General features: G+C 50.8%; 6 protein-coding genes across 11 annotated transcripts in view; 3 read left to right on the top strand and 3 right to left on the bottom strand.

Moving 5' to 3' along the window:
• The window catches only part of TP53BP2 (tumor protein p53 binding protein 2), a 55,193-nt gene extending 52,633 nt beyond the window's left edge, over positions 1-2,560 (bottom strand). For both annotated transcript variants that reach the window (XM_075339072.1, XM_075339071.1), the window contains exon 1: positions 2,442-2,560. The gene's annotated coding sequence lies outside the window, so the exon portion shown is untranslated. The remainder of the gene's footprint in view (positions 1-2,441) is intronic.
• A 20,590-nt stretch (positions 2,561-23,150) lies between these two features.
• On the top strand, positions 23,151-38,371 carry FBXO28 (F-box protein 28). The gene is made up of 5 exons (XM_075339073.1): positions 23,151-23,368; positions 31,438-31,547; positions 33,160-33,298; positions 34,786-34,981; positions 36,061-38,371. Exons 1-5 carry the CDS (start codon positions 23,195-23,197, stop codon positions 36,450-36,452), a joined length of 1,011 nt encoding a protein of 336 aa, XP_075195188.1. The 5' UTR covers positions 23,151-23,194; the 3' UTR covers positions 36,453-38,371.
• A 22,012-nt stretch (positions 38,372-60,383) lies between these two features.
• DEGS1 (delta 4-desaturase, sphingolipid 1) lies at positions 60,384-72,155 on the top strand. Its single transcript, XM_075339074.1, has 3 exons — positions 60,384-60,581; positions 65,531-66,273; positions 69,262-72,155. Exons 1-3 carry the CDS (start codon positions 60,500-60,502, stop codon positions 69,406-69,408), a joined length of 972 nt encoding a protein of 323 aa, XP_075195189.1. The 5' UTR covers positions 60,384-60,499; the 3' UTR covers positions 69,409-72,155.
• Positions 72,156-98,088: 25,933 nt separating this feature from the next.
• NVL (nuclear VCP like) lies at positions 98,089-165,631 on the bottom strand. Of its 5 annotated transcripts, none has more exons than XM_075339078.1 (23): positions 165,331-165,631; positions 162,941-163,014; positions 160,938-160,990; positions 152,403-152,490; positions 151,451-151,508; positions 150,704-150,982; positions 150,344-150,473; positions 143,792-143,859; positions 140,541-140,675; positions 134,078-134,179; positions 133,822-133,939; positions 133,511-133,655; positions 131,170-131,401; positions 127,641-127,859; positions 127,455-127,559; positions 126,670-126,732; positions 125,101-125,220; positions 121,990-122,089; positions 109,653-109,759; positions 100,440-100,516; positions 99,705-99,793; positions 99,141-99,211; positions 98,089-98,395 (listed from the first exon to the last, which is right to left on the bottom strand). In XM_075339078.1, the coding sequence occupies exons 1-23, from the start codon at positions 165,391-165,393 to the stop codon at positions 98,342-98,344; spliced, it is 2,550 nt and encodes an 849-aa protein (XP_075195193.1). In that variant the 5' UTR covers positions 165,394-165,631; the 3' UTR covers positions 98,089-98,341. The 5 variants fall into 5 exon arrangements, with proteins under 5 accessions (XP_075195193.1, XP_075195191.1, XP_075195192.1 ...); XM_075339076.1 differs by having other exon boundaries at positions 143,792-143,862; positions 165,331-165,630; XM_075339077.1 differs by having other exon boundaries at positions 99,141-99,208; positions 143,792-143,862; positions 165,331-165,628.
• A 3,423-nt stretch (positions 165,632-169,054) lies between these two features.
• On the top strand, positions 169,055-208,002 carry CNIH4 (cornichon family member 4). Its single transcript, XM_075337963.1, has 5 exons — positions 169,055-169,181; positions 172,565-172,633; positions 174,651-174,763; positions 174,873-175,013; positions 207,165-208,002. Exons 1-5 carry the CDS (start codon positions 169,113-169,115, stop codon positions 207,190-207,192), a joined length of 420 nt encoding a protein of 139 aa, XP_075194078.1. The 5' UTR covers positions 169,055-169,112; the 3' UTR covers positions 207,193-208,002.
• Positions 208,003-221,887: 13,885 nt separating this feature from the next.
• The window catches only part of WDR26 (WD repeat domain 26), an 87,977-nt gene continuing 55,754 nt past the window's right edge, over positions 221,888-254,110 (bottom strand). The window contains 3 exon segments of the mRNA XM_075339081.1: positions 221,888-223,432; positions 225,841-226,026; positions 226,309-226,438. Coding sequence (XP_075195196.1) covers positions 223,407-223,432; positions 225,841-226,026; positions 226,309-226,438 — 342 coding nt within the window. The 3' untranslated portion in view covers positions 221,888-223,406.

Below are 254,110 nucleotides of genomic sequence, written 5' to 3' on the forward strand. Positions count from 1 at the left end.
CCCTCTCCTCACCAACCTGCTCTCTCCGTCCCCCCCTCTCCTCACCAACCTGCTCTCTCCGTCCCCCCCTCTCCTCACCAACCTGCTCTCTCCGTCCCCCCCTCTCCTCACCAACCTGCTCTCTCCGTCCCCCCCCTCTCCTCACCAACCTGCTCTCTCCGTCCCCCCCTCTCCTCACCAACCTGCTCTCTCCGTCCCCCCCTCTCCTCACCAACCTGCTCTCTCCGTCCCCCCCTCTCCTCACCAACCTGCTCTCTCCGTCCCCCCCTCTCCTCACCAACCTGCTCTCTCCGTCCCCCCCCTCTCCTCACCAACCTGCTCTCTCCGTCCCCCCCCCTCTCCTCACCAACCTGCTCTCTCCGTCCCCCCCCTCTCCTCACCAACCTGCTCTCTCCGTCCCCCCCTCTCCTCACCAACCTGCTCTCTCCGTCCCCCCCTCTCCTCACCAACCTGCTCTCTCTGCCCCCCCTCTCCTCACCAACCTGCTCTCTCTGTCCCCCCCCTCTCCTCACCAACCTGCTCTCTCTGCCCCCCCTCTCCTCACCAACCTGCTCTCTCTGTCCCCCCCTCTCCTCACCAACCTGCTCTCTCTGTCCCCCCCTCTCCTCACTAACCTGCTCTCTCTGTCCCCCCCTCTCCTCACTAACCTGCTCTCTGTCCCCCCCTCTCCTCACTAACCTGCTCTCTGTCCCCCCCTCTCCTCACTAACCTGCTCTCTCTGTCCCCCCCCTCCTCACTAACCTGCTCTCTCTGTCCCCCCCCCTCCTCACTAACCTGCTCTCTCTGTCCCCCCCCTCTCCTCACTAACCTGCTCTCTGCCCCCCCCTCTCCTCACTAACCTGCTCTCTGCCCCCCCTCTCCTCACTAACCTGCTCTCTGCCCCCCCTCTCCTCACTAACCTGCTCTCTGCCCCCCTCTCCTCACTAACCTGCTCTCTGCCCCCCCTCTCCTCACTAACCTGCTCACTCTGCCCCCCTCTCCTCACTAACCTGCTCTCTGCCCCCCTCTCCTCACTAACCTGCTCTCTGCCCCCCCTCTCCTCACTAACCTGCTCTCTGCCCCCCCTCTCCTCACTAACCTGCTCTCTCTGCCCCCCCTCTCCTCACTAACCTGCTCTCTCTGCCCCCCCCCTCCTCACTAACCTGCTCTCTCTGCCCCCCCCTCTCCTCACTAACCTGCTCTCTCTGCCCCCCCCCTCTCCTCACTAACCTGCTCTCTCTGCCCCCCCCTCCTCACTAACCTGCTCTCTGTCCCCCCCCCTCTCCTCACTAACCTGCTCTCTGCCCCCCCCCCTCTCCTCACTAACCTGCTCTCTGTCCCCCCCCCTCTCCTCACTAACCTGCTCTCTGTCCCCCCCCCCTCTCCTCACTAACCTGCTCTCTCTGCCCCCCCCTCTCCTCACTAACCTGCTCTCTCTGCCCCCCCCCTCTCCTCACTAACCTGCTCTCTCTGCCCCCCCTCTCCTCACTAACCTGCTCTCTCTGCCCCCCCCCTCTCCTCACTAACCTGCTCTCTCTGCCCCCCCCCTCCTCTCCTCACTAACCTGCTCTCTCTGCCCCCCCCTCTCCTCACTAACCTGCTCTCTCTGCCCCCCCTCTCCTCACTAACCTGCTCTCTCTGCCCCCCCCTCTCCTCACTAACCTGCTCTCTCTGTCCCCCCCCTCTCCTCACTAACCTGCTCTCTCTGTCCCCCCCTCTCCTCACTAACCTGCTCTCTGCCCCCCCCCCTCTCCTCACTAACCTGCTCTCTGTCCCCCCCCCTCTCCTCACTAACCTGCTCTCTGTCCCCCCCCCCCTCTCCTCACTAACCTGCTCTCTCTGCCCCCCCCCTCTCCTCACTAACCTGCTCTCTCTGCCCCCCCTCTCCTCACTAACCTGCTCTCTCTGCCCCCCCCCTCTCCTCACTAACCTGCTCTCTCTGCCCCCCCCTCTCCTCACTAACCTGCTCTCTCTGCCCCCCCCCTCTCCTCACTAACCTGCTCTCTCTGCCCCCCCTCTCCTCACTAACCTGCTCTCTCTGCCCCCCCTCTCCTCACTAACCTGCTCTCTCTGCCCCCCCCTCTCCTCACTAACCTGCTCTCTCTGTCCCCCCCCTCTCCTCACTAACCTGCTCTCTCTGTCCCCCCCTCTCCTCACTAACCTGCTCTCTCTGTCCCCCCCTCTCCTCACTAACCTGCTCTCGTCCCTGCTCAGTTCTCATACACAATAGCAGTTTGCTACACTGTATCAGTGAGGAGGAGGAATGGCTGCACTGGACACAATTGTAGCAAAGCCGCAGCTGTGTGTGGGATAACTGTCTGAATTTGCTTCTAGTCACTGACAGGAAGCAGAGGAGGAATGGTGAAGTTTACACATAGAGCAGCCCCTCCCCCACTCCTCCCAGCCCCCACATACCCGCAGCACAGGACACCTGCCCCCCTCACACATGGCGCCCCGGACCCACCTGTGGCGGCCGCCGGTGTCTCCTCCGCTCTCGCCCCCGGGATCCCCCAGCTTTGTCCTGCGGAGGAAGGAGACGTCTGTCCGCTGCGTGAGAGGCCGACACTGCGCCGCCCGACCCCGTGACGCACGGCCACGCCCACCGCATGACGTCCATGCATAGTTACCTTCCGTCACGTGATTATCCTCTCTTCTCGCTGATATCGGCGACATGCGGCGACACAGACGTCGGTCCCGGCGGTCGGAGGACGCGCGCACTATCGCAGCTCTGGCCACTTTTGCGGTACTTTGTGAAAAAGTTAAAATGGCCGCCGCCCCCCTTGCAGGACGACAAACATGTGTTGTCATGGTGACGGAGCGGCGCGTCTCCTCGGCTGAGGGCGCCCTCTAGTGTTCAGCGGCGCACCCAGCAGCGGCGCCCATCCCCCACACTCAGGACCGCTGCTGCCTGTCAGTGACTGGTGACGCCACACACAAGCGAGTCTGAGCAACGTGCACGGCCGACACTGAGCTCCAGCCTAATGGCCAAAATGTCCAGGAACAAGGGCAGAAATCCCGAAGAGCTGGAGAATCTCCGAAACCCCGGAGAAGCCTTGTGGAAAGTGTCCAGGATGTGGCGTCAGCCCGGACCCCAAAATACAACCCACCCCCTCATATAAAACATTGCCTGACCAGGGGCAGCGCTGCATGACACGGTGCGCCCGTTAGCTGCTCCCTGGTGGTCGGCGTCACCCCTGCTATCTTCTCCCTGGTGGTCGGCGTCACCCCTGTTATCCTCTCCCTGGTGGTCGGCGTCACCACTGGTAGCTTCTCCCTGGTGGTCGGCGTCACCCCTGGTATCTTCTCCCTGGTGGTCGGCGTCACCCCTGGTATCTTCTCCCTGGTGGTCGGCGTCACCCCTGGTATCTTCTCCCTGGTGGTCGGCGTCACCACTGGTATCTTCTCCCTGGTGGTCGGCGTCACCACTGGTATCTTCTCCCTGGTGGTCGGCGTCACCACTGGTATCTTCTCCCTGGTGGTCGGCGTCACCACTGGTATCTTCTCCCTGGTGGTCGGCGTCACCACTGGTATCTTCTCCCTGGTGGTCGGCGTCACCTGGTATCTTCTCCCTGGTGGTCGGCGTCACCCCTGGTATCTTCTCCCTGGTGGTCGGCGTCACCCCTGGTATCTTCTCCCTGGTGGTCGGCGTCACCCCTGGTAGCTCTGCTCCTTGGTGGTCGGTGTCACCACTGGTAGCTGCTCCCTGGTGGTCGGTGTTACACCCGGTATCTTCTTCCCGGTGGTTGGCTGTACGCTCGGTATCTTCTCCCTGGTTGTCAGTGATCAGTGGTACTCCCGATATCTGCTTCCCCGGTGGTCTGCTGAACTTCTGGTATTGGCTCCCCGTTGGTCGGCGGTACTCCTAGTAGCTGCTGCTCCCGAGTAGTCGGCGGTATTCCTGGTAGCTGCTCCCCAGTTGTTGGCGGTACGCCAGGTGTTTGCTCACAGGTAGTCAGTGATCAGTAGTACAATCAGTGTCTGCTCCCTTGCTGGTCAGCATCACCCCTGGTATCTGCTTCCCAGTGGTCGATGGTACTCCCAGTGGCTGCTTCCCGGTAGACGGCAGTACTCCCGGTATCTGCTTCCCGGTGGTTGTTGGTACTCCCGGTATCTGCTTCCCGGTGGTTGTTGGTACTCCCGATATCTGCTTCCCGGTGGTTGTTGGTACTACCGGTATGTGCTCCCAAGTGGTTGGTGGTGCTCCCGGTATCTGCTTCCCGGTGGTTGTTGGTACTCCCGGTATCTGCTTACCGGTGGTTGTTAGTAGTCCCGGTATTTGCTTCCCGGTGGTTGGCGGTACTCCCGGTATCTGCTTCCCGGTGGTTGGCGGTGCACCCGGTATCTGCTTCCCGGTGGTTGGCGGTGCACCCGGTATCTGCTTTCCGGTGGTTGGCGGTACTCCCGGTATCTGCTTCCCGGTGGTTGGCGGTACTCCCGGTGTCTGCTTCCTGGTGGTTGGCGGTACTCCCGGTGTCTGCTTCTCGGTGGTTGTTGGTACTCCCGGTATCTGCTTCCCGGTGGTTGGCGGTACTCCCGGTATCTGCTTCTCGGTGGTCGGTGGTACTCCCGGTGTCTTCTCCCCGGTGGTCGGTGGTACTCCTGGTGTCTTCTCCCCGGTGGTCGGTGGTACTCCTGGTGTCTTCTCCCCGGTGGTCGGTGGTACTCCTGGTGTCTTCTCCCCGGTGGTCGGTGGTACTCCTGGTGTCTTCTCCCCGGTGGTCGGTGGTACTCCCGGTGTCTTCTCCCCGGTGGTCGGTGGTACTCCTGGTGTCTTCTCCCCGGTGGTCGGTGGTACTCCTGGTGTCTTCTCCCCGGTGGTCGGTGGTACTCCCGGTGTCTTCTCCCCGGTGGTCGGTGGTACTCCCGGTGTCTTCTCCCCGGTGGTCGGTGGTACTCCCGGTGTCTTCTCCCCGATGGTCGGTGGTACTCCTGGTGTCTTCTCCCCGGTGGTCGGTGGTACTCCCGGTATCTGCTTCTCGGTGGTTGGTGGTACTCCCGGTGTCTTCTCCCCAGTGGTCCGTTGTACTCCCGGTGTCTGCTCATTGTTACAGTTGACTGTTTGTAGGATTTGGGCTCTGGTGACCGCCCGTTTGCCCCTGCAGACCCCGGCGGTGGATACTAATATTTCTAGCAGTGATACTTACATCGCAGCTTGTGTTTGTGTCTGGTTTCTTGTTACATTATTGCAGTGAGGCTGACAGGACGCAGGAACCTTCTCCGCTCCTCTCTCCTCAGACGGATCATTTCCCTGTTCCTTGAGGTGAGAACCGAATATCCAGAAGTATCAGTCACCACTGAGGAGTGTGGACGAGGCCCCCGGCCGTTCTCCAGGCCTTGGACTACTCTCCTCCTCTGTAACCAGTGACCTCCGGAATGCAGAGATTATTTTATCCATGTATGTAACCATTTTTTTTTTTTTTTTTTTTACATGGATATTTTTTTTTAACTCCCCAAAACATTTTTCTTTATAGTGTGTGATGCAAAAAGGCTACACACCCCTATAAAAATATCAAGAAGAATCATTTCAGAACTTTTTTTCCACCTTTAGGCCGAAAACACACTTCCGTTAAAACCACGTCCGTGTAAAACGGGCCGTTTTTCGGGTCCGTTTTCCGTTTTTTAGATCCGTTTTTATGGTATGTGTGGCCAGCGTGTGTATCCCGTATGCTAACCGTATGTGTGTGTGGAATGTCCGTGTGCGCGTGAGTGAAATAACTGACGTGTGTGTGTTGTCCATGTGGAATGTCCGTGTGTGTGTGTTGTACAATGTCGTTGATACATGTCGGCTGACAGCATACAGAGTTGCGCGATGAGAATGAACTCGGGTGAACTTCACCTGACTTCATTGTCATGCCGCGGCTCTGTCTGTGTGCCGCGTACTGATTAGCGGTCACCCGTGGAGGACTCACCGGTGACCGCTAATCCCCTGAGTGACTGAATTAAGCAGCCCTCTGTCATACTTACCGTTCCCCGATCTCCGGCGCGGCGCTGCACGGCTGTTCTCTAAACTCCGGCGGCTTTTCCTCTTTTGAAAAAGCCGGCCGCTCATTAATCAATCTCGTATTCCCTGCTTTCCCCGCCCACAGGCGCCTGTGATTGGTTGCAGTCAGACACGCCCCCCTCGCTGAGTGACAGCTGTGTCACTGCACCCAATCACAATAGCCGGTGGGCGTGTCTATACTGTGCAGTAAAATAAATAAATAATTAAAAAAAAAACAGCGTACGGTCCCCCCCCCTATTTTAATACCAGACAGATAAAGCCATACGGCTGCAGGCTGGTATTCTCAGGATGGGGAGCCCCACGTTATGGGGAGCCCCCCAGCCTAACAATATCAGCCAGCAGCCGCCCAGAATTGTCACATACATTATATGCGACAGTTCTGGGACTGTACCCGGCTCTTCCCGATTTGCCCTGGTGCATTAGCAATCGGGGTAATAAGGAGTTAATGGCAGCCCATAGCTGCCACTAAATCCTAGATTAATCATGTCAGGCGTCTCCCCGAGAAACCTTCCATGATTAATCTGTAAGTTACAGTTAAAAAACAGACACAACTGAAAAATCCTTTATTAGAAATAAAAAACACTAACAAATTCCCTCATTACCAATTTATTAACCCCAACAAAGCCCTCCATGTCCAGCGTAATCCACGGACCTCCAGCGTCGCTTCCAGGTCTGCTATATGGAGGTGACAGGAGCAGCAGAAGACACCGCCGCTCCTGTCAGCTCCACGCAGCAAATGAGGTGAGTAGCGCGATCAGCTGCTGTCAGTCACGTAACTCACGCGGGTAACCTCACTAACAGCTCAGCCAGCTAATCGCGCTACTCACCTCATTTGTTGCGTGGAGCTGACAGGAGCGGCGGTGTCTTCTGCTGCTCCTGTCACTCAGCGTGGTGGGCGTGTGTGACTGCAACCAATCACAGGCGCCTGTGGGCAGGGAAAGCAGGGAATACGAGATTGATTAATGAGCGGCCGGCTTTTTCAAAATAGTAAAAGCCGCCGGAGTTTAGAGAACAGCCGTGCAGCGCCGCGCCGGAGATCGGGGAACGGTAAGTATGAGAGAGGGGGGGAACTGACCGACAGACAGCGAGAGGGACAGATAAGACAGAGAGACTGACCGACCGACGGACTGAGGGAGAGAACGAAACAGAAAAAGAAAAAAGACCGACATCACATGAAAAAAGCACAAAACGTACAGGGAGCAAACAGAGATGCGTCCGTGTCACTCGGACGTGCGCACAGACCCATTGACTTTCATTGGGTCCGTGCTGCGTGTTGCGTGCTGAAAACGGACATGCTTCTGTGCAAAATGGAGACACAAACGTAGCACGCACACGGACACACGGACCTTAATGAAAAACGCACATGTGTCCTCAAACATTAAATAACATTGGTGCACGTTTGGCCGTGTCTCCGGTATATACGGAAACGGACCAAACGCGCACCTGTTTCACGGATGTGTGTTTCAGACCTTAAATGTCGCCCATAATCTGTAGAAATCCACTGAGAAACAACAAGAGTAAAATAATGCTGTTGCATAAGTGTTAGCGCCCTTTTATAACTACCGTAGGAATGTGGTTGTCTCCAGAATCAGCCGATCACTTTTACCCCCATGTTACATAGTAGTCAGCACACGGCCGTCGTCATTTACAGGGATTCTGATTCAGTTTTAGGAGGACCTTACAGCAGAAGACTTGGTCCATAAACAGCTGACAACACTGCAAGGGGATCTGATTGTGGAAAGTTATCAGTCAGGGGAAGGGACAAAAACATTTCCATGGCATTAGATCTACCATGGGACATAGTCACATAGTCACCAAGAAGGGGCTTAAATTTGGCACAACAGTGACATTACCCAGCACTGGACATCCCTCAAAAATTGATGAAAAAGACCAGAAGTAAATTGGTCTGAGAGGCCGACAGCAACATTAAAGGAGCTGCAGGAATTTGTGGCCAGTACTCGCTGTGTACTGCAAGTGACAACAATCTCCCATAGTCGTCTTCATATATGCAACCTAGAGTGGCAAGATGGAAGACTTTCTTACAAAGAAAAACACCCAGGCCCGGCTATATTTTGCCCAAATTCACATCAGGTTGAAAATCGTCTTATGTCTGAGACCATGGTGGAACTTTCTGCTAGAATTGCAATAGATATGTTTTGCACATCACTTTAAGAACACCATCCCCACAGTGACGCATGGTGGAGGCCTCTTTATGCTTTAGAGCTGTTTTTTGGCAGTTGGAACTGATGCTTTAGGGAATTATCAGTTCCAACTATCACTCAATTTTTGGAACCAAACCTCCCGACCTCTACTAAATGCTGAAGATGATGAGGAGTATCACCTTTCAGCACAACGACCCTAAGTGACCTCCAAATCGGCGAAAGAGGAAGACGAACGTTATGGAACAGCCCAGGCCGGAATCCAAGTGCCAATCTGTGGTGACCTGAGGAGGGCGCTGTACACAGCGGGTGCCCCTGCAATCTGACAAGTGGGGAGTTGCTTCAGGGAAGAGGGGGCAAAGATCGCTAATTCTAGATGGGCCTTTTGATAGACTCCGACCTATAAAGACTGACTACTGTCAGAAATTCACAGGGGACTTCAACAAAGTATTAGTATTTGGGTGTGAGGACTTATGCAAACACATTGATTTAGTTCTTTTTCCACCCAAAAATATTTCTTTGTTTCTCGATAGATTATGGGCAATATCGCAGGTGAAAAAATGGAAAAAAAAACCTACACTGATTCTTCTAAGAGGGGTGTGAAGACTTTTTTTTTTTTTTTTAATCCATGGACTGTAATACAGCATGATACATCTCCGGACATAGGAGGCATTCTTGCCATCTGACAGAGGGGGCCACAAGCCTTTTTTGTGGCCAATCCCACCCCCCATTCACAGCCGTTCTCTCCCCCCTCTGCACCTGAATATCGGTTTCCATCACCCCAAGCCCACCCTTCAGCAACAAAAAGGGAGTACGGGTCCCTCGTTCTCAGCAGGGAATTAAGCTATAATGTATATTACGTTCTTTTGATAATATGCAAATTCCCGTCCTCCTCCTCCTCACCCCCTTACCAAAAAATAACGGACCAAACGCAACACATTTACATTATGATCAAGCAGCAGGACGTTGCCATGAAAAGCTGGCGGTGACTGACAGCAGAGCGCCCACTGCAACGGCCAGGAGCTGAGCCGGCTCCAATCCCGGCTGGTTAACCCCTCACATGCTGCAGCTAGTAGTGACCTTGGCATCTAAGCAGTTTGAAAGAGGAAACCTCCGGTCAGCCATTGAATATCCCTAACACGCAGTGGGGGCTGGACTCTGCCTTCTCCTCCCCTGCCAGTGTATACAGGCATAACAGCGATGCCCCCATCAATCAGCACAAGGTAAAATTGCTTTTGGCGCACATACCAGCATAAAATGTCTAGGAAGCGTTCCGATTCTCTTACTTTGTAATTTTCCATCGAGAGGGTGGTTCCACTTTATTAATATTCTATCAGCATTGCAGGTGCTGGAACTTTCTTCAGTTACTAGCATACATCGCTCCGTCTATAACAGCAGTTCCTCTTGATCAGCATTCTTCCAGCACTGTTGGCGCTGGGACTTTTGTTTCCTCACTTGCCTTTTGCTCTATAACTAACCATCAAAACAGCAGTTCTGATGGATCAGAATTCTGCCAGAATTGTAGGTGCTGGGATTGGTGATCCCTCATTTCCCACCTACATTGTTCTTTCCTCTATTGCTTACCATCAAAACAGCAGCTACTCTTGATCGGCATTCTTCCAGCACTGTAGGCACTTAAGGGGGCTTTACACGCAACGATATTGCTAGCGAGCGTACCCGCCCTTGTCGGTTGTGCGTCACGGGGAAATCGCTGCCCATGGCGCACATTATCGTTAGTCCCTGTCACACGGACTTACCTGCCTAGCGACGTCACTGTGACCGGCAAACCGCCTCCTTTCTAAGGGGGAGGTTAGTGCGGCGTCACTAAGCGGCTGCCCAATAGAAGCGGAGGGGCGGAGATGAGCGGGACGAACATCCCGCCCACCTCCTTCCTTCCTCATTGCGGGCGGCCGCAGGTACGATGTTGTTCCATATTCAAAAAAAAAATCAAATCAAATCTTTATTTTTATATAGCGCTGACATATTCCGCAGCGCGTTACATACATCAGGAACACTGTCCCCATTGGGGCTCACAGTCTAAAGTCCCTAACTGTATGTCTTTGGAGTGTGGGAGGAAACCGGAGACCCCGGGGGAAACCCACACAGACGTGGGGAGAACATACAAACTCCTTGCAGATGTTGTCCTTGGTGGGATTTGAACCCAGGACCCCAGCGCTGCAAGACTGCAGTGCTAACCACTGAGCCACCACAAGACTGCAGTGCTAACCACTGAGCCACCACAAGACTGCAGTGCTAACCACTGAGCCACCACAAGACTGCAGTGCTAACCACTGAGCCACCACAAGACTGCAGTGCTAACCACTGAGCCACCGTGCCGCTCCTTCCTGTGGTGTCAAACATAGCAATGTGTGCTGCCTCGGGAACAGCGAACAATTTACGTCCTGCAACAGCAACGATAATTGGGATTAGACCGACGCGTCAACAATCAAGGATTAGGTGAGTAATTTTGATCGTTAACGGTCGTTCCTGCGTTTCACACGCAATGACATCGCTAACAAGGCCGGATGTGCGTCACGAATTCCGTGACCCCCAACGACATCTCGTTAGCGATGTCGCTGCGTGTAAAGCCCCCTTTAGACTTTAGTTTCCTCAATAATAATAATAATAATAGTATTTATTCATTTATATAGCGCCATTAATTCCGCAGCGCTTTACATACATCAGGAACACTGTCCCCATTGGGGCTCACAATCTAAATTCCCTATCAGTAGGTCTTTGGAGTGTGGGAGGAAACCGGAGACCATGGAGGAAACCCACGCAGACACGGGGAGAACATACAAACTCCTTGCAGATGGTGTCCTTGGTGGGATTTGAACCAGGACCCCAACGCTGCAAGACTGCAGTGCTAACCACTGAGCCACCATAAGACTGCAGTGCTAACCACTGAGCCACCGTGCTGCCCTCACTTCCCATCATGCATTGCTTTTATTCTATAACTTACCATCAAAATGGCACTTCCTCTTGATCAGCCTTCTGCCGGAACTGCAGGTACTAGGATTAGCGTTCCCTCACTTCCCAGCATACCTTGCTTTTTTTCCTCTATAACTTACAATCAAAAACACTGTTGTAATGGATCAGCATTTTTCCAGCACTGTTTGTGTTGGGACTTGAGTTCTTTCAATTCCCAGGATACATTGCTGTTCCCTCTATAACTGACCATCAAGACAACAGTTCCTCTTTATCAGCATTCTTCCAGCACTGTAAGTGCTGGGACTTTCTTCTCTACTCTTTCCTCTATCACTTACCATCGTATTTCTTCTTGATGAGCATTTTTAAAAATCTGTAGGTGCTGGACCTTAAATCTACGTGCAAATCTAAAAATAAGGAGCGTTAATAGTGTAATACCAGATGGATAAGTACGGTATATAGGAATATACACTCACCGAATTTAGTTGTGAAAGTTCCAACCACTAGTGCGCATGAGATACTGGCGTCTGCTACAGCCCCACGTGAATGAACATTCAGAATGGAGTAGAGAAGGGGTTAACGCCGCACATCAGCCAAATGAAGATGTAGAGATGTTGATGGTAATAAACTATCTTTTTATTCCATAGGGCTACGCGTTTCGAGGTGAAAACCTCTTCCTCAGGACCAGTACATCAACAGAAACATGTACTGGTCCTGAGGAAGAGGTTTTCACCTCGAAACGCGTAGACCTATGGAATAAAAAGATAGTTTATTATCATCAACATCTCTACATCTTCATTTGGCTGATGCGCGGCGTTAACCCCTTCTCTACTCCATTTTGAAGGAACTTAAATCTACTCACTTTCCAGCATACATTGGTCTTTATGCTATAACTGACCATCAAAAGGGCAACTTCTCTTGATCAGCATTCTGCCAGCACTATAGGGGCTGGAGCTTTCTTTTCATTCACTCCCCAGCATAATTTGCTCTTTCCATGGCTTATGTATCTGATAATGTAACTATTTTATGTCTTAATAAGTATTTACCTTTAATCTTTTCATTTAAAGTTTGGGATCTGTACAAACACACAAAAAAAATGACTGTAGCAGCACAAACATGTTATGGGAACGTCCCCTGAAGATAGTGGGGAAACCTAAGCTTCACTTTAGAGAGTCATAGCCATCCCCTGACAGCGTGATGAGCCGTCCAGGACGGGATCAGCCTCAAGGGGAAATGTGCAAAGGAACATCGGATACTCCGCGCCTGTACACGAAGGACAAATGGGGGGGGCATTACCGATATGAAAAATCTGCGCGCTGCCCCTCCTGGAATGATCCCTCCAGGCTAGAGGATGACTCTAGGATCAGTCAGTGAGCGCACCGGAGAAACCTGATCCTTATAATCATGCAGTCATTTATACATCAATATCTGCGAAACTAAAATGACACCTGAAAACAATTTACAACCTGTTCCACCACTTAAAGGAGGTTTCCAGCGAAAAGTTTCATGAAACTTAGTAATAAAGTTCTTCAGCTGCGAAGGTCGGTCCTGACAAGTCCTCTAGATTTTTGTATCTGACATAAAACGACTTTCCCAATGTCGGCACAGGACCATAGCCGTGCGAAGGGGGCTGACCACTCATTTCAGGTGCAAAGCCAGCCCCCTGCTCTGTTCACCCGCCGTAACAGAGACTATAGAAATGAGCACTCGGGCCCTATCCTATATCGACTCAGGGAAAGCTGCTCTGTGTCATTCAAAACCACAAGACGAGCTGCGGGCACCTAAGAATGGAGCGTGTCCCAGAAGTATAGTAGTAGGTGGCATAAGTTACAAATTTTGCTTGTTTTATTTTAGTTAGAAGAGAATGTTTACCAATACAATTTTGTGTACCTGTAACCACCACTAGAGGGAGTGCGCTGTAACTGAAGCCACCACTAGAGGGAGCACGCTGTAACTAGCCACCACTAGAGGGAGCTCACTGTAGCTGTAGCCACCACTAGAGGGAGCGCGCTGTAACTGTAGCCACCACTAGAGGGAGCGCGCTGTAACTGTAGTGACCACTAGAGGGAGCTCACCACTAGAGGGAGCGCGCTGTAACTGTAACCACCACTAGAGGGAGCGCGCTGTAACTGAAGCCACCACTAGAGGGAGCACGCTGTAACTAGCCACCACTAGAGGGAGCTCACTGTAGCTGTAGCCACCACTAGAGGGAGCGCGCTGTAACTGTAGCCACCACTAGAGGGAGCGCGCTGTAACTGTAGTGACCACTAGAGGGAGCTCACCACTAGAGGGAGCGCGCTGTAACTGTAACCACCACTAGAGGGAGCGCGCTGTAACTGAAGCCACCACTAGAGGGAGCGCGCTGTAACTGAAGCCACCACTAGAGGGAGCGCGCTGTAACTGAAGCCACCACTAGAGGAAGCGCGCTGTAACTGTAGCCACCACTAGTGGGAGCGCGCTGTAGCCACCACTAGAGGGAGCGCGCTGTAGCCACCACTAGAGGGAGCGCGCTGTAACTGAAGCCACCACTAGAGGGAGCGCGCTGTAACTGTAGCCACTACTAGAGGGAGCGCGCTGTAGCCTGTAGCCACCACTAGAGGGAGCGCGCTGTAACTGTAGCCTTCCACTAGAGGGAGCGTGCTGTAACTGTAGCCACCACTAGAGGGCGCGTGCTGTAACTGTAGCCACCACTAGAGGGAGCGTGCTGTAACTGTAGCCACCACTAGAGGGAGCACGCTGTAGCCACCACTAGAGGGAGCGCGCTGTAGCCACCACTAGAGGGAGCGCGCTGTAACTGTAGCCACCACTAGAGGGCGCGTGCTGTAACTGTAGCCACCACTAGAAGGAGCGTGCTGTAACTGTAGGCACCACTAGAGGGAGCGCGCTGTAACTGTAGCCACCACTAGAGGGCGCGTGCTGTAACTGTAGCCACCACTAGAAGGAGCGTGCTGTAACTGTAGGCACCACTAGAGGGCGCGTGCTGTAACTGTAGCCACCACTAGAAGGAGCGTGCTGTAACTGTAGCCACCACTAGAGGGAGCGTGCTGTAACTGTAGGCACCACTAGAGGGAGCGCGCTGTAACTGTAGCCACCACTAGAGGGAGCTCTCTGTAGCTGTAGCCACCACTAGAGGGAGCGCGCTGTAACTGTAACCACCACTAGAGGGAGCGCGCTGTAACTGTAACCACCACTAGAGGGAGCGCACTGTAACTGTAACCACCACTAGAGGGAGCGCGCTGTAGCTGTAGCCACCACTAGAGGGAGCGCGCTGTACCTGAAGCCACCACTAGAGGGAGCGCGCTGTACCTGAAGCCACAACTAGAGGGAGCATGCTGTAACTGAAGCCACCACTAGGGGGAGCACGCTGTAACTGTAGCCATCACTAGAGGGAGAGCGCTATAACTGAAGCCACCACTAGAGGGAGCACACTGTAACTGAACCCACCACTAGAGGGAGCGCGCTGTAACTGAAGCCACCACTAGAGGGAGCGCGCTGTAACTGAAGCCACCACTAGAGGGAGCGCGCTGTAGCCACCACTAGAGGGAGCGCGCTGTAGCCACCACTAGAGGGAGCGCGCTGTAACTGAAGCCACCACTAGAGGGAGCGCGCTGTAACTGAAGCCACCACTAGAGGGAGCGCGCTGTAGCCACCACTAGAGGGAGCGCGCTGTAGCCACCACTAGAGGGAGCGCGTTGTAACTGAAGCCACCACTAGAGGGAGCGCGCTGTAACTGTAGCCACCACTAGAGGGAGCGCGCTGTAACTGTAGCCTTCCACTAGAGGGAGCGTGCTGTAACTGTAGCCACCACTAGAGGGCGCGTGCTGTAACTGTAGCCACCACTAGAGGGAGCGTGCTGTAACTGTAGCCACCACTAGAGGGAGCGCGCTGTAGCCACCACTAGAGGGAGCGCGCTGTAGCCACCACTAGAGGGAGCGCGCTGTAACTGTAGCCACCACTAGAGGGCGCGTGCTGTAACTGTAGCCACCACTAGAAGGAGCGCGCTGTAACTGTAGCAAACCACTAGAGGGAGCGTGCTGTAACTGTAGGCACCACTAGAGGGAGCTCTCTGTAGCTGTAGCCACCACTAGAGGGAGCGCGCTGTAGCCACCACTAGAGGGAGCGCGCTGTAACTGTAGCCACCACTAGAGGGAGCTCTCTGTAGCTGTAGCCACCACTAGAGGGAGCGCGCTGTAACTGTAACCACCACTAGAGGGAGCGCGCTGTAACTGTAACCACCACTAGAGGGAGCGCGCTGTAGCTGTAGCCACCACTAGAGGGAGCGCGCTGTACCTGAAGCCACCACTAGAGGGAGCGCGCTGTACCTGAAGCCACCACTAGAGGGAGCGTGGTGTAACTGAAGCCACAACTAGAGGGAGCATGCTGTAACTGAAGCCACCACTAGGGGGAGCACGCTGTAACTGTAGCCATGACTAGAGGGAGAGCGCTATAACTGAAGCCATCACTAGAGGGAGAGCGCTATAACTGAAGCCACCACTAGAGGGAGCACACTGTAACTGAACCCACCACTAGAGGGAGCGCGCTGTAACTGAAGCCACCACTAGAGGGAGCGCGCTGTAACTGAAGCCACCACTAGAGGGAGCGCGCTGTAACTGAAGCCACCACTAGAGGGAGCGCGCTGTAACTGAAGCCACCACTAGAGGGAGCGCGCTGTAACTGAAGCCACCACTAGAGGGAGCGCGCTGTAACTGAAGCCACCACTAAAGGGAGCGCGCTGTAACTGTAGCCTTCCACTAGAGGGAGCGCGCTGTAGCCACCACTAGAGGGAGCGCGCTGTAACTGTAGCCTTCCACTAGAGGGAGCACACTGTAACTGTAGCCACCACTAGAGGGAGCACACTGTAACTGTAGCCACCACTAGAGGGAGCTTGCTGTAGCTGTAGCCACCACTAGAGGGAGCTCACTGCAGACTGTTATTAGCAAGGTCAATAAGTAACCAGCTTTTAAAGGGGTTGTCTGCCTTTTCAAGACTTTTTTTTTCTTAAATGCATGTATTTAGAGTTAAAAAGTAACATTTCATTAACAATTTTGCACGGTTTGGCTTTTACAGGCTTTTTACTTCCTGTCACATTCACCTTTTGATATAGTTTGTTTTCATAATTCAGCTAGAGGCGCTTAGAAAAGACCTGAAAGGGTTACAAACTCTCTAGTAATTCCAAAAACGCAACCAGAAGAATGACGTGGTTATCGCTGCGCTGCTGTGGAACGATGAAATAGCCAATACACTGGTTGTAGATGGAAGGTGGTTTAGTTTGATGCTTCCTGAAAGATTCTCAGTTAACTCATTTTGCAGCCAGGAATAAACAGTGCAACACAGAGGCTATAGGAGGCAACGTTTTCAATTAAAACCAATTGCAAAAAAAATATTTTTAGCTGCAAATACATGCATTAATGTAATATAAATATTTTTAAATTGCAACAATTATTTTTGGGGTTTTTTTTACAAAGTCTTTTTTACAAAGTCAAACCTTATTATTTTTTCATGAGGTTTTTTTTTTGTACAGGACCAGTTGTGGTTTGGAAAGACACCAATTGAAATGTTGCAATTGCCAGTGTTTTTTGGCTTTTGTATAGAACATGTTGGTTGTAAATATGATTCTCCAGATATAGTCAGCACTTTAGCGGTACCGAACTCTCATAGGTGTGTGTATATATGTGTATGTATGTATATATATATATATATATATATATATATATATATATATATATATATATATATATGTGTGTGTGTATATATATATATTAGATGAAACCCTTAGTTTCCCTCCGCTCTCTATAAAGACACTTCTGCAGGTTTTTCCTCTGCTCTCTATACAGACACATCTGCAGGTTTTTCCCTCTGCTCTCTATACAGACACATCTACAGGTTTTTCCCTCTGCTCTCTATAAACACACTTCTGCAGGTTTTTCCTCTGCTCTCTATACAGACACATCTACAGGTTTTTCTCTGCTCTCTATAAACACACTTCTGCAGGTTTTTCCTCCGCTCTCTATACAGACACATCTACAGGTTTTTTTCTGCTCTCTATAAACACACTTCTGCAGGTTTTTCCTCCGCTCTCTAAACAGACACATCTACAGGTTTTTCCCTCCGCTCGCTATACAGACACATCTGCAGGTTTTTCCCTCCGCTCGCTATACAGACACATCTGCATGTTTTCCCTCCACACTCTATACAGACACATCTGCAGGTTTTTCCCTCCACTCTCAATACAGATACATCTGCAGGTTTTTCCCTCCACTCTCTATACAGATACATCTGCAGGTTTTTCCCTCCGCTCTCTATAGACACATCTGCAGGTTTTTCCCTCCGCTCTCTATACAGACACATCTGCAGGTTTTTCCCTCCACTCTCTATACAGATACTTCTGCAGGTTTTTCTCAATATCTGACATGAAATCAGAATAAACCTTTCCCGTTTTAGATCAATTAGAAACCAAAATTATTTCTATTTGCCAAATGCCAGAATAATGAGAGACAGAGAATGTTTTCAGGCATTTTTCTTCCTTTCTGCACAGTGACGTTCTCTCCAGGTCATTAGTATTTGGTGGCATTGCCCTTACACTGTGTGACTTGGGTGAAACGTTTTGGATCTTTCCACAGCTTCTCACAATAGTTGGTGGAATTTTGTCCTATTCCTCCTGACAGATCTGGTGTAACTGAACCATGTTTGGAGGTCGCCGCTCACATCGGCCTTTTCAGCTTTGTCCATAATCTTTCAATAGGATTGAGATCAGGGCTTTGTGATGGCCACTCCAAAACACTGACTTTGTTATCCTTAAGCCACTTTGTAACCAGTTTGGCAGTAGCTTCGGGTGATTGTCCATGTGGAAGACCCATTTCCGCCCAAGCTTTACGTTCCTGGCTGATGTCTTGAGATGTTCTTCAGTATTGCCATGTACAGTAATCTTCTTTCCTCATGATGCCATCTATTTTATGAAGTGCATCAGTCCCTCTTGCAGCAAAACATCCCCACGACATGATGCTGCCGCCGTGTTTCACAGTTGGGATGGTGTTCTTAGGCTTCAAAGCTTCTCCCGTTTTCCTCCAAACGTAAGGATGCTCATTATGGCCAAACAGTTCAATTTTAGTTTTGTCAGACCACAGGACATGTCTCCACATATTAAGGTCTTGGTTCCTGTGTGCATTTGCAAACATTAATCTGCCTTTTTACGTTTCTTTTGGAGTAATGGCTTCCTCCTGGTAGAGCGGCCTTTCAGCACATATTGATACAGTACTTGTTTCACTGTGGATAATGACACAATCTTACCAGCTTCCGCCAGCATCTTCATAAGGTCTTTGGCTTTTGTTCTTGGGTTGATCTGCACATGTCTGACCAAAGCACATTCATCTCTGGTACACAGAACCCGTCTCCTTCCTGAGCGGTATGATGGCTGGACATTCCCATCTTGTTTGTACTTGTGTATAATTGTTTGTACAGATGAATTAGGCTCCTTCAGGTATCTGGAAATTGTACCCAGGGATGAACCAGACTTGTGCAGGTCCACAATTCTCTTCCTGAGATCTTGGCTCATTTCTTTTGACTTTCCCATGATTCTACACAAAGAAGCCGTGTCAGAGATTGACAGGAGCATTTAAGTAGCCAAAGCGCAGAGAACGGAGTTGGCTCTGATCTCTGCTGTTAAGGGCAAGTCACGAAAAAAGCAAACATTATCTTCTTTGAGAACAAAGGAACCAACGTGACCTTTTCCTTGTCAGAACCCCCCACGACCATGGGTATAACTACAATAGGTCCAAGAGTTGTAATCACACTCAGGACCCAAAGCCTGGGGGGCCCCAAAAAGTCCTCTTGCCCTACAAGTATAGACCAATACTATTAAAGATTTGCAAAAATTGGGGCCCTGTTGAAGCTTTAGCATTGGAGTCCATGAGCTTCACATTACACCGCTGCCCCCAGTGTCGGCCGCCGAGGCTCCTATGTAGGTGGCCGATGTTGAGGAGCCTGTCTGGGATTCTCCCTCCTGTCTGCACAGCTCGCTGGTGTCTGCCAACATGAATCACCCGACGAGGAATGTGCACTGAGAAATATCTGATTCTTGTTTATGTGGCATTTTATATTTAGCTCAGATTTGCATATACGTCTCCCCCTATTTATAGAACATTACTGGGGTGTTACGGCCGGAGGGGGGGGATCCTCTTAATCAGCTTTGTGTTTGACATCAGAAATGTGTCTGCAGACAGCTATGGAATGTCAGACGCCCAACAAGAGAATTCTCAGCGACGGGAGTTGCCTGATCATGTCTTCCAGAAAATATCTGTGTAGGGGGTACATCTGTGGTCTGTAAGTATAGGGCCTGGTCTGGAGTCTGTATATAGGGGGCCTGGTCTGGGGTCTGTATATAGGGGGCCTGGTCTGGGGTCTGTATATAGGGGGCCTGGTCTGGGGTCTGTATATAGGGGGCCTGGTCTGGGGTCTGTATGTAGGGGGCTGGATCTAAGGTCTGTATGTAGGGGACATGGTCTGGGGTCTGTATATAGGGGGCCTGGTCTAGGGTCTGTATGCAGGGGGCTGGATCTAAGGTCTGTATGTAGGGGACATGGTCTGGGGTCTGTATATAGCAGGACTGGTCTGCGATTTATATGTAGGAGGCCAGATCTAATGTCTGTATGTAGGGGACATGGCCTGGGATCTGTATGAAGGAGGCTACATCTGAGGTCTGTATGTAGGTGGCCTGGTCTGGGGTCTTTAAAATATGGGGTCTGTATGTAGGGGGCAATGTCTGTATGTAGGAAGCCTGTCTGGAGTCTTGATATGTGGGGCCTGAATGTAGGGCGCAGGGTCTGTATGTATGGGTTGGGTCTCTATGTAGGGGGCTAGGTCTAAAGGTTGTATATAGGGTCTGGGGTCTGCATGCAGGGGACTGAGTCTGTATACAGGGGGCCTGGTGTCTGGTCTTTATGTATGGAGCCTGTTGTAGGGGCAAGGTCTGTATGTAGGGGGTCATGTCTGGGGTCTGAATGTAGGGGGCCGGATCTAAGGTCTGTATGTAGGGGGCAGAGTCTGGGGTCTGTATGTAGGGGGCAGAGTCTGGAGTCTGTATGTAGGGGGCAGAGTCTGGAGTCTGTATGTAGGGGGCAGGGTCTGGGGCCTGTATGTAGGGTGCAGGGTCTGCATGTATGGGTTAGGTCTCTATGTACGGGGCTAGGTCTAAAGTTTGTATATAGGGTCTATATGCAGGGGTCTGGGTCTGGTGTGGGGTTTTCATGTATGGAGCCTGTTGTAGGGGACAGGGTCTGTATGTAGGGGGTCATGTCTGGGGTCTGTATGTAGGGGTAGGGTCTGTATATAGGGGGCAGGGTCTGGGGCCTGTGTGTAGGGGGCAGGGTCTGAGGCCTGTGTGTAGGGGGTCGTGCCTGGATTTAGTGGACTGGATCTGGGGTCCATATTATATAAGGGTCTGGTCTGAGGTCTTTAGTTAAGGGGTCTGGTGTCTTTAGTTATTTTGCAGTCTGGTCTCAGTTTTGTTTTCATTTGGGGGGGTCTGATCTGGGGTCTATAGTTAGGGAGTTGGGGGGGTCTATTCATTTTGAAGATTTGTATTAATTTAGGGTTCCAGTCTATATATTTATTTGGGGAGGGGGCTCTGGTATACAGTCTGTAATTCTTTAGGGATCTGTACTTATTTAGGGGGGTCTGGTCTGGTGCTTGTATTTATTTAGTGGTCTTTTTCAGATTTAGTCTGGGGTCTGTATATATATCTATGGGTCTAATTTGGGGTCTACTCTCTATTTATTGGGGGGTCTGTATATAGTTTGGACTGGGGTTTTAACCCAAAATTCCAGGTGAGAAAATAAGAACTTATTAAACTTGCACAAATTCAGACGCTCCCTAAAAACACATCTTGTCCCCTCTTCAGCCATAGATTCCTGCAATGACCTTTGGTCACATGATGTGCTGTCATAAAGGTCCTGGAGCAGATCTCATCATATATAAGCCCTGGGGGTCCTGTGAAATCTCCCGGTTTGCTCTCCCACCCCCCTCGTGCCAGTCCTGCACACCAGCCTGTCTTCTGCTCAGTTCTTTTACACTCCTGTAATTTGGTCCTTTGGTCACATGACTGTGAATTCATAAAAGGTCCTTAAACAATTTGAAACTCAGAATACAACTGTTGGGGTCCCTAAGAGAGTGGGGGGGGGGGGGGGCCTGATAAATTGCAAACCGACACCCCCTAACGCCTGCCCTGACTGTGACTAGGGCTTATTTAGGGCTTACATGACCCTCGCGTCCAATCAGCACCGTCGTCTGTCTCCCCGGCCTTGGACAGACGAGTTACCCAACAGGAGGTGACGCAGCAGCTGCCCCCACTTCTTGTTGATTGCTCTTGTGTCCAAAGGGGAAGGACCGAAGCAGGCGCTGATTGGATGCGGGGCCGGCGTGTCGTCACATCCCACTATGAGCACCGACACCGCTACCAGGGATCCCAGTAGCGGAACTGCAGTAACTTTATGGGACAAATACTTCAGATTCTGGAACAAATTCAAGGGTGCCAAGACTTTCAGTCATGACTGTAACTAGGAATCTGGTCTGGGGCCAGTAGATATTTGCAGTCTAGATATTTTTTTGGGTTTTTTTGGGGGGGGGTCTATAGTTATTTTGGGGATCTGAAGTTATTTGGAGGGGGTCTGTCATTATTTGCGGGGTCTGGTCTGGGTCTATTGTTTAGTGGGTCTGTGGTTACCTCGGGGGTCTGTACTTATTTGGGGGTTTGGTCTGGGGTCTCAAATTATTTGGGTGGGTCTGAATTTTTTTGTGGGGTCTGTAGGTATTTTGGGGGTCTGTAGTTATTTGGGGTCTGTAGTTATTTTGGGGGTCTAGTCATTTGGGGGTCTGTAGTTATTTGGGTGGGTCTGTAGTTATTTGTGGGGTCTGATTTGAGTCTGTAGTTATTTTGGGGGTCTGTAGTCATTTGAGGGGTTTGGTCTGGGGTCTGTAGGGTTTTGGAGGGGTTCTGTAGTTATTTGGGGGCCCTGGTCTGGGGTCTGTATTTTTGTGGGGGGGTCTGTAGTTATTTGGGGGATGTCTAGTTATTTGGGAGTGTCTGTAGTTATTTAGGGGGTCTGTAGTTCTTTGGGGGGTCTGATTTGGGGTCAGTAGTCATTTGGGGGGCCTGGTCTGTAGTTATTTAGTGGGGGGGGTCTGTAGTTAATTGGGTGGGTCTGTAGTTATTTAGGGGGTCTAGTTTGGGGGTCTGTAGTTCTTTGGCGGGGAGGGGGTGTCTGGTTTAGGGACTTTAGCTATTTGGGGGGGTCTGATTTGGGGTCAGTAGTCATTTCGGGGGCCTGGTCTGTGGTTATTTAGTGGGGGGGGTCTGTAGTTAATTGGGTGGGTCTGTAGTTATTTAGGGGGTCTAGTTTGGGGGTCTGTAGTTCTTTGGCGGGGAGCGGGGATCTGGTTTAGGGACTTTAGCTATTTGGGGGGGGTCTGATTTGGGGTCAGTAGTCATTTCGGGGGCCTGGTCTGTAGTTATTTAGTGGGGGGGGGGGTCTGTAGTTATTTAGGGGGTCTAGTTTGGGGGTCTGTAGTTCTTTGGCAGGGAGGAGGTGTCTGGTTTTGGGACTTTAGCTATTTAGGGGGGAGTCTGATTTGGGGTCAGTAGTCATTTCGGGGGCCTGGTCTGTAGTTAATTGGGTGGGTCTGTAGTTATTTAGGGGGTCTAGTTTGGGGGTCTGTAGTTCTTTGGCGGGGGAGGGGGGTCTGGTTTAGGGACTTTAGCTATTTAGGGGGGGAGTCTGGTGTGGGGTCTGTAGTTATTGGGGGAGGGTCTTTTTTGGGGTCTGGATTACTTGATGCACCCCGGGCCTGAATTGCCCTAGGTACAGCTTTTCCCTAGACATTCGGATTCCATTTGTCCGGCAGCCTCTGATGCTCCGGAGCGGTGGATTGTGGGTATAATACAGGGCTATGTACAGAGCGCACACCGTCCGCCGGTTCCCGCATTCACCGTCCGCCGGTTCCCGCATTCACCGTCCGCCGGTTCCCGCATTCACCGTCCGCCGGTACCCACACACACCGGGCCGCACGGAGGCCCCGCCCACACGCCGGAAGTGACGTCATATCAGGACGTAACCGCTCCAGGAGGAAGAGAAAGATGTCGGCGGCCGAGGAGGAGCGGAGCAGCGAGGGCGGCCCGGGGGGCTCCTCTCCCGCCTCCTCGCCCGGTCACCAGCTCCCCCAGGGGAACTCTCTGCTCGGGCTGCCCATCGTCGCCATCGAGAACATCCTGAACTTCCTGACGTACGACGAGATCAGCCAGCTGCGCCTGGTGAGGAGGGGGCCCGGGCACAGCTGCTGCAGAACCTCCTGGGTCTCCCCCTGAGGGGCGGGCTGGCGTCAGCTGCAGGCTTCTCCGTTGCTTTGTGTCCTCCTCTGCTTGCTGTCAGTGACTTGTGCCTTTAGTGATATACACGTCTCTTCACTGACAGTAAGCAGAGGTCTGGGCAGCAAAAGGTATGCCAATGACCCCCATTTTCCTGCCCCTGGCTGTGTGTAGTGGGGGCTGCGGCCGCTGAGGGTCGGTGTCCGGGGGTCGCGGTTACAGCTGGAGAATTTCTCACAGAAAATCGGATCCGTATTTCAGGGGCCCAACTGGCCAAGGACAGTGCGTGCAGGATCTCTGCTAGAGGGATAGGAAGGGGGCAAAAACCACTAACCCCTCCGCTGCCTGTGGTGGGGGTCGGGGGTCCGCCATAGCAGCGCCTTTCTATACAGTCCTAACTTACAGACCCCCATAATGTACACACCGCCATATACATCACAGGTGGACAAGGGTCAGTCGATGTGCAGGGGGACCCCCGACAATGTCAGGGGACCGAAAGTAAGAGGATGGGGGGCTCTGTGGGGTGGAGGAGAGAATCTATGGGGGGGATGGAGGAGAGGGCCTGTAGGCGGGTGGGAGATGGATGAGATGTCTATAGGGAGGAGGGGGACACTGGAGAGGGCCTGTAGGCGGGAGGGGGACACAGGAGAGGGTCTGTCGGGTGGATGTGGGCAGAGAAGGTGGTCTGTGGGACCGATGAGAACCTGCAACGAGGAGGGGGTTCGTGGACTGATGAGAACCTGCAACGAGGAGGGGGTCAGTGGGACTGATGAGGGCCTGCAACGAGGAGGGGGTCAGTGGGACTGATGAGGGCCTGCAACGAGGAGGGGGTCAGTGGGACTGATGAGGGCCTGCAACGAGGAGGGGGTCAGTGGGACTGATGAGGGCCTGCAACGAGGAGGGGGTCAGTGGGACTGATGAGGGCCTGCAACGAGGAGGGGGTCAGTGGGACTGATGAGGGCCTGCAACGAGGAGGGGGTCAGTGGGACTGATGAGGGCCTGCAACGAGGAGGGGTCAGTGGGACTGATGAGGGCCTGCAACGAGGAGGGGGTCAGTGGGACTGATGAGGGCCTGCAACGAGGAGGGGGTCAGTGGGACTGATGAGGGCCTGCAACGAGGAGGGGGTCAGTGGGACTGATGAGGGCCTGCAACGAGGAGGGGGTCAGTGGGACTGATGAGGGCCTGCAACGAGGAGGGGGTCAGTGGGACTGATGAGGGCCTGCAACGAGGAGGGGGTCAGTGGGACTGATGAGGGCCTGCAACGAGGAGGGGGTCAGTGGGACTGATGAGGGCCTGCAACGAGGAGGGGGTCAGTGGGACTGATGAGGGCCTGCAACGAGGAGGGGGTCAGTGGGACTGATGAGGGCCTGCAACGAGGAGGGGGTCAGTGGGACTGATGAGGGCCTGCAACGAGGAGGGGGTCAGTGGGACTGATGAGGCCTGCAACGAGGAGGGGGTCAGTGGGACTGATGAGGGCCTGCAACGAGGAGGGGGTCAGTGGGACTGATGAGGGCCTGCAACGAGGAGGGGGTCAGTGGGACTGATGAGGGCCTGCAACGAGGAGGGGGTCAGTGGGACTGATGAGGGCCTGCAACGAGGAGGGGGTCAGTGGGACTGATGAGGGCCTGCAACGAGGAGGGGGTCAGTGGGACTGATGAGGGCCTGCAACGAGGAGGGGGTCAGTGGGACTGATGAGGGCCTGCAACGAGGAGGGGGTCAGTGGGACTGATGAGGGCCTGCAACGAGGAGGGGGTCAGTGGGACTGATGAGGGCCTGCAACGAGGAGGGGGTCAGTGGGACTGATGAGGGCCTGCAACGAGGAGGGGGTCAGTGGGACTGATGAGGGCCTGCAACGAGGAGGGGGTCAGTGGGACTGATGAGGGCCTGCAACGAGGAGGGGGTCAGTGGGACTGATGAGGGCCTGCAACGAGGAGGGGGTCAGTGGGACTGATGAGGGCCTGCAACGAGGAGGGGGTCAGTGGGACTGATGAGGGCCTGCAACGAGGAGGGGGTCAGTGGGACTGATGAGGGCCTGCAACGAGGAGGGGGTCAGTGGGACTGATGAGGGCCTGCAACGAGGAGGGGGTCAGTGGGACTGATGAGGGCCTGCAACGAGGAGGGGGTCAGTGGGACTGATGAGGGCCTGCAACGAGGAGGGGGTCAGTGGGACTGATGAGGGCCTGCAACGAGGAGGGGGTCAGTGGGACTGATGAGGGCCTGCAACGAGGAGGGGGTCAGTGGGACTGATGAGGGCCTGCAACGAGGAGGGGGTCAGTGGGACTGATGAGGGCCTGCAACGAGGAGGGGGTCAGTGGGACTGATGAGGGCCTGCAACGAGGAGGGGGTCAGTGGGACTGATGAGGGGAGGAGGGGGGTCAGTGGGACTGATGAGGGGAGGAGGGGGGTCAGTGGGACTGATGAGGGGAGATGGAGGGGGGGGGGGGGGGGGGGGGGGGGGGGGGGGGGGGGGGGGGGGGGGGGGGGGGGGGGGGCCTGCAAAGAGGTGGGGTCCATAGGGAGGGATAAGGGGGACAGATGGGTACCTGCAGGGAGTGGGGGGGGGGTGTCTGAGGAGGGGGATGGAGGCGGGGGTCTGCAGGACGGATGGGTACCTGCAGGGAGTAGTGGGACTGAGGAGGGGTTTGTGGGATGGATGGGGGGCCTTCAGGGAGGAGGGGTCTATAGGGATGAGGGGGACGGAAGAGGTGACCTGTAGGGAGGAAGTGGCCTGTAGGGCTGATGGGGGGGGGCTCTGAGGAGGGGATGAAGGCGGGGGTCTGCAGGACGGATGGTGGCCTGCAGGGAGGAGTGGGACTGAAAGGGACTGTAGGATGGATGGGGGGCTTGCAGGGAGGAGGGGGTCTGCGGGATGGATGGAGGGCTTGCGGGGAGGAGGGGGTCTGCGGGATGGATGGGGGGCTTGCGGGGAGGAGGGGGTCTGCGGGATGGATGGGGGGCTTGCGGGGAGGAGGGGGTCTGCGGGATGGATGGGGGGCTTGCGGGGAGGAGGGGGTCTGCGGGATGGATGGGGGGCTTGCGGGGAGGAGGGGTCTGCGGGATGGATGGGGGCTTGCGGGGAGGAGGGGGTCTGCGGGATGGATGGGGGGCTTGCGGGGAGGAGGAGGTCTGCGGATGGATGGGGGGCTTGCGGGGAGGAGGAGGTCTGCGGGATGGATGGGGGCTTGCGGGGAGGAGGAGGTCTGCGGGATGGATGGGGGGCTTGCGGGGAGGAGGGGGTCTGTGGGATGGATGGGGGGCTTGCGGGGAGGAGGGGGGCTTGCGGGGAGGAGGGGGTCTGCGGGATGGATGGGGGGCTTGCGGGAGGAGGGGGGCTTGCGGGAGGAGGGGGTCTGCGGGATGGATGGGGGGCTTGCGGGGAGGAGGGGTCTGCGGGATGGATGGAGGGCTTGCGGGGAGGAGGGGGTCTGCGGGATGGATGGCGGGCTTGCGGGGAGGAGGGGGTCTGCGGGATGGATGGGGGGCTTGCGGGGAGGAGGGGGTCTGCGGGATGGATGGGGGCTTGCGGGGAGGAGGGGGTCTGCGGGATGGATGGGGGGCTTGCGGGGAGGAGGAGGTCTGCGGGATGGATGGGGGGCTTGCGGGGAGGAGGAGGTCTGCGGGATGGATGGGGGGCTTGCGGGGAGGAGGGGGTCTGCGGGATGGATGGGGGGCTTGCGGGGAGGAGGGGGTCTGCGGGATGGATGGGGGGCTTGCGGGGAGGAGGGGGTCTGCGGGATGGATGGGGGGCTTGCGGGGAGGAGGGGGTCTGCGGGATGGATGGGGGGCTTGCGGGGAGGAGGGGGTCTGCGGGATGGATGGGGGCTTGCGGGGAGGAGGGGGTCTGCGGGATGGATGGGGGGCTTGCGGGGAGGAGGGGGTCTGCGGGATGGATGGGGGGCTTGCGGGGAGGAGGGGGGCTTGCGGGGAGGAGGGGGTCTGCGGGATGGATGGGGGGCTTGCGGGGAGGAGGGGGTCTGCGGGATGGATGGGGGGCTTGCGGGGAGGAGGGGGTCTGCGGGATGGATGGGGGGCTTGCGGGGAGGAGGGGGTCTGCGGGATGGATGGGGGGCTTGCGGGGAGGAGGGGGTCTGCGGGATGGATGGGGGGCTTGCGGGGAGGAGGGGGTCTGCGGGATGGATGGGGGGGCTTGCGGGGAGGAGGGGGTCTGCGGGATGGATGGGGGGCCTGCGGGATGGATGGGGGGCCTGCGGGATGGATGGGGGCCTGCGGGATGGATGGGGGGCCTGCGGGATGGATGGGGGGCCTGCGGGATGGATGGGGGGCCTGCGGGATGGATGGGGGGCCTGCGGGATGGATGGGGGGCCTGCGGGATGGATGGGGGCCCTGCGGGATGGATGTGGGGCCTGCGGGATGGATGTGGGGCCTGCGGGATGGAGGAGGGGGCCTGCGGGATGGAGGAGGGGGCCTGCGGGATGGATGTGGGGCCTGCGGGATGGAGGAGGGGGCCTGCGGGATGGAGGAGGGGGCCTGCGGGATGGATGTGGGGCCTGCGGGATGGATGTGGGGCCTGCGGGATGGATGCGGGGAGGAGGGGGGCATCTAGGAAGGAGGCGGACAGAGAAGGTGGCCTGTAGGGCTGATGGGGGGGGGGTCTGTAGTACGGATGAGGGCCTGCAGGGAGGATGGGGGCGGAGGAGAGGGTCTGTAGGATGGATGGGGGTCTGCAGGGAGGAGTGGGTCTATAGGGAGGAGGGGAACGGATGAAGTATCCTGTAGGATAGACGGATGAGGGAGGGGACAGCCTGCAGGGAGGAGGGGACAGAACAGGGGATGTCAGGTGGCTGCGGGTCTGTAGGCTGGAGGACAGTATAGAGCTGAGGGGGATGTCAGGTGGCTGCGGGTCTGTAGGCTGGAGGACAGTATAGAGCTGAGGGGGATGTCAGGTGGATGCTGGATGGAGGAAGAGATGAGGCTTGAGGGTCTGTAGGGAGGAGGGGGTGGAGATGGGGATCTGTAGGGTAGAGGGGATATGTCCGGGAGGGGTGGTGGTTTGTTCTTGAAGTGGTCTGTAGGGTGGATGGGGATCCAGGAGGGCTTGTGTAGGCTGGATGGGGTTTGTAGGGGGGAGGAGGACAGAGGGGGTCTGGCAGGAGTCCTCAAATAGAGCTGAGGAGATCGGTATCAGCCAAAAGATCTGTCGACCATCAACTAATATTTGAAGAAAACAAAATCCGGCACACACTACTGCAGAACTGTCATATAGATAGAGGCAGGCAATATGTCACAAACATCATGTACAGCAGGATACATTACTCTATCTGCATCCCATAGAGAAGGCAGCGAGGCAGTGCTCTCTGTATGTACGTTCTGTAGAGGAGATGACTGGAAGGAAGTACTGTGTATCTGCATCCCGCAGAGAGTAGGGGGCAGTACTCTGTATCTTCATCCTGTAGAGGAGAGGCGGCACTATCTGTACCTGGATCCTGTAGAGGAGGAGGAGGCAGCACTATCTGTACCTGGATCCCGTAGAGGAGGAGGCAGCACTATCTGTACCTAGATCCCGTAGAGGAGGAGGAGGAGGCAGCACTATCTGTACCTAGATCCCGTAGAGGAGGAGGAGGAGGTGGTAGCACTATCTGTACCTAGATCCCGTAGAGGAGGAGGAGGAGGAGGCAGCACTATCTGTACCTAGATCCTGTAGAGGCGGAGGCAGCACTATCTGTACCTAGATCCTGTAGAGGAGGAGGAGGCAGCACTATCTGTACCTAGATCCTGTAGAGGAGGAGGCGGCAGCACTATCTGTACCTAGATCCTGTAGAGGAGGAGGCGGCAGCACTATCTGTACCTAGATCCCGTAGAGGAGGAGGCAGCACTATCTGTACCTAGATCCCGTGGAGGAGGAGGCAGCACTATCTGTACCTAGAGCCCGTAGAGGAGGCAGTACTATCTGTACCTAGATCCTGTAGAGGAGGAGGAGGAGGCAGCACTATCTGTACCTAGATCCCGTAGAGGAGGAGGCAGTACTATCTGTACCTAGATCCCGTAGAGGAGGCAGCACTATCTGTACCTAGATTCCGTAGAGGAGGAGGCAGTACTATCTGTACCTAGATCCCGTAGAGGAGGCAGCACTATCTGTACCTAGATTCCGTAGAGGAGGAGGAGGAGGAGGCGGCAGCAGCACTATCTGTACCTAGAGCCCGTAGAGGAGGCAGCACTATCTGTACCTAGTGCCGCCTCCTCTACGGGAGCTAGGTACAGATAGTGCCGCCTCCTCTACGGGAGCTAGGTACAGATAGTGCCGCCTCCTCTACGGGAGCTAGGTACAGATAGTGCCGCCTCCTCTACGGGAGCTAGGTACAGATAGTGCCGCCTCCTCTACGGGAGCTAGGTACAGATAGTGCCGCCTCCTCTACGGGAGCTAGGTACAGATAGTGCCGCCTCCTCTACGGGAGCTAGGTACAGATAGTGCCGCCTCCTCTACGGGAGCTAGGTACAGATAGTGCCGCCTCCTCTACGGGAGCTAGGTACAGATAGTGCCGCCTCCTCTACGGGAGCTAGGTACAGATAGTGCCGCCTCCTCTACGGGAGCTAGGTACAGATAGTGCCGCCTCCTCTACGGGAGCTAGGTACAGATAGTGCCGCCTCCTCTACGGGAGCTAGGTACAGATAGTGCCGCCTCCTCTACGGGAGCTAGGTACAGATAGTGCCGCCTCCTCTACGGGAGCTAGGTACAGATAGTGCCGCCTCCTCTACGGGAGCTAGGTACAGATAGTGCCGCCTCCTCTACGGGAGCTAGGTACAGATAGTGCCGCCTCCTCTACGGGAGCTAGGTACAGATAGTGCCGCCTCCTCTACGGGAGCTAGGTACAGATAGTGCCGCCTCCTCTACGGGAGCTAGGTACAGATAGTGCCGCCTCCTCTACGGGAGCTAGGTACAGATAGTGCCGCCTCCTCTACGGGAGCTAGGTACAGATAGTGCCGCCTCCTCTACGGGAGCTAGGTACAGATAGTGCCGCCTCCTCTACGGGAGCTAGGTACAGATAGTGCCGCCTCCTCTACTGGAGCTAGGTACAGATAGTGCCGCCTCCTCTACGGGAGCTAGGTACAGATAGTGCCGCCTCCTCTACGGGAGCTAGGTACAGATAGTGCCGCCTCCTCTACGGGAGCTAGGTACAGATAGTGCCGCCTCCTCTACGGGATCTATCTGTACCTAGATCTCGTAGAGGAGGTGGCACTTCTCTCCATAGACTGTGTGCTCTTCCTGTGCTCCTGTCATGCTGTTTGTATTCAGCCTCATGTATGATTGTGGCCCTGGTGGTCCTCGGATGTAATGTTTGGGGTGGGGGCTTAGTCGCTGGCTCACCGGTCAGGCCTGTGAGAGGCGGCAGTAGTGCGCTCGTTGTGTGCACGGTTTCTTGTTGCTTCTCATCTTGCTTGGCAGTGCTCAGCATGTTCCGTGTAACCTGAGTGTGGTCGGGTGACGGTGACCTGCTGCCGCCTTCATCTTTCCAATCTCTGTGGTATTGAGGTCACGTGACCGTATATCGGGGCCGCGGATCGTTACACCGGCCGTTCTGGGAACGTCCATAACCTGCGGCTCGCTTTCAGATTGTGCTTCAAGAAAACCTTCGACTTGTCAGAAGTTTTGATCATTGGCAGTTGAGTGAATAGACCTGCTTTGGTCCGGTCCTCGGTGCGGTCCTCGGTCCGGTCTTCGCTCTTCTTGCTCCTGTCTAATTATTGGGGTTTTGGATGATGAGACCTTCACTGATCCCCTTTAAGGAGGGGCTGAATTTCTCAGCGGAGCGCTGCTCTTGTATGAAAATGCCAGACTCTATAGCAAGTCCCCAGTGTCGGAGGAGAGCGGCGCTCGCTGAACACTTCTGCTCCCCCTTCTTCTTTTTTTTTTTTTTTTTTTTTATTTTATTTTTTTTATGTGGCTGTGAAAGATGTTGGCACCCGGCCCCCAATAACTTCTTATGTCACTAAAAATGACTTTTGAAAGAGCAGTTGTATTTTGTCATGTACATCTCGCTCGTGTCTTCTATTGCAGGTGTGTAAACGGATGGATCTGGAGTGTCAGCGGCTCCTGAACCAGGGCTTCCTGCGCGTGGAGCGATATCACAGCTTGTGTCAGAAGCAGGTCAAGGCACAACTGCCAAGGTACCCGCTCCTCACAAGAGCGCTGCCCCAGGGAGATTTCCATTCTTCTCGGTGCCAAGATCAGGAACATTCCTTATATGTGCACGTACAAGTCATCTACTCCAGAAATGCAAATATGGAATTGTGAAGGCAAAGAATGTGCAGATATACATCAGTGTGCTTTACTATTCTGCTGCAATATACAATTGATCCTGAGTTATCTCCTGTATTATACTCCAGAGCTGTACTCACTATTCTGCTGGTGCAGTCACTATGTACATACATTACATTACTGATCCTGAGTTGTATTATACTCCATAGCTGCACTCACTATTCTGCTGGTGCAGTCACTGTGTACATACATTACTGATCCTGAATTACATCCTGTATTATACTCCAGAGCTGCACTCACTATTTTGCTGGTGCAGTAACTGTGTACATAGATTACATTACTGATCCTGAGTTGCCTCCTGTCTTATACTCCAGAGCTGCACTCGCTATTCTGCTGGTGCAGTCACTATGTACATACATTACAGATCCTGAGTTATATCCTGTATTATACTCCAGAGCTGCACTCACTATTCTGCTGGTGTAGTCTACTGTACATGCATTACATTACTGATCCTGAGTTATATCCTGTCTTATACTCCAGAGCTGCACTCACTATTCTGCTGGTGCAGTCACTGTACATAGATTACATTACTGATCCTGAGTTATATCCTGTATTATACTCCAGAGCTGCACTCACTATTCTGCTGGTGCAGTCACTATGTACATACATTACTGATCCTGAGTTACAGCCTGTATTATACTCCAGAGCTGCACTCACTATTCTGCTGGTGCAGTCACTGTGTACATATATTACATTACTGATCCTGTACTGATCCTGAGTTACCTCCTGTATTATACCCCAGAGCTGCACTCACTATTCTGCTGGTGCAGTCACTGTGTACATACATTACATTACTGATCCTGAGTTACCTCCTGTATTATGCCCCAGAGCTGCACTCACTATTCTGCTGGTACAGTCACTGTGTACATACATTACATTACTGATCCTGAGTTACCTCCTGTATTATACTCCAGAGCTGCACTCGCTATTCTGCTGGTGCAGTCACTGTACATACATTACTGATCCTGAGTTACCTCCTGTATTATACTCCAGAGCTGCACTCACTCTTCTGCTGGTGCAGTCACTGTACATACATTACTCATCCTGAGTTACCTCCTGTATTATACTCCAGAGCTGCACTCACTCTTCTGCTGGTGCAGTCACTGTACATACATTACTGATCCTGAGTTACCTCCTGTATTATACTCCAGAGCTGCACTCGCTATTCTGCTGGTGCAGTCACTGTACATACATTACTGATCCTGAGTTACCTCCTGTATTATACTCCAGAGCTGCACTCACTCTTCTGCTGGTGCAGTCACTGTACATACATTACTGATCCTGAGTTACCTCCTGTATTATACTCCAGAGCTGCACTCGCTATTCTGCTGGTGCAGTCACTGTACATACATTCTATTCTACATACTGTGCGTTCTGTTGGTAACTTGTGAGCTGTGTCGGAGCACAGGGTAAAGGATGTGATTTGTGACCCCCCCCCCCCCCCACTCTTCTTTCCCTCAGGCGGGAATCGGAGAGGAGGAATCACTCGCTGGCGCGTCACGCTGACATCCTGGCGGCGGTGGAGACCCGGCTGTCACTACTGAACATGACGTTCATGAAATACGTGGACTCTAATCTGTGTTGTTTCATCCCAGGCAAGGTGAGACTCACACGTGGACATCACAGGGGCTGTGGCCGCAATCGCTGTAGGTTACAAAGTGCAGCTTGTTTTCCTCCAGCTTCCAATAGTCCAGAAATCCTACTAATCCGGCATCTGACTATAAAAAGGTCTGGGGTCAGAATAGGCCAACCAGAGCAAAGTGAGGAGCGAGTGCAGCCGCTGTCTGCATCCTGCGCTCAGGGATTCTCTGCGCAGGGCGGCTGCACATCATGTCCGGCACACACAACCCAAAAATGTAACCAGGATTGTGGATCCAGTATTCTTCTGTGAAAATATGGCCTTTTTAGCAGAATATACAGAGTAAAAAGGGCTCATTGACTCTACTTCTGTGCACCTTTAGGCTGCGGGGTTGGGTATATGGCACAAATCTCCAAACAAATATGCAGAAAACAGCCGCCACTGCCAAGAATCGGCCTCTCCTGCACTTCTCCCCAGAGCCACTAGGTGGCAGTGTCCGCTTGTTATATTAGTGACCATTATGGAAGATGAGCGATTCTGCCACAAGTTACTTTAGAAGGTTTGTGAAGGTTTGTGCTCCTCCGCAGTGATCCCTTCATAGGGGCACGGCCTGGGGGATATGATCTAGTCATATTCCAGTCTGCACACAGCCATTGAGCATTTCTCATCTGCGCTTACAGTCACAAGGGCTGTAAAATTGGAGACTGTAGCTGGTGTAGACCGGCAATGAGCACATCCACACATAGGGCTCAGTTGATGTGAATTGATCTGCACCACCCCCGGTCCAATGGTTGGATGGGAGTCGCTTCATCCGCTGCAAACCTGACTGCTCGTGACTAGTGTTGAGCAGACCTGGACCAGCAAAATCCGGATCCGCGCGGTTTGAGCGGCAGATCCGAGTGCGACCCGGACGCGGGATTCGAGGTGCACGATCCGGATTCGTTTTTTGTTTTTTTCCTCTTTTGTGCTCTCTTTTGCGTGCTTTCGCTTTCTCTTTCGCGCTCTCTCTCCATTGACATGTATGGGGCCGGATTCCGGATCAGATCCAGATTTCTTTGTCAACCCGCCGCTGATCCGCCGGACCCGGATTATTGGCAGTCCGCTCAACTCTACTCGTGACCTCATGCAACAGGGCTGCCATTAGGAATTTCAGGGCCCCTGACTGGTGTAATCATGGGGCCCTCTTGAGACTCCACCCCAGCTCCGCCTCCATCCCTGGTTTGTAAGCCAATAAGTGAAGCTCGAAGGGGCCCCCTTTCTGTTGGGGCCCTGGACTAAAGTCCTGTTTGTCCCCCCCCGGTGGCCCTGCATGCAATGACGATATGCCAAAAGAACAGTGGATGCCATCAGGTAGGAGGCGATTCTCGTGGCTCCCGTCCAGCAGCCGCAGATTACCGTCGTATTCCAGGGACCAGGCCTTGTGAATGGATGTGCACCAGTTGTTCTGCTGAGCGGTCTCTATATGGGCCCGGTGTATAGTCACTGATCCGCTTCTCTCCTGTACGCAGGTAATTGATGAAATCTACAATGTGCTACGATACGTTAACTCTACAAGATCCCCTCAGCGAGCTCACGAGGTCCTACAAGAATTACGGGACATCTCCTCTATGGCAATGGAATATTTTGATGAAAAGATTGTTCCGATCCTTAAGAAGAAGTTACCCGGCTCTGAAGTCTCGGGGCGTCTCATGGGCTCTCCTCCAGGTGCGGTGAATTTTGTTGTAAATGTCTATACTTTAACTCCTTTTTAACCCCTTAACGACCCATGATGTACTGTGTACGTCATGTATCGTGAGGTTAATCCCCGCCTCCTGCCGCGGGCAGGCGGCGGTGATCCGCGCACATATCACCTGTTTTCAACAGCTGATGTGTGCCTGCTAGTCGCGGGTGGAATCTCTTCCACCCGCGACCATTAACCCCTTACATCTCGCTGCCAAAATCTGGCGGAGAGATGTATATGCGCGCCGCCATGACAGTGACTTACCCCACCCCCATCGGAAGTCACGTGACATGATCACGTGACTTTTGATGGTAGCACAGGATCATGTGTTGACGCCTGTAGCTAACATGAGTCACTTCCCCTCAATGCTGGAATACAGCCGGCATTGAAAGTAAAGCATCAAATCTGCAGTTCTCAGATCTGTAGCTGTGATCTGCAGATAGGGCAGAGCGATCGGATTACTGATCGCTATAGCCCCCTAGGGGGACTAGTAGAATAAAAAAAAAAAAAAAAAAAAAAAGTTTAAAAAAAAAATAAAAACCTAAAAGTTCAAATCACCCCCCTTTCACCCCATTGAAAATTAAAGGGTTAAAAAAATAAAAAATACATATTTGGTGTCGCCGCGTTCAGAAATGCCCGATCTACAACTCGTCCCGCAAAAAACAAGCCCTCATGGCAAGATTGACAGAAAAATAAAAAAAGTTACGGCTCTCGGAAGAAAGAGAGGAGGAAAAAAAGCAAAACGGAAAAACACAAAATGCCCGGGGGCTGAAGGGGTTAATGGTAAACCCTTTGGTCGTATCTGGTCCATTGCGAACCTTTCTGCAGTGCATTGCGGTTATATTGCTGTGATGCACTGTTGGAAAATCCCCAAATTTAAAGGGACAGATTCCTTGGGATGAAGCAGTCGTTGGGTGGGTTCCTCCTCTAACCCTTTAAGAGCAACCCTAAGATTGTAATAACTGGGGTGTGGACAGATTTATTTAGTCTTAATAGGTTATATTGTAGCTTTCCGCTTGCCTCGATGGCCTTTGTCATGTGTAATAATGAATTATCTCCGCAGTTCCAGGTCCTTCCACCACCTTAAGTACAATGCAGCTGTTCTCCAAGCAAAACCCTTCAAGACAGGAGGTGACAAAACTGGTACAGCAAGTGAAAGCCAACGGAGCCGGCCTGACCGTCCTGAGGCGGGAGCTGTCCGAGGTCCGCACCAAGGTACAGGAGCAGCAGAAACAGCTTCAAGACCAGGACCAGAAACTTCTAGAACAAACCCAAATCATTGGCGAGCAGAACGTGCGCCTCGCCGAGCTAGAGCACAAACTGCGGGATGTGATGGAAAGCGCGGTAGGACCCTCCGGAGCTGGTCCTAGTGATGACTCCCCCCAGAAACGGAAAAAAGTAGTGGGGGACGTGGACAGTCCTAGGAAATCAAAGCGTCTCCGAACCCGGAAGTAACAGTTTGAAACAAAAAAGTAAAAAAAACAAACATTTTAGCTAGCGGCATGGTTATTGGACTGGTTACTGGTGGGCAACCGGGGCGCAACTGGACCGCAGCTTTATAGGGTCCACTCCACCCTTCAATGCAGATCAATGCCACCACCAGATGACGAGCACCTTGCAGGTTATTCCTTAGCTCCAGACGTTCTTAGGTTTTTCTTGTTTTTTTCTGTTTTTATTATTTTGCAGCCACTAGGACGTAGGTTACAGTGGAAACGTTACTGCTGTTGATGGATCCACATGAAGCTTTTATCACAGCACAAGTCACTACATTAGATCCTGGCAGAGTGGACGCTCTTATTGAGAAACCTATTTATTTAATGAACCGGGGTCCTTTCTGCGGCACTATGATTCTGTCCACACATCTGTAATGGTCTGCAAAAAGAGAAAAAAATAACACAACTTTGCTAATATGAATTGCCGTTTTGTACATACACGGTTCTACATTCTACTTCCATTTTGAAGTTGTAGTCTGTTACCGTGGAGATGCACGGTTCTACATTCTATCCCTTCCTTTTTGAAGTTGTAGTCTGTTACCGTGGAGACACATGGTTCTACATTCTACTTCCTTTTTGAAGTTGTAGTCTGTTACCGTGGAGATGCACGGTTCTACATTCTATCCCTTCCTTTTTGAAGTTGTAGTCTGTTACCGTGGAGACACATGGTTCTAAATTCTACTTCCTTTTTGAAGTTGTAGTCTGTTACCGTGGAGACACATGGTTCTACATTCTACTTCCTTTTTGAAGTTGTAGTCTGTTACCATGGAGACACATGGTTCTACATTCTACTTCCTTTTTGAAGTTGTAGTCTGTTACCATGGAGACACATGGTTCTACATTCTACTTGCTTTTTGAAGTTGTAGTCTGTTACCGTGGAGATGCATGGTTCTACATTCTATCCCTTCCTTTTTGAAGTTGTAGTCTGTTACCGTGGAGACACACGGTTCAAGATTCTATCTTCTTCCTTTTTAAAGTTTGTGGAGCATTATTTTTTTTTTTTTTTCTTTTGCAGATATTCTTGTACTCTACACTCCAGCTGCTGCTGAACTACAACTCCCAACATGCTCTCGATCGAGGGTCGTAGTGTTGCAGCAGCTGAAGTGCGAAGGTTGGTGATCCCTGCTATATTATTGGGGGGTCCGGAAGTGCTATCCCCGCTGACTTCTAGAAAAAGCCATGCCCCTTCTGCTCTAGATGGGGGCTTCCATTGAAAGCTATAGGACTGCCCCCTTTTTTTTTTTTTTCTTTTTTTTTTCTTGTGATGAGGGTGTCAGTGTCAGACCCCAACCCCCTCACCCTCCCCCACATTAAAATTGCATTTGGTGCCTACACCTAGACCATGCAGCCTTTCTGTTCCCTGAACCAGAGGTGACGCAGTACGTACCCTGGCGGTTCAGCTGGCAGAATTGTGTAATTTCTAGACTACCCATTTTAAGACACGACACCCATGACTATGAACTAGCTCCAGTGCGGAGCTCGCTGACTGCTGAAGTGAGAGCAGATCACTAATGAGCCAACATTAATTTTAGGATTCTCCTCCATACCTAGCACCTTACCCCCACCCCCGTCCCCATAAGTGTTATTTATGTTCCGTTGGTTTTAGGTAACCGAACTCCTCAGTGCCTATTTTCCTGTAAACAGACGCGTAACATCCAGACGTCGGACTGTCTTGAGAAGAAAACGGCAGATTGGTAATTGTGACACTGTCCCTTTAATTTGAGTTCAGTGCTGGATACTGGTTTATGATTCACTAATGTCCTGAAAAGAAGAAAAAAAAACAAATATCCAGTCTTTGTAAAACATCACTTAGACTTGAATTGTGTATACACCGTATATATATATCCGTATAAATATATATTATACCTTTTTTCCTTGTGACTTACATTCTTATTTATTCACAAATGGGGGTGTACACACTTATGGGCATCAAAACATTTGCAGCCACTTGTTGCAGTCGTGCATCCGAAAATAAGTCAACATTATTTCCAAAAGTTGTTTCAAGGATCTCCATCTCCTACCGTTTTGTGTTCGCAGCTCCCATGCAGACCGATGTGTTCCCAAACATGGTGTAGAGTCCGCTCCTGAGGCTGTGTGTTACTCCCATAATATCCTATAGGCAGCAGGTTTGGAGATGCATAGGAGCTGTATACAAAAAACGGTGGGGAGGTTTTTCTTTAAGGCCACAGGCCAGGTCGCTTCGGGTTTTACTTGATGCACCCGGAGAAATAATGGGGCAGGGGGAGGCTTATGGGGCAATTTTTGGTAAACCACTTCTTTTTGGGGAGGACAATTGCACCCAGGTTATTCATGAACTGCTACTATAGAATAGGTGATAACTTGCTACAGGGGGGGGGGGGGGGAGGGGAGGGGAGGGGCGAAGATGGATGGGACCCCCACCAAGCAGGGGCTCTGAAATTACTCATTGGAAACACGTGATGAGCATGCATGTATTCCACCGCTCCATTCTTGGGCAGCCCTATTGAGGGTGAGTGGTGCACATGCGTGGTCATCACTCGATTCAGATTCCAGTGGGGGTCCCCGGTCTGACCGCCACTGATCCGCTAGCTATATTTTGCATAGGTGATATGTTGGGAATAAGCCTTTAGGATGCCCAAGCAAATAAGTCACCTGAATTTTGCCCCTTTTTTCATGGGTCCTTCTATCTCATGTATGTGGTTGGGGGTATTGGAGGGGGTCTCCTGACTTTTCCGAGAGTTGAGGAATAAGGATTCAGGGTTTCTGCACCCCATCCTTGTTGTTCTTTGTAGATATAAGCAGCTGCCAAAGGTGAGTAAAGGTGGAATAACCACTGTCCCCATTCCCCTAGGAAGCAACTGGTTTTCCAGGATAACCTTGTATGCGGCTTGGTTCATACATCCTTCGCAAAGTTTAATCTGCCCAATTCCAGCCTTGATGAAGCATCACCAGATCATCACCGATCCTCCACCAAATTTCACAGTGGGTGCAAGACACTGTGGCTTGTACGCCTCTCCAGGTCTCCATCTAACCATTAGACCAGGTGTTGGGCAAAGCTGAAAATTACTCATCAGAGAAGATTACCTTACTCCAGTCCAAATGGGCAGATTAAACTTTGCGAAGGGCGTATGAATCAAGCTGCATACAAGGTTATCCTGGAAAACCAGTTGCTTCCTTCTGCTCAGGCAATGTTCCCCAACTCTGAGGACTGTTTTTTCCAGCAGGACAATACGCCATGCTACACAGCTAGGTCAATCAATGTGTGGATGAAGGACCACCACATCAAAACCCTGTCATGGCCAGCCCAATCCCCAGACCTGAACCCCGTTGAAAACCTCTGGAATGTAATCAAGAGGAATTTTGATAGTCACAAGCCATCAAACAAAAACCTGCTTACATTTTTGCGCCAGGAGTGGCATAAGGTCACCCAAAAGCAGTATGAAGACTGGAGGAAAGCAGCCAAGACGCAGGAAAGCCGGGATTAATAATCATGGTCATTCCACAAAATATTGATTTCTGAATCTTCCTGAGATAAAACATTAGTAGTTGTTTCGAAATGACCATGAACTTGTTTTCTTTGCATTATTTGAGGTCTGAAAGCAATACATTGTTCTATTATTTTCACCATTTCTCAATTTCAGAAAAAAAAATTTTTTGCTTGGAAATTCAGAGACGTCCTCAGTAGATTATAGAATAAAAAACAATTCCCATTTCACTCAAAAATATAAAGGGAAAAATCAGAAACTGGAAATGTGGAAGTGGTTTCTTAATTGTTGCCAGCGATGGATGTATCTACGTTGACACGAGGAGCTGCTGATAAGTCTTTGATCTTTTTTTTGTTTCTGTGGTAACGAATGTTACATCACATGAAAGCTTTATGTGTCTAATATACACTATAGTTCAAAAGTTTGGGGTCACTTAGATATTTCCTTATTTTTTTTTTTTTTTTTTTTTTTTTTATAAAGAAAAGCACTTTTTTTTTTTTTTTTTCAAAGAAGCTAACATATTAATCAAATCCCCTCTATACATTGTTAATGTGGTGAATGTCTTTTCTAGCTGCAAATGTCCGGTTTTTTAGGGGTGGTTCACCCATATTTTTTATTGTCTAGATCGATATTATATTGAGAAACAATGTTTCTCTCAAATACCTTTGTGTTGTCAATAGTGCCTGTGAGAGGCGCTATTGCAGACCGCTGCTCCCCGTCCAGTGACGTACCCGTCCAATGCTGCCTCGTCACATCCGTGCAGCCGGCTACAGTCTTCCAGACTCTGAGCTGTGAGCGGTATTTAACTGCTGTCACAGCCCATTTGCTCCCCCCTCCTCCTCCCTCCTAGCACAGCACGGCGCGTCTCCTGCACCCCCCTCCCTCCTCGCAGAACGCTGCAAGCAAGAGACGTGCTGTGAGGGAGGAAGAGCAGGGAGCAGATGGGCTCAGAATGTAGCCGGCTGCACGGATGTGACGAGGCAGCATTGGATGGGTACGTCACTGGACGGGGAGCAGCGGTCTGCAATAGCGCCTCTCACAGGCACTATTGACAACACAAGGTATTTGAGAGAAACATTGTTTCTCAATATAATATCGATCTAGACAATAAAAAATATGGGTGAACCACCCCTTTAATGCAATATCTACATAGGTGTATAGAGGTCCATTTCCAACAACCACCACTCCAGTGTTCTAATGGTACATTGTATTTGCTAACTGTGTTAAAAGGCTAATGGATGTTTAAAAATCCTTTGAAAACTCTTGTGCAAGTTTGTTAGCACAGTTGAAAACAGTTTTGCTGATTAGAGAAGTTATAAAACTGACCTTCCTTTGAGCTAGTTGAGAATCTGGAGCATTACATTTGTTGGTTCCATTAAACTCTCAAAATGGGCAGAAAAAGAGAACTTTTATGTGAAACTCGACCGTCTATTCTTGTTCTTAGAAATGAAGGATATTCCATGCGAGAAATTGCCAAGAAACTAAAGATTTCCTACAACGGTGTGTACTACTCCCTTTAGAGGAGAGCACAAACAGGCTCTAACCAGAGTAGAAAGAAGTGGAGGCCGCGCTGCACAACTGAGCAACAAGACAAGGACATTACAGTCTCTAGTGTGAGAAATCCACGCCTCACAGGTCCTCAACTGGCAGCTCCATTACATAGTACCCGCAAAACGCCAGTGTCACCGTCTACAGTGAAGAGGCGACTCCGGGATGCCGGCCTTCAAGGCAGAGTGGCAAAGAAAAAGCCATATCTGAGACTGGCTAATAAAAGGAAAAGATTAATATGGGCAAAAGAACACAGACATTAGACAGAGGAAGATTGGAAAAAAGTGTTATGGACAGACGAATCTGTGTTTGGATCACACAGAAGAACATTTGTGAGACGCAGAACTACTGAGAAGATGCTGGAAGACTGCCTGATGCCATCTGTCAAGCATGGTGGAGGTAATGTAATGGTCTAGGGTTGCTTTGGTGTTGGTAAAGTGGGAGATTTATACAAGGTAAATGGGATTTTGAATAAGGAAGGCTATCACTCCATTTTGCAGCACCATGCCATCCCCTGTGGATAGCGCTTGATTGGAGCCAATTTCATCCTGCAACAGGACAATGACCCAAAGCACACCTCCAAATTATGCATGAACTATTTAGGGAAGAAGCCGGCAGCTGGTATTATCTGTAATGGAGGGGCCCAGTCACCAGATCTCAACCCTATAGAGCTGTTGTGGGAGCAGCTTGACCGTATGGTGCCAAAAAGTGCCCATCAAGCCAATACAACTTGTGGAGGGGGGAAGCATGGGGCGAAATATCTCCAGATTACCTCCGCAAATTAACACCTAGAATGCCAAAGGTCTGCAAAGCTGGAATTGCTGCAATGAAGCATTCTGTGCCGAAAGCAAAGTGTGAAGAGAAAATTATTTCACGTCAAAATCATTATTTCTAACCTCGTCACTGTCTGGACGATATTCTCTATTCATTATGCAACTCATGTGATAAATAAAAGGATGCTTCATGGAAAAGGCTAAATTGTCTAGGGGACCCCACACATTTAAACATTTGAACTGTAGTGTGTGTGTGTGTGTCTGCTAGAGGAATTCTCACCGTTGCATGTACAATCACGACATTTTGCACAGGCACCCCATTTGACTCAGGGAGGGTCATAAACTATGTTTTGAGAGGAAATTTTAACCCCGCTCTTTAGTTATTTGCGAAAAAAAACTGCCTCCATTAAAGTCAATGGAGCTGGGACCCACAATGCAGCCAGAACGTCAGAAGAATGTTGGTGTGTCACAATGCTGCTAGGGAAAGAGATGGACAAAGAGATAGAGACAAGACAGAGACAGGGTAAGAGTTGGACACAAAGAGACAGACAGGGAAAGAGACAGACAGAGACATGTAACAGACAGGGAAAGAGACAGCGAGACAAAGGGCTGCTTCTCACTTGCGAGTTTCTCGCAGTAGAGCAATGCGAGAAAATCTCGCATTGGAATCGGACACATGTTAGTGAATGATTCAGCTCTCATCTGCGATTTTTTTTTTTTTTTCTCAGTCCAAATCGGACTGAGAAAAAAATCGCAGCATGATGCTTTTTTGCGAGTTTCTACTGCAAGTTTCTCCAATGCAAGTCTATGGGAGCGTGTAAAAAATCGGATGTCACGGGACGGCACTCACACCATCCCAGTGACATGCGATTTTCTAAATACATTTCTCGCAGGTTTCCTAAAACACTGGAAACGAGCGATGTCTCCCAATGTCTGTCAATCACTATTCTCTCTCTGTCGGTCCGTCACTATCTCTGTCCCTCTCTCACAGTCTGTCGGTCATTTTCCCCTCCTCTCTCATACTCACCGTTCCCCGATCCGCGGCGCTGCACGGCGTTCTCACTGCTGCCGCGGCTTTTACTATTTTGAAAAAGCCGGCCGCTCATTAAACAATCTCGTATTCCCTGCTTTCCCCGCCCACAGGCGCCTATGATTGGTTGCAGTGAGACACGCCCCCACGCTGAGTGACAGGTGTCTCACTGCACCCAATCACAGCAGCCGGTGGGCGTGTCTATACTGTGCAGTGAAATAAATAATTTAAAAAAATGGCGTGTGGTCCCCCCCAATTTTAATACCAGCCAGATAAAGCCATACGGCTGAAGGCTGGTATTCTCAGGATGGGGAGCTCCACGTTATGGGGAGCCCCCCAGCCTAACAATATCAGCCAGCAGCCGCCCAGAATTGCCGCATACATTATATGCGACAGTTCTGGGACTGTACCCGGCTCTTCCGGATTTGCCCTGGTGCGTTGGCAAATCGGGGTAATAAGGAGTTAATGGCAGCCCATAGCTGCCAATAAGTCCTAGATAAACGCTGAATTTCAGGAAAGCAAAGTTTGATCAACTTAGAGAAGACCTTCGCCAAATTGATTGGGACAATGTCCTCAAAAATGGGAGCACAGAAAATAAGTGGGAAATTTTTAAATCGGTATTAAACACCCACTGCGAGCGAGCCATACCATACGGAAATAAAAGGGCTAGGAACAGGAGGAAACCAATGTGGCTAAATAAGGATGTAAAAGGGGCAATGAATAATAAGAAAAAGGCATTTAAAAAGCTAAAACAAGAAGGCAGCGAGGAAGCATTAAAAATATATAGAGAAAAAAATAAAATGTGTAAAAAACAAATATATTTAGCAAAAGTAGAAACTGAGAGACTCATTGCTAAGGAAAGCAAAACAAATCCCAAACTATTCTTTAATTATATAAACAGAAAAAAGATTAAAATTGATAGTGTTGGCCCTTTAAAGAATAATGAGGGTAAAATCATAGAAAGCGATGTGGGAAAAGCAAATGTTTTAAATACTTTTTTCTCAACTGTGTTCACACAGGAAAAGCATATGCCAGGGGAAATGCAGAGTGATCATGTAGATGCCCCATTAAGTATGACCTGCCTAACCCAGGAAGAAGTGCAGAACCGACTTAGTAACATTAAAATTGACAAATCACCAGGCCCTGATGGCATTCACCCTCGGGTATTAAGGGAGTTAAGTAATGTGATAGACAGGCCTCTATTCCTTTTATTTAAAGACTCTATAGAAACTGGGTCTGTTCCACTGGATTGGCGGCTAGCAAATGTGGTACCAATATTCAAAAAAGGGTGCAAAAGGGAACCTGGAAACTATAGGCCGGTAAGCTTAACATCTGTTGTGGGTAAAATGTTTGAAGGGTTTTTAAGGGATACTATTATGGAATGTCTCAATGTTAATAACTGTTTAACTCCATATCAACATGGATTTATGAAGGATCGCTCCTGTCAAACTAACCTGATCAGCTTCTATGAGGATGTAAGCTCTCACATGGACCGAGGAGAATCATTGGATGTCATTTATCTCGACTTCGGTAAAGCATTTGACACTGTCCCACATAAAAGACTGCTAAGTAAAATGAGAAAGCTTGGGCTCGGGGAAAATGTGTGTAGATGGGTAGGTAGCTGGCTTAGTGGTAGAAAACAAAGAGTGGTTATTAATGGTGCATACTCAGATTGGGCCAGGGTTACTAGTGGGGTGCCACAGGGGTCTGTATTGGGGCCCCTACTATTTAATATATTTATTAATGATCTGGTGGATGGTTTACAGAGTAAAATATCAGTATTTGCAGATGATACAAAACTATGTAAGGTAGTTAACACAAAGGAGGACAGTTTGCAACTACAGATGGACTTGAGTAAATTGGAGAATTGGGCTGAAAAATGGCAAATGAGGTTTAACACAGATAAGTGTAAGGTTATGCACATTGGAAGGAGAAACAGATGCTACGATTACTTACTAAATGGGAAACTGCTGGGGAAATCAGACATGGAAAAAGACTTAGGCATCTTAGTGAATAAGAATCTAAATTGGAGTGCCCAGTGTCAGGCAGCAGCCACCAAAGCAAATAGGGTGATGGGATGCATTAGAAGAGGTCTGGGGGCACGAGATGAAAACATCATTCTCCCTCTGTACAAATCACTAGTCAGACCACACTTGGAGTATTGTGTGCAATTTTGGGCGCCGGTGCTGAAGAAAGACATTACTGAACTTGAAAGGGTTCAGAGGCGGGCTACTAAAATAATAAATGGAATGGGTGCATTACAATACACGGAAAGGTTATCAAAATTAGGTCTATTTACTCTAGAAAAGAGAAGACTTAGGGGAGACCTAATGAATATGTACAAATATATCAGAGGGCCATATAGAGATCTCTCCCATGATCTGTTTGTACCAAGGACTATGACAAGAACAAGGGGGCATTCTTTTCGATTGGAGGAAAGAAAATTCCTACATCAGCATAGAAGAGGGTTCTTCACGGTAAGAGCAGTGAGGCTCTGGAACTCTCTTCCTGAGGAAGTGGTGATGGCCAACTCACTGAATGAATTTAAGAGAGGAATGGATGCATTTCTTGTTAGCAAAAGTATAGAAGGTTATAAATAGCATAATCTTACAGGTAGATAGAAGAGCGACCAAGATTATTAGAGGAATGGGTGGGCTGCAATACCAAGACAGGTTATTAAACTTGGGGTTAGTTAGTTAGGAAAAACAAAGGCTTAGGGGGATCTAATCACAATGTATAAATATAAGAGGCGACAGTACAGAGACCTTTCCAAAGATCTCTTTACACCTAGGCCTGCGACTGGAACACGGGGGCATCCGCTACGTCTTGAGGAAAGAATGTTTTATCATAATCACAGATGAGGATTCTTTACTGTACGAGCAGTGAGACTATGGAGCTCTCTGCCGTATGATGTTGTATTGAGGGATTCACAAGTAAAATTTAAGCAGAGCCTGATCGCATTAATTGAAAAATATAATATTACCAGTTATGTATATTGGATTTTATGACAGGGTGTTGATCCAGGGAACTAGTCTGATTGCCGGATGTGGAGTCAGGAAGGAATTTTTTTCCCCATTTGAGCTTATTTGACACATTGGGGTTTTTTTGCCTTCCTCTGGATCAACATGTTAGGCTACGGGTTGAACTAGATGGACTTAGAGTCTCCCTTCAACCTTAAAAACTATGAAACTATGAAACATGTCAGGCGTCTCCCCGAGATACCTTCCATGATTAATCTGTAAGTTACAGTAAATAAACACACACACACATGAAAAAATCCTTTATTAGAAATAAAAAACACAAACAAATTCCCTCATTACAAATTTAATAAGCCCCAAAAAGCCCTCCATATCCGGCGTACTCCACGGACCTCCAGCGTCGCATCCAGCATGAAGGTGACAGGAGCTGCAGAAGACACCGCCGCTCCGGTCACCTCCACACAGCAACTGAGGTGAGTAGCGCGATCAGCTGAGCTGTCACTGAGGTTAATCGCGGCCACCGCTGGATCCAGTGAGAGCGGGTAACCTCAGTGACAGCTCAGCCGATCGCGCTACTCACCTCAGTTGCTGCTTGGAGGTGACCGGAGCGGCGGTGTCTTCTGCAGCTCCTGTCCCCTTCATGCTGGAAGCGACGCTGGAGGTCCGTGGATTACGCCGGACAAGGAGGGCTTTTTGGGGCTTATTAAATTGGTAATGAGGGAATTTGTTTGTGTTTTTTATTTCTAATAAAGGATTTTTTCATGTGTGTGTGTTTATTTACTGTAACTTACAGATTAATCATGGAGGGTGTCTCATAGACGCCTGACATGATTAATCTAGGATTTAGTGGCAGCTATGGGCTGCCATTAACTCCTTATTACCCCGATTTGCCAACGCACCAGGGCAAATCGGGAAGAGCCGGGTACAGCCCCAGAACTGTCACATCTAATGTATGCGGCAATTCTGGGCGGCTGCTGGCTGATATTGTTAGGCTGGGGGGCTCCCCATAACGTGGAGCTCCCCATCCTGAGAATACCAGCCTTCAGCCGTATGGCTTTATCTGGCTGGTATTAAAATTGGGGGGGACCGCACGCCATTTTTTTTAATTATTTATTTCACTGCACAGTATAGACACGCCCACCGGCTGCTGTGATTGGGTGCAGTGAGACACCTGTCACTCAGCGTGGGGGCGTGTCTCACTGCAACCAATCATAAACTGAAAAATAAGGAGCGCTGATAGTGTAATACCAACAGATCGGTGAGGTAGATCAGGAAAAATACACTCACCTGAAAAGGTTGTGATAGTCACAACCACTGATAAAGCATAGGATGATGGCGTCTGCTGCAGCCCCACGTGGATGTGCATACAAATCAGAGTGAAGAGGGGGTTAATGCCGCGCATCAGCCAAAATGAAGATGTAGCACGTTGATGTTATAAACGTATTCTTTTATTCCATCGGTACGCGTTTCGAGGATATACCTCTTCTTCAGGACCAGTGCATCAACATAGTCAATGTCTATGTTGATGCACTGGTCCTGAAGAAGAGGTATATCCTCGAAACGCGTACCGATGGAATAAAAGAATACGTTTATAACATCAACGTGCTACATCTTCATTTTGGCTGATGCGCGGCATTAACCCCCTCTTCACTCTGATTTGTATGCAACCAATCATAGGCGCCTGGGAAAGCAGGGAATACGAGATTGTTTAATGAGCGGCCGGCTTTTTCAAAATAGTAAAAGCCGCCGGAGCAGTGTGAACGCTGTGCAGCGCAGCGCCGGGGATCGGTGAGTATGAGAGAGGGCAGCTAACTTCAGTCACTCGGGGGATTAGTGGTCACCGGTGAGCCCTTCACTGGTGACCGCTAATCAGGACGCGGCACAGACAGAGCCGCAGCATGACAATGAAGTCAGGTTAAGTTCACCCGAGTTCATTCTGATCGTGCGGCTCTGTCTGTGTTTGCTGTCATCTGCCATTCAGCTCTGCTGTCAGCGGCCATGTAGCAGCGCTGAATGGCAGATGACATAGTAAAAAATACGCATTACACACGCATTACACGCGCTAGTAAAATCATTAATTTATTCAGAAAAAGCATCGCACTTGCGTTGCACTCGCACCTAACGTGAACTAAAATCAGCCGAGTTTTTTTCAGCCCAGTCGGACCGATTTTACTCGCATAATGTGTTTCCAGCCTAAGGGTGGAAACACATCTATGCGAGTAAAATCGGTCCGACTGGGCTGAAAAAAACTCGGCTGATTTTAGTTCACGTTAGGTGCGAGTGCAACGCAAGTGCGATGCTATTTCTGAGATTTTACTAGCGTGTGTAATGCGTGTGTAATGCGTGTGTAATGCGTGTGTAATGCGTGTGTAATGCGTATTTTTTACTATGTCATCTGCCATTCAGCGCTGCTACATGGCCGCTGACAGCAGACACAGACAGCCATGTAGCAGCGGTGAATGGCAGATGACAGCAGACACAGACAGAGCCGCACTGTCAGAATGAACTCAGGTGAACTTCACCCGACTTCATTGTCATGCTGCGGCTCTGTCTGTGTCGCGCCCTGATTAGCGGTCACCTGTGAAGACTCACCGGTGACCGCTAATCTCCTGAGTAACTGAAGTTAGCAGCCCTCTCTCATACTCACCAATCCCCGATCCCCGGCGCTGCACGGCATTCTCACTGCTCCGGCGGCTTTTACTGTTTTGAAAAAGCCGGCCGCCCATTAAACAATTTCGTATTCCCTGCTTTCCCCGCCCACCAGCGCCTATGATTGGTTACAGTGAGACACGCCCCCACTCTGAGTGACAGGTGTCACACTGCACCCAATCACAGCAGCCGGTGGGCGGGTCTATACTGTGCAGTGAAATAAATAAATAAATAATTAAAAAAAACGGCGTGCGGTCCCCCCCAATTTTAATACCAGCCAGATAAAGCCATACGGCTGAAGGCTGGTATTCTCAGGATGGGGAGCTCCACGTTATGGGGAGCCCCCCACCCTAACAATATCAGCCAACAGCCGCCCAGAATTGCCGCATACATTATATGCGACAGTTCTGGGACTGTACCCGGCTCTTCCCGATTTACCCTGGTGCGTTGGCAAATCGGGGTAATAAGGAGTTATTGGCAGCCCATAGCTGCCAATAAGTCCTAGATTAATCATGTCAGGCGTCTATGAGACACCCTCCATGATTAATCTGTAAGTTACAGTAAATAAACACACACGCCCGAAAAAATCCTTTATTAGAAATAAAAAACACAAACACATTCCCTCATTACCAATTTATTAACCCCGACAAACCCTCCATGTCCGGCGTAATCCACGGACTCCAGCGTCGCTTCCAGCATGCAGGTGACAGGAGCTGCAGAAGACACCGCCGCTCCGGTCACCTCCAAGCAGCAACTGAGGTGAGTAGCGCGATCTGCTGAGGTGTCACTGAGGTTACCCGCTGTCACCGCTGGATCCAGTGACAGCGGGTAACCTCAGTGACACCTCAGCAGATCGCGCTACTCACCTCAGTTGCTGCTTGGAGGTGACCGGAGCGGCGGTGTCTTCTGCAGCTCCTGTCACCTGCATGCTGGAAGCGACGCTGGAGTCCGTGGATTACGCCGGACATGGAGGGTTTGTCGGGGTTAATAAATTGGTAATGAGGGAATGTGTTTGTGTTTTTTATTTCCAATAAAGGATTTTTTCATGTGTGTGTGTTTATTTACTGTAACTTACAGATTAATCATGGAGGGTGTCTCATAGACGCCTGACATGATTAATCTAGGACTTATTGGCAGCTATGGGCTGCCAATAACTCCTTATTACCCCGATTTGCCAACGCACCAGGGTAAATTGGGAAGAGCCGGGTACAGTCCCAGAACTGTCGCATATAATGTATGCGGCAATTCTGGGCGGCTGTTGGCTGATATTGTTAGGGTGGGGGGCTCCCCATAACGTGGAGCTCCCCATCCTGAGAATACCAGCCTTCAGCCGTATGGCTTTATCTGGCTGGTATTAAAATTGGGGGGGACCGCACGCCATTTTTTTTAATTATTTATTTATTTATTTCACTGCACAGTATAGACCCGCCCACCGGCTGCTGTGATTGGTTGCAGTGAGACACCTGTCACTCAGCGTGGGGGCGTGTCTCACTGCAACCAATCATAGGCGCCTGTGGGCGGGGAAAGCAGGGAATACGAGATTGTTTAATGAGCGGCCGGCTTTTTCAAAATAGTAAAAGCCGCCGGAGCAGTGAGAATGCCGTGCAGCGCCGCGCTGGGGATCGGGGAACGGTGAGTATGAGAGAGGAGGGGAAAATGACCGACAGACTGTGAGAGAGGGACAGAGATAGTGACGGACCGACAGAGAGAGAATAGAGACCGAGAGGGAGAGACCGACTGACAGAGAATAGTGATTGACAGACATTGGGAGACATCGCTCGTTTCCAGTGTTTTAGGAAACATGCGAGAAATGTATTTAGAAAATCGGATGTCACTAGGATGGTGTGAGTGCTGTCCCGTGACATCCGATTTTTTACACGCTCCCATAGACTTGCATTGGAGAAACTCGCAGTAGAAACTCGCAAAAAAGCAGCATGCTGCGATTTTTTTCTCGGTCCGATTTGGACTGAGAAAAAAATCGCAGATGAGAGCTGAATCATTCACTAACATGTGTCCGATTCCAATGTGAGATTTTCTCGCATTACTCTACTGCGAGAAACTCGCAAGTGAGAAGCAGCCCTAAGAGCTAGAGAGACGGAGAGTGAGAGAGACCGATCCTAGGCAACATAGGGTACTACAGCTAGTCCATTAGAAAGCTAAGGGTATGTGCGCACGTTGCTTTTTACCTGCTTTTTGCCTGCTTTTTTGCTGCTTTTTCTTCTGCGCTGTTTAATGCCAAAATGGATGTGTTCTTCTATTCAAGCAAAGTCTATGGGAATTTGGGTTTCTTGTTCACACTATGTTGTTCAAAATGCTGCCTTTTTGTGGCAGAACTTTGGTTAAAAACTCGGCTTTTCAAACAAGCAACATGTCAATTGTTTTTGCCATTTGGGTTTTGCACTGCAAAGCTGAGTTTTTGACCAAAGTTCTGCCCCAAAAAGGCAGCATTTTGAACAACATAGTGTGAACAAGAAACCCAAATTCCCATAGACTTTGCTTGAATAGAAAAACACATCCATTTTGGCATTAAACAGCGCAGAAGAAAAAGCAGCAAAAAAGCAGGTAAAAAGCAGGTAAAAAGCAACGTGCGCAACAGAATATTTGTACACCTCGTCTAGCACTGGAGCAGTCACCAATGCTGTCCGTTGACTCATCTTAAATTGTATTGTCATTACTAATCATTACTTGTGTATACTGATGACATACTCAACATTTCTGACATCTATTACAAGTGCAGATCTCTTGATTTCCATTTGCCTGGCGGTCACACCCTGCGATGTGCTATAAATATTACACACTGTAGACTCACCTAGATGTCCAATGTGTCTTTGACAACTTTGGAAAATTCCTACCAACATATACTGTGTGTGTATGTATGTATATGTATATATATATATATAGACTATATATATATAATATATATATATATATATCTATATATATAAATTAAAAATTGGGTTTGTGTCTCCATTTTTCGAGAACCTTTTTACTTTTCCATCGGTGAAGCTGTGCGAGGACTTTTTTTTTTCTTTTTCAGGCCGTGCTGGCGTTTATTGAGATATATAAGACGTTCAGATCGCTCTTAAAGAGGCATGGTAACCGGAGAAAAACGCAATTCTGGCATTTATACTTTTTTTTTTTTTTTCTTCTCTTTACGGATTTTTCCAATTAAGTTAATTAATTTTATAGTGTGATAGACAAAGATCAGACTCCTCTGTTCACAGCAATATCACGTGTTTATTTTTTATTTTCATTGGAAGGAATAGGGTGTTGGTTCTTTTTCACTTTTTTTTTTAGCCACTTAAAGGGACTTGACCCTGCGATCATTCGCTTGTACGCTCCACATAATATTGTGGTCACCTTTGAAACTTAGCATATGTACTTTATGTTTTTACTCGCTTATACAGTATAGCCTTATTAATTCCGCACCGCTTTACAGGCGTCATTATCACTGTCCCCATTGGGGCTCACAATCTAAGTTCCCTATCAGTATGTGTCTGGGGGAAACTCATGCAAACACAGAGAGAACATGCAAAGTCCTGGCAGATCTTGTCCTTGGTGGGATTTGAACATGTGACAACAGTGCTGTAAAGCAACAGTGATAACCACTGAGCCACCATGCAGAGCTAACCACTGAACCACCATGCAGAGCTAACCATTTAGCCACCATGCTGAGCCAACCACTTAGACATCATGTAGGGCCAACCACTGAGCCATCATACAGAACCAACCACTGAGCCAACATGTAGCACCAACCACCATGCAGATCCAACCACTGTGCCACCACGGAGAGTCAACCACTTAGCCACCACAGAGAGCCAACCACTGAGCCATCTTGAAGAGCCAACCACTTAGCCACCAAGCAGAGCTAACCACCATGTAGCGCCAACCACTGAGTCACAATGGAGAGCAAACCATGAAGCCACCAGGCAGAGCCAGCCACTGCGCCGTCATGCAGGGCCAACCACTGAGCAACCATGGATAGGCAACCACTGAGCCATCATGCAGAACCAACCACTGAGCCACCATGTAGAACCAATCACTGAGCCACTATGTTTAGCCAACCACTGAGCCACCATGCAGAGCCAACCACTTAGCCATCATGCAGAGCCATTCATGGAGCCACCATGCAGGGCCAGCAACTGAGCCACCATGTACAGCCAACCACTGAACTGCCATGGAGAGCCAACCCCCGAGTCACCAAACAGAGCTAACCACTGAGCCACTATGCTGCCTGGCTTAGCACATATAGCTGAGCTTCAGAGAAGGACCAAGATGGCAGTGATGGAGTCCTCAGCAGCCATCCAGCTGTTAGAGTAACCCATCTGTGACCAGCACTATGGATAAGGACTGTATAGACAGAAACGTGTCAGTCCTTATGTATTTTTTTTCAAGTCACATTGTGACGTCTCCTCGGCACCGGCGGCGGCCGCAGGCGGTCAGGACAGAGCCTCTGTTTACTAAATCTCAAAACCTTAAGTGAGAGAAATTAAACCAGTTCCTTCTCGCACTCCTCCATTTACACTACAAACACTGGAGGACGTCTTGTTTGAGCTGTCACAATCCAGAAATGAGAAGGACACTTGAAGAATAATCTGTCCTGTGTGTAAACGTGAGGGAGAACTCCGCGGCCGCCCATTATATCACTTGTGTCCTCCATTGATCACCAGTTTTCCCCCCTTACAGCCTCTATTTCTAATTTTCAGTTGTCTCTGAGCTGGTGGGTGCAGACGAGCAGCCATGATGTCTCCCATACACATCACACAAAGATAACGAGGGGGAGAAATGGCTCATAAGTGGAGACAGATGTAGATTTCGCATTTAAGATTTATGGCAAAGTTTGTAATATTCGTTTGCTGAAGTGACAGCACCTGTTAACCCCTTCATGACGTATGACACACATGAACAGCAAATGTCAGATGATGGTGTAACAGCAGTGATAGGATCTTGCTCCCTTCGCTGCTGTTTAACCACTTAAATGCCACTGTCAATGGCTCCAGAGTCAACAAGAAAAACCTGGTACATTGCTTGAGAGCAGTGGGCAACAACCGGATCCCCAAATTAGAAATGATCAGCTCATGTTTATTATTAACTGCTTTCATCTCTAGATCTATTTCTGCAGACGCTATAGACAACCAGAACAATCTTACTGTGAGGCGATCATTGTAAATAAGGGCCCAGTTACTTCTGCAGACGCTATAGACAACCAGAACGATCTTACTGTGAGGCGATCATTGTAAATAAGGGCCCAGTTACTTCTGCAGTCGCTATAGACAACCAGAACGATCTTACTGTGAGGCAATTCTCGTAAGTGAGGCCCCAGTTACTTCTGCAGTCGCTATAGACAACCAGAATGATCTTACTGTGAGGCAATACTTATAAATGAGGCCCAGTTACTTCTGCAGGGGCTATAGGCAACCAGAACAATCTTACTGTGAGGCGATTATTGTAAATGAAGCCCTAGTTACTTCTGCAGTCGCTATAGGCAACCAGAACAATCTTACTGTGAGGCGATTATTGTAAATGAAGCCCTAGTTACTTCTGCAGTCGCTATAGGCAACCAGAACAATCTTACTGTGAGGCGATTATTGTAAATTAAGCCCTAGTTACTTCTGCAGTCGCTATAGACAACTAGAACGATCTTACTGTGAGGCGATTCTCATAAATGAGGCCATAGTTACTTCTGCACTGGCTAAGCTTTTAAAAAAAATTTAGGCCATATGGCCAATCAAATGGTTTGATCCCGGCTTCGGACAGAAGAATGATATTATCTGGTCCTTTTTACTGCCAATGAAGGCCATGTAATCGACAACCCCCCTCCCCTACAAAAAAAATGGTGGAATTGTGGTGTTGTTTTTATTGTCACCATTTTGCCTGCACATGGCATTTATTTCTCTTTCTCGGGACATTACACGCTACAATTAATGGTGTCATTCAAAATTACAACTTAAAGAAAATAAAAATTAAATAAATAGATATATGTCAATCACCTGATCATCCTCAGTAAAATGTGTATTCAGTGTAGACAGAGTTTCCCATTACTGATATACTAGACAGTTGGTTCTTTTAAAATTCTATGGAAGAGGGAGGAGGTAAGAGGCCGATACAGACATTCTGCTGCAAGTTCTCCTGAAACCACAACACAGACATTCTGCTGCAAGTTCTCCTGAAACCACAACACAGACATTCTGCTACAAGTTTTCCTGAAATCATGACACATATTCTGCTGCAAGTTCTCATGAAACCACGACAATTCGGCTGTAAGTTCTTCTAAAACCACGGCACAGACATTCTGCTGAAAGTTCTCTTGAAACCACAGCACAGACATTCTGCTTCAAGTTCTCTTGAAATCATGACACATATATTCTGCTGCAAGTTCTCCTGAAGTTACGACACACATTCTGCTGCAAGTTCTCCTGAAACCACAGCACAGACATTCTGCTGCAAGTTTTCCTGAAATCATGACACATATATTCTGCTGCAAGTTCTCATGAAATCACGGCACAGACATTCGGCTGTCAGTTCTTCTGAAACCATGGCACAGACATTCTGCTTCAAGTTCTCCTAAAACCACAGCACAGACACTCCGCTGCAAGTGCTCCTGAAAGCACAGCACATTCTGCTGCAAGTTCTCCTGAAACCATGATAGATATTCTGCTGCAAATTCTCCTGAAACCACAGCACAGACTTTCCGCTGCAAGTTCTCCTGAAACCACGACACACATTCTGCTGCAAGTTCTCCTGAAACCACGACACACATTCTGCTGCAAGTTCTCCTGAAACCACAGCACAGACATTCTGCTGCAAGTTTTCCTGAAATCATGACACATATATTCTGCTGCAAATTCTCATGAAATCACGGCACAGACATTCGGCTGTAAGTTCTTCTGAAACCATGGCACAGACATTCTGCTTCAAGTTCTCCTAAAACCACAGCACAGACACTCCGCTGCAAGTGCTCCTGAAAGCACAGCACATTCTGCTGCAAGTTCTCCTGAAACCATGATAGATATTCTGCTGCAAATTCTCCTGAAACCACAGCACAGACTTTCCGCTGCAAGTTCTGCTGAAACCACGACACACATTCTGCTGCAAGTTCTCCTGAAACCACGACACACATTCTGCTGCAAGTTCTCCTGAAACCACAGCACAGACATTCTGCTGCAAGATTTCCTGAAATCATGACACATATATTCTGCTGCAAATTCTCATGAAATCACGGCACAGACATTCGGCTGTAAGTTCTTCTGAAACCATGGCACAGACATTCTGCTTCAAGTTCTCCTGAAGTTACGACACAAACATTCTGCTGCAAGTTCTCCTAAAACCACAGCACAGATATACCGCTGCAAGTGCTCCTGAAAGCCCAGCACATTCTGCTGCAAGTTCTCCTGAAACCATGATAGATATTCTGCTGCAAATTCTCCTGAAACTACAGCACAGACTTTCCGCTGCAAATTCTCCTGAAACCACGACACATTCTGCTGCAAGTTCTCCTGAAACGACGACACACATTCTGCTGCAAATTCTCCTGAAACCACGACACATTCTGCTGCAAGTTCTCCTGAAACGACGACACACATTCTGCTGCAAATTCTCCTGAAACTATGGCAAAGACATTCTGCTGCAAGTTCTCCTGAAACCACAACACGGACATTCCTCTGCAAGTTCTTCTGAAACTATGGGACAGAAACTCTGCTGCAAGTTCTCATGAAACCACAGCACAAACATTCTGGTGGAAGTTCTCTTGACACCACAGTTTAGATTTCTCCATAGAACGTCATGAGCACTAACCACCAGCTCCTATCTCAGTAATGTAACAATCAGTGGTCACTGAATACGCATTTTCCCATGAACTGAGAACTTAAATCAGTCCAGGAGGAGAAAGAAGCCGATTTCTCTGATAAGATATATTACAAAGTTTCCTATTTTCACGTGTTCTATTGATTTACGAGAAGAAAAAAAATAAAATAAACGTAAACATTTCTTCTTTTTTAGAGCTTTACCGACATCCAGACATCTCCCCTGCGATGGTCACCACATTAACCCTTAACGGGAAGCAGCGGACCGAGCCGACCAGCTAATATTTATCTAAACTGGGAGAGAACAATCCTTCCAATGACTTTCCGCTCGGAGCCGTATCAGATTGGATGCGGCCTCCTTCCTCTGGATATTTGTTGACTTGTATCAGCAGGTAGCGCGAGACGCGCGTGGAGACAATGTACAAAGGTATAATAGAAAATACTCCAACCTTTCCTGAGGAAATGGAGCAGCGGCCGCCGGTATGCGACAGCTGCGGTCATAGTTTATAGGAGTCGGGAAGAATTTTCAGCCATAAAAAAAAAATATTTAAAGGGATATTCTTAAGTTTGAATGTTTTTTACTATGTGAATAGGGGATAACTTCCAAACTTGGGAATACCCCTTTCAAAAGAGATCTGAAAACTGCAGTACTTAAAGGGATATTCTTAAATTTATAAGTTATTTACTATCCGAATAGGGGATAACTTCCAAACTTGGGAATACCCCTTTAAAAAGAGATCTGAAAACTGCAGCATTTAAAGGGATATTCTTAAATTTGAACATTATTTACTATCCGAATAGGGGATAACTTCCAAACCCCTTTAAAACGAGATCTGAAAACTGCAGTACTTAAAGGGATATTCTTAAGTTTATACGTTATTTACTATCCGAATAGGAGATAACTTCCAACCTTGGGAATACCCCTTTAAAAAGAGATCTGAAAACTGCAGCACTTAAAGGGATATTCTTAAGTTTATACGTTATTTACTATCCGAATAGGAGATAACTTCCAAACTTGGGAATACTCCTTTAAAAAGAGATCTGAAAACTGCAGCACTTAAAGGGATATTCTTAAGTTTGAACGTTATTTACTATCCGAATAGGGGATAACGTCCAAACTTTGGAATACCCCTTTAAAAATGACTATGGCTTCTGTATATCACTGGTTAAAGGGATTGTCCATTTCAGAATAAAAACAAAAAAAAAAGGATTGTTCCTCCCCTTGCACCTTTCCCAGTGTCAGGGTCCCCTGTCATTTGCCCCAAGTTTGGTTCCAGCTGCACAAACATGCGACTGCTGCGCCCATCACTAGTGTTGGTGGGCCAAGAGTATCATGATCAGATCCAGCTCTGATCGCTGCTGTTTAACCATTTAGGTGCCACTGTGGGGTTTTTATGGCAGCGGATTGTCATTGACGCAATGGCGGAGGTCTTGATGAGCTCCCATTGCATCCGAGGGCCTACAGCAGCCCGCCGTCACGGCCATGTTTCTGCTGATATGGGGACATTGGTGATTTCACTATAGCTGTAATAAAGAAGCATGATCAAATCGCTGGTTGAAGACACCTAAGGGGAATAGTAAATACAATTTAAAAAAAAAAAAAGTTTTTAAAAATATTAAAATAAATAAAAAAAACACAAAAGTTCAAATAACCCCCCTTTTGCCCCATTGAATAAAAAATATACACATATTTGGTATCGCCGTGTTCAGAAATGCCCGATCTATCAAAAATATTAAATCAATTAATCTAATCGGTAAATGGCGTAACAAAAAAAATGAAAAAATGGCAATTTTTTTTTTTCATTGTCGCAACATTGCATTAAAATGCAATAACAGGCGATCTAAATATCACATCTACACAAAAATGGTATCATTAAAAACGCCAGCTCAAGACGCACAAAATAAGCCATCACCGAGCCCCAGATCCCGAAAATTGAGAACAGGAAATGGCGACAAAACCACAATTTTTTAATTTTTTTTTAATAAAAATCTGAATTTGTTTTCCCTACTTAGATAAAAATAAAACTAGACATGTTTGGTATCTACAAACTCGCACCGACCTGGGGAATCATAGTGATAGGTCAGTTTTATCATATACTGACCACAGTGAATAAAAAAAAAAAAAAAAAGCATTGTGCAATCGCACTTTTTGCAATTTCACCACGTTTGTGATTTTTTTTCCTGTTTTCCAGTACACTATATGGTAAAACTAATAATTTAATTCAAAAGTACAACTCGTCCTGCAAAAAATAAGCCCTCATATGGCAAGATGAACGGAAAAATAAAAAAAGATATGGCTCTTGGAAGAAGGGAGGAAAAAAAACTAAAATCAAAAATCGCCCGGAGTGTGAAGGGGTTAAAGGTTTAATAAAAGTTTGATTCCCCCATTTTCTCAATGTGAAAAATGCATAAAAAAATAAAAAAATGCCCTTTTTTTAATTTTGATGTCAGCTTATACCCCACACAAAAATATATATATATGGTATATACAATATATATATATATATATATATATATATATATATATATAAAAAAAAAATATATAGATATATATATATATATATATATATATATATAAAATGTGTATATATATATATATATATGTATATATATGTGTATATATATATATATATGTATATATATATATATGTATATGTATATATATATATATGTATATATATATATATCTATATATATGTATATATGTATATATATATGTATATATATATGTATATATATATATATATATATATATGTATATATATATATATATATATGTATATGTATATATATATATATATATATATGTATATGTATATATATATATATATGTATATATATATATATATATATATGTATATATATATATATATATGTATATATATATATATATGTATATATATATATATATGTATATATATATATATATATGTATATATATATATATATATATGTATATATATATATATATATATATATTCTTTTATTTCTAATTTATTTGTTGACCTCCTTCGGGTGAGCAGTTGCCCGTGTATTTGTTTAATGCACGGACTGGGACGTCTCCCTGCAGATACGGAAAACGTGCGCTGCCGCCACCGCAGTGTGAATAGACTCAAAAGGGACTAAAACAAAATAAAAAATAAAAATTGCATTTTAAAAGCCATTTTTAATGTAGCAGGTCTGGGGTTTCCATTCACTGGCAGCAAGTTAAACAACGGCCAATTTGTGTTGCCCGATGCAGCCAATCACAGAGCGGCTTTCATTTTCTAAACTGCTTTGGAAAACTGAAAGCTGCACGGTGATTGGTTTTCCTTCTAGCCACTTTTGACATGTGCACGTGTATCACGTGACCCCTATGCCGGCCATTACGCAAACAGGGCCACACCCTGGACCGTTATACGTGACCAGCGGTGATAAAAAAAAAAAGAGAAAAGAAAAAATAAATCTTGATTATTCCCTTATGTGGATAATGGGCGGGATTTTAGTCCTACTTCCCGCTCATTGATTAGATAACTGCGTTTCCGCCTCAAGTTCCCCCACATCACCCATAGCGCTCCCCCCCGTTGTTGCATTTGGTACATTCCTTTTAGCCTTGCGTTAAATGGGCGTGGTTTATTGTAACCACTCCCATTTCCGTGTTACGTCACAGCCCGGGCGTGGCGTCGTTTGCCGGCCTGGCTGTGAGTGTGGGCGTGTCAGTCCGGGCTGTAGCGGAGGTGGCAGTGCGCAGTGCTCAGGGCTCAGGACCGCGCTCACTCTGTAGCCATGGGGAATAAGGTGGCCCGGGAGGACTTCGAGTGGGTGTACACCGACCAGCCGCACGCTGACCGCCGGAAGGAGATCCTGGGTGAGTGCAGTCCCCGCTACATCACATCTGCCGGTCAAGGGTTTCCCGCTATGGCCACTTCTAGCCGTTACATTCAGACCTTGCTATGGCAGCTGTTTTATATAGCAGCCAATCAGAATTCCGGATTAATTTCTGAGCGGCTATAAACTACAATCTGATTGGCTGCTATATGTCAGTCAGTTAAGCTGTTTCCCCACATCGACTAATCCGATGCCTGCTTTCATTTCTGAGTGTTATAAGCTGCCCCCTGATTGGTCACTGCTGATAATTACCCTCCATAGTCTCCTCCATCATGATGCTCAGCAGCTGTTGCACAACTTAAAGTCTCAGCAGCTCCTGACCCCAGGAGTGGCGTCTTGTGACATTTAAACTCCATAGCGTTAATATTTTACCGTTTAAATGCCCCGTGGACAACTCCTAAATGATCTAAATATATCACAGCAGTGTTCCCTCCCCAAGGAGGAGATTCCTCTGTGTGAATGGAGCTGTAATGTTGCCACACTGCTCCATTCACTTCTATGAACCATAACTCCCATAGAAGTGAATGGATCGCGTGGGAGTGGGGATCCTCACATACAGCATAGTGGGACCCTCCAGCCATCACTTATCCCTGTGGATAGCTGATCAGTGTCTAATGGGAGACTCCTTTAAATGTGGCCAAGTAATAGGTGAGACCTAGTCTAAAAGAACCAGTTCTCAGTTCTGTTCAGGTCATCGGGATCAGACGAAAGAGTTGCTGTGTGCCACACAAGGTCGCAAGCTCTGACCCCTGCCTGGGCTCTTTTTTTTTTTTTTTTTGGGGTTGCACCCCCCCCTTTCCTGCCTGGGCTCTTCTTTTTTTTGGGGGGGGTTGCGCCCCCCACCCCCTCCCTGCCTGGGCTTTTTTTTGGGGGTTGCACCCTCCCTGCCTGGGCTTTTTTTTGGGGGTTGCGTGCCCCCTGCCTGGGCTTTTTTTTTTTATTTTTTGGGGGGTGGCTGCGCGCCCCCTGCCAGGGCACTTATTTTTGGGGTTGCGTGCCTCCTGCCCGGGCTCTTTTTTTGGGGTTACGTGCCCCCTGCCCGGGCCTTTTTATGGGGTGGCGCATGCGCCTGCTCTGGTTTTCAGATCTTCCTTGGTAGACATGAGCTCAATGATAATAGACCGGACACTTCAATGATCCATGTGTTCTTGAGCCTTCCTTTACACTGAGTGCAGGAGTTTCTCCAAGTATTACTTATTGTACGCAGCTATAATAATCTTTATTTCTTTAGCGCCAACATATTCCGCAGCGCTTTACAATTCAGGAGGATCATACACAAACAAGTAACCGTTATAGAAAATACAATAATTAGAGGGAAAAAAGGCAACCCTGCTCGTGAGAGCTTACAATCTACAATGAGATGGAGGGGGGGGGGGGGGGCAAGGTACAAGTGCTTATTTACAATGACAATCCAGCCATCTCAAGGAAATGGGGGAGGACAGCTCTACAGGACACGAGAGATCTCTTCAGGTTTATTGGGGTGGATCCTGCTGGAAGATCCCTTTCAGGACCGATGCTTTGGTTATGTCTGCATATGCGATGTGAATATAAGGCGTCTCTGGATATCGGCCCATCGTGTACATTAATGTCCCGCGGCCGCTCCGCCCTTCATGCCGTGTGATTCCAGGGTTGATTACAGAAGGAACGCTCCGGAGGATTGCAGCAAGTCGCATAGATTACATATGATGCTCTACGCCCGGGTACTGTGCACACGTGGGGAGCGGACGCTCGGTGGCTTCCCTGAAGTCACCATGTGGTGCCCGTGCTGCTGCGGTGCCTCTTGCCTTCATCACTTGGCTCGGATTATCTCTCGCCCCAGGGAATGTATCTGCGGCTGGAGGAGAATGACTTCCTAGCAGTGACACAAGTCTCCACTGGAGTGAGTCACATTCTTCCCCCAGGTGGGAAGATAATCGCTGAGTAAAGCTGGCAGCAGAGGGCATAATTACTGTATAACTAGGCAGGTTTGCCTTCTTTGTTTTTAACCCCTTGTTGCACGTTCTTCTCTTTCCTGTGACCGGTGAGGATCTGATTGCCGGGATCCGCTCTGATCCCCTGCAATGCCCCCCTTGGAATAGCGCAGGTAGCACTGTACTGTTATTTCGAGCAATCCCCTATGGCAATGCATGGAGGGGGCACCTCTGTTCCTTCCGGGTATTTCAGCTCCGCACACTCAGGATGCTGAGGGTCCCAGTGGCCGGACCACCTTGCATCTGCTTTCCTTGCAGACAATATGCTACAATGGAACAAGAGCATCTATAATGGACACACTGATCAGTCCATAGATGAAGGGATAGACAATGCTGTTACTCCATTAGCCCCCTGAGATGGCTGATAACAGAGAGCAGTAGATTGCCTTCATCTGCTGGTCTGTGTCCTCTGCCTTGTATTTGTGGCTCGGTCCTGTAGTGTGGATGAGGCGGCCTTCTCTCCTGTCAGCCCCTTGCTCCACTTCCTTCCTGCCTGGTGATGAGTCAGGGTCCTCACGCTGCGCACGTTTCCTCCGCTCGCTCTTCTCCGAGTCTTATGACTTGTGCGCTCGGTTTCTGCTGCTCCTGGAACAATAAGTGCTAAGTTCTCTGACTAATTACCGGCCTGTGTGCGGTTCCTTGTAGGAAGCACAAACCGAGCGGGATACTCGAGGATCACAGCTACGCAATATACTATATATGAGCAGCGGTGACTGTCCCCTCTGACCTGCAGGCCTCGCTTCCTCCATTGTCAGGACATGCCATAGAGAAGTCGCCTGCGGTAATGCTGAATCTGGTCTTTATAGGTCTGGCCAACCATCTGCATGGGGGTATGGAGTGTTCCTTAATAGCAAATATCGGGGGGAGAGATGGATCGGGCAGATGGAGTTTCTTTGCCCCTTTTTGCTCTCAGAGGGAGGTAATGTCTATGGAGCAGACCAGGCGGGTCTATGTGGGCCGGGAGAGGCGGCCGTCTGCTGAAAGCTGTCTGTGTTCAGGGGAATCTAGTGAGGATACTGCATAAGGGCAAGAAAGGGGGTCACCAGTTACGTTGACTCTGGGGTCCCACTGATCAAATGCGTGCAATATTACTCACAAATGAACCTATGCCTCTAATATACTGGGTAGTTTGTAAAATGAATGATGAGATGTTCCCTTTGTCTGTACATAGTGAAGCAAGTGTATTGTGCCAACTACTGATTATGCTGGGGTGGGGGGGAGAGTAAGTGACGCACTACTGCCAAGTGGCCCACTGGAGGATTCGCCTGTGGATCAGTCCAAAATTGATGAAAGGGAGTAATCTGGTTATGGGAGGGGGCAGGAATGATCAGGGGGCGGCACGGGAATGGAATGATTGGGGGGCGGCGTGGGACGGGAAGGATCAGGGGGCGGCACGGGAATGGAATGATCGGGGGGACGGGAAGGATCGGGGCACGGGATTGGAATGATTGGGGGGGCGGCATGGGAAGGATCGCGGCACCGGACCCGACTGATCAGGGGGCGGCACGGGAATGGAATGATCAGGGGGGCCGCATGAGACGGGAATGATCAGGAGGCGGCACAGGAATGGAATGGGGGGCCGCATGGGACGGGAAGGATCGGGGCGCGGGATGGGAATGATCAGGGGGTGGCACGGGAATGGAATGATTAGGGGGGGGGGGGGGCGCATGGAACGGGAATGATCAGGGGGCGGCACGGGACGGGAATGATCAGGGCATAGAAAGGGTGCTGTTAGCAGATCTGTCACTTGTTCTCCTGTCACATGCAAAAACTGTTATTTTAGTATATTTGGCCCTGGGAAAGGATAATGTAGTAGATTACACCATTCCATGCACATGGTATACATTTCCCTTAATATAAAGTCCTATGGGGGCTGGATGCCACCAGAGCCTACCATAGTGCAGTGTTACCAGACCCTTCGCTATATCTATAGAGTGTGGGTTATAGGTTGTCTCAGGATCCTATGTACAGGAGCGCGCCGCTCCCCTGCCTCCTGGCTCGTTGCTGTGGGGCAGTATGGCCCTGATTATTGACAGGTTGGGTTTGTGACTTGGTTGTATCTCTGATTTAAGCTCTGCTTACTGATGCTATTAGTAGAGATAACGTCTCCAGTTTTCAGCATTAGAGGGAGGCAGGGACACAGTGATCTAGCTTCAGAGCTGCACTTTCAAGCTCCATAACATAGAGCTTGTAAGCCCATTATTCTTGTGTAGGAAACTGGCCACTTTCTGTGTGGCGGGCTCCCCGCTCTCGCCTGTACGCTGCATGGTGTGACCGGGCTTGTTGCTCTTCATCGTTGTGTTCACCACTGATCATGATGCAATACTGTAATTGTCATCTGTCGGGCTCTCTCGTGGCCTCCTGTGAATTCCCTGGATGTGGGGTATAAGGTAAATAGGAGCCTATTTGACCCCCCCACCCCTCGATGGCAGCTGTGGCCTGCGGCTCCTTGTATACACTGAACTATACCGGCCGCGGCAGATGTTCTGGATCTTCTTACACTCCGGCTTTTGTGCTGTTGGAATTTGCATTTGGACTGAAATAGCCGGCGAGCTCCAGTGTATGCCCAAGAGATTACAGGCTACAGGAACATCACTGGTTATAATGAGGAGAAAATAGACCCACCAATTACAGTGCACCCCACCCCACAGCTGGGAGACAAGCCCTGAATTGGGGGTCTTACTATACACCCCCGCAACACTTGTGCAACTTGCTGCATGCATGAAGGTCTATGGGAGTGTAATGTATGGACATGAAGTGATGGTAGAAGTTAGACTTGTAGAACCTTGTGGGGACAAAGCTTTAAAGTTGCACTATTAGCTGGGGGGGGGGGGGGTTTGGAGGTAGCAATCTATAGGACATGAGCATATAGCAATGGTTCAGGTCTACGCAAACCAAGTGCCACCATGCCCTGTTCTGATGTCTTCTCTTCTAATATGTCTCCCCTTCTTCTCCCCAGCTAAGTATCCGGAAATAAAGAGGCTGATGAAACCCGATTCTAACCTGATATGGATCGTAACGTTGATGGTTCTCACCCAGTTTCTGGCCTTTTACCTGGTGAAGGACCTGGACTGGAAGTGGCTCATGTTCTGGACCTACGTGTTTGGAAGTTGTATCAGTCATTCCATGACCCTGGCCATCCACGAGATTTCTCACAATTGTGCTTTTGGGAACAGTAAAGCTTTGTGGAATCGATGCTTTGGGATGTTTGCCAACCTGCCCCTTGGTCTCCCGTACTCAATCTCCTTCAAGAGGTACCATATGGACCACCATCGCTACTTGGGTGGGAACGGCATCGACGTGGACATTCCCACCGATTTCGAGGGCTGGTTCTTTTGCACTCCTCTGAGGAAGCTGGTGTGGATCATCCTGCAGCCGCTTTTCTACACCATTCGTCCCGTCTGTATCAACCCCAAACCCATCTCCCGACTGGAACTCATCAATCTGGCTGTGCAGTTTTCCTTTGACGCCGTGGTGTACTATTTCCTGGGTGTGAAGTCTGTGGTTTACATGCTGGTGGGATCCATTCTCGGCCTAGGGCTTCATCCAATATCGGGGCATTTTATCGCTGAACATTACATGTTCCTAAAGGGACACGAGACCTACTCCTACTATGGGCCATTAAACTACCTGACATTTAATGTTGGCTACCACAACGAGCATCACGACTTCCCAAGTGTTCCCGGCAAGAGCCTGCCTCTGGTAAGCAATGGGTTCCCCACCGGCAACTGTAGATGTATTGGATGTAATGTACCTAGAAGTGTTGCAGACCTGCAGGTTGGTGTTGCAGACCTGCAGGTTGGTGTTGCAGACCTGCAGGTTGGTGTTGCAGACCTGCAGGTTGGTGTTGCAGACCTGCAGGTTGGTGTTGCAGACCTGCAGGTTGGTGTTGCAGACCTGCAGGTTGGTGTTGCAGACCTGCAGGTTGGTGTTGCAGACCTGCAGGTTGGTGTTGCTGTTTGGTTGGTGTTTGTTGTTCAATTAATTTGATGCTGCAGCTACATCTCCCTCCTCTTCCCCCTAACCTCCTTAGTCTGAGTGGGTGTTATCAGACAGTTTTCACAGGGGGTGTGTACTTCTTCCTCCTGTATGATGCTGGCCAATCGTAAGTGCGCAGCAGCATACCAGAGAAAAATGAACACTCCTCCATAATAGCTCAGAGTAGGTTTTTCAGTGTGCAACATGTAATCATTTTTATGGCTGCTGTGCTCAAGCAGCTTATACTCGCCCATCCTTGACTACTTTTGTGTGAAATATACTGAGACCCTGCTCTGATCTCACTGTAGAATGTGACAAGTTGCTCTGAGTTACTATTGGTGTGATTACTGACACATCTCTGGACAGGCATTATGTGGGAGCGGCAGTACAGCAGAGCTGACTGTGCTGGGAAATGAAGAGTGCTTATGAAAGGGTTTGTAATGTGACAACGCTAAACTCAGCTGCACTGTGTTTCCTTCCACACTGACTGCTTTGACCCAATCTGAAAGGTATTAGTTATCTGAGCTTTCTAATCATGCAGGAGGGTAGACCAGGAGCTCCATCTCTCACACAGAGGAACCTGCTCTAAGCTCCAGTGGGGGCGTGTTATTTTTCTGCTGTTGCTGCCTGCCTGTGATTGGTCAGCATCATACAGGGGGAAGAAGTACACGCCCCCACTGACACCCATTCAGACTTAATGAATATTAACTCATTAGGTGCCAAATATTTTGATTGCTAATATCTCTGCAATGGAGTGCAAAAGTTTAAAAGAAAAATAAACCGCTTTCCACCTGGCTTTCCACCTGGCTTTCCACCTGGCTTTCCACCTGGCTTTCCACCTGGCTTTCCACCTGGCTTTCCACCTGGCGATCTATTTACCTCTGCATCCACAATTACATTGTGTGACCAATTCAACTTGCAAAAAATGGTAAAAGGTCTTCTGTCTTTGAGTTCTCCAGTATGGCTGACTTTCCCATGCAGAGGTTAGAGGCACGGGTGATGTGTCGTTCACAGATCCTGGCAGGTATGAGAGGACGAGTCTCGGCAGGAATGTGTATACGTGATATAATTGGCGCCAATCTCCTCCCGGTTTGGAAAGGGAGAAAAAGTGGATAACTGTGTATAATTCTATTAACACTTGTGGGGAGGACCCCGCATTCTGCCGACCCCTGGCCTGCGCTGTCCGGCCCATGCTCCTCCTTTCAGGATTGGGGCAGCTGATCTGTGCGGTTTGTCTCTGTAGATACTGTTGGGAGATGACTAATCCTATTGGAAAATCCTATGAAGATGAGTCGGGTGGGGACGTTTGCTCCTCTCTGCTCTTCGATGCATTTCCGCCCATGACTTTTCCTTTCATGTCTAGTTTATAGGATTTTGCAGTCTCCTGTTTTGCCCTCAGCCAGAATATAGCATCCCACCCAATGCCCGTATACGAAGACTACCTTGTATAGCGTATAGGCTGCCGGCAGTGGTCCCCGTTCTTCTCTATAGCGCTGGACACATCCAGGGCCCCTCCAGGTGACTGTCAGCACGTGTATGAGGCTCTGGCACCCTGTTATCAGATGGGTGCTGTTCTCGGAAATTAGGAGTATTCCGGGCTCTTGCAACACGGGCACCAGCCAGTTACAACATTTTTGTTTCTACAGTTGCACGCCGGTCTATGCGGCCGGATGCAGCATATTTAAAGGGGATACAAAAGTTTAGCAGGCCCCCACCCCACCAGGATTCACATGATGTTTTGAATAGAGGCTGGGGGGAGAGACTGCTGCAGTTAGTGTGGACGGCACCTTCCTGCCTGGTGTCATTCCTGCTTCCTATTTTAACCAGTGCAAGACCAGGTCATTCACCCCCTGTTCCTGACCGGGCAGACTTTGAGTTTTTATATGTTTTTCTTATTTTTTTTGTTTTTTTATTTTCTGAATTTTCAAACATTTTGTGGATTGTGTGTGTGTGTGTTTGTGTTTTTAATTTTTGGTATTTTCATAGTGGCTAAAAAACTTTATATATATATATATATATATATATATATATATATATATATATATATATATATATATATATATATATATATATATATATATATATATATATATATATATATATATATATAAATATTATATATATAATAAATTTATTTTTTTTTTAATTTAGTCCACATATTGTGTCCCATGTAAGGTCACAAATTACCTTTTTGGAGGGGGATTTATAATATTTTTTCTAATTTCCTGATTTATCTAATATCCCCGGTTTCCAGAACAAAATTCAGCTAGATCTGGAAAGGAAGCCTGGTCATTGCTTCTTATCTGTATAAACGAGAGAGAGAAGACAGAGGGTAATAAACTGTTTCTGCCTTCTCTATTGGGAGTCTGGCTGTGCCTGACAGCCGGCCCCACAATCCCATGCAGTTACACTACACAGTGACCTTTCAGAACGTTACTGCAGAGCATCATACTCGCTGTTTGGAAGTGGTTTAGGCCATGTGCATGATGCCTGCCGTCGGCTGTGATCGCTCCTGCAAGAGGGTGAGTCGGGGGTGCCGAACGCAGAGAGGGGCAGGAAACACAATCCATTGTCTACAGCTGTAATTACAACTGGGTATTGTCAGATATTTGCATTCACTGACAGAAAGCAGAGGATCTAAAATGATAGATATAAACAATTTGTTAGATCCATTGCTATACAACCATCTTAATCCTTCTATTTCTTTCCTAGGTGCGGAAGATAGCAGCCGAATACTACGATCCGCTGCCGCAGTACACCTCCTGGGTGAAGGTGCTGTACGACTTCATCATGGATGATACACTCAGCCCCTATTCCCGTGTGAAGAGGGAACTAAAAGGAGAGATCAATCAGGAGTAACTCCTGGAGCCTTCCGGACACTCACTTTGGTCCTCGGGTGAGGGATATCTCACACACTTCAGTCTTGGGACTATGGACCCCCCCCCCCCCCAAAGTATAACACCACCAGAACCCCTGATTTTTACACTCCAAGTGCTTCTAATGTAAGAGCTACCAGAGATGGATGGAAATATATATATTTTTTGTAGTTTAGGCTTTGGTTGTTAAAGGGTTAAAGCGTCGGCATTTCAGCCTTCATGGATGACGGCCGATGATGCCGGTGAGGTGGCCGTACCGTGCACTAGACCAGATTGTTTTTTGTTTTTTTTTTTTTTTTCCCTTCAAAATGTTAAATTGTTCCTCGGCCGTGGCTTTGGGGTCAGGTCATCGCGTCTGATCAGTGGCCGCTCGTTTTCAGGACGTGTCATGTGGTTTAGATAGCCAAGTTTCACTGTCGGACCGCAATGCCCTGACCGACCGCTGGTTGTCCTGAGCGTCACGCCTCGTAGCCATATGAGACCCACGGACGGCCCGTTGTCGTGGTCTGTAGATAGAGCGTGAAATATGGCCGTCTGATCTAAAGCCGTAATAATCAAGTGACCGAGGCTCCCGATAACAGCAGACTTGTCAGGATTTCAGATTGCACTAATGCTGCCCTGCGTCACTTCCATATGTTTCATCGCTCGCTTTATACCCCCTAGTCAGAGACTGTACAGGACAGATAGTAGGTATAAGCCCTCGTGTAGCTGCAGCTTAGTATCCGGGGATAGAATGGCGCTTCTAATAGAAAAATGGCAACGTGCCCACCTGCTGTAGGAAAATGCAAAGGCTCCAGTTGTGGCCACATATCGTCCATATTGGCTCTCACTGTGCTCCGCATCACCGGCCTGAAGCCTCTGCATGATCAGTGTCAGCCCTCGCTATCACATGCCATACAGACTACATGTCCCCACCTCTACATTGTGTGCAAACGGCTGTTAGGTCCATGGACCATCAGTGTAATGCGGCTTTACATTGTATCCTGCTGTAGGGGAGGGATAGGGTAGCCCTCATCTTCTTTGAGGTCCTTATTGGCAAGCGCCGTAATCCTGAGGGGTCTGGTTCTTAGATGGTGATTGCATATTCTTAGTATGGATAAGTGGAAGCCAAACACCGTGGTGTCACCCCCCCCCCCCCCACCACCTCCACCCCAATCTGCAGCGACCAGATGTACATGACTCCCACCAGTCTGCTGTTATCAGTTTCCAGGACTGCACTATACACTGTGTAGTGGCCATTCTCGGGTACTGCAGCTCAAATCACATTCACGTTAATAGCTGAGCTGTAATACCGAAAATGGCCACTATACAGTGTATAGAGCAATCTTGGAAACTGATAACAGCAGACTGGTGGGAGTCCAGGGCATCAACCCCTTGACATTACCTTTTTAATAGGAGCTGAGCTGCATTACCAAGAACAGCCACTACATAGCGTACGGAGCTGAGCTGCAGGATCGAGAATGGCCCCTACATGGCGTACGGAGCTGTCTTGGAAACTGATAACAGCAGACTGGTGGGAGTCAAGGGCATCACCTCCTTGGAAATATATCAATAGGATTTTCTTACTTTGCGCTCATTCCTGGCATAAAATAAAAAAAACAAACAAATTAACCTTTGCAGAACAGAATGCATCGACATGCCAGAAAATCTCTTCCATTGCTTGCATCTTATAAATAGCCTTTTATTGCTGAGCGCGTCCTTGGCTGGAGACGCTCCACGTGGCTTTCACTTTGCCAGGCGAGGTTATCTTATCAGCAATGTGACAGACAGCCCGGGCCGCGCCGTACGACCAAGACTCAGCGACAACACTGGATTAACCCGATAACCACAGCAGGGACTTTCACAGGATGACTTGGGACTTTGAACCTTGAAACGAGCGACCTGTCAAGTCACCAAAGGACGGGCGTCCTGAAGAATAACCACCCTCAGCAATTATCCGGGCCTGGGAAGATCAAAACACGACTTTTCACTGAGTGACTTGTGACTGCAGATCCGTGCCAGAGTCACAGCCCCCCCCCCCCCCACCTCCGTCCTCACCCCCTTCAGTCCTGTAGATAACAATGGCACTTTTCACTCTCCACCCCGATACTCCACATTGCTGCTGGCCCGGCTCATCTGATGTTATATGAGGCGTGCGTGCAAGTGGACGGACAAAGGATCCTGTGTACATCGCAACAGGTGATGTCGCATCACAAGAAGCAACGATAATCTATATTCATTAATATACATATGGTTGGTTTGCAATTGATAGCGACCGATGTCCTACACAGCATAATGTTCTGCCAAGTCTCAGCGGGCCGCAGTCAGTCCTATCCTGTATATGCAGCCATAACAGCCAAAAAGGCTTTGCCACAGCTCTCTGACATTGAGCCAGAATGGTGGCCTCCATAGACTTCCACTGTGACTTGTTCCTGTCTCGTCAGCTACACGTGACTCCCATAGAACCGTAGTGATACGCTCATCCTTGTCTTTCACATTCTCTCTGTCAGCCCCCGATCGATGCCCCCCAGTCCACGAGCCACAGCGAGGACCCGAATGTGTCCTCTCTTCTGCCTATGTGAAAGGACTGGGGGTCATCGGGAATCCGGGTGGGAGATTCACTCAACTTTTTGCTTTCCGCAACTTTTTAAACCAAAACGATGTTCAGGTTTCGCTTGATGAAGCTGCTTTTTGTAACTTTTGTCAGTATTAATAATTATTTGTTGACCTATTAAAATGTATTAAATATTCTATGGAGGCTCCTACTTTTATTTTTGTAGCTACTCGTGGTAAAGTCTTGCCTAAAGGCCTCATTCACACCAGATTAATGCCAACTGAACCTTCCTATTTCAATGGGTTCAGCTGAGGGTAGGATGTGTATGGGGGGGCGCCTTTTGTACGGAGGGTCGCCTGAGGGTAGGATGTGTATGGGGGGGCACCTTTTGTACGGAGGGTCACCTGAGGGTAGGATGTGTATGGGGGGGGGGGGGCGCCTTTTGTAGGGAGGGTCGCCTGTGGGTAGGATGTGTGTGGGGGGGCGTCTTTGTACGGAGGGTCACCTGAGGGTAGGATGTGTATGGGGACGCCTTTGTACGGAGGGTCACCTGAGGGTAGGATGTGTATGGGGACGCCTTTTGTACGGAGGGTCACCTGAGGGTAGGATGTGTATGGGGAGCGCCTTTTGTACGGAGGGACGCCTGAGGGTAGGATGTGTATGGGGACGCCTTTGTACGGACAGTCGGCTGAGGGTAGGATGTGTATGGGGGGGCGCGTTTTGTAGGGAGGGTCGCCTGTGGGTAGGATGTGTGTGGGGGGGGGCGCCTTTTGTACGGAGGGTCGCCTGTGGGTAGGATGTGTGTGGGGGGGGCGCCTTTTGTACGGAGGGTCACCTGAGGGTAGGATGTGTATGGGGGCGCCTTTGTAGGGAGGGTCGCCTGAGGGTAGGATGTGTATGGGGGCGCCTTTTGTAGGGAGGGTCGCCTGTGGGTAGGATGTGTATGGGGGCGCCTTTTGTAGGGACGGTCGCCTGAGGGTAGGATGTGTATGGGGGCGCCTTTGTAGGATCGGTCGCCTGAGGGTAGGATATGTATGGGGGCGCCTTTGTAGGGACGATCGCCTGAGGGTAGGATGTGTATGGGGGGGGGCGCCTTTTGTACGGAGGGTCGGCTGAGATTGGCCATTGGCCAAAGCATCGTTCTGTTGACAGCCATATAATCTCCAGACTGGCTGCACTTTGCAAGTATAATGTGGTAAAAATTTGGTAGAGGATGCGGGCAGGATGATACTTAGTGTTTGCATTTTGCTGCCTCCTGTAAAGTTAAATATCACCCCTACTGTCAAAAGCAGAGACGGACTCCTGTCCAAATATCACCCAAATCTATATAAAACAAAAAGAAAGATGTTGTGCCTACACCATCACTAGTTATGAGCACCCGAGCATGGTAGTGCCCGCTCATCACTAGCTACGAGTACAAAGCAGCCGAGCATGGTAGTGCCCGCTCATCACTAGTTACCAGTACTGAGCACCCGAGCATGGTAGTGCCCGCTCATCACTAGCTACGAATACAAAGCAGCCGAGCATGGTAGTGCCCGCTCATCACTAGCTACGATTACTGAGCATGGTAGTGCCTGCTCATCACTAGTTACCAGTACCGAGCATGGTAGTGCCCGCTCATCACTAGTTACCAGTACTGAGCACCCGAGCATGGTAGTGCCCGCTCATCACTAGTTACCAGTACTGAGCACCCGAGCATGGTAGTGCCCGCTCATCACTAGTTACCAGTACTGAGCACCCGAGCATGGTAGTGCCCGCTCATCACTAGTTACGAGTACTGAGCATGGTTGTGCCCGCTCATCACTAGTTACCAGTACTGAGCACCCGAGCATGGTAGTGCCCGCTCATCACTAGTTACGAGTACTGAGCACCTGAGCATGGTTGTGCCCGCTCATCACTAGTTACCAGTACTGAGCACCCGAGCATGGTAGTGCCCGCTCATCACTAGTTACGAGTACTGAGCACCTGAGCATGGTTGTGCCCGCTCATCACTAGTTACCAGTACTGAGCACCCGAGCATGGTAGTGCCCGCTCATCACTAGTTACCACTAATGTTTATATATTTTAAGACTTAAAAGTAATTACATTTTGAAATCTAAAAAAATGTGCAACTCTGGTGTCATTAGTATGTGAGTGTTTTCTTCTCTTTAATGTGAGCTCGTCCTGCCCATAATGAGATTGTAATTGTAGTAAAATTCTCCTTTCAATTTTTGTAATTTTTTTTTTTTTTTTCCCCCTGATATACGGCATTGCCAGATGCGCCGTTTGACGTTAATCTGCGCTCTTATCCGTACGCCCAGAATTAGTAATTAATTGACTAAGAACATCTGTATACAAGAATGGCGGCTCAGAAACCACAGAGTCCTGTGATGCCGGATGTGTGCTCGCGTCAATCCGACATTGCTGAGCGAGCGTTCAGCGCTTTATTGCCAGAGACCATCTCCAAAGAATTTGTGTTGATGTTTGAGGAGTGTATATCTCTAAAATATATATATATATATATATATATATATATATATATATATTAGTTTAATAATCTGTAGGAGCATATTTAATTCCATTTGGTGCTGAAGGGAATAAGGTTTCTTTTCTATGCTGCTGAGACTGCCTTGTAGCTGTTAATCTCCGCTGCATCCATGCTTCTCCACTGTATACACCCACTCCTTATTCTCTACTATGCCAGCTATAGTCAATTCTATACTGACCACTTTGACGGAGCCTGGCTCTGGAGAAGCTGAGGTGTTCATTTCAGTTGTAGCTGTGAAGTTTCCTACTGGAGGAGCTGAGGAGTGCCATTTGTTGTCTTTCCCCACCCGGTTGTCTTAGCTTCCTTGTGGTGGTTTATGTTATTAGTAAGACTAGTGTCTTGCTGGCCTGTTCACTAGTCAGGGCTTGTCATGGTCAGCCAGGGCCTTGGCACGTCACTGTGCACGGGAAAAAAGGACCCATCATGGGATGATGGGCAGCTCAGGGATCAGCTATAGGTGAGGTAGGTGGTAACCTATCTTCCGATCATCAGGGCCTTCCTTCACATGTTCCCTGGATTTTCCTTTGTGTTGCACCGCTTGCTGGGTGTCCTCCTGATCCTGGTGTGACAGCCCTCCTTTAGACAAATCCACCACTGGGAGGAAGCAAGAGCTGCGGCTGCTCTTTCACTCCGGAAGACTGTAAGAGATAGTGAAGCCAGCAGGGATTGGCCACAGGGATCGCGTGACATAATGTCACACAATCCCCTGGAGAGCCAGTGCTGAGCATGGGTATTATTTTACTATGGGGAAACACAGGGATTGAGAAGGAGCTGGACAACCTCTTTAACGATATCGATCACCACCTAGCATTAATTGACCGCTTTCTGCTTTTGCCCCATGCAAAAAGAAAGCCGTCAATCAATGATTTGGGCAGGATTATACAGAGCTCAGCAATGAGATGATGAGCAGAGCTGATCAGACTCTGATTAGGAAGCGTAAACCTGGTGACAAATCACCTTTAAGGCCGGAGTTACACTTGCTAGTCTCGCATCGGCATCGCCCGACACGGCCGCGCTCTCTCCGGACAGGAGCATCTCAGCTGCACAGAAATACATGCAGCCGACCTGCTCCTGTCAGGAGAGAGTGCAGCCGGGCGATGCCGATGCGAGACTCGCAAGTGTAACTCCGCCCTAAGTCTTAAAACATCACATGCCTCTTCATAAAATCAGCCTAACTTGTGACAGCCCCACGCCACAAACCAAAATCTGCGGCCTGAACTTTTGCCAAATTTTCTGTAATAAAATTTAATAAATCCTTCTCATTCCACCACACCCCAACCAAGGGCGGCTAAAAAGTTGCACATGCGATTCCTGTTTCTACTGACCATGGTCTATCATAAATGTGTCACTATGGTTATAATAGTCATCCTTAATGTAAAAAATGTGGGGGAATATAATAGGTAGATTTTCTCACCCAAAAATCCAGGAGGAAAGTCTTTACGGTATCTGCCCTATTAGTGCCAAGTGTAGCTGTCCAAACATGACAATCCCCTAGCTCGCAACACACCGGGATGTCGTCACCTCCCAACCAAATTTGGCCGAAACGTGTGTTGGGGGGGGTGGTGGTGGTACCTTCCTATTGGTGTGGGAAGAATAGGCATATTGTTAATGACTTCTTGGCTTGTACGGCTGCACTTTGTACCGGGATTGAGCACCATCGCGGAGCACCGCACCCACATGTGAGACTATAGCGAGTACATTAGACCAAATTGCACTTACTAACGCTCCAGAAACGTTATCCATAATTCTGTTCCTCTGACCCAAACCAGATTTTCTGACCCAAACATCCAGACGGAAAGTCTTTTAGTGTATCCGCCCTATTGATGCCGAGTCCGGGACAGGGAGCGCTTTCTACTGTGTGCGCGACCTCAAAGCTATGACAGAGCAGCGAACTATCGGCCTGAACCTCTAATGTCCGGAGCGGCGGAGGATGGCGGGCAGCGCAATGATGTCACTTTGTGGCACTGCCTATGCTGGCCTCCGACTTCAGGGATGAAGAAGTCGTTCGTCATGGGAGCAGAGTGAGAAGAGTTCAGAGTTTTCTTTGGCACTGGGCATGGTGTTGTGACGCCCCTGGACTAGTCAGGGCGTCACAGGGTACTGCACGCTCTTCATCTCCCAGTGCAGGACTCCACCCCTCTTGGTTCTGGGTTCCCAACTTGCAGTTCTGCCTCCATCAGCAACCACAAATCCCAATTACACCTCACACCACACCGTTAGCCACACCAGTGGGCTGCAATAGGGCCTCCCACCTAGGGGTCAGGCAGGGAGGTGGGAGGTGACAAGTGAGCAGCTGAGGGATAGCCCTTGAGCTGTGAGGAGCTCGGAGGAAGGGGGGAATTGGAGCTTCCAGAGGAGAACGTAGAGTGAGTTGCAGACTGTGGTCTGAACCTGGAGGAGTCGGAGACCCGGTCGCGGGAGATTGGGACTGGGTGTTGGCTTAGTCTAGGAGGACAGTCGGCAGCTGCAGTACAATAGCCGGTCTGGGGCCAAAAGCATGTCTGGATACTGGACCCTAGGTCGGGGAGAGACCTCAAGCACCCCGGCAATTAACCTGTGGAGGATAGGGCCTTCATGGACTGTTCCCGCGAAGCTCAGAGATCGGGGGCACTAGAGGGGGGATAGGGCTTTCCAAGGAAAGCAGCCCACTGAAATCCCAAGCGTGAGCTCCTGAGAGCAAGCGCCTCTACTACCCATAGTGGGGAGTGAGGTGCGGACATCTCCAAGCTTACGGGCCACCTGAACACTTTCAAATTCTGTGCACGGAGGCAGGCTACGGACCACCAGGCAGTGCTTCAGGGGACGGGACCCGGACCAGCTCCCCCAAGATGGCAGCGGCAGTCAGAGACTTGGTTTACCACATTGTCAGCGTCTGCTTTCCTCCTGAGTGAGTACCCGATTAACCCCTGCTACTAGCGAGCCTGTGCTCCCCTGCAATCCATCACACCACATGGGGTCCCGGGGCATTTCCCTACCCGTGGAGGGTAACGTCATCTGGCTGCCCCAATCCATCACCCCGGGTACTCCCTATTACCGCACCCCACGGGTGGCATCACAAACTATCCAACTCCCCTGTAAATAACCCCCCCCATCACGTTTTGGAGTGACCCCCCCCCCTCCCCCCCAGCCCCCGGAGACCCTCGAGCCACGAGTAGTGACACCCGGATCCGAGCGGTTCGACCGCTGCTGGGGCGGGACTGGTCCGAAACAGAGTAATCGAGGGGGAATACTATGTTGGGGGCACAGAGAAGGAATTTTTACCGAAAACTATGAAAACCGGAGAACTCCCACGTGGAGGTAGTATGGATAGGTGCGGGCACAGTTACATGGGAAGGTTCCTGTTCTTGCATAGGACTGCTGTAACTGTCAACACCCCCTCCCCAACCTTAGTAGCTTTTCCAGACGCACAGCTAGAAAAAGTGACAGCGAAGACTTGACCTAATGTTGCTCTGCGCTGACATTCCTGTGGGATTGTGTATTTTTGGGGAGGGCGGAGGAGGCCACCGCAGGCTTTTTAGCCTTCACGTCAGACGGGCTTCTTTCTCTTTCTTAGAAACAATTACTCAACCTTGTCATGTTGAGGTTATAGCGGAGAGTACGGTATCCCCCGAGATGATGGCATATGGCTTCGATATGCCACCACCTTGTATCCGGTGGGGTTTGTCCTCTAGCTCCCCACTTGTCCTACGAATAACGTTCCTGCATTGAATGGGGCATCGCTGTGCAGGGGAAACTGAGCTGCCCCTTGTCCCTGTCGCAGGCCTAGGTATAAAAACATCATTAGTGATTGCTCTGTACTATCCTCTTATATATTTGTACATTGTAATAAGATCACATCTGAGCCTTCATTTTTCCAAATTTAACAACCCCAAGTTTGATACCTTGTCCTCGTATTACAGTTCACCCCTCCATTAATAACCTTGGTCGTCCTCTATACCCGTTCTCGTTCAGGTGTGTCCTTCTACACCGGAGACCAAAGAATACTGTGCACAATTAAGTGTGCTCGCACTAGTGACTTGTATAGGGGTAAAGCTATGTTCTCATCATAAGCAATTATGAATCTTTTTTTTAATGCATCCCATTTTTATTAGCCTTGGCAGCAGCTGCCTGACACTGGTCACTAAAGTACAGTTTGCCGTTCACACATACACCCAAGTCTTTTTCAGTGACACTTTTACCCAGTGTTTTATAAGTTAGTACATAATCATACATTTTATTTCCTCTGCCTAATTACATGAGCTTATATTCATCTATATTAAACTTCAATTAACAGTACTCAGCCCAAGCCTCCAGCTTTTATAAGTCCTTCTGTAGTATTAATTAATCGTCCTCTGTGTTGATTATCTTGCAGAGTTTAGTATCATGTGCAAATATTGAAATTCTACTCTGAATGCCACCTACAAGGTCATTAATAGATATGTTAAAAAGAAGAGGGCCCAATCCTGACCCCTGTGGTTCCCTACTGTTAACTTGTGTCAGTCAGAGTGTGTTCTATTAATATCCACCCTTATCACTGAGCCAGTTGTTAACCCAGTTGCACATATTTTCCCCCTATTCTCATCAATCTCATTTTAGGTATCAACCTCTTGTGTGGCAGTGTCTTTCAAAATATAAACATCATTCACTGCATTTGCCTGGTGTAATCTGGTACGTTCCTCCTCATAGGAGCTGATCAGAGGAGTCTGACAGGACCGATCCCTTATAGACCCATATATATGTCATGAGGCTCTTCTTGAGATACTTCAGGTTGGCAACTCGTAGGGACCCCTCAAGGATTTTAGTGAAAGTTTAATGTACCGGCTTATATCTTCCAGGCTCAATTCCCCTCCCCCTTCCTTTTCAACACACACTGCAATACTAAATGTTATGGGGTTTATTTTTTCCTCTATAGGTTTTGGGAAAAGAGGTGAGATATGCCCATTTTATATTTTTTTCTTTTTCGCTCCTAATTGGGAGACCCAGACAATTGGGTGTATAGCTACTGCCTCCGGAGGCCGCACAAAGTACTACACTTAAAAGTGTAAGGCCCCTCCCCTTCTGGCTATACACCCCCCCGTGGGAGCACGGGTCCTTCAGTTTTTTGCTTTGTGCGAAGGAGGTCAGACACGCACGCATAGCTCCACTGTTTAGTCAGCAGCAGCTGCTGACTATGTCGGATGGAAGAAAAGAGGACCCATACTAGGGCCCCCAGCATGCTCCCTTCTCACCCCACTTTCTGTCGGTGGTGCTTGTTAAGGTTGAGGTACCCATTGCGGGTACGGAGGCTGGAGCCCACATGCTGATTCCTTCCCCATCCCCATTAGGGCTCTGGGCGAAGTGGGATTTTACCGGTCTCCAGGCACAGAGACCGTGCTCCATCCGCAGCCCCTGGAGAAGCCGCTGGATTTGGAGCTGAGTATCGTCAGGGACATGGCCCTGCTCCATCAAGGTACTCTGTGTCCCCGTGCATACGCGCGCACACCGCAGCATTGCTGGGTGTGTTAGTGCGCCGGGGACAACAGCGCTGCTGCGCTTGTGCCATTTCCTCACTTCAGCTTAGCTGAGTGGGTAGACTCAGGGAGAACGGTTGCGCCGGCCGCTGGGACTGCGACGCGGCTGGGACTTGTGGTGCGCCGGGGACTTCCGCGCTGGCCGTGCATATATCACGGGCGCGCTTATTACTACAGTCCCCGGCTTTTGCGGCCTAGTTCGTTCGTTCCCGCCTCCGCACCTGCCAGTCAGGAGGAGGGCGGGACGCTGTACAGAGCATCAGCGCTGAGGGCTGGAGTCGTTTTTACATACTCCAGCCCTCACACCAGGCACAGTAGGACGCAGTTTCCCGCTCTTTGTTTGTGGCACGCCCACGGTCCGCCCCTCTTCACAGAACGCCGGCAGCCATTCCTGCCTGCACGCTGAGCTGCAGAGGGGAGACGGGGAGACCCAGACACGGGATTCTACGGCCTCATACCCGCTGTTCAGCGGGCGGTAAGCAGCCCTCAAGGGCTCACCCCCACTTGTGCCGTTTGAATACTGAGTATTTTGTGTTTGCAAATACTTTGTACTGTACGGTCGCTGGTGATTCTCGGCTATATACCCTCCTAGATTACAAGGAGGCAACAGCATGTCGTCCGCAAAACGCAAGGGTGCCAAGGCACAGACATTATATGCTGCCTGTACCGCATGTGGGGCTGCTCTACCGGCAGGTTCCACTGACCCCCATTGTGTGCAGTGCTCGGCCCCTGTGCAACTTGCACAGCCGGGGCCTCTGCTGGACGTGACCCAGGGTGTACCACCTGTGAATGCTGTCCAGGTGACAGGAACAGAGTTTGCAGCTTTTGCTGACAGATTGTCTATGACCATGTCAAAGATTCTTGAAACATTGCAGTCTAGACCAGTAACTCAGACCATGGACACTGGGGCATCATTGCTCCCTGGTCCCCCTCAGCTGGAACACTTCCAAGCTCCGGGGGTGTCACATGCACCCCAGGGTGACGATTCTGACTCGGACGACAGTCCCAGACAACCTAAGCGGGCTCGTTATGAGGGGCCCTCAACTTCGTCTCACTGGTCAGGATCCCAGCGGGACGAATCTATGGGTGATGAGGCGGATGTAACTGATCAAGATTCTGATCCTGGGTCCGCTCTCAATCTGGATACACCGGATGGTGACGCCATAGTGAATGATCTTATAGCGTCCATCAATAGGATGCTAGATATTTCTCCGCCAGCTCCTACTGAGGAGGAGGCAGCTTCACAGCAGGAGAAATTCCATTTCAGATATCCCAAGCGTAAATTAAGCACTTTTCTGGACCACGCTGACTTTAGAGATGCAATCCAGAAACACCACGCTTATCCTGAGAAGCGGTTTTCTAAACGGCTTAAAGATCCTATCAAGGATCAAGACGTGGTCAAGGGTTGGACCCAGTGTCCCAAGGTGGACCCTCCAATCTCCAGGCTTGCAGCTAGATCCTTAGTTGCAGTAGAAGATGGAGCGGCACTTAAAGATGCCACTGACAGGCAGATGGAGCTCTGGCTGAAATCCATCTATGAAGCTATTGGAGCGTCGTTGGCGCCAGCTTTCGCAGCCGTATGGGCACTTCAAGCTATTTCAGCTGGGCTTATACAAGTCGACTCGGTCACACGTACATCTGCCCCGCAGGTGGCACCATTGACCTCTCAAATGTCTGCATTCGCGTCTTACGCGATTAATGCTGTCCTGGACTCTACGAGCCGTACGGCGGTGGCGTCAGCCAACTCCGTGGTTTTGCGCAGAGCCCTGTGGTTGAGAGAATGGAAAGCAGATTCTGCTTCCAAGAAGTGCTTAACCAGTTTGCCCTTTTCTCGTGACCGATTGTTTGGGGAGCGTTTGGATGAAATCATTAAACACTCCAAGGGTAAGGACTCATCCTTACCTCAACACAGACAAAACAAGCCCCAACAAAGGAGGGGTCAGTCTGGTTTTCGGTCCTTTCGAGGCTCAGGCAGGTCCCAATTCTCCTCGTCCAAGAGGACTCAAAAGGATCAGAGAGGCTCAGATTCTTGGCGGACGCAGTCACGCCCAAAAAAGACAGCAGGAAGAACAGTTACCAAGACGGCTTCCTCATGACTTTCAGCCTCCTCTCTCCGCATCCTCGGTCGGTGGCAGGCTCTCCCGCTTTGGTGGCATTTGGCTGTCACAGGTCAAAGACCGTTGGGTGAGGGACATTCTGTCTCACGGGTACAGGATAGAGTTCAGCTCTCGTCCTCCAACTCGTTTCTTCAGAACTTCCCCACCGCCCGACCGAGCCGATGCTCTGCTGCAGGCGGTGGCTGCTCTAAAGGCGGAAGGAGTGGTGACTTCCGTTCCTCTTCAGGAACAAGGTCACGGTTTTTACTCCAATCTGTTTGTGGTGCCAAAGAAGGACGGGTCCTTTCGGCCCGTCCTGGATCTAAAGTTGCTCAACTAACACGTAAAAACCAGGAGGTTCCGGATGGAATCTCTCCGCTCCGTCATAGCCTCAATGTCTCAAGGAGATTTCTTAGCATCAATAGACATCAAGGATGCTTATCTTCACGTGCCGATTGCGCCAGAGCATCAGCGTTTTCTACGCTTCGTTATAGAAAGCGAACACCTGCAGTTCGTAGCGTTACCTTTCGGGCTGGCAACAGCCCCTCGGGTATTCACCAAGGTCATGGCAGCAGTAGTAGCTGTCCTGCACTCGCAGGGTCACTCCGTGATCCCGTATTTGGACGATCTACTTATAAAGGCACCCTCTCAAGAGGCATGCCAACACAGTCTGAACGTGGCACTGAAGACTCTCCAGAGTTTCGGGTGGATTATCAACTTTTCAAAGTCAAATCTAACCCCGACCCAATCACTAACATATCTTGGCATGGAGTTTCATACTCTCTCAGCGATAGTGAAGCTTCCACTGGACAAGCAGTGCTCTCTGCAGACAGGGGTGCAATCTCTCCTGCAGAACCAGTCCCACTCCTTGAGGCGCCTCATGCATTTCCTAGGGAAGATGGTGGCAGCAATAGAAGCGGTCCCTTTCGCGCAGTTTCATCTGCGCCCTCTACAATGGGACATTCTCCGCCAATGGGACGGGAAGTCGACGTCCCTCGACAGGGATGTCTCCCTCTCTCAGGCAACCAAGGACTCTCTCCGATGGTGGCTTCTTCCCACCTCATTGTCAAAAGGAAAGTCGTTCCTACCCCCATCCTGGGCGGTGGTCACGACAGATGCGAGCCTATCAGGGTGGGGAGCAGTGTTTCTTCACCACAGGGCTCAGGGTACGTGGACTCAGAGAGAGTCCACCCTTCAGATCAATGTTCTGGAAATCAGAGCAGTCTATCTTGCTCTGCGAGCCTTCCAACAGTGGCTGGAGGGCAAGCAGATCCGGATTCAGTCGGACAATTCCACAGCGGTGGCGTACATCAACCACCAAGGAGGAACTCGCAGTCGCCAAGCCTTTCAAGAAGTCCGGCGGATTCTGACGTGGGTGGAAAACACAGCATCCACCATATCCGCAGTTCACATCCCAGGCGTGGAAAACTGGGAAGCAGACTTTCTCAGTCGACCAGGGCATGGACGCAGGGGAATGGTCCCTTCACCCGGACGTGTTTCAGGAGATCTGTCGCCGCTGGGGGATGCCGGACGTCGACCTGATGGCGTCACGGCACAACAACAAGGTCCCGGTTTTCATGGCACGGTCTCACGATCACCGAGCTATGGCGGCAGACGCCATTAGTTCAGGATTGGTCGCAGTTCCGACTACCTTATGTGTTCCCACCTCTGGCATTGTTGCCCAGAGTGATCCGCAAAATCAGGTCCGACTGCCGTTGCGCCATTCTCGTCGCTCCAGACTGGCCAAGGAGGTCGTGGTACCCGGATCTGTGGCATCTCACGGTAGGACAACCGTGGGCGCTACCAGGCCGTCCAGACTTGCTGTCTCAAGGGCCGTTTTTCCATCTGAATTCTGCGGCCCTGAACCTGACTGTGTGGCCATTGAGTCCTGGATCCTAGGGACCTCAGGTTTATCTCATGATGTTGTTGCCACCATGAGACAGGCTAGGAAACCATCCTCCGCCAAGATCTACCACAGAACGTGGAAGATATTCTTATCTTGGTGCTCTGCTCAGGGAGTTTCTCCCTGGCCATTTGCATTGCCTATTTTTCTTTCCTTCCTGCAGTCTGGGTTGGAAAAAGGTTTGTCGCTTAGCTCCCTTAAAGGACAAGTCTCTGCGCTATCCGTATTCTTTCAGAAGCGCCTGGCGCGACTTCCTAAGGTACGCACGTTCCTGCAAGGGGTTTGTCATCTCATTCCCCCTTACAAGCGGCCATTGGCACCCTGGGATCTGAACAAGGTTCTGATTGCTCTCCAGAAGCCACCTTTCGAGCCTATGAAGGAGATTTCCTTTTCTCGGCTTTCACAGAAAGTGGCTTTTCTGGTGGCGGTCACGTCTCTTCGGAGAGTGTCAGAGCTGGCGGCGTTATCTTGCAAATCTCCCTTCCTGGTGTTTCACCAAGACAAGGTAGTTCTGCGTCCAATTCCAGAGTTTCTTCCCAAGGTGGTATCTTCCTTTCATCTCAATCAGGATATCACTTTACCATCTTTGTGTCCGCATCCAGTTCACCAATTTGAAAAGGGTTTACATCTGTTGGACCTGGTGAGAGCACTCAGGATCTACATTTCCCGCACGGCGTCTCTGCGCCGTTCGGATGCACTCTTTATCCTGGTCGCTGGTCAGCATAAAGGGTTGCAAGCTTCCAAATCCACCCTTGCGCGGTGGATCAAGGAACCAATTCTTCACGCCTACCGTTCTGCTGGGCTTCCGACTCCTTCTGGACTGAAGGCATTACGGCATCAGGCTACGGCTCAGCAGGTGTGCCAGGCGGCTACCTGGTCGAGTCTGCACACTTTCACCAAGCATTATCAGGTGCATACCTACGCTTCGGCGGATGCCAGCCTAGGTAGACAAGTCCTGCAGGCGGCGGTGGCCCACCTGTAAGAAAGGGCTGCCTGACAGCCCGATCGCGAGGTATTATTTTACCCACCCAGGGACTGCTTTTGGACGTCCCAATTGTCTGGGTCTCCCAATTAGGAGCGAAAAAGAAGAAGGGAATTTTGTTTACTTACCGTAAATTCCTTTTCTTCTAGCTCCAATTGGGAGACCCAGCACCCGCCCTGTTTTTCTGAGGGTATTTGTTTTTCGGGTGCACATGTTGTTCATGTTAATAACTTACGTTCTCCGATATTGTTTATCGGATTGAATTTGTTGTTGAAACAGTTATTGGCTTTCCTCCTTCTTGCTTTTGCACTAAAACTGAAGGACCCGTGCTCCCACGGGGGGGTGTATAGCCAGAAGGGGAGGGGCCTTACACTTTTAAGTGTAGTACTTTGTGTGGCCTCCGGAGGCAGAAGCTATACACCCAATTGTCTGGGTCTCCCAATTGGAGCTAGAAGAAAAGGAATTTACGGTAAGTAAACAAAATTCCCTTCTTTTTTTTACATCTGTTAATAGTTCTCTTTAGGGGACTGGCTTCCCTATGTGATACACTGTCGTACTTCAGTAGTTCAGTGTATTGTAAATCACCCATCTCCCAAGAAGCTCAGTCACAGGCTTCATACGTATACTGTACCAACATGGCTGACACGGGGGGCCTCCAGTAGGTCCCTGACAATAGTCCTGGTCACAGTAGACTGATCCAGGCCCCTTGTTCTCCGCAGACTGACCCCCAGCCTGTGCTATCTCCTCTTGTATTTCCATGACATATTAGCACATAGGAAAATATGAGCAGATTCTAAATACAGCAGATGTTACACAAGCAAATGAACATGTAAAATAGCCCCCGACCGAGCCACATGCAAAATAAAAACCGCAATATTGCATTTCACGAACGCACAAATGTGCCCCCTAGAGGTCGGCTAAAGAACACTGATGTTGACTCATTCAACAACTGATAGTCACGACCCTGGTCCAGTGCGGGACCCCCAACCAAAACAGAAATGCCCATTTCTAGGTGTTTTTTTTTTTTTTTTTTTTTTTTTTATATATCAATTCCATCCCAAATTTGAAAATATTTACACTTCCTTTGCTTAGTCCTTTCCGAGTTTTGGCTTCCAGATACTGACGTGTGAACGTGACCTTAAAGGAAGTCATAAGTGGACAGTTTGCTCCTATTTTATCCCCATATCTCCCCTGAAGATTCTGTTTGCAGCTTTGTTTTAATTCGTCGTACAGGTCCGGAGATATGGGTCTTTTTTATGTAGTGCTACTTTTAATGGGTGTGTCTGTAAAGTTAATTATGCAGAGCAGCCCAAAGACACGCCCCCGATGAACCTGTGAGCCACGCCCCCTTAGTAGATACTGAAATCAGCACTAAAAGGCCCATATCTCGGGAACCACATGTTGAATTTAGATAGATTAAAAAAAAAATATATATATATCAAAAGATATATAGATGCACAGCCAAATGTTTTACTTGGATTTAGAAAAAAACAACTTGGGACCAGCAGGAATTATAGTCTGACCTGGAGCCAGACTCTTGAGAACACAGCACAATGTATGCAGCGGCTGTGAGTCTCCTGACAGCCTTAAATATACAAGTGCTTCTCAATAAATTAGAATATCATCAAAGGGTTAATTTATTTCAGTAATTCAATACAAAACGGGAAATGCATACATTATATAGAGTCATTACACACAGAGGGATCTATTCCTATAATATAGAGTCATTACACACAGAGGGATCGATTCCTATATATTATATAGTCATTACACACAGAGGGATCGATTCCTATATATTATATAGAGTCATTACACACAGAGGGATCTATTCCTATATATTATATAGTCATTACACACAGAGGAATCTATTCCTATATATTATATAGAGTCATTACAAACAGAGGGATCTATTCCTATATATTATATAGAGTCATTACCCACAGAGGGATCTTTTTCATGGCTTTATTTCTGTTAATGTTAATGTTGATGATTATGGCTTACAGACAATGAAAACTTAAGTCAATATCTTAGAAATTTAAAATAATTACCAGAAAACACCTGCAAAGGCTTCCTAAGCATTTAAAATGGTCTCTTAGTCTGGTTCAGTAGGCTATACAATCATGGGGAAGACTGCTGACTTGACAGATGTCCAGAAGACAGTCATTGACACTCCACAAGGAGGGTAAGCCACAAAAAGTCATTGCTAAAGAAGCTGGCTGTTCACAGAGTGCTCTATCCAAGCATATTAAGGCTATGTGTGCACACTGCGTCTTTTTGACGCTGCGTTTTTGGCCGCTAAAAACGGACAAAAACGCACCTGCGTCGAAAAAACGCATAAAAAAATGAATGCGTTTTTGCCGCGATTTGGTGCGTTTTTGGCTGCGTTTTTGATCTCTGCGTTTTGCTGCGTTTTTCAAATGCATTGCATCGGCAGAAAACGCAGAAAAACGCAGGAAAGAACTGACATGTCCATTTTTTTTTTTTAACTCAAAAACGCAGGTAAAAAAACCAGATGTGTGCGGACAGCAAAAATGAAAACTCATAGACTTTGCTGGGGAAGCAAAGTCCTGCAGTTTTGAGGCCAAAAACGCACCCGAAAAACGCACTGTGCGCACATAGCCTAATGGAGCGTTCAGTGGAAGGAAAAAGTGTGGTAGAAAAAGGTGCACAAGCAACCGGAATAACCGCAGCCTTGATAGGATTGTTAAGAAAAGGTCATTCAGAAATTTGGGGGGGATTCACAAGGAGCGGACGCTGCTGGAGCCAGTGCTTCAAGAGCCACCACACACAGACGTATCCAGGACATGGGCTACAAGTGTCGCATTCCTTGTGTCACCACTCATGACCAATAGACAATGCCAGAAGCGTCTTACCGGGGCCAAGGAGAAAAAGACCTGGACTGTTCTCAGTGTCCAAGGTGTTGTTTTTAGGTGAAAGTAAATTGTGCTTTTCAAATTCAATTTGATATATTCCAGGGGTCAAATTAATCTCAAAAACATATTATAAACCCCAAATTTTTAAAAAATTCCTTTATTATACCAAAAGCTAAACAGACTCATAGACATAAATACATACAGTGTCTCAGCTGGATTCAACCAATAAGGGGGTAGATACATAGCAATATATAATTCATCCTTCTTTCACGATTCAATACCTATTTCCCCTCATCAAAAAAATTCCTCAGAGGGAAAAATTGCAATTTTTCAAGGGTTTATATATACTTCATACCATTATTCACATTATATATATATATATTTCATAAACACCTATTAAACTCACCGTCACACAGTGGTTTAGAAGCTGAATACAGAGACAAAAAGATATTTCGTCTCTATATCTAGTTCCAACCCCTATCTAGTTTTAGAGACCATATAACCACACTTATGCAAATGTCATCCCTGGTCACTCTTTTTGATGTTTTTTATGACCACTACTCGACATCCAAATCACATCCTCAACTGGTCAATTGAACAGAGGAAAAAACAGGGATATCGGCCCGAGGCCATCATCTGAACTGTTAGAAAAAAGATTTTTTCAGCAAAGCAACAAACACATATATGCCAAGGATAATACAGAATAAAAAGTCCAGTAACCAAAATTTGTTCCTTAGGGTACTTTCACACTTGCGTTGAACGGTATCCGTTGCATTGCGTTGTGTAACGGATGCAACGGATGTGTTGCATATAGTGGCACAACGGATGCAACGGATGCTGCAAAACAACGCAATTCGTTTTGATTTTTTTTTTTTACAGTTTTACCAGCGGCAGACTATTGTAAATGATCAGCTGATCGCTCCCTGCAGCCAGCCGCTGGGTGATCAGCTGAGCGCTGTAACTTGCCGGCGCCCGGGCATGCCGGCGGGCGGGCACTCAGCTGAGCGCTGTGACTTGCCGGCGGCCGGGCATGCCGGCGGGCGGGCGCTCAGCTGAGCGCTGTCACTTGCCGGCGCCCGGGCATGCCGGCGGGCGGGCGCTCAGCTGAGTGCTGTGACTTGCCGGTGGCCGGGCATGCCGGTGGCCGGTCGCTCAGCTGAGCGCGGTCGCTTGCCGACGGCCGGGCGCTCAGCTGAACGTTCGGCCACCGCGAGCCAAAATAAAGTTTGATTTAAAGAATAAAAAAAGAGCATGCGCAGTGGAATCCAGAGGATTCCGCTGCTCAAAATAACGTTACATGCTGCGTTCCTTCCGCTGGGCGGAAGCAACGGAGCGTCGCCCAGCGGAAGCAACGCAGGTCCTTTTGGTACAATCCGTCACCCATACAAGTCTATGGGAAACAGCGGAATCAGTTAACGGATTCCGCTGTTTTCCAAAAGGGCGGATTGTAACGGAAGGAAATAAACGCAAGTGTGAAAGTACCCTTAATAGAATTCTTGATAGATGAAATATTTATCACATATCCACTTGAGATTATCATATAAATTAATATCCTTCTTCATAGAGGTAGTTGATTTCAGACATGTGATATGTCACAGGTTCCTTTTGGTAATGGTTAGACACTCTGTGCTTGATAGCTTCACAATCTTGGGATAAAATTTACACCTTACACCTCGACGCGTTTCCCCCCTTGTATGATAGAGCCAAAGGGCAAAACGCCATGATAGCCTCCGTCACCAGCACGTGCTGGTGTCCTCATTTGGGGATTTTCTGGGACGGAGGCTATCATGGCGTTTTGCCAGTTTTTACTGTCTCATCTTACTTGGACCCTTAAACGATTGCTGTAATGGTCCGGTTGGGCATACCATACTCTATCTGAGGTGATTTTGGGATCCATATTGAATATTGATATTAAACTCATGGACCAATAAAACCTCCTGATGAACCCTTTGGCTCTATCATACAAGGGGGGAAACGCGTCGAGGTGTAAGGTGTAAATTTTATCCCAAGATTGTGAAGCTATCAAGCACAGAGTGTCTAACCATTACCAAAAGGAACCTGTGACATTTCACATGTCTGAAATCAACTACCTCTATGAAGAAGGATATTATTTTATATGATAATCTCAAGTGGATATGTGATAAATATTTCATCTATCAAGAATCCTATTAAGGAACATATTATGGTTACTGGACTTTTCATTCTGTATTATCCTTGGCATATATGTGTTTGTTGCTTTGCTGAAAAAATCTTTTTTCTAACAGTTCAGATGATGGCCTCGGGCCGATATTAGGTCTCTGTTCTGTAGAGAATGACCTTTTGGCATTCTATAGGGTGCACGGTATCTAAAATAACAGTTCGGTAGATGAGTTTACACTACATATTGGGTGTTGGTTCTGTTAGGAATAACCTATGGGTATTCCAGGATGTGCTTATTTTTAAAGTTATCCCTGTTTTTTCCTCTGTTCAATTGACCAGTTGAGGATGTGATTTGGATGTCGAGTAGTGGTCATAAAAAACATCAAAAAGAGTGACCAGGGATGACATTAGTTATGCTGGTGGTTATATGGTCTCTAAAACTGGATAGGGGTTGGAACTAGATATAGAGACGAAATATCTTTTTGTCTCTGTATTCAGCTCCTTAACCACTGTGTGACGGTGAGTTTAATAGGTGTTTATGAAAAATATATATATATAATGTGAATAATGGTATGAAGTATATATAAACCCTTGAAAAATTGCAATTTTTCCCTCTGAGGAATTTTTTGATGAGGGGAAATAGGTATTGAATCGTGAAAGAAGGATGAATTGTATATTGCTATGTATCTACCCCCTTATTGGTTGAATCCAGCTGAGACACTGTTTGTATTTATGTCTATGAGTCTGTTTAGCTTTTGGTATAATAAAGGAATTTTTTAAAAATTTGGGGTTTATAATATGTTTTTGAGATGAAAGTAAATTGTGCATTTCATTTGGAAATCGCGGTCCCAGAGTCTGGAGGAAGAGCGGAGGCCACAATCCAAGCTGCTGGGGTCTGGTGTGAAGTCTCCACAATCAGTGATGGTTTGGGCAGCCATGTCATCTGCGGGTGAAGCTCCACTGGGTTTTATCAAGACCAAAGTCAGCGCAGCCGTCTACCAGGAAATATACAGCACTTCATGCTTCCCTCTGCTGACAAGCTTTCTGGAGATGGAAATGTCATTTTCCAGCAGGACTTGGCCCCTGTCCACACTGCCAAAAGCACCAACACCTGGTATACTAACCACAGTATCACTGGGCTTGATTGGCCAGGAAACTCGCCTGACCTAAACCCCATAGAGAATCTATGAGAGACACCAGAGCCAACAATGCAGACGAGCTGAAGGCGGCTATCAAAGCAACCTGGGCTTCCATAACCCCTCAGCAGTGCCACAGGCTGATCGCCTCCAGCCACATTGATGGAGAAATTCATGAAAAAGGAGCCCGACCAAGTATTGAGGCATTTACTGCACATACTTTTCAGGAGGCGCCAATATTTCTGAGTGTAACATCATTTTTTCAGTTGGTCTTATATATTATTCTAACTTTCTGAGATAGTAACTTTTGGGTTTTCATTGTCTGTAACCTATAATCATCAACATTAACAGAAAGAAACACTGGAAATAGATCCCTCTGTGTGTAATGACTCTATATAATATATAGGAATAGATCCCTCTGTGTGTAATAACTATATATAATAGGAATGGATCCCTCTGTGTGTAATAACTATATATAATAGGAATGGATCCCTCTGTGTGTAATGACGCTATATAATATATAGGAATAGATCCCTCTGTGTGTAATGACTCTATATAATATATAGGAACAGATCCTTCTGTGTGTAATGACTATATAATATATAGGAATAGATCCCTCTGTGTGTAATGACTCTATATAATATATAGGAATAGATCCTTCTGTGTGTAATGACTCTATATAATATATAGGAATAGATCCCTCTGTGTGTAATGACTCTATATAATATATAGGAATAGATCCCTCTGTGTGTAATGACTCTATATAATATATAGGAATAGATCCCTCTGTGTGTAATGACTATATAATATATAGGAATAGAGCCCTCTGTGTGTAATGACTCTATATAATATATAGGAATAGATCCTTCTGTGTGTAATGACTCTATAATATATAGGAATAGATCCCTCTGTGTGTAATGACTCTATATAATATATAGGAACAGATCCTTCTGTGTGTAATGACTATATAATATATAGGAATAGATCCCTCTGTGTGTAATGACTCTATATAATATATAGGAATAGATCCTTCTGTGTGTAATGACTCTATATAATATATAGGAATAGATCCCTCTGTGTGTAATGACTCTATATAATATATAGGAATAGATCCCTCTGTGTGTAATGACTATATAATATATAGGAATAGAGCCCTCTGTGTGTAATGACTCTATATAATATATAGGAATAGATCCTTCTGTGTGTAATGACTCTATAATATATAGGAATAGATCCCTCTGTGTGTAATGACTCTATAATATATAGGAATAGATCCCTCTGTGTGTAATGACTATATAATATATAGGAATAGATCCCTCTGTGTGTAATAACTATATATAATAGGAATGGATCCCTCTGTGTGTAATGACTTTATATAATAGGAATGGATCCCTCTGTGTGTAATGACTCTATATAATATATAGGAATAGATCCCTCTGTGTGTAATGACTCTATATAATATATAGGAATAGATCCCTCTGTGTGTAATGACTCTATATAATATATAGGAATAGATCCCTCTGTGTGTAATGACTCTATATAATATATTCTCACTTTTTGATGATATTCTAATTTAGTGAGACACTCTTGTGCTTCCCAGATGTAGTTTGGGTAGGTCGTGCACTGGATGACTCCCACTTAGTAACTGACTTTCCGCAGGTATCACTAGAGGCATCATGTGACCTATATACATGGCACTATTAAATTACAGTATAATTAACAGAAGCGATTCCCACGCCATACGGTTACCAAGAAAATCCAAGACATTGAAATGGATCCTGGAGGAGGAAGGAAGTAGAAGAAAACCTGCATGATGCCTGTAAGGAAATATGAAGACTCCTATTCCGTGCTCCATGCTGTAAACATGTATACACTTCAGGAACAACTGTATAACTATATAGTAACCATTTAGAAACAAACTTTTTTTTACGGACTGCAAAATGAGCTAACTGATATTCCATCAGTGAGCTCCTTCAAGTGGATAGTTTCTAATATTAATCTTTATTATAGTATCCACATATTCCGCAGCGCTTTATATACATCTACAGCACTGTCCCCATTGGGGCTCACAATCTAAATTCCATATCAGTAAGTCTTTGACGTGTGAGAGGAAACTAGAGGAAAGCCCCGAAAACACGGGGAGAACATACAAACTCCTTGAAGATGTTGTCCTTGGTGGGATTTGAACCCAGGACCCCTGAGCTGCAAGACTGCAGTGCTAACCACTGAGCCACAACAAGAATGAAGTGCTAACCACTGAGCCACCACAAGAGTGAAGTGCTAACCACTGAGCCAGCATGCTGCCTGATAACACACCAAGGACGGAAGATAAAGAGTTATGACCACAAAATTCAGATCAACCATGTGGCTGTAAATCAGCTGAGAGGAGCTCACTATTGGGTTCTCAGTTACCTCATTTCTGCAGCCGGCTACAGACAATGAAACACAGAGTGTAAGGCTATGTGCCCACGCTGCTGATTTTGCCGCTGATTTACCGCGGATTTTCCGAAAATCTGCAGCAGCGGCACTTCCAAGCCATTTCAATGGCATTTTGGAAATGCTGTGTCCATGCTGCGGATTTTTCCGCGGCGGATTTGCTGCGGATTTTGATCCGGAAAAATCTGCAGCATGTCAATTTTTGGTGCGGATTTTGGGTATGGAATGGGGAAAAAAAAAAAAAAAAATCCGCGGCAAAAATAAGGTGCGGATTTGCCGCGAAAGTCGTGGATTTTCATGCAGAAAAATCCGCAGGTACATTCTACCGTGGACACATAGCCTAAGAGTCAAAACGGAGCAATTTTTTTGTGAAAACTGATTGCAAAAAGTATTTTCTTAAACCAAAAATACACACATAACCCCTGCAGGTGTCCAGATGAGTAGCTCTTGGGAGAGGGAGAGAAAAAAAAAAAATCAGCCATATTTTACTAAAACCTCATCACTCCTGACCAAAGCAGCAGAGCAAAATGTTGGGAGCGCTTCTTGCAGGTAGGTTCCTATCTGATACCAAGGAATGGTGACTGCTCAAAGGGCAAAAATATGGTAAAGCGTCAGATAATAAATTAGTGCGCTGGATCATAATATTTATTAACGATCATTGTTTTTTTTGGGGTTTTTTTTGTGAAGACTTGGCAAGTCAGAACAGTACTTTGATGTTTGACCTGAAGCATTCTATGGTTACCACTAGAGGGAGCTCTCTGAAGACAGGTTTCCCATTGAGCTCAATACCTATGAGCTCCCCTAGTGGTGACTGAAGGCAGTTCTTTTTTTATTTTATCTTTTGGTTTTTGTATCCTTAAGAAATCTAAATTGTGAGCTTAAGGGGTAGTATTTATTTAAGGATTGGAGTTCTGTGCAACAAGAAAGAAATTCTGAAAACTTAACCAGCAGCCGTATGTATGTATGTCTGTGTGTGTGTGTCTGTGTGTGCATATATATATGTATATATATTTTACTAGCTGTACTCCCCGGCTTCGCCCGGGTTAATAACTGCTGTTAACAAAATAGAATGTATTAACATTCCCGGGATAGAATGTATAAATAGAATGTATTAACGCCCGGGATAGTAACTGTGTCTCTGTTTCTCTCCAATTCTCTGTCTGTCTCCCCCTCTGTATATATCTCTCTGTCTCTCTCTATCCCTTTGTCTGTGTCTCTTTCCCTGTCTGTCTCTGTCTGTCTCAATCTCTTTCCCTGTCTGTCTCTTTCCCTCTCTGTCTGTTTCCCTGTGTCTGTCTCTTAACCTGTCTCTTTCTTTCCCTGTATGTCTCTTTGTGTCTGTTTCTTACCCTGTCTGTGTCTGTCTCTTTCCCTGGCTGCATTGTGACACGCCAACATTCCATATAAGGGCATGGCTGCGCATTCTTCTGAAGTTCTGGCTGCACTGTGGCTCCCAGCTCCATTCACTTTAATGGAGGCAGGTTTTTTGGCGAAAAACTAAAGAGCGGGGTTAAAATTTCCCCTCGAAACATAGCCTATGACGCTCTCGGGGTCCAGAAGTGTGAGTGTGCAAAATTTTGTAGCTGCGACGGTGCAGATGCCAATCCCGGACACACACACACACTTTTATATATTAGATTTGTAAAAAGTCATGATAGTGTTAAAAGCTCCTATATTTTGCACCGACTTGTATAGTTTTCTCTGGAGGTTTTATGGCAGCAGATCTATGATTGCATTGTTCTGCAGGTAAACAGCTCCGACCTTCCAGCAATGTCTTGTGACCTGAGAACATGGGGGAGGGAAGCAGCGTATATAGTTACCTGCCGTGTGAGCGTTAATGGAGCATGGAGGGAACTATAATGGGATGAAGACTCGTTACCTCCAGCACCTTCCGCCCGGGCATCTATGATTTATACTGCACAGCTCTGTGACGTGCCCAAGGGCTAATGCTAAAAAAAAAAGTGTGCTGAATACTCCCAGGCATTGATCGCCAACCTGTGGATCTCCATGGCCACTGCCTGAGCATCCTGGGAGATGTAGTTCCAACAGCTGGTGACCACTGCAATGCATGTGATAATAGAACATGCTGGGACTACTCCTACGATCAGGCTGGATTACTGTAGCTGTCACTATCCTATAATAGTGGCACAGTGGTTAGCACTGTAGTCTTGTGGTGGCTCAGTGGTTAGCACTGCAGTCTTGTGGTGGCTCAGTGGTTAGCACTGCAGTCTTGTGGTGGCTCAGTGGTTAGCACTGCAGTCTTGTGGTGGCTCAGTGGTTAGCACTGCAGTCTTGTGGTGGCTCAGTGGTTAGCACTGCAGTCTTGTGGTGGCACAGTGGTTAGCACTGTAGTCTTGTGGTGGCTCAGTGGTTAGCACTGCAGTCTTGTGGTGGCTCAGTGGTTAGCACTGCAGTCTTGTGGTGGCTCAGTGGTTAGCACTGCAGTCTTGTGGTGGCTCAGTGGTTAGCACTGCAGTCTTGTGGTGGCTCAGTGGTTAGCACTGCAGTCTTGTGGTGGCTCAGTGGTTAGCACTGCAGTCTTGTGGTGGCTCAGTGGTTAGCACTGCAGTCTTGTGGTGGCTCAGTGGTTAGCACTGCAGTCTTGTGGTGGCTCAGTGGTTAGCACTGCAGTCTTGTGGTGGCTCAGTGGTTAGCACTGCAGTCTTGTGGTGGCTCAGTGGTTAGCACTGCAGTCTTGTGGTGGCTCAGTGGTTAGCACTGCAGTCTTGTGGTGGCTCAGTGGTTAGCACTGCAGTCTTGTGGTGGCTCAGTGGTTAGCACTGCAGTCTTGTGGTGGCTCAGTGGTTAGCACTGCAGTCTTGTGGTGGCTCAGTGGTTAGCACTGCAGTCTTGTGGTGGCTCAGTGGTTAGCACTGCAGTCTTGTGGTGGCTCAGTGGTTAGCACTGCAGTCTTGTGGTGGCTCAGTGGTTAGCACTGCAGTCTTGTGGTGGCTCAGTGGTTAGCACTGCAGTCTTGTGGTGGCTCAGTGGTTAGCACTGCAGTCTTGTGGTGGCTCAGTGGTTAGCACTGCAGTCTTGTGGTGGCTCAGTGGTTAGCACTGCAGTCTTGTGGTGGCTCAGTGGTTAGCACTGCAGTCTTGTGGTGGCTCAGTGGTTAGCACTGCAGTCTTGTGGTGGCTCAGTGGTTAGCACTGCAGTCTTGTGGTGGCTCAGTGGTTAGCACTGCAGTCTTGTGGTGGCTCAGTGGTTAGCACTGCAGTCTTGTGGTGGCTCAGTGGTTAGCACTGCAGTCTTGTGGTGGCTCAGTGGTTAGCACTGCAGTCTTGTGGTGGCTCAGTGGTTAGCACTGCAGTCTTGTGGTGGCTCAGTGGTTAGCACTGCAGTCTTGTGGTGGCTCAGTGGTTAGCACTGCAGTCTTGTGGTGGCTCAGTGGTTAGCACTGCAGTCTTGCAGCACTGGGGTCATGGGTTCAATTCCCACCAAGGACATCATCTGCAAGGAGTTTGTATGTTCTCCCCGTGTTTGCGTGGGTTTCCTCCCACACTACAAAAACATACAGATAGAGACCTCAGATTGTGAGCACCAATGGGGACAGTGTTGCCAATGTATGGAAAGTGCTATATAAATGAAATATATATAAAATTTATTTAAAAAAAAAAATCCCTGGTGGCTAGAGGTATAAAAGGGTTGTTTTCACATTCCCTGGTTGTCTAAGTTCAGGTTTGCACTTAGTCCTAGACAACTGCTGAGTCTGCCATTTATTTAAACCAGTGGTGAACGCATCCAGGGCCTGCACCTCGGGCGTCGTCTTTCAATATGGCGGGTAGTTCTGTCCGCCTGTAGACTAATCCACCACTGAATACACAGTGTAAGCAACAATGTGCAGAGGACGTAGCCTCTATAGGACAGCAAGGGCCCATGGACGTCTATAGACAGCGCACAGGACTGCGCCCCTCTCTAGACGCGCTCTCCATTGTGCACCAGCAATGATAATTACATTGGAGACACAAGTAACTGCAGAGCAGGAATATGGAGGAATCAGCCAACGGCTGCAGGTCACCCTCATACAATACAATCATAAATCATGTACCGCACTGGAAAAGGCAGAACAATGCACCGATCCATCAGAGAACAATGCAGCACCTGCCCGAGATCTGCAGAGGCACAGCATAATACTATACAGGAGCGAGCGTGCAGACTGTGTACCCGACAGGTTAAAGGGAACCTGCAGCCGAGAGCACCGTGCCCAGAAGCTAAAAGTATCTACACAGAGACTGCACCAGCAGAATAGTGAGTGCAGCTCTGGAGTATAATACATTACTGATCCTGAGTTACCTCCTGTATTACACTCCAGAGCTGCGCTCACTATTCTGCTGGCGGAGTCACTGTGTACATACATTACTGATCCTGAGTTACATTCTGTATGTACGCAGTGACTGCATCAGCACAATAGTGAGTGCAGCTCTGGAGTATAATACAGGAGGTAACTCGGGATCTGTAATGTATGTACAGAATAACAACCAGTGGATAGTGAGCGCAGCTCTGCAGTATAACACCAGATGGATTTCAAAGTGACAAATAAAAAGAAGAACGACCCAGCCCGTCCTAACCTTCCTTTATTTGCGGCCCGGACAATGTGAAAGGATGGAGTTATAAATACACATGTAGATTCCACAATCGTGTTCATATACAGAACTGTCATCAGGAATGTGGAGCCGCCGTTTCCTTTGTGAAAAAGGGATATAAACAGGAGTCCTCAGTCATTCCATGGGTAAAACGACCCCGGCTGTGAGACTCGGGCGCTGCAGGCGATCCTCCTATGATGGCTGCAGACTCCATCCTCATCGCTCCCCTGCAGTGAGGGACAGGCGCAGCTGCTCGTACATCATCTGATCCTACAAGGGGGAAAGAGGAGAGAATGAAACAGTCACAAATACTGGGATCCGTCCACCCAGAGCTCACAGGGGCGCATTGCACTTACAACGTTTTGATTTCTATCTGGCCACCACTAGGGGGAGCTCAGGAACCTTCTGTATACTGATTTACAATTAAAGGGATTGTGTAAGTCGGAGCGTTACGGACGCCAGCCAGGAGCGGAGGGCGGGGGCCGCGATGCCAGCCAGGAGGGCGGGGGCCGCGACGCCAGCCAGGAGCGGAGGGCGAGGGCCGCGACGCCAGCCAGGAGCGGAGGGCTGTGCTACTAAACCCTACCCAAGAGGTCTGTACAACCAGCCCCCGACGTCGCCCCCTGCTGTATTCTGCAGGACTCCATTAGATATAATATATTAATTTCACTTGCAGCTAAGTAAAATTATTACACCCAACCCCCAGAAGAACCCAAATAACTAAAAATAAATACTAGCCATCAGATCAGTGAGAGCGGAGGTCCGCGGTGTATGGGGGAGGGTCACTGCAGAGAGCTCTGTACTCAGTGAGACAAGGCCGGAGGGTGGGGGCCGCACCGGCCAGAGACCCCCTCCTCTGCAAATCTGTCACATGAGCGACAACATTCCCTTCATTCCTCAGCACGAGAGCAAACACTCCACAACACGGAGCAATCTCCCACCGCCGGATACACACGGCCAGCAATGCTGAGGGCTCCATATGTTATAAAGATAGAGAATGAAGAGCGACGCTCACCATCTTAGAGACGGAAGGTTTCACCTTCTTAAAGGCTTCATCAAAGTGTTTCTTGTACACGAGGATCTCTGCTGAGAAAAATGTAATATAGGTCACCTGAGAAACTGGAGACATTCAACTGCTAAATTTATTAGAATACACACATCTCTGTAATACGGAATAACCTCCTGTATTATACCCCAGAGCTGCACTCGCTATTCTGCTGGTGCAGTCACTGTGTATATACATTACTGATCCTGAGTTACCTCCTGTATTATACTCCAGAGCTGCACTCACTATTCTGCTGGTGCAGTCACTGTGTACATACATTACATTACTGATCCAGAGTTAACTCCTGTATTATACACCAGAGCTGCACTCGCTATTCTGCTGGTGCAGTCACTATGTACACACATTACATTACTGATCCTGAGTTACCTTCTGCATTATACTCCAGAGCTGCACTCACTATTCTGCTGGTGCAGTCACTGTGTACATACATTACATTACTGATCCTGAGTTACCTCCTGTATTATACTCCAGAGCTGCACTCACTATTCTGCTGGTGCAGTCACTTCTACTCACCTCTCGGGGCTGTAGGCTTTGGCTGTAGCACTTCGCTCCGCAGGGCACTTATTGACGCCTCCCGCACCAGAGCAGACAGGTCGGCGCCCCTGTGTGTGGCAGAAAACAGCACATTATGTTGCAGCCGGTGTGCGATTGTCCTGTGGATGTGGCCATAATTCTTGTACGAGATGGCGGCGCAGCACACAGATACAGATCTGCAGGCGCAGCGCGGCCCCGGGGACCTGACACTGAATGTAGATCACTTGGATCTGATACTCGGGGCAAAGACTCCTCAAGATCAGTTTACAAAGTACAGTCAGGAGCACACGGCTTATCTCAGAAGACATTTACCCACTGAGTCAGCCACAGAGCTAATCAATATTGCAGAATATCAGCAACCTGCAATTTACAGCTTTAAAGGTGCATACAATATATAAAAAAGCAGCTGTGCAAAACTGAACACGCCGTTTTGTGTACGCAGCTCCTCAGCAAAGCCATGTGTCTGCGTGGCAACAGACTGCAAGCCACAGCAACAGACTGCAAGCCACGGCAACAGACTGCAAGCCATGTGTAGTGGGAGCCTGCGGTCACAGTCTGCGCTCTATCATCACACGCTGCGGTTTGTAGGGCGACAGGATGAGGAGACAGAAGCTGCGTGCACAGAACGGGAGGGAAGGTTTCTTACACATTATTACATGGGGTTTTCTGATAAATTCACTATTACGTCACATCGGATGGAGGAGAAACACTCACGTGAAGCAATCACATCTATCATCACAGGCGATTACATCCAGATCAACGTCCGGGCCGAGCGGAGGCCGAGAGCCGCTCTGAGAAAAAGAAAATAACAATAATAAAAACAACAAATATTCGCACAGGAAGCGAGACTCAATGTAAAATGTGCATGTTTATATACAGGAAAACAAGGAGGGGGCGAAGGATACAAGGGGGGAAAGGTACAACGGAGGGGGGGAGGTACAAGGTGGAAAAAGGTACAAGGGGGAAAACCTACAATGGAGGGGGGGGGAGGTACAAGGTGGAAAAAGGTACAATGGAGGGGGGGAGGTACAAGGTGGAAAAAGGTACAACGGAGGGGGGTAGGTACAAGGTGGAAAAAGGTACAAGGGGGAAAACCTACAATGGAGGGGGGGGGTACAAGGTGGAAAAAGGTACAATGGAGGGGGGGGAGGTACAAGGTGGAAAAAGGTACAATGGAGGGGGGGGGAGGTACAAGATGGAAAAAGGTACAATGGAGGGGGGGGAGGTACAAGGTGGAAAAAGGTACAAGGGGGAAAAAGGTACAATGGAGGGGGGGGAGGTACAAGGTGGAAAAAGGTACAAGGGGGAAAAAGGTACAATGGAGGGGGGAGGTACAAGGTGGAAAAAGGTACAATGGAGGGGGGGAGGTACAAGGTGGAAAAAGGTACAATGGAGGGGGGGGAGGTACAAGGTGGAAAAAGGTACAAGGGGGAAAACCTACAAAGGAGGGGGGGAGGTACAAGGTGGAAAACAGGTACAATGGAGGGGGGGAGGTACAAGGTGGAAAAAGGTACAAGGTGGAAAAAGGTACAATGGAGGGGGGAGGTACAAGGTGGAAAAAGGTACAATGGAGGGGGGAGGTACAAGGTGGAAAAAGGTACAATGGAGGGGGGGGGGAGGTACAAGGTGGAAAAAGGTACAATGGAGGGGGGGGAGGTACAAGGTGGAAAAAGGTACAATGGAGGGGGGGGAGGTACAAGGTGGAAAAAGGTACAATGGAGGGGGGGAGGTACAAGGTGGAAAAAGGTACAATGGAGGGGGGAGGTACAAGGTGGAAAAAGGTACAAGGGGGAAAATGGTACAAGGTGGAAAAAGGTACAATGGAGGGGGGAGGTACAAGGTGGAAAAAGGTACAAGGGGGAAAAAGGTACAAGGTGGAAAAAGGTACAATGGAGGGGGGAGGTACAAGGTGGAAAAAGGTACAATGGAGGGGGGAGGTACAAGGTGGAAAAAGGTACAATGGAGGGGGGGGAGGTACAAGGTGGAAAAAGGTACAATGGAGGGGGGGGAGGTACAAGGTGGAAAAAGGTACAATGGAGGGGGGGGAGGTACAAGGTGGAAAAAGGTGCAAGGGGGGGCGCAAAATAGAAGAGGGGGGGGGTCGCAAAATAGAAGAGGGGGGGGGTCGCAAAATACAAGAGGGGGGGGGGGGGTCGCAAAATACAAGAGGGGGGGTCGCAAAATACAAGAGGGTGGGTCGCAAAATACAAGAGGGTGGGTCGCAAAATACAAGAGGGTGGGTCGCAAAATACAAGAGGGTGGGTCGCAAAATACAAGAGGGTGGGTCGCAAAATACAAGAGGGTGGGTCGCAAAATACAAGAGGGTGGGTCGCAAAATACAAGAGGGTGGGTCGCAAAATACAAGAGGGTGGCGCAAAATACAAGAGGGTGGCGCAAAATACAAGAGGGTGGCGCAAAATACAAGAGGGTGGCGCAAAATACAAGAGGGTGGCGCAAAATACAAGAGGGTGGCGCAAAATACAAGAGGGTGGCGCAAAATACAAGAGGGTGGCGCAAAATACAAGAGGGTGGCGCAAAATACAAGAGGGTGGCGCAAAATACAAGGGGGGAATATAGGGAGTGGGAAAAAAAAATACAGAGAGGGAGAAATACCGTAGGAAAAAAAATATAAGGAAAATAACAAATATTCGCATAGGATGATCTTGACTCAAAACGTAAACCTTTCAGGCTTGTACAGTGATGTAGAGTCGACGCCTCGCCCAAATCCAACGTCACCACGCTACTGGTTTCAGGATATAAAAATTAACTTAAAGGGGTTCTCTGCGATGGCAGTCACTTAAGGAGGACCATAACAACAAATACCGTATTTTTCGCTTTATAAGACGCACTTTTCCTCCCAAAAATTTGGGAGGAAAGAAGGGAATTTTGTTACTTACCGTAAATTCCTTTTCTTCTAGCTCCAATTGGGAGACCCAGACGATTGGGTGTATAGCTACTGCCTCCGGAGGCCACACAAAGCACTACACTAAAAAGTGTAAGGCCCCTCCCCTTCTGCCTATACACCCCCCGTGGGATCACGGGCTGCTCAGTTTTAGTGCTAAAGCAAGAAGGAGGAAAGCCAATAACTGGTTTAAACAAATTCAATCCGAAGTAACATCGGAGAACTGAAACCGTTCAACATGAACAACATGTGTACCCGAAAAAACCAAAAATCCCGAAGGAAACAGGGCGGGTGCTGGGTCTCCCAATTGGAGCTAGAAGAAAAGGAATTTACGGTAAGTAACAAAATTCCCTTCTTCTTCGGCGCTCCATTGGGAGACCCAGACGATTGGGACGTCCAAAAGCAGTCCCTGGGTGGGTAAATTAATACCTCAAGTTTGAGCTGCAAAACAGCTCTCCCCTACGAGGAGGCAACCGCCGCCTGCAGGACTCTTCTACCTAGGCTGGCGTCCGCCGAAGCGTAGGTATGCACCTGATAATGTTTGGTGAAAGTGTGCAGACTCGACCAGGTAGCTGCCTGGCACACCTGTTGAGCCGTAGCCTGGTGTCGTAATGCCCAGGACGCACCCACGGCTCTGGTAGAATGGGCCTTCAGCCCTGATGGAACCGGCAGCCCAGCAGAACGCTAGGCTTCAAGAATTGGTTCCTTGATCCATCGAGCCAGGGTGGATTTGGAAGCCTGCGACCCTTTGCGCTTACCAGCGACAAGGACAAAGAGTGCATCCAAGCGGCGCAGGGGCGCCGTGCGGGAAATGTAGATTCTGAGTGCTCTCACGAGATCCAACAAATGCAAATCCTTTTCAAACCGATGAACTGGATGAGGACAAAAGGAAGGTAAGGAGATATCCTGATTAAGATGAAAAGAGGATACCACCTTAGGGAGAAACTCCTGAACGGGGCGCAGCACAACCTTGTCCTGGTGAAAAACCAGGAAGGGAGCTTTGGATGACAGCGCTGCCAGCTCGGATACCCTCCGAAGAGACGTGACCGCTACCAGAAAGGCCACTTTCTGTGAGAGTCGAGAAAGTGACACCTCCTTCAGAGGCTCGAAGGGCGGCTTCTGGAGAGCAACTAGTACCCTGTTCAGATCCCATGGATCTAACGGCCGTTTGTACGGAGGGACGATGTGACAAACCCCCTGCAGGAACGTGCGTACCTGAGGAAGCCGTGCTAGACGCTTTTGAAAAAATACCGATAGCACTGAGACTTGCCCTTTAAGGGAGCCGAGTGATAAGCCTTTTTCCAAACCAGATTGCAGGAAGGAAAGAAAAGTAGGCAATGCAAATGGCCAGGGAGATACTCCCTGTGCCGAGCACCAGGATAAGAAAATCTTCCACGTTCTGTGGTAGATCTTAGCAGACGTGGGCTTCCTAGCCTGTCTCATGGTGGCCACGACCCCTTGGGATAATCCTGAAGATGCTAGTATCCAGGACTCAATGGCCACACAGTCAGGTTCAGGGCCGTAGAATTCAGATGGAAAAACGGCCCTTGTGACAGTAAGTCTGGCCGGTCTGGTAGCGCCCACGGTTGGCCGACCGTGAGATGCCACAGATCCGGATACCACGACCTTCTCGGCCAGTCTGGGGCGACGAGCAGGACGCGGCGGCACTCGGACCTGATCTTGCGTAGCACTCTGGGCAAGAGTGCCAGAGGGGGAAACACATAGGGCAGCTGGAACTGCGACCAATCTTGCACTAAGGCGTCTGCCGCCAGAGCTCTGTGATCGCGAGACCGTGCCATGAAAATTGGGTGCGACTGGCCTTGAAGGAGAGAGTGCACCCCTGTCTGTAGTGAACGCTGCTTGTCCATCGGAAGCTTCACTATCGCTGAGAGAGTATGAAACTCCATGCCAAGATATGTTAGTGATTGGGTCGGTGACAGATTTGACTTTGAAAAGTTGATGATCCACCCGAAAGTCTGGAGAGTCTCCAGCGCAACGTTCAGGCTGTGTTGGCATGCCTCTTGAGAGGGTGCCTTGACAAGTAGATCGTCCAAGTAAGGGATCACCGAGTGTCCCTGAGAGTGCAAGACTGCTACCACTGCTGCCATGACCTTGGTGAAAACCCGTGGGGCTGTCGCCAGACCAAATGGCAGGGCTACGAACTGAAGGTGTTCGTCTCCTATAACGAAGCGTAGAAAACGCTGGTGCTCTGGAGCAATCGGCACGTGGAGATAAGCATCTTTGATGTCTATTGATGCTAGGAAATCTCCTTGAGACATCGAGGCAATGACGGAGCGGAGAGATTCCATCCGGAACCGCCTGGTTTTCACGTGCTTGTTGTGCAGAAGAGCATCGGCTCGGTCGGGATGTGGGGAAGTTCTGAAGAACCGAGGCGGAGGACGAGAACTGAACTCTATCCGGTACCCGTGAGACAAAATGTCTGTTACCCACCGGTCTTTGACCTGTGGCAGCCAAATGCCGCAAAAGCGGGAGAGCCTGCCACCGACCGAGGATGCGGAGAGAGGAGGCCGAAAGTCATGAGGCAGCCGGCTTGGAAGTGGTTCCTCCGGCTGCTTTCTTTGGGCGTGAGTGAGTCCGCCAGGAATCTGAGCTCCTCTGCTCCTTCTGAGTCCTTTTGGACGAGGAGAATTGGGCCCTGCCCGAACCTCGAAAGGACCGAAACCTCGACTGTCCCTTCCACTGTTGAGGTTTGCTTGATCTGGGCTGGGGTAAGGAAGAGTCCTTACCCTTGGACTGTTTAATGATTTCCGCCAATTGCTCACCAAACAGTCTGTCTTGAGATAATGGCAAACTGGTTAAGCATTTTTTGGAAGCAGAATCTGCTTTCCATTCCTTTAACCATAAGGCTCTGCGTAAAACCACAGAGTTGGCGGACGCCATTGACGTACGGCTGGTAGAGTCCAAGACCGCATTGATAGCGTAAGTCGCAAACGCAGACATTTGCGAGGTCAAGGACGCCACTTGCGGCACTGATGGACGTATGACAGAGTCCACCTGCGCCAGACCAGCTGAAATAGCTTGGAGTGCCCACACGGCTGCGAATGCTGGAGCAAACGACGCGCCGATAGCTTCATAGACAGATTTCAACCAAAGGTCCATCTGTCTGTCATTGGCATCCTTAAGTGAAGCCCCATCTTCCACTGCAACTATGGATCTAGCCGCAAGCCTGGAGATTGGGGGGTCCACCTTTGGACACTGGGTCCAGCGTTTGACCACGTCAGGGGGAAAGGGATAACGTGTATCCTTAAGACGTTTGGAGAAACGCTTATCTGGATAAGCATGGTGTTTCTGGACTGCTTCTCTGAAGTCAGCGTGGTCCAGGAAAGTACTCAATTTACGTTTGGGATACCTGAAATGGAATTTCTCCTGCTGTGCTGCTGCCTCCTCCGCTGGAGGAGAAATATCCAGCAGTCTATTGATGGCGGCTATAAGATCATTCACCATGGCGTCACCATCAGGGGTATCCAGGTTGAGAGCGGTCTCAGGATTAGACTCCTGATCACCTAGCTCTGTCTCATCATACAGAGAATCCTCTCGCTGAGACCCTGACCAGCGTGATGACGCCGAGGGTCTCTCCCAGCGAGCTCGCTTAGGCTGCCTGGGACTGTCGTCCGAGTCAGAGCCTTCAGCCTGTGATGTCTGGGACCCCCTTGGAGCACGGATTAGTTCCAACTGAGGGGGACCGGGAAACATTGAATCAGCAGTACCCATGGTCTGAGTGACCGGCCTGGACTGCAAAGTTTCTAGAATTTTTGTCATAGTCACAGACATCTTATCAGCAAAAACTGCAAACTCTGTCCCAGTCACCGGGGCAGGGTTCACAGGCGTCTCTGCCTGGGCCACTACTAGCATAGACTCCGGCTGTCGAAGTGGCACAGGGACCGAACATTGCACACAATGGGGGTCAGTGGAACCTGCCGGTAGATCAGCCCCACATGCGGTACAGGCAGCATATGAAGCCCGTGCCTTGGCACCCTTGCTTTTTGCGGATGACATGCTGTTGTCTCCTCAGAGCAATATAGGGGTATAAGCCAAGAAGCGACCGTACAGTGCAATATATAGGTACAGACAAAAGTACACAAAACAACACTGTGGCACTAGTGGGGTCAGCACCTAGGTGCTGCTTACCGCCCGCTTAACAGCGGGTGTGTGGTCGCCAGAATCCCTTGTCTGGGTCTCCCAGGGCTATGTCCGTTCTCCAGCTCAGACTGCGTGCAGGAATGGCTGCCGGCGTCCTGTGAAGAGGGGCGGGCCGTGGGCGTGCTGCAGACAAAGAGCGGGAAACTGGCGTCCCACTGTGCCCAGTGAGAGGGCTGGAGTATGTAAATAAGACTCCAGCTCTCGGCGCTGACTATTGTACAGCGTCTCTCCCCTTCCCTGACTGACAGGGCTGGGGGCGGGAACGAAGCGTAACTAGGCCGCAGAAGCCGGAGACTAGATTTATAAGCGCTGCCGTCGTAAAAGCACGGTCAGCGCGAAGTCCCCGGCGCACCACAAGTCTCAGCCGCGCCGCAGTCACCACGGCGCGGTAGTTCCCCACACATAAACTCACTCAGCAAAGCTGCAGTGAGTATAACCCAAGCGCGCAGCGCTACTGTCCCCGGCGCACTAGAACACCCAGCAACGCTGGAGTGTGTCTGTGCCTGTCTGTACGGGGACACAGAGTACCTGAATGTTGCAGGGCCTTGTCCCTGACGGTACCCAGCTCCGTATCCAGCAGGATCTCCGGGTCTGTGGATGGAGCCCGGCCTCAGAGTCTGGAGGCCGGTAAGATCCCACTTCACCAGAGCCCTTCAGGGGGATGGGGAAGGAAAACAGCATGTGGGCTCCAGCCTCCGTACCCGCAATGGGTACCTCAACCTTAACAAACACCGCCGACAAAAGTGGGGTGAGAAGGGAGCATGCTGGGGGCCCTAGTATGGGCCCTCTTTTCTTCCATCCGACATAGTCAGCAGCTACTGCTGACTAAACCGTGGAGCTATGCGTGGATGTCTGACCTCCTTCGCACAAAGCATAAAACTGAGCAGCCCGTGATCCCACGGGGGGTGTATAGCCAGAAGGGGAGGGGCCTTACACTTTTTAGTGTAGTGCTTTGTGTGGCCTCCGGAGGCAGTAGCTATACACCCAATCGTCTGGGTCTCCCAATGGAGCGCCGAAGAAATGGGGAGTGCGTCTTATAAAGCGGTACCGGGAGGGGGGGGTCCTGTCTGAGGCGATCGAGCGGCCGGGTGCCTGTGGCTGCATGCAAGCGGCCGGGTACCTGTGCTTGCGTGCGGTGGCAGCTGGGTACCCGTGGCTGTGTGCGGGCGGCAGCGGGTGCTGTGTGGGGTCAGCAGCCGGGTACCCGTGCTTGCATGCGGTGGCAGCCAGGTACCCATGGCTGTGTGCGGGCGGCAGCTGGGTGCTGTGTGCGAGCGGCAGTCGGGTGCCGCTTTCACACAGGCACCCGGCTGCCGCCCTCACACAGTCACCCAGCTGCTGCCCGCACACAGCCATGGGTACCCGGCTGCCACCGCACGCAAGCACAGGTACCCGGCGGCTTGTACGCAGGGTGGGCGGGCAGCCTGCTGGCTGCCACTCTGTGCATGCGGTGCGGGCGGCTGTGCAGCATGTTACCAGTTGTCCGCGGTCCCACTTTCAAATGATGGCGCCAGTGGAGCTCTTGGATGAGAGCTCCATCTGCGCACGCGCTGCTCCGGGAGTCAGCGCGTGCGCAGATGGAGCCCTTGGATGAGAGCTCCATCTGCGCATGCGTCGCTCCGGGCGCCATTACTTGAATCGGGACCGCGGACACACTCCACCACTGAGCAGTCCCTGCCGCTGCCACCACTGAGCCGTCGCCGCCACCACTGAACCGGGACCGCGGACACACTCCACCACTGAGCAGTCCCTGCCGCTGCCACCACTGAGCCGTCGCTGCCGCTCCCACCACTGAGCCGTCGCCGCCGCTGACACCACTGAGCCGGGACCGTGGACACACTCCACCACTGAGCAGTCCCTGCCGCTGCCACCACTGAGCCGTCGCCGCCGCTGCCACCACTGAGCCGCCGCCACCACTGAACCGGGACCGCGGACACTCACTGCACCGGCCTGCTGCACGGCTCACCCGCCACGGCTGCTGCCGCCACCATGGACCCCACGGCTCCTGCCACCGCACCTGCAACCACAGACGCCACGGCACCTGCAACCACGGACCCTGCTGCCACTGACCCGCCGCGCCTGCCAGCACAACCTGTGCCTCCTGTGACCCCGCTTCACCACCACTGCTGCCCCCCTCTGGTAAGAGAACACCGGAGCATAAGACGGACCCCATTTTTCTTTTTTTTACCTTTTTTTATGTCCAAGTTTGGGGTGCGTCTTATATTCCGGTGCGTCTTATAAAGCGAAAAATACGGTACATTGCAAAACCTGCCAGTAAGTGTTCAAGTTCCCTGCAGCGCCCCCACAGGAGAAATAAAGTATTACACAGCGTCCATTCATGTGAATGGGTGGTCAGGGACAGAGCCGGTCCTCCGGGGCCAAAGACACTCTATATACCAGTTTACATTCTGATGGACATACGAGGGCTCTGGACGGGGAACCTCTAAATAACTATATAAATAGTTTTTAACCTCAGGTGACCCCTTTTTTTTGGCAATTACCAATTTCAGCAGCTGATCCGGCTGCTCTTTCCTGCGGGGTTTGGCATTATGCAGCTGACACCACCTCTTTAATTGTATATTGACTCTGCAAGCACCCCAGGGCCATGGTGGGTAAATAGAGAGACATCATGATATCATCATGTGACCCCGCAGCCCCCGGCTCAGTGGGTATGAACATATTGGAGCCTTCAGAGAAAATCAAAGTCACATTCACAAGTGTAAACTAAAAAGGTGATTATCTGACTTTCCCTGATAAAATCTGCAAATACCGGTCACTGCCTTCTACAAAATCAACCCCCTCGTCCTCTGCTGCCGTCATCATCCTGATTAGCTACAATATCTGAGCACTAAATACACAATTACCTTTGTTATCGTTCTCAGGATGGCGAGTCGATCACTCGGAGGTGGAAGCCCGACATAGAGGGTCTTGTCCAGTCGCCCGGGTCGCAGAATAGCCGGGTCGATGATGTCTGAGAAGAAAGTGAAGAAAATTCATGACACTTAGTTAACACCTCCTGGCAGCAGAAAGAGATCTCACTGCGTCATGGTCAGGTGCAGGTAACTCATGGCACAAGTGAAAGGTTTCCTGCGTCTATAGGTGATGAGAGTTCTGGGGTACCGAATCTTACAGTGTAAATGAATGGGTAGGATTTTAGCAGCAGGAGATGACTGTGTTGACCTTGTGTGGGGCAGTGACCCATCTATACAAGCACAAGTGATCACAGCTCTCACTGTAATAATGCGGCTTTGGATGGAACAGTGAAGTCATTAAAAAACATGATCACAGCAGAAGAGGACTGTGTTGATTTTGTAGGAGGGAGTGACCTGCGATCATATCTGAAGAAATAGTTTTATGGGGAGGTGCAAAGTTAAAACAGTAGAGCTTATGAGAACGATGAAAGCAGCAGAAGGAGAGTGTGCTGATCTGGGTGCAGGCAGTGACCTGTATGCACATATAATACCTGTAAGAATAAAACCACAGGAATCAGTAGGGGAGAGGGTGAAGATACAAAGTGGAGAGTGATGACAGCAGCGGTAGAGGGGTGTGCTGATACTGAGGGAGGCAGTGACCTGCTGATTACATTTGGTTATGTTGTAGTAATGGGGCTGTGTGATGATGAGAATGCAAAGATAGTGACAGCAGGAAATGACTGCAGATTTTTGGGGTTGTCAGTGGCCAATATATACATGTCTGTAAGAATATGACTAAATAAAACACTCTGAGCCATGATGTGGTAGAATATAAGAGTGAAGCCAATGGGAACAATGACAGCAGCAGTAGACTAATATGCAGACTTTGTGGAAGGCAGTGACCCACAAACCTGGGAAGTAGCCAATTAAAAAATTAAGAAAAAAATAATGCGCGGACTATTTGGGAGGCAGTGACCTGTATATATTTATGGCTAAGTATAATGATTCATGAGACAGGGCGGTGTCAAGCTGTGGCTAATCATGGAATGATGGAACTATATTATATATATATATATATATATATATATATATATATATATATATATATATATTATATATATATATATATATATATACACACACACACTAGAAGGTGGCCCGATTCTACGCATCGGGTATTCTAGAATTTACGTATTGTGTAGATTTTTGTTATATATATATATATAGATGTTGTTGTGTGTAGTTACCAAGTGTTTGTGTAGGGCGCTGTACATGTTCTGAGTGTTGTCTGGGTGTGACGGGGGGGTGAGAGCGGTGTTGTATGTGTGTTGCGTGTGTTGCGTTGTTTGTGGAGCGCTGTGTGTCTGTAGCGTTGTGTGTGTGTGTGTGTTGTGCGGTTTGTGTGTGTGTGGTGTGTTTTGGGGGGAGGTATGTTTTGAGCAATGTGTGTGTTGTGCGGTATGTGCGTATATTTGTGTGTGCTGCGGTGTTTGTGTGTTGGGTGTTGTGTGTGTGCAGCGTTGTCTGTGTGTGTGGGTGTCTGTGTAGGGCGTTGTTTGTGGTTCCTAGTGTGTGTGTGTTGTGCAGTGCGCGTGTGTGTGTGTTGTGCAGTGCGCGTGTGTGTGTGTGTGTGTGTGTGTGTTGGGGGGAGGTGTGCACATCCCATCGTGCTCCATCCCCCATGCTGCGCACCCCCCATCGTGCTCCATCCCCCATGCAGCGCACACCCCATCGTGCTGCATCCCCCATGCTGCGCACTCCCAAACGTGCTCCATCCGCCATGCTGCGCACTCCCAAACGTGGTCCATCCGCCATGCTGCGCACTCCCAAACGTGCTCCATCCGCCATGCTGCGCACTCCCCATCGTGCTCTATCCGCCATGCTGCGCACTCCCAAACGTGCTATATCCCCCATGCTGCGCACCCCCATCGTGCTCCATCCCCCATGCAGCGCACTCCCCATCGTGCTGCATCCCCCATGCTGCGCACCCCCCATCGTGCTCCATCCCCCATGCTGCACCAGCATCAGCCTCTCTGCCCGCAGCATCAGCCTCTCTGCCCGCAGCATCAGCCTCTCTGCCCGCAGCATCAGCCTCTCTGCCCGCAGCATCAGCCTCTCTGCCCGCAGCATCAGCCTCTCTGCCCGCAGCATCAGCCTCTCTGCCCGCAGCATCAGCCTCTCTGCCCGCAGCATCAGCCTCTCTGCCCGCAGCATCAGCCTCTCTGCCCGCAGCATCAGCCTCTCTGCCCGCAGCATCAGCCTCTCTCCTCCCAGCATCAGCCTCTCTCCTCACAGCATCAGCCTCTCTCCTCACAGCATCAGCCTCTCTCCTCACAGCATCAGCCTCTCTCCTCACAGCATCAGCCTCTCTCCTCACAGCATCAGCCTCTCTCCTCACAGCATCAGCCTCTCTCCTCACAGCATCAGCCTCTCTCCTCACAGCATCAGCCTCTCTCCTCACAGCATCAGCCTCTCTCCTCACAGCATCAGCCATTTCTGTCCCTAGCATCAGCCTCTCTCCTCCCAGCCTACCCCAGCCTCAGCCTCCCTCAGCATCAGCCTCTCTTTTCTCAGCCTCCCCCTCCCAGCCTTCCCCAGCATCAGCCTCTCTCATCCCAGCATCAGCCTCTCTCCTCCCAGCATCAGCCTCTCCTCTCTGTCCCCAGCATCAGCCTGTCTCCTCCCAGCCTTCCCCAGCATCAGCCTCTCTCCTCCCAGCCTCTCTCTCTTCCCAGCCTCCCCCAGCATCAGCCTCCCCCAGCATCAGCCTCTCTCCTTCCAGCCTCCCCCAGCATCAGCCTCTCTCCTTCCAGCCTCCCCCAGCATCAGCCTCCCTCTCCCAGCCTTCCCCAGGATCAGCCTCTCTCCTCCCAGCCTCCGTCCTCCCAGCCTTCCCCAGCATCAGCTTTCCCCTCCCAGCCTCCCTCAGCATCAGCCTTCCCCAGCATCAGCCTCTCTCCTCCCAGCCTCAGCCTCTCTCCTTCCAGCCTCCCTCAGCATCAGCCTCCCCTTCCCAGCCTTCCCCCAGGATCAGCCTCTCTCCTCCCAGCCTCCTTCAGCATCATCCTTCCCCTCCCAGTCTCCCCCAGCATCAGCCTCCCCCTCCCAGCCTTCCCCAAGATCAGCCTCTCTGCTCCCAGCCTCCTCCAGCACTCCGTGCTCCTCTGCCGACACTCAAACACCCGATCGCATACACTCACACACACCCGATCCCGACACTCACACACACCCGATCGCATACACTCACACATACCCGATCGCATACACTCACACACACAGACACTGACGAAATCGCACATACGCGCTCACACTCACAACATCCGGAGATACCACATGCTTCTGGCCATGTGATCCTCCGGCAGGTCCTGGAAGGTCACAACAGCACAGTATCGAGGCCGAGAAGCAAGCGATATCACCGGATGCTGTGAGTGTGTGGATGCGATGTGATGTGTGTGTGAGGTGTGTGTGAGAGTGAGTGTGATCTGATGTGTGTGTATGTGTGTGTGTGTGCTGTTATGTGTGTGCGTGTGGATCTTCCGCCGCTGCAGGACCTTGATGCGCTTGTAACCAGCTGGTAACTATGCTAGCATAGTTACCAACGTATCCCGTCCCCCGCTCGCACGGGAGCCCACACCAGCATACGGCGGCAAGGCCAGCAATGCGAGGGTTAGTTTCGGCTGGGTTGGCGGCGCACGCTCATGTGGGCTCCCGGGGGTGGAGGGGGGGGGGGGAGTACAGTACTCACCTGGGAGTCGTGTCAGTTCGGGGAATGCGCGGGGGGGGGGGGGGGGGGGGAGGGGGAGGGGGGCGGGGCGAGAGCTAGCGAGAGCTAGCGTGCATTGCGTGAGGGGGGCGGGACGTGGCGGGGCCGAATTGCCAATGCCTGCAGGGTGCCGGGGCGAGAGGCCAATCTGTGGGGGGGCGGAGCCTGGGCGAGCGGCTGGCCAATCCGTGTGGGGGGGCGGGGCCATGGCGAGCCCAGCGGCCAATCAGCTTTGTGTCACCGTAAGGACACAATTTTGGAGCAAGACAGACAGACAGACAGACAGACAGACAGACAGAATCAGGCAATTATATATATATAGATATACACATATACACACATATACTCATTTATATATATATATATATATATATATATATATATATATATATATATATATATATATATATATATATATATACACACACACACGTACGTGTGTGTATATTATAGTAATATTAAAATTATTTGTAATATATATACATACACATTTTTTATGCAACATATATCTATATATATAATTGCCTTATTCTGTCTGTCTGTCTTGCTCCAAAATTGTGTCCGCATGTATTTACGCAACGTGCGCACATAGCCTTACGGTGACACAAAGCTGATTGGCCGCTGGGCTCCCCATGGCCCCGCCCCCCCCGCACGGATTGGCCGCTCGCCCAGGCTGCGCTCCCACACGGATTGGCCAGCCGCTCGCCCAGGCTCCGCCCCCCCCCCCACAGATTGGCCTCTCGCCCCGGCACCCTGCAGGCATTGGCAATTCGGCCCCGCCACGCCCCGCCCCCCTCACGCAATGCGAGAGGCTGAGGCTGGGAGGAGGTAGGCTGAGGCTGGGGTAGGCTGGGAGGCGAGAGGCTGAGGCTGGGAGGAGGTAGGCTGAGGCTGGGGTAGGCTGGGAGGAGGTAGGCTGAGGCTGGGAGGAGGTAGGCTGAGGCTGGGGTAGGCTGGGAGGAGGTAGGCTGAGGCTGGGAGGAGGTAGGCTGAGGCTGGGGTAGGCTGAGGCTGGGGTAGGCTGGGAGGCGAGAGGCTGAGGCTGGGGTAGGCTGGGAGGCGAGAGGCTGAGGCTGGGGTAGGCTGGGAGGCGAGAGGCTGAGGCTGGGGTAGGCTGGGAGGCGAGAGGCTGAGGCTGGGAGGAGGTAGGCTGAGGCTGGGGTAGGCTGGGAGGCGAGAGGCTGAGGCTGGGGTAGGCTGGGAGGCGAGAGGCTGAGGCTGGGAGGCGAGAGGCTGATGCTGCGGGCAGAGAGGCTGATGCTGCGGGCAGAGAGGCTGATGCTGCGGGCAGAGAGGCTGATGCTGCGGGCAGAGAGGCTGATGCTGCGGGCAGAGAGGCTGATGCTGCGGGCAGAGAGGCTGATGCTGCGGGCAGAGAGGCTGATGCTGCGGGCAGGGAGGCCGATGCTGCGGGCAGGGAGGCCGATGCTGCGGGCAGGGAGGCCGATGCTGCGGGCAGGGAGGCCGATGCTGCGGGCAGGGAGGCCGATGCTGCGGGCAGGGAGGCCGATGCTGCGGGCAGGGAGGCCGATGCTGCGGGCAGGGAGGCCGATGCTGCGGGCAGGGAGGCCGATGCTGCGGGCAGGGAGGCCGATGCTGCGGGCAGGGAGGCCGATGCTGCGGGCAGAGAGGCCGATGCTGCGGGCAGAGAGGCCGATGCTGCGGGCAGAGAGGCCGATGCTGCGGGCAGAGAGGCCGATGCTGCGGGCAGAGAGGCCGATGCTGCGGGCAGAGAGGCCGATGCTGCGGGCAGAGAGGCCGATGCTGCGGGCAGAGAGGCCGATGCTGCGGGCAGAGAGGCCGATGCTGCGGGCAGAGAGGCCGATGCTGCGGGCAGAGAGGCCGATGCTGCGGGCAGAGAGGCCGATGCTGCGGGCAGAGAGGCCGATGCTGCGGGCAGGGAGGCCGATGCTGCGGGCAGGGAGGCCGATGCTGCGGGCAGAGAGGCCGATGCTGCGGGCAGAGAGGCCGATGCTGCGGGCAGAGAGGCCGATGCTGCGGGCAGAGAGGCCGATGCTGCGGGCAGAGAGGCCGATGCTGCGGGCAGAGAGGCCGATGCTGCGGGCAGAGAGGCCGATGCTGCGGGCAGAGAGGCCGATGCTGCGGGCAGGGAGGCCGATGCTGCGGGCAGGGAGGCCGATGCTGCGGGCAGAGAGGCCGATGCTGCGGGCAGAGAGGCCGATGCTGCGGGCAGAGAGGCCGATGCTGCGGGCAGAGAGGCCGATGCTGCGGGCAGAGAGGCAGATGCTGCGGGCAGAGAGGCCGATGCTGCGGGCAGAGAGGCCGATGCTGCGGGCAGAGAGGCTTATGCTGCGGGCAGAGAGGCTGATGGGGGTGCGCAGCATGGCGGATGGAGCACGTTTGGGAGTGCGCAGCATGGCGGATGGAGCACGTTTGGGAGTGCGCAGCATGGCGGATGGAGCACGTTTGGGAGTGCGCAGCATGGCGGATGGAGCACGTTTGGGAGTGCGCAGCTTGGCGGATGGAGCACGTTTGGGAGTGCGCAGCATGGCGGATGGAGCACGTTTGGGAGTGCGCAGCATGGCGGATGGAGCACGTTTGGGAGTGCGCAGCATGGCGGATGGAGCACGTTTGGGAGTGCGCAGCATGGCGGATGGAGCACGTTTGGGAGTGCGCAGCATGGCGGATGGAGCACGTTTGGGAGTGCGCAGCATGGCGGATGGAGCACGTTTGGGAGTGCGCAGCATGGCGGATGGACCACGTTTGGGAGTGCGCAGCATGGCGGATGGAGCACGTTTGGGAGTGCGCAGCATGGCGGATGGAGCACGTTTGGGAGTGCGCAGCATGGGAGATGGAGCACGATGGGGGGTGCGCAGCATAGGGGATAGAGCACGATGGGGGGTGCGCTGCATGGGGGATGGAGCACGATGGGGAGTGCGCTGCATGGGGGATGGAGCACGATGGGAAGTGCACACCTCCCCCCAACACACACACACACACACGCGCACTGCACAACACACCACACTGGGAACCACAAACAACTGCCCTACACAGACACCCACACACACAACGCTGCACACACACAACACCCAACACACAAACACCGCGGCACACACAAATATACGCACATACCGCACAACACACACATTGCACAAAACATACCTCACCCCAAAACACACCACAGACACACAGCGCTCCACAAACAACACAACACACATACACCACCGCTCTCACCCCCGCCACACCCAGACAACACCCAGAACATGTACAGCCCCTACACAAACACTTGGTAACTACACACAACAACATCTATCTATCTATATAACAAAAATCATACATTAACTACACAATACGTAAATTCTAGAATACCCGATGCGTAGAATCGGGCCACCTTTTAGTGTATATATATATATCTCTCTCTATCTCTCTCTATCTCTCTATCTATATATATATATGTTACATAAATAACGTGTGCATGTATATATATTACAGATAATTTTAATATTCTATTATACACACACACATACGTGTGTGTATATACATACATACATTATAGATATATCTATCTATCTATATATATATATTTTAATGCTTTATGGGTTGATGGCGATTTCAACCTTCAGCTAATGACGGAATAATGGAACCTATAAGAATGATGATAGTGTGCTGACTATTTGGAGGCAGTGACCTGAATAGGTGGGTATATATATATATATATATATATATATATATATATATATATATATATATATATATATATATATATATATATATATATATATATATATACATATATACACCGCTGAAAAAATTAAAGGGGACACTTCACCAACCGAATATAAGTCCAAGTTGATCAAACTTGTGTGAAATGAAACCGTCCACTTTGGAGGCCGCACTGACCGACAATGTCACCTGCTGTTGTGTAAATGGAATAGACGTCAGATGGAGATTATTGGCAATTATCAAGACCCCCTCAATAAGGCTATGTGCGCACTTACCGGATTTTGCCGCAGATTTTCCGCGGATTTGCTGCATGTTTCGCTGCGGAAAATGTTCATAACAACATCTCTGCAGTGAATCACCAGCAAATCCTATGGAGAAAAAAAATCCTGTGCGCACTGGGCGGAATTTGACAGCTGCATGTTTTGCTGCGGGAATCCCGCAGCAAAAACAAGTGCATGTCACTTCTTTTCCGCACATCGCTGCGGGATTTTCCTCCATTGACTCAATGTTAATCATGAAATCCCACAGGGAATAACGCAGGCAGCAAATTCTGTGCGGTTCACTGCGTTTTCCTGCGTTATTCCCTGCGGTATTTCGCGGTTTACCTCCGGTAATGTGCATCGCCTGTCTGTGGTTTTGCAGGGAAGTGATGTCATTACAGGAAGAGGAAGCCGTGCAGAGAGTAAACACACACAGATCACACACACACAGACACATAGAACACACAGACACAGACACATAGAACACACATAGAAAGAAAACGGAAATATAGAAAACAAAGCACGTGGGCTCCGCTGCATATTTACCTTCCAGCCGAGGTAAGCACACAGCGGCGGCCCGGTATTCTCAGGCTGGGGAGGGAGAGGGGCAGGGTTAATGTCCCCCGCCTCACTCCCCCTCCCGCAGCCGAGAATATCAGCCGCAGCTGCCCCGGGACTGTCGCATGCATTATGCGGCAGCACCGGCGTGTCCCCGGCTCTTCTTGCCACCGTGTAGCAGTGGTGGCAAGGTAATACAAGGGGTTAATGATGGTGGGGGACCACCGCCATTAACCCCAGGCTTGATCATGGCAGCGTCTATGTGACAGCTGACATGATCAACCCGTAAGTAAAGTGAATAAAACACAGACACCGACAAATCCTTTATTTTAAATAAAACAAACAAGCCTCGTTCACCATTTTATTAACCCCCCCCAAACAAAGCTCCGGCGTAATCCACAGGGTCCTGCACTGCTGACATCCAGCCGCGACTGTCACAGACACAGGCTGAATGCAGCAGACAGCAGAGGTAATTACCGGTCATTTCCCACGGCCGGTAATGTGAACTCACTGCCGACCGTGGGAAATGCAGCGATCTGTCTTCTATCTATCTCTCTATCTATCCCTCTGTCTATCTGTCTATCCCTCTATCTATTCTTCTGTCTATCTACTATCTCAGAATTAAATGACTTTTTTTTTCTTTTTTTTTTTTTTTTTCAATGTGCTTTATTGCATTGAATGCAATAAAGCACATCCCAACCCGCACGCGGCAAAACCGCGGCAATACCGCGAATAATGCCGCGGTAAAACCGCGGCAAACCGCGGCAAACCGCATGCGGTTTTCGGGTGCGGTTTCCCGCGGTTTTTTTACCGCGGGTGCGGTAATCTTTGAGAGGATGCGGAATTTTCACAAGAAAATTCCATTTCCCAGTGCGCACAGAGCCTAAAGCGGTGTTTCTGCAGGTGGGGAGCACAGACCACGTCTCAGTACGATGCTCTCTGGCTGATGTTTTGGCCACTTTTGGATGTTGGTTGTGCGGTCACACTTGTGGTAACATGAGACGCTCTACAACCCACACACGTGGCACAGGTAGTGCAGCTCATGCAGGACGGCACATCAATGCGAGCTGTGACAAGAAGGTAGCGGTGTCTGTCAGCGTAGTGGCCAGAGGATGGAGGCGCTACCAGGAGACAGGCCAGTACGCCAGGAGATGTGGAGATGCCGTAGGAGGGCAACAGCCCAGCAGCAGAACCGCTGCCTCCACCTTTGTGCAAGGAGGAACAGGAGGAGCACTGCCAGAGCCCTGCAGAATGACCTCCAGCAGCCACAAATGTGCATGTGTCTGCACCAACTGCTAAAAACAGACTCCATGAGGATGACATGAGGGCCTGACCTCCACAGATGGGGGTTGTGCATACTGCCCAACACCGTGCAGGACGCTTGGCATTTGCCACAGAACACCAGGATTGGCAAATTCACCACTGGCCCTTGTGCTCTTCACAGATGAAACCAACGTCACACTGAGCAATGTGACAGAGTCTGGAGATGCTGTGGAGAGCGATCTGCTGCCTGCAACATCATCCAGCATGACTGGCTTGGCAGCGGGTCAGTAATGGTGCGGGGAGGCATTTCTTTGGCGGGCTACACAGGCCTCCATGTGCTCGCCAGAGGTACCCTGACTGCCATTAGGTACAGAGATGAGATCCTGAGACACCATATGCTGGTGCGATTGGTCCTGGGTTCCTCCTAATGCAGGACAATGCCAGACCTCATGTGGCTGTAGTGTGTCAGCAGTTCCTGCATGATGAAGGCATTGAAGCTATGCACTGACCCGCCCGTTCCCCAGACCTGAATCCGATTGAGCACATCTGGGATATCATGTCTCGCTCTATCCACCAATGTTACGTTGCACCACAGACTGTCCAGTAGTTGGCGGATGCTTTAGTCCAGGTTTGGGAGGAGATTCCTCATGAGAGCATCCGTAACCTCATCAGGAGCATGGCCAGGGGTTGTATGTAGGTCATACAGGCACGTGGAGGTCACACACTACTGAGCCTCATCAGGAGCATACTCAGGTGTTGTAGGGAGGTCATACAGGCACGTGGAGGCCACACACACTACTGAGCCTCAACAGGAGCATGGCCAGGGGTTGTATGTAGGTCATACAGGCACGTGGAGGCCACACACACTACTGAGCCTCAACAGGAGCATGGCCAGGGGTTGTATGTAGGTCATACAGGCACGTGGAGGTCACACACTACTGAGCCTCATCAGGAGCATACCCAGGTGTTGTAGGGAGGTCATACAGGCACGTGGAGGCCACACACACTACTGAGCCTCATCAGGAGCATACCCAGGTGTTGTAGGGAGGTCATACAGGCACGTATAGGCCACACACACACTACTGAGCCTCATTTTGACTTGTTTTCACTTTCATTTTGTGTGTGTCTTCAAGTCCAGGCCTCCATTGGTTAAAACATTTGATTTCCATTGATGATTTCTGTGTGATTTTGTTGTCCGCACATTCAGCTTTGTACGGAACAAAGTATTCAATGAGAATATTTCATTCATTCAGATCTAGGATGTGTTATTTGAATGTCCCCTTTAATTTTTTCAGCAGTGTACAATGCTTTATGGCATATGCTGATGATGGAATATTGGAACCTATAAGAACCTATAAGAATCATAGCAGCAGAAGAGTAGTGTGCTGACTATACGGAGTCAGTGACCTGAATGTATTTATGATTATGTCTAAGTATAATGCTTTATGGGACGGGGTGGGGTCCAGCTGTGGTAATGATGGAATAATGAAACCTATAAGAATGATAGCAGCAGCAGATGAGTAGTGTGCTGACTATATGGAGGCAGTGACCTGTATATATGTCATTATATATGTACGGTTAATGTATATGTGATGGAGGTTGGGTCATGATGTGGTCGACTATATGACAAAGGAGTCTGTGAGACCGATCCCAGCAGCAGGGGAAGAGTGTGCTGACCTTGTTGGACAGTGACCAGTCCTCTGTAGCAGAGTCGCGCCTGTACATGATGGACGTATTTGTTGTTATCTATCGCTCTGTACACAGCGGTATACAGCAGGAGATATACTGCTCTATACCACTATGTGTATACAGAAGTATATGTTGCCCATAGGCCCCGATGGCAAAAAAATAGCCGACTGAGCAACGATATGTCTTTTTGTAGGATGTCGCCATATAGAATAGTGCAGCGTATACCCGGCACTGGGTGAACGCAGCCCTATGGTGCACAAGACGGGAGCTTTTCCTGCCACATTGTTATGTATTCCGAGCCTTGTCTGATACTTGTAGCCTTTTGCACTGATTATAGAATATACAAGTAGATGGACTGTCCCTTTAAGTCGATCGATCAACAATGCCTATTCAGGTCGGAGGTCACGGTGAATAAGCTCCTATCTAGAGATGAGGCTTTCCGCACCCTGACCCCCCTTCTGCCCGAGCAAACACCGGCTCCTGGAGTCCGACCTTATCTGATCAGCGAGGGCAGTCGGCCTCACATGGAGGCTTCAGGTGCCTCCGGCCTCTTCTCCAACCTGCCCCTTCTACAAAAATCAGCAGCTGCGACCCCTAAGTCTAGGTCAGCCATCCCCAGACATTGTGGAACTACAACTCCCAGCATGCCCCGACAGAAAACCCTGTCAGGAGTTGTAGTGTCTCAGCAGATTGAAGATCAATACAAAATAAAAGGCGGAATTATATGATCGAGGGGCGATGGGGAGAGCTGTCCGGGATAGTCTATGGATAAAGAGAAGGGAAGTATTGCCTCAGATGGAAGATAGTAAAGAAAAAGCCTCAGCCCCCGAACAAATCCACTTTCACTACACAATAATTGAACATTTATTTTTGTCCCACATGGAAAGTTATAAAGCTTTGCAAATCCCTTTATAAGGGGCAGTGAGCAACTGAACTTCTGCAGCTCTTCCTCCCCTCTCGCAGCACGAGTCTCAGAAAGGCCAACACTTCAGCTGCATCTCCCTCCTCCCGCTTTAGTTTTAGGAAAGAAACAAGTGTTAGTTCCCAGATGAAAAATAAATGTGAAGCTCACCTGGACGGTTAGTAGCGGCCATAATAAAGACCTGCCGTCTAGTCTCCAGGCCGTCCATCTCCGTCAGCAACTGGTTGACAACCCTGACACTGGAGCCAGACTGTGCAAAGAGAGGGAAGACAATAGATCAAAGATGGCAACCTGTGCAGTGCCCTAGTCTTTCATTCCTCTAGTTTTTTTTTTTTTTTATAAAAAAAGAGCATGTACATACAGTATTTTTCAGATTATAAGATGCACTTTTCCTCCCAAACATTTGAAAGGAAAAAAGAGGGGTGCGACTTAAAATCCAAATATAGCTTACTGCGGGGTTGTGGAGAGGGGTCACAGGAGGCAGGGGCAATGCTGCAGTGGCTGGGCTGTGCTGCTCTGTGCAGCGAGGGCTTCGAATAATGGCGCCCAGAGTCGACGCATGCGCAGATGGAGCTCTCAGTTCAAGATCTCATCTGCGCATGCACTGCCTCCAGCTCACTAAGAAAAATGGCGCCCGGAGGTGGCGCATGCGCAGATGAGATCTTGGCTTGTCATTGAGCCAATAACTGAATCCGCGCACGCGTCTATTGTGGCTGCCATTTCTTTGAAGCCAGCACCGCCGACATCTTCAGATGCCTCACACCGCCCACAGCGAGCACCAGCACAGAGCGGCGCCCACAGCCCCAGGACAGAGCGGCCGCCCACAGCCCCAGGACGGCGCCAAACGCCAGCAGTGAGCATCTGGGCCCCCTCTACTCAGTCCACAGCATTGCCCTACTCCAGCCCCGCCCCGGCCTCCTGTGATCCCACTCCACCACCACTGCCACCCCCCGATTATAAAACTGACCCCATATTTTTTTTTTTCACCTTTTTTTCTCTAAATTTGGGGTGCGTCTTCTAATCCGAAGCATCTTATAAAATGAAAAATATGGTACCTGGCTTGAACAAAAAGGATTTTTCAAGTGCGGCACTAATCGCTATCACACTTGAGATTTTGCGACCCCTCGTACGGCTCATACCCATACCCTGGTACATGAATACATTAATTGCAATTCAAACAAGGTTGTTTATTGCATAAAATGTATTAGTTGCAATCTATTATAATATATATATATATATATAATATAGCACAACTCGTTAATTAAAAATACGTATTAGGGACATCGTTAATTCCAAAAATAACGGTGACTCAGAGACAATTATCTGCTACAGCCAAACAGAATGTTGTTCAGCATGACTGCAAAATTAACTCTGTGTCTCTTTTTAAATGAAAAAGTCAGAAGTTCTCCCCGTGGTGGTGATATTACACATGGTATATTGAGGACGTTTCGGTATATCCTAAATCATGAAGGGCTGATCGCCGGCGGCAATCCCCGCACGTCTGCTGAGTTGTAAAGCAGACGTGTGCCTTACAGGCGCAGGTGGATCCATAATCCACCCGCGCCTGTTAACTCCCTAAAATCGGGCTGTCAAAATGTGACAGCGCGATTTAAATGCCCGCAGTGGTAAACGCGTACTTACCCGCTGCCATCGGAAGCCCCATGACGTGATCACAGGGAGTTGATGGTTGCCATGATAGCACAGGGTCATGGGATGACTCCTGTGCTATTATGACTCCATTCCTATTACAGCTAACAGAAGACGAGCATTTCTGCTGATCTGAGCTGTGCAGCTCTGATCAAGAGAAATGCATGAGCGATTAGACTCCTGACACCTACAGCCCCCTAGAGGGACTAGTAAAATAAAAACATGGTTCAGTTACACCAGTTCTGTCAGGAGGAATGGGCCCAAATTCCACCAACTATTGTGAGAAGCTGTGGAAGGGTCCAAAACGTTTCCCCCAAGTCACACAGTGTAAGGGCAACGCCACCAAATACTAATGACATGAGGAAACGTCACGGTGCAGAAAGGAAGAAAAATGCCGGAAAACATTCTCTCGCTCATTATTCTGGCATTTGGCAAATAGAAATAAGTTTGGTTCCTGATTGATCTAAAACAGAAACGATTTATTCTAATTTCATGTCAGATAGTGAGAAAAACCTGCAGATGTGTCTGTATAGAGATTGGAGGAAAAACCTGCAGATGTGTCTGTATAGAGAACAGAGGGAAAAACCTGCAGATGTGTCTGTATAGAGATTGGAGGAAAAACCTGCAGATATGTCTGTATAGAGAACAGAGGGAAAAACCTGCAGATATGTCTGTATAGAGAACAGAGGGAAAAACCTGCAGATATGTCTGTATAGAGAACAGAGGGAAAAACCTGCAGATGTCTGTATAGAGAACAGAGGGAAACTAAGGGTTTTAACTGTGTGTTTGTCTATATATATATCAGCGCACCCCACATTATGGATGCCACTACAGAGCTCAGAGGGGTGCAGCAGGGGGCAGATAACATGTGACTGCAAGATCACGCTGAATGCATGGAGCAGCAGCTGCACCATCCTAGTGCACATAGATCTGCATGAGAGCTGTGTACACAAAACGGCAGTAGATTTTTAATAATGACTACCTGCAAACTTTTACTCATTTTTAATTTAAGGGAGCAAAAATGAACATCCTGTACAGCTGCCGTGCCATTTATGCCAACCTGCATCATCAGTTTTTAGCTCCTGCCCTCGGGGCTTGGTATAATGAGTGTTATGTACTCTGTGTTATATGGCTCAGATCCAACCTAAGCCATACACGTTATCTAATACCAAAAGGCGTTTACTTTGTAATTTAAATCTGTATTACGCGCCCAACTAACCTTTATAGTACTGATGCCTCCTTACAAGCACAGGTGCGTTTGGGCCCCCCTGGACCACCAGGGCCCATGTGCAACAGCTAAATAGCTTACTACCCTGTGGAAATCACTATATTCACGAGTCAGTAAAAGCATGAACGACTCAAGAATAGTCAAAGACTCTAAATAACAATCCGTTTTGTGTATACAGCTCCTGTGCAGAGCAATGTATCTCCATAGTTATAGACTACATCCTGCAGTCATATCTCTTTTCTCCTGTTTAGGACGTTCCTTCGGTAGATAAACACAGTACGGGCTCTGATTATGCGGAGCTTGTTTGTAGTCTGGAGACATAAATTTGCGCGATTTGCAAAGATTTTATTTTTCGCGCGAAAGAACCACAGGAGCATTTCACTTACTTCATGGCTCGACCTTCGGGGGCAAAGAGCGTCGATTTCATCGAAAAATATAACGCATGGGGAGGAGTTGGAGGCTCGCTGGAAAACCTGCCGCACGGCGCGTTCACTTTCACCAACGTACTGGAAAAGAGAGAAACTCAGCGGTCAAGGGAGGAATTTGGGTGAAGACTGCTAATGGAGTCTTCGTTCGGGATATCCAGAGACGGTGCCGTATTAGCTGTATATTAGTGCCGATATATCAATGTATAAGACAATGAACCCAGACATGTTCTCTCTTTCAGCCAGCGTTATCCACTGAGCTCATGTATTAAAAAAAAAAAAAACTAATTGTACAGTTTGCATCTCTAACCTTGAAACTAGAACAAGGGAGTAAGGAGTATTTCACTCCCTATTTTCTCCCAACATATCTTTGTTCGTTAAAACATTCTGTGTAAACATTACTGATAAGACTTTGCAGCTTCACATTCTGGCTTCATTATCTTTGATTAACTCCTTCATGACTATACAGCTTAGAATTGTATTATGGGTCTATGCGATGGCTACATAGACAGACATAATTATGCAACTACATCTACATTTTGATTACTTACATACACAGATATTCTTATTACGTTTAAACAAACAAGCTATAGCTCAGACCACCTTCACACAGGCAAGGACGAGGACCTCCATCTTCCACTTTTACATGTATGAGTAGAGGTCAGTTAGGGCGCTCTCACACATCCGGCTTTTCGCCGGTTTGACGGATGCGGCGCACGCCAGTACAGTACGATGCGCTGCCACTGTACTGTATCATACTGTACTGGCGTGCGCCGCATCCGTCAAACAGGCGAAAAGCTGGATGTGTGAGAGCGCCCTAACTTATGGCACTCCGGCTGCTGCAAAACTACAAATCCCAGCATGCCCTGCCAGCCCAATATAGAAAATAATTACCGTATTTTCTGGATTATAAGACGCATTTCCCCCCCCCCCCCAAAAAAAAACCTCAGGGTTAAATGGGGGAGCGTCTTACAATCCGCATATGGCTTACCGGGACGGCGGTGGTGGAGCGGGGTCATAGGAGGCAGGGTCGGCAATACTGAGGGCTTGGAGGAGCAGTGGAGCGGCTCAGGAGGGTCACATGATGGGGTGTCTCGGCGGTGGCTGCATTCAATCGCCTGCAGTTGACGTGATGGACTTCAAGAAAATGGCCACTAAGTCTTCTGAGCACCTGAGCGGCCATTTTCTTGAAGTCCATCTTGTCAATCGCGGGCAATTCCACAGAGCCCACAGTCAGATCAATGGCACCTGTCGCCGAGACACCCCTTCCTGTGACTGAGCTGAGTCGATCCACTGCAGTGACACCCCCGCAGCCCGCTGGCAGATCAATGGCGCCTGCTGCCTTGACACCCCCTGAGTCTGCAGTATTGCCGACACTCCTGAGCCACATCACTCTGCCTCCTGTGACCTTCCTGAGCCGCTCCATCACCGCCGCTCCCCCTCTAAATTTGGGGAGCATCTTATAATCTGAGTCTTATAAAATGAAATAATACGGTAACCCCCGTACTGTGAATCCAGCATCCAACTCACCATATTCAGCAGTTCGGGCCCCTTCACCGAGATGAAGTTAAGTCCGGATTCATTTGCGACAGCCTGAAACACAAGATATCGAGGAGCAGAGCTGAAGGGTTAAGATTATATCTCTGGAAAACCATCATAAGCCTGTGATTATACCTTTTTTGTAACTAACCGCTTAGATGCAATGGTTGCCCCTGACCGTGGCATCTGAGGGGGTTGAATATCTGGAATCAGAATCATCTCAGATCCCGGCATTTTGGGTGTAATCTGTAATCTAAAGCCGTGGATGGTCCATGACACCAACTAAACGGTGCCAGCGCTAAAAATGTCCAGTAGGTGGCGCCAAGGGTTAAATGTTAGTGCCCCTGTGCCCTCACCTCCTCACCAGGAGAATGGTGGTCCCCTAACCCCTAGTACAGCAGGACGACACATTAAGCTAGAAGAGGCACCCCTAATAAAGTCTACTCTACAGAGCTAGACAAGCAAATCTATGTGTTTCCATGGTAACAGACTACATCCAAACTCTGCGTAGTCTGACCCTGTGGATAAGTGTTACTCTCCTTCCCATCCATCCTCTATGACTGAAGAAGCCCTGGAAAGATGCAGGGACGTAACACAACAGTAGCGTCTGCTACCTTGGAGACATATAGATCAGCACTGGAGCTGTATACACAAAACGGGAGATTTTTTATTCAAATTCATTCATTTTTCAATAGGTTGCAAAAGTATACACACCTGTCAATATAGAATAGGATAAAATGAGAATATCACTGACATGAATGCAGTGCTTTTTATACCTTGGCGAGTAATGTTTTTCCACAGCCTGGGGGTCCGGCCAGCAAGACTCCTGCGGGAGCCATAAGTCCGAGGGCCTTGAACTGTTCCGGATTCCTCACCGGTGCCTGGAGACAGAAAACACGTGATGGACCCCGCGGATCATCGCACAATGTCACTCATGACAGCGATGGGCCTTGTTTTCTCACCAGTATGGCCATGGTCAGCTCCTCTCGGATTTCATCCAGCGCTCCGATGTCCTCCCAGGTGACATCCGGGACCGTGGCGAAACCTTCTCTCTTGGCTGAAGGCTGCACGGAGGGGAGTGCTCTCAGGAAATCGCTCATCTCAATGCACAAACCCTGCAGCTGCTCCTCCGGGAAAGGCGCCTGATCCATCAAGACCTCCAGCAACCGCTGCAGCTCGGTCTATAGGAAGGAACGAAAAAAGTCAGATATCGGCGGAGATCTGGAAGCCACCTCAGGGGCACAAGTGTCATAGGGAGATGGAGTCAAGTGCAGCACTGGAGGTCCCCATAATCTGGTGGATTCACCACCACCGAGGACCTGCGCTAACCTACTTTTGAATGGCACCCCTTGCACTCTTATATGATACCCTTTAGGGGCCTAAACCTAATGGGGGGGGGGGGGGGGTTAGGCCTCTAAAAAGCAGTAAGGTGCCACCTACACAAAATTATTTGTCCTCTATTGAAATTTTTGTGAATATGGAGTCCAGGGAATTGTTATCTCAGAAAGCACAAGGTGGTTATTCCAAATTGAAGGAAGAATTCCCGGCCATTAAGGACCTTGATCGGAGCCACTGCATCGTTAGAAAACCCTCCAATAAAAGGGGACATGGGGTGGTCCTGAATTCAGATCACTGTTGCCAAATTTGAGTAATATAGAGAAGTCCATGCCATGTGGTCACATAACTTCACTAATACTGGCGGAATTCTGAAGGATGTTTGTGAAAAGAAGGTTATCGATAAAAATGAGCTCAATTCATCGCGAAACGTCTTCGAGGGGGTCAAGCATGAGAAGTACACAATGTGAGACAACTTTATTCTGAGGGCACTCAAGTTTTGCTTCACTAGCGATTATTTCATTTTTGATGGTCAGTACACCACCAGCTCCAGGGTACCGCGATGGGTACCCACTGCACCCCCACGTATGACCATTTGCCCCTGGGCTCATGGGAGGAAACAATGGTGTTTGAGGAAGATGTTATCAATAATGCTGTAAAGGTGGATCCATGTGCTTATTTTATACCCCCATCAATACTGATATTTTATTGCCCATTATTACATTTTTTTGTGTTGTTGTGGTGGCCAAAACCCCACAATTCTGGTGGTTTAATTTTTTTTCTTGTTACGTCGTTTATCGATTCGTTCAATTTATTTTATATTTCGATAGACTGGATAAGTGTATTTTTATTTTTTACTTTTGTTTACTTCATTTTTAATGGGGGAAAAGGCGGGTGATTCGAAAAAAACATTTTTTAAACTTTTTTTTTTTTACTTTTTATTGTATTTTTTTGTCCCCTTAGGGGATTTGAACCTGAGATCATCAGATTCACTGTGAAATATACAGCCTTGTATATAGCAAAAATCATGGTCACCTATGAATGTCGGCCACGGGCTGGATTGCACAGGAGTACCGTCACGACAGGCATGGGGGTCTTCAGAAGACCTCCGAGTGTCAAGGCAGCTCATCGCCGCCTTGCGATCACGTCATGAGCATGCCAAGTGCGTGTGCAATCACGTGCCCCCTTGCTGACATCCATTAATAGCCGTGGTTAGAGATCGACAGCAGCATTTAGAGGCAGATGATGGCTGATTATTACAGCCATCATCTGCCGGGAAAAATGAGGGCTTGGCATGTCACCCCGCATTAAAGGCAGGGAGCTGACATGAGATGTACCAGTACATCCATGTGGAAAATAGAAAAAGTAGTTCAGCTCACCCTTCCTAAAGTCCAGGTCAGGCAATCCTTGAATAAGGCTCTACTAGCTGAAACATGTTGGATTTCTCTTAATGTGTCCCCCCTCACTGTTTTCATGATCGATGGATCTCTTTTAATAGAACCTCAATAAATATTTTTAACCTTCTTTGAAGTGCTGGAGATCATACTCTAGTTTCCTAGTACATCCATGTGAGCCCGTATCAAAGGCAGGGAGCTGACATGTGATGTACCAGTACGTCCATGTGAGCCCACATCAAAGGCAGGGAGCTGACATGTGATGTACCAGTACGTCCATGTGAGCCCACATCAAAGGCAGGGAGCTGACATGTGATGTACCAGTACATCCATGTGAGCCCGTATCAAAGGCAGGGAGCTGACATGTGATGTACCAGTACATCCATGTGAGCCCGTATCAAAGGCAGGGAGCTGACGTGATGTACCAGTACGTCCATGTGATCCCACATCAAAGGCAGGGAGCTGACATGTGATGTACCAGTACATCCATGTGAGCCCGTATCAAAGGCAGGGAGCTGACGTGATGTACCAGTACGTCCATGTGAGCCCACATCAAAGGCAGGGAGCTGACATGTGATGTACCAGTACATCCATGTGAGCCCGTATCAAAGGCAGGGAGCTGACATGTGATGTACCAGTACATCCATGTGAGCCCGTATCAAAGGCAGGGAGCTGACATGTGATGTACCAGTACGTCCATGTGAGCCCACATCAAAGGCAGGGAGCTGACATGTGATGTACCAGTACATATATGTGAGCCCGTATCAAAGGCAGGGAGCTGACATGTGATGTACCAGTACGTCCATGTGAGCCCACATCAAAGGCAGGGAGCTGACATGTGATGTACCAGTACGTCCATGTGAGCCCACATCAAAGGCAGGGAGCTGACATGTGATGTACCAGTACATCCATGTGAGCCCGTATCAAAGGCAGGGAGCTGACATGTGATGTACCAGTACGTCCATGTGAGCCCACATCAAAGGCAGGGAGCTGACATGTGATGTACCAGTACGTCCATGTGAGCCCACATCAAAGGCAGGGAGCTGACATGTGATGTACCAGTACATCCATGTGAGCCCGTATCAAAGGCAGGGAGCTGACATGTGATGTACCAGTACATCCATGTGAGCCCGTATCAAAGGCAGGGAGCTGACATGTGATGTACCAGTACGTCCATGTGAGCCCACATCAAAGGCAGGGAGCTGACATGTGATGTACCAGTATGTCCATGTGAGCCCGTATCAAAGGCAGGGAGCTGACATGTGATGTACCAGTATGTCCATGTGAGCCCACATCAAAGGCAGGGAGCTGACATGTGATGTACCAGTACGTCCATGTGAGCCCACATCAAAGGCAGGGAGCTGACATGTGATGTACCAGTACATCCATGTGAGGCCGTATCAAAGGCAGGGAGCTGACATGTGATGTACCAGTACATCCATGTGAGCCCACATCAAAGGCAGGGAGCTGACATATGATGTACCAGTACGTCCATGTGAGCCCACATCAAAGGCAGGGAGCTGACGTGATGTACCAGTATGTCCATGTGAGCCCACATCAAAGGCAGGGAGCTGACATATGATGTACCAGTACGTCCATGTGAGCCCACATCAAAGGCAGGGAGCTGACGTGATGTACCAGTATGTCCATGTGAGCCCGCATCAAAGGCAGGGAGCTGAGATATGACATACCAGTCGGTAAGGGGTTAATATCATAAGGGGTGTAGGTAAATAATAGGAAACAGGAGTTCTCCTGCCCTCACCTGAGCCGGCGTCGTTTCTGGGATCGGTGGTTTCGCTGTAGGATCCTCCATCTCGGCCTCCGCTGCCGGTCTATGCTGCAGCTGGATCAGCGCTCTGTTCACCGCACACATTGCTGCCTCCCTGCACAGCGCCATCAGGTCTGCGCCGACGTATCCCGGGGTCAGATGAGCCAAACGCTGGAAGTCGAAGCTTTCTGGGAGCCGGAGCTTCCGACACAAGGTCTTCAGGATCCTGAGAGTGTTAAAATTCAGACATCAGGGTGCCGGAGAGACCGGTGTTTACCGCTCAGTCTATGATGGAGGGCGAAATATGTGCAGCACCAGATGGCGGCATTACGAGGCATGGCCGCAGTTTTCAACTCATCCATATCCTAAAGAATATTTATTTTATACTTCTAAAAGAAGCCGTATGCAACTCCTGGAATCCACCTCCTGAGACGTCTCCATCGCGGCCCCCACTAGTGAGGACGTCACGTCTGGACCACCGAGGGCCGATACAGCATTCTACTGAGAAATATGGCTTCTTTTCTGTTTTATAAAAGTGGAAAACCCCTTTAAATCAACAATGTACTCTTAGTTCCCTCTAGTGGTGGAAACCTGTACTTTTCTTTTATTTTTGTGCACAAATAGTGTTTCAGGTCTGGATTGCCATGCCAGCTCTGCTGAGCAATAACAGGCTGAAGGCTGCAGACCCCACAATATTACAGGCTTCAGATGCTGCAGATTCCCTTTCATTGCACCTACATAATGAGTCCAGTTTGGGGGGGGGGTCACAAAGGCGCAGTACCTCAGTTACATGTCCTGCATCCGGGAGACACAGTATCTGTACCTCAGTTACACCTCCTGGATTTAGAAGGCACCATATCTGTACCTGTTGCACCTCCTGGATCTAGAAGGCACCATATTTGTACCTCAGTTACACTTCCTGGATGTAGAAGACACCGTATCTGTACCTCAGTTACACCTCCTGGATCCAGGACGCACCGTTTCTGTACCTCAGTTACAGTACCTTCTAGATCCAGAATGTGTAACTGAGGTACAGAAACGGTGCGTCCTGGATCCAGGAGGTGTAACTGAAGTACACATACAGTGCCTTCTAGATCCAGAATGTGTATGTGTACCTCAGTTACACCTCCTGGATCTAGAAGGCACCGTATCTGTACCTCAGTTGCACCTCCTGGATCTAGAAGGCACCATATTTGTACCTCAGTTACACTTCCTGGATCTAGAAGGCACTGTATCTGTACCTCAGTTACACCTTCTGGATCCAGGACGCACCGTATCTGTACCTCAGTTGCACATCCTGGATCTAGAAGGCACTGTATCTGTATCTTAGTTACACCTTCTGGATTTAGAAGGCACCATATCTGTACCTCAGTTACACCTCCTTGATCCAGGAGGCACCGTATCTGTACCTCAGTTACCCCTCCTGGATCCAGGACGCACCATATCTGTACCTCAGTTGCACCTCCTGGATCTAGCAGGCACCGTATATGTACCTCAGTTACACCTCCTGGATCCAGGAGGCACTGTATCTGAACCTCAGTTACACCTTCTGGATGTAGAAGGCACCGTATCTGTACTTCAGTTACACCTCCTGGATGTAGAAGGCACCGTATCTGTACCTCAGTTACACCTCCTGGATCCAGGACGCACCGTATCTGTACCTCAGCTGCACATCCTGGATCTAGAAGGCACTGTATCTGTTCCTCAGTTGCACCTCCTGGATCTAGAAGGCATCATAACTGTACCTCAGTTACACCTCCTGGATCCAAGAGGCGCCATACCGGTACTTCAATTACAGTGTCTGGATTCAGGAGACATCGTATCTGTACCTCAGTTACACCTCCTGGATTTAGAAGGCACCGTATCTGTACCTCAATTACACCTCCTGGATCCAAGAGGCACCATATCGGTACTTCAATTACAGTGTCTGGATTAAGGAGGCACCGTATCTGTACCTCAGTTGCACCTCCTGGATCCAGGACGCACCGTATCTGTACCTCAGTTGCACCTCCTGGATCCAGGACGCACCGTATCTGTACCTCAGTTGCACCTCCTGGATCTAGAAGGCATCGTAACTGTACCTCAGTCACACCTCCTGGATCTAGAAGGCATCGTAACTGTACCTCAGTCACACCTCCTGGATTTAAAAGGCAGCGTATCTGTACCTCAGTTGCACCTCCTGGATTTAAAAGGCACCATATCTGTACCTCAGTTACACCCCCTGGATCCAGGACGCACCGTATCTGTACCTCAGTTACACCTCCTGGATCCAGGAGGCACCATACTAGATAGATACTCCAAACTCTTCAGCCATTTCTTTCATTGCCTCGCTCACTTTAGTCTCGCCCCCTCGTCTGGAATCCCCAGGCAGATCTCCCGGTCGAACCTCCCCGCCCTCCGGAGAGCCGGGTCTAAGGAATCGGGTCTGTTTGTGGCTCCGATGACCAGAACCTGAGCGGTGACCGACGGATTGTTCAAGTCTGGAAGAAGAAGGCAGCAACAATGATATTGTGTATCGGACAGAGACAAAAACCAACCAAAGCCCCCGGAGAAGGGGACGGACGGCACAGGAAAGGCCGGGACACATCATCCAGGGACAAGTCTCGGGGTCCATGCCCATAAAGTATAATGGACGCCATTCCTCACCGTCCATGCAGGTGAGGAGCTGCGCCACAATCCTCCGCTCCATGTCCTTCGACGCCACTTCTCTCTTAGGCGTTATGGCATCAATCTCGTCAATGAACAGGATACACGGAGCGCTGCTCTGCAACACAAAATAGTGCAATCCAATGGATATTATTCCTTTCTGTAAAAGCTGGAGAGCGCCAAATGAGAAAAAACAGCGCTGACCTCAGCATGAGGCATCCCACAGCAGCACAGAGGAATTAAGGAATGGCCTTACCAAAGCTTGTTCAAAAAGGCTCCTCAGCTTCTGCTCAGATTCTCCCGAGACCCCGGACACCATCTCTGTGGCTGCGACCTTCAGCATCGGTAAGTCCAGCTCCTGGAGAAGACATGAAATAATGACCATGTGCTACAAAGGCCATATAGTGTCCTTGCACTTGGGCCTGTTGGGTCTCCTAACCCCCCTGTATATTGTCTAACAGCCCGCAGATCAGGTTCTTATACAAAAGGATATTCCGGAATCACGCTGGCCATAAAAGCACATTGCCCGTATTATACAGCTCACTGTCAGCTTTACTGTGTAGACTGGGACAGATGAGCAGAGTCACCTCGCCATGGTTATGAGAGGCCGGGGTCAGCAGAGTCATCTCATTACAGAGGGGACGAGTCTCATGATACGGATATTGTCTTATTAAAAGCTTTAAGCAGATTAAGAAGGGAATTTTGTTACTTACCGTAAATTCCTTTTCTTCTAGCTCCTATTGGGAGACCCAGACGATTGGGTGTATAGCACTGCCTCCGGAGGCCACACAAAGCAATTACACTAAAAAGTGTAAGGCCCCTCCCCTTCTGGCTATACACCCCCAGTGGGATCACTGGCTCACCAGTTTTAGTGCAAAAGCAAGAAGGAGGAAAGCCAATAACTGGTTTAAACAAATTCACTCCGAAGTAACGTCGGAGAACTGAAAACCATTCAACATGAACAACATGTGTACCCGAAAAACCACCAAAAATCCCGAAGGACAACAGGGCGGGTGCTGGGTCTCCCAATAGGAGCTAGAAGAAAAGGAATTTACGGTAAGTAACAAAATTCCCTTCTTCTTCGGCGCTCCATTGGGAGACCCAGACGATTGGGACGTCCAAAAGCTGTCCCTGGGTGGGTAAAGAAATACCTCATGTTAGAGCTGCAAAGACAGCCCTCCCCTACGGGGAGGCAACTGCCGCCTGCAGGACTCTTCTACCTAGGCTGGCGTCCGCCGAAGCATAGGTATGCACCTGATAATGTTTGGTGAAAGTGTGCAGACTCGACCAGGTAGCTGCCTGGCACACCTGTTGAGCCGTAGCCTGGTGTCGTAATGCCCAGGACGCACCCACGGCTCTGGTAGAATGGGCCTTCAGCCCTGATGGAACCGGAAGCCCAGCAGAAGGGTAGGCTTCAAGAATTGGTTCTTTGATCCATCGAGCCAGGGTGGCTTTGGAAGCCTGCGACCCCTTGCGCTGGCCAGCGACAAGGACAAAGAGTGCATCAGAGCGGCGCAGAGGCGCCGTGCGGGAAATGTAGATTCTGAGTGCTCTCACCAGATCTAACAAATGTAAATCCTTTTCATACCGGTGAACCGGATGAGGACAAAAAGAAGGTAAGGAGATATCCTGATTAATATGAAACGAGGATACTACCTTAGGGAGAAACTCCTGAATGGGGCGCAGCACTACCTTGTCCTGGTGGACCACCAGGAAGGGAGCCTTGGATGACAGCGCTGCTAGCTCAGACACTCTCCGAAGAGACGTGATCGCTACCAGAAAGGCCACTTTCCGTGATAGTCGAGAGAGTGAAACATCCGTCAGAGACTCGAAAGGCGGCTTCTGGAGAGCAACTAGTACCCTGTTCAGATCCCATGGATCTAACGGCCGCTCGTACGGGGGGACGATATGACCAAACCCCCTGCAGGAACGTGCGTACCTGCGGACGTCGTGCTAGACGCTTCTGAAAAAAAAACACCAATAGCGCCGAGACTTGCCCTTTAAGGGAGCCGAGCGACAAGCCCTTTTCCAACCCAGATTGCAGGAAGGAAAGAAAAGTAGGCCATGCCAATGGCCAGGGGGACACTCCTTGTACAGAGCACCAGTAAAAGAAAATCTTCCACTTCCGTGGTAGATCTTCGCAGACGTGGGCTTCATAGCCTGTCTCATGGTGGCAACGACCCCGTGGGATAATCCTGAGGACACTAGGATCTAGGACGCAATGGCCACACAGTAGGTTCAGGGCCGTAGAATTCAGATGGAAAAACGGCCCTTGGGACAGTAAGTCTGGCCGGTCTGGTAGTGCCCACGGTTGACCGACCGTGAGATGCCTGTCGCCAGAGCTCTTTGATCGTCATGAAAACCGGGACCTTGCTGTTGTGCCGATTCGTGAAACCCGTCCGGGTGCAGAGACCATTCTCCTGCGTCCACGCCCTGGCGACTGAGGAAGTCTGCTTCCCAGTTTTCTACGCCCGGGATGTGAACTGCGGATATGGTGTATGCTCTGTCTTCCACCCCTAGCAGAATCCGGCGGACTTCCTGGGAGGCTCGCCGACTGCGTAGTCCGCCTTGGTGGTTGATGTATGCCACCGCTGTGGATTGTCCGACTGAATTCGGATCTGTTTGCCTTCCAGCCACTGCAGGAAGTCTTGCAGGGCCATATGCACTGCCCAGAGCTCCAGACAATTGATCTGAAGAGTGGACTCCTCTGAAGAGAGTCCTTGATCGTCTGAGAAAGGGGGACGTTCCTGTGTAGGGACATCGACTACCCCTCCCATAGCGAAGAATGTTCTATTGAAGTGGACGCAGATGAAACTGCGTGAAAGGGACTGCCTCTGGATGAGGTGTCTCCTTGAAGGAGAGACTGCACCCCCGTCTGTAGTGACCGCTGTTTGTCCAGTGGAAGCTTCACCATCGCTGAGAGAGTGTGAAACCCCAAGCTAAGATATGCCAGCGATTGGGTTTAACTTTGAAAAGTTAAGGACCCACCCGAAACTCTGGGAAGTCTCCAGCGCCATGTTCAGGCTGTGTTGGCATGCCTCTTAAAAGAGTGCCTTGACAAGTAGATGGTCTAAGTAAGGGATCACAGGGTGACCCTGAGAGTGCGGGAGTGGTCCCACTGCTGCCATGAACTTGGTGAAAACCCGTGGGGCTGTCGCCAGACCGAAGGGTAGGGCTACGAACCGAAGATGCTCGTCTTCAATAACGAATCGTAGCAAGCGCCGGTGCTCTGGAGCAATCGGCACGTGGAGATAAGCATCCTGATGTCTATTGATGCTAGGAAATCTCCTTGAGACATTGAGGCACTGACGGAGCGGAGGGATTCCATCCGGAACCGCCTGGTTTTCACGTGCTTGTTGAGCAGTTTAAGGTCCAGAACGGAACGGAAGGAGTCGTCCTATTTTGTCACCCCGACCAGATCGGAGTAAAAAGTGTCTCTTGTTCCTGAGGAGGAACCGGGATTACGACTCCTACTGCCTGCAGAAGAGCCTCGGCTCGGCCGGTGAGGAAGTTTTTGCGACAAACTGTCTCTCACCCACCGGCCATTGACCTGTGGCAGTTAAATGTCGCTAAAGCGGGGGAGTCTGCCACCGACCGCGGACGCGGAGAGAGAGGGCTGAAAGTCATGAGGAAACCGCCTTGGTAGCGGTTCCTCCGGCTGCCTTCTCCGGGCGTGATTGAGCCCGCCAGGAACCTGCGCCCCTCTGAGCCTTTTGAGTCCTGTTGGACGAGGGCAATTGGGACGTGCCCGAGCCTGGGAAGGACCGAAACCTCGACTGTCCCTTCTCCTGATGGGTCTTGTTTGATAGCTGGGGTAAGGAAGAATCCGTACCCTTGGACAGTTGAATGATTTAATCCAACCGCTCACGAAACAGTCTGTCACCAGATAAAGGCAATCTGGTTAAGCACTTTTGTGGAAGCAGCATCTGCTCCAATCCCTTAACACTAGGAGCGTAACAACACGGAGTTGGCGGACGCCACTGACGTACGGCTCGTAGAGTCCAGGACAGCATAAACAGCTTGAGTCGCAATGCCGACATTGCGAGGTGAAGGACGCTACTGCGGCCAAGATGTACATGTGACCGCGTCCCTCTGCGCAATACTAGCTGAAATAGCTTGGAGTGCCTCTATGGCTGCGAATGCCGGGGCAACCGACCCGCCGATAGGGCTATCTGTCTGTCAATGGCATCTTTAAGTGAATTCCCATCTTCCACTGCAACTATAGATCTAGCCGCAAGCCTGGAGATTGGGGGATCCACCCTTGGAGCGCTTGAGCACGTCAGGGGGGAAGAGACAACGCGTATCTTCAATACGGTTGGGGAAACGCTTATCGGGATAAGCGTGGTGTTCCTGGACTGCTTCTCTGGAGTCAGAGTGACCAGAAAAGTACTCAATATACGCTTGAGATACCGAAATAGGGATTTCTTCTGCTGTGAAGCTGACCCCTCCACTGGAGGAGTTGAGGGAGAAATACCCAACCTTCCATTGATGGACGCTATAAGATTATTCACTATAGCGTCACCATCCGGTGTATCCGGATTGAGAGCGGTCTCAGGATCAGAGTCCTGAACAGCTACGTCTGCCTCATCATACAGAGAGTACTGTGATGAAGTCGAGGGCCGTTCTTAGGGAGCTCGCTTAGGCCGTCTGGGACTGTCGTCCGTGTCAGAGCCTGCACCCTGGGATGCATGGGACCCTCCTGGAGCCATGATTTGTTTCGAAATCAGGGTGGCCAGGGGCATTGAATCAACATTGCCCAAGGTCTGTCTGGACTGCAAAGTCTGTAAGATGTTAGTCATAGCCACAGACAATATATCAGCGGAAACTGCAACTCCGTCCCTGTCCCTGGACAGGGATCACAGGTGGTTCTTTTGGCCACCTGTAGCAGAGACCCCGTTGAGTAATTGCACACACTGGGGGTCCTGGAACAGTCGCATGCAGTACAAGCAGCATAGAAAGCCTGTGCCTTGGCACCCATGCCTTTTTTTTTTTTTTTTGTTGCTGTCTAGCCATCTAGGAGCATTAGCCAAGAATAGCGACCGTACAGTGCAATGTATAGCATACAAGCATGAAGTACAATAAACACTTCAGCACATGCAGTACAAGGAGCATAGAAAGCCTGTGCCTTGGCACCTTTGCTTTTCTGCTGCCGTTGTCTAGTTATTCAGGAGCATTAGCCAGGAAAAGCGACATACAGTGAATGTATAGCATACAAGCATGAAAATAACCACTGCAGCACATGCAATCCAAGCAGCATTGAAAGCTTGTGCCTTAGCACCCTTGCTTTTCTGCTGCTGTTGTCTAGTCATCAAGGAGCATTAGCCAAGAATAGCGACATGCAGTGAATGTACAAGCATGAAAATAAACTCTGCAGTACATGCAATCCAAGCAGCATTGAAAGCTTGTGCCTTAGCACCATTGCTGTTTGCTGCCGCTGTCTAGCCATCTAGGCGGGTAGACAGCCAAGAATAGCCCTTACAGTGCAATGTAAAGCATACAAGCATAAAGGACACATGACACTGCAGCACATGCAAGACAAGCAGCATATAGAGTCTGTGCTTTAGCACCCCTGATCTTTTGCTGCTGTTTCTAGGTCTGCATCCTGAATAGCGACCGTACAAAAGTACAACAGGACACTTCGGCATTAGTGGGTCAGCACTTTAGTTGCCGCTTACCGCCCGCACAAAAGCGGGTGTGTGGCGCCGGAATCCTGTGCTGGTAGCTCAGTGTCTCCGTTTTCCCGCTCTGCGTGCCGGAATGGCTGCCGGCGTCCAGAGGAGAGGGGCGGGCCGAGGGCGTGCCCGAGACAAGAGCGGGAACCCGGCGCCCACTGTGTCTAGTAAAGGGGGCTGGAGAATGCAAATAAGGCTCCAGCCCTCGGCGCTGCTATAGAACAGCGTCTCTCCCTGTCCCTGAGTGACAGGGTGGGGGCGGGAACGAAGCGGCGCTAGGCCGCAAAAGCCGGGGACTAAAGTTAGAAGCGCCGCCGCCGTAAAAGCGCGGTCGGCGCGTCCCCGGCGCACTACAAGTCGCAGCTGCGCCGCCGCTCCAGGGGCGGTCGGCGCGGAGGTCCCCACACGTAAAGTCCCCCAGTAATCTGCAGGGACTATAAGCCCAGCGCACAGCGCTACAGTCCCCGGCGCACTAGCACACCCAGCAAGCCTGGAGTGTGCGTGGCCTGCCATACGGGGACACAGAGTACCTGAAAGTTGCAGGGCCTTGTCCCTGAACGGCACTCCCGCTCCACATCCAGCAGGTTCTATGGGTCTGTGGATGGAGCCCGGCCTCAGGGCTTGGTGGCCGGAAAGATCCCACTTCCTCAGAGCCCCTCAGGGGGATGGGGAAGGAAAACAGCATGTGGGCTCCAGCCTCCGTACCAGCAATAGGTACCTCAACCTTACAAACCACAAGTGGGGTGAGAAGGGAGCATGCTGGGGGCCCTAGTATGGGCCCTCTTTTCTTCCATCCGATATAGTCAGCAGCTACTGCTGACTGAACAGTGGAGCTTATGCATGGATGTCTGACCTCCTTCGCACAAAGCAGAAAACTGGTGAGCCAGTGATCCCACTGGGGGTGTATAGCCAGAAGGGGAGGGGCCTTACACTTTTTAGTGTAATTGCTTTGTGTGGCCTCCGGAGGCAGTGCTATACACCCAATCGTCTGGGTCTCCCAATGGAGCGCCGAAGAAATGACAAAATACAGACTAAAAAGCCTCTTACCCCGGCGATCGCCTGCGCCAGTAACGTCTTCCCGCATCCCGGGGGACCGTGTAACAGAAATCCGCGGGGCGGCACCACCCCCAGGTGCTGATACACTTCAGGGTGACGCATATGAATCAGCAGCTTGCAGACATCCTGTAAAGAGTGAGAAACCGCGGAAAAGATAAGTGTTCTGCAGCAGCCGAGGTGTAATATAAGGCTCCGCAGCAGCCGAGGTGTAATATAAGGCTCCGCAGCAGCCGAGGTGTAATATCATGAGGCTCTGCAGCAGCCGAGGTGTAATATGAGGCTCCGCAGCAGCCGAGGTGTAATATGAGGCTCCGCAGCAGCCGAGGTGTAATATAAGGCTCCGCAGCAGCCGAGGTGAAATATCATGAGGCTCCGCAGCAGCCGAGGTGTAATATCATGAGGCTCCGCAGCAGCCGAGGTGTAATATGAGGCTCCGCAGCAGCCGAGGTGTAATATGAGGCTCCGCAGCAGCCGAGGTGTAATATGAGGCTCCGCAGCAGCCGAGGTGAAATATCATGAGGCTCCGCAGCAGCCGAGGTGTAATATCATGAGGCTCCGCAGCAGCCGAGGTGTAATATGAGGAGGCGCAGCAGCAGCCGAGGTGTAATATGAGGAGGCGCAGCAGCAGCCGAGGTGTAAGATCATGAGGTTCCGCAGCAGCCGAGGTGTAATATAAGGCTCCGCAGCAGCCGAGGTGTAATATGAGGAGGCGCAGCAGCAGCTGAGGTGTAATTTCATGAGGCTCCGCAGCAGCTGAGGTGTAATAGGATGAGGCTCTCCAGGAGCCGAGGTGCAATACGATGAGGCTCTCCAGGAGCCGAGGTGCAATACGATGAGGCTCTACAGCAGCTGAGGTGTAATAGGATGAGGTTCTGCAGCAGCTGAGGTGTAATATCATGAGGCGGTGTAGCTGTTAAGGTGTAATATCATGAGGCTCCGCAGCAGCTGAGGTGTAATATCATGAGGCTCTGCAGCAGCTGAGGTGTAATATCATGAGGCTCTGCAGCAGCTGAGGTGTAATATCATGAGGCTCTGCAGCAGCTGAGGTGTAATATCATGAGGCTCTGCAGCAGCTGAGGTGTAATATCATGAGGCTCTGCAGCAGCTGAGGTGTAATATCATGAGGCTCTGCAGCAGCTGAGGTGTAATATCATGAGGCTCTGCAGCAGCTGAGGTGTAATATCATGAGGCTCTGCAGCAGCTGAGGTGTACTATCATGAGGCTCTGCAGCAGCTGAGGTGTAATATCATGAGGCTCTGCAGCAGCTGAGGTGTAATATCATGAGGCTCCGCAGCAGCCGAGGTGTAATATAAGGCTCCGCAGCAGCCGAGGTGTAATATCATGAGGCGGTGTAGCAGCCGAGGTGTAATTTCATGAGGCGGTGTAGCAGCCGAGGTGTAATATCATGAGGCTCTCCAGCAGCCGAGGTGTAATACGATGAGGTTCTGCAGCAGCCGAGGTGTAATAGGATGAGGTTCTGCAGCAGCTGAGGTGTAATAGGATGAGGTTCTGCAGCAGCTGAGGTGTAATATCATGAGGCGGTGTAGCTGTTGAGGTGTAATATCATGAGGCTCCGCAGCAGCCGAGGTGTAATAGGATGAGGTTCTGCAGCAGCTGAGGTGTAATAGGATGAGGTTCTGCAGCAGCTGAGGTGTAATAGGATGAGGTTCTGCAGCAGCTGAGGTGTAATATCATGAGGCGGTGTAGCTGTTGAGGTGTAATATCATGAGGCTCCGCAGCAGCCGAGGTGTAATAGGATGAGGCTCCGCAGCAGCCGAGGTGCAATACGATGAGGTTCTACAGCAGCCGAGGTGCAATACGATGAGGCTCTCCAGGAGCCGAGGTGCAATACGATGAGGCTCTACAGCAGCCGAGGTGTAATAGGATGAGGTTCTGCAGCAGCTGAGGTGTAATAGGATGAGGTTCTGCAGCAGCTGAGGTGTAATAGGATGAGGCTCTACAGCAGCTGAGGAGTAATAGGATGAGGTTCTGCAGCAGCTGAGGTGTAATAGGATGAGGTTCTGCAGCAGCTGAGGTGTAATAGGATGAGGTTCTGCAGCAGCTGAGGTGTAATAGGATGAGGTTCTACAGCAGCCGAGGTGCAATACGATGAGGCTCTGCAGCAGCCGAGGTGAACTACGATGAGGCTTTGCAGCAGCCAAGGTGTAATACGAGGAGGCTCTACAGCAGCCGAGGTGTAATACGATGAGGTTCTGCAGCAGCCGAGGTGTAATATCATGAGGCGGTGTAGCTGTTGAGGTGTAATATCATGAGGCTCCGCAGCAGCCGAGGTGTAATATCATGAGGCTCCGCAGCAGCCGAGGTGTAATATCATGAGGCTCCGCAGCAGCCGAGGTGTAATATCATGAGGCTCCGCAGCAGCCGAGGTGTAATATCATGAGGCTCCGCAGCAGCCGAGGTGTAATATCATGAGGCTCCGCAGCAGCCGAGGTGTAATATCATGAGGCTCCGCAGCAGCCGAGGTGTAATATCATGAGGCTCCGCAGCAGCCGAGGTGTAATATCATGAGGCTCCGCAGCAGCCGAGGTGTAATATCATGAGGCTCCGCAGCAGCCGAGGTGTAATATCATGAGGCTCCGCAGCAGCCGAGGTGTAATATCATGAGGCTCCGCAGCAGCCGAGGTGTAATATCATGAGGCTCCGCAGCAGCCGAGGTGTAATATCATGAGGCTCCGCAGCAGCCGAGGTGTAATATCATGAGGCTCCGCAGCAGCCGAGGTGTAATATCATGAGGCTCCGCAGCAGCCGAGGTGTGATATCATGAGGCTCCGCAGCAGCCGAGGTGTAATATCATGAGGCTCCGCAGCAGTTGAGGTGTAATATCATGAGGCTCCGCAGCAGCCGAGGTGTAATATCAGGAGGCTCCGCAGCAGCCGAGGTGTAATATCATGAGGCTCCGCAGCAGCCGAGGTGTAATATCATGAGGCTCCGCAGCAGCCGAGGTGTAATATCATGAGGCTCCGCAGCAGCCGAGGTGTAAAGCAGCCGAGGTGTAAAGCAGCCGAGGTGTAATATCATGAGGCTCCGCAGCAGTTGAGGTGTAATATCATGAGGCTCCGCAGCAGCCGAGGTGTAATATAAGGAGGCTCCGCAGCAGCCATGGTGGGTTTAATACATCTCATACAGCAATCCAATATAATATAACTAGATGTCATCATCATCCATTTCTATCTTTGTCACTTCCAATACAGCACAATGCCCACTGCAGAGCGGATACGTACGGTCAGCGTGGCGTCATTTCCTCCAACATCTTCAAAGCGAACAAACGACTTCTGCAACTCAATGGTTTCTGCTATAAACAGAAATCACACAGGAAATCAGAAATATAAAAGCAGAAGAAGAGCCACAGTCTATAGTACAAAGAAGAAGGGAATTTTGTTTACTTACCGTAAATTCCTTTTCTTCTAGCTCTAATTGGGAGACCCAGACAATTGGGTGTATAGGCTATGCCTCCGGAGGCCGCACAAAGTATTACACTCAAAAGTGTTAAGCCCCTCCCCTTCTGCCTATACACCCCCCGTGCTCCCACGGGCTCCTCAGTTTTGGTGCAAAAGCAAGAAGGAGGAAAAAGAATTATAAACTGGTTTAAAGTAACATCGATCCGAAGGAATATCGGAGAACTGAAACCATTCAACATGAACTACATGTGTACACAAAAAAACAGGGGCGGGTGCTGGGTCTCCCAATTAGAGCTAGAAGAAAAGGAATTTACGGTAAGTAAACAAAATTCCCTTCTTCTTTGTCGCTCTATTGGGAGACCCAGACAATTGGGATGTCCAAAAGCAATCCCTGGGTGGGTAAAATAATACCTCGTAAGAGAGCCGTAAAACGGCCTTTTCCTACAGGTGGGCAACCGCCGCCTGAAGGACTCGCCTACCTAGACTGGCATCCGCCGAAGCATAGGTATGCAACTGATAGTGTTTCGTGAAAGTGTGCAGGCTCGACCAGGTAGCCGCCTGACACACCTGCTGAGCCGTATCCTGGTGTCTCAAAGCCCAGGACGCACCCACGGCTCTGGTAGAATGGGCCTTCAGCCCTGAGGGAACCGGAAGCCCAGCCGAACGGTAAGCTTCGATAATTGGCTCCTTGATCCACCGAGCCAGGGTTGATTTGGAAGCCTGTGACCCTTTACGCTGGCCAGCGACAAGGACAAAGAGTGCATCCGAGCGGCGCAGGGGCGCCGTACGAGAAATGTAGAGTCTGAGTGCTCTCACCAGATCTAACAAGTGCAAATCCTTTTCACATTGGTGAACTGGATGAGGACAAAAAGAAGGTAAGGAGATATCCTGATTTAGATGAAAGGGGGATACCACCTTAGAGAGAAAGTCCGGAACCGGACGCAGAACCACCTTGTCCTGGTGAACAACCAGGAAAGGGGCTCTGCATGACAGCGCTGCTAGCTCAGACACTCTCCGAAGTGAAGTGACTGCTACTAGGAAAACCACTTTCTGCGAAAGGCGTGAGAGAGAAATATCCCTCATTGGCTCGAATGGTGGTTTCTGAAGAACCATCAGCACCCTGTTCAGAATCCAGGGTTCTAACGTCAGCTTGTAAGAAGGAACGATGTGACAAACCCCCTGCAGGAACGTGCGTACCTGTGGAAGTCTGGCTAGGCGCTTCTGGAAAAAACACAGAGAGCGCTGAGACTTGTCCCTTAAGGGAGTTGAGCGACAAACCCTTTTCCAGTCCAGATTGAAGGAAGGACAGAAAAAATGGGCAAGGCAAATGGCCAGGGAGAAAAACCCTGAGCAGAGCACCACGACAGGAAAATTTTCCACGTCCTGTGGTAGATCTTGGCGGACGTTGGTTTCCTAGCCTGTCTCATAGTGGCAATGACCTCTTGAGATAACCCTGAAGACGCTAGGATCCAGGACTCAATGGCCACACAGTCAGGTTGAGGGCCACAGAATTGAGATGGAAAAAACGGCCCTTGAGATAACAAGTCTGGTCGGTCTGGTAGTGCCCACGGTTGGCCGACCGTGAGATGCCACAGATCCGGGTACCACGACCTCCTCGGCCAGTCTGGAGCGACGAGGATGACGCGGCGGCAGTCGGCCCTGATCTTGCGTAACACTCTGGGCAACAGTGCCAGCGGAGGAACACATAAGGGAGCTGAAACTGCGACCAATCCTGAACTAAGGCGTCTGCTGCCAGAGCTCTGGGATCTTGAGACCGTGCCATGAACGTCGGTACCTTGTTATTGTGCCGGGACGCCATGAAGTCGACGTCCGGCACCCCCCAGCGGCAACAGATCTCCTGAAACACGTCCGGGTGAAGGGACCATTCCCCTGCGTCCATGCCCTGGCGACTGAGATAATCCGCTTCCCAGTTTTCCACGCTTGGAATGTGAACTGCAGAGATGGTGGAGGCCGTGGCTTCCACCCACATCAAAATCCGCCGGACTTCCTGGGAGGCTTGCCGACTGCGTGTGCCGCCTTGGTGGTTGATGTATGCCACCGCTGTGGAATTGTCCGACTGAATTCTGATCTGCTTGCCTTCCAGCCACTGCTGGAAAGCTTTCAGGGCAAGATACACTGCCCGTATTTCCAGAAAATTGATCTGAAGCGAGGACTCTTGCTGGGTCCACGTACCCTAAGCCCTGTGGTGGAGAAAAACCGCTCCCCACCCTGACAGACTCGCGTCCGTCGTGACTACTTCCCAGGATGGGGGTAGGAAAGATTTCCCCTTCGCTAATGAAGTGGGAATAAGCCACCACCGAAGGGAAGCTTTGGTCGTCTGAGAGAGGGAGACGATCCTGACGAGGGACGTCGGCTTCCTGTCCCATTTGCGTAGGATGTCCCATTGAAGGGGACGCAGGTGAAATTGCGCGAAAGGGACTGCCTCCATTGCTGTCACCATCTTCCCCAGGAAGTGCGTGAGGCGCCTCAAGGGGTGTGACTGGCCTTGAAGGAGAGATTGTACCCCTTTCTGTAGTGACTGCTGCTTGATCAGCGGAAGCTTCACTATCGCTGAGAGTATGAAACTTCGTGCCAAGATATGTCAGCGATTGGGCCTGTGTCAGATTTGACTTTGGAAAATTGATGATCCACCCGAAACCCTGGAGAGTCTCCAGGGTAGCGTCAAGGCTGCGTTGGCATGCCTCTATAGAGGGTGCCTTGATCAGCAGATCTTCCAAATACTGGATCACCGTGACCCAGGGAGTGTAGAAGCGCTACTACAGTAGCCATAACCTTGGTAAAAACCCGTGGGGCTGTTGCCAGGCCGAACGGCAGTGCCACGAATTGCAGGTATTCGTGTCCTATGGCGAAGCGCAAGAAGTGCTGGTGCTCTGGAGCAATCGGTACGTGGAGATAAGCATTTTTGATATCGATTGATGCAAGGAAATCTCCTTGGGACATTGAGGCGATGACGGAGCGGAGGGATTCCATCCGGAACCGCCTGGTTTTTACCCGTCTATTGAGCAGTTTCAGGTCCAGGACCGGGCGGAAAGACCCGTCCTTCTTTGAGACCACCAACAAGTTGGAGTAAAAACCGTGGCTCTGTTGCTGAAGAGGAACAGGGATCACCACTCCTTCAGCCGTCAGAGTGCGCCGCGCCTGCAGAGGAGCCTCGGCTCGCTCGGGAGGCGGGGATGACCTGAAGAATCGAGTCGGGGGACGAGAGGTAAACTCTATCTCGTAACCGTGAGACAGAATAACTCTCACCCAGCGGTCTTTTATTTGTGGCAGCCCGGTGTCGCAAAAGCGGGAGAGCCTGCCACCGACCGAGGATGCTACTAGCGGAGGCCGAAAGTCATGAGGAAGCCGCTTTGTTAGCGGCGCCCCCGGTGGTCTGTTTAGGACGTGACTTAGACCGCCATGCATCAGAGCTCCTTTGTCTTTCTGAGACCTTGTGGACGAGGAGAATTGGGACCTGCCCGCGCCCCGAGAGGAGCGAAACCTCGACTGCCCTCTCCTCTGTTGGGATATGTTTGGTTGGGACTGGGGTAAGGATGTATCCTTTCCCTTGGATTGTTTGATGACTTCATCCAGACGCTCGCCAAACAACCTGTCGCCACAAATTGGCAAACTGGTTAAGCGCTTTTTTGGAAGCAGAATCTGCCTTCCATTCCCGTAGCCATAAGGCCCTGCGGAGTACCACCGAATTGGCGGCCGCAACCGCCGTACAGCTCGCAGAGTCCAGGACAGCACTAATAGCGTTGCCGAGGTTTGGGAGGTAATGGATGCCACTTGTGGCGCGGCCGTGCATGTGGCTGCTTCAATTTGCGCTTGACCTGCTGAGATAGCTGGTAGCGCCCATACGGCTGCGAATGCTGGGGCAAAAGAAGCTCCGATAGCTTCATAGATGGATTTCAACCAGAGCTCCATCTGCCTGTCAGTGGCATCTTTGAGCGAGGCTCCATCTTCCACTGCAAGTATGGATCTAGCTGCCAGTCTGGAGATTGGAGGATCCACTTTGGGACACTGAGTCCAACCTTTAACCACGTCAGGTGGAAAAGGACAACGTGTATCCTTAAGGCGCTAAGAAAAAACGCTTATCTGGACAAGCATGATGATTCTGGACTGCCTCTCTGGAATCAGAATGGTCTAGAAACATACTCGGTGTACGCTTGGGGAACCTGAAGCGGAATTACTCCTGCTGAGAATCAGACTCCTCCGCCGGAGGAGCTGAGGGAGAAATATCCAGCATTTGATTGATGGACGCAATGAGATCGTTCACTATGGCGTCCCCGTCTGGAGTATTAAGATTGAGAGCGCCCTCAGGATCAGAATCCTGATCAGCTACCTCCGCATCATCAACCGGAGATTCCCCCCGCTGAGACCCTGAACAACATGATGTCGAGGGAAATTCTAAGCGAGCCCGCTTAGTCGGTCTGGGGCTGGGGTCTAAGTCAGAACCCTCAGCCTGGGATGTATGAGATACCCCGGGAGGACATTGTTGGTCCAATTGAGGGGGGCCAGGGAACAATGATTCAACAGAGTCCCTTTGCTGAGATACCGGCCTGGACTGCAAGGCTTCTAGTATCTCAGCCATAGTCTCAGAGAGTTTTGCAAACTCCATCCCCGTCACTAAGGACCGTGTCAACAGGTGTCTCCCCCTGGGCCCCTCTTAGCAGATGCTCTGGCTGAAGAAGAAAGTCACAGGGGCCACACATTGCACACAATGAGGGTCAATGGGACCTGCCGGCAGCTGGGTCGTACAAGCGGCGCAGGCAGCCTAATAATCCTGTTTTTTGGCACCCCTGTCTTTGTGGGCGCCATGCTATTGTTTTCCCTGATTAACACAAAAGGGTAAATAGCCATAATGAACTGTGCTCATACAGTGTAAAGTATATAGTAATAACACAGAATGTATCAATACACTACAGCACCATGGGGCTAACACCACATGTGCTGCTTACCAGCCGCCTAAAGCGGTTGTGAGGCCACCAGAGACCGTGTCTGGGTTTCCCAGGGTTAATCCCTCTCTGCAGCGTCGGAGGAGCTGACAGGAATGGCTGCGGCGTCCTGACGAGAGGAGGGAGCCGTGGGCGTCTCACACAGTGCACAGTGAGGGGAGTGGAGTATGCAAAGCATGCTCCAGCCCTCATGCTGCTCGTTTGTCCCTCTCTTCCGTGCAGCGTCCCGCCCTTCCCCCTGCCTGTCAGGGCTGAGGGCGGGAAAAAGGAAGCTAGGCTGCAAGAAAGCCGGGGACTCGAGTATAAGCGTCGCCGCCGTAAAAGCGCGGCCGACGCCGAAGTCCCTGGCGAACTACAAGTCCCAGCCGCGCCGCAGTTTCACATGGCAGCGGCGGTTAGCGCGGTAGCCCCTACATATAAACACACTCAGCGACGCTGAGTGTGTAATGGCACATATAGACCCGGTCAGCGCCGCGGTCCCCGGTGCACTAGCACACCCAGCAAAGCTGAGGTGTTGCCGTGCACGGTCCCTACAGGGATACAGAGTACCTTCACGTAGCAGGGCCATGTCCCTGAACGGTATCGGCTCCTATCCATCAGGCTCCACAGGAGTTGTGGATGAAGCACGGTCTCAGTGCCTGGAGACCGATAGGATCCCACTTCACCAGAGCCCTGAGGGGGATGGGGAAGGAAAGCAGCATGTGGGCTCCAGCCTCCGTACCCGCAATGGATACCTCAACCTTAACAACACCGCCGACAAGAGTGGGGTGAGAAGGGAGCATGCTGGGGGCCCTATATGGGCCCACTTTTCTTCCATCCGACCTGGTCAGCAGCTGCTGCTGACCAATCTGTGGAGCTGTGCTGTGCATGTCTGCCTCCTTCGCACAAAGCATAAAAACTGAGGAGCCCGTGGGAGCACGGGGGGTGTATAGGCAGAAGGGGACGGGCTTAACACTTTTGAGTGTAATACTTTGTGCTGCCTCCGGAGGCATAGCCTATACACCCAATTGTCTGGGTCTCCCAATAGAGCGACAAAGAAACAAGAATTGTAAGCCAAGTTCATTATTCTACAAAGAGATACAAGCTACATAAAACATGTATTATACTCCAGAGCTGCACTCACTATTCTGCTGGTGCAGTCACTGTGTACATACATTACATTACTGCTCCTGAGTTACCTCCTGTATTATACCCCAGAGCTGCACTCACTATTCTGCTGGTGCAGTCACTGTGTACATACATTACTGATCCTGAGTTACCTCCTGTATTATACTCCAGAGCTGCACTCACTATTCTGCTGGTGCAGTCGCTGTGCACATACATTACATTACTGATCCTGAGTTACCTCCTGTATTATACCCCAGAGCTGCACTCACTATTCTGCTGGTTGCATTACTCATCTAGGTCTTCTCACCTTTCTTCTTCATCAGAGCGGATCTGATTTCCTCATCTACGTCCTCGGCCGCCGTCTTCTTCTCTCTCCGGGATTTCTTTACTTTTGGCTTTCTTTTCTCAGACTCCAGAATAGACGTCTCCACTGATTTCTATCAGGGAAGGAGAAAAATAATAGTTTTTTGGGTGTTGTTTATACGGCATTTATTGTGCAGGGCTGTTATAGCGGGCAGCTGGGGTCCCGGCCATTAGGAAATGACGATTAAATGCAGCTTTGGATGCGACTAGAGTATGAAATGACCAAGCCAAGTGTTGCATTAGATTTGCACACGCTATGTTTTACCCATCCCCCACCCCTCAGCGATACACAAGGGTCCATTACCTCGTCGTCCTCTGCTCGCTGCCCCCCGTCTCCATCGTCACACAGATCTATGAGGAGGACGTTCTTCTTCAGAGGTTTTCTGGGCGTCTTGTCAATGAACCATCCGGCCCCCGAGGAGCTCAGTTCCATGGCGTCTCCGGATCCCTGGGTTCGGGGGGGTTTGTGTGGGGCGGGGGTACTGGTGACCGGGGTCTCATTTTTGGAGGGGGAGTCCAGGGAGCACTCAGGATTTTCTTTCCGGTACAAGGACAGAAGCGAAGTGTTCATGTGGTTTGTGGACTAGAAATGAAGCAAGAAAACGGATTAATGAGAGAAAAAAAAAAACAGGGAACCCGAGAACAGGGGGGGGGAGACATCGAATCATCAGGATCCGGGAACCCAGAGACAAGAGAAGAGGAAGGAAAACAAGACCCCAAATCTGACACCCCCGAGGATGAGAGTAGAGTGTCAGCTCTTATGTGCAGGGTGGTCTCTCTCCTGTACAGTGTCAGCTCTTGTGTCGAGGGGGTTCTCTCTCCTGTAGAGTGTCAGCTCTTGTGTCGGGGGGGGGGGGGGGGTTCTCTCTCCTGTAGAGTGTCAGCTCTTGTGTCGGGGGGGGGGGGGTTTCTCTCTCCTGTAGAGTGTCAGCTCTTGTGTCGGGGGGGGGGGGGGGGTTTCTCTCTCCTGTAGAGTGTCAGCTCTTGTGTCGGGGGGGGGTTCTCTTTCCTGTAGAGCGTACATTTCCCCCTCTCTATAGTCAGTACTCACGGGCTGATCTGTGTAGTCATCGGTGTCTGTGGAGTCTTCTGAAGGGAATTCCAGATTCCTACATAAAAGAAAATAAAACTCAAATTTTTTTTGTGTTATTTTTTATCATCCGTATCCAACAGACACCACGACTATGTACAGTTGACGTGTCTCTCCCCGTCCACTCCCCACCTTTGCCCGCTTACCCGTTTGATCGCCACCTTTGCCCGCTAACCCGTCCGCTCCCCTTCTCTGCCCCCTAACCCGTCCGCTCCCCTTCTCTGCCCGCTTATCCGTGCCCGCTTACCCGTCCGCTCCCCACCTTTGCCCGCTTACCCGTCCGCTCCCCACCTTTGCCCGCTTACCCGTCCGCTCCCCACCTTTGCCCGCTTACCCGTCCGCTCCCCTTCTCTGCCCGCTAACCCGTCCGCTCCCCACCTTTGCCCGCTTACCCGTCCGCTCCCCACCTTTGCCCGCTTACCCGTCCGCTCCCCACCTTTGCCCGCTTACCCGTCCGCTCCCCACCTTTGCCCGCTTACCCGTCCGCTCCCCACCTTTGCCCGCTTACCCGTCCGCTCCCCACCTTTGCCCGCTTACCCGTCCGCTCCCCTTCTCTGCCCGCTAACCCGTCCGCTCCCCTTCTCTGCCCGCTAACCCGTCCGCTCCCCACCTTTGCCCGCTTACCCGTCCGCTCCCCACCTTTGCCCGCTTACCCGTCCGCTCCCCACCTTTGCCCGCTTACCCGTCCGCTCCCCACCTTTGCCCGCTTACCCGTCCGCTCCCCACCTTTGCCCGCTTACCCGTCCGCTCCCCACCTTTCTCCGCTTACCCGTCCGCTCCCCACCTTTGCTTGCTTACCCGTCCGCTCCCCACCTTTGCCCGCTTACCCGTCCGCTCCCCACCTTTGCCCGCTTACCCGTCCGCTCCCCACCTTTGCCCGCTTACCCGTCCGCTCTCCTCTTTGCCCGCTTACCCATCCGCTCCCCTCTTTGCCCGCTTTGCCAAATGCGATTCCTCCAGATTCTCATCGTCTTCATTTTCATCACAGATAACTTTAAATACTAGAAAAGAAGAAAAAAAATCATGTCGCTAAACACATGTCCAGCACACAAGGTGACCGCTGTGTGTTATATCTGCGTCCCTGCGACCTGGCGTGTGGGCACAGCGCTGCTGATGGCGGCGGGTGCGAGAGAGCGACCCTTCGTGATGCCATCAGCGGCCATACTGTATATGGGCAGAGCAAAGAGCTCACTGACCGGGGTACAATATCTCCTTAAACCGCCATCAGTTGAGGCTTAAAGACAAGTGAAGGAGAACAGTGACGGCCTCCGGAGAGCTGAGACCCCTCCAATCAGTCTAAACCCGTGTACACCAGACGCATCCGCCTCAGAGGGGTAACCCGGCTCCTCACACATCTACATCAGGAGGTGAGCAAGGACGGTAAAGTCACATGACTGCCGGGAATCACTCACTTGTACTATTCATTAGGAAAGAAGGGAATTTTGTTACTTACCGTAAATTCCTTTTCTTCTAGCTCCTATTGGGAGACCCAGACGATTGGGGTGTATAGCACTGCCTCCGGAGGCCACACAAAGCAATTACACTAAAAAGTGTAAGGCCCCTCCCCTTCTGGCTATACACCCCCAGTGGGATCACTGGCTCACCAGTTTTAGTGCAAAAGCAAGAAGGAGGAAAGCCAATAACTGGTTTAAACAAATTCACTCCGAGTAACATCGGAGAACTGAAAACCATTCAACATGAACAACATGTGTACCCGAAAAACCACCAAAAATCCCGAAGGACAACAGGGCGGGTGCTGGGTCTCCCAATAGGAGCTAGAAGAAAAGGAATTTACGGTAAGTAACAAAATTCCCTTCTTCTTCGGCGCTCCATTGGGAGACCCAGACGATTGGGACGTCCAAAAGCTGTCCCTGGGTGGGTAAAGAAATACCTCATGTTAGAGCTGCAAGACAGCCCTCCCCTACGGGGAGGCAACTGCCGCCTGCAGGACTCTTCTACCTAGGCTGGCGTCCGCCGAAGCATAGGTATGCACCTGATAATGTTTGGTGAAAGTGTGCAGACTCGACCAGGTAGCTGCCTGGCACACCTGTTGAGCCGTAGCCTGGTGTCGTAATGCCCAGGACGCACCCACGGCTCTGGTAGAATGGGCCTTCAGCCCTGATGGAACCGGAAGCCCAGCAGAACAGTAGGCTTCAAGAATTGGTTCTTTGATCCATCGAGCCAGGGTGGCTTTGTAAGCCTGCGACCCTTTGCGCTTACCAGCGACAAGGACAAAGAGTGCATCAGAGCGGCGCAGGGGCGCCGTGCGGGAAATGTAGATTCTGAGTGCTCTCACCAGATCTAACAAATGTAAATCCTTTTCATACCGGTGAACCGGATGAGGACAAAAAGAAGGTAAGGAGATATCCTGATTAATATGAAACGAGGATACTACCTTAGGGAGAAACTCCTGAATGGGGCGCAGCACTACCTTGTCCTGGTGGACCACCAGGAAGGGAGCCTTGGATGACAGCGCCGCTAGCTCAGACACTCTCCGAAGAGACGTGATCGCTACCAGAAAGGCCACTTTCCGTGATAGTCGAGAGAGTGAAACATCCGTCAGAGACTCGAAAGGCGGCTTCTGGAGAGCAACTAGTACCCTGTTCAGATCCCATGGATCTAACGGCCGCTCGTACGGGGGGACGATATGACCAAACCCCCTGCAGGAACGTGCGTACCTGCGGACGTCGTGCTAGACGCTTCTGAAAAAAACACCAATAGCGCCGAGACTTGCCCCTTAAGGGAGCCGAGCGACAAGCCCTTTTCCAACCCAGATTGCAGGAAGGAAAGAAAAGTAGGCAATGCCAATGGCCAGGGGGACACTCCTTGTACAGAGCACCAGGAAAAGAAAATCTTCCACTTCCGTGGTAGATCTTAGCAGACGTGGGCTTCATAGCCTGTCTCATGGTGGCAACGACCCCGTGGGATAATCCTGAGGACACTAGGATCTAGGACGCAATGGCCACACAGTAGGTTCAGGGCCGTAGAATTCAGATGGAAAAACGGCCCTTGGGACAGTAAGTCTGGCCGGTCTGGTAGTGCCCACGGTTGACCGACCGTGAGATGCCTGTCGCCAGAGCTCTTTGATCGTCATGAAAACCGGGACCTTGCTGTTGTGCCGATTCGTGAAACCCGTCCGGGTGCAGAGACCATTCTCCTGCGTCCACGCCCTGGTGACTGAGGAAGTCTGCTTCCCAGTTTTCTACGCCCGGGATGTGAACTGCGGATATGGTGTATGCTCTGTCTTCCACCCCTAGCAGAATCCGGCGGACTTCCTGGGAGGCTCGCCGACTGCGTAGTCCGCCTTGGTGGTTGATGTATGCCACCGCTGTGGATTGTCCGACTGAATTCGGATCTGTTTGCCTTCCAGCCACTGCAGGAAGTCTTGCAGGGCCATATGCACTGCCCAGAGCTCCAGACAATTGATCTGAAGAGTGGACTCCTCTGAAGAGAGTCCTTGATCGTCTGAGAAAGGGGGACGTTCCTGTGTAGGGACATCGACTTCCCCTCCCATTAGCGAAGAATGTTCTATTGAAGTGGACGCAGATGAAACTGCGTGAAAGGGACTGCCTCTGGATGAGGTGTCTCCTTGAAGGAGAGACTGCACCCCCGTCTGTAGTGACCGCTGTTTGTCCAGTGGAAGCTTCACCATCGCTGAGAGAGTGTGAAACCCCAAGCTAAGATATGCCAGCGATTGGGTTTAACTTTGAAAAGTTGAGGACCCACCCGAAACTCTGGGAAGTCTCCAGCGCCATGTTCAGGCTGTGTTGGCATGCCTCTTAAAAGAGTGCCTTGACAAGTAGATGGTCTAAGTAAGGGATCACAGGGTGACCCTGAGAGTGCGGGAGTGGTCCCACTGCTGCCATGAACTTGGTGAAAACCCGTGGGGCTGTCGCCAGACCGAAGGGTAGGGCTACGAACCGAAGATGCTCGTCTTCAATAACGAATCGTAGCAAGCGCCGGTGCTCTGGAGCAATCGGCACGTGGAGATAAGCATCCTGATGTCTATTGATGCTAGGAAATCTCCTTGAGACATTGAGGCAATGACGGAGCGGAGGGATTCCATCCGGAACCGCCTGGTTTTCACGTGCTTGTTGAGCAGTTTAAGGTCCAGAACGGAACGGAAGGAGTCGTCCTATTTTGTCACCCCGACCAGATCGGAGTAAAAAGTGTCTCTTGTTCCTGAGGAGGAACCGGGATTACGACTCCTACTGCCTGCAGAAGAGCCTCGGCTCGGCCGGTGAGGAAGTTTTTGCGACAAACTGTCTCTCACCCACCGGCCATTGACCTGTGGCAGTTAAATGTCGCTAAAGCGGGGGAGTCTGCCACCGACCGCGGACGCGGAGAGAGAGGGCTGAAAGTCATGAGGAAACCGCCTTGGTAGCGGTTCCTCCGGCTGCCTTCTCCGGGCGTGATTGAGCCCGCCAGGAACCTGCGCCCCTCTGAGCCTTTTGAGTCCTGTTGGACGAGGGCAATTGGGACGTGCCCGAGCCTGGGAAGGACCGAAACCTCGACTGTCCCTTCTCCTGATGGGTCTTGTTTGATAGCTGGGGTAAGGAAGAATCCGTACCCTTGGACAGTTGAATGATTTAATCCAACCGCTCACGAAACAGTGTGTCACCAGATAAAGGCAATCTGGTTAAGCACTTTTGTGGAAGCAGCATCTGCTCCAATCCCTTAACACTAGGAGCGTAACAACACGGAGTTGGCGGACGCCACTGACGTACGGCTCGTAGAGTCCAGGACAGCATAAACAGCTTGAGTCGCAATGCCGACATTGCGAGGTGAAGGACGCTACTGCGGCCAAGATGTACATGTGACCGCGTCCCTCTGCGCAATACTAGCTGAAATAGCTTGGAGTGCCTCTATGGCTGCGAATGCCGGGGCAACCGACCCGCCGATAGGGCTATCTGTCTGTCAATGGCATCTTTAAGTGAAGTCCCATCTTCCACTGCAACTATAGATCTAGCCGCAAGCCTGGAGATTGGGGGATCCACCCTTGGAGCGCCTGAGCACGTCAGGGGGGAAGAGACAACGCGTATCTTCAATACGGTTGGAGAAACGCTTATCGGGATAAGCGTGGTGTTCCTGGACTGCGTCTCTGGAGTCAGAGTGACCAGAAAAGTACTCAATATACGCTTGAGATACCGAAATGGGGATTTCTTCTGCTGTGAAGCTGACCCCTCCACTGGAGGAGTTGAGGGAGAAATACCCAACCTTCCATTGATGGACGCTATAAGATTATTCACTATAGCGTCACCATCCGGTGTATCCGGATTGAGAGCGGTCTCAGGATCAGAGTCCTGAACAGCTACGTCTGCCTCATCATACAGAGAGTACTGTGATGAAGTCGAGGGCCGTTCTTAGGGAGCTCGCTTAGGCCGTCTGGGACTGTCGTCCGTGTCAGAGCCTGCACCCTGGGATGCATGGGACCCTCCTGGAGCCATGATTTGTTTCGAAATCAGGGTGGCCAGGGGCATTGAATCAACATTGCCCAAGGTCTGTCTGGACTGCAAAGTCTGTAAGATGTTAGTCATAGCCACAGACAATATATCAGCGGAAACTGCAACTCCGTCCCTGTCCCTGGACAGGGATCACAGGTGGTTCTTTTGGCCACCTGTAGCAGAGACCCCGTTGAGTAATTGCACACACTGGGGGTCCTGGAACAGTCGCATGCAGTACAAGCAGCATAGAAAGCCTGTGCCTTGGCACCCATGCTTTTTTTTTTTTTTTTGCTGTTGCTGTCTAGCCATCTAGGAGCATTAGCCAAGAATAGCGACCGTACAGTGCAATGTATAGCATACAAGCATGAAGTACAATAAACACTTCAGCACATGCAGTACAAGGAGCATAGAAAGCCTGTGCCTTGGCACCTTTGCTTTTCTGCTGCCGTTGTCTAGTTATTCAGGAGCATTAGCCAGGAAAAGCGACATACAGTGAATGTATAGCATACAAGCATGAAAATAACCACTGCAGCACATGCAATCCAAGCAGCATTGAAAGCTTGTGCCTTAGCACCCTTGCTGTTTGCTGCCGCTGTCTAGCCATCTAGGCGGGTAGACAGCCAAGAATAGCCCTTACAGTGCAATGTAAAGCATACAAGCATAAAGGACACAAGACACTGCAGCACATGCAAGACAAGCAGCATATAGAGTCTGTGCTTTAGCACCCCTGATCTTTTGCTGCTGTTTCTAGGTCTGCATCCTGAATAGCGACCGTACAAAAGTACAACAGGACACTTCGGCATTAGTGGGTCAGCACTTTAGTTGCCGCTTACCGCCCGCACAAAAGCGGGTGTGTGGCGCCGGAATCCTGTGCTGGTAGCTCAGTGTCTCCGTTTTTCCGCTCTGCGTGCCGGAATGGCTGCCGGCGTCCAGAGGAGAGGGGCGGGCCGAGGGCGTGCCCGAGACAAGAGCGGGAACCCGGCGCCCACTGTGTCTAGTAAAGGGGGCTGGAGAATGCAAATAAGGCTCCAGCCCTCGGCGCTGCTATAGAACAGCGTCTCTCCCTGTCCCTGAGTGACAGGGTGGGGGCGGGAACGAAGCGGCGCTAGGCCGCAAAAGCCGGGGACTAAAGTTAGAAGCGCCGCCGCCGTAAAAGCGCGGTCGGCGCGTCCCCGGCGCACTACAAGTCGCAGCTGCGCCGCCGCTCCAGGGGCGGTCGGCGCGGCGGTCCCCACACGTAAAGTCCCCCAGTAATCTGCAGGGACTATAAGCCCAGCGCACAGCGCTACAGGCCCCGGCGCACTAGCACACCCAGCAAGCCTGGAGTGTGCGTGGCCTGCCATACGGGGACACAGAGTACCTGAAAGTTGCAGGGCCTTGTCCCTGAACGGCACTCCCGCTCCACATCCAGCAGGTTCTATGGGTCTGTGGATGGAGCCCGGCCTCAGGGCTTGGTGGCCGGAAAGATCCCACTTCCTCAGAGCCCCTCAGGGGGATGGGGAAGGAAAACAGCATGTGGGCTCCAGCCTCCGTACCCGCAATGGGTACCTCAACCTTACAAACCACAAGTGGGGTGAGAAGGGAGCATGCTGGGGGCCCTAGTATGGGCCCTCTTTTCTTCCATCCGATATAGTCAGCAGCTACTGCTGACTAAACAGTGGAGCTATGCGTGGATGTCTGACCTCCTTCGCACAAAGCAGAAAACTGGTGAGCCAGTGATCCCACTGGGGGTGTATAGCCAGAAGGGGAGGGGCCTTACACTTTTTAGTGTAATTGCTTTGTGTGGCCTCCGGAGGCAGTAGCTATACACCCAATCGTCTGGGTCTCCCAATGGAGCGCCGAAGAAATTCACGATCCACAACAATGACCCGAGCATGGTAGTGCCCGCTCATCACTAGTTACGAGTACAGAGCACCCGAGCATGGTAGTGCCCGCTCATCACTAGTTACGAGTACAGAGCACCCGAGCATGGTAGTGCCCGCTCATCACTAGTTACCAGTACTGAGCACCCGAGCATGGTAGTGCCCGCTCATCACTAGTTACCAGTACTGATCACCCGAGCATGGTAGTGCCCGCTCATCACTAGTTACCAGTACTGAGCACCCGAGCATGGTAGTGCCCGCTCATCACTAGTTACCAGTACTGATCACCCGAGCATGGTAGTGCCCGCTCATCACTAGTTACCAGTACTGAGCACCCGAGCATGGTAGTGCCCGCTCATCACTAGTTACCAGTACTGATCACCCGAGCATGCTAGTGCCCGCTCATCACTAGTTACGAGTATTGAGCACCCGAGCATGGTAGTGCCCGCTCATCACTAGTTACCAGTACTGAGCACCCGAGCATGGTAGTGCCCGCTCATCACTAGTTACCAGTACTGAGCACCCGAGCATGGTAGTGCCCGCTCATCACTAGTTACCAGTACTGAGCACCTGAGCATGGTAGTGCCCGCTCATCACTAGTTACCAGTACTGAGCACCTGAGCATGGTAGTGCCCGCTCATCACTAGTTACCAGTACTGAGCACCCGAGCATGGTAGTGCCCGCTCATCACTAGTTACCAGTACTGAGCACCTGAGCATGGTAGTGCCCGCTCATCACTAGTTACGAGTACAGAGCTCCCGAGCATGGTAGTGCCCGCTCATCACTAGTTACCAGTACTGAGCACCCGAGCATGGTAGTGCCCACTCATCACTAGTTACCAGTACTGAGCACCCGAGCATGGTAAGGCCCGCTCATCACTAGTTACGAGTACAGAGCACCCGAGCATGGTAGTGCCCGCTCATCACTAGTTACCAGTACTGAGCACCCGAGCATGGTAGTGCCCGCTCATCACTAGTTACCAGTACTGAGCACCTGAGCATGGTAGTGCTCGCTCATCACTAGTTACCAGTACTGAGCATCCGAGCATGGTAGTGCCCGCTCATCACTAGTTACCAGTACTGAGCACCCGAGCATGGTAGTGCCCGCTCATCACTAGTTACGAGTACAGAGCACCCAAGCATGGTAGTGCCCGCTCATCACTAGTTACCAGTACTGAACACTGAGCATGGTAGTGCCCGCTCATCACTAGTTACCAGTACTGAGCACCCGAGCATGGTAGTGCCCGCTCATCACTAGTTACCAGTACTGAGCACCCGAGCATGGTAGTGCTCACTCATCACTAGTTACCAGTACTGAGCACCTGAGCATGGTAGTGCCCTCTCATCACTAGTTACGAGTACTGAGCACCTGAGCATGGTAGTGCCCGCTCATCACTAGTTACCAGTACTGATCACCCGAGCATGGTAGTGCCCGTTCATCACTAGTTACCAGTACTGAGCACCTGAGCATGGTAGTGCCCTCTCATCACTAGTTACGAGTACTGAGCACCCGAGCATGGTAGTGCCCACTCATCACTAGTTACCAGTACTGAGCACCCGAGCATGGTAGTGCCCGCTCATCACTAGTTACCAGTACAGAGCACCCGAGCATGGTAGTGCCCACTCATCACTAGTTACGAGTACCGAGCACCCGAGCATGGTAGTGCCCGCTCATCACTAGTTACGAGTACAGAGCACCCGAGCATGGTCGTGCCCGCTCATCACTAGTTACCAGTACTGAGCACCTGAGCATGGTAGTGCCCGCTCATCACTAGTTACCAGTACAGAGCACCTGAGCATGGTCGTGCCCGCTCATCACTAGTTACAAGTACTGAGCACCCGAGCATGGTAGTGCCCGCTCATCACTAGTTACCAGTACAGAGCACCTGAGCATGGTAGTGCTCGCTCATCACTAGTTACCAGTACTGAGCACCCGAGCATGGTAGTGCCCGCTCATCACTAGTTACCAGTACAGAGCACCTGAGCATGGTAGTGCCCACTCATCACATCTTATGGCTGACCCCCCCCCTTCCCCACATTGGCCTGTAGTCAGTATGCAGCTTAGTTACAGACACTATATCTCTGCTTGCTGTCAGTGATTTGCCTGCATTCACAGTATTAGTGATGTCATCGGACTTCTCACCTTTCTCTACTTGGATTTTGAAGGCGTTTCGCTTTCTTCTGCCGTATTCTGAGCTGCAGATAAAAACACAGGTTGTTATATCACGAGAGGATGCTTAAAAGTAGCGAGAAGTGTCACTACAGGGTCCAAACGCTCATCAAGTGCTGGAAGGGTGGAACGGAGGCCCTTCTGGAAAGAATGTTGGACTATTCCAGACAGTGGAAAAAAAAAAGAAAAGAACAAAGGAATGACGTGGAAGGCGTTGTCAGAGGCGTGCGTCCTTCCATTACAGCTCCAGCTAAAATTTACAAAACCATTTTTTTAGGGACCACATCATATTTGAAGTGACAGACAACACCCAAAAGTGACCCCATTGTAGAAACTGCACCCCTCACCCTGCTCAAACCCACATCCAAGAAGCTTATTAACCCTTTAAGTGCTTCAAAGAAACTAAAGCGGTGTGGAAGGAAGAAAAATGAGCATTTTTCATACATAAATGTTTTAGCCCTAAATTTTGCATTTTCACAAGAACAGCAAGAGATAATGAACCATACAATTTGTTGTGTAATTTCTCCTGAGTACGCTGATACCTCATATGTGGTGGAAATCTACTGTTCGGCTGCACCACAGCGCTCGGGAGGGAAGGAGCTCCATTTGATATTTGGAGCACAGATTTTCCTAGAATAGTTTGCGGACTACATCTGCAGAGCCCCCAAGTGCCAGAAGAGAAGAAATCCCCCTCAAGTGACCAAACCTTTGGAAATTAGACCCCGCTGATAATTCATCTACGTGTCTAGTGACAATTTAGTCTCTGGAAAACACCCATGGAGACAAACACAATCAATGTTTCAGAATTAAAAATTGCAAATGAGTCCTTGCTGTGCCCAGTACATTGTAGTGCCCGTACATTGTGCACAGCTCATACTCCTGGAGACCTGCACCTGCATACACTTAAGCGGGGTCTCCTCACTACAACAATGCCAAGCATGTGGACGCTAACTGTGGTTTAGGCACATTGTGGAGCTCAGAAGGGAGGGGGGCATTTGGATTTTGGAGCGCAGATATTGCTGGATTTCTTTTATGAGGGGGGAGCCATAGCGTTATTGCAGAGCCTTTGTGTTACCAGTAACATGGAAGCCCCTACATTTCCGACATCATGATGATGGACCTGAGCGGAGACTTGTATTTTTGGGTTGAGTTGAATGGTATTTGGTGGCGATTTGGTTTATAGAACATTTTGGATGAGATCACATTTATCCTGTGCTCTATGCTGAGCCCTTACATCAGGGTTTCCATCTACATCTCCAAAATTTATGATTCAGGTGAAATGAGGCAGCAGAATTACTAATGAGGCAGCAGAGTTACTCTGGACTCTGTTCGGCCTCTGTTCAGTGGTGACGGTCTTTTCAAAGGTGAACAAAACTGTTGGCGTGTACTTCTAAAAAGATGGACACCGCCGGACCACAGGCCAGACATGAGGTCAAAGTGACTCCCTCCGCCGCATTACAGTGAATTCTCTATTGGGAATTTTGTCTGAATTACACTTTTCAGAGATTTACACATAATCCCCGGTGCAAGCGCTCAGCGTAGAGCACATGATAAATGTGAGCCACGCCGTACTGCAATCTGTGGGAGGCAGAACAAACAAATCAACAGCAGGTGAAGAATTGGCTTTAGTTATTTACTTTTTATGTCGTTCACTATGTGCCTTTTCTGGCTGTGACACCCTGACCTCGGCGATAACCTATACCGAGCTCCCGGACGTGATCGCCATGACCTACGAATATATGTCACCGGTTGGAAACTGTATCCGACCATGAAGTATAGAGATGTCAAATGTCATGAAGGGGTTAATCTGCAGTACCACTCACGACCCAGGGTCAGGGAGGCGCTGTTTCTGCAGAGTTTTGTCTCCTTTAATTGGAGAATCCTGACACCATGACGCCCTCCGCCGTCCAACGAAAACCCCACAGACATTTGTGAAAAGCTTATGTGACCCGGCCACTGTGGATGATGTACGTTACCTGTAAGTTTTCTGCAGGTCAGCAGCCACGGCCGCGATGTCCACGTACCCGCCACATCTGTTACTGCTCAAATACTGCGGAAAACAACAAATATATAAGAAATAGAGTCCTAAGACTCAAAGTCTGATGGGGGCAGGGGATAAATGCTTGTTATTATGCACAGGGTCAAAGCTGCAGGGTAAAGCATGGTGGACAGGGGCAAAGCTGCAGGGTAAAGCATGGTGGACAGGGGCAAAGCTGCAGGGTAAAGCATGGTGGACAGGGGCAAAGCTGCAGGGTAAAGCATGGTGGACAGGGGCAAAGCTGCAGGGTAAAGCATGGTGGACAGGGGCAAAGCTGCAGGGTAAAGCATGGTGGACAGGGGCAAAGCTGCAGGGTAAAGCATGGTGGACAGGGGCAAAGCTGCAGGGTAAAGCATGGTGGACAGGGGCAAAGCTGCAGGGTAAAGCATGGTGGACAGGGGCAAAGCTGCAGGGTAAAGCATGGTGGACAGGGGCAAAGCTGCAGGGTAAAGCATGGTGGACAGGGGCAAAGCTGCAGGGTAAAGCATGGTGGACAGGGGCAAAGCTGCAGGGTAAAGCATGGTGGACAGGGGCAAAGCTGCAGGGTAAAGCATGGTGGACAGGGTCAAAGCTGCAGGGTAAAGCATGGTGGACAGGGTCAAAGCTGCAGGGTAAAGCATGGTGGACAGGGTCAAAGCTGCAGGGTAAAGCATGGTGGACAGGGTCAAAGCTGCAGGGTAAAGCATGGTGGACAGGGTCAAAGCTGCAGGGTAAAGCATGGTGGACAGGGTCAAAGCTGCAGGGTAAAGCATGGTGGACAGGGTCAAAGCTGCAGGGTAAAGCATGGTGGACAGGGTCAAAGCTGCAGGGTAAAGCATGGTGGACAGGGTCAAAGCTGCAGGGTAAAGCATGGTGGACAGGGTCAAAGCTGCAGGGTAAAGCATGGTGGACAGGGTCAAAGCTGCAGGGTAAAGCATGGTGGACAGGGTCAAAGCTGCAGGGTAAAGCATGGTGGACAGGGTCAAAGCTGCAGGGTAAAGCATGGTGGACAGGGGCAAAGCTGCAGCGTAAAGCATGGTGGACAGGGGCAAAGCTGCAGCGTAAAGCATGGTGGACAGGGGCAAAGCTGCAGCGTAAAGCATGGTGGACAGGGGCAAAGCTGCAGCGTAAAGCATGGTGGACAGGGGCAAAGCTGCAGCGTAAAGCATGGTGGACAGGGGCAAAGCTGCAGCGTAAAGCATGGTGGACAGGGGCAAAGCTGCAGCGTAAAGCATGGTGGACAGGGGCAAAGCTGCAGCGTAAAGCATGGTGGACAGGGGCAAAGCTGCAGCGTAAAGCATGGTGGACAGGGGCAAAGCTGCAGCGTAAAGCATGGTGGACAGGGGCAAAGCTGCAGCGTAAAGCATGGTGGACAGGGGCAAAGCTGCAGCGTAAAGCATGGTGGACAGGGGCATGGGTACGGGACTGCAATAGACCAGGTGAGTGCTGCTGAGAGCAGTTCTGCTATTTATATGTGAGGCCGCATGGCACATTTTATAAAAATATTTTAGTGTAGGACTGCTTCAAATGAGATTTGCCGTGACGTGGCGAAGCAGCTCAAGAAATTGCAATTTTTTGCCAAAAATCTCAAAAAAAAAAAAAAAAAAAAAAAAAAAAATTTTATAATGCAGTTTGGAATATTTGATGCCTTAGTGCACATTGGTGCTGGCTCTTTGTTGTTTCTTTGTTGAATTGGTCGGTGGTTGACCTCCACCTTGCTATGCACCCCAATTTGGGATGTATTCCATCTGTATAGATTTTGGCGTTTGGTGACTGTTCACATTGGGTCATCAGGCTTTGTCCACAGGCTATATATATACTTCATGCAGCATTTGCTTGGACCTGTCCCGCCCACAGCCATGACTCAGTCATGGGTACGGGACTGCAATAGACCAGGTGAGTGCTGCTGAGAGCAGTTCTGCTATTTATATGTGAGGCCGCATGGCACATTTTATAAAAATATTTTAGTGTAGGACTGCTTCAAATGAGATTTGCCGTGACGTGGCGAAGCAGCTCAAGAAATTGCAATTTTTTGCCAAAAATCTCAAAAAAAAAAAAAAAAATTTTTATAATGCAGTTTGGAATATTTGATGCCTTAGTGCACATTGGTGCTGGCTCTTTGTTGTTTCTTTGCAGCGTAAAGCATGGTGGACAGGGGCAAAGCTGCAGCGTAAAGCATGGTGGACAGGGGCAAAGCTGCAGTGTAAAGCATGGTGGACAGAATGACAAAGCCGTGAAAAGCTTCCCATGCATCACCAGCCACTCATAACATCCCCTTGTGCATGAGACGTGGAAACGTTCATCAGGGAATCAACTCTATAGGGCAGGACAGTCTGAGGGGGCCACTACCTGTGACAGCCGGTGCTTCAGCCTCCGGTCTATTCCCGGAGACACGTGACGGATCTTCATCATCGCGGCGGCCCCGGTGCACAGCTCTAACACACGTGGGGGCCTCACACGCAGCTGTCCGCGGCATTGCCTGCCTCATCCGCTGCCTATCAGATAGAGTGTTTTCACATAGGTGTCCAGACCATTGCCTGTCCAATTATCCGCGTATAAACCCACATTTTTCGTTGTCACGTCACAGGTATATCAGTTTTGAAGCCACATTTTCCTGAAGGAAATTAGAGAAAAATAGTAGGACTACAGCTCTGTGAATGACGTCATCATGCGGGGTCCTGTTTCACAGCCACAAATTACGGAGCAGGGTGATGACGTCAAATCACGTGATAGAGAGTGACCACGTGATAGTTAATTCGCCAATTGCCTTCTGGGATTTGTAGTTTTTAGCACTAAAATGATTTGTAAATTAGATTTTTTTTCTTTGTGTTATGATTTTCTATGGGAAGAATGTCTGGGGAGGATTCAGTGGTTAGAGGCGGCTGTGGCTGAGATGTGACTAGATCTTAGTCAGTTACATAGGTTGAAAAAAGACCTGGGTCCATCTAGTTCACCCTTCCTCCACCAATTATACATCTTGTCACTTAATCATTTATAACCCACACTGCTGTGCACTGAGGAAATCATCCAGCCCTGATATAAAAGCTGTTATAGTGTCTGCCATTACTACCTCTTGTGGTAGGGCATTCCACAGTCTGACCGCTCTAACTGTAAAGAACCCTTTCCTATTTAGCTGTCGGAATCGCTTTTCTTCCACTCGCAGTGAGTGCCCCCTGGTCCTTAGTACTGTCTTTGGAAGAAATAAGTCATGTGCCAGTCCTTTATATTGACCACACATGTATTTATACATATAAATGAGATCTCTGAGACGTCTTTTTTCAAACTAAACATATGTGTAGAGTTACTGCAGGGCAATCTCTGCCTGACCGGCGGACGGATTTGTGCTCTGGATTTCCGCCCCTCAATCTGCATCATTTCCTCTGTGGTTGATCATGTTACGTTTTTCCTCCTCGTTTTACTATTTCCATCAAAGTGAATGAGATTTCTGCCGCCTCCTGCAGGCGCTGATTATTGTTTTCTTTCCTTGCACATTTGATTTTCACCCATTTAATGAATAGGGAAAAACTCACTAAAAACTCGACAAACAAGAGAATATTTAACGCAGCGTTTTTCCTCCCACAGACAGTTTTGTGATGCAGAAATGTCTGCTGCAAATACTTAATTCACCAGTTCCCGATGGTGACAAAAGCCATAGCAGCGAGCGTTTACCTCCATGAAGCACGATGGTTCATTCACCAGACCTTTGTCCAGTGGTTCTGTAGGAGCCCAATGGGGATAAGGGCAGGACAAGCAGAAATAGCTGAGCAATATCATTGGAGGAGGCGCGGTGTAAGGCTATGTGCGCACGTTGCGTAAATACATGCAGTTACGCTGCGCTTTGTAGCGCAGCGTAACTGCATGCGTCCTGCGTCCCCTGCACAGTCTATGGAGATTGTGCAGGGGCCGTGCGCACGTGGCGTTTAAGAGCGCAGCGCTTCGGCTACTGCCGAAGCGCTGCGCAAAAAGAAGTGACATGTCACTTCTTTCCTGCGCTTTGCCGGCAGCTCCTGCTCTGTCTATGGGAGGAGCTGCAGGCAGAGCGCATGGAATCGGCTTTTTTTTTTTTTCACTACGGACATTTCTGCAGCGATTTAAAGAGCACTTGTGCTCTTCAGATCGCTGCAGAAATTTCTGCAGTGAAGTACGCAACGTGCGCACATAGCCTAAGGGACGGAAACACGGGTCTGCGGAGATCTACTCTGGGCTCAGCATTAAGTTCTCTGCGATCTGCATTTATTTAGGGATCCATCTTGGTTCTGCATTTACTTTGGAATGTGTTTCAGATTTTTGGTTTCCGAATTCATTTAAGGGTCTATTTTAGGGCTGGGATTTATTTAGGGATCTACTCTAGGGTTGGAATGTATTTAAGGATCCTCTCAAGGTATTGCATTTATTTAAGGATCTATTCTGGGGTCAGTGTTTATTTAGGGATCTACTCCAGGGTCTGCATTTATTTTGGGTTCTACTCTGGGTTGGAATTTATTTAGGGATCTACTTTGGGGTTGGCATTTACTTAGGGGTCTTGGATCTGCATTTATTTAGGAATCTAATCTGAGTTCTGCATTTATTTAGGGATCTTCTCTCGGTTTTGATTTTATTTAAGGATCTACTCTGGGATCTCCATTTATTTAGCAATCTACTCTGGGGTCAACATTTATTTAGGGATCTACCCTGGGGGTGGTTTTTATTTAGGGATATTCTCTGGGGTCTGAATTCATTTATGGATCTACTCTGGGTTCTGCATTTATTTAGCAATCTACCCTGGGGTCGACATTTATTTTGGGATCTACCGTGGGGTCAGCGTTTATTTAGGGATTTTCTCTGGGGTCTGAATTCATTTATGGATCTAATCTGGGTTCTGCATTTATTTAAGGATCTACTCTGGGGTCGACATTTCTTTAGGGATCTACCGTGGGGTCAGCGTTTATTTAGGGATCTTCTCTGGGGTCTGAATTCATTTATGGATCTAATCTGGGTTCTGCATTTTTTTTTAAGGATCTACTCTGGGGTAGGCATTTACTTAGAGGTCTGGGATCTGCATTCATTTAGGGATCTACTCTGTGATGTGGAATTACTTAGGGGTATGAACTGATTTATAGGCAGATGTGTGACACTTGTTCCCAAGCGCTGCGGAATATGTTGACGCTATAGAAATAAAACTTATTATTATTATTATTCCCAACAGTAATTTTCCCTTTTGAAAAAATAATGAATTCATAGATTATATTTTGTTTTCAGGAGCTCCCCAGTGCTGAGAAGGCGGAGAGACCCTGACCTATGTTCTCAGATGTTGGGCCATCCATGACGCACAGTGACAGACGCTATTTTCACTGAAGTGATTTTCCGCTGCACGGCCTCTCTGTGGATGCAGCCATCTTCGGAGAAGCACAGCTCGAGCCGGAGGAGGCATTTTTCTTCTATGGAAGCTGCATATACAGTATGTGTCTGCAGTGAGCTCCCTCTAGTGGTGGCTACATGTAGCTGCAATACAGGAATGTGTGTAGTCAGCCCCAACAATTCGGGAACCTGGGAAAGTGCTGGGGCCATATTGAATGTGGAGGGTCCACTATACCCAGATTTCATCATATGACATCCGTCACATTCATATGTATGTACAATGGATGTGTGCACTCTGCGCCCGCAAGGAGGTTTCCCTCCTGAGCACAATTGGCCAATAGCAACCAATGAGAAGGTAGTTGAAACTTGTTGCCTATAGCAACCAACGATAGCAACCAGTGAAAACCTTCCTTTCATTTTCAGAAGCCTTTTGAGAAAATGTTCGCAGCCTCCTGATTGGACAACTCTTCTGCTCTTCCTTTGCTTCAGTTCTGATACACCTCTACACATCAGCCCACACTGTTGTCTTCCTCATCCATACAATCCCCCTAATGACTTTATTTATTATTTTTAGGCTACCATAACATTGAAGTCACGTGATAATGGCGTCATCAATGTCGACGCAAACTGTTCCCACACGGCTTCTGTAGCGCACCGTATCACGTGACGGCATTCTCGCATGGGGTTGTGTGAAGGAACTCAATCTCCCGGCGTGCCCCGCGGCGAGCTAGGTCACGTGTGCTGATGAGGGCGCGGCGGATTGGTGATTCGTACGGAGTGTTGGCGGCGGCAGGATGGAGGCCGCGCTCTTCATCTTCTCCCTCATTGATTGCTGCGCCCTCATCTTCCTCGCCGTCTACTTTGTATCCTTTATCTGTTGTTTGCGGCCATGTTCTCCTAGGGGCTGAGGGAAGGTGAATTCTGGCAGTGAGGTGGTCACAGGAGATCGCAGGGGCTCTGCTGGGGGTTGCCATTCTCTATCAGTTATGTGTCTGCCGACCTTAAAGGGGATGTCGAGACCCATGTGAATATTGGGTAAATGGTGTTTCTGGGTTCTTGGCTAATACAGAGGTAACTGTGACCCATCTCCACAATCTTCAGACTTCTGCTGAGGAGCTCCAGACAAGTGCATTGTAAGGAACCCACACACTACAGAGATCTACAGCCATTACTGACTGCAGGGGGCGACGGGGCAACCTGACTGTACGGAGCCACTGATAGGGAGGGAGGTTAGACACCGGGGGGCCAATGAGGCCGGAGGTTAGACGCTGGGGGGGACGGAGGTTAGACACTGGGGGGCCGAGGGGGCCGGAGGTTAGACGCTGGGGGGGCCGAGGAGGCCGGAGGTTAGACGCTGTGGGGGCCGAGGAGGCCGGAGGTTAGACGCTGGGGGGGCCGAGGAGGCCGGAGGTTAGACGCTGGGGGGGCCGAGGAGGCCGGAGGTTAGACGCTGGGGGGGCCGAGGAGGCCGGAGGTTAGACGCTGGGGGGGCCGAGGAGGCCGGAGGTTAGACGCTGGGGGGGCCGAGGAGGCCGGAGGTTAGACGCTGGGGGGGCCGAGGAGGCCGGAGGTTAGACGCTGGGGGGGCCGAGGAGGCCGGAGGTTAGACGCTGGGGGGGCCGAGGAGGCCGGAGGTTAGACGCTGGGGGGGACCGACGGGGCCAGAGGAAAAGTGAACATATTGGTACAAGCATTAAAAAAAAAAATCCATAACCAGCACAGCAAGTCCGGTCCGGTGTGTCAGTGTGAGGGTCTCAGGCTCTGTGCACACGTTGCTTTTTTCATGCGTTTTTCCTTGCGGATTTTAATCCATACTTCAAGGAAAAATGCATGCCAGCAAGGTCTGTGAGATTCCTAACCTGCTGTGCACACGTTGCTTCTTTTTTCTGCAAGGAGAAAAGAAGCATGTCAATTCTTTGTGTTTTTTCCTGCAGATATAATACACTGCAGTGGATAATATCGCTCAGGGCTGCAACTCGCAGCACTGACTTCACCTCACACACCATGCATCCAGCATGGTCTGTGTGGTGATCCATAGCTCCGCAACCCAGGGTTGTCATGGTGATGACCCAGGGTTGCCGTAGCAGTGATTGGGTCCGTGTGATCGCATTACAGGGACCTGATCGCTAGGGAGATGTACGTGCACCTCTCCCTGCCTCCTGAATGGTGCAGTCTCACTGATCGCGGCGTCCAGGAGGCTAAACTACCGGAAGAGGCTCAGGCACCGATCCGCGCAGTGAGAGCCAGGGCCTCAGCTGTAACATCAGCCGGAGACCTGGCGGAGGTCGCAGGAACCCCGTCAATCGCCATGAAAAAAATGCGATAAAAAAGAAATGTTTGTTTCAGCAGCGGTTTTCCTGCCAAAAATGCTTTATGTGCAGAAAATCTGCACACAAACAAGCAACATGACACACAGCCCCTCTAAAAATCCGATAGAAATTGAAACACCCCACAAATTGTTTCTTGAAATAGCAATGTTTGGTATATCCCCGCGCACTGTCCTCGGCTCACAGCCGGTATATCCCCGCGCACTGTCCTCGGCTCACAGCCGGTATATCCCCGCGCACTGTCCTCGGCTCACAGCCGGTATATCCCCGCACTGTCCTCGGCTCACAGCCGGTATATCCCCGCACTGTCCTCCGCTCACAGCCGGTATATCCCCACACTGTCCTCCGCTCACAGCCGGTATATCCCCGCGCACTGTCCTCCGCTCACAGCCGGTATATCCCCGCGCACTGTCCTCCGCTCACAGCCGGTATATCCCCGCGCACTGTCCTCCGCTCACAGCCGGTATATCCCCGCGCACTGTCCTCCGCTCACAGCCGGTATATCCCCGCGCACTGTCCTCCGCTCACAGCCGGTATATCCCCGCGCACTGTCCTCCGCTCACAGCCGGTATATCCCCGCGCACTGTCCTCCGCTCACAGCCGGTATATCCCCGCGCACTGTCCTCCGCTCACAGCCGGTATATCCCCACACACTGTCCTCCGCTCACAGCCGGTATATCCCCGCGCACTGTCCTCCGCTCACAGCCGGTATATCCCCCCACACACTGTCCTCCGCTCACAGCCGGTATATCCCCGCGCACTGTCCTCCGCTCACAGCCGGTATATCCCCGCGCACTGTCCTCCGCTCACAGCCGGTATATCCCCGCACTGTCCTCCGCTCACAGCCGGTATATCCCCGCGCACTGTCCTCCGCTCACAGCCGGTATATCCCCGCGCACTGTCCTCCGCTCACAGCCGGTATATCCCCGCGCACTGTCCTCCGCTCACAGCCGGTATATCCCCACACACTGTCCTCCGCTCACAGCCGGTATATCCCCACACACTGTCCTCCGCTCACAGCCGGTATATCCCCGCGCACTGTCCTCCGCTCACAGCCGGTATATCCCCCCACACACTGTCCTCCGCTCACAGCCGGTATATCCCCGCGCACTGTCCTCCGCTCACAGCCGGTATATCCCCGCGCACTGTCCTCCGCTCACAGCCGGTATATCCCCGCACTGTCCTCCGCTCACAGCCGGTATATCCCCGCGCACTGTCCTCCGCTCACAGCCGGTATATCCCCGCACTGTCCTCCGCTCACAGCCGGTATATCCCCGCACACTGTCCTCCGCTCACAGCCGGTATATCCCCGCACTGTCCTCCGCTCACAGCCGGTATATCCCCGCGCACTGTCCTCCGCTCACAGCCGGTATATCCCCGCACTGTCCTCCGCTCACAGCCGGTATATCCCCGCACTGTCCTCCGCTCACAGCCGGTATATCCCCGCACTGTCCTCCGCTCACAGCCGGTATATCCCCGCACACTGTCCTCCGCTCACAGCCGGTATATCCCCGCACACTGTCCTCCGCTCACAGCCGGTATATCCCCGCGCACTGTCCTCCGTTCACAGCCGGTATATCCCCGCGCACTGTCCTCCGCTCACAGCCGGTATATCCCCGCGCACTGTCCTCCGCTCACAGCCGGTATATCCCCGCGCACTGTCCTCCGCTCACAGCCGGTATATCCCCGCGCACTGTCCTCCGCTCCAGCAGTTTTCTCATTGCTGCAGTGATTCCTGAGCCCAGAGAGGAGTGTTGTGACTTGTTGGGGTGTGCACATTTCTCAGGGTGATTTCCGCTGTACAGTGTTATACATGTCGGTGCAGTGAGGCCGTCCTGACACCGCCACGTCTTGCACAATTCACCGTCTGCACTTTGTACATATCAGCCACATAATATCATCCTTATCACTGGCTCCAGATAATTACCCTGTCTGACTTAGAATGTGACTACATAAACGCCCGCTCCTGCTGCTCCAAGCTCAATAAGGTGGTGGCTTTATTATTTATTTTCCATTGTCTTATTACAATATCGTCTCTCCAGCAGAATAGTGAGTGCAGCTCTGGAGTATAATACAGGATGTAGCTCAGGATATGTAATGTATGTACACAGTGACTGCACCAGCAGAATAGTGAGTGCAGCTCTGGAGTATAATACAGGAGGTAACTCAGGATCAGTAATGTAATGTATGTACACAGTGACTGCACCAGCAGAATAGTGAGTGCAGCTCTGGAGTATAATACAGGAGGTAACTTAGGATCAGTACAGGATAAATAATGTAATGTATGTACACAGTGACTGCACCAGCAGGATAGTGAGTGCAGCTCTGAAGTATAATACAGGAGGTAACTCTGGATCTGTAATGTATGTACACAGTGACTCCACCAGCAGAATAGTGAGTGCAGCTCTGGAGTATAATACAGGAGGTAACTCTGGATCTGTAATGTATGTACACAGTGACTCCACCATCAGAATAGTGAGTGCAGCTCTGGAGTATAATACAGGAGGTAACTCAGGATCAGTACAGGGTCAGTAATGTAATGTATGTACACAGTGACTGCACCAGCAGAATAGTGAGTGCAGCTCTGGAGTATAATACAGGATGTAGCTCAGGATATGTAATGTATGTACACAGTGACTGCACCAGCAGAATAGTGAGTGCAGCTCTGGAGTATAATACAGGATGTAACTCAGGATCACTAATATGTATACACAGTGACTGCACCAGCAGAATAGTGAGTGCAGCTCTGGAGTATAATAGTATAATACAGGATGTAGCTCAGGATATGTAATGTATGTACACAGTGACTCCACCAGCAGAATAGTGAGTGCAGCTCTGGAGTATAATACAGGATGTAGCTCAGGATATGTAATGTATGTACACAGTGACTCCACCAGCAGAATAGTGAGTGCAGCTCTGGAGTATAATACAGGAGGTAACTCAGGATCAGTAATGTAATTTATGTACACAGTGACTGCACCAGCAGAATAGTGAGAGCAGCTCTGGAGTATAATACAGGCTGTAACTCAGGATCAGTAATGTAATGTATGTACACAGTGACTGCACCAGCAGAATAGTGAGTGCAGCTCTGGAGTATAATACAGGAGGTAACTCAGGATCAGTAATGTATGTACACAGTGACTGCACCAGCAGAATAGTGAGTGCAGCTCTGGAGTATAATACAGGATGTAACTCAGGATCACTAATATGTATACACAGTGACTGCACCAGCAGAATAGTGAGTGCAGCTCTGGAGTATAATAGTATAATACAGGATGTAGCTCAGGATATGTAATGTATGTACACAGTGACTCCACCAGCAGAATAGTGAGTGCAGCTCTGGAGTATAATACAGGATGTAGCTCAGGATATGTAATGTATGTACACAGTGACTCCACCAGCAGAATAGTGAGTGCAGCTCTGGAGTATAATACAGGAGGTAACTCAGGATCAGTAATGTAATTTATGTACACAGTGACTGCACCAGCAGAATAGTGAGTGCAGCTCTGGAGTATAATACAGGCTGTAACTCAGGATCAGTAATGTAATGTATGTACACAGTGACTGCACCAGCAGAATAGTGAGTGCAGCTCTGGAGTATAATACAGGAGGTAACTCAGGATCAGTAATGTATGTACACAGTGACTGCACCAGCAGAATAGTGAGTGCAGCTCTGGAGTATAATACAGGAGGTAACTCAGGATCAGTATTTATGCACTGTGATTTTGTGCCCATTTCTAGCCCATTCAGGGGTTTAATAACTTGAAGTGACCACATTATGTTTCGATCATGAAACCCATTACAACAATAGAGGAATAAAATAGAAATTTTAGTGGAAAATGTTTCGATTTACAAATGTACTAGATAAAATAAAGTATTTTAGTGAAAGTGAAATTCCTGTGGAATAAGTGAGCGTCGCGCCATGTTGGTTATGACTGATGTAGGGTCCGTGGCTGCTGCACTGACAGTGTCTTCTTATTGCCCCTCGCGCTGTGTCTCCGGCAGTGGGTGGTCCCGGAGCTGGTGGGTCACACTCTGGTGTCGGTATTAATGCTCGTGTCCTTGCACTGGTTCATCTTCCTGCTGAATTTGCCTGTGGCCGTGTGGAACATCTATCGGTGAGTGCGCCCGCTCTGCAGTGATAGATTGGACATTTAATATGTTGTTTCTACAACAAAAAAAAAGTTATACCCCAACTTTTTTTTGTTTTTTTTTTTATTAATACAGGTTCATTATGGTGCCAAGTGGAAATTTGGGGGTCTTTGATCCAACAGAAATCCACAACCGGGGACAACTAAAGTCTCACATGAAAGAGGCCATGATCAAGCTAGGATTCCATCTACTGTGCTTCTTCATTTACCTGTACAGGTGAGTGCTCCGTGCTCCTGGGAGGTTTCTGGTCACTGTATCCAGACATTATGGGGTAACGTTCCTCTGACATCGAAACCTGTCCCCCATACAACTGGGTCGCTCCACCAGCTCTTTAACCTTTTAAAGGCGGTGTCCACCTTTTGGGGCAATTGCCTCTTACACATTTTGCAGATTGCTTTCTATAGATTCTCTGTTGCCAGATGTAAAATGAGTAAACTGAGAATATATCAGTGAGTTAATAACTCTTTCTTTGTCGCTCCATTGGGAGACCCAGACAATTGGGTGTATAGCTATTGCCTCTGGAGGCCACACAAAGTATTACACTTAAAAGTGTAAGGCCCCTCCCCTTCTGGCTATACACCCCCAGTGGGATCACTGGCTCACCAGTTTTGTGCTTTGTGCGAAGGAGGCAACACATCCACGCATAGCTCCACTTTTTAGTCAGCAGCAGCTGCTGACTATGTCGGATGGAAGAAAAGAGGACACATATAGTGTCCCCAGCATGCTCCCTTCTCACCCCACTGTATGTCGGAGGTGTTTGTAAGGTTGAGGTACCCATTGCGGGTACGGCGGCAGGAGCCCACATGCTGATTCCTTCCCCATCCCTTTTTACAGGGCTCTGGGTGAAGTGGGATTTACCGGTCTCCAGGCACTGAGACCGTGCTCCATCTACAGCCCCTGGAGAAGATGCTGGATGGAGCGGAGTACATCAGGGACATGGCCCTGCTTCCTCAAGGTACTCTGTGTCCCCGTGCATTTGGCGCTCACACCGCAGCATGCTGGGTGTTGTAGTGCGCCGGGGGACATCAGCGCTGCGGCGCCTGTGCCATGGCCTCATTCAGCTTTGCTGAAGCAGGCTCACTTATGGGAATTGGTCGCGCCGGCCGCTGGGACTGCGGCGCGGCTGGCACTTGTAGTGCGCCGGGGACTTCAGCACGGCCTGCGCTTTTACGGCGGCCGCGCTGATAACTAGAGTCCCCGGCTTTTGCGGCCTGCTTCCGTTCGTTCCCGCCCCCAGACCTGCCAGTCAGGAGAGGGGCGGGACGCTGGCCACTTCCAGGAATCGGTCGCGCCGGCCGCTGGCAGCGGCGCGGCTGGCACTTGTGGTGCGCCGGGGACTTCAGCGCGGCCCGCGCTTTTACGGCGGCCGCGCTGATAACTAGAGTCCCCGGCTTTTGCGGCCTGCTTCCGTTCGTTCCCGCCCCCAGACCTGCCAGTCAGGAGAGGGGCGGGACGCTGGCCACTTCTATGAATCGGTCGCGCCGGCCGCTGGAACTGCGGCGCGGCTGGCACTTGTGGTGCGCCGGGGACTTCAGCGCGGCCCGCGCTTTTACGGCGGCCGCGCTGTTAACTCGAGTCCCCGGCTTCTGGGCCTAGTCTCCCTTCGTTACCGCCCACAGCCCTGACAGTCAGGGTAGGGGCGTGACGCTGCATAGAGCAGCGCTGAGAGCTGGAGTATGTTTTGCATACTCCACCCCTCTCACTGTGTGCACTGTGAATCCGGATTCCCGCACTTTCCAGGCACGCCCACGGCTTCCTTCTCTACAAGGACACCGGCAGCCATTAGTGTCAGTTTCTGTACGATACAGAGACAAGTGTGGAAGACCCTGGCATTCTGATAGTCACACAATCGCTGTAACATGCGTTAAGCAGCACCTGTGGTGCTAACCCCACTAGTGCAGAAGTGCACTTATAGATATGCTTGTACTATATACATTGCACTGTTTGGTCGCACGTTGTATATACCCTCCTGGATTATGCGGAGGAGTTATCAGCATATTCTCTGTGTAAAACAAAGGTGCAGAACCACATGTTTTTCTATACAGCTGGTACAGCATGTACGGCTATACGGCCGGCAGGTACATAGACTCCCATTGTATGCACTAATGGCCAGGGGATGAGGACGGTGTCTGCAGTATTTACTGACAGTTTTTCTGAGACTATGGCTATGATACTAGAAGCCTAGCAGTCCGGACATGTCTCTCACAATATGGGCACTGTTGAATCATTGATCCATGGCCCCCCTCAGTGTGAATAACTAACAGCTCCGGGAATGTCACACGCATCCCAGAGTCACGGCTCTGCACGGACGTCAGTCCCAGACAGCCTAAGTGGGCTCGCTATGAGCGGCCTCGGTTTCATCAGGGTCCTAACAGAAGGACTCGCTGTGTAATGAGGCGGAAGTAGCGGCTCAGGATTCTGATCCTGAGACCGCTCTCAATCTGGATACACCTGCTCGTGACGCCATAGTAAATAATCTTATAGCGTCCATCTATAGAATGTGGGTTATTTCTCACAGCTCCTCCAGTGGAGGAGTCAGCTTCACGTATTTTTCTGGACCACTCTGCCTTCAGAGAGGCAGTCCAGGAACACCACGCTTATCCAGATATGCGCTTCTCCAAACGGCTTAGGATACACGTTATCCCTGTCCCCTGACTTGGTCAAGGACTGGACCCAATGTCCCGAGCGGCATCCTCCAATCTCCAGGCTTGTAGCTAGATCCATAGTTGCAGTGGGAGATGGAACTGCAAACTCAAAGATGCCACTGACAGACAGATGGATCTCTGGTCGAAAGCCATCTATGAGGCTGTCGGCGCACCGTTGGCTCCGGCATTCTCTCCCTTGGGGCACTCCAAGCTATTTCAGCTTGTCTTACACAGATTGACACGGTTACACGTACATCTGTGCCGCAGGTGGCATCCTTAACCTCTCAAATGTCTGCATTTGTTTCTTACGCGAGACCGACTGTTTGGTGAGCGTTGGATGTAACCATCAAACAGTCCAGGGGTAAGGATTCATCCTTTCCTCAGCCCGGACACAACAAACCCCAACAGAGCAAGAGGCAGTCGGGGTTTTCGGCCTTTTCGAGGCTAGGGCAGGTCCCATTTTTCCTCGTCCAATGTGGACTCAAAAGGATCAGAGGAGCTAAGATTCTTAGCGGGCTCAGTCTCGCCCAAAAAAGCGACAGTCTGAAAACCCGCTTCCAAGGCGGCTTCCTCATGACTTGCGGCCTCGGTCGGTAGCAGGCTCTCCCGCCTTGGCGATATTTAGCTGCCATAGGTCAATGACCATTGAGTGTGAGACATTCTGTCTCACGGGTACAGGATAGAGCTCACTTCTCGTCCTCCAACTCGATTCTTCAGAATTTCTCCACCTCCCGGCCGGGCCGCTGCTCTTCTGCAAACAGGGTGCACTCTATAGGCAGAAAGAGTGATGACCCCCGTTCCTCTTCAGGAACAAGGTCACGGTTTTTACCCCAAATTCTTGGCGGTACCTATAACAACGGGCCGTTCCGTCCCGTTCTGGATCTAAGAAGGCTCAGCAAGCTCGTGGACACCAGGCGGTTCCGGATGGAATCCCTCCGCCATGTCATCGCCTCAAGGTCCCAAGGATATTTCCTAGCATCATTAGGCATCAAGGATGCTTATCCACACGTGCCGATTGATCCAGAGCACTAGCGTTTCTACGCTTCGTTATAGGAGACGAACACCCTCTGTTCGTAGCTCTACCTTCCGGCTAGCGACAGTCCAACTGGTCTTCGCCAAGGTCAGGGCAGCAGTAGTCACAGTCCTGCACTCTCAGGGTCACTCTGTGGTCCCGTATTTAGACGATCTACTTGTCAAGGCACTCTCTTAGGAAACATGCCAACACTGCCCGAACGTTGCGCTGGAGACTCTCTAGAGTTTTGGGTGGATCATCAACTTTTTAAAGTCAGATCCGACCCCGACCCTATCGATAACATATCTAGGCATAGAGTTTCTTACTCTCTCAGCGATAGTGAAGCTGCCGCTAGACAAACAGCATTCACTACGGGCTGCAAGCTCTTCTTTAAGAACCAGTCGCACACATTGAGACGCCTCATGCACTTCCTACGTAAGATGGTAGCAATGGAGGCAGTTCCTTTCGCGCAGTTTTACTGCGTCCACTACAATGGGACATTCTCCGCCAATGGGACGAGGAGTCGACGTCCCTCAACAGAGTCGTCGTTCTTTCTCAGGCGGCCAAGGAATCTCTACGGTGGTGGCTTCTTCTCACCTCTTGGTCAAAAAGAAGGTCCTTCCTATCCCCGTCCTGGGCGATAGTTACGACAGACGCGAGTCTATCAGGGTGGGGAGCAGTTTTTCTCCACTACAGCGCTCAGGGTACGTGGACTCAGCAAGAGTCCACTCTTCAGATCAATGTTCTTGAACACAGAGCAGTGTATCTTGCCCTACAATCCTTCCAACAGCGGCTGGAAAGCAAGCATATCCGACTTCAGTCGGACAGCTCCACAGCGGTGGCATACATCAACCACCAAGGAAGAACGCGCAACCGGCAAGCCTTCCAGGAAGTCCGGCAGGTTCTGATGTGGGTGGAAGACACGGCATCCACCATATCCACAATTCACATCCCAAGTGTGGAAACTAGGAAGCTGACTTCCTAAGTCGCTGAGGTGTGGCCGAAAGAGTATGGTCTCCTCACCCGGACGGGTTTCAGGAGATCTGGCGCCGCTGACAGAGGCCGGACGTCGATCTAATGGCGTCACGGCACAACAACAATGTGCCAGCTTCATGGCACGGTTTCACAATCATCGAGCTCTGGCGGCAAACGCCTTAGTTCAGCATTGGTCGCAGTTCCAGCTACCTTAGGTGCCACCTCTGGCATTGTTGCCCAGAGTACTGCGCTAGATCAAGACCGCCTGCGGCCGCGCCATCCTCGTCACTACAAATTGGCCGAGGATGTTGTGGCACTCGGTTCTGTGGTGCCTCACGGTAGGCTAACCGGGGGCACTACCAGACCAATCAGACTGGCTGTCTCAAGGGCCATTCTTCCATTTGAATCTACGGCCCTCAACCGGATGGTGTGGCATTGAGTCCTGGAACCTAGTGTCGTCAGGATTACCTCAGGACGTGGTTGCCACCATGAGACAGGCTAGCATACCAACGTCCGCCAAGATTGACCACAGGACGTGGAAGATGTTCTTATCTCGGTGCTCGGCGCAGGGTGTTTCTCCCTGGCCGGTTGCATCGTCTATGTTTCCTTCCTTCCTGCAATCTAGGTAGGAAAATGGGTTGTCGCTCAGTTCCCTTTAGGGACAAGTCTCAGCGCTATCTGTATTTTTTCAGAAACGACGACTTCCTCAGGTACGCACGTTCCTACGGGGAGTTTGTCTTCTCAGCACTCCGTACAAGCGGCCGTTAGAGCCCTGAGATCTGAACAAGGTTCTAATTGCTCTCCAGATGCCGCCTTTCGAGCCTTTGAAGGATGTCTCCCTTCCCGTTTTTCACGGGAAGTGGCCTTCTAGTAACGGTCTCGTCTCTTAGGAGAGTTTCCGAGCTAGCAACGCTCTCATACAAACTCCCTTCCTGGTCCTTCACCAGGACAGGGTAGTTCTGCGTCCGGTTCCGGAATTTCTCCCTAAGGTGGTATCCCATTTTCATATCAATCAGGATATCACCTCACCTTCTTTGTGTCCTCGTCCAGTCCATCAATTTCAGAAAGATTTGCATCTGTTGGTTCTGGTGAGAGCACTCAGGTTCTACTTCCCGCATGGCGCTCCTGCGCCACCCGGATGCACTCTTTGTCCTTGTCGCTGGTCGGCGTAAACAGTCGCAAGCTTCCAGATCCACCCTTGCTCGGGGGCTCGAGGAACCAATTCTTGAAACCTACAGTTCTACTGGGCTTCTGGTTCTCTCAAGGCCGAAGGCCCATTCTACCAGAGCCGTGGGTGCATCCTGGGCATTACGGCACCAGGCTACGGCTCAGCAGGTGTGTCAGGCACCCACCTGGTCGAGTCTACTTACTTTTACCAAGCATTATCAGATGCATACCTACGCTTCGGCAGACGCCAGCCTAGGTAGATAAGTCATTCAGGCGGCGGTTGGCCACCTGTAGGAGAGGGCCGTTTGACGGCCCTATCATGAGGTATTCTTTTACCCACCCAGGGATTGCTTTTGGACATCCCAATTGTCTGGGTCTCCCAATGGAGCGACAAAGAAGAAGGGAATTTTGTTTACTTACCGTAAATTCCTTTTCTTCTAGCTCCAATTGGGAGACCCAGCACCCGCCCTGTTTTCTCGGGGTTTTTCTGTTTTTTCGGGTACACATGTTGTTCATGTGGTATGGTTCAGTTCTCCGATGTTTCCTCGGATTGAATTGGTCTTTAAACCAGTTATTGGCTTTCCTCCTTCTTGCTTTGGCACTAAAACTGGTGAGCCAGTGATCCCACTGGGGGTGTATAGCCAGAAGGGGAGGGGCCTTACACTTTTAAGTGTAATACTTTGTGTGGCCTCCAGAGGCAATAGCTATACACCCAATTGTCTGGGTCTCCCAATTGGAGCTAGAAGAAAAGGAATTTACGGTAAGTAAACAAAATTCCCTTCTTTACTTATATATTTTACTCAGATCCTGTCAGCTGATTTATGACCACATCAAAGTTTAATCTGGCAGGATTAAAAAAAAAAAAGCCTGGGCGGCACGGTGGCTCAGTGGTTAGCACTGCAGTCTTGTGGTGGCTCAGTGGTTAGCACTGCAGTCTTGCAGCGCTGGGGTCCTGGGTTCAAATCCCACCAAGGACACTATCTGCAAGGAGTTTGTGTGTTCTCCCCGTGTTTGCGTGGGTTTCCTCCGGGTACTCCGGTTTCCTCCCACACTCCAAAGACATTACTGATAGGGACTCTAGATTGTGAGCCCCAATGGGGACAGTATTGCCAATGTATGTAAAGCGCTCTGGAATTAATAGCGCTATATAAATTAATAAAATTAATTATTATTATTATTATTATTAAAAGGCAAACTGCAAAATTTGTAATGAAACCCAATTGTAAAAATGATTTTTAGCCCCAAAATACATTTAAGTAAAAAAAAAATGAATACATATGTTGTTTGTGTATACAGCAGGTGAAATATATATTGAAACTGTCGCTAATTTTCTAAGTGAATATATTTCTAAAGGTGCTATTGACATGAATTTCTCACCAGATGTCGGTAACAACCCATCCAATCCACACAGGCAAAGAAATCAAACCAGAGAGGTCTATACATTTTGTAATGTGTAATAATGAGAAATGACACAGGGAAAAAGTATTGAACATGTTACTATTCTTTGTATAAAAGCCTTTGTTGGTGATGAAGCTTCCAGACGCCTCCTGTATGGAGACACTAGTCGCCTGCATTGCTCAGGTGGATTTTGGCCCATTCTATCACACAAACACTCATCACATCCTGCAGGTCCGAGGCTCCTTCTATGAACTCTGAGATTTAGTTCCTTCCATACATTTCTCTATGGCTTCGTTGGGGGACACAGGAGACCATAAGTGTAGGCTGCTAGGCAAACAAAACTTAACTTCCTTCCCACTGACAGACACGGAGATTATCAATTTTAGCTTGGTGTCAGTAGGAGGCAGACATGGGGCTGCACTCATTCCGGTTTCTACCCTTAAATTTGTTGTGTTTTTATTAATGATTTCTAGTGATGGGTGAATGTGCTCACCATTGCTCAATACTCATAGAATCATAGAATGGTGGAGTTGGAAAGAACCTCAAGGGCCATTGGGTCCAACCCCCTGCGAGTGCAGGCTTTCCTAAATCATCCCAGCTATATGTTTATCCAGTTTCCGCTTGAAGATTTCCATTGATGGAGAGCTTACTACCTCCCGTGGCCGCCTGTTCCACTCTCACTGCCCTCACTAACTCCCGTGCCCGCCTCTTCCACACTCTGATTGCCCTCACTACCTCCCGTGGTTGCCTGTGCCACTCTCTGACTGCCCTCACTACCTCCCGTGGTCACGTGTTCCACTCTCTGCCTTCACTGCCTCCCGTGGTCGCCTGTTCCACTCTGACTGCCCTCACTACCTCCCGTGGTCACGTGTTCCACTCTGACTGCCCTCACTACCTCCCGTGGTCACGTGTTCCACTCTGACTGCCCTCACTACCTCCCGTGGTCACGTGTTCCACTCTGACTGCCCTCACTACCTCCCGTGGTCACGTGTTCCACTCTGACTGCCCTCACTACCTCCCGTGGTTGCCTGTTCCACTCCCTGACTGCCCTCACTGTCAGAAAGTTTTTCCTAATCTGAATCTCCTTCTTTTAGTTTCCTCCCGTTGCTTCTTGTACTTTCTTGTGCTAATGAGAATAGGATGGCTCCCTCTGCACTGTCAGATATTTGTAGACCGCTATTAAGTCTCCTCTCAGCCTTCTCTTTTTCAAACTAAACATCCCTAGTTTTTGTAGCTGGTATTCATAGGACATGGTGTGCAGACCTTCTACCATCTTGGGTGCTCTTCTCTGGACTTGCTCCAATATATCGATGTCTTTCTTGAATTGGGGTGCCCAGAACTGTACCCAGTATTCCAGGTGGGGTCTGACCAGGGCAGAGTATAGGGGAATAATTACCTGTCTTGATCTAGATTCAATGCTTGTTTTGATACGTCCCAGAATTTTGTTGGCCTTTTTAGCTGCAGCTCCGCATTGTTGGCTCATGTTGGATCTGGGATCCACTATTATGCCCCAGTCCTTTTCCTTGGTGCTTCCCCGATCGAGCTTGTGAGTTTGAAAATGCTCAAGTTTCCCATTGACCTCCATTATCCGGTCTGTCGAGCAGGTTTCCAAGGCAGTGTGCACCAGGGCATGCCTCTCTGGGGCTCCTACCTCCAAACTGGCAGAATTAGTAGACCACATTGCCCATGCAGGAAAATATATTTTAACTCCGCTTGCTTACCCCTTGTGACCAGCAATATAGTCACAATCCGCAGAGTCTTTGGTCTCAAAACTTTGAACGCAGACTCGACATCCAAAAAGTCAATTGCCAGACTCCCTTTCCAATGCTCCCTACTTTCTGGAAAAAAGCTGGACAAGATCATCTCTGACACCACCAGGGGTAAAAGTACAGCTCTTCCACAACAGAGACCAAAACGTCCACCATGCCAAGAGACACTCGCTTCCTTTTCGTTCCTTTCGCAAATTGTCTACTGGAAACCACAATCTCCAGAATTAGTCTCCAATCCACCAAAAAACATACAAAAAACGATCCTCCTATAAGACAGTTCCCTCCTGGTGTCCTTGTGGGAGACATCCAGATCTAACAGATTCTCCTTTGCATGACTGGGTGTCCTCATCTGAGAAGCCTCTCCAGGTAGGTGGTAGTCTCTTCCTGTTTCGTGACTAGTGGTTTTCCGTAGTTATTGATGTTTGGGACATCATTTCCAATGGCTACAAAATAGTTTTGCACCTTCCCTCACGCTCGCTTCTTCAAATCTTGCCCTCCAAAGGATCTCTCTCTTAGGCCTGATTTCTTCAGAGCCATCGATTCTCTCCTTGGGTCCAGATTCCGACCAAACGCATTGTTTTCCTGGGACTTTTGTTTGACACTGCACGAGCAAGAGTTTTCCTGCCCAAAGACAAGCTCTCTGTTCTCCTAAGAGGGATTTGTTCTCTCAGGCGTCTCTCTCCGATTCTTCATGAGTGTTCTGGCCACGACGGTAGACGCAATGGAAGCCGTTCCATTTACTCTCAGTTCCGCAATCGCCCCCTTCAGCTCTTTCTCTTACCAAGATGGGAAAAGTCCACTCACTTCCTGGACCGGGCAATAACACTTCTTTTCCGGATCCTTAAGTCTCTGGATTGGTGGTGACGTTCTCCTCTCTTTCTCTCCTCTAGTCTACCAGGCTGGGGAGCAGCTTTCCGGAACCTTACAGTGCAAGGACGGTGGAACGCCAAGGAATTATCTCTTCCCATCAACATTCTGGTATTCAGAGAAATCCTCCTGGCTTCCCTTTACTGGCTTCTTCTCTTCGACCTTCAAATCTGGCAACCCCACAGCTGTGGGATAGATCAGCCACCAAAGAGGAATTAGAGACCGAGCAACGATGTCAGCAGTTTCTCATGGGCCGAACCGAATGTGCCAGCAATCTCTACGGTACACATTCCCGGAGTGGACAACTGCTACAATGACTTTGAGTCAAGAAGGCCTCACCGTGGGTGAATGGTCTCTGAACCCAACAGTGTTAGACCAGATCTGCCTGAAATGGGAGACGCACAATGTCGACCTGATAATGTCCAGATTGAACCACAAGGTCTCCCAGTTCCTGTCCAGATCTCTCGATCCTTTTAGTGATGGACTCCAACACTGGCGATTTCATGGTCTGAGTTCTCTCTTCCATATCTTTCTCCCTCTACCACTAATCTCCAGGCTGGTCAAGAAGATCAAGGCAAAAGGAGTTACTTTTCATACTTGTGACCCTGGATTGGCTCAGTAGACATTTGTACGCAAAGCTGGTAAAACTCTTCTTGGACGTTCCATGGAGACCTCCAGGTCTTCCAGATTTCCTTTCGTAGTATTCCCTCTTACACGAGAATTCTCAGTCGCTCAATTTAATGGCATGCCTGAAGCCGCAGTTTTGAGATCCTCTGGTCTCTCCAGTCATGTCATCTAGACTATGATCAAGGCAATGAAGCCTTCTTCCTCTTGCATACATAATCGCACAAGGCTTTCTTCCGCTGGTGTGAAAGCATTCAGACCGTTCCCATGTTCTTTCTTGCCTTCCCTGCTGTCCTTTCTGCAATCCGGACTTGACTCTGGCCTATCCCTTAGCTCTCTCAAGGGTCAGGTCTCCATTCTCCTCCAGAGAAGTCTTGCGTCTCGACCTTAGGTTTGAACTTTCCTTTAGGTGGTTGCAGACTGTGCCACTCTTCCGACCTCCGGTAGAGCCTTAGGACCTTAATTTCTTTCTGGATGTCCTGCCGAGGCCTTGGCTTTTTTTTTTTCTGCTATAAGAACTTTCTCTGTCCTTCTTCTCCTATAAGGGTTGACTTCTCGATTGCCATCACATCGATCAGATAAGTGTCCGACCTTGCGGTTCCTGCTGCATCCCCTATCTGATGTTCCATTAGGAGATAGTAGTTTTGCGTCAATCTCCTTCACATTTACAAGGAAATTGTGCTCCCTTTGTTCTGCCAGTCTCTATCTCGCCCTCGTGAACGGTCACTCCATAAACTGGACTTCGTGAATGCACTCCACCTCTACATTGCCAAGACGGCATCCCTCAGATGAACAGACTCTCTCTCTTCGTGTTTCTGGACCGTCATCACACAGGACATCCTGCTTCCATATCTACCATTGCCGCTGGTTCCGGTCTGCTATCCTGGAAGCTTACCAGATTAAAAAGGTTGGCCACTATTACATTGATGAATAAGTCATCAATGTCTGATCGATCACTGTCCGACAGCAGCTTGCACCCCCACCGATCAGAAGTTCACGGTGGCGGCAGCAGGTAGCCGGAAGTGCTCAGTTCCAGAGCTGCTCCGTCGTCTGATAACGGCACTGGCACATGCACCTCCAATTTAGGCCAATAAGAGGAGGATATGCAGTACCCAACCACTTTCAGTTGACAGGGAAGCGGTGAAATGGAGCATTTCCGGCTGTCTGTTGTTGCCGCCGGGAACGGCTGATCGGCAGGGGTGCAGGTTGTTGGCAGAGCACTCCCACTCGGGGTCACTGCTCACTCCACTTGTGCAGCGGGGGCCTCCTGGGCCGTCCATCACCAGGCTCCTGTCTCAGTTATGCAAGGCTGCCTATCAGGTCTTCCATTCATACGTTCACAAAATTCTACATGGTTCACACCTACGCCTCCTTGGATGTGAGAAGGGTCCTGCAGGCCGCAGTGACCAAAGCTGAAACTTGAGGGTACTATCCTGATCCCACCTTTTTGGGGCTACTTTTGGATGTCCCAAGGTTTCCTGTGTCCCCAATGAAGCGATGGAGAAAAGAAGATTTTTGGTACTCGCCATAAAATCTGTTTTCTTGGACCTTCATAACTGAACACCTGCCCATGTGTTCAGTTATGTTTTTCTACGTTGCTTCAATCTGTTCTTGCCTTACTGTTGCTTCTCATACTGCTTTCTCACTTGCTCATAAGCTCCTTGCCAGTTAGTGGGTGTATACTGCTGGTGAGGAGCTAACCTTTTCTTTGCATAGTGTCTGCCTCCACCTACTGGCAGCAGCATACACCCATGGTCTCCTATTTCCCCCAATGAAGACTCGAAGAAGATGATTTTAAAGTGAGTACCAAAAATCTTCTTTTTGTATTGGATTCAGCTCCGGTGATCGGCTCGCCCATTCTAGCAGGTTATTTTTCCTTTCACTGAATCCAATTGAGACTTTCCTTGGCGGTGTGTTTCGGATCATTGTGTTGCTGTAATGTCCACCCTCGTTTCATCTTCATCATCCTGGTAGACGGCAGCAGATTTTTATCAAGTCTGTCTTGGTACATTTGTTCATTCATCCTTCAGTTATATGAGGTTTGCCAGTGCCGTATGCTGAAAATCAGCCCCACACTATGATGTTCCCACCTCCACACTTCACTGCTGTTGGTGTTTTCAGGTGAGTTGCCTTATGGCCTCCAAGCATTGTGTATTATGGCCTCCAAAGAGTTCAATTTTGGTCTCATCTGACCAGATTTCTTTGTCGCTCTATTGGGAGACCCAGACAATTGGGTGTATAGCTACTGCCTCCGGAGGCCACACAAAGTATTACACTTAAAAGTGTAAGGCCCCTCCCCTTCTGCCTATACACCCCCCGTGGGATCACGGGCTCCTCAGTTTTCATGCTTTGTGCGAAGGAGGTCAGACATCCACGCATGGCTCCACTGTTTTAGTCAGCAGCAGCTGCTGACTATGTCGGATGGAAGAAAAGTGGGCCCATATAGGGCCCCCAGCATGCTCCCTTCTCACCCCACTTTTGTCGGCGGTGTTTGTTAAGGTTGAGGTACCCATTGCGGGTACGGAGGCTGGAGCCCACATGCTGCTTTCCTTCCCCATCCCCCTCAGGGCTCTGGGTGAAGTGGGATCTTACCGGTCTCCAGGCACTGAGACCGTGCTCCATCCACAGACCCGGAGAACCTGCTGGATATGGAGCGGAGTATCGTCAGGGACAGGGCCCTGCTACATTAAGGTACTCTGTGTCCCCGTACAAATCGCGCACACACACACCAGCATGCTGGGTGTGTTAGTGCGCCGGGGACAACAGCGCGGAGCGCTTGTGCTATTACTCACTGCAGCTTAGCTGAGTGAGTTTATGTATTAGAAACTGCCGCGCCGGCCGCTGCTGGATGTTTTTACACTGTGGCGCGGCTGGGACTTGTGGTGCGCCGGGGACTTCCGCGCTGGCCGTGCACATAGGACGGCCGCGCTTATTACTCGAGTCCCCGGCTTTGCGGCCTAGTTTCGTTTCGTTCCCGCCCCCAGGCCTGCCAGTCAGGGGAGGGGCGGGACGCTGTTCAGAACGTCAGCGCCGAGGGCTGGAGTCTGCTTAGCATACTCCAGCCCCCTTCACTGGACACAGTGGGACGCCAGTTTCCCGCACTTTGTCTGGGGCACGCCCACGGCCCGCCCCTCTTCACAGGACGCCGGCAGCCATTCCTGTTTGCAGTCTGAGCTGGAGAAGGGAGACAAGCTCTGGGACACCCAGTCACAGGATTCTGGCGACCTCACACCCGCTTTTGAGCGGGCGGTAAGCAGCACCTGAAGTGCTGACCCCACTAATGCTGAAGTGTTCATTTGTACTTTATGCTTGTATTCTATACATTGCACTGTACGGTCGCTATTCTTGGCTATATACCCTCCTAGATGGCTAGACAACAGCATGTCGTCCGCAAACAGCAAGGGTGCCAAGGCACAGGCTTTTATGCTGCTTGTACCGCATGTGAGGCTGTTCTACCGGCAGGTGCCACTGACCCCCATTGGGTGCAATGCTCCCCTGTGGCACTTACTCAGCCGGGGTCTCTGCTAGAGGTGGCCCAAGGAGAACCACCTGTGAACACTGTCCAGGTGACAGGGACGGAGTTTGCAGTTTTTGCTGATAGATTGTCTGTGACTTTGTCTGTGACTATGTCTAAAATCCTAGAGACTTTGCAGTCCAGACCGGTAACTCAGACCATGGGCACTGTTGATTCAATGCTCCCTGGCCCCCCTCATTTGGAACAAATCCGTGCTCCGGGGGGTCCCATACATCCCAGGGTGAAGGCTCTGACACGGACGACAGTCCCAGACAGCCTAAACGAGCTCGCTGGGAGCGGCCCTCGACTTCATCACACTGGTCAGGGTCCCAGCAGGACGACTCTCTGTATGATGAGGCAGAGGTAGCTGATCAGGATTCTGATCCTGAGACCGCTCTCAATCTGGATACACCTGATGGTGACGCCATGGTGAATGATCTTATAGCGTCCATCAATGGAATGTTAGATATTTCTCCCTCAGCTCCTCCAGTGGAGGAGTCAGCTTCACAGCAGGAGAAATTCCATTTCAGTATCCCAAGCGTAAATTGAGTACTTTTCTTGACCACTCTGACTTCAGAGAAGCAGTTCAGAAACACCACGCTTATCCAGATAAGCGTTTCCCCAAACGTCTTAAGGATACACGTTATCCCTTTCCCCCTGGCGTGGTCAAGAGCTGGACCCAGTGTCCAAAGGTGGATCCTCCAATCTCCAGGCTTGCGACTAGATCCATAGTTGCAGTGGACGATGGGGCTTCTCTTACAGATGCCACTGTCAGACAGATGGAGCTCTGGTTGAAATCCATCTATGAAGCTATCGGCGCGTCGTTTGCTCCGACATTCGCAGCCGTATGGGCACTCCAAGTTATTTCAGCTGGTCTTGCGCAGATTGACACTGTCACACGTACATCTGTTCCGCAAGTAGCGTCCTTAACCTCTCAAATGTCTGCATTTGCGTCTTGCGCTATTAATGCTGTCCTGGACTCTACGAGCCGTACGGCAGTGGCGTCCGCCAACTCCGTGGTTTTACGCAGAGCCTTGTGGTTAAGGGAATGGAAGGCAGATTCTGCTTCCAAAAAGTGCTTAACCAGTTTGCCATTTTCTGGTGACAGACTGTTTGGTGAGATGAAATCATTAAACAGTCCACGTCTAAGGATTCTTCCTTACCCCAGCCCAAACCTAACAAACCCCAACAGAGGAGGGGACAGTCGAGGTTTCGGTCCTTTCGAGGCTCGGGCAGGTCCCAATTCTCCTCGTCCAAAAGGACTCAAAAGGATCAGAGGAGCTCAGATTCTTGGCGGGCTCAGTCACGCCCAAAGAAGGCAGCCGGAGGAACCGCGACCAAGGCGGCTTCCTCATGACTTTCGGCCTCCTCTCTCCGCATCCTCGGTCGGTGGCAGGCTCTCCCGCTTTGGGGACATTTGGCTGCCACAGGTCAAAGACCGTTGGGTGAGAGACATTCTGTCTCACGGGTACAGGATAGAGTTCAGTTCTCGTCCTCTGACTCGATTCTTCACAACTTCTCCACCTCCCGACCGAGCCGGTGCTCTTCTGCAGGCAGAAGGAGTGATAATCCCTGTTCCTCTTCAGGAGCAAGGTCACGGTTTTTACTCCAATTTGTTTGTGGTGCCAAAAAAGGACGGGTCTTTCCGTCCTGTTCTGGACCTAAAACTGCTCAACAAGCATGTGAAAACCAGGCGGTTCCGGATGGAATCCCTCCGCTCCGTCATCGCCTCAATGTCTCAAGAAGATTTCCTAGCATCAATAGACATAAAGGATGCTTATCTCCACGTGCCGATTGCTCCAGAGCACCAGCGTTTTTCTACGCTTCGTTATAGGAGACGGACACCTTCAGTTCGTAGCCCTACCTTTCGGTCTGGCGACAGCCCCACGGGTCTTCACCAAGGTCATGGCAGCAGTAGTAGCAGTCCGGCACTCTCAGGGTCACTCTGTGTTCCCTTACCTGGACGATCTACTTGTCAAGGCACCCTCTCAAGAGGCATGCCAACACAGCCTGAACGTTGCGCTGGAGACTCTCCAGAGTTTCGGGTGGATCATCAACTTTTCAAAGTCAATTCTGACCCCGACCCAATCGCTAACATATCTTGGCATGGAGTTTCATACTCTCTCAGCGATAGTGAAACTTCCGCTGGACAAACAGCGTTCACTTCAGACAGGGGTGCAATCTCTCCTGCAGGGCCAGTCGCACCCCTTGAGACGCCTCATGCACTTCCTAGGGAAGATGGTAGCAGCAATGGAGGCAGTCCCTTTCGCGCAGTTTCTTCTGCGTCCACTACAATGGGACATTCTCCGCCAATGGGACGGGAAGTTGACGTCCCGCGACAGGAACGTCTCCCTTTCTCAGGCGGCCAAGGAATCTTTTCGGTGGTGGCTTCTTCCCACCTCATTGTCAAAAGGAAAGTCCTTCCTACCCCCATCCTGGGCGGTGGTCACGACAGACGCGAGTCTATCAGGGTGGGGAGCAGTTTTTCTCCACCACAGGGCTCAAGGTACGTGGACTCAGCAGGAGTCCACCCTTCAGATCAATGTTCTGGAAATCAGAGCAGTGTGTTTTGCCCTACAAGCCTTCCAGCAGTGGCTGGAAGGCAAGCAGATCCGAATTCAGTCGGACAACTCCACAGCGGTGGCATACATCAACCACCAAGGGGGGACACGCAGTCGGCAAGCCTTCCAGGAAGTCCGGCGGATTCTGACGTGGGTGGAAGACACGGCATCCACCATATCCGCAGTTCACATCCCGGGCGTAGAAAACTGGGAAGCAGACTTCCTCAGTCGCCAGGGTATGGACGCAGGGGAATGGTCTCTTCACCCGGACGTGTTTCAGGAGATCTGTCGCAGCTGGGGGATGCCGGACGTCGACCTGATGGCGTCACGGCACAACAAGGTCCCGGTTTTCATGGCACGGTCTCACGATCACCGAGCTCTGGCGGCAGACGCCTTAGTTCAAGATTGGTCGCAGTTCCGGCTCCCTTATGTGTTTCCACCTCTGGCGCTGTTGCCCAGAGTGCTACGCAAGATCAGGTCCGACTGCCGCCGCGCCATCCTCGTCGCTCCAGACTGGCCAAGGAGGTCGTGGTACCCGGATCTGTGGCATCTCACGGTAGGACAACCGTGGGCACTACCAGACCGGCCAGACTTGCTGTCTCAAGGGCCGTTTTTTCCATCTGAATTCTGCGGCCCTGAACCTGACTGTGTGGCCATTGAGTCCTGGATCCTAGCGTCTTCAGGATTATCTCAAGAGGTCATTGCCACCATGAGACAGGCTAGGAAACCAACCTCTGCCAAGATCTGCCACAGGACGTGGAAGATATTCTTAGCTTGGTGCTCGGCTCAGGGAGTTTCTCCCTGGCCATTTGCATTGCCTACTTTTCTTTCCTTCCTGCAATCCGGGTTGGAAAAAGGTTTGTCGCTCGGCTCCCTTAAAGGACAAGTCTCTGCGCTATCTGTATTTTTTCAGACGCGCCTGGCCAGACTCCCACAGGTACGCACGTTCCTGCAAGGGGTTTGTCATATCGTCCCTCCTTACAAGCGGCCGTTAGAGCCCTGGGATCTGAACATGGTTCTAATTGCTCTCCAGAAGCCGCCTTTCGAGCCTATGAGGGATGTTTCCCTTTCTCGCCTTTCACAGAAAGTGGCCTTTCTAGTAGCGGTCACGTCTCTTCGGAGAGTGTCCGAGCTAGCAGCGCTGTCATGCAAATCTCCCTTCCTGGTGTTTCACCAGGACAAGGTGGTTCTGCGCCCGATTCCGGAGTTTCTCCCTAAGGTGGTATCCCCCTTTCATCTCAATCAGGATATCTCCTTACCTTCTTTGTGTCCTCATTCAGTTCATCAATGTGAAAGGGATTTGCATTTGTTGGATCTGGTGAGAGCACTCAGAATCTACATTTCCCGCACGGCGCCCCTGCGCCGCTCGGATGCACTCTTTGTCCTTGTCGCTGGTCAGCGTAAAGGGTTGCAAGCTTCCAAATCCACCCTGGCTCGGTGGATCAAGGAACCAATTCTTGAAGCCTACCGTTCTGCTGGGCTTCCGGTTCCCTCAGGGCTGAAGGCCCATTCTACCAGAGCCGTGGGTGCGTCCTGGGCATTACGGCACCAGGCTACGGCTCAGCAGGTGTGCCAGGCAGCTACCTGGTCGAGTCTGCACACTTTTACCAAGCATTATCAGGTGCATACCTACGCTTCGGCGGACGCCAGCCTAGGTAGACGAGTCCTTCAGGCGGCGGTTGCCCCCATGTAGGAAAGGGCCGTCTTACGGCCCTATCACGAGGTATTATTTTACCCACCCAGGGATTGCTTTTGGACATCCCAATTGTCTGGGTCTCCCAATAGAGCGACAAAGAAGAAGGGAATTTCTTTGTCGCTCCTAATTGGGAGACCCAGACAATTGGGTGTATAGCTACTGCCTCCGGAGGCCACACAAAGTACTACACTTAAAAGTGTAAGGCCCCTCCCCTTCTGGCTATACACCCCCCGTGGGATCACGGGCTCCCCAGTTTTATGCTTTGTGCGAAGGAGGCCAGACATCCACGCATAGCTCCACTGTTTAGTCAGCAGCAGCTGCTGACTATGTCGGATGGAAGAAAAGAGGGCCCATACTAGGGCCCCCAGCATGCTCCCTTCTCACCCCACTTTCTGTCGGCGGTGTTTGTTAAGGTTGAGGTACCCATTGCGGGTACGGAGGCTGGAGCCCACATGCTGATTCCTTCCCCATCCCCATTAGGGCTCTGGGTGAAGTGGGACTTTACCGGTCTCCGGGCACTGAGGCCGTGCTCCATCCACAGCCCCTGGAGGATCTGCTGGATACGGAGCGGAGTTTCCTCAGGGACAGGACCCTGCTCCATCAAGGTACTCCGTGTCCCCGTGCTTATCGCACGCACACTGCAGCATTGCTGGGTGTGTTAGTGCGCCGGGGTAAACAGCGCTGCTGCGCTGGTGCCGTTACTCACTACAGCTCTGCTGAGTGAGGTGACTTTGTACGATCGGCCGATCCGGCCGCTGGGGTCAGTGTTTACTGGTCGCGGCTGGGATTTGTGGTGCGCCGGGGACTTCCGCGCTGGCCGTGCATATATGACGGCCGCGCTAGATTACTACAGTCCCCGGCTTTTGCGGCCTAGTTCGTATCGTTCCCGCCCCCGGACCTGCCAGTCAGGAGGAGGGCGGGACGCTGTACAGTCCAGCAGCGTTAAGAGCTGGAGTCTGTTTTACATACTCCAGCCCTCACACTAGGCACAGGGGGACGCAGTTTCCCGCTCTTTTGTTTGGGACGCCCACGGTCCGCCCCTCTTCACAGGACGCCGGCAGCCATTCCTGCCTGCACGCTGAGCTGCAGAGGGGAGGCTGGGAGACCCAGACAAGGGATTCTACGACCTCACACCCGCTTTTCAGCGGGCGGTAAGCAGCCCTCAAGGGCTCACCCCCACTTGTGCCATAGTGTACTTTGTATTTTGTGCTGGCAATACTTTGCACTGTACAGTCGCTGGTGGTTTTCTGCTATATACCCTCCTTAGATTTCTCAAGGAGACAACAGCATGTCGTCCGCAAAAAGCAAAAGTGCCAAGGCACGGACTTTATATGCTGCTTGTACCGCATGTGGGGCTACTCTACCGGCAGGTTCCACTGACCCCCATTGTGTGCAGTGCTCGGCCCCTGTGGCAATTGCTCAGCCGGGGCCGCTGCTAGAGGTGACCCAGGGAGAACCACCTGTAAATGCTGTCCAGGTGACAGGGACGGAGTTTGCAGCTTTTGCTGACAGATTGTCTATGACTATGTCTAAAATTCTTGAAACATTGCAGTCTAGACCAGTAACTCAGACCATGGGCACTGTTGATCCATTGCCCCCTGGTCCCCCTCAGCTGGAACACTTCCAAGCTCCGGGGGTGTCACATGCACCCCAGGGTGACGATTCTGACTCGGACGACAGTCCCAGACAACCTAAGCGGGCTCGCTATGAGCGACCCTCAACTTCATCACACTGGTCAGGGTCCCAGCAGGACGACTCTGTGTGATGAGGCGGATGTAACTGATCAGGAGTCTGATGCTGGGGCCGCTCTCAATCTAGATACCCCGGATGGTGACGCCATAGTGAATGATCTTATAGCGTCCATCAATAGGATGTTAGATATTTCTCCACCAGCTCCTCTTGCGGAGGTGGCAGCTTCACAGCAGGAGAAATTCCATTTCAGGTATCCCAAGCGTAAATTAAGCATGTTTCTGGACCACTCTGACTTTAGAGACGCAATCCAGAAACACCACGCTTATCCAGATAAGCGTTTTTCCAAACGGCTTAAAGATACACGCTATCCTTTTCCCCCTGACGTGGTCAAGGGCTGGACACAGTGTCCCAAGGTGGACCCTCCAATCTCCAGGCTTGCAGCCAGATCTCTAGTTGCAGTGGAAGATGGGGCGGCACTTAAAGATGCCACTGACAGACAGATGGAGCTCTGGTTAAAATCCATCTATGAAGCTATTGGAGCGTCGTTGGCGCCAGCATTCGCAGCCGTATGGGCACTCCAAGCTATTTCAGCTGGGCTTACACAGGTCGACACGGTCACACGTATATCTGCTCCGCAGGTGGCACCCTTGACCTCTCAAATGTCTGCATTCGCGTCTTACGCGATTAATGCTGTCCTAGACTCTACGAGCCGTACGGCGGTGGCGTCAGCCAACTCTGTGGTTTTACGCAGAGCCCTGTGGTTGAGAGAATGGAAGGCAGATTCTTCTTCCAAGAAGTGCTTAACCAGTTTGCCTTTTTCTCGTGACCGATTGTTTGGTGAGCGTTTGGATGAAATCATTAAACACTCCAAGGGTAAGGATTCATCCTTACCTCAGCCCAGACAAAACAAACCTCAACAGAGGAGGGGACAGTCTGTTTTTCGGTCCTTTCGAGGCTCAGGCAGGTCCCAATTCTACTCGTCCAAAAGGACTCAAAAGGATCAGAGGGGCTCAGATTCTTGGCGGACTCAATCACGCCCAAAAAAGCCAGCCGGAAGAACCGTTACCAAGACGGCTTCCTCATGACTCTCAGCCTCCTCTCTCCGCATCCTCGGTCGGTGGCAGGCTCTCCCGCTTTGGCGACATTTGGTTGTCACAGGTCAAAGACCGTTGGGTGAGAGACATTCTGTCTCACGGGTACAGGATAGAGTTCTGCTCTCGTCCTCCAACTCGCTTCTTCAGAACTTCCCCACCGCCCGACCGAGCCGATGCTCTGCTGCAAGCGGTGTCCGCTCTAAAGGCGGAAGGAGTGGTGACTTCTGTTCCTCTTCAGGAACAAGGTCACGGTTTTTACTCCAATTTGTTTGTGGTGCCAAAGAAAGACGGGTCGTTCCGTCCCGTCCTGGATCTAAAGCTGCTCAACAAACACGTAAAAACCAGGAGGTTCCGGATGGAATCTCTCCGCTCCGTTATCGCCTCAATGTCTCAAGGAGATTTCCTAGCATCAATAGACATCAAGGATGCTTATCTCCACGTGCCAATTGCGCCAGAGCATCAGCGTTTTCTACGCTTCGTTATAGGAAGCGAACACCTGCAGTTCGTAGCTCTACCTTTCGGGCTGGCGACAGCCCCTCGGGTCTTCACCAAGGTCATGGCAGCAGTAGTAGCTGTCCTGCACTCGCAGGGTCACTCCGTGATCCCGTATTTGGACGATCTACTTATCAAGGCACCCTCTCAAGAGGCATGCCAACACAGCCTGAACGTGGCACTGAAGACTCTCCAGAGTTTCGGGTGGATCATCAACTTTTCAAAGTCAAATCTAACCCCGACCCAATCACTAACATATCTTGGCATGGAGTTTCATACTCTCTCAGCGATAGTGAAACTTCCACTGGACAAACAGTGCTCGCTACAGATAGGGGTGCAATCTCTCCTTCAGGGCCAGTCGCACCCCTTGAGGCGCCTCATGCACTTCCTAGGGAAGATGGTAGCAGCAATGGAAGCAGTTCCTTTTGCGCAGTTTCATCTGCGTCCACTACAATGGGACATTCTCCGCCAATGGGACGGGAAGTCGACGTCCCTCGACAGGGAGGTCTCCCTCTCTCAGGCAGCCAAGGAATCTCTCCGGTGGTGGCTTCTTCCCACCTCATTGTCAAAAGGAAAGTCGTTCCTACCCCCATCCTGGGCGGTGGTCACGACAGATGCGAGTCTATCAGGGTGGGGAGCAGTGTTTCTCCACCACAGGGCTCAGGGTACGTGGACTCGGAAAGAGTCCACCCTTCAGATCAATGTTCTGGAGATCAGAGCAGTCTATCTTGCCCTACAAGCCTTCCAACAGTGGCTGGAAGGCAAGCAGATCCGAATTCAGTCGGACAACTCCACAGCGGTGGCATACATCAACCACCAAGGGGGAACACGCAGTCGGCAAGCCTTCCAGGAAGTCCGGCGGATTCTGACGTGGGTGGAAGACACGGCATCCACCATATCCGCCGTTCACATCCCAGGCGTAGAAAACTGGGAAGCAGACTTTCTTTTTCGCTCCTAATTGGGAGACCCAGACAGTGGGTGTATAGCTACTGCCTCTGGAGGCCGCACAAAGAACTACACTTAAAAGTGTAAGGCCCCTCCCCTTCTGGCTATACACCCTCCCGTAGGAGTACGGATTCCTCAGTTTTAGCTTTGTGCGAAGGAGGTCAGACACGCACGCATAGCTCCATTGTTTTTAGTCAGCAGCAGCTGCTGACTATGTCGGATGGAAGAAAAGAGGGCCCATACAGGGCTCCCAGCATGCTCCCTTCTCACCCCACTGTATGTCGGAGGTGTTTGTAAGGTTGAGGTACCCATTGCGGGTACGGCGGCTGGAGCCCACATGCTGATTCCTTCCCCATCCCTTTTTACAGGGCTCTGGGTGAAGTGGGATTTACTGGTCTCCAGGCACTGAGACCGTGCTCCATCTACAGCCCCTGGAGAAGATGCTGGATGGAGCGGAGTACATCAGGGACATGGCCCTGCTTCCTCAAGGTACTCTGTGTCCCCGTGCATTTCGCGCTCACACCGCAGCATGCTGGGTGTTGTAGTGCGCCGGGGACATCAGCGCTGCGGCGCTTGTGCCATGGCCTCATTCAGCTTCGCTGAAGCAGGCACACTTTTGGGAAACGGTCGCGCCGGCCGCTGGGACTGCGGCGCGGCTGGCACTTGTGGTGCGCCGGGGACTTCAGCGCGGGCCGCGCTTTTACGGCGGCCGCGCTGATAACTCGAGTCCCCGGCTTTTGCGGCCTGGTTCCGTTCGTTCCCGCCCCCAGACCTGCCAGTCAGGAGAGGGGCGGGACGCTGGTCAGTGCATCAGCGCTGAGGGCTGGAGTCGTTTTTACATACTCCAGCCCTCACAATCGGCACAGAGGGGACACTGTTTCCCGCACTTTTGTTTGGGAACTCCCACGGACCGCCCCTCTCCACAGACGCCGGCAGCCATTCCTGCTGACACGCTGAGCTGCAGAGGGGAGCCGGGGAGACCCAGACAAGGAATTCTGCGCCTCTTACCCGCTATTCAGCGGGCGGTAAGCAGCCCTCAGGGCTCACCCCCTCTTGTGCCAGTAGTAATCTTAGTATTTTGTTCCTGCTAAAATACTTTGTACTGCATAGCGCTGGTCGCCCTTTGGCTATAGACTCTCTCACATTGCAGAGAGCCAACAGCATGTCGTCCACAAAACGCAAGGGTGCCAAGGCACAGACATTATATGCTTCCTGTACCGCATGTGGGACTTTTCTACCGGCAGGCTCCACTGACCCCCATTGTGTGCAGTGCTCGGCCCCTGCGGCACTTGCACAGTCGGGACCTCTGCTGGACGTGACCCAGGGTGTACCACCTGTGAATGCTGTCCAGGTGACAGGAACTGAGTTTACAGCTTTTGCTGACAGAATGTCTCTCACTATGTCACAAATTCTTGACACATTGCGAGCTAGGCCTGTACTTCAGGCCACGGACACTGTGCAATCATTGCCCCCTGGTCCCCCTCAGCTGAATTACCTCCAAGCTCCGGGACGGGCACATACACCTCAGGGTGAAGACTCTGACTCGGACGATGGCCCCAGGCAACCTAAGCGGGCTCGCTATGAGGGGCCTTCACATTCATCTCAATGGTCAGGATCCCAGCGAGATGAATCTATGGGGGATGAGGCGGACGTAACTGATCAGGATTCTGATCCTGGGACCGCTCTCAATCTAGATACACCAGATGGTGACGCCATAGTTAATGATCTTATAGCGTCCATCAATAAGATGTTAAATATTTCCCCACCAGCTCCTCTTGTAGAGGAGTCAGCTTCGCAGCACGAGAGAATCCATTTCAGATATCCTAAGCGTACATTAAGCACTTTTCTGGACCACGCTGACTTTAGAGACGCAATCCAGAAACCCCACGCTTATCCGGAAAGGCGTTTTTCTAAACGGCTTAAAGATACACGCTATCCTTTTCCCCCTGAGGTGGTCAAGGGTTGGACCCAGTGTCCAAAAGTGGATCCTCCAATTTCCAGGCTTGCAGCTAGATCCTTGGTTGCAGTTGAAGGTGGAGCGGCACTTAAAGATGCCACTGACAGGCAGATGGAGCTCTGGCTGAAATCCATCTATGAAGCGATTGGAGCGTCGTTAGCGCCATCTTTTGCTGCCGTATGGGCACTCCAAGCTATCTCAGCCGGGCTTGTGCAAGTCGACTCAGTCACACGTGCATTTGCCCCGCAGGTAGCACCATTGACCTCGCAAATGGCGGCATTCGCGTCGTACGCGATTAATGCTGTTCTTGACGCTACAAGCCGCACGGCAGTGGCGTCAGCCAACTCCGTTGTTTTGCGTAGGGCCCTGTGGTTGAGACATTGGAAGGCAGATTCTCATTCCAAGAAGTGCTTAACCAATTTGCCTTTTTCTCGTGACCGATTGTTTGGAGAGCGTTTGGATGAAATCATCAAACACTCCAAGGGTAAGGACTCATCCTTACCGCAACACAGACAAAACAAACCCCAACAGAGGAAGGGTCAGTCTGGTTATCGGTCCTTTCGAGGACCGGGCAGGTCCCAATTCGCCTCGTCAAAAAAGACTCAAAAAGACCAGAGACGCTCAGATTCTTGGAGGTCTCAGTCACGCCCAAAAAGGACAGCCGGAGGAACCGTTGCCAAGACGGCGTCCTCCTGACTTGCAGTCTCCGATTCTCACACCCTCGGTCGGTGGGAGGCTTTCCCACTTTGGCGACATTTGGCTGTCACGCGTCAAAGACCGTTGGGTGAGGGATATTCTGTCTCACGGGTACAGGATAGAGTTCAGTTCTCGTCCGCCAACTCGTTTCTTCAGAACTTCTCCACCACCAGACCGAGCCGATGCTCTGTTGCAGGCGGTGGCCGCTCTAAAGGCGGAAGGAGTGGTGACCTCCGTCCCTCTTCAGGAACAAGGTCACGGTTTTTACTCCAATCTGTTTGTGGTCCCAAAAAAGGACGGATCGTATCGACCCGTGCTGGATCTAAAGTTGCTCAACAGACACGTAAAAGTCAGGAGGTTCCGGATGGAATCCCTACGCTCCGTCATAGCCTCAATGTCTCAAGGAGATTTTCTAGCATCAATAGATATCAAAGATGCGTATCTCCACGTGCCGATTGCGCCAGAGCATCAGCGTTTCCTACGCTTCGTCATACACGACGAACACCTGCAGTTCGTAGCGTTACCTTTCGGTCTGGCAACAGCCCCCCGGGTCTTCACCAAGGTCATGGCAGCAGTAGTAGCTGTTCTGCACTCGCAAGGTCACTCGGTCATCCCGTATCTAGACGACCTGCTTATAAAGGCACCCTCTCAAGAGGCATGCCAACACAGTCTGAAGGTGGCACTAGACACTCTCCAGAGTTTCGGGTGGATTATCAACTTTCCAAAGTCTCATCTAACCCCGACCCAATCTCTGACTTATCTTGGCATGGAGTTTCATACTCTCTCAGCGATAGTGAAGCTTCCACTGGACAAGCAGTGTTCGCTACGGACAGGAGTGCAATCTCTCCTTCAGAGCCAGTCGCACTCACTGAGGCGCCTCATGCATTTCCTAGGAAAGATGGTAGCAGCAATGGAGGCGGTCCCGTTCGCGCAGTTTCATCTGCGCCCTCTACAATGGGACATTCTACGCCAATGGGATGGGAAATCGACGTCCCTCGACAGGACTGTCTCCCTCTCTCAGACTGCCAAGGACTCTCTGCGTTGGTGGCTTCTCCCCACCTCATTGTCACAGGGAAAGTCGTTCCTACCCCCATCCTGGGCAGTGGTCACGACGGATGCGAGCCTATCAGGGTGGGGAGCGGTGTTTCTCCACCACAGGGCTCAGGGGACGTGGACTCAGGAAGAGTCCACCCTGCAGATCAATGTTCTGGAAATCAGAGCAGTCTATCTTGCTCTGCGAGCCTTCCAACAATGGCTGGAAGGCAAGCAGATTCGGATTCAGTCGGACAATTCCACGGCGGTGGCGTACATCAACCACCAAGGGGGAACACGCAGTCGCCAAGCCTTTCAGGAAGTCCGGCGGATTTTGACGTGGGTGGAAAGCAAAGCGTCCACCATATCCGCAGTTCACATCCCAGGCGTGGAAAACTGGGAAGCAGACTTTCTCAGTCGCCAGGGCATGGACGCAGGAGAATGGTCCCTTCACCCGGACGTGTTTCAGCAGATCTGTTGCCGCTGGGGGACGCCGGACGTCGATCTGATGGCGTCACGGCACAACAACAAGGTCCCAGTTTTCATGGCACGGTCTCACGATCACCGAGCGCTGGCGGCAGACGCCTTGGTTCAGGATTGGTCGCAATTCCGACTCCCCTATGTGTTCCCACCTCTAGCATTGTTACCCAGAGTTCTCCGGAAAATCAGGTCTGACTGCCATCGAGCCATTCTCGTCGCTCCAGACTGGCCAAGAAGGTCGTGGTACCCGGATCTGTGGCATCTCACGGTAGGCCAACCGTGGGCACTACCAGACCGTCCAGATTTGCTGTCTCAAGGGCCGTTTTTCCATCTGAATTCTGCGGCCCTGAACCTGACTGTGTGGCCATTGAGTCCTGGATCCTAGCGGCCTCAGGTTTATCTCATGAAGTTGTTGCCACAATGAGACAGGCTAGAAAACCATCCTCAGCTAAGATCTATCACAGGACGTGGAAGATATTCTTAGCTTGGTGCTTGGCTCAGGGGTTTTCTCCCTGGCCATTTGCATTGCCAATTTTTCTTTCCTTCCTGCAGTCTGGGTTGGAAAAAGGTTTGTCGCTTAGCTCTCTTAAGGGTCAAGTCTCCGCGCTATCCGTATTCTTTCAGAAGCGCTTGGCACGGCTTTCTAAAGTACGCACGTTTCTCCAAGGAGTTTGTCATATCGTTCCTCCTTACAGACGGCCATTGGAACCCTGGGATCTAAACAAGGTTCTCATTGCTCTCCAGAAGCCGCCTTTCGAGCCTTTGAAAGAGGTTTCCCTTTCTCGGCTTTCACAAAAAGTAGTTTTTCTTGTGGCGGTCACGTCTCTTCGAAGAGTGTCCGAGCTAGCGGCGTTATCTTGCAAATCTCCCTTCCTGGTGTTTCACCAAGACAAGGTAGTACTGCGTCCAATTCCAGAGTTTTCTCCCAAGGTGGTTTCTTCCTTTCATCTCAATCAGGATATCACTTTGCCATCTTTGTGTCCGCATCCAGTTCACCAATTTGAAAAAGGTTTACATCTGTTGGACCTGGTGAGAGCACTCAGGATTTACATTTCTCGCACGGCGTCTCTACGCCGTTCTGATGCGCTCTTTGTCCTAGTCGCTGGTCAGCATAAGGGATCGCAAGCTTCCAAATCCACCCTGGCGCGGTGGATCAAGGAACCAATTCTTCACACATACCGTTCTGCTGGGCTTCCGATTCCATCTGGACTGAAGGCCCATTCTACCAGAGCCGTGGGTGCGTCCTGGGCATTGCGGCATCAGGCTACGGCTCAGCAGGTGTGCCAGGCGGCTACCTGGTCGAGTCTGCACACGTTTACCAAACACTATCAAGTGCATACCTACGCTTCGGCAGATGCCAGCCTAGGTAGACAGGTCCTTCAGGCGGCGGTGGCCCACCTGTAGGAAAGGGCTGTCTGACAGCCCGTTCATGTGGTATCTTTTTACCCACCCAGGGACTGCTTTTGGACGTCCCACTGTCTGGGTCTCCCAATTAGGAGCGAAAAAGAAGAAGGGAATTTTGTTTACTTACCGTAAATTCCTTTTCTTCTAGCTCCAATTGGGAGACCCAGCACCCGCCCTATTTGTTCTTAGGGTTTCGTTTTTCGGGTGCACATGTTGTTCATGTTGTTTCTTAAGTTCTCCGATCTTGTTATCGGATTGAATTTGTTTTTGAAACTGTTATTGGCTTTCCTCCTTCTTGCTTTGGTACTAAAACTGAGGAATCCGTACTCCTACGGGAGGGTGTATAGCCAGAAGGGGAGGGGCCTTACACTTTTAAGTGTAGTTCTTTGTGCGGCCTCCAGAGGCAGTAGCTATACACCCACTGTCTGGGTCTCCCAATTGGAGCTAGAAGAAAAGGAATTTACGGTAAGTAAACAAAATTCCCTTCTTCTCAGTCGCCAGGGCATGGACGCAGGGGAATGGTCTCTTCACCCGGACGTGTTTCAGGAGATCTGTCGCCGCTGGGGGATGCCGGACGTCGACCTGATGGCGTCACGGCACAACAACAAGGTCCCGGTTTTCATGGCACGGTCTCACGATCACCGAGCTCTGGCGGCAGACGTCTTAGTTCAAGATTGGTCGCAGTTCCGGCTACCGTATGTGTTCCCACCTCTGGCATTGTTGCCCAGAGTGCTCCGCAAAATCAGGTCCGACTGCCGCCGCGCCATTCTCGTCGCTCCAGACTGGCCAAGGAGGTCGTGGTACCCGGATCTGTGGCACCTCACGGTAGGCCATCCGTGGGCACTACCAGACCGTCCAGACTTGCTGTCTCAAGGGCCGTTTTTCCATCTGAATTCTGCGGCCCTGAACCTGACTGTGTGGCCATTGAGTCCTGGATCCTAGCGGCCTCAGGTTTATCTCATGAAGTGGTTGCCACCATGAGACAGGCTAGGAAGCCATCCTCCGCCAAGATCTACCACAGGACGTGGAGGATATTCCTATCTTGGTGCTCTGCTCAGGGAGTTTCTCCCTGGCCTTTTGCATTGCCTACTTTTCTTTCCTTCCTGCAGTCTGGGTTGGAAAAAGGTTTGTCGCTTGGCTCCCTTAAGGGTCAAGTCTCCGCGCTATCCGTATTTTTTCAGAAACGCCTGGCGCGACTTCCTCAGGTACGCACGTTCCTGCAAGGGGTTTGTCATATCGTCCCCCCTTACAAGCGGCCATTGGAGCCCTGGGACCTGAACAAGGTTCTAATTGCTCTCCAAAAGCCGCCTTTCGAGCCTATGAAGGAGGTTTCCCTTTCTCGTCTTTCACAGAAAGTGGCCTTTCTAGTGGCGGTCACGTCTCTTCGGAGAGTGTCCGAGCTGGCGGCGTTATCATGCAGATCTCCATTCCTGGTGTTTCACCAGGACAAGGTAGTTCTGCGTCCAATTCCAGAATTTCTTCCCAAGGTGGTATCTTCCTTTCATCTCAATCAAGATATCACTTTACCGTCTTTGTGTCCGCATCCAGTTCACCAATTTGAAAAAGGTTTGCATTTATTGGATCTGGTGAGAGCACTCAGGATCTACATTTCCCGACGGCGCCTCTGCGCCGCTCGGATGCACTCTTTGTCCTTGTCGCTGGTCAGCGTAAAGGGTCGCAAGCTTCCAAATCCACCCTTGCGCGTTGGATCAAGGAACCAATTCTTCACACCTACCGTTCTGCTGGGCTTCCGATTCCATCAGGACTGAAAGCCCATTCTACCAGAGCCGTGGGTGCGTCCTGGGCATTACGGCACCAGGCTACGGCTCAGCAGGTGTGCCAGGCGGCTACCTGGTCGAGTCTGCACACTTTTACCAAGCATTATCAGGTGCATACCTACGCTTCGGCGGATGCCGGCCTAGGTAGACAAGTCCTTCAGGCGGCGGTGGCTCACCTGTAGGAAAGGGCTGTTTGACGGCCCTATCACGAGGTATTCTTTTACCCACCCAGGGACTGCTTTTGGACGTCCCAATTGTCTGGGTCTCCCAATTAGGAGCGACAAAGAAGAAGGGAATTTTGTTTACTTACCGTAAATTCCTTTTCTTCTAGCTCTAATTGGGAGACCCAGCACCCGCCCTGTTTTCTTAGGAAATTTGTTTTTTTTCGGGTGCACATGTTGTTCATGTTGAACAGTTCAGTTCTCAGAGGTTGTTTCTCGGGTTGAATTTGTATTTAAAACAGTTATTGGCTTTCCTCCTTCTTGCTTTTGCACTAAAACTGAGGAGCCCGTGATCCCACGGGGGGGTGTATAGCCAGAAGGGGATGGGCCTTACACTTTTAAGTGTAGTACTTTGTGTGGCCTCCGGAGGCAGTAGCTATACACCCAATTGTCTGGGTCTCCCAATTGGAGCTAGAAGAAAAGGAATTTACGGTAAGTAAACAAAATTCCCTTCTTTGTTTACTTACCGTAAATTCCTTTTCTTCTAGCTCTAATTGGGAGACCCAGCACCCGCCCCTGTTTTTTTGTGTACACATGTTGTTCATGTTGAATGGTTTCAGTTCTCCGATATTCCTTCGGATTGAATTTGCTTAAACCAGTTTATTGGCTTTCCTCCTTCTTGCTTTTGCACTAAAACTGAGGAGCCCGTGATCCCACGGGGGGTGTATAGGCAGAAGGGGAGGGGCCTTACACTTTTAAGTGTAATACTTTGTGTGGCCTCCGGAGGCAGTAGCTATACACCCAATTGTCTGGGTCTCCCAATTAGAGCTAGAAGAAAAGGAATTTACGGTAAGTAAACAAAATTCCCTTCTTTATTCTTCCAGTATTTCACAGGCTTGTCTAAATATTAAGCAAACTTTAAACATACTATAATATTATTTATAATATTTATTCACTCTATATAGCGCTATTTATTCCACAGCACTTTACATACATTGGCAACACTGTCCCCATTGGCCTCACAATTTAAGTTCCCTATCGGTATGTTTTTGGAGTGTGGGAGGAAACCCACGCTAAACAACCTGCTTTTTGTTCAGAAATTAAGTCTTGCGTGGTGAGCGTGCATACAGGTCATGGAGGGGGGTGCATTACTTATTACCGTATTTTTCGTTTTATAAGACGCACCAGATTATAAGACGCACCCCAAATTTGGAGGGAAAAAAAAAGGTAAAAAAAAAAAAAATATGGGGTCAGTTTATAATCTGGTGGTGTCTTACCAGGGAGGGGGCCTGCAGAGGAGCGGGGGTCACAGGAGGCATGGGCGGTACTTGAGTACTGCAAGTAGTATAGAGGGGGCCCCAGATACTCACTGCGGGTGCTGCTTTGCGCGGGGCCGGCGATGGAGCAGCCGTGCGCCAAGCAGGACGGAGCAGCCGAGCAGGACAGAGCAGCTGTGCACAAAGCAGAATGGAGCGGCTTCAAACAGAACAGAGCGGCGTTGCACAGACCAGCAACGCCGGCAGCACAGTGCATTGCTCGGAGCATCTCCCTGCCTCCTTTGACCCCTCTGCACAACCTCCCGATAAGCTACATTCGGATTTTAAGATGCACCCCTCATTTTCCTCCCAAAGTTTTGGGAGGAAAAGGGCATCTTGTAATCCAAAAAATACGGCATTTTCTTTAAAACAATTGTATCTGCTGATTTACAGGTCTTTTTGTAGTTCTCCACAGAAGGGTTCTTGGACAACTCCTCTGATACTTCTTTTCACTCCTCTGTCTGAAATCTTGCGGGGAGCCCCTGGTCGTGGCCAGTTTATGGGGAACTTATGTTCCTTTCACTTCCGGATTATGGCCCCATCAGTGTTCACTGAAACCTTCAGTAGTTTAGAAATTCTTCGGTAACCAATGCCATCAGTATGTTTTGTAACAATAAGGTTGTGAAGGTCTTGAGATAGCTCGCTGGTTTTACCCATCATGAGATGTTTCTTGTGTGGCACCTTGGTAATGAGACACCTTTTTATAGGCCATCAGTTGAACAGCTGATGTTGTTTTTCACTAAGTGGCAGGATTGCTTTCAAATTAATGATTGATTTTACCTAGCGTCATGACTTTCCATGGATTTTAGCACATTTTTTTTTTTTTTTTTTTCTTTCATGTGTTCAATACCTTTACCCTGTGTCATTCTCATTAATTATTACACAAATTGTTATGGACATCTATGATTTGATTTCTTTGCCTGTGTGGATTGGATGGGTTGTTACTGACATCTGGTGAGCAATTCATATCAATAGCAGCTTTAGAAATATATTTACTTAGAAATTTGGTGACTTGTTCATCACTTATTTCACCTGCTGTATACACCAGCTCTGTGGGAGATGACGTTTTCACTTTTTTTTTGTCTTTTCCAGTATGATTTTGGCCCTAATAAACAACTGAGATCCATCGACACAGAAGCCAGCCACGGATTTTCCAAAGCGCGCCGGAGCCAGAAAGAACAAGAAGGGTTAACGAGATGCAGCACTGGATGACGTGCAGAGTATTCTTTTTCTCAATTGAACTCTATAGATATCTAATTTTTTTTTTTTTTTGCTGTATTTTTTTAATATAGAAAAAAAATTTCCCCCAAAGTAGACAATTCCTTGTAATTTGTAAGAAGTCGTCAGCCTCATGTATAAAAGCTCACACGAAAAAAGGTATAGGCGTTTCCCAAAGTAGCCAATCACAGGACAGCTTTCATTGGTCCAGGATCAGTGAAAGATGAAAGGCGTGATCGGATTGGTCGCTTTGGACCTCTGCCTTCCACTTTTTTTTAAAAGAAAAAAAATCATGATTGTATCTTCTACCTTCTTCACTTTGTTCTCGCCATTTTTATCTGGAGCACTGAAATACATGGCACCAGCATTCGAGGGGTCAGTCGTAGGTTGCACTAGCTGGAAAATGACCGTCCGGTCCCAGAGATGTTTACACAAATTCAGACTAACTTGTAGTTCTCCAGTTGTTGCAAAAGTACAAAACTTGGCATGCTGGGAGTTGTAGTTTTGCAACAGTTACAGAGCTATAGGTTGGCGATCAGTGGACTATGGAGATTTTTTTAAAGCAATAGAACAATGCTGCACTTTGTAAACGCTTTATTTCTTCAGAGAGAATAATGTTGGTAGATTTTTGGGTTCTTAAGGTGATTTTGTACCGATATGATCAGATTGGGGTTGTATTTGCTTTCCAATAAAGTTGAACTGTCCAATGGGATCTGCCAGTCCGCATGTCGCGTCATACGAAACATCAACGGGCGAGAACTTATGTAATATATACTATATGGAGAAAAAGTATTTGGCGGCGTCTTAATCACGAAATTCAGATTTTACATTAAGACCCATTGCTTCCAGTGTAAGACTTCTGGCACTGGTTCCTCGAGTGTACATCCAGCCCCCTCTCACCCTGCTGTTTAACATACGGACCCATCACATCCAGGCTCTCCCCCCAATGTTTAACCTCAACCTCCAGCTCCTCCTCTTCCAGTGATTAACCTCTGGCCGAAACGCTCTCCCTCCCCCCCCCCCCCCTCTACAACCTACGGCTCATCTCACCTTCCCGTGTTTTACCCCTCCCATACCACAACCTCCGACTCCTCTCGCCTTCCCGTGTTTCACCACTCCCACACACACACAAACTCCGGCTCCTCTCGCCTTCCCGTGTTTCACCACTCCCACACACACACAACCTCCGGCTCCTCTCGCCTTCCCGTGTTTCACCACTCCCACACACACACAACCTCCGGCTCCTCTCGCCTTCCCGTGTTTCACCACTCCCACACACACAACCTCCGGCTCCTCTCGCCTTCCCGTGTTTCACCACTCCCACACACACAACCTCCGACTCCTCTCGCCTTCCCGTGTTTCACCACTCCCACACACACAACCTCCGACTCCTCTCGCCTTCCCGTGTTTCACCACTCCCACACACACAACCTCCGACTCCTCTCGCCTTCCCGTGTTTCACCACTCCCACACACACAACCTCCGGCTCCTCTCGCCTTTCCGTGTTTCACCACTCCCACACCACAACCTCCGACTCCTCTCGCCTTCCCGTGTTTCACCACTCCCACACACACAACCTCCGACTCCTCTCGCCTTCCCGTGTTTCACCACTCCCACACACACAACCTCCGGCTCCTCTCGCCTTCCCGTGTTTCACCACTCCCACACACACAACCTCCGGCTCCTCTCGCCTTCCCGTGTTTCACCACTCCCACACACACAACCTCCGGCTCCTCTCGCCTTCCCGTGTTTCACCACTCCCACACACACAACCTCCGGCTCCTCTCGCCTTCCCGTGTTTCACCACTCCCACACACACAACCTCCGGCTCCTCTCGCCTTCCCGTGTTTCACCACTCCCACACACACAACCTCCGACTCCTCTCGCCTTCCCGTGTTTCACCACTCCCACACACACAACCTCCGGCTCCTCTCGCCTTCCCGTGTTTCACCACTCCCACACACACAACCTCCGGCTCCTCTCGCCTTCCCGTGTTTCACCACTCCCACACACACAACCTCCGGCTCCTCTCGCCTTCCCGTGTTTCACCACTCCCACACACACAACCTCCGGCTCCTCTCGCCTTCCCGTGTTTCACCACTCCCACACACACAACCTCCGGCTCCTCTCGCCTTCCCGTGTTTCACCACTCCCACACACACAACCTCCGGCTCCTCTCGCCTTCCCGTGTTTCACCACTCCCACACACACAACCTCCGGCTCCTCTCGCCTTCCCGTGTTTCACCACTCCCACACACACAACCTCCGGCTCCTCTCGCCTTCCCGTGTTTCACCACTCCCACACACACAACCTCCGGCTCCTCTCGCCTTCCCGTGTTTCACCACTCCCACACACACAACCTCCGGCTCCTCTCGCCTTCCCGTGTTTCACCACTCCCACACACACAACCTCCGGCTCCTCTCGCCTTTCCGTGTTTCACCACTCCCACACACACAACCTCCGGCTCCTCTCGCCTTTCCGTGTTTCACCACTCCCACACACACAACCTCCGGCTCCTCTCGTCTTCCCGTGTTTCACCACTCCCACACACACACAACCTCCGGCTCCTCTCGTCTTCCCGTGTTTCACCACTCCCACACACACACAACCTCCGGCTCCTCTCGTCTTCCCGTGTTTCACCACTCCCACACACACACAACCTCCGGCTCCTCTCGCCTTCCCGTGTTTCACCACTCCCACACACACAACCTCCGGCTCCTCTCGCCTTCCCGTGTTTCACCACTCCCACACACAACCTCCAGTCCAGCTCCTCGTCTTCCCGTGTTTCACCACTCCCACACCCTCCTCGTGTTTCACCACACCCACAACCTCAGACTCCTCTCGCCTTCCTGTGTTCCACCACTGCTCCACACACACACACAAGCTCCGGCTCCTCGCCGCCTTGTTACACCCTTCCCGTCTTGCAACCTCCGGCTCTTCGTGTTTCACCACACCTACACACACACACTCACACTCACACTCACACTCACACACTCACACTCTCTCCTCGCCTTCCCATGTTTCACCACTACACCCCCTCCCCCCCAACATCCAGCTCCTCGCCTTTTCGTGTTGCACCAGTGGCCCCCACTGCAGCCATCAGCATTTACTAACGCTGCAGATCTTACAGATAGCAGCACAGTCCTGTAAAAGGAGCCGCCAGGGTTACAAGTCCATTCATGACATTTCTTCCTCCTGAATCTTCCCCATTACTTGAGTGAGAAGCGAAAGGAACTTGAACAACTCAACCACAAAGTGTTGACCCCATAATTTTCCAGAGTGGGAATGTGGAGGAACAGAGGGTAGAAAAATCCCCCACTGCTCTACCAACCCATAACTGCAGAATCCAGACCTCCTCTGCTAACATCAGCACAAACAGTGCGTAAGCCGGGAGCTTCATGGCCAAACAGCTGCAGCCATACATCACCAAACACAATCCTAGATCTGAATGAATTGTCAAGGGAGAAATTTAGGTGAAAATAGCTAATGGTATCTTCGTTCAGGATACCAAAGGCCGGTGCCGTATTAGCTATATATCTGCGCAGATATTATGAGACTCAGTAATCAATGAACACAGAACATGTTCCCTGTTTGAGCCCAGGTTTGCGTCCGAACTCGTGTATTCTATTGTTCAAGCATTAAACACATCACTTCAGCCTTGAAACATATTTACAAAACTTCTCCATTTGCTCACACATACTGATAAGAAATAATTAGGGGGGGAATGCGTATAGGCAGCATTGGGAGAATGCATGAGATAATACATCATTCCAGATGGTACATTCCTCTCACACTTTGAAGATGGTAAGCGACGAGATTCTGTAGGAGTGATGCATGGGAGTATGGGATCACCCGCCTCATCCTACAAATATTACATTCCTTCTCCTGTGTATTTTACTGATCAGGCTCCCAATTAACTTAATGAATATTTCCCTAGTTCATTGGTACCTTGGTTAACTCTTTCTTGAATATATAGTTTAGAATCATATTATGGGTCTGTGTGATTGCTATATAGATGCAGATAATTATGCTACTACATCTATATTTTGATTATTTACATACACAGATATTCTTATTACGTTTGAACAATTTATAGCTTAGGCTACCTTCACAGAATGAAATATTCTCATTGAATACTTTGTGCTGTACAAAGCTGAATGTGCTGACAACAGAATCACACAGAAATCATCAATGGAAATCAAATGTTTTAACCAATGGAGGCCTGGATTTGAAGATACACAAAATTAACATGGAAACAAGTCAATACTGAGCCTCATTTTGTGTGTGGCCTCCACGTGTTTGTATGACCTCCCTACAACGCCTGGGCATGCTCCTGATGAGGTTGCAGATGGTCTCCTGAGGAATCTCCTCCCAGACCTGGACTAAAGCATCCTCCAACTTCTGGACAGTCTGTGGTGCAACGTAACGTTGGTGGATGGAGTAAGACAATGTCCCAGATGTGCTCAATCGGATTCAGGTCTGGGAAACGGGCAGGCCAGTGCATAGCTTCAATGTCTTCATCTTGCAGGAACTGCGAACACACTACAGCCACATGAGGTCTGGCATTGTCCTACATTAGGAGGAACCCAGGACCAACCGCACCAGCATATGGTGTCTCAGGATCTCATATCGGTACCTTATGACAGTCAGGCTACCTCTGGCGAGCACATGAAGAGGGCTCTGCATCCCTCCAAAGAAATGCCACCCCACACCATTACTGACCCACTGCCAAACCGGTCATCCTGAAGGATGTTGCAGGCAGCAGATTGCTCTCCATGGTATCTCCAGACTGTCACATGTGCTCAGTGTGAACCTACAGTCATCTGTGAAGAGAACAGGGGCCAGTGGCAAATTTGCCAATCCTGGTGTTCTGTGTCAAATGCAAAGTGTCCTGCACAGTGTTGGGTAGTGAGCACAACCCCATCTGTGGACATCGGGCCCTCATGCCATCCTCATGTAGTCGGTTTCTAACCATTTGTGTAGACACATGCACATTTGTGGCTGCTGGAGGTCAATTTGCAGAGCTCTGGCAGTGCTCCTCCTTGCACAAAGGCAGAGGTCCTGCTCCTCCTAGAGACCCCTCCACATCTCCTGGTAGCATCTCCATCCCCTGAACACTATGCTGATAGACACAGCTAATCTTCTTGCCACAGCTCTCATTGGTGTTATTATAAATGCATACAGTTGCACACTGAAAAAGCCAAACATGTACAAGGGAAAATATGGCACTGCATTACTGCAAAAGAGAGAGATTTAGTTTATGTATTGGCCAATGCATGTAAGCCCGGAAACCAATGGCAAGGTAATCTCTGTAATCCGGGAACCTAACTTAAATGCCACTATCTAGGTTAAAAACATCCATATCTGGGAAAAGAAGGGAATTTTGTTACTTACCGTAAATTCCTTTTCTTCTAGCTCCTATTGGGAGACCCAGACGATTGGGTGTATAGCACTGCCTCCGGAGGCCACACTAAGCATTAGGCTATGTGCGCACGTTGCGTAAAAACATGCAGTTACGCTGCGCTTTGTAGCGCAGCGTAACTGCATGCGTCCTGCGGCCCCTGCACAGTCTATGGAGATTGTGCAGGGGCCGTGCGCACGTGGCGTCTAAGAGCGCAGCGCTTCGGCTACTGCCGAAGCGCTGCGCAAAAAGAAGTGACATGTCACTTCTTTCCTGCGCTTTGCCGGCAGCTCCTGCTCTGTCTATGGCAGGAGCTGCAGGCAGGGCGCATGGAATCGGCGCTCACTACGGACATTTCTGCAGCGATCTAAAGCGCACATGTGCTCTTCAGATCGCTGCAGAAATTTCTGCAGGGCTTGTACGCAACGTGCGCACATAGCCTTACACTAAAAAGTGTAAGGCCCCTCCCCTTCTGGCTATACACCCCCAGTGGGATCACTGGCTGCTCAGTTTTAGTGCTAAAGCAAGAAGGAGGAAAGCCAATAACTGGTTTAAACAAATTCACTCCGAAGTAACATCGGAGAACTGAAAACCGTTCAACATGAACAACATGTGTACCCGAAAAAACCAACAATCCCGAAGGACAACAGGGCGGGTGCTGGGTCTCCCAATAGGAGCTAGAAGAAAAGGAATTTACGGTAAGTAACAAAATTCCCTTCTTCTTCGGCGCTCCATTGGGAGACCCAGACGATTGGGACGTCCAAAAGCTGTCCCTGGGTGGGTAAAGAAATACCTCATGTTAGAGCTGCAAAGACAGCCCTCCCCTACGGGTAGGCAACTGCCGCCTGCAGGACTCTTCTACCTAGGCTGGCGTCCGCCGAAGCATAGGTATGCACGTGATAATGTTTGGTGAAAGTTTGCTTGCGTAGCACTCTGGGCAAGAGTGCCAGAGGTGGGAACACATAAGGGAGCCGGAACTGCGACCAATCTTGCACTAAGGCGTCTGCCGCCAGAGCTCTTTGATCGCGAGACCGCGCCATGAACGTCGGGACCTTGTTGTTGTGCCGCGACGCCATTAGGTCGACGTCCGGCACCCCCCAGCGGCGACAGATTTCCTGAAACACGTCCGGGTGAAGGGACCATTCCCCTGCGTCCATACCCTGGCGACTGAGGAAGTCTGCTTCCCAGTTTTCTACGCCCGGGATGTGAACCGCTGATATGGTGGATGCTCTGTCCTCCACCCACAGCAGAATCCGCCGGACTTCCTGGAAGGCTTGCCGACTGCGTGTTCCTCCCTGGTGGTTGATGTATGCCACCGCTGTGGAGTTGTCCGACTGAATTCGGATCTGCTTTCCTTCCAGCCACTGCTGGAAGGCTAGTAGGGCTAGATACACTGCCCTGATTTCCAGAACATTGATCTGAAGGGTGGACTCCTGCTGAGTCCACGTCCCTTGAGCCCTGTGGTGGAGAAAAACTGCTCCCCACCCTGACAGACTTGCGTCTGTCGTGACCACTGCCCAGGATGGGGGCAGGAATGATCTTCCCTGTGATAATGAGGTGGGAAGAAGCCACCATTGCAGAGAGTCCTTGGCCGTCTGGGAAAGGGAGACTTTCCTGTCCAGGGAAGTTGACTTCCCGTCCCATTGGCGGAGAATGTCCCATTGAAGTGGGCGCAGATGAAACTGTGCAAACGGGACTGCTTCCATTGCTGCCACCATCTTCCCTAGGAAGTGCATGAGGCGCCTTAAGGAGTGCGACTGACCGTGAAGGAGAGACTGTACCCCTGTCTGTAGTGACCGCTGCTTGTCCAGCGGAAGCTTCACTATCGCTGGCAGAGTATGAAACTCCATGCCAAGATACGTTAGTGATTGAGTCGGTGACAGATTTGACTTTGAGAAGTTGATGATCCACCCGAACGTCTGGAGAGTCTCCAGTGCAACATTCAGGCTGAGTTGGCATGCCTCTTGAGAGGGTGCCTTGACAAGTAGATCGTCCAAGTAAGGGATCACCGAGTGTCCCTGGGAGTGCAAGACTGCTACCACTGCCGCCATGACCTTGGTGAAAACCCGTGGGGCTGTCGCCAGACCAAATGGCAGAGCTACGAACTGAAGATGGTCGTCTCCTATCACGAAGCGTAGAAAACGTTGGTGCTCTGTAGCAATCGGCACGTGGAGATAAGCATCTTTGATGTCTATTGATGCTAGGAAATCTCCTTGAGACATTGAGGCAATGACTGAGCGGAGGGATTCCATCCGGAACCGCCTGGCGTTCACATGCTTGTTGAGCAGTTTTAGGTCCAGAACAGGACGGAATGAGCCGTCCTTTTTTGGCACCACAAAGAGATTGGAGTAAAAACCTTGTCCTTGTTCCTGAAGAGGAACAGGGACCACCACTCCTTCTGCTCTTAGAGAATTCACCGCCTGCAGAAGGGCATCTGCTCGGTCGGGATGTGGGGAAGTTCTGAAGAACCGAGGCGGAGGACGAGAACTGAACTCTATCCTGTACCCGTGAGACAAAATGTCTGTTACCCACCGGTCTTTGACCTGTGGCAGCCAAATGTCGCAAAAGCGGGAGAGCCTGCCACCGACCGAGGATACGGAGGGAGGCGGCCGAAAGTCATGAGGCAGCCGCCTTGGAAGCGGTACCGCCGGCTGCTTTCTTGGGGCGTGAGTGAGCCCGCCAGGAATCAGAGCTCCTTTGCTCTTTCTGAGTCCCCTTGGACGAGGCGAACTGGGGCTTGCCCGAGCCTCGAAAGGACCGAAACTTTGACTGCCACTTCCTCTGTGGAGGTTTGCTTGATCTGGGCTGGGGTAAGGAAGAGTCCTTACCTTTGGACTGTTTAATGATTTCCGCCAATTGCTCACCAAACAGTCTGTCTCCAGATAATGGCAAGCTGGTTAAACATTTTTTAGAAGCAGAATCTGCTTTCCATTCCTTTAACCACAAGGCTCTGCGCAAAACTACAGAGTTGGCGGAAGCCATTGCGGTACGGCTCGTAGAGTCCAGTACCGCATTAATAGCGTAGGTCGCAAACGCAGTCATTTGCGTAGTTAAGGACGCCACTTGCGGCACTGCTGGACGTATGAAAGAGTCCACCTGTGCCAAACCAGCTGAAATAGCTTGGAGCGCCCACACGGCCGCGAATGCTGGAGCAAACGACGCGCCAATAGCTTCATAGACAGATTTCAACCAAAGGTCCATCTGTCTGTCATTGGCATCTTTAAGTGAAGCCCCATCCTCCACTGCAACTATGGATCTAGCTGCAAGCCTGGATATTGGAGGGTCCACTTTTGGACACTGGGTCCAGCGTTTGACCACGTCAGGGGGAAAGGGATAACGTGTATCCTTAAGACGTTTGGAAAAACGCTTGTCCGGATTAGCATGGTGTTTCTGGATTGATGCTCTGAAGTCAGAGTGGTCCAGAAAGGTGCTCAATTTACGCTTGGGATACAGGAAATGGAATTTCTCCTGCTGGGCAGCTGCCTCCTCTGCTGAAGGGGCTGGGGGAGAAATATCCAACAGCCTATTGATGGCCGCTATAAGGTCATTTACCATGGCGTCACCATCTGGCGTATCCAAATTGAGTGCGGTGTCAGGGCTAGACTCCTGATCACCCACCTCTGTCTCATCATATAGAGACCCTTCTCGCTGAGACCCTGACCCGCGTGATGACGTGGAGGGTCTCTCCCAGCGAGCTCGCTTAGGCGGCCTGGGACTGTCATCGGAGTCAGAGCCCTCAGCCAGTGATGCCTGGGACCCCCGTGAAGTACGGATTAGTTCCAACTGAGGGGGACCGGGGAACATAGGGACAGTAGTGTCCATGGTCTGAGCAACTGGCCTGGACTGCAAGGTCTCCAGGATTTTTGTCATAGTCACAGACATTTTATCAGCAAAGACTGCAAATTCTGTCCCCGTCACCGGGGCAGGGTTCACAGGAGACTCTGCCTGGGCTACTACCACCATAGGCTCTGGCTGACGAAGTGCCACTGGGACTGAACATTGCACACAATGAGAGTCGTTGGAGCCTGCTGGTAGATTAGCCCCACATGCTGTACAAGCAGTGTATACAGCCCGTGCCTTGGCACCCTTGCGTTTTGTGGATGACATGTTGTTGTCTTCCCAGAGCAATATAGGGTATACAGCCAAGAAGCGACCGTACAGTGCAGTATATATCTATAGATATCTGGTACAGGAAAAAGTACACCAATACACACTGTGGCACAAGAGGGGCCAGCACTAAAGTACTGCTTACCGCCCGCTAAACGCGGGTGTGTGGTCCAGAAATCCCTAGTCTTGGGTCTCCCAGAGCCTGTGTCCGTCCTCCAGCCAGAACTGCATGCAGGAATGGCTGCCGGCGTCCTGTGGAGGGGGGGGCGGGCCCTGGGCGTGCCAGACCAAAAGCGGGAAACCTGTGTCCCACTGTGCCAAGTGAGAGGGCTGGAGCATGTAAATAAGGCTCCAGCCCTCGGCGCTGAGTAAACGTACAGCGTCTCTCCCCTTCCCTGATTGACAGGGAGGGGGCGGGAACGAAGCGGAGCTAGGCCGCAAAAGCCGGGGACTAAATTTATAAGCGCCGCCGCCGTAAAAGCGCGGTCGGCGCTAAGTCCCCGGCGCACTACAAGTCCCAGCCGCGCCGCCGCTCCGAGAGTGGCCGGCGCGGTAGTTCCCAGCACATGAAGTCACACAGCTAAGCTGCTGTGACTCAAACCCCAGCGTTACTGTCCCCGGCGCACTAACACACCCAGCAAGTCTGGTGTGTGCGTGCCCGCCTGAACGGGGACACAGAGTACCTGAAAGTTGCAGGGCCTTGTCCCTGAATGGTACACAGCTCCGTATCCATCAGGTTCACTGGGTCTGTGGATGGAGCCCGGCCTCAGGGCTTGGGGGCCGGTAAGATCCCACTTCCACAGAGCCCCTCAGGGGGATGGGGAAGGAAAGCAGCATGTGGGCTCCAGCCTCCGTACCCGCAATGGGTACCTCAACCTTACGAACCACAAGTGGGGTAAGAAGGGAGCATGCTGGGGGCCGTATATGGGCCCTCTTTTCTTCCATCCGACATAGTCAGCAGCTACTGCTGACTAAACAGTGGAGCTATGCGTGGATGTCTGACCTCCTTCGCACAAAGCAGAAAACTGGTGAGCCAGTGATCCCACTGGGGGTGTATAGCCAGAAGGGGAGGGGCCTTACACTTTTTAGTGTAATTGCTTTGTGTGGCCTCCGGAGGCAGTGCTATACACCCAATCGTCTGGGTCTCCCAATGGAGCGCCGAAGAAATCCCACTATTTGGACTACAAACCTCCATGTATGGGCAGCTAGGCTCCTGCTACAATGGTTATGAACACAGCTAGGTCTTAAGGCAGAAAAAGACTCACTAGGAATATAAAAAAACTGACCCGCACAGCCAACAAATGTGAACAGAAGCTAACTGAAAAAAAACATAGTAACTATAAATGCATACAGTTGTACATTTTTGGCTTTTTCCGTGTGCAAGGGAAAATACGTCACTGCATTACTGCTAAAGAGAGCTATGTAGTGCCACTGATTTAACGTTTTAATTTTTTTTTTTATATTTTGCTCAAATAATATTTAAACAAAACATTACTACTTTACATTTTCAGTTTAAATTTTTATTTTTGACGACATCTTCCCTTTAAGTGTCCCCTTTAATTTTTTGAGCCCTTCAGCCACAAAAAAAAAAAAACCCTACCCCACTAAATGAGATGGTGTTCCCTAAATAATTAGAAAAACAGTGAAAATAAATATATAAATATTGGAGACTTTAGTTTTATACTTTAATGTGGTAAATAATACAAAGTAACTTAAACGGCATAATATAGATCAAAAGAAAAAAAATAAAATAAAATAGTAAGAGCATTCTTTTGAAACATTTAATATCAGTCCATAGCAAATAGTCATTACATACCAAAAAGCTCTAAGTGTTAACTAGATCCACCACAACTCCAGACAAATCTCCACAACTTTAAAATCTTTTGAGATCAGTTCAGTTTTATTCCTCTTGATCCCTGCAGCTTGGTTCGTAATGCTTTATGGTCTTTTTTTTTTTTTCCTTTCTAACTTTCCCCCTAAAACCTTTTATTATTTTTTTTCCTTTACATTTTTTTATTTTTTTTTTAATTTTCTTTAATTATTTTTTTTTTTCAAGATGCTTTTCTTTTTGCATCTGACCTTAATACTAAACATATGAAATTTTAGAATATCTATCCTGACCCAAAGGGCAGAAAAAAAAAAAAAAAAAAGAAAAGAAAAAATAAAACCAATGAAGAGAAAGAAAAAAAAAGTGTATGTAAATTCTAAGTTTATAAAAATATAGTGGAGCCACTGTGGAGACATGAAACGCAGCACGGATGGTGCCGGAAGCAGTTGGTTCCTTGAATTTTTTTTTTTTTTTATTTATTGCACAGAAATATATTACTGACGGTCGTGTCAGTTCCATCCACATTACTTGGGATATTAAGGAAAGCGCAGGACTTGTATTTGGCAAGTTACAATGGCAGCTTTGTGCCCGACGAGGGACGAAAATCAAGGGATCCGTTGCATCTGGGAAGAAGTCTTAAACTTTGCAAGATGAATGCTTACCTGTAAGGAAGTACACCCCCCCCCCCCCCCTTCCTCATTTGAGCTGCGCAGCCTCACATAGGTCTACACGAGCCCGAGCGCAAAAGTCATGAAACCAGCTATTTGTGGCAAAAAAAGGATTATATCCCTCCCGTTTTTGGCACAAAATGCACTCCTCCCGTATACTATAGCGCACACGCGTCTTTCACAACAGCTAGCAACCTTGTTCTGGATTTTTTTCAAATTGTGGACAACCCCCTTTAAGAAGCCGTATCAACCCCTGACCATGTAAACTCCGCTACATTGAAATGAATGCAACAGCGTTGCTCTACCATGCACAATCCACGGTCAGGGGTGGCAGAGTTTCCGAAATCAGCCATGTTTGACTAAGTGTGGACAACCCCTTTAAGAAACCATATCAACCCCTGACTATGCATTTAACTCAGCTACATTGAAATGAATGGAGTAGAGTTGCACTACCATGCATAATCCACAGTCAGGGATGGCAGGGTTTCCAAAATCAGCCATGTTTGACTACCGCTTTAAGAACTTCCCTACATTTTACCCCTCCCCCTAGTGTTAGTCCTCATCCTCACACACATACATTTTGGATATAGGCTTTTGCTTCAGGTATGTAATACAGGGTAGGAGGTATTACAGCTTCAAGTACAAGCTCTATGGGGACCTACTCTGAAAAAAGCGCCGTTCTCTACCCTCCACATTGCAAATTAGGAACCAGAAGCTGGAACAGCGCCACTCTTGTCCAGAGGCCGGGTCTGGTATTGCAGCCCGGCCCTTTCAATAGTGTGCTAATCGGCAGATTGCCAATAATGGTCATCAGTAACTAAAATGCAAAAAAAAAAAAAAAAAAAACTAATAGCTGCAAACATGATGAGCTGTGAACCGATGGTCGCTTGTGCTTCAAAGCAACGTGTGATGCCATGCAAAGCCCTGGGTCTGGCCAGAAGCCGCCTGCAATATCGCACCGGCCGTCTCCTCATCCAGAGGGAACATTATATGGATCTTGCACAATTATCTCCAGATATTTTTTTTTTATTTTTTACACAGCAAGAAGCATTTACGTAAAGTCTGCAGCTTTCCGTGAATGGTGGTTGTATGGGCCTCAATACCGGCAGAGGTGACCACCTGCGTCACGTCAGGTAAAGGCAGCCGTTGTTGCAGTTATCAGAGGTTTTCGTAATTCCCTCTAGAGCAGTGACGCTTCTCAGCATCCGGGGGTCACTCACCCCAATAAACATTATTCTACTCTACTAGGTCATCATTAGGGTTGTAGTGTGGAACAACTTCGATAATCGGGGGGGGGGGGAGCAGGAGATGTTTTATCCCACCCTTTCCCTGGACCAGTCATACAGCGAATCCGGAAGACTCGGCCCCATCAACTTTCACGGAGCAGGTGCAAACCCATGAGGAACCTAATCTGCCATGATCGGTTTTGGGCTGCCGGTCGGTGTCTGCCTGCTCGATGGTGGAGGGGGGGGTAGTAAATGAAGCTGTAAGTGTAAACCACACCAGGATTGTTTAGATCTTGGGGGACCTATGGCAAGAAGAGCATCACCTAAATCCTCCCTTCCCCAGCAGTCACATCATGGTAGAGGGTGTGGACACTGTATGGTATGAGGTGTATGGAGAAATAATGGGGGACGTAAACAAAATCTGCAAAGAGAAACGTTTAATCTGGTAAAGAACAGGATCAGGTCCATGTGTCCCTATCACTCCGTACAGGGGGGTGCAATATGGCTTCTCCCCACTTTCTGCAGACAGTGAAGACCGCTTGCCGCAACTTATGGCCGCTCCTTGTCCCATAGCTCAGGTGTAATGGAGGATCAAGCACTTGTAAACGTTCCACCAGGACGACTTTCAACTACGTACAACCTCACAGGACATGTGGTGGGCTATGGCACCACCGCATGCAAACCTCGCAAGCCATGTGGAGGCATAATAGACCTCCATGGTGGGCTATGGCACCACCGCCTGCAAATGCCACAGCTGTATACAGAGCCATGGACAAACCTCTGCACCCACAGCTAGTAAAGACCAATGTGCACAGGCCCTTACAATGGCCCATAGCAGCTATGAGGCTACAGCTCCCACCGTGCAGTAACAGACAGTGGTGGATAAGATGATGGGAGTTGTAGTTCGAGGACGGCCCTTCGAGGACGGCCCTTCGAGGACGGCCCTTCGAGGACGGCCCTTCGAGGACGGCCCTTCGAGGACGGCCCTTCGAGGACGGCCCTTCGAGGACGGCCCTTCGAGGACGGCCCTTCGAGGACGGCCCTTCGAGGACGGCCCTTCGAGGACGGCCCTTCGAGGACGGCCCTTCGAGGACGGCCCTTCGAGGACGGCCCTTCGAGGACGGCCCTTCGAGGACGGCCCTTCGAGGACGGCCCTTCGAGGACGGCCCTTCGAGGACGGCCCTTCGAGGACGGCCCTTCGAGGACGGCCCTTCGAGGACGGCCCTTCGAGGACGGCCCTTCGAGGACGGCCCTTCGAGGACGGCCCTTCGAGGACGGCCCTTCGAGGACGGCCCTTCGAGGACGGCCCTTCGAGGACGGCCCTTCGAGGACGGCCCTTCGAGGACGGCCCTTCGAGGACGGCCCTTCGAGGACGGCCCTTCGAGGACGGCCCTTCGAGGACGGCCCTTCGAGGACGGCCCTTCGAGGACGGCCCTTCGAGGACGGCCCTTCGAGGACGGCCCTTCGAGGACGGCCCTTCGAGGACGGCCCTTCGAGGACGGCCCTTCGAGGACGGCCCTTCGTCTCCATCTTACCCCCATCTCCCCCTGACCTCCGCAGCCACAAAATAAAACGCCGGTGGCCACATCCGATCGAGTGACCCCAGCGGCCAAAAATGAGACCCTCAGACCTCACCTAAGACTCCATATCAGCAGCAAAATAAATGGACATCTGTTACAGCATTGCAATCAGACATCTAGGGGAAGGAAATACCATTCCCCTCCCCCTAATAGCACCCACTCCCCCTGGCTTGTAATTGTGCATTAAATGGGGGAGAAGGGAGGGACGGTGATAAACCAAAACAGCCCCCCAATCATCTCCATGGAGCCATCGTCTCGATAAAGCTGGTTGAATTTTTTTATTTATTTTTTCTTCGAATTTTTACACAAAATGAACTCACTATATAGTCCTATAAATAATTTATTGTTAAAAAAAATTGTGCCGTTAACCCCCGATAGGATGGGGAGGAAGAGGGGGAAGGGGGAGGGGGGGGCATAACACGTTCTGCCGCAAAGTACAAAAACTAGGATTTTTTCCATACAATGGAGTTAAATTGTGTTTGTTTTTTTCCTTTTCTTGTTAATATTATATATACTGCTTTTAATTTTTTATTGGGGGGGAGGGACAGGAGTTCAGCAAACTTTGTTTCTGGAAAAAATTTTAAAATAAAAAAACCTGAAAAAAAAATTAAATAAAATATAATATATATAGAAGTAAGGCTACTATCCATGAACCAAGCTGGAAAGATCTCAAGCTAAATAAGGCGGAAAGAATCCATGAAACGAGAGGAGAAAATACTTTCCTATTAAATGGATACTCAGACTAAAGCGATCTATGAAGCCTTCTAAACTGTTAAATAATTTTTTTTTTTTCTGATTTTTTTTTTCCAAACAAGCATTAAACTTCATTACACAGAAGAGCAACGAGGATGGTAGGCTGCCGGACGAAAAAAGAAAATAAAAATTAAAAAAAAAAAAGGCAGAAAAAAGGGGAAAAAAAAAGAAAAATAATAAAAAAAAAAAAAAATACCAAGTTCAATGGACAGCTTGAATATAGCACAGTTCTTCACAACCGATGGGGGGTAACACGGTGTCCAATAACAATCTAACGACGTGCTTCATCATCGGAGCTGGGTACTATGAAGCAGGGTGGTAAATGATCGGCCCCCGGACGAGGGCACCAGACTTGAAGGTTTTTTTTTTTGAGTGTATTTTTTTATTTTTTTAACTTCTCTTGAAAAGCGTCTGTCCCGCTATCAATCCTTTTTGTTTTGTTTGCACCAATCCCAAGCCATTTAAAAATACGACTAAGTTTTAAGTTAGAGAAGTCGTCTTCAGCGAAAAAAAGGAAAAAAAAAAAAAAAAAACAAAAACAGAAATTTGCCATCAACTGTCCATGCTACTGCATTCCTCTAGAACAGAAGTGTGGGGGGCATTTTTTGGAAGGAGGAAAAGAAGAGAAAGACAAAATGTTAAAATTCAACAATTCTTATTGATTGATAAACATTAAGAAGGGGTTGTCTGGGATTAGGAAACCATGACTGCCGAGTCTCAGACTATGCCATGTCCATTCACTTCAATGGGGCTGAGGTGTAATACCAGACATGGCCTGTTGTCAGGGGGCAGCGCAGTTTCTGAAACAAAGTAGCCAAGTTTTCCAAATCTTGCACAACCCCATTAAACAATAAAATACCCCATTAGTATAATGTCGCACAACCCTGTGTTTACCTGCAATCTGGTGGGATTTACAACAAGGCAATATATTTTTTCCTTTTCAAACTCCACTTCCTCACCAACCCCCAATCCCCCACAATTTAGGGCATGATTATTTTGTAGGGATGTGTGTTTTAGGGATAGAATTCTGGTTTAGAGGAGTCTCCTGCCTCTGCAGCCTCAGGAAAGCATTGCTATTATGCGCTAATTTGGCCCCCTTATTCACCGGGGGGGCACCGGTCGCTGGTGCCCCCTACCTCCCCAGCCCACGGTCGCCGGTGCCCCCTACCTCCCCAGCCCACGGTCGCCGGTGCCCCCTACCTCCCCAGCCCACGGTCGCCGGTGCCCCCTACCTCCCCAGCCCACGGTCGCCGGTGCCCCCTACCTCCCCAGCCCACGGTCGCCGGTGCCCCCTACCTCCCCAGCCCACGGTCGCCGGTGCCCCCTACCTCCCCAGCCCACGGTCGCCGGTGCCCCCTACCTCCCCAGCCCACGGTCGCTGGTGCCCCCTACCTCCCCAGCCCACGGTCGCTGGTGCCCCCTACCTCCCCAGCCCACGGTCGCTGGTGCCCCCTACCTCCCCAGCCCACGGTCGCTGGTGCCCCCTACCTCCCCAGCCCACGGTCGCTGGTGCCCCCTACCTCCCCAGCCCACGGTCGCTGGTGCCCCCTACCTCCCCAGCCCACGGTCGCTGCTGGCCCCTCAGACTCCATCTCTGAGCCCAAGTGGTATGCTACTCTGGCCTCGACTGTCCTGGCTAATGAGGCCAGCATGGTAGATTATGGGGGTTTTACTTTCCCTAATCATAGTATTGGGAGCATCCTGAGGCAGTGGCTCCTTGTTGGTCCACTGCAGCACTCCTTTTGCCATTCTGTGCATCACGAGGTCCTCCCTACCGCACCACAAGCCCAACCCCACCAGACACATACTAGATTTACAACTGCTGTATCCTGCTCCTCTATAGGTCGTGGTGCCTTCACAGCAGAGCAATCCACTGCTGCCCCCACCACATGTACCCTCATATGACCATAGCCGGGGCATACTGGTGATCCTTTTCCTCACAGATTGTTCCCTTCACGTCAGACTTTTCCCACCTGCCCCAGGGACTCATGACTTCTATGGTTATCACCAGGGCATTTTCATGTCTTATTACACTCGTGTTCCATCCCTGGTCTGAATGATCTACAGTAGTGGCCATGTCTACGGATATTCTCTTTTCCATCTTGCCATTGTTCAGCAGGCGTCCTGAGAAAGGCTTTTGCCTCCCTCTTGGCTCGAATGTCTTGATTCTAGGCAGAGGTTGTTGCGGCCTTGTGACCAGCATCCTCTGTTTGATGGTCTCTGCCTTCAAGTCAGATTCCATTGGGCCGCCCAAGATTCCATTGGGCCGCCCAAGATTCCATTGGGCCGCCCAAGATTCCATTGGGCCGCCCAAGATTCCATTGGGCCGCCCAAGATTCCATTGGGCCGCCCAAGATTCCATTGGGCCGCCCAAGATTCCATTGGGCCGCCCAAGATTCCATTGGGCCGCCCAAGATTCCATTGGGCCGCCCAAGATTCCATTGGGCCGCCCAAGATTCCATTGGGCCGCCCAAGATTCCATTGGGCCGCCCAAGATTCCATTGGGCCGCCCAAGATTCCATTGGGCCGCCCAAGATTCCATTGGGCCGCCCAAGATTCCATTGGGCCGCCGTGAAATAGGTTGGTGAATTCTCTGGATCATGTATCGGCTTCCCGCCCTGGTAAGCAGGGATTGCCTTTGGAGGTTCTTCTCAGATTGAGACTCTACCTTCCTTCCCTTTGTTGGCAACTAACATTTGGTAATGAACCCCAATGCTGGAGAGGTTTGTGGTCACAATCTACTTCCCTTGGTCTCTGGCCGTAGGCACAAGTTCAGCCCTATGGTGACTCCTAGGTGCTTTCTAAATCTCCACAGAGTTTAGAATAAAAGCAGGACTCTATAATGAGGTAGCCTGCCTATATTTCATGCTGTCCACGGTTCAGACAGAATGAAAACTACTAACAAGTTCCCCTTTAGGTCCCATCTGTCATGTTGAGTCTAGTCTACCGCAGAAATGAATCGCCGTTCAATATGCTACATAATTACCTTCAAACTCCTGGTTTTCTATGTAAGGTGCTGGTCCCCATATTCTAACTGTGCCGTCATCAGAAGCGCTGGCCATCAGCGAGGGAATCTGCGGGTTCCAACTCACACAGTTTACGGTGCGCGTGTGTCCAGTCAGCTCCGCGATGGGTAACTCACTGCGTTTGTGCCAGACATAGACCTTGTGATCTGTAGGAGGGACAAAAAGCCGTTACTCCTAAGAGGGGGCCATCTAGCACCTCATGCTTCTGTATTGGGGGTAAGGGGGAAGGCGGGGGGTGGGATGATGCTCATACAGACACTTCGCAGCTATTGAAAGCACAGATACCAGACGGGAGTGCACAGTGCCTGCCAAATGTCTGATACCACACCAGCGCCCAGTGGGAAAGGAAAGGAGCTGGACCACCCCCTTTTAATCTCTGGGACGGACATCAAACGAGTACAGAAAACGTGATGAAGGCAGAGCGTTACCTTCACTGCCGCTAGCGATGAAGTCTTCATTATGACCGCCGAAGCACGAGTGTATTGTGTAGAAGCCCTGCGTCACGCCTTGGTATTTTCTCACTAAAACTCGATCCTGCAAATCCCATAAGTGAACACCCTGGAAGAGGAGAATAAAATAGGGATGAAAACATAACTCAAAATTGGACTTAAAAGGCATATATTTTAAAAGGTGTCAAACAAGGACCTCCCAGTGAGCCAGGTATGGTGGCCTGCTAGGCCAGATTTCACCAATGGGGGTTCTGTAAGTTTAATGATGAGTCTCATGTATTGCAATAGAAAAAAAGATAGTGGTCAGAATAATAAGTTATACATATTTTGTAACGAAAATTGTCCCACTATGCAACCCTTACAGAGACCACCATAAAAGAACAGCGTGAAAGTAAATAAAATAAATTCTTGCGCTGCTGTTGATTTGTTCAATCCTCCTCCTAAAGATCGCAGTATGGTGCGGCTCATTTATCCTGCGCTCCACACTGAGCGCTTACACTGGGGATTACGTGTAAATCTCTGAAATATGTGATTCACAAGGAACTACTGAGGGAACATTCACTGTAATGAGGCCGAGGGCGTCACCTTGGACGCTCTCTGAGCCATCCGTGCCCATCTTGTTAGGTGTGCATAAGATTGCAGTTGACCACCTCTTTTGTGCACATCTTACAAGCCGGACAGAAGCCACACGAGTCCAGAGTAACTCTGCTGCCTCGTTAGGGAAAGGATCTGTTGGGGGTTTCATCTGAACAATGTATTTTGTAGATTTAGAAGGAAACCCTAAATGTAAGTGCTCAGCATAGAGCACATGATAAATGTGAACTGATCCAAAGTGTTCTGTATCTCAAAATGCCACCAATAAAAGCTTCTACTCAAACCACAAGAAGCAAGACCACACTCGGGTCTGCCATCTGGTAACAGAACCATAGGGGGCTCATTACTGGTAGCACAAGGGTTCTGGAAAAGTGATATGGCTCCCCCCCCCCCCCCCTTCTCCTTCCAAAGAAATCCAGTGAAATCTGCCCCTCTCACTTTGAGCCCCACATTGTCCTAAACCACAGTTGCCGTCCACATGTTTGGCATTACTGTAGTGAGGAGAGCCCTCTAAATTTACAGGGTGAATGTCTCCAGAGCACGAGAGCAGGGCACAAATGTACTGGGCACGACAATGGCAGATTTCCATTTTTTACTCTACAACATCCATTGTTGCTTGGTTCTGGAAAACACCCATGGAGACAATCATTCTCGTAGAGCATCTCATAAAAGGGGTGTAATTTCCAAATTGGGGGTCACTGGAAGGTTTCTGCTCTTCTGGCTCTCAGAGTCTGCAAACTATTCTAGGAAACTCTGCGCTCCAGAAGCCAAATGGCACGGCGAAACAGTGGGGTATCGCCACGGTCACAAAAAAAAAAAAATTGTGTCATAATTATGTGATCAGTTTTATCTTATTCCCCTTGTGAAAATGTAAAATCTGGGGCCAGAACATTCTAGTGGTAAAAAGAAGGGAATTTTGTTACTTACCGTAAATTCCTTTTCTTCTAGCTCCTATTGGGAGACCCAGACGATTGGGTGTATAGCTACTGCCTCCGGAGGCCACACAAAGCATTACACTAAAAAGTGTAAGGCCCCTCCCCTTCTGGCTATACACCCCCCGTGGGATCACGGGATGCTCAGTTTTAGTGCTAAAGCAAGAAGGAGGAAAGCCAATAACTGGTTTAAACAAATTCACTCCGAAGTAACGTCGGAGAACTGAAAACCGTTCAACATGAACAACATGTGTACCCGAAAAAAACAAAAATCCCGAAGGACAACAGGGCGGGTGCTGGGTCTCCCAATAGGAGCTAGAAGAAAAGGAATTTACGGTAAGTAACAAAATTCCCTTCTTCGGCGCTCCATTGGGAGACCCAGACGATTGGGACGTCCAAAAGCAGTCCCTGGGTGGGTAAAGAAATACCTCATGTTAGAGCTGCAAAGACAGCCCTCCCCTACGGGGAGGCACCTGCCGCCTGCAGGACTCTTCTACCTAGGCTGGCGTCCGCCGAAGCATAGGTATGCACCTGATAATGTTTGGTGAAAGTGTGCAGACTCGACCAGGTAGCTGCCTGGCACACCTGTTGAGCCGTAGCCTGGTGTCGTAATGCCCAGGACGCACCCACGGCTCTGGTTGAGTGGGCCTTTAGCCCTGAAGGAACCGGAAGCCCAGCAGAACGGTAGGCTTCAAGAATTGGTTCTTTGATCCATCGAGCCAGGGTGGCTTTGGAAGCCTGCGACCCTTTGCGCTTACCAGCGACAAGGACAAAGAGTGCATCGGAGCGGCGCAGAGGCGTCGTGCGGGAAATGTAGATTCTGAGTGCTCTCACCAGATCTAACAAATGTAAATCCTTCTCATACCGATGAACTGCATGAGGATAAAAGGAAGGCAGGGAGATATCCTGATTTAGATGAAAAGAGGATACCACCTTAGGGAGAAACTCCTGAATGGGGCGCAGCACTACCTTGTCCTGGTGGAAGACCAGGAAAGGAGCCTTGGATGACAGCGCTGCTAGCTCAGACACTCTCCGAAGAGATGTGATCGCTACCAGAAAAGCCACTTTCTGTGATAGTCGAGAAAGTGAAACATCCCTCAGAGGCTCGAAGGGCGGCTTCTGGAGGGCAACTAGTACCCTGTTCAGATCCCATGGATCTAACGGCCGCTTGTACGGGGGTACGATATGACAAACCCCCTGCAGGAACGTGCGCACCTTAGAAAGTCGTGCTAGACGCTTCTGAAAAAAGACGGATAGCGCCGAGACTTGCCCTTTAAGGGAGCCGAGCGACAAACCTTTTTCTAACCCAGATTGCAGGAAAGAAAGAAAAGTAGGCAATGCAAATGGCCAGGGAGACACTCCCTGAGCAGAGCACCAGGATAAGAATATCTTCCACGTTCTGTGGTAGATCTTAGCAGACGTGGGCTTCCTAGCCTGTCTCATGGTGGCAACGACCCCTTGGGATAATCCTGAAGACGCTAGGATCCAGGACTCAATGGCCACACAGTCAGGTTCAGGGCCGCAGAATTCCGATGGAAAAACGGCCCTTGGGACAGTAAGTCTGGTCGGTCTGGTAGTGCCCACGGTTGGCCGACTGTGAGATGCCACAGATCCGGGTACCACGACCTCCTCGGCCAGTCTGGGGCGACGAGTATGACGCGGCTGCAATCGGATCTGATCTTGCGTAGCACTCTGGGCAAGAGTGCCAGAGGTGGAAACACATAAGGGAGCCGGAACTGCGACCAATCTTGCACCAAGGCGTCTACCGCCAGAGCTCTTTGATCGCGAGACCGCGCCATGAAGGTCAGGACCTTGTTGTTGTGCCGAGACGCCATTAGGTCGACATCCGGCACCCCCCAGCGGTGACAGATTTCCTGAAACACGTCTGGGTGAAGGGACCACTCCCCTGCGTCCATACCCTGGCGACTGAGGAAGTCTGCTTCCCAGTTTTCCACGCCCGGGATGTGAACCGCGGATATGGTGGATGCTCTGTCCTCCACCCACATCAGAATCCGCCGGACTTCCTGGAAGGCTTGCCGACTGCGTGTCCCTCCTTGGTGGTTGATGTATGCCACCGCTGTGGAGTTGTCCGACTGAATTCGGATCTGCTTTCCTTCCAGCCACTGCTGGAAGGCTAGTAGGGCCAGATACACTGCCCTGATTTCCAGAACATTGATCTGAAGGGTGGACTCCTGCTGAGTCCACGTACCCTGAGCCCTGTGGTGGAGAAAAACTGCTCCCCACCCTGACAGACTCGCGTCCGTCGTGACTACTGCCCAGGATGGGGGTAGGAAGGATCTTCCCTGTGATAAAGAGGTGGGAAGAAGCCACCACTGCAAAGAGTCCTTGGTCGTCTGGGACAGGGAGACTTCCCTGTCCAGGGATGTTGACTTCCCGTCCCATTGGCGGAGAATGTCCCACTGAAGTGGGCGCAGATGAAACTGCGCAAACGGGACTGCCTCCATTGCTGCCACCATCTTCCCTAGGAAGTGCATGAGGCGCCTTAAGGGGTGCGACTGACCTTGAAGGAGAGACTGCACCCCTGTCTGTAGTGACCGCTGCTTGTCCAGCGGAAGCTTCACTATCGCTGAGAGAGTATGAAACTCCATGCCAAGATACGTTAGTGATTGGGTCGGTGACAGATTGGACTTTGAAAAGTTGATGATCCACCCGAAAGTCTGGAGAGTCTCCAGCGCAACATTCAGGCTGAGTTGGCATGCCTCTTGAGAGGGTGCTTTGACAAGCAGATCGTCTAAGTAAGGGATCACCGAGTGTCCCTGAGAGTGCAAGATTGCTACCACTGCCGCCATGACCTTGGTGAAAACCCGTGGGGCTGTCGCCAGACCAAATGGCAGAGCTACGAATTGTAGATGGTCGTCTCCTATCACGAAACGTAGAAAACGTTGGTGCTCTGTAGCAATCGGCACGTGGAGATAAGCATCTTTGATGTCTATTGATGCAAGGAAATCTCCTTGAGACATTGAGGCAATGACGGAGCGGAGGGATTCCATCCGGAACCGCCTGGCGTTCACATGCTTGTTGAGCAGTTTTAGGTCCAGAACAGGACGGAATGAGCCGTCCTTTTTTGGCACCACAAAGAGATTGGAGTAAAAACCTTGCCCTTGTTCCTGAAGAGGAACAGGGATCACCACTCCTTCTGCTCTTAGAGAGCCCACCGCCTGCAGAAGGGCATCTGCTCGGTCGGGATGTGGGGAAGTTCTGAAGAACCGAGGCGGAGGACGAGAACTGAACTCTATCCTGTACCCGTGAGACAAAATGTCTGTTACCCACCGGTCCTTGACCTGTGGCAGCCAAATGTCGCAAAAGCGGGAGAGCCTGCCACCGACCGAGGATGCGGAGAGAGGAGGCCGAAAGTCATGAGGCAGCCGGCTTGGAAGCGGTTCCTCCGGTTGCTTTCTTGGGGCGTGAGTGAGCCCGCCAGGCATCTGAGCTCCTTTGCTCCTTCTGAGTCCCTTTGGACGAGGAGAATTGGGGCTTGCCTGAGCCTCGAAAGGACCGAAACCTCGACTGCCACTTCCTCTGTTGAGGTTTGCTTGATCTGGGCTGGGGTAAGGAGGAGTCCTTACCCTTGGACTGTTTAATGATTTCAGCCAATTGCTCACCAAACAGTCTGTCTCCAGATAGCGGCAAGCTGGTTAAACATTTCTTGGAAGCAGAATCTGCTTTCCATTCCTTTAACCACAGGGCTCTGCGCAAAACCACCGAGTTGGCGGACGCCATTGAGGTACGGCTTGTAGAGTCCAGTACCGCATTGATAGCGTATGTCGGAAACGCAGACATTTGCGTAGTTAAGGACGCCACTCGCGGCACTGCTGGACGTATGATAGAGTCCACCTGTGCCAGACCAGCGGAAATAGCTTGGAGTGCCCACACGGCCGCGAATGCTGGAGCAAACGACGCGCCGATAGCTTCATAGACAGATTTCAACCACAGGTCCATCTGTCTGTCATTGGCATCTTTAAGTGAAGCCCCATCCTCCACTGCAACTATAGATCTAGCCGCAAGCCTGGATATTGGGGGATCCACCTTTGGACACTGGGTCCAGCGTTTGACCACGTCAGGGGGAAAGGGATAACGTGTATCCTTAAGACGTTTGGAGAAACGCTTGTCTGGATAAGCATTATGTTTCTGGACTGATTCTCTGAAGTCAGAGTGGTCCAGAAAAGAACTCAATTTACGCTTGGGATACCGAAAATGGAACTTCTCCTGCTGTGCAGCTGCCTCCTCTGCTGAAGGGGCTGGTGGAGAAATATCCAACAGTCTATTGATGGCCGCTATAAGGTCATTTACCATTGCGTCACCATCAGGGGTATCTAGATTGAGAGCGGTGTCAGGATTAGACTCCTGATCACCCACCTCTGTCTCCTCACACAGAGACTCTTCTCGTTGAGACCCTGACCAGTGTGATGACGTCGAGGGTCTTTCCCAGCGAGCCCGCTTAGGCTGCCTGGGACTGTCATCCGAGTCAGAGTCTCAAGCCTGTGATGCCTGGGACCCCCTTGAAGTACGGATTAGTTCCAGCTGAGGGGGACCGGGGAGCATAGACACAGCAGTGTCCATGGTCTGAGTAACTGGCCTGGACTGCAAGGTCTCCAGGATTTTTGTCATAGTCACAGACATCTTATCAGCAAAAATTGCAAATTCTGTCCCCGTCACCGGGGCAGGGTTCACAGGCGTCTCTGCCTGGGCCACTACTACCATAGACTCTGGCTGACGAAGTGGCACAGGGATTGAACATTGCACACAATGGGGGTCATTGGAGCCTGCCGGTAGATTAGCCCCACATGCGACACAAGCAGTGCATACCGCCTGTGCCTTGGCACCCTTGCGTTTTGCGGATGACATGTTGTTGTCTCCTCAGAGCAATATAGGGTATAAGCCAAGAAGCGACCGTCCAGTGCAATATAAATATATATGGTACAGGGAAAAAAAGTGCACCAAATAACACTGTGGCACTAGTGGGGCCAGCACATATGTGCAGCTTACCGCCCGCAGAAACGCGGGTGTGTGGTCGCCAGAGTCCCTTGTCTGGGTCCCCCAGAGCCTGTGTCCGTTCTCCAGCCAGACTGCATGCAGGAATGGCTGCCGGCGTCCTGTGGAGAGGGGCGGGCCCTGGGCGTGTTCAGATCAAGAGCGGGAAACTTGCGTCCCCACTGTGCCCAGTGAGAGGGCTGGAGTATGTAAATAAGACTCCAGCCCTCGGCGCTGACTATAGAACAGCGTCTCTCCCTTTCCCCGATTGACAGGGTGGGGGCGGGAACGAAGCGGAGCTAGGCCGCAAAAGCCGGGGACTAGATTTATGAGCGCTGCCGCCGTAAAAGCGCGGTCAGCGCGAGTCCCCGGCGCACTACAAGTCCCAGCCGCGCCGCCGCTCCCGGAGCGGCCGGCGCGGTAGTTCCCAACAAATAAAGTCACTCAGCTAAGCTGCAGTGACTCTAACCCCAGCGCGCAGCGCTACTGTCCCCGGCGCACTAGCACACCCAGCAAGTCTGGAGTGTGCGTGGCCTGTCTGTGCGGGGACACAGAGTACCTGAATGTTGCAGGGCCTTGTCCCTGACTGTACTCAGCTCCTCCAGCAGGGTCTCTGGGTCTGTGGATGGAGCCCGGCCTCAGGGTTTGGGGGCCGGTAAGATCCCACTTCCACAGAGCCCCTCAGGGGGATGGGGAAGGAAAGCAGCATGTGGGCTCCAGCCTCCGTACCCGCAATGGGTACCTCAACCTTTACAAACCGCAAGTGGGGTGAGAAGGGAGCATGCTGGGGACCCTATATGGGCCCTCTTTTCTTCCATCCGATATAGTCAGCAGCTACTGCTGACTAAACAGTGGAGCTATGCGTGGATGTCTGACCTCCTTCGCACAAAGCTTGAAAAACTGAGCATCCCGTGATCCCACGGGGGGTGTATAGCCAGAAGGGGAGGGGCCTTACACTTTTTAGTGTAATGCTTTGTGTGGCCTCCGGAGGCAGTAGCTATACACCCAATCGTCTGGGTCTCCCAATGGAGCGCCGAAGAAAAGGGAATTTTGTTTACTTACCGTAAATTCCTTTTCTTCTAGCTCCTATTGGGAGACCCAGACAATTGGGGTGTACAGCTTCTGCCTCTGGAGGCCACACAAAGTATTACACTTTAAAAAGTGTAACCCCTCCCCTCTGCCTATACACCCTCCCGTGGATCACGGGCTCCTCAGTTTTGGTGCAAACGCAGGAAGGAGAAAACTTATAAATTGGTCTAGGGTAAATTCAATCCGAAGGATGTTCGGAGAACTGAAACCATGAACCAAAAGAACAATTCAACATCAACAACATGTGTACACAAAAGAACAACCAGCCCGAAGGGCACAGGGGCGGGTGCTGGGTCTCCCAATAGGAGCTAGAAGAAAAGGAATTTACGGTAAGTAAACAAAATTCCCTTCTTTGTCGCTCCATTGGGAGACCCAGACAATTGGGACGTCCAAGAGCAGTCCCTGGGTGGGTAAAAGAATACCTCGATAAAAAGCCGAAAACGGCCCCCTCTTACAGGTGGGCAACCGCCGCCTGAAGGACTCGCCTACCTAGACTGGCGTCTGCCGAAGCATAGGTATGCACTTGATAGTGTTTCGTGAAAGTGTGCAGACTAGACCACGTAGCTGCCTGACACACCTGCTGAGCCGTAGCCCGGTGCCGCAATGCCCAAGACGCACCAACGGCTCTGGTAGAATGAGCTTTCAGCCCTGAAGGGAGCGGAAGCCCGGAAGAACGGTAGGCCTCGAGAATTGGTTCCTTGATCCAACGAGCCAAGGTTGACTTGGAGGCCTGAGAGCCCTTACGCTGGCCAGCGACAAGGACAAAGAGCGCATCTGAACGGCGCAGGGGCGCCGTGCGAGACACGTAGAACCGGAGTGCTCTCACTAGATCCAAAGAGTGCAAATCCTTTTCACACTGGTGAATTGGATTAGGGCAAAAGGAAGGCAAGGAGATATCCTGATTGAGATGAAAAGGGGATACCACCTTAGGGAGAAATACCGGGACAGGACGCAGAACCACCTTATCCTGGTGAAAAACCAGGAAGGGGGCTTTGCATGACAGCGCTGCAAGCTCAGACACTCTCCGAAGTGATGTGACTGCCACCAGGAAGGCCACCTTCTGAGAAAGACGGGAGAGAGAGACATCCCGCAGCGGCTCAAAAGGCGGCTTTTGAAGAGCCGTCAGAACCCTGTTAAGATCCCAGGGTTCCAGCGGACGTTTGTAAGGTGGGACCATGTGGCAAACCCCCTGCAGGAACGTGCGGACCTGCGGAAGCCTGGCTACACGCTTTTGAAAAAACACGGAGAGCGCCGATACTTGGCCCTTGAGAGAGCCGAGGGACAAACCCTTGTCCATTCCAGATTGAAGGAATGAAAGAAAAGTGGGTAAGGCAAACGGCCATGGAGGAAAACCGTTATTAGCGCACCAGGATAGGAAGATTTGCCAAGACCTGTAATAGATCTTGGCGGACGTTGGCTTCCTGGCCTGTCTCATGGTGGCAATGACATCCTGAGATAATCCTGAAGACGCTAGGAGCCAGGACTCAATGGCCACACAGTCAGGTTGAGGGCCACAGAATTCAGATGGAAAAACGGGCCTTGTGACAGCAAGTCTGGGCGGTCTGGAAGTGCCCACGGTTGACCCACAGTAAGATGCCACAGATCCGGATACCACGACTGCCTCGGCCAGTCTGGAGCGACGAGAATGGCGCGACGGCAGTCGGACCTGATCTTGCGTAGTACTCTGGGCAGCATCGCCAGAGGGGGAAACACATAAGGCAGTCGAAACTGCGACCAATCCTGGACTAACGCGTCCGCCGCCAGAGCTCTGATCCTGAGACCGTGCCATGAAGGCCGGGACCTTGTTGTTGTGCCGTGACGCCATGAGATCGACGTCCGGCGTTCCCCAGCGGCGACAGATCTCTCGAAACACGTCTGGGTGCAGAGACCATTCCCCCGCGTCCATGCCCTGACGACTGAGAAAATCTGCTTCCCAGTTTTCTACGCCCGGGATGTGAACTGCGGAGATGGTGGAGGCTGTGGCTTCCACCCACTGCAGAATCCGTCGGACTTCCTGGAAGGCTTGAAGACTGCGAGTGCCGCCTTGGTGGTTGATGTAGGCGACGGCAGTGGCGTTGTCCGACTGGATACGGATCTGCCTGCCCTCCAGCCACCGATTGAAAGCCAATAGGGCTAGATACACTGCCCTTATCTCCAGGATATTGATCTGAAGGGATGATTCTATCGGAGTCCAGGTTCCTTGAGCCCTGTGGTGGAGAAAAACCGCTCCCCAACCTGACAGGCTCGCGTCCGTGGTGACCACAGCCCAGGTTGGGGGTAGGAAGGATTTTCCCCGCGACAGAAGTGGGTAGGAGCCATCACTGAAGTGATGTTTTGGTTGCAAGGGAAAGAGACGTTCTTGTCGAGGGAAGCCGCACTCTTGTCCCATTTGCGGAGAATGTCCCACTGGAGTGGCCGTAGATGGAATTGCGCGAACGGGACTGCCTCTATAGCTGCCACCATCTTCCCCAGGAAGTGCATGAGGCGCCTTAACGGGTGTGACTGACTCCGAAGAAGTGATTGCACCCCTGCCTGCAGAGAAAGCAGTTTGTCGCTCGGTAGCTTGACTAACGCTTGCTGGGTATGAAACTCCATCCCTAGGTAAGTCAGTGATTGGGTCGGTGTCAACTTGGATTTCGGGAAGATTATGATCCACCCGAACTGCTGGAGAGTCGCCAGAGCGCCGGTTAGATTTTGTTGACACGCCACCCGAGAAGGGGCCCTGACTAGGAGATCGTCCAAGTAGGGAATCACCGAGTGGCCTTGAGAGTGCAGGACCGCCACGACGGATGCCATGACTTTGGTGAAAACCCGTGGGGCTGTCGCCAGGCCGAAAGGCAATGCCACGAACTGAAGGTGTTCGTCCCCGATGGCGAAACGCAGGAAACGATGTTCGGGTGCGATCGGTACATGGAGATAAGCATCCTTGATGTCGATCGATGCTAGGAAGTCTCCTTGTGACATCGAGGCGATGACCGAGCGGAGAGATTCTATCCGAAAGAGTCTGGTTCTCACATGTCTGTTGAGTAGCTTGAGGTCCAGAACGGGACGGAATGACCCGTCCTTTTTTTGGCACCACGAACAAGTTGGAGTAAAATCCGCGACCACGTTCCTGAAGGGGAACGGGGATCACAACTCCTATCTTTAGAGCGTCCACCGCCTGAAAAAGTGCGTCGGCCTGAGCGGGGGGCAGAGAGGTTCTGAAGAAACGAGCCGCAGGACGAGAGCTGAACTCTATCCTGTAACCATGAGACAGAATGTCTCACCCATCGGTCTTGAACATGTGGCCACCAGGCGTCGCCAAAGCGGGAGAGCCTGCCACCGACCGAGGATGCGGCTAGGGGAGGCCGAGAGTCATGAGGAGGCCGTCTTGGAGGCAGTGCCTCCTGCGGCCTTTTGGGGGCGTGACTTGGACCGCCACGCATAGGAGTTCCTCTGGCCTTTCTCCGGCCTGTTGGACGAAGAGGATTGGGGCTTGGCGGAGGGACGAAAGGACCGAAACCTCGATTGGATTTTTCTCTGCTGAGGTCTCTTAGGTGTGGACTGTGGTAAGGAGGAGTCCTTTCCCTTGGATTCCTTAATAATCTCATCCAATCGTTCCCCAAACAAACGGTCGCCAGAAAAGGGCAAACCGGTTAAGAACCTCTTGGAAGCAGAGTCTGCTTTCCATTCGCGCAGCCACATGGCCCTGCGGACTGCCACGAAGTTAGCAGAGGCTACCGCCGTACGGCTAGTAGAGTCCAGGACGGCGTTCATGGCGTAGGACGAAAAGGCTGACGCCTGAGAGGTCAAAGACGAAACATGCGGAGCAGAATTCCGTGTGACAGCATTAATCTCAGTCAGACAAGCCGAGATTGCTTGGAGAGCCCACACGGCTGCAAAGGCCGGGGCGAAAGACGCGCCCGTGGCCTCATAGATGGACTTCACCAAGAGCTCTGTCTGTCAGTGGCATCCTTCAGGGATGCGCCATCTGCAACAGACACAACGGACCTAGCAGCCAATCTGGAGACTGGAGGATCCACCTTGGGACAGTGAGCCCAACCCTTAACGACTTCAGATGGAAAGGGGTAACGCGTGTCAGTGTGACGTTTAGCAAAGCGCTTGTCCAGGACCGCTCTGGGCTTCAGCATCCCTGAAGTTAGAGTGATCAAAAAACGTATTGCACGTACGTTTGGGGAACCGAAACTGGTGTTTCTCCTGCTGAGACGCCGACTCCTACAGGAGGAGGCGGGGGTGAGAGATCCAACACCTGGTTGATGGACGAGATAAGATCATTTACTAAGGCGTCCCCCTCAGGTGTATCAAGGATAAGGGCGAAGTCAGGGTCAGAGCCCTGAGCTCCCACGTCCGCCTCGTCTTCCAGAGAGTCCTCAAGCTGGGATCCCGAGCAGCGTGAGGAAGTCGGGGAAGAGTCCCAGCGAGACCGCTTAGCCGGTCTGGGACTGCGGTCCGGGCAGGAGTCCTCCGCCTGAGACCTAGGGGCCAACCGGGGAGCGCGCTGCGGCGCGGACCGAGAGGGGCCTGGAGGAGACTAGCTAACAGGGGCCGGGGCCTGTGGAAGGTCCGGTCTGGACTGCAATGCCTCAAGGAGTTTAGAAGACCATTTGTCCATAGACAGTGCAATGGATTGAGAAAGTGACAGAGAGTTTCTCAGCAAAAGAGGCCAACACCGGTGACTCTGTCCCTGCAGCCTGCTCAGGGGGAGCAGGGGGGTCTACATGAGCCGAGGGGCCCACCAGTGCCCGAGGCTCCGGCTGAGCAAGCGAGGCAGGAGTCGAGCATTGCTCACAGTGAGGGTAGGTGGAACCCGCAGGCAACATAGCCCCACAAGAGGTACAGGCCGCGAAAAAAAAACCTGTGCCTTAGTAGCTTTGCTCCTTGTGGACGACATGCTGTTGTCTCCTAGGAGAATGACCACTGAGGGTATATGGGAAAAGGGTATACAGCCTGACCGAACAGATATAGATATAGATATAGAGATATATATATATATATATATATTAATTATATATATATATATATATATATATATATATATATATATATATATATATATATATATATATATATATATATATATATATATATATATATATATATATATATATATATATATATATATATATATATATATATATATATATATATATATATATATATATATATATATATATATTTATTTATTATCTATTATATCTCTCTATCTCTCTCTCTATATATCTATTCCGGCACCCTAGGGGGACCAGCACCGGGTGACCGGTGTGGCTTACCGACCGCTAACGAGCGGAGTGTGTCCTCCAGATTCCCTGCCGTGGATCCCCCGGAGCTGCAGAGCTGTTCACTGAGAAGCATCCACCGGCAGAATGCCAGAAAATGGCCGCCGGAGCTCTCAGGGGAGGAGTGGGGCCGAGGGCGGCGCCAGCAAAGAGCGGGAATCTGGGGTCCCCACAGTGGTCAGTGAGGGGGGAGGAAGACATGCAGGATGCTCCAGCCCTCACATCCGACGTCATGTCGGTAATCCCGCCCTTACCCCTGACAGGCAGGCCCGGGGGCGGGATTTTCGCAACTAGGCCGCGGTGAAGCCGGGGACTAAATTTGAGGCCGCGCCCGACAAGCACGCACGGTCGGCGCGGAAGTCCACCGGCCTCCTCAATTTCAACTACCGCGGCTTCCGGGAAGAAGGTGCGCTCCCTGCACAGTCCCCTATGGGGACACAGAGTACCTTTAAGTTGCAGGGCCCGGTCCCTGAGGTTGAAGAGGCTCCGGTCCGGCAGGTTCTACCAGGGGCTGCGGATGGAGCACTGTCCCAGCAAATGGATGACCGCTCAGGATCCCACTTCTCCCAGAGCCGCATGAGGGATGGTGAAGGAGACGGCATGTGGCTCCAGCCTCCGTACCCGCAATGGGTACCTCAACCTTAACAACACCGCCGACATAGTGGGGTGAGAAGGGAACATGCCGGGGGCCCCGTGGGGGTCCTCTTTTCTTCCAACTGACATAACTAAGTATGAGAATGCATGAGTGGATGTGTGCCTCCTTCCACACAAAGCATAAAACTGAGGAGCCCGTGATCCACGGGAGGGTGTATAGGCAGAGGGGAGGGGTTACACTTTTTAAAGTGTAATACTTTGTGTGGCCTCCAGAGGCAGAAGCTATACACCCCAATTGTCTGGGTCTCCCAATGGAGCGACAAAGAAATGTAATTAGTTTTCTTCACTGCCCAATAGTATAACATTTTGTGACACCTGCACCCCTGGATGAATTCAGGGGTGCAATTTGTAAACTGAGGTCACTTGTGGGGGGCTTCTGCTGTTTTGGCACCTCAGGGGCTCTGTTAATGTGACATCGCACCTGCAAAGCATTCCAACTAAATCTGCACTATATTATGTTGCTCCTTCCCTTCTTCACTTTGCCTCAAAAGTAGTTTCTGACCACATATGGGGTATTTGTGTACTCAGGAGAAATTGTGTAATACATTTTGTGGTCCACTTTTTCCCGTTACCCTTTTAAAAATTAAAAATGGGCCTTCAGCATAATTTTTGTTTAAAAAAAAAAAAAAAACAAAACCCAACTTAAGATTTCTTTGTCGCTCCATTGGGAGACCCAGACAATTGGGTGTATAGCTTCTGCCTCCGGAGGCCACACAAAGTATTACACTTTAAAAAGTGTAACCCCTCCCCTCTGCCTATACACCCTCCCGTGGATCACGGGCTCCTCAGTTTTATGCTTTGTGTGGAAGGAGGCACACATCCACTCATGTATTCTCATATTAGTTATGTCGGTTGGAAGAAAAGAGGGCCCCCACGGGGCCCCCGGCATGTTCCCTTCTCACCCCACTACGTCGGCGGTGTTGTTAAGGTTGAGGTACCCATTGCGGGTACAAAGGCCGGAGCCTCATGCCGTCTCCTTCACCATCCCTTAGCGGCTCTGGGAGAAGTGGGATCCTGAGCGGTCATCCATTTACTGGGACTGTGCTCCCTCCGCAGCCCCTGTGGGAATCTGCCGGACCGGAGTCTATTCAACCTCAGGGACCGGGCCCTGCAACTCAAAAGGTACTCTGTGTCCCCATTGGGGACTGTGCAGGGAGTGCACCTTCTTCCCGGACGCTGCGGCAGCTGCTGAATTGAGAAGGCCGGCGGACTTCCGCGCCGACCGTGCCTGCTTGTCGGGCGCGGTCTCAAATTTAGTCCCCGGCTTCATTGCGGCCTAGTCGCAAAAATCCCGCCCCCGGGCCTGCCTGTCAGGGGTAAGGGCGGGACTGCCGACTTGACGTCGGACGTGAGGGCTGGAGCATCCTGCATGTTTCCTCCCCCCTCACTGATCACTGTGGGGACCCCAGATTCCCGCACTTTCCTGGCGCCGCCCACGGCTCCACTCCTCCCCTGAGAGCTCCGGCAGCCATTTTTTGGCATTCTGCCGGTGGAGGATTCTCAGTGAACAGCTCTGCAGCTCCGGGGGACCTAAGGCAGGGAATCTGGAGGACACACACTCCGCTTGTTAGCGGTCGGTAAGCCACACCGGTCACCCAGTGCTGGTCCCCCTAGGGTGCCGGAATAGATACGTATTTATATTATATTATATTATATTATATTATATTATATTATATTATATTATATATATATATATATATATATATATATATATATATATATATATATATATATATATATATATATATATATATATATATATATATATATATATATATATATATATATATATATATATATATATATATTATATTTGTTCGGTCGGGCTGTATACCCTTTTTTGCCCATATACCCTCAGTGATCATTCTCCTAGGAGACAGCAGCATGTCGTCCACAAGGAGCAAAGCTGTTAAGGCACAGGGTTTTTTTGCGGCCTGTACCTCTTGTGGGGCTATGTTACCTGCGGGTTCCACCTACCCTCACTGTGAGCAATGCTCGACCCCTGTTTCGCTTGCTCAGCCGGAGCCTCGGTCACTAGTGGGCCCCTCGGCTCATGTAGACCCCCCTGCTCCCCCTGTCCAGGCGGCAGGGACAGAGTTTGCCGTCTTTGCTGAGAAACTCTCTGAGTCACTTTCACAATCCATGGCTCAGTCTATGGACAAATGGTCTGCCAAGCTGCTAGACGCCTTGCAGTCCAGACCGGTCCTTACACAGGCCCCGGCCCCTGTTGGATCGTCGCCTCCAGGCCCCTCTCGGTCCGCGCCGCAGCGCGCTCCCAGGTTGGGCCCTAGGTCTCACGTGGGAGGACTCCTGCCCGGACCACAGTCCTAGACAGGCTAAGCGGGCTCGCTGGGAATCTTCCCCGACTTCTTCACGCTGCTCGGGTTCCCAGCTTGAGGACTCTCTGGAGGACGAGGCGGACGTCGCAGCTCAGGGCTCTGACCCTGACGTCGCCCTTAACCTTGATACACCTGAAGGGGACGCCTTAGTGAATGATCTTATCTCGTCCATCAACCAGGTGTTGGATCTCTCTCCCCCGCCTCCTACTGTAGAGGAGTCGGCGTCTCAGCAGGAGAAACACCAGTTTCGGTTCCCCAAACGTACACGTAGTGCGTTTTTCGATCACTAACTTCAGAGACGCTGTCCAGAAGCCCAGAGCGATTCCGGACAAGCGCTTTACTAAGCGCCACACGCGTTACCCCTTCCCCTCTGATGTCGTTAAGGGTTGGGCTCAATGTCCCAAGGTGGATCCTCCAGTCTCTAGATTGGCGGCTAGATCTGTGGTATCGGTTGCAGATGGCTCATCGCTAAAGGATGCCACTGACAGGCAGATAGAGCTCCTGGTGAAGTCCATCTATGAGGCCACGGGCGCGTCTTTTGCCCCGGCCTTTGCAGCCGTGTGGGCACTGCAAGCTATCTCAGCTTGTCTGGCTGAGATTAATGCTGTCACACGTAATTCTGCTCCGCAAGTTGCGTCTTTGACTTCTCAAGCGTCAGCTTTTTCTTCCTACGCCATGAACGCAGTCCTAGACTCTGCTAGCCGTACAGCTGTGGCATCCGCTAACTCTGTGGCAGTCCGCAGGGCCATGTGGCTGCGCGAATGGAAGGCAGACTCTGCCTCCAAGAGGTTCTTAACCGGTTTGCCGTTTTCTGGCGACCGCTTGTTTGGCGAACGATTGGATGAGATTATTAAAGAATCCAAGGGAAAGGACTCCTCCTTACCCCAATCCAAACCTAAGAGACCTAAGCAACGGAAAATACAATCGAGGTTTCGGTCCTTTCGTCCCTCCGCCAAGCCCCAATCCTCTTCGTCCAGCAGGCCGGAGAAAGGCCAGAGGAACTCCTATGCGTGGCGGTCCAAGTCACGCCCCCAAAAGGCCGCAGGAGGCACTGCCTCCAAGGCGGCCTCCTCATGACTTTCGGCATCCACTAGCCGCATCCTCGGTCGGTGGCAGGCTCTCTCGCTTTGGCGACGCCTGGTGGCCACATGTTCAAGACCGATGGGTGAGAGACATTCTGTCTCACGGTTACAGGATAGAGTTCAGCCATCGTCCTGCGGCTCGTTTCTTCAGAACCTCTCTGCCCCCCGCTCAGGCCGACGCACTTTTTCAGGCAGTGGACGCTCTGAAGACAGAAGGAGTTGTGATCCCCGTTCCCCTTCAAGAACGTGGTCGCGGCTTTTACTCCAACTTGTTCGTGGTGCCAAAAAAGGACGGATCATTCCGTCCCGTTCTGGACCTCAAGCTACTCAACAGACATGTGAGAACCAGACGGTTTCGGATGGAATCTCTCCGCTCGGTCATCGCCTCGATGTCACAAGGAGACTTCCTAGCATTGATCGACATCAAGGATGCTTATCTCCACGTGCCGATCGCACCCGAACATCAACGCTTCTAGCGTTTCGCCATCGGGGACGAACACCTTCAGTTCGTGGCATTGCCTTTCGGCCTGGCGACAGCCCCACGGGTTTTCACCAAAGTCATAGCATCCGTTGTGGCGGTCCTACACTCTCAGGGCCACTCGGTGATTCCCTACTTAGACGATCTCCTAGTCAGGGCCCCTTCTCGGGTGGCGTGTCAACACAGCCTTACCGTCGCTCTGGCGACTCTCCAGCGGTTCGGGTGGATCATCAACTTCCCGAAATCCAAGTTGACACCGACCCAATCACTGACTTACCTCGGGATGGAGTTTCATACACAGTCAGCGGTAGTCAAGCTACCGCGGGACAAACAGCTCTCTCTGCAGGCAGGGGTGCAATCACTTCTTCGGAGTCAGTCACACCCCTTAAGGCGCCTCATGCACTTCCTGGTGAAGATGGTGGCAGCGATGGAGGCAGTGTCGTTCGCGCAATTCCATCTGCGGCCACTCCAATGGGACATTCTCCGCAAATGGGACAGGAGGTCGGCTTCCCTCGACAGGAACGTCTCTCTTTCCCTTGCAACCAAGACGTCACTTCAGTGGTGGCTCCTTCCCAATTCTCTATCGCAGGGAAAATCCTTCCTACCCCCAACCTGGGCTGTGGTCACCACGGACGCGAGCCTGTCAGGGTGGGGAGCGGTTTTTCTCCACAACAGGGCTCAGGGAACCTGGACTCCGATAGAGTCTTCCCTTCAGATCAATGTTCTGGAGATAAGGGCAGTGTATCTAGCCCTATTGGCTTTCCATCGGTGGCTGGAGGGCAGGCAGATCCGTATCCAGTCGGACAACGCCACTGCCGTCGCATACATCAACCACCAAGGCGGCACTCGCAGTCGTCAAGCCTTCCAGGAAGTCCGGCGGATTCTGCAGTGGGTGGAAGCCACAGCCTCCACCATCTCCGCAGTTCACATCCCGGGCGTAGAAAACTGGGAAGCAGATTTTCTCAGTCGTCAGGGCATGGATGCGGGGGAATGGTCTCTGCACCCAGAAGTGTTTCGAGAGATCTGTCGCCGCTGGGGAACGCCGGACGTCGATCTCATGGCGTCACGGCACAACAACAAAGTCCCGGCATTCATGGCATGGTCTCAGGATCACAGAGCTCTGGCGGCGGACGCGTTGGTTCAGGATTGGTCGCAGTTTCGACTGCCTTATGTGTTTCCTCCTCTGGCGATGCTGCCCAGAGTGTTACGCAAGATCAGGTCCGACTGCCGTCGCGCCATTCTCGTCGCTCCAGACTGGCCGAGGCGGTCGTGGTACCCGGATCTGTGGCATCTCACGGTGGGTCAACCGTGGGCGCTTCCAGACCGCCCAGACTTGCTGTCACAAGGCCCGTTTTTCCATCTGAATTCTGTGGCCCTCAACCTGACTGTGTGGCCATTGAGTCCTGGCTCCTAGCGTCTTCAGGGTTATCTCAGGATGTCATTGCCACCATGAGACAGGCCAGGAAGCCAACGTCCGCCAAGATCTATTACAGGTCTTGGCAAATCTTATCCTGGTGCTCTGATAACGGTTTTCCTCCATGGCCGTTTGCCTTACCCACTTTTCTTTCATTCCTTCAATCCGGAATGGACAAGGGTTTGTCACTCGGCTCTCTCAAGGGCCAAGTATCGGCGCTCTCCGTATTTTTTCAAAAGCGCCTAGCCAGGCTTCCGCAGGTCCGCACGTTCCTGCAGGGAGTTTGCCACATAGTCCCACCTTACAAGCGTCCGCTGGAACCCTGGGATCTTAACAGGGTGCTAACGGCTCTTCAGAAACCACCTTTCGAGCCGCTGCGGGATGTCTCTTTATCACGTCTTTCACAGAAGGTGGCCTTTCTAGTGGCAGTCACATCACTTCGGAGAGTGTCTGAGCTTGCAGCGCTGTCATGCAAAGCCCCCTTCCTGGTGTTTCACCAGGATAAGGTGGTTCTGCATCCGGTCCCGGATTTTCTCCCTAAGGTGGTGTCACGAACCACCGGGGGGGTCACTCAGAAATCCCCCGCGCTGGCTACCAGTACGTCACAATCGGGGGGTAACAAGTGGGGGTCACCCCTCCTTTATACCTCCCGACCGACAGACAGAGCACGTGACGCGCTCTCTAGCGCCCCTCTTATAGTCAGGCCAATTATGGAATTGCCCGACAATAAGCAAGGAGGCCGCTATACTACTTATGCCGATTATTGAAGGGTCCCCGGTGAGAGTAAGGTATATATTCCCCCGACCTCCGCGGGCGGAATATATAAAATCTCCCCGAATCTCACTGGCCTCCCCACAATAATCCTTGGCACAAACTCGCTGCCACCAACCGATTTACGGTAACTATTAGCCGAACACACAGACGTGGGATTCAAGATCGAGATAACAGAACAGCCCAAGATTAATTATATAATTTAATCAGCCTAAAGCACACTAGAAACTACAATATATACAATAGGGAATCTACAGAATATACATATGTCAGAGTACAGTTACAATCAAAGCATGGGTTACAAACAGGCATACACAGTTCCAGCAGTTACCTTGTTGCGTCTGGCCACAGGGGGGCGCTGTAGACCAGGTTTCCAGGAACTCCCTCACAGGTCTTTCCCAACCAGGCCCCCGAGCAAAAGAACACTGGAAAATGGCCGAAGTAGGGTTATCAACCTGGGCAATCCAGGTCCCCTCCTACCTTAGTGACCTCACAGGGAGCACTGCTCCACCCCTGGCTGGAGTTATGGACAAAATCCACAACATGGAATATGGGCCATAACTTTGCCTGGGAGCGTCGTAGGCGGACGCCAATGCTCTCATTGTGACAGTTATGAATTTAGCTACAGAACGAGAGGACTCATGACCTGTCTGCCAGTTCCCCATTGGGAAATGCCCCAGGCGTGATATCAGCCAATGTCCTGCTCCCATAAAAAGGGTGTGCCGGCATCGTCCGCATGCGGAGACACCATTTTTATGGTTGCCATATTTATCGGAAATATGGCTTGCGAGATATGAACCATTTTTTACTGGAGTCGTTCTGTCTGGCTATTTCCATAGCCTTGCTAATTAGATAGCAGCTCCTACTACAGGGTGACGGCAGGGAGTCATCCTGTGTCCATTGTTCCCACACCACCTCATCTGCATATCACAGGACATGGCCATGGAGGTGTAAGTGGAACACTGAGAACAAGAAGGGAGGGGGCACTGCCAGGGAGTGATGAGGGATTATGACTGGAGTCATAATTCATCTTCATATCCCGGGATTTGCCTCACACCTCCCCCCTTTTGAGGGCGCTAGGGGGCAGCACACTCCGGTGTTCCCCCGTGCGCCCGTCCGCGACCTCTCCTTGTCGGGACAGCCCGTCTGCGTTACCGTGGTCACGGCCCCTTTTGTGGCGAATGGTGAAGTTGTATTGCTGGAGCGCAAGGCTCCATCGCAACAATCGCCCATTCGTCCCAGAGACGGTGTGCAACCAGCTGAGGGGATTGTGGTCCGTCTCCACGATGAAGTGGCGCCCGTATAGATAGGGTTGCAGACGCTGCAGGGCCCACACTATGGCCAGGCACTCCTTCTCCATCGTGGAATAGGCAACTTCCCTTGGTAACAGCTTCCTGCTCAGGTACAAGACTGGGTGCTCTTGGCTCGCAGAGTCCACCTGGCTGAGCACCGCACCGAGGCCGAAGTCACTGGCGTCGGTCTGTACTACAAACGGCCGCGTGAAGTCGGCTGCCTGTAGCACGGGCGGGCTGGACAGGGCGTCCTTTAGGGCCCGGAAGGCTGTCTCGCAGTCCATTGTCCAATCGACTGCAGAGGGCAGCTTCTTCTTGGTGAGGTCCGTCAAGGGCTTTGCCAGGCTACTATAGCATGGAACAAACCTCCTATAGTACCCAGCGGTCCCCAAGAAGGACATCACCTGCTTCTTGGTCCTGGGGGTGGGCCAGGATGCGATGGCCTCCACTTTCTCAGGCTCGGGCTTCAGTGTTCTCCCGCCTACCCGGTGACCGAGGTACTGGACCTCGCTCATGGCCAGCTGACACTTTCCCGGCTTGATGGTCAAACCTGCCCGGTGGATCCGCCTGAGCACCTGTGCTAGATGCTCTAGGTGGTCCTCCCAGGTGGGACTGAAGACGGCAATGTCATCTAGGTACGCGGCCGCGTACCCTTCAAGTCCCTTGAGCAGGGTGTTGACCATCCGCTGGAAAGTGGCAGGGGCATTCCTCATCCCGAATGGCATCACCGTGGACTCGTACAGTCCAAATGGGGTAATAAAGGCAGAGCGTTCCCTGGCCTTGCGAGTCAGGGGGATCTGCCAATATCCCCGGCTCAGATCCATGATGGTCAGGTACTGAGCCCCGGCCAACTGATCGAGCAGGTCATCGATGCGTGGCATTGGGTACGCATCGGCGACCGTGACCGCATTGAGCCCCCTGTAGTCCACGCAGAACCGAGTGGTTCGGTCCTTCTTAGGGACGAGGACTACAGGCGAGGCCCAAGCGCTGTTGGATGCCTGGATCACCCCCAGCTTCAGCATCTCGTCAATCTCCTGGCGCATGTGTTGCTGCACCTCCAGGGAGACCCGATATGCTGAACGCCGGATCGGGGGATGATCCCCAGTGTCCACGTGATGGACAGCCAAGTCAGTCCTTCCGGGCTGGTTGGTAAACAACCCCCGGAAGGGGTGTAGGGTGGCCCACAGCTGGGACCGTTGGTCCTCCAAGAGCTGGTGGCCAACCTCCACATCCTCAATGGATCCGCCTGCCCTAACCTGGGCTAGCATATCCAAGAGGGTTTCCGCTTCTCCCTCCTCGGGCAGGTTGCACACGGGGAGCGCACATGCCTCCCGCTCATGATGTGCCTTCATCATGTTCACATGGAAGGGCTTCCGCCTTCCACGGGCAGGGTCCAGGGTGACCAGGTACGTTACAGGGTTGAGCTGCTGGTACACGAGGTATGGGCCTTCCCAGGCTGCCTGAAGCTTGTCCTGTGGTACGGGGACCAGTACCCACACCTTTTGACCCACTTGGTAGGTCCTCTCACAAGCGTTCTGGTCGTACCAACGCTTCTGATCGGCCTGGGCTTGAGCCATATTGTCGTGTACCAGTTGCGTCAAGGCCTGCATTTTGTCCCGGAAGCGCATGACATACTCGATAACCGACACTCCAGGGGTGGCCAAATCCCCTTCCCAAGCCTCTTTCACCAGAGCCAGGGGGCCCCGCACACGTCGCCCGTACAGGAGCTCAAACGGTGAGAATCCTGTTGAGGCCTGTGGAACCTCCCGGTAAGCAAATAACAGGTGTGGGAGATACCGCTCCCAGTCACGCCCATGGGAGTCGACCAACATCTTAAGCATCTGCTTTAAGGTGCCATTGAACCGCTCGCACAGGCCATTAGTCTGTGGATGGTACGGGCTGGCCACCAGATGTCGCACCTGGACTTGCTTACAGAGGGCCTCCATCAGCTGGGACATGAATTGGGTCCCCCGGTCAGTGAGCATTTCCTGGGGAAAACCCACTCGGGAGAAAATCTCCAGCAATGCGGTGGCCACCTTGTCAGCCCGAATGGACGACAAGGCCACTGCTTCTGGGTACCGGGTGGCATAGTCCACTACCGTCAGTATGAAGCGTTTCCCGGAGCTGCTGGGGATGGCCAGCGGGCCGACCAGATCCACAGCCACCCTCCTGAAAGGCTCATCGATGATTGGCAGAGATACTAGTGGGGCTTTGGGGTGTGGCCCCGCCTTCCCCACTCTCTGACAGGTTTCACACGAACGGCAGTAGGCAGCCACATCGGCCCCCATTTTTGGCCAGTAGAAATGCTGGTTTAACCTGGCCTTGGTCTTAGCGATCCCTAGGTGTCCGGCCATCGGAATCTCATGTGCGATCCGCAACAACTCCGTCCGGAACGGATAGGGTACCACCAACTGTCGGTCCCTGGGCCACGCCTCCGGTGAACCCTGCTGGACCGTGGCCCGGTACAGCCGTCCTTGGTCCCAGACCACTCGCTCCGGGTCCGAGTCCGAGGGAGGCTGTGCCGCCTGCTCCTTAAGAGCTTTCAGGCTGTCGTCAGCTTCTAACGCTGCCTGAAACCCCTGACTAGATGTGGCCAGAATCGACGAGACTGTCACATCTTCAGTCAGTACCCCGGGACCTGTGTCCTGGCCTCCACCTGACTCGGCTGCCACTTGGTCAGAAGGGAAGAGCTATCGGACCTCCGGGAGGCCCCTTGGCTTCCAGCACTCCCACTGCGGGTGACAGCGGCCACAGCCGCTGCGACCGTGGGTCGTGCCTGCTCCTCCTCCGTTCCTGACCAAGTCGCCGGTTCAGGCAGACCTACCTGGCTTCCTGACACCCCGGTTGTGGGGGAACCATGCACCGAGATCTTACCTGGGAGCACTTCCGCTCCTGGACCGGCCCCAATCTCACCTGCCTGTTCCCCTCCTGCAGCAACAGAACCCCGCTGTGAAATCTCTGGGGACCCCACATTTGCTGTGGTAGCCCCCACCCCACACACTGGTCCTCCCCCTGCAGCACCCTGCTCTCTGCTTATCCCTGCAGAGGGCAACAGATCCCAGCTCACAGGCTGGTTACTTGTAGAGGCATTGTCACACCTTTCTCTGACCCCCTCCCCTGTCACAGCTGCAGCTGAGTGTGTGTCTATGGTGTCTATGCAAGCAGAAATATCAGAGTTCACTCCCTCCTCCCTTACATCATTCATAGATAACACATTAACATTGTCAGGAGTCATGTCAGTACTGGCTGAAGGTTCAGCCCTCGGGGGGGCCCAAACTGGGAGGTTATCTGCCCCAAATCTGTCCCAAGTAGCACGTTTGCAGGGATCCGATCAGTTACCCCACCTCCCTCACCCCCCGCCCTGCGCCCCAGTCCACATAAATGTCAGCAACAGGCAGCGCCGGGTCAGTGCCTCCAATCCCGGAGACAGCGAGGGTTTTTCCAGGGATCAAGTCTTGGGGGGACACCATCTCAGGCCGCACCAGAGTCACCTCCGAGGCGCTGTCTCGCAGTCCTATGGTCACAGACCGGCCGACGGTGACAGGTTGGAAGCTGTCCAGGGACCTACCACCACCCCCACCCACACAATACACCTTGGGCGGCCCTTGGGACGGGGACGGAGCCGGGGCCTTGGGACGCTGAGGGCACATGGCCTTGAAGTGTCCAGGTAGGTTGCACTGGTGGCACCGTCTTGGTTCTGCCACGGGCCTGGAGAGGGGAGTTGAGGGGGACACCCCCTGCAGTCTAGGGGCAGGTGGGGCAGTCGCAGAATTCATCTTACCCCCTCTCCAGGTGCTGCTGGTGGCTGCTCTCCTGGCTTCAGGAGCCCGATTGTTGGTGTAGTCATCGGCCAGGGCAGCTGTAGCCGTGGACCCCTTTGGCTTCTGGTCTCGGATGAACTGGCGGAGATCCTCAGGGCAGTTCCACAAGAGTTGCTCCGTGATGAACAAGTCCAGGATCTCCGGTCCGGTGGAAAGCTGCAGGCCTTGGGTCCAGTGGTCGGCAGCTCGGGCAAGTGCCCGCCTGTGGTCAGCCCAGGAGTCCTTTGGTCCCTTCTGTAGGCTCCGGAACTTCTTGCGGTAGGACTCTGGAGTGAGGTTGTACTGTTGGATCAGGGCCCGCTTGATGGTGTCGTAGCCCTGATCTGCCTCAGAGCAGGCAAGTCCCCAAGGATATCAAGGGCCTTACCCCTTAAACGGGGGGTCAGGTATTTGGCCCACTGGTTCTTGTCCAGATGGTGCTGCAAGCAAGTCCGTTCAAAAGCAGTCAAGAAAGAGTCCAAGTCTCCATCCTTCTCCAGCACTGGGAAGTCCTCAACACGGACCTTTGGAAGTTTGGTGTCTTGAAGGTCACGTGTGGCTGATGAGGGCCGGAGCTGAGCTAGCTGCAGCTGGTAGTCACGCTCTGCCTGGCGCTCTTCACGCGCTGCCTGCCGCTCCGCAGCCTCAGCCTCACGCGCTGCTTGCCGCTCTGCCCTGCGCTCTGCCAGGAGTCCCTTGTAGCCCTCCTGGTCTCCAGCCTGGAGAAGGGGCCATAGCCATTTGAAGAAGGCTATCCGAGCCTCCCAGGCTCGGTGGAATGGCACGTGGTGATCTGCGGCCCGCTGCGGAGCCTGGTGATTCACTGTCCATTGCAGAGCGGAGGGCTGGCATCTGGCTCGTTGAGGACCCTTGGGTGAGCTGCTCCTCATCTTGTCCATAATTGCCAGCTTGTGCGCTGTCCTCTGCAGAACGGTTTTCTGGCGTCGAGCTCCTGGAGGACTCTGTGGGCAACCTCCTCATTACTGCCGACAGCACCGTCCTCCCTCTCTTCGGCTCCTGCTTTAGCATTGGCAGTTGCCTAGCTCTGCTCCTGGTGCCATCAGCCATTCTTGCAGACTTTTGGTCACTGACACAGAACTGACACCTGATGCCTCCACACACCTTACAGTATCTGCACTCTGACACTCTAGTGTTGAGCTAGTCTGAAGACCCCAGCAGCCACAGCTGCTGCAGGCAGTCTTTAGTGTCTGGGAGTATGGGTCTCACACTCACACACACTATTATCTCGATCCCACCGCTATGCCACCAATATGTCACGAACCACCGGGGGGGTCACTCAGAAATCCCCCGCGCTGGCTACCAGTACGTCACAATCGGGGGGTAACAAGTGGGGGTCACCCCCTCCTTTATACCTCCCGACCGACAGACAGAGCACGTGACGCGCTCTCTAGCGCCCCTCTTATAGTCAGGCCAATTATGGAATTGCCCGACAATAAGCAAGGAGGCCGCTATACTACTTATGCCGATTATTGAAGGGTCCCCGGTGAGAGTAAGGTATATATTCCCCCGACCTCCGCGGGCGGAATATATAAAATCTCCCCGAATCTCACTGGCCTCCCCACAATAATCCTTGGCACAAACTCGCTGCCACCAACCGATTTACGGTAACTATTAGCCGAACACACAGACGTGGGATTCAAGATCGAGATAACAGAACAGCCCAAGATTAATTATATAATTTAATCAGCCTAAAGCACACTAGAAACTACAATATATACAATAGGGAATCTACAGAATATACATATGTCAGAGTACAGTTACAATCAAAGCATGGGTTACAAACAGGCATACACAGTTCCAGCAGTTACCTTGTTGCGTCTGGCCACAGGGGGGCGCTGTAGACCAGGTTTCCAGGAACTCCCTCACAGGTCTTTCCCAACCAGGCCCCCGAGCAAAAGAACACTGGAAAATGGCCGAAGTAGGGTTATCAACCTGGGCAATCCAGGTCCCCTCCTACCTTAGTGACCTCACAGGGAGCACTGCTCCACCCCTGGCTGGAGTTATGGACAAAATCCACAACATGGAATATGGGCCATAACTTTGCCTGGGAGCGTCGTAGGCGGACGCCAATGCTCTCATTGTGACAGTTATGAATTTAGCTACAGAACGAGGGGACTCATGACCTGTCTGCCAGTTCCCCATTGGCTGATATCACGCCTGGGGCATTTCCCAATGTCCTGCTCCCATAAAAAGGGGTGTGCCGGCATCGTCCGCATGCGGAGACACCATTTTTATGGTTGCCATATTTATCGGAAATATGGCTTGCGAGATATGAACCATTTTTACTGGAGTCGTTCTGTCTGGCTATTTCCATAGCCTTGCTAATTAGATAGCAGCTCCTACTACAGGGTGACGGCAGGGAGTCATCCTGTGGTCCATTGTTCCCACACCACCTCATCTCCATATCACAGGACATGGCCATGGAGGTGTAAGTGGGAACACTGAGAACAAGAAGGGAGGGGGGCACTGCCAGGGAGTGATGAGGGATTATGACTGGAGTCATAATTCATCTTCATATCCCAGGATTTGCCTCACAGGTGGTATCTCCTTTTCATCTCAATCAGGATATTTCCTTGCCTTCATTTTGCCCTAATCCAATTCACCAATGTGAAAAGGATTTGCACTCTTTGGATCTGGTGAGAGCACTCCGACTCTACGTGTCTCGCACGGCGCCCCTGCGTCGTTCAGATGCGCTCTTTGTCCTTGTCGCTGGCCAGCGTAAGGGTTCGCAGGCTTCCAAGTCAACCTTGGCTCGGTGGATCAAGGAACAGATTCTCGAAGCCTACCGTTCTTCTGGGCTTCCGCTTCCTTCAGGGCTGAAAGCCCATTCTACCAGAGCCGTGGGTGCATCCTGGGCATTGCGGCACCGGGCGACGGCTCAGCAGGTGTGTCAGGCAGCTACGTGGTCTAGTCTGCACACTTTTTCACGAAACACTATCAAGTGCATACCAATGCTTCGGCAGACGCCAGTCTAGGTAGGCGAGTCCTTCAGGCGGCGGTTGCCCACCTGTAAGAGGGGGCCGTTTCGGCTCTTTTTATTGAGGTAT

The sequence above is a fragment of the Anomaloglossus baeobatrachus genome, chromosome 3 (genome assembly GCF_048569485.1).
Source record: "Anomaloglossus baeobatrachus isolate aAnoBae1 chromosome 3, aAnoBae1.hap1, whole genome shotgun sequence".
Taxonomy (NCBI): domain Eukaryota; kingdom Metazoa; phylum Chordata; class Amphibia; order Anura; family Aromobatidae; genus Anomaloglossus; species Anomaloglossus baeobatrachus.

What these genes read in the sequence shown, in the direction of transcription:
- FBXO28 (XM_075339073.1), top strand. Translation starts at nt 23,195, where the DNA reads ATGTCGGCGGCCGAGGAGGAGCGGAGCAGCGAGGGCGGCCCGGGGGGC. An exon ending in AGATCAGCCAGCTGCGCCTG is followed by an intron (nt 23,369 to 31,437) that starts GTGAGGAGGGGG and finishes CTTCTATTGCAG; the next exon opens with GTGTGTAAACGGATGGATCT. An exon ending in GTTGTTTCATCCCAGGCAAG is followed by an intron (nt 33,299 to 34,785) that starts GTGAGACTCACA and finishes TCCTGTACGCAG; the next exon opens with GTAATTGATGAAATCTACAA.
- DEGS1 (XM_075339074.1), top strand. Translation starts at nt 60,500, where the DNA reads ATGGGGAATAAGGTGGCCCGGGAGGACTTCGAGTGGGTGTACACCGAC. An exon ending in CCGCCGGAAGGAGATCCTGG is followed by an intron (nt 60,582 to 65,530) that starts GTGAGTGCAGTC and finishes TCTTCTCCCCAG; the next exon opens with CTAAGTATCCGGAAATAAAG. An exon ending in CCGGCAAGAGCCTGCCTCTG is followed by an intron (nt 66,274 to 69,261) that starts GTAAGCAATGGG and finishes TTTCTTTCCTAG; the next exon opens with GTGCGGAAGATAGCAGCCGA.
- NVL (XM_075339076.1), bottom strand. Translation starts at nt 165,393, where the DNA reads ATGATGAAGATCCGTCACGTGTCTCCGGGAATAGACCGGAGGCTGAAG. An exon ending in CAGAAACGACGCCGGCTCAG is followed by an intron (nt 127,860 to 131,169) that starts GTGAGGGCAGGA and finishes TCCTTCCTATAG; the next exon opens with ACCGAGCTGCAGCGGTTGCT. An exon ending in GATAGATGTGATTGCTTCAC is followed by an intron (nt 99,794 to 100,439) that starts GTGAGTGTTTCT and finishes TGCCACACACAG; the next exon opens with GGGCGCCGACCTGTCTGCTC.
- CNIH4 (XM_075337963.1), top strand. Translation starts at nt 169,113, where the DNA reads ATGGAGGCCGCGCTCTTCATCTTCTCCCTCATTGATTGCTGCGCCCTC. An exon ending in TCTTCCTCGCCGTCTACTTT is followed by an intron (nt 169,182 to 172,564) that starts GTATCCTTTATC and finishes CACTGGCTCCAG; the next exon opens with ATAATTACCCTGTCTGACTT. An exon ending in GCCGTGTGGAACATCTATCG is followed by an intron (nt 174,764 to 174,872) that starts GTGAGTGCGCCC and finishes TTATTAATACAG; the next exon opens with GTTCATTATGGTGCCAAGTG.